The 288358-nt window shown below is 46.6% G+C and overlaps 1 protein-coding gene and 1 long non-coding RNA gene across 5 annotated transcripts; one reads left to right on the top strand and one right to left on the bottom strand.

The window, feature by feature from the left end:
- Positions 1-87867: 87867 nt before the first annotated feature.
- NECTIN1 (nectin cell adhesion molecule 1) lies at positions 87868-195756 on the bottom strand. Of its 4 annotated transcripts, XR_004407892.2 has the most exons (11): positions 195073-195756; positions 146601-146951; positions 145600-145902; positions 145051-145168; positions 140730-140881; positions 107985-108132; positions 105855-105942; positions 105241-105351; positions 99507-99691; positions 97570-97614; positions 91961-92017 (listed from the first exon to the last, which is right to left on the bottom strand). XR_004407892.2 is itself a non-coding variant. In XM_032998258.2 (10 exons), exons 1-9 carry the CDS (start codon positions 195152-195154, stop codon positions 99551-99553), a joined length of 1494 nt encoding a protein of 497 aa, XP_032854149.1. In that variant the 5' UTR covers positions 195155-195756; the 3' UTR covers positions 91924-92017; positions 99507-99550. The 4 variants fall into 4 exon arrangements, 3 of the variants coding, with proteins under 3 accessions (XP_032854147.1, XP_032854149.1, XP_032854148.1); XM_032998258.2 differs by lacking the exon at positions 97570-97614 and having other exon boundaries at positions 91924-92017; XM_032998256.2 differs by lacking the exons at positions 97570-97614; positions 99507-99691 and having other exon boundaries at positions 87868-92017.
- Positions 195757-214596: 18840 nt separating this feature from the next.
- Positions 214597-224956, top strand: LOC116962948. Its single transcript, XR_004407888.1, has 3 exons — positions 214597-214693; positions 217080-217202; positions 224847-224956. It is a non-coding gene; the product is annotated as an uncharacterized LOC116962948 (long non-coding RNA).
- The last annotated feature ends 63402 nt before the right edge of the window (positions 224957-288358 follow it).

Raw genomic sequence — 288358 nt, 5'->3', positions numbered from 1 at the left:
GGCTTCTGCAGGCAGGAGAGCAAGTCATGCAGGATGGCTGAGGTCATGGGGTTCCGAATGGTAACAGTGCTGAGCTTGTATGTGCACGCCCTTTTATGCTTGCCTCTATTCATGCTGGGAAGGAGACTGCTTTCTCTGTATCCATCTTTCTGTCAGAAAATCCTTAGCCTCTCAATAGATTTACTTTCCAGTCTGTAAGCTGTTTAGCACCATGCCTGTCTAATGGAAGGAAGTGAATGAGTCTGGAGGGCATTACTGACAGGACAGTGCTCTGGAGAGCAGGCTGCCTCACTTGTTATCAAAGAGACCCTTCCCTGGCAGAGATAGCCTTGAGGATGGGGAGTCAGGCAATGGTGGATAGACTGAGATTGTAAACCTGGCTACAGGCTTGACCCTAAGGTCTGCTACTGCCCCTTTACCCTGCAGCCATAGTCAAATCCCCAGTATCTGCTTTAGTTCTCTAACATTTGCTGTTCTGTAAAACACAGTGAAGTGTGCGTGTATCTCCAGTGATGGTGAAGCAGAAGTCTCCTCTTGCCTTGCATTTAAGGCCCAGAGCTACTTGACTACCTATAAATAAGTAGACAGGTAGCTTGTGAAGAGGACACCACAACAGAGTGCTTGCTCAGCCTCTGCTTTCTATCACTGCAATGATGGTGTAGACAAATCCTTGGCTCCCTTGGCTGGATTCCCCAGAGGCAGTTGTTAATACTGTTCTCCCAGCTCTTCCACTGAGCTGTCTCTGCCTACTGCACTCGTATAATCAGAAGTTGTAAAACTACTGACAAGTCCATAGACGAGAATGGAGATTACATGCAACATTAAAATTAAAAATGGGCCAGACTTACCAAGCTGTCTTCATTAGGCAGCTGTGTTTTTTTGTGGCTTTTATTGCCAAATAAATAATCTTTCAGGTGAGTTAGTTAAGCTGCCCTCAGGAGCAAGAGAAGGTGGGGGAGGAGAGACAGTTCTGCACAACCACTGAGGATTCTGCCACAAATCAGCCAGTCTGGAAACTGCAGAACTGGTGTAAAATCAGGATGAAAACCTTAAAAACCTACCAACACTCCCCTAGCCCTCAATGAAAAACTCCAGAGAACGGTCCATTCCAACCTGGGCCAAGGCAGAGCAGGCTTCGGCACCAAGACTAAATTTAGACATTTGAGCCTCTGCCTCCCTTACCTCCCTCACAGCTGTTCACTGGTTGTCTTCTGCATTCACTTGGTTCCTCAGTTTTGTTTCTCCTTTTCTGACAGACTTCTGGTTTTCGGAATGGTCCTAGGGAAAGCATTATGAGAAGGCACCATTGTGGATACTTAAGGGTGGTATTAGAAGGCGGAGCATTTGTGCCTTGGCATATTCCAGGACTTCTATGGAGAAAATACAGTGGTAATACACTCATCTGGGTTTCAGTGCTTGTGGATTGTGTTTCACATGGCTGCAGCCTAAGTCACAGTTGCTGATAGAAACTACAAAGCATTAGTGGCTTCACTTGACTTTTCATCAGAACCACGTGAAATCTTCTGTTTTAATTTTCTCTTTGCACTTCTAGACTCTTTCAAACCACAGATTTAAAAGGAGTGACGTTTGTTCCCCCAGGGATCAAAAAGTCTCATGCAAGCTGCTGAAAAATGAGAGAAGGGACGATGCTGACAATGCCAGAAGAGGAGAGTCTTGGTGAAAGGAGCTAAATTTCTCATTTGTTTCCTCTCTGTTCTGGGCTGGGGTTCTCTCTCCCTGATTATTCCTTGACTCCCCAACACGCTTGGTCCAGGATCATGGTTAACACAGAAATCCAGCCCTTCTACTTCTGCAACTGGCAGATTGTGTCAGAAAAGCTCCTCAGTACTAATGAGGGAAGATGAAATACAGCTAGGTAAGGTCAGGTATTCTCTGATTATTTGCTTCCTCATCAGAAAGCTGCTTTAATGAAAGTGGAATTCTTTGCAGAAAACATCTTCATAAATAAGTCAATTTTTACAGGAAATGCGATAACAAATTTATCTGTGGGAAAGAATGAAGGATACAGGTGAATCATCCCACTTCAACATTTCCAAAATGGAAAAAATTTGCCGCTTTACATTAGAAGGCACCATTTTGTTCAGAAATGAAAGTTAACTGATATTACAGAAAGATCACAAAGGCTGAGCTTGTATGAGCGTAGATAGTGAAAGAGCGCTTTTCCTCTTCCTGCTCAAGGAGTTCAGACTGAGCTCAGCTGAATGAACTTCATCCTTTTAATACAAAGCAGGTCTTTTTCCAATGCACCCTTAGACTTTTAAATACTGTTCACTGCAAAGCTAGTGCTGTGAGCAGGCACATTACATATTTTGCACATTACACCAGATAATAGATTGAAAAATAAACAGTATGGGAAGTAGGGCCTCAATAGTGAGCCACCTAGTAATCTGGTCCCCAGCAGGGTAGGGACCTTTCCGTTTGTGTGTGGCACATCTCTGCTCAAGTGGATGTCTTCGGGTAGGGGCAGAGCTGGTTGCCAGCCCGGCCAGGCTGATGACACGGGCACAAAGGAAGAAGACTATCAGGGGGCAGTCACGGACCATCAGATTCAGATGCAGATGTTGACAGTAGTGCAGATTTGTTTCTTGGTGCTAGTTTTGTCATTTAAATTTCTCTGTGCTTCTCATCTCCCTGTCTAGAGAACAGCAACTCATGACCCCCCCCTTCCCATAGGCATGTGATAAGGATGTGTGAAGCTAATGAGGAGACCCTATACAATAGCAAAAAAGGTTATTTAAGCTTTGGAGATGGATATGGATTCACTGGCACGGATGTTAGACAAAAAATAAATTCTCCATGTCAGGCTTCTGCACTCTATATGAGGCGGATGGCAGGACAGGGCCAGCATGCCGTGCTCGGCAGCATGCCCGTGGCCTGGCTGGGCCCCCGCTCCCTGTGCAGCCAGGGCTCGGGCCTGCCCGTGCTGCCATGGCGTGAGGCGCTGCAGTCGGAGCCTCCGGTGAGCATGAAGGGAGCTCCCCGGCCCTCAGCAGGAGCGACTGCTGAGAGCTCAAGCGCTCCCCAGTGAGGCAGCGGGAGAGCATTCATGCTGTTTGTCTGTGTGTGTCTCTGTGTGTTTTTTCCCCTGGCAAAAAAAAAAAAAAAAAAAATCTTTCTTGGCTCATCTGTCAGGGCACGAGTGAGCTCCCGCCTTTGCTGCACAGCCTTGCCATGAAAGACTTGTCAGCCCGTGACTCTGGAGGGGCACAGCACAAATAACTGTACTTGTCCCCAGCTGTGCTTTTAAGGAGGCGGTACTCATTTGTATAATGTCCTATTGTTATGGGATTTAATTAGCTGTGGTTTGTTCGCTCAGCAGACACAAATGAGGTTTTAATTTTTTGTGTACAGTTGTGAGGTGGTATTTATTCATCGTGTCAGGAGCTCTCTGAGGCCTCCCACGTCAGAAACTGCCTCCAGAGGGATGGAAAGGGCCAGACAAAGCTGGGATGATATTCCAGAAGTGGCAGGATAGGTTGCAGCTTTAGTGTGATCTGGGGTTATTTGTCACAAACACATGGCACTAGAATATGCCCCTCCTAGCACCCAGGAAGTGTCCTGGTTACAGAAGAAAATACTGCTGGGCAATGAGTAACTTAGGAAAACTTGTTCTCAGCAATAGTGCCAAAATGATGCAAAATTCCTAGGATCACACAGCACGTGCATACTGGTAGGAAGCCACGTAGACCCTCTCTCAGCTCAGTAGAGATGTTGAAAGCACAGAAGGAGATGCTCAGCATGGGAGAGATTCTTCTGGAAATTGGGCACCTAGTTTCATCCAGCCTGAGAACCAGTCAGCAATATTGGAAGAAACTTGCAAAAGTCAGTCAAGAAAGATGGAGTGTTAGACACAACCATGCAAACATCTTTTTGGCATTACTTTTATCCTTTTCTCTGCCTGCTTTCTACCTTTGCTGCCTTCCTTTGCATTTGCAGTCTTGCTGTCTCCACCAGAAAGCCTCAAGTCACTCTTCCAGCAAATGGAGAATGTGTAGGTGCTGGAAGGGGCTGGGGAGCAGGCCTGAATTTCAGAGCCTCGTTTCCTTCTGCTCTACATTGTCTCTCCTCTCTACTCTCTTCAGGCACCCAGGAGCAAAATGGCATTTACTTTCCTGCTTAATGTCAATATTTGCTTTCCTTTGGAACTATCAGTTTAATAATAATTCTTGAGTACAGAGGAGAGGTGAGGCATCTGAGACCAGCTCTGGGAGCTCAGGCTGGGGAGGGTGGTCCTGGTGCTCACGTTTTCTCTACTTTCACTGGAAGATGTTCACCTGGGGTTGGACCAGTGAAAGGAAAATGCCTGGACTCCAGGATCTGCACACATGCTTGCAGATAGACATTTGACTTCTGTGGGATGTCAACACACCCAGTTCCTATTCCCATATATTTTTCCTCACTCCCCTTCTCTCTGTGATGAATGCTGTCTATGGGACAGGCAGCTGCAGAAGGAGATGCAATTTTTCTTAGCTTGCCAGTCATCAATCTCCTGAACAATACTCAGCTAATGAAATGGCAATGTTATCACAAGCCTGTCACCAGCAGTAATGGGGCAATCATTAGAAACTCAGACCAGACCAGAGAAAGCAAGAGAGACTTCAGAGCTTGTCTTCAGAGTGTGATTCCTGGTGAACTGCTTTTGATGAACTCTGGCCACCCTTTAGTGCAGAACCAAGAGCCACTGTTTGCTGGCCACCTTCTCCCACTTTGAAAGGAACATCTTCCTCTCGTACTGGGAGAGAATAGAAGTGTCTGCACATGAACAGCTGCTATCCTTTATGACCACACTTTGTTTTCATCTGAATTCACAATGTGGACACCTGTAGTCATTTAAGAAGTCACTTTCTCCTGTTTCTTTTGGGAACTGACATCATCAAGTGAGCATGAAAATTTTTGATGTTTCTTCCTTTGAAAACCAAGTGGTTTTTAAGCAGACAAGCTGTGCCCTGACCTGTTGCTATTCGGTGTCTTGCTTTCCCCTGCATGGCATTCTTTAGATTAGGCAGCAAAGAGCTCATTGAATAGTATTTTGTCCCTGAAGCCCTTCTGTCCACATTTGCAGTGGATCCCAAGGTGCAAAGCACAGTAAGAGAATGCTGCTGCGCAGCCTTTGCCTCCTGACTAGCCTTTCTGCTTTGCACTGCTTGTTTTTGTTCTGAGTGATTAAATGCAGACAGGTGATCTGTTTTCGTTGTGAGGAGATGGAGCTGATGACAGATGGGGACACACCTGGAACCTACAGGAGGCATTAATCAAAGCAGAGGTGTTGCCTGGGCCATGCTGCATGTATCATGGGGCAGACTCTTTCCTTTAACGGTGAAGAACTTCCAGTTAAAATAACCCCCTGTATGCGTGAACAGATGGAAGGAGCAACTTAGAGGAAATGAGAGATGAGGAGCAGATACCAAAGGAACAATCTTTCCTTTAGACAGGACTTTGGGCTGCCTCCAGACAGGAAAGATGAGCTACTCTCTAGGTCTCATCCTGCTTCGGATTATGCTGAGAAAATGACAGGTTGCCTCTGTCTGCTACCAGCTTCTCTGCGGGATCAGAAGGAGAGACACTGGCTTGCTCCCCAGGTGTCCTCCCAGCTGAGGCACTAGGAGGCTGAGCACGGGGGCAGTGACCCCCACAACTGCCCTTTTTCCAAGGCTGATGTCTCTGCTCAACAACCTGCAGCAGCATCCTGATGATGATATGGACAAATATCTGGCTGACCGAACACTGAGGAATATGGTAACACCTTCAAATGAGAAGTGTTAGAAAGGTAGGTGTTATGTGCACAGTCTTTCTTAGTAGCTTCTGTGCATATCAGGTACAAGTTAAGAAAGTGCTGGGAGTGTCAGGGAATGCAAAAATTAAAGAACACGAGATCTCTTCAGCTAGTGCAAAGGTGCTTAGTGCACCCAAGGTCACTGGGGCTCCCAGGATTTCTGTAGCAGCTGGGTCCAGCAAGCTTGCTTCATCCTTCAGAAACTGTGGTTTACATGACTCCTGTTCTAGGTCTTGGTTGGAAACATACTGGAAAAAAAACATGAGAAATGACCAGAATATAACTTCCTGCGAGTGCTGTAAAAAAGGTTTTGCTGTTTATTTACTTTGGGAAAAAGAAAAATCAAAGAAAAGAGTAATAAGAAAGCTAAGACTGCAATGAGAGAAAAATGCAATTTTCTTTTTAAAGCTCTTTCTGATTTTAAAGTGACATACAGAAAAGTATAAATGGTTCTAAAAAACTTAACCAAAAAATAGAGAGAAGAGAAAATAACTACAATGAAGGGCAGTATATTGAGGGTCATATATGCCTTTGTCTCCTGTAAAACAATATTTGCTGTAAAAAAGGCATGGATACTGTAGTTATTTATGTCATGTCAGCTACAAAATATTAAGAAAATAAAAAATTATAATTAACCTGAATGTAGTCTAGTGACTGAGAAAACAAGATTGCCCTGGAGCATCATACTTGAATGCACAAGCAAGCAGGGATGGGGAGAGCAGACGGCTTAGAAAGCCAGCCACATACTGAAAGAAATAACTGCTGGATGGAGTCACATGGAAAGAAAAGGTTTGAGACATGAGGGAAGGAGTGGGAAAGAGGTGGGCAGACCTGGGTACCCCTTTCCATTGCCTCCATCCATGGCTATTTCCTTCCCTGCACAGTCCTGTGCAGAAAGCAAGCTCCTAAGTCCAGGGCAAGTTCTAATGAAAAGAGCCTCTGAACAAGAAAAGTGGAGCTGATCCCTTCTCTCCACTTGAAGCTGGTCCAGGGATAACTGAAAGGTGCCAGGGCAAAATGAAGAAATTGATATCTTTAGAAAATGAAAATAAAATTCTTCAGTTTACCCCAGCTCTTTGTTAATTGCTTCTACTTGTTTTCCTCACTTGTGCTGAGACAGGGTGTCCTTATGGCTAATTTCTGCTTTTTGTTCTGTGTTACCATGCAACTGGTGGCATCAGGTGCCTTGCAAAGATGATGATGGAGAAGATAGCTGTGGTGTGCCTTGCTCACCCTGCAAACTGCTGGGCATGGTGAGCAATTGGGCACTCCATGCAAGAAGCCACAACACCTCACCAGACAAAGAGTAGACAATCTGTGAGTAGTGTTGCAGATGGCCAGAGGGGGCAATGCCAGTTTTGCATAACTCACTTAGCTCTTTGGAAGCACAATTAAGAGGCTGATGAGCTGGAAAAGGGCAGAAACATTTCCTCCTACCTTAGCTGGGCTTTGTTCAAGAGTTTTTCTTGAGCTTGTGCCTTCTTGTCATGTCTTGGAAACAGTCAGATGAGATGCCCAAGATGGGATCCCCATCAGCACTCTTGGTGTTAGATCCTATCCACCAAGATGATCAGGACAGGGAAATATGGCTTAGTAGCAAGCCAGGACAATGAAGAGAGGGTTTCCATAGCAAGACAGAGAGCAATTTGCCAGCAGCTTTACAGAAGTAGGATTCTCTTCTGTCTTTGGTCACAATAGTGAAGGAGCAACATGGCTGAGTGTAGTGAGAGATGCTGGGACCTTTCCCTGGAAGCACGAGGGTGCGGGAGCCAGGAAGAGCTCCAGGGAGGAGAGCAGGAGGTCAGGGAAGGCTTGCTGGAGCAGCTGTGGGAACTGCAGGGCTGTCCAGCAGTGTGTTTCAGCACCTGACAGCACTCGTACCCTCAGGCTCTGCTGTGCCCTTGGCACATAAGCACCCACCCGCTGCAGCAATGCTTGTGGGGCAGCAGGGTGAGGAGTCCTGTGCAGTCTTTCCTTTATCATGCCAAGGGCAAAGCTACAGTGCTGGTAACCTGGGGGATCCCAGCTGCCCACAGGTGGGATAATGGCATTCCTAAGGGTCATGGTCGCTTTGGTGAGGTTTGTTGGAATCTGGAGGTGGCTTGAGTGCAAGGAAGGAGAGGTCTTGCAGAACAGGTATGGTGGCAGATGGCACCTGCTGGGATATGGACTCCTTCAGACACAATCACACGACAGATGGAAAATAATAAGCAAGATTTAAAAGTGCCAGAAGCCCACCACCTTTTTGAAGTAAGCATGTCAGCTCTTCTTCATCCCAGTTTGTGGACTGAGTGAAAAGTGTCTTTCAATCCAGCCCACAAATCATCTTGTCCCTTTTTCGTCTTCTCTTCACACAGTTGGTATTTGTCATTAACACATTTTATTAGTCTTTGTTCCCCACCCCCAGTAAAAAAAAAGTCTTAATAATATTCCAGAACACATACTGAGCAGAAGAACAAATTGTTAATGCTTTCATTAAACAAATACGCTTCTGCTCCAATCTTTGGATGGAAATTAATTACCCTCCTGGAAGTTCAACCTGGATGTGTGCTTTGATTGACAGTTGGAGATTATGTCTGAATCCTTTTTCTGAGGGCTGAAGTAAGAACTGACTTGACAGCGTGGCAGAGCAGAGTCTGACAGCTTTCTGGGTGTAATCACCCCAGCATGGTTTCTGATATGCCTCAGCCCTGCCCCAGAAAAAAACATGCAGAGGCCAAAGTCACATTTGGCCCATTTACACTTGTGGAGGTTGGCTGTTAATTGCAGCATTTTCACTCGTGAGAACAGGTGACATCAGGCCTCTGAGAAGGGGTGAGACAACTTTTCACAGAAGTTGTGTTCATTGGTAGCTGCAAAGGACAGAAGCAAGGAGCTTGCTAAACTCTACCAGCAGCTTGTGGGCTTTCTCATTGGCTTGTGGCCCAGCTAGAGGCAAAATCCTGAGCTAGCTGAGTCTTTTGTCATACTTACATTAATTTCCTCTTCCTGCCTCCCATTACCAGAGCCATAGGAGGTCAGGAGTTCTCTTTATCCTGGAAATAAATTGCCCTTAGATCTGGCCAGATGTGTAACCCCATGCACAAGGAGTTGCAGCAGCTCTCTGCCACACCAGTGCCTGAAGCACTAGAGAAAGCAGCTCCCTGGTCCAGACCCAGAATTTCCTGCAGGGCCAGACTGGCCGCCTGCTGCCAGCTTGGGTTAGTGACGTTTGCAGGACATGTAATTGCACTCCCCCATGATATGAGTGCATTACTAGTCCACGTGCATGTGATAATGAACCTTTTAGCTGGGAGTAGAGAAAAGGAGAAAGAAAGAGAATGAATGAGCTAGGAAAGAGAGAATGACTGCAGATTCAGTTAGTTAATAAAGGGATTGCAGAAAGCAAGGTGAAGAGACAGTGGTAATTTTATGCACTGCCAGTCAGGCCCATTTGTCCTGGGAGCAGCTCCAATTTCTTTCTGAGCTGTTCTTTTTCTTTAGAAATGGAGCTGTGAAAGGGGAAAAAAAACCCTGATTAAAATCAGCACCCAAACTGACAAGGAAAAAGCCATTTTAATCTCTGCATCCGTAGATGTATCTTCTCCCAAATAAGTGAAACAAAGGGGAATTTAGAATATTGGCCAGTCATACAGAGCAAAGGCAGAAATCATCCAGACTTTGATGGTAGTCTTGTCATATCCCAGTCCTAACCAAAATAGAAAGCCAAATTTCATTTTACAACTATTAATTCCCACTAATCTACACATCTATCTACTCCGCCTTCATTCACTCCCTATTCATTCATGACCATTTAAGAGCAAGCCTCCCTTAAAACCCCTATTAGCACTGTAATTTTGATGCCTTATCTCTATAACTGGTTCAAATCCCATTTTTAAATATTCCTAATGCTTATAACCCCTGCCCTAGTCTGAGCTGAACTCAGAGGAAGAAACAGTTGCTACTCTGCCAGCACCACACACTGGGCCTCTATTGCTTTTAAATTAACCTTTTAGCAGGTCCATGAGCATCAAGGAATGAGATGCCCTTGATGATGTTGCATAGAGCTTCAATTTCTGATTGAGAAAATAAAGTTATTTGGGGAAGACAGCTAGGAAGGGTGTCCCTGTGTTTAAAACCAGGCATGGATTTTCCCTGCAGTCAGTGGAAACGCATTGTGAAAAGGCTGGTTATACTTTAAGACCACAGGATGGGGACATAAGTAGGAAAGTGAAAATATTAAATTCTGGCTGAGCAGTGTTTGGGAGTGGATGGATGAGTCGGTTTTGCGGTGGGTTTCTGGGCAGGTGGATGTATTTGCCTATACATCCCACTTCGCTACAAAACATTCCCTGCAAGTCGGCCCAGTATTTGGGCTCCTGAGCAGTTAGTGTGCATCCAGGTCACAGTCTTGCCCTCAATAGAGATGCTCTGACCAGCCGTGGCAGTGGCTTGGTACAAGGATGGGTGGGACTGAGCACCAGAAGCACAATTTTTGCATCTACATGCAGATGCAAACTGCTAGTACAGGAGTATTTCTGCTGCAGAAGGCAATTGACTTGCTTTATCGTGTTCTGTCCATTCACATCTTGGCCAAAGGAAAGCTAAGGCCTCGTCAGAGCAGACATCATCTAAGGCAGTAAACATGAGCACTCAGTTCTGACTGTTAGAGAAGCTTTCAGGGCTTGTCTCCAAGGGAACACACAGAAAGGTTCAGGAGAAAAGCCAGTGCATTTCTTAAAGAGAATTAAATCTAATGGGGTTGCCCCTAAGCACAGAGTCTTACACAAAAGGCTGAAAGTGTTCATATGTCTGTTTAACCTCTTTTAACTTTCCTGCCTTTACCCCTTACCCGAGTGAACACAATTGCCTTGTTCTTGTCTTGATGACTTGAGTGCAAAAAGGTGTGGGGATTTTTTTTTTTTAAATGATCCACCAATCGCGTGTGCCCTTCCCCCAGGTGAACAGATGATATAAACCACTCATCAGAGCTAAGTTTTTTTCACTTTTGTATTATTACTCTTGGAGATGAGATGTGTGGAGACTGGGAAATGAAAGCAAGCAGCCTTGCTGTGTTTTGTTATTAAGGAGAATGCTGTGGATGTTAATGTGAGGAACAGTGTGGGGGCTCAACCGAGTAAGGGGGTTTGTGTGGTGTGGCTCAAGGTTGAGGGGACTTTGAGTTTCTCTTTTACTAGCAGTGGTCGTCTTGAGTTGAGGCTATAGTTCAGCACAGTTCAGTTCTGGCACAGAGGCCCTGTTCCAGCAGATGTGATCATATTACAGGGAATTATCAGGTAGTTGCACCTGGCTTTGAGTGCTCCAAGAAGGCACAGGGGTGCAAAAGGGAAGGCAAAGCACTGGTGGTTTATGAAATTAAAAAGTTCATGGGTGCCAAATCCATGTGCTAGAGAGGAACTGAGAGATGGAAGAAGTTTCAGCAACATTTTATCAGGAGGTAGGACAAGGAGATTGGAGTTGAAAGCGCTGTAGTGCCTGATTTGCTATCTCTTCTCTGCACCTTGGCTGTAATTTCTGCCTTTAGGGGTTTGTTAGGCACCTTGGGTGAGAAATATTTTATATGTATTACAGAGGGTTCTGCTTGCAGAGCCTTTAGTGTGCATAAAGCAGAAAACCTGTCTGGAGAGATCAGATCAAGTGTCCCTTGCACCCAACTACAAACAAAAAACAGAAGAGGTAATAGGATAAAAAATTGTAACATGGGCTTCTGGTGGAAGAAGGTTGAATCCTGAAGCTTTACCTGCTTATGGATGCTCTTATAGAGAACTGGGAGTGCCTGGCACAGAAGTTATGCCAGAGGATTAAGCTAGACAGCTGTGTGCAAAGCCTCTGGGACCTCTGTGCAACAGGCTGGGGTGTCTGGGCCTTGAGTGATGGAGTGCTGACCTACCAATGTGGCAGGCAGGCCGTGTCCGACCTCTGAGTGCAGAATAGGGCTAGGCAGCCTAGAGGTTGCGGTGGTGCAAGAGATGTCACAGCTGCTGGCTTCTGCATGTGTTGCCCAAACCTTGGCTGCCTGGCAAAGGGCCTTTTTGAAAGAGTAGAAGAGGTTCACTGGGAGATCTGCTTCTGTGAGAGCTGCTGCAGAAGGGAACAGAACCTCTCACTTATGTGAGCAGTATCCAGCTTGATGTGGTTCTCAGCATTTTTTTGTAGATGGACAAGTTCTCCTGTGCACTTCTCTCTAAGCCTGGTATGCTTGCAAACAGAATTGATGCTTGCATTGTAAATGTTATTGGGTTGAACAGTTCTTATCTGAAAGGGGCCTGTGTTGGGTAGTATCTGGCTGGCATGCTGCTGCTGAAGTGCTTCTGGGGAGACTGGTCTTGTGTGAAATGCCTGCCAGACAGGAGTGTGCGGAGAGGGGAAGGAGAGGTCAGTATCCCTCTGGAATGTAAGACCTTGCTCTTTCTGAAAGAAGGGGAGAAAATGCTTGGAAAGACCTCATATTGCAAAGCTGGTGCTTAGGAGACTCTTGCTTGCTGTTGCTACTGAAAGGAGAATGGGGACTTGAACAGCTTTGCAGTTAGCTGAGAAGGAATTTGGAAGAAACAAACAGGTCCATGCAATGCAATGGGTGCCAGTGGTTAGTCTGGGTATACCAGCAGATCAGAAGACCTGCTGGGCCAGAGCTCAGCTGGTACCAATGCAGAAAATTCTGAAGAGGTCAGAAGTCTTAAGTGATGCTGCCTGAGAGACTGAGATGTTACTTTCTGTATTCTAAGGATGGGGCAGTTTGCCAATTTTACCTTGAGAGCATGCTGCCAGTTGAAAGCTGGATCTCAGGACAGTGATCAGATTCTCCTTTGCTTTCAGAGTCTGTCTCATCTCCACTCTTTCCTCAAAGGAAAAAAATCTCCATTTTCCACTGAAGGCTGGAAACCTTGATACCACTGGGCACTAGCATACTGTCAGATGCTGGTTGCAAGTGCAATGTTGGTCTGGTCCTGTAGATGCTGGTGCTGATTGGAGACACTTAGTAATAATATCACAACTTGCTGGCAGTGGCACAACAGGAAATTGGAGTAGTAAAATATTTCCCTCCTCACTGCATCCCATTTACATGTTTATAATGGAGGTTTTTAAGACCCTAATGAGAAGGAATGCTCATTGCTGGGAGATGATGATTAAAGTGGTGACAGACATGATTGCAGACAATAACAAAGGGATGTTAATTACATCAAAGGAACCAGGAGGGCAATGCAGCTGAAGTGGCTGCTGTTTGCCACCCTGTGATAGAGGCTGACCTTGTCCCCCACATCTCGGCATACATGTACTCACCTATAGACTCCAGACCTTAGTGAAGAGCAACTGAGATGTAACTACTGGTAGATAAGGACAAAGCAGAGGAAAAAAGCCTTGAACTAAAAGTCTCCTTCCAGCCGTAGCCTGCAATAGAAGGGGAGAGCTGAATTTATGCATGGAAAACTACCTCCTTGTGCTGGGGATGAGCAAAGCTGGCCTCTGCCTATCTGTGGGGGAAGTAAGCAGTATTCAGAGCAAGAACAAAGATGCTCAGGGGAGGCAAAAAGAGGGGAAGGGCCCTGGAGACGTGACTGAGAGCTCAGCCTGTTAGGCAAGGTGAGCCAGATAGTGAATTGATGGAGTGCAGATTAACGAGCTTCTGTTGGTTGCATATAAATCAGAGCCAGCTTTTGAAGCTATGCAGAGGATGTTGCAGTTGTTTCTTCTTTGCCAGCCAAGTTCTCACCAAATTCTGATTTCTGCTACCTTGCTGGTAGAGCAATGCCCCAGGGAGGTATCTCCTTGGATAGAAATCTCCATCTGCCTTCCCATGAGAGTATAGGGCACAGTGCTGTTCTAGAAAAGGTGTTTGAGGAGATATACACTTGGTGACAGAAGAGAGACAGAAAGGGATAAAGGAAAGTGCATGCATATAATTCAGCATAACCAAAAATAGCAGGGAAAAGAGTGAATTAATGGAAGGATGCATGAATGCCTGAAAGAACAAATGAAAAAGAGGTCTTTAGCAATTGCATAGGGCCTAATTTAAGCAGAATAATCCAGATATTTTATCTTTAAATAAATAAATCAGCAGAGTCCAAAGTGTTTGAGTTGGTCCCAGTCAAAGCCTCAGTATCAAACTTTCATCTATTCTTGACGGAGCAATTAAAGGGAGGGATACAGACTCTGAAATGTAGCTCAAAGGAGTAGACTGAATATTTAATACAGTTCCAGGCTTTGAAAGTCCCAGCAAACCAGTGGAATGGGGAAGCTGATGACAGCTTTATCTTAATAAGGAAACAGAGGGGAAAAACCCAGCTGACGTGTTCTGCAGAGAGGGAAGGCCTCATTAGAAGTGCAGCACTGGCAGTAGAGTTATTCCAAGCTGTGGCTAGGAGCATAAACACCCGTAAGGAAGGACAAGAGGGATGTGCTGACAGCCACAGGGCCATTCTTGTGGAGAAAAAGGGAAGCAGGTAGGATTGTACTGTGACACTTTTAGTCAAGTTTGACTAGTGCCTCTCTGCTGGAGTGAGGACTCCCTCAAAAAAACAGAGTGGGAGAAACAAAGCACTGGAACTTGTAGGTAGGCTTGCTGCTCACAGATGCTGTAGCAGTGCTATGACCAGAGCAGGGGGGAAAATGTTAATCAGTGGCTGCTTGTATGCCTTGATTCTCAGAATTTGAGTCTGATTTGGCCTGGTCCCTGTGAAAGCAATTAAACCTGCCAATGTGGGGCAGTCAGAGGCTCCTGAAGCGGTAATTGTCTCTCATTCATGCCTGATTTACACTGTTCTTTTGCATCAGCGCAAAATGTAGCACCAGTGCAAAATGATGAAGAACTAGCCTTAAAGGTTGGATGAGGCCGCTGTATTACTGTCTGCCATGCGTTTTCCATGCAGAGATTTTTGCCTTGAGACTGAGGGAAGAATGTATCCCTGTCATCCTTGCTGGCAGGGAAATGCAAGCTGGGTAGGAAACAGGCAGCACCATTACAGACTGTCTCCTTGGATGCTCTAATATTTCCCAAATTATATTCCATGAAGAGGGACGTGGATCTTCCCACCTCTCATGTTCTATCTTAATATGAGTGCTGGGCGGGGAGATGGGTTTTGCGTTTGTGCCGTACTGAATAACTCTGAACAGTGACTAATAGCAGGTTAGTGAGGACTCAGTCAAAGCATCCCCTTTCAGAGGCAGCAGAAGTGGTACCTTGATTCCCTGGGGGTGCCGCCCATGGAGCTGTTGGACTGGGGTGCTCTGCTCTCCTACACCAGCAGAAAACCCTTCCCAGCCCAGCAGGTGCCTCTTGTAGTGAAGGAAGTGCCATTAGCTCCAGAGAGCCTTGGGAATGAATGACTGAGACTGAATGGATGAGAGGTTTTAGCCTTTGCACAAAGCCTGATATAGAGCGAGAGGTTCAGTTTAGCCTAATATGCATAAATAGCCCATGGTCATTCCACCCCTATTTCTATTTGCTGCAGGGGAGACACTGCCTTGTGTTTGTCAAAGAAGTTGCCCTGACTGTGAGCACAGTATGTGCTGTGTGTGATCCAAGACTGGGCCCTGAGACACCCAGAGGGGAGCCCAGCAGAGCAGCTCAGCACTGAAGGAAGCATCAGGTCAAGATGTGTACTGTGTTTTGATACTTCTGTTTTGGTGGTAAGTGTTTTGAGTCTTACAAGCATCTCTCCTGTTTTGCTGGTGGAAGGAATTTCTTTACCCCTGTCCTATTACACCGGTAGCCTTCATGGGGCTGATGGGCACTGACTGCTATTCCAGATCTGGGTGCTAGAGAGATTGCCTGACATATCTAGCATACCTGAGGCTCTCTGAGACTGTTTCCATAGTGCTAAAGGAATAACAAAATACCTTAGGTCTTCTCCCCCACTACTGAAGGCAATCTCTTGGTCTGCAAACTCTGATTGGTAGCTGTGGCTCTCTGGGAGGAAGTGAAGGCAAGAGCTTGTGGGGGAGGAGAGCAGGTGAGTTACCATGCAGGTTAGCTCAGCTGCCAGAGCTAAAGCAACTCATTAAAGGGATTAACCGCCATTCCCTGACTGGATTTAGGATGGTGGCTCTTGCTATCAATAAGTAATTCTGCCTCCAATCCTCTCTAGTGGCTTGGGAAAGACAGAGAAGAGAAGAAGGGTGAGAGGGAAGCAGGGCCAGTAAGAAATGAGAGGGATAAATTAAGGGAAGTGCTGGAGGAAAGGAAAAAGTCATCCTTGAGAGAAAATGACTTGCTGGCTAGATAAGGAACAAACCCCTTTCCTGTTCCCTGGGCTGGAGAGTAGGCTGCTCTCTGATGAGGGGCCAGGAGAGGATCAGTTTGCAAGTCACTGGAACCTGCAACTATTTCACTAGTTTCTCCCTCCACAGAGCTGGAGGTGCTTAACTCCTACAAAGGATGGCATTGCAAAAGCAAATTCTGGCACAGGGTTCCCATTTTGACATACTGTAGAGGGTTTGCAACCATCCCAGTTAGACTTGCTGGAAGGTGATTGTGCTGAGCAGTGGCTGGTGGTTTGAATTTTCATTAGCTCTGACACAGTCACTTATAAACTTTTCATTAGAAAATTATGTTTAATAGAAATTGTTCTGACACCTCTCAGCAGCGTTTTCTCCTAATTCATTACAGACTCACATGGTGGGAAGGGAAGGGAGAGAAATGGAAAGGTATCTGTTCAGGCAGTTTCTGTTTGGTGGCAATATTTACGCTAATCAGGCTGTGGTGTGAAGTGACTGGAGAATAGGAGGTGGTAGCGGGGTGGAAGAAGCAGAAGCACAAAGGAGAAATGCTAGTGAGAATGGTTTCCTGGAACCCTGAGGGAGAAAAGGCAAAATCAACCCAGTGTACACAGCAGGAAATGTAAAACAGCTGGTGGATACAAAAAACAGACAGACAAGAAAGGAGGAGCTGGTGCAGCAGCACAAGAGCTTGTGCTGGTTCCACATGGGTGGTTGGTGACAACAGCAACTGCTACACTTGGGGACCTAAAGCCCAAGTGAGTCTCCCAAAAAAACTACCTGCTGATCTTTCTGCCTGTGTGTCCAGCTTGCCACTCACAATTGCTGTATGTTCATCTGAGCATTTGTTTCTTCTAGTTACATATTTATCTATTCATCTGTCTACAATATCCATCCATCTTTTGTTTACCTACTCACCTACTTGCTAGCTTGTCTGTCTATTCCTGTCTGCAATATCTATCCAAACAGGGGATGAGGATGTCTACTTACTGTTCTGAATTAGAAACCAATATTACTCTTTCCTGTGCAATACAATTTTTTGAAAGAAACATTGTTTTGAGCCAACTGCAATATTTCTTTTCAATTGTGCCTTGAAAAGATAATAGTATAAAAGCCATGTTCTGACATGGCAAGTCTTAAAATGAAAAATGAAGGTGTTCCTTTCTAACAGTGTCAAAACTATGTTTCTGCTTTATCGAAAGACATCTCTACCTATTTTTTAACCAAAATTTCTTCCCAGTTGATGGATGTATGGATGTTGGAGGAAAAAGAAGCAGAGCAAACATGAGAAAATGTCTCCACGTCCTCATCGACTCGACGCAGCCTTGTATCAAAAAGCAAAGGTACGTGTACAGCTTATACTTTGGTGTAAAGGATGTGTGTGGAGATGCTGATGTGTCCAGCCTAAAATGCCATGCCATGTAAGTGCCACATGGGACAGTACATGACATGTCTGCATGTTTTGGGTTTCACGGAGGGTAAGAGAGATAAGACTTGGCAGAGAGTTTGAGTTGGTGGCAACAGTGATGGTGTATTGGTCAAATCAGCAATAGAAGGTGCTGTTGTGTGGTTATTTGCATTATCTGATTTCAGGCACAGTAGAGACTAAGCTCCTGCTGTAGACAGTGGAGAGAGAGGACTCTTCAAAGGGCAGTTGTGTCCTGTTTTTTTTTTTTTGTTAATGCAGAAACGACTCGGAAAAACTAAGCTTACTCTTCAGCCCTGTAATGTTAATAACTCCCCCAGGACCCCATCTTTCTTGTGGGCTGCCTTGAACATCTCAGCCAACAGCAGGTTTTTACAAGTTCATTGCAGCTTCTCAGAGGCCATGCAATCTGGTGAACACTGGCAGATAATCCTCCTACCCTTTTCCCTGACACCATGTATGACACAAAGCAAATCATGTCATCTCAGCCTCTATTTCCATGTCTGTATGATGGAAGAGATTACCACGTGTGAGAACGTAAGGAATAATAGTTATTTGCATGGCTCTTTGAGATCCTTAAAGAGAAAACCCTGGAGAGATATAAAGTATTATTATAAGGCCTGTAAGTTCTTTTCAGGCAGTTGAAGGGTTAATAAATTCATTGCCCAGGAGATATGAAAGTATAAATTCTGTGCAGAATATGGTAAAAAGATAAGACTGCTGGAGACCAGGAGCTTTTAAAGAATGAAGCTGAATAGAAGGGCAATGTAGCCAGTGTTAATAAGTTGAGGGTTACCTTGGTTCTGGGTTAGAGGCAGTGGGATTGAAGGAGAGTCTGAGAAGGGTCAGTGTACGTGTGCCTGTCTCTTGGGTCATCTGTGCTGTGTGTTAGCCCTAGGGTCTGACTTTTAATTCCTTCCTCAAGGATGGGGTTGTGCAACATGGAAAGGGGACGGATAGGTGCATGAACAGCCAGGATAGCTTGATAGCAAAACTATATTTAACAGTTTTTCCCTAGGTGGCATTAAAGGAAGGAAGCACTTGGAGAAGCTTTCTAATTCTGTTTCCTTTCTAGCAAAAGGGAATGAACATGAACCCACCAACTTTTTGTTGCTTAAAGCAAATCTTTCATAAAACACTAAATGTGTCCGGAGCTTCAGTGTGTGCTATTCCCCTAGCAGTTTATTAGTATTTAATCACATTGTAGTCATATATTTAGGCCTAATTTCTCATTTGAATTTCTTCAGCTTCATCTTGCAGCCATTGGGTTTTTCTTATGTCTTTGTGGTTTTCAGATTAATGAGGCCTTTAGTACCTGCTATTGTCTCCCCACAAAGGTTTTTATCTGTTCTAGTCAAGTCACTTCTCAATCTCCGTTTAATAAAGTAAACGGATTGAGCTCTTTATGTCACCCTCCAGGGAGCAATGGATCAGTGCACTCAGCATGTTCAGCATCTGCCTTTGGTCCTCACCATGGAAAGCAGTTGTCCAGACACCAGCCCTGCTTCAGTGAATTCCTGCTATACGGATGCTTGCTAGCCTGCATGTTTTCCCAGTCAGGCCATTTGCGCAGCTCCAGATTTGCAGCATCCTTTGGAGAGCAGGGTGGGAAGCATTGTTTGATTGCTCTCATCTGAGATGTATCCAGTGGAGGAATTGCCTCACTGCTTCGCTGCTGCTTGTGCAGCCAGGAAATGTCTGCACCAGCTGTTGAGTTACTTGCTTACCTCCTGTCTCTGATTGCTCTGGAGCTGCAGGCACACTGTTCCTTGTCCTATAAAGCTGGAATAGGCCCGGCTTCCCGAGTGATCCAGATCTGTTCCTGAGAAATTTTCCCCCCCTTTATTGTCATATACCTCTCCTTAGATCTTTGGACTTTCTGCAGATTTCATTAGTATTCATTTAATTCTTCATATCAAGATTATGGAGGAAAATTGAGTCCCAGTCTAGAAGTGTGTTAGAAGCACCACCTGTGCCTCTCTTCCTTGTTCAGTGATACTCCTCCGTTGACAATCCTTTTCTGAGGGACTGCCAGAAAGCTGATTCTTAATCCATTTAACACGTGCTTTACTGATATCATATAGCACTAATTTTTTTAATCAGAAGGTTGTGAGATACAAAGTCAACCATCTTACAACAGTTAAATATATTACATCTTTGCAGTTACTCTTATCAACCAAACTTGTAATCTCATCAAAGAATGAAATCAGATTTGTCTGACAAGACCTATTTTCCATAAAACCATGTTGACTGATGTTAATTATATTTCTCTCCTTTAATTCTTTATCAATTTAATCATATATCGACTTTTCTGATTACTTTGCCAGGGACAGATGTTGACTGGCCTAGATTTCCCAGGTCAGTCTTGAGGCAGTTGTGAACTACAGGCACTATGTTTGCATCTTCCTTCTGTGATTTTCTTCCTTTGTTAAGGAACTGGATAGGTATGATCTCTAAGAGAGCATGGCTGGGGAGAAAAGATGGCAATTACTCTGTAGCGATGGAAGAGGCAGTGTAAAAGGCATATCTCTTGCTTTAGCAATTTGCTGTTGACTTCCTTTTGCCTTTTTTACATTGTAGTTGGGATGTCTTATCCAGGCCATATGCTTGCAGCTTAGAGCATTTGTAAGGCTGATCTTGGCAAGACTTGTCTCTGAAGAAGTGGTGAAAGGGAGTCACAAGGAAATACCTGAAGTGGGAACTCATGCAGGACCATGGTTATCTTGTTGTCCCTATTTAAGTTGGGAAGCCCATCTCTTCTGTGTAATGGAAGCACCCAAGGACCTACTGCAAATGTTCCTGACATGTGCACTGGGTACGACCTTTGAGACCTGCTTCTGTCATTCCTAACCAGCTCGCAAATGATGTTGCATGAAGATTCTTCTGACCCAAATGAACCTCACTACAACTGTGTCTCTTTCACAGACTAACACAGTTACCACTGGCCCAATAATGCACTTACATCCAATGACCCTGCTGAATGACTGTACAAAAGGTTTTGGCTTGATTTTTCTTGCTACCTCTGATGGCCAGTGACTGGCTGGAGTGGAAATGGCAACCAGTATTAAACAAATATTCGTATCACCATGAAGTTGCACCTGGTTGGCCTGGTGTCCCATACTGACCTCTCTGGACTGGGCATCATGAAGCTGAGTGATGGCATTGCTTTCATGCATCACCAGAGAGACAGTGTGAGGCTGTGGAGTTGGGGGTGGCTCTAGCTGCAGCAGGCAGTGGTGGCCTGGGCAATCACACAAGTATCCCACTGTTGTGGGACTTGCTTTTGACACTTGAATGGAACAAAGGGGTTTCTCCTTCTGGACTGCAACTTTTCTTTTCCTATTTCTACACAGATGAATAGATCTCCCCAAAGACTACACCAGCCTCCAAAGATGCTTGTTCATGCTTTGAGACCAGATCTATCAGCGTCTAGGCTTGTTCACACTGAATTCACAGGAGAAAAATTATTTAAGAAGGGTCTTTCTGCTTCAGGGCATGGCAAAGTGCTATTTAACAGGCATGAAGGAGTAGCTACAACCACCCTGCAGCATGGTGAGCTTGCAGGCATGATCTATCCTTAGAGGTCACTGCCTCAAGATATGAAGTGAGGTGAAATACTGACCAAGACTCATGCAGTTCTACCTGGTTTGGAGGTACTGAACACCTCCACAGGTATGTTAGATCTTATTGTGTGTATCCATCCACCTGATCAGCTATCTCCATCCTAGTTTCAGTCTGCAAAGGTACAAACCGTTGCATACTTGGCAAGAGGGCTAGGATTTATTAAGCGAGGAAAATTCTGTGGTTTTGTGTAAAGTAGCTGGTATTTTTCCCTGGGAGGAGGCATGTTACTGGAATGCTCTGATCCAGTGTCAGTACCTGCTGTAGCGCTTCTCCTGTGAGTTTCCAGACATCAGAAGCAATCTGCTATCTCCTACTGCCTGACAGCATTAGATTTTCTTACCTCTCCTGATAAGAACTAACCTAGCATTTCACAACTGTATATCTGAAATTAGTAGCAGCTTAATCACCCTCTGCTGGATCACTCAGAGGTGTAATTGTGCAGAAAAAAGGGTATTAAAATGCAAAACACTCTCCTATACTTTTTCATGTTAAATCCCTTCTTCCTTCTATTCTTCTTTTAATTCTACAAGAGGGTTTTACTTTTTTCCTTCCACCCATGTGTGTGTCTATGTGTTTTTCATAAAGAGAATGAGCTGGGCACGCAGAGAGAATAATTTCAATTTCTACATAAATCTCAGAAATGAATACTTAAATTCAAGCAAAAAAATACATTCTTACACCTTTAATTTCCTCTCTATGAAGTATAATGAAAAAGCCTGATTATTTTTAATTCTTCCCTTTAATAATTCAGCAGCAGAGTGATTTAAAGCTGGGGACGATAATTACCTTTTCACTTCCCTGGTAAATGGAGTTTTAATAGAAATGGAAGCTCAAATGCTGGAATTAAATCAAACAGGTCAGTGTCAGGTCATCCATAGCATCTTCTGTATAAATCATTTATCTGAAAAATGGCCTGCTTCTCAATTTCACAGGAATCCCTACCCAGAGGCTACATTTAAAAAGAAGACGTAATGTTTATATGTTGTAAAGCATGGAGGGGGGGCGGGGGGGAAGTGTAATCCAAATCATCTTGGAAGGATTTTTTTAATGCAAATTAAACTGCTAGTTGAAGGACAGGAGAGCAGGAGCTTGTCTAGATTAAGGAAATTCAGCTGTAGCTACAATGATCATTTACTGTGGAAGCTTATATAGATCCCATTATCTGAGCAGTTTGTGATACTCAGTCTATTTATCTTCATATTACACCTGCTACACCCATTTCATAGATGAGGGATGGAGGTGAGCTGTGTCATCCAGAGGGAGCAGAGCAGCTGAGACCAGGCCCCCAAAATGGGGAGTAGGCTCTAATTACTACCCTGTGCAGCCACTCTGGCCTTTCAGGGAGAAAAGAAAAAGTCCCTTAAGCTCAGCCACCCATGGAGGTTTGTTTTGTAAAAACAAGGAAGAACGCAAGCCAAGTTTGGCCAAAGTTGGTCCTGCCCTGGGGAGGATGGTGATTCCACAGAGGTTGCACACATCTTTTCCTGGCACAAGGAGGAAGAGAAAGGGTCTTACGGCTTTCCTAAAATTCCCAGAGATTGTACCAAGGTCCTGTCCTAATGGATTCAACTGCCAAACCATCCCTGCAGTGTCAGGAGCTCTGCTGAAACTCACCCTGAGCAATCCCAGGACTGCTTCCTGCTTGGGTTGATGTTGGGCAGGGGGGATGAGCCCAGCACCCTGCTGAAGTGGAGGGGGATGGGCTAGAATTAGGGTTTGGTGGGAATCAGGCAAAGCATCTGGGGTTAAATTTTTCATGAGAGCTAAACATAAGCAGCCTGCTCTCTAATTAAGCGCTGGGACGATGGAACTTTAAAGCACTTCAGCTCTGATTCGCCACAAGTGCATGGTAATGATTTCTTTTCAAATGTCAAGCAGTTTTGTTTCTATTTCCTTTCATAAATAATTGGTGCTGAGCTGGTGGCAACACCAGCATCCAGCTGGCAGGAGGAGCCCGTGTGATCCACTTGTAGCATCCAGCCATGCACTGGGGCTGTTGCAGCATATCCCAGGAGTGCAGATAGGGCTGTATGACCTGGGATGCTGATTCACCTTAAAGAAAAAAGGGAGAGGAGGGAAAAGCCCTTTCCCCCCAGGTGGACAGATGTGATTTCCTGCTATCAGTGCAGGGTGCAAGAAGCCACTGCAATTTCTTTGAGGTTTCCTATTTCACTTTATTAGGTCTTTTGTTTTCACTAAAATTAACCCAGTGTTTCCAGAGTGCGGTCATGGCCGGGAGCTGTGGCTGCACACCACAAGGAGGGATGATGGCAAAAGACATGTGCTCTTCTACAGGAATAAGGGGGGACACCTTGTGCCTGAGGACCAGGTTAATTCTGGACAACCTTTGCTCCAGCACTGGATCACAACAGGGGAGGAGAGGAACATGGAAATGAGGGCTGTGTGGATGAATTGTTTGTCATCCTGTGAGCTGGAGAAGGAGCCTGGTTAGGCAGGCTCTAAAGCAGGTGTGTGTAGGGAGATTGTTTTTATCGTGGTGCTTCTGGTTCACAAGTCTGTTCACCTTTCCTTAATGCAGGACGTGCCTCTGGTTGTGCCAGTACTCACTGGTCAGCCAGCGCAGCACTGGGATGTGTCTAACATGTGGGGCAACCATGTTAGGTCTTTGCAGACAGAGCACTCCTGAACCTTGGTGGAACTGTTGCCAGTCTCCCGCTGAGCTGCCACCAGGCTAGCACTGGCCAGAGAGCCTGCACATAAATACCCATGTGTCCAGCTGTGCTGTTCTGGCAAAGGGCAGCTCTGGTTCCAGGTGAGTCCTCCCTTCTGTGCTCCTCTGCAAGGAAGCAGCACGTCTTGTTGGGATGCACTGCCCTTCCTGGAGCTCCACCAGTTGCTGTGTGTTTTCTCTGCCAGTTAGACAGTATACTAATACTTCTATAGCCATTACAGTTTACAGCCACATATTATACACCATTGCCTGGGGAACTCAAGCAAATGATTGCATTGCTGGAATCTCAAACTCTGTTGGTAAATACAAATACAGCTTCCAGACGTAGGCAATGACCCAATCAGTCATCAAGTCAAGGAGTTTAAACTGATGTCTTTTTTTGGGGGTCCTACTTAAAATGCTGCAGAAGTGCTGTATGTTATAAAAATGTTCAATACAAGTTGCAGGTCCCTATCTAGACTGACATGCTCCATAATCAGAAGTTAAATAATGCCCTTTTTTCTTTCCCTCTTTTCTGCTGTCTTCAGGGGTGGCACTGGCAGTACTATAGATGAGAAGTGCATTCAAACAAAAATAGAAAATGTTTTAGAAATGTGAAAACTTTGGAAATCAGATCTCCTGGCAGAAAGGTGACCTGCTAAGGGACATCATACTCTTACTGCAATGATAGAATTAGTCACCTGTCTTTCAAAGGAATGCCTGGAGTTTTTCAGATTCCCTGGACCTATCTAGCCTAGGAAGGCAGATGTTTAAACCCGGATTTTGCTTGTCTCTTCCTGTATTTCTTATTAGCCCCAGAAGTATTTGAAGTGGCCATGCTGCCTATCTCAAGAAGGAAGAAAGGAAAATAAATCAGACAAAATAGAAGCTGGGTTGTTTGCTTAAGACATGTTAAAGAAGTGTGTGCATGGTCTTCTGCCTCAGCTGCAGGGCAGTGTCATGGCTGATATCTATTCCTTGTTCTCATGTGTCAGATGCCTGTTGGGGACAGACAACTTGCACTGTCTAAGGCCACTAAAGACAGATACCTTCACCATATCCATTTCACTCACTGACCCATGGGCTGGCTTATGTATAGGAGAAGTCCATGCAAGTCCTGGAGTCGTCTGCCAGTGTGCAGCACATGCATGTATACTAGGCATATATAGCTATATCTATCCCATGAACATGTGGCTGTCCCATATAATCCAGCCCTCCATTATGGGTACAAGCTGGAGCAATGCAATGGGATGCTTCAGACAGCCAGATCTCTTTGTTTCCCAGAGCCTTTCCACTGTGCACTGTGGTGCAACTGCTCTCTGAATCACTGCTAGTTGTTTTGCTGTGGCAGGGCAGCTTGCAGCCTCTTGCACAAACAGGCCTTTCCCCTCTCCTGTTGCAGTAATGATGTTTATTGAGTTGCTCACACATCCACTCTCCTGCATTTTTCATGGGCCTGCTCTCCAGAGGCAGTGCAGCCTGTTAATCAAACAGCATCAAAACAGGTGATTGCTCCTGCTCCCTACTGTAGCTGATAATTTTCTCCTTTCCCTTCAACAAGCCCTGGCACCTGCCACTGTTGGTCACTAGCAACAGATTTAATTGAGAGGTGGTCTATCACCTCTGCTTATGCAGGCTCTCTGATTAAGTGTTGGGAGAAGGTGGATGATGTCCTGTACATCTTTGAGCAAAGGAGGGGAGGAAACGGGCTGTGGTGTATGGCTGGGGTACAACAAGTTATTCATCCTGTGGTAATAAACTCTGCCTTTTCCATCCTGTCCTCTTACAGCAGTTCAGCAGGGGGTGGTGGCCATGATAGTAAGGCAGAGCCCTCATCTTACCAGATCTGCTCTGTGAGAGGACCATGCAATGGAGAAATATAAAAGAGTAGAAGGGATGTTCTCTTAAAACAGCCCGGAAAGAGTTTCCTGTGTGAAATAGACCCCTGCATTTGAAGGCCTCAACCTTGAAAGCAATGAGGTAGCAATCCTACTTTCCTTAGAGTGGAGTTTTTAACAGGAACCATGAGGTAGGGCAGTTTATGGCTCTCTAGAGCCAGCGGTCCAAGTTCTGCAAAACATGGTGAAATCTGAAAAGTTGTGTTCTCTGTTCTCTCTCCCTGCCCTGTTTTCAGTATCCTGCCTGAATGACATGTATGCTGTGTCAGGACTCATGGTCATACACCAGGTCTTCCTCTCTCCTCTGAAATGAAAATGTGTCCTCCACACAAAGAAGCAACAAAGAGTGGTGATTTATGAATACCAAATAATTCAAGGGACTTCCATGCCCTACTCTTTTTTTTGCTATTGTCCCTTGGTAGAATCCATCCCCTGTCACACACATGGGGAATGAGAGAGGGTGAGACTCTCTTGGGAGACGCAAATGTTACACATGCTCCTTTCTCTTTTCATTCATCCCTCTAGCCATCTCTTCCTCTGTATGAACACAACTGTCTTCCCAGCCATCCCTTTCCACACTTTGATTTCTCTCTGTCTTGCACACACACCTCAACCTTCTTGTGCCTTACCACTACAATATCCTTGAGTCGCCCTCAAGAGCACTCCATTTCAAAAGAAGATGGGACCTGAGAATTTGGCTTTAATATTTCATAAGCTTCCTTCTAAAATGTAAGGCATATTTACAATATTTGCATCAACTACCAGGAAAACAAATGCCTTCGATTTGCAAGCAGATCCTTACCTGCTGCCCATTTTTCCAGGACTAAGCATAAATAACACAATTTATTCAGAGAAACCCTTTATCCTATTTACATTTATATTGAATAATTTAAAACAACTTTTCCCACTTCCATAAATTCTTTCTAGGATGAGGGAACCTGTCTGTGTCTAAGGAACATGCTTCTAAGGGAAACTTTTAACTATGCAAGCACACACGTATGTTTGCAAATCTGATTGTAAACATGCCTGAGTCATCCTCCAGGATGGACTGACCAAACTGAGCAAAGAGACCATAGTGAGAAAGAAGGGATACTTAGTGCTGGGGTCCTAGATGCAGGGGAGGCAATGGTGAGCCCAGGAATGAGGGCTGCAAGTGGGATCATCCTGAGGAAGACCTTTGATAGAGAACATTAAACTGCCAGGATGAAGCTAATGGAACATTCTGGTCTTGCACTGGTAACGTTGGCCCATGTGTGTTCATTTGGGAAAAAGGGAAGAGTTTGTGTCTCAGTTGTAAACTGACACTACAGCTTGCAAGCTGGGAGAGCAGAGATCCAAAAGTCATCTTTCCAAATTCTGTTCCTTCCTCTTTTGCCTGCATCTGAAGAGATATAAAGGGGTTGAATTAACACATGCAGATGCAAGAGTGTAACACAACAAACTCAGGCTCCACAATCTTCATGCTGGAAAAAGTTTATAGGACTCAGCCTGAAGTGTTATGGCTGAGCATCTCCCATCAGTATCCAGGGAAGCAGATCTTCAGTTGGTGTCAATCTGTGATAATCAGTGAGTTGATTTAAACCCACTGAATACCACTTTCCTGCTTTCATTTCCTCTCTCTCTGGACAGGTTTAGGTTCTTTCTCTCTTATCTCTTTCTAATAATTTATATTTTCATCACTTTCTCTTCCTCAGGGCTTCTTTGGCAGCATTCTCTTAAATTTAGTCTGTTTGCTAGACACAGAGTTAATGTTTTATTCTATACTGGCTTCCAGACACATTGTCCATCACTTAGGCATGACAGGGAAGTGAGACAAAAGTGAATCAAGCTCTCGCACCCCAATGGATGGGGGAATCTCCCTTGGAAACTCAAGTAGAGTAGCTAGAGATTAAATTCTACAGCGAATCTCAGTATAGGAGTGAGGGTCCAGATTAGCTAGCAATAGAGAGGGTGGAAATTTGAATAATATCTAGTTGCCTAATTTAAAACTGTCTCTTGCTTTCAAGACTCCAGGTTCTCTTTCCAGCACAGAGAATGATTTGAACCTTATCATGTGCATTAGACAGCTGATGATTTTTTTTTCACCCTGCTTTTACAAGAGATGAGGTATGATTTTTTTTTTTTTTTTTAAATTTCTTTAATCTAAAATAATCTCAGCCTGTTGGATCTCTTTGTGTAATAGATGGAGGCTTGATTGCTGTATGTAGTTTTCCCACAGGCTGTAGTGCAGCAGATGGATCTCCTGTGGCTGGAAAATCTCTTAAGTTTGCTTTTGCTAAATGGTAATTGTTAATTTGTTGAGGGGAATACAGTGAAGTGGAGGAGGGCACTTGAAGCAGACAAAAGGTGTGGTAATTGGCCATGCAAGTTCCACAGCTCCTCTGTGGTAGGAGCCTGCCAGTTCTAGACTTGCATATTGATTTACAGTTTGTTTAGAGATGGGATACTTGAATGCTGGAAAGTGCTAGCTTGTAAACTCCTTATCACAAGTGAGAGGAAGCACTGGGGAGGTGTGAGAGCAAAGATAAATGGCAGAAACACTGGGCAGTGAGGGTAGGAAGCCTACTCCTTTTCTCTGAAGTCTTGATTTGTTAATAAGAAGGAATTCAGTCCCTCATGGTCAGTTATTTCTTGTCTGAGAAAGTGGTCAATTTATTCCACAGAGGTAGCAGATCCTAAAGTATGGTCACTTGCTGGGCTGAGACCTGCACAGCTCAGTTCAAAAATACTCAGATGCCATCAGAAAGCTAAGGCCTTTTATTCATGTTCAAGGAATGTTCAAGGGTGAAGGTTTTGGGGACCCCAGATCAAAAGGTCCTTAACACATCATTTTTAAGGAGAAATTTGATGATCCCAAGATGATTTGCACATAAACTGAGTGGATCAGATCATAAAGGGATGGGAGCTGGTCAAGTTGGGCTATCTCAAAAGAGAATCCAAACAAACCACAGAAAATGCCATCCTCAAACTGGTGTTAATTAGGAGCCATTCAAATGAAGCCTCAAACACTCATTAACTATTTGGGTAAATATACTTTTAATCTGGTGTTGACTCTGTTAGAAACAGAGGAACCTCCTTTCTGCTTGCAGTAAAACTAAAGAAAGATGCTGGCAAATCAAAGCTGATTGATAGAGTAACAGAAGTATTAGTCTTTTAATTGAAAGTGGAATAAATCCACCTGCGTATAATACCTCCCCAGAACATTCCTTCTTAAAGATAGCTTCCTTCTCAGCCATTACTAAAATTTCAAGGTTAGAGATTAATTATAATGGTAATATTGCCATTTATTTTACTGCCAGCTGTACAGGGAGAATAAATCTAGCTAGAAAATAAATTGTGATTACTGTGTCCACACTTAAAAGCTTGTGATACTGCTTCTGTATTAATGAAATATTATTGACTAATTCTATTGAATTTGGAAAAAGCCCTCTCTTGCTGCTTTCACTGCACTGAGGCACAGATCTTGGAAAAGCAAGATCTTGTTTAAACAAGAGTTCAAGTCTTGGCATCTAGCAAACTGGAACATCAGGAAAGAAAATGATAAACACCGTTTCCTTCTTCCCCCTTAATCTAAAATAGTTTGGTTCCATTCCTTCTTCTTTTGTCTTGTTTATTTCTATGAAATCCAACATGCAGCATGTACCTCCTGGTAGTATTTTATGTTTAAGGGCACAGATACACATTTAATTAACTCCATAATTGTAAGTTGGCCTTCTGATTGCACAGTAAACCGCAGATAGATTAAGACAGTCATTTCATGGTTATTTCTTTCTTTCCCAACTGCTGGTCTCTTAGGGACAAATTCAGATGTCCCTTGCGAAGCTTATAATTAGGCAAAGTCTCTCACTCAGACCAGGGAGAGATTGATGTACACAGAGGGGCCAAGGCCAGAACAGCCAGATGTGGCTATTGACACAGTTGTTAATGGTATAAGGAAGGGAGCTGGAGCTTCCCACTCAGGGGTCAGCAGCACCAAGTGCCACACAACAGAGAGGACCCCTATCTCTTACAGCTTGTGATGTGAACAGCCAGGCTGGGGAAAGAGAGGCAGACAGTGAGGAAAGATCTGATTCATTTATCAGGTGCCATCTTAGGAGTGTGTTTCCTTACTTCCTCTGCAATACAGAGGAATGGATAGACACCTCCTGAGGTTGAGTCAGCCTACCGACAGAGCTGAATGGCCTTCATGGGGAGAGACAGTGACTGCAGGAATGATCAGGCTGAGGGGGAAGGCACACCTGATTTCTCCTGTGCTCTGCTCCATCCATCCAGAAATGGAGTGGGAGTCAGGAAACATCTGCTGCACTTACTGTGCTCTCCCGCCTCATCATCAAGGTGCTCAGATCAGAAGGATGGGAGCCTAAGCAGCCTTTCCTTGTCTAGGACCATATTGATGAGTCAGTGTTACAGGAGAAAGAGCAGAGTTCAGGGGGCGGCTGGCTTCAGTGCCGCTCATAGCAATGCTCACCACTCATCCTTGCTGATGGAGGCAAAGGCATTAGGCTGTGCAGAGGCAGGAAGATGCCTGGTGCTCACACCAGTAGTAAGGAACACAGTGAATAGGGCTGGAGGGAAGTGATCAGAGAAAGTTGGGAGAAAACGCCTGCAGCAAATCTAGGCCAAGAGAAAGAAAAAAATAACCTCTTCTACTCCCTTAGCACCTCTTCTGCCTCTTGCAGTATCCCTGCTTGTATAACTGCATGATCACTATACCTTTGGATGTAATTATCTCTATCTGAAGCCACTCTCGTTACTACAAAGACAGATTTCCCATGAGCTCCTGACATTTGAAACTGAGCTCTACAGGCAAGATCAGCCATGAGTCTGAGGGCTGCAGCTGTGTGACTCAATGAACAAACTCCATGTGCCTGGGCAGAGCATGAAATTCTTGGCTTTATTAGCTCAAACTTCTTTACTGATATTAGATTTGTGATGCCCACAGAACAGATTGTCCATTAGCTAGGTAAATTGTGATAGGAAATTACAAGTTCTGTCCTCCTTTCCCAGCTCTCCCAGTCCATCTTAATTGGTGTGTCATGATCTTGCTTTTTCCCTTGTCAGCAAGCAGCTTATGTCATACATGAGGTTTTAGAATCCAGAGTAGAATCAAGAACGACAAAAATTGCAGGGGCTTCACAGTCTCTGTGGCTATGAGGCTGGGCCACAGTCCTTTGAAGACAATGGGAGACTTTCCTCCATTTGACTAGATGTTGTGTCAGGATTTAAAAAGGATTAAAATAGAAAATAACAGGTAGGAGCAGAATGAGAAATTGGAATGATGGCACACACTGCTGTTAGTTAACATTGACTGAACCTAGAGTAAAACCAGTATAAAATTCAAAGCTGACATTCACTGGTAGATTCCACTGGATCTTCAAACTGTCTTTAGTTGTGACAACATCTGGGAACTGTATGGTACCGATGGCATTTGCCACAGAGCTTGATGTGCTGGAAATTCTGTTCAGGAACCAAAATAATATCTTTCTGGATACACTTCCCAAAGACCAAAATTTTGATATCCCTTCAAGCACCAAACAGGGGGCCCATTAGAGTGCTTGTGTTTGAACATTTGAAGCAATTACTCATGTTCATCCAGCTCTGAATAGCTACCAAACACCGTGTGTTTTTCCTCAATGTTAATAAAAACCTAAATGATTCTTCATTAAGAAGCCCATTAAGATGACTGCAGTTTCCTCGAAGCTCATTAGAGGATATTCTCACCACTAAATTATCACACTGGAGTTTTATTGAAGTCTGAGGAAAGATGCCCTATTGTGATTAATTCATGATAGATTTTCTCTCCATTGCTTGCAGTCTGTTCCCCAGACTCAGCTTTGCTAGTTTCCCAACCTTTGGCTTACATGGAGAATAACACTGATCCTTCAGTTTTACTTTGTGGGAATGATGTTCCACGGCTGCAAGGTGCTGAGTCTGCCATCCCCATTTGTAGAGTTTCCCCTCCTTTTGCGTCTTCCACCAGGGCCTCTCCTTCACAGAGGTGGCCAGGAGAAAGCTGGCCTGTCCAGAATAGGGCTTCTGTTGGCACATCTCTGCTGGAGGTCACTGACCTACCTCTCGCACACGGGCAAACCCATGCAAGAGGCATGCAGGGCTAAAGCAATGGTCTCCAGGCACCAAAGTACCACACTGCACCCATTAACCACACACCCTCTTCTTCCACTGAGCTTGGAACCAACCTGCTGGCTATTCCCAAATCCTTCCCTGTAACTTCCATCCCCGGAGCACGAGGATCAAGAGCAGCCTTGCAAGGCAAAAATATGAAGACAAAGCAGTAAAAACAGTTGCAGAAGACAGAATCATTTAAGCTAAGTCCATGCTCGGTCAGTGTGTTTTCTTCCCACACCAGGTTCTCCTGAACCCGGTGGCAAGCTATAGGATCTGGGGATCATTGAAGTGTGGAAACACAGGCTGCTTTAGCAAAACAGAGCTACTCTAATCTCCCACTGAGTATTAAAATCTCATTTTATGGTACATTATACACTTGGCCTTTTGAACAATCAGTGACCATAAATGGTATTTGCATCCTGAAGCCAAATCTAGGGAAAGAACAAGAGATAATTCATCTGGCTGGAGAGGATGGAGCAGGAAAGGCCAGCACTGCACAATTATTTACGTCCATTCAGAGACACAGGGAAATTAAGTGCATTAATAGGTCTGCCAGGCCCTCCTCAGAATGGGGTTTTAAATGATATTGATGTGGTGCTAATAAGTGCACAGTTTGTCTTTTTTGTATTACAGCTCAGGGCTTAGAACAAGCACTTGGATAGTGAGTTTAGGCATGTTCTGTCTCTTCAGGAGGATTTGTTTCTAGGGATTTGGAGTTTCAAAAATCTGCAGAACCCATCTGACTCGACAAGAGGATCAGAGAGGTGTTGGGGTACCAAGATGCAGTGCGCACCCAACCCAAACCCAGCATAGGACCCCATTCAGCATGCCACTAACAGAGCACTGACATCCACTGTTTTCACTTAGACTTTGTTTGCCAGTCAAGGGTCCAGATTCCTTAAATCAGGATTTTGCCCAAAGAAGGAATCTGAATAATACACCCCACCTGAGGATGACCTTTGGCAAGCCATGATTTGAGGCAGACAGAATGTCTCATTTCTGAAGAAAAGTCCAGACTTAGGACCAGCTCTGAAGCATCTGTTATAATTTCTGGAGTTACTACAAGTGGGGCCAGATTCTGTATTTCAGGAATTCTGAACGTGCCTGGATTAGTCTCTCCTTTCCAACACCACAGGGCACTGTCAGGGCTGCTGTTATCCTGTTGGGATGTGCAGGTAATCTGATGGCCCCACCTGTAACTGGGGCTGCTCAGGATGTTCCTCTGTTGGGGCCACTTCCAATGTCAGACATCCTGGGGAGGGAGAAGGTCAGTCCCTAGACAGATATGTGCTTTTCTTTTTCTGTCTGGCTTTCTGTTCACAATTGCCAACAGGAGTTGTCTGAATTCATCCCCAAGTATAACAGCAATAATAAAAGGACTGTGCAAGGTATTTGACTGAAGCCCATGGGCTGCATACAAATGAAGGTGGCACATTCCCCAGTCAGATGCTGGAGAAGAGTTTTTGAGGGAGCTGTGTGAGGAACAGCTCACTTTCTGACTGCTGAGATTCTATTAGTAATTCCATCTGCTCAATCCAATTTTACTATTTCTAAGATTTCAATCACTTCTTACCCTTAGGAAGGGCAAAATTTCTTATGCAAGTAATAACACCCCACTGATTTTTAAGGGACTGTGCTACCAGGATCCAGGTTGCTTTTCATCCTTAAGTGCATTCTACACCACATCGTCTTTTTGTATGGAGCTCTGCCTTGGACATTTGGGAAGGCTTCTTTGATCATTGAAAGTAACTGGGCAGTGACCAGGCACAAGTAAATACTGCTAAGCAGGAATGCCTGTGGAATTCAGATTCAGAAATAAAAAGGCGAACACAGCCCTTGTGTTGGGTTTTTGTGGCAGAAAGCTGTTCCCTGGCATGGGCTGTGTAGCACCTGCACATTTCTGATCTGAAAGTTGATTGGCAAATACTTCTGAAATAGGATGTGTTAAGGCATGACAGTATCTCTGGAGCTGTGTGTCCAGGCATTTGGGGCATGCGTTATGCTGAAGTCTGATGTGCTGTGGGACCTTAAAGGGCTTGGTCCTTTGCTGACTTCTGGCCTCTGCTCCAGGGAATTTCTTCTTCTTTTGTTTCCCTAGGGTTCTGAGAAATACCCCCTATAAGAAACCACTTTGTTTCAGGTGACAGAGGAAACCTCTGTCTACTCTTTCAGATTGTGTGGCTGCTCTTGTAAGGCTGCCTAGGAAATCCCTCCCACCTATGGATAAAAGTCCCTTGTACGCTTGCATGTGGCCTATTCCTTTCAGCTTTAATCTTCTCCAGAATCAGCTATTAAATCAAGAGTGTGTGCGATTATCTGCTGTCATCTTTGGAGGAAAAGGTGCAGAGTTTGAAGGCAAACACTGTTTATTCATTCAGTTCCTTCTGCAGCTCAGGCAGGAATGCTGATCTTGGCACAGAATTAGCAGAGGAAGGGCAATGCTGTGATTTGTTGGCTTGATTTGACAGGCAATTTTCAGATCTGGATCAGAAAGTTATAGTGGAAGTTTTAAAAGTGGCTGCATTTGGGTTTAGTTTTGGGGGAGAAGAATGTTATTTTTATTCTAGTTTCAAAGTTTTCAATATGTCATGGCAATTTTTAATGACTTAGTTCTATTATTGTAGCATCAACTGAAACAAGCTGAGACCAGAAACTAGTTGTGCTATGCACTGCACAGTCATGAAGCAAACACTGTACCTCCCCAGAGTGTTCAGATGTGCTAACAAATATAAAGAATAACTGAGGAAATTAACAGCACATAATGAATCACAACAATGAATGGATGTAATACCATTATTTTCTAATTCACCTCCTTTTGATCTGAAGGTGTAAATACACTATTTAGATCAGCTGAGTGAAGCTGGTCTGCTGTCAGAGTTATTGGGACACATCTGTGCAGTGGGCAAATCAGTGTAGTGAACTTGTGTATGGGGTAGTTTACAGCATCTGTATCTTAAGGGAAAACTTTCTCCAGGTGTCTTGGGGAAAACATCAGCAGCCAAGATGATTTGATGGCAACTCAGAAATCCAGGCAGGACCCAGCCAGACCATCTGATCATGTGCTGCATATGTTTTTTTCTCTCTCTCTTCATGAGCTGAGATGATTTTTTCTGTGCGTCGTGGTTCTACAATGAACATCTCTGGTACTAGTTCTGCCTCTTATCATGAGGCAGCTGCAAAATTGCTGTTAAATTGTTTTACAATTGGGTTTTTCTTGTGAACCTCTTGATTGAGCAAGCCAAGACTGACATGAGAAAAGCATTTGGGAAGGAGGGAGAAGAGAGGAGGCTAAGAGGTTGAGACTGGGAAGAGTGAAGAGATGAAGGAGGGATGAAATCTGCTGTTTTCAACAGAAGCCCATGGGTCAGAACAGAAGGGATGGGTTCATTACCCTTTCAGAGAGAAGCAGCTCGTGTGCTGTGCACATGAGTGTTGCTGCTGCCCTTGCCTGTGCAGAGCCTAGCACATGCAGGGCCTGGCACAGGGTTAAAGAAGATGCAAAGTACTACAGAAAGGCCAGTATCTTTGTGCCTATAATGCCCACCTACACATTATGGTTAAAATAAGTTTAGTTGTTTGGGACAGACCCAGCATCTATTTAGCCTGGTGTCTTTTCTCCAACAGTGATAGGAAAAGGAGAATCACAGACATCGTGCAAGCAAGTGTGGAACCTAGTAAGAAATGAAACCCTCCGGGTGAAATTGTGTCCTCTGAGAAGTAAAAAGTAATTTTTCTACTGACTGCATCTGACCACAGTTCCACCATCCCCCATCAGATGCTGGGCCAAAGTTAACACTGCTGCCAAGGTACTTCCTTGCAGTGCAATAAAATAAAATACTATCCGATCCAGCAATTCTGATAGCGGTGACTTTGTTTAAGCAACTTTATAATGAATCCTAGTTCTTCTCCCGGTAGATGCCGTTGTTATAATATCTTGGAGTAGCAATGGAATAAAATAAATCAGCTTTTATAAACTCATAAACACATAGAAGGGAATGTAAACCAATTTCTGATCTAGTTGAGGTGCACTGAGATTTCAGAGAGTGGCATGAAGCTTGAGTGGATTCTGAAATTGCTCTTGAGCCTGTGAATTCATCTCTCCTTTCTCTCCTCTTCCAACAGAGATGTTGCTCTTAACCCTTTGAAGTCTGTCCATGTATTCACACTTCTTTTTGGTCTCTCTCCATGTATGTGTGCGCTGTATTGTCTTGTGTATTTATGTGCATGTAAACCCAAGCATGCACACACGCAGTCTCCTGGGTCATTTTAAGAATAAAAACTGAGAGAATCCAGATTTTCTTCCTGTGTAGTTAGCCAGACCCATGGCATATAGAAATACTTTTCAGTTTTATTTGTATCACTTCCTCTTGCTGGTGGTTAGACCGCAATTGAGAAATGAGTGCAGCTGTGACCCAGTCACACCACACTGCCTTGCGATAAGTGCTGGAGAAATGAAATGGACTTCTACCCACTGAAGATCCATGCCTCTGCAGCTCCATCCCCTAGCGCACACCTAGAGCTTGCCTCTGGGAGCCAGGAGGGGCATTTTCTTCCCCAGGTGAACTAACTACATGCATCCTCTGAAGGGAAAATGCAAGCCTTTCTGCCTTCCCTTCCCACTCCCCATCAGAGAGGTTTATTGCTGTAACCCTTCTCCATCTCCTGGAAAGGGAGGAAAACCTGCCAGAGCAAGTCAAGCAGGCTGAACACCCCGCAGGATGTGGCAGGGCGGGGATGGAGTTGAGATGGCAACACTACGGTGCTGGTGAGCTCCCTGTCTCCCCCTTCCCCCCCAGTACTGGCCTGTAAGGAGGAGCAGCACACAGCATTACTGCAATGGTGCTGGGGGTCACGTGCATCACACAGTTGTCAGAGATAAGATGGGATGGGAAAAGCAAGGCTGAATGCTAAAATACTTGAGGGAGCAGCAGGGACAGTGGGCCAGTTGTGGCTGAGAACGCTTGGGTTTGATTTTGGTGATGGTGCCTCCAGTTCCCTGCTCAAACTCTGTAAGACACCCAGTGCCTGGCCTGGAGGTGGCTTATGCCGTGGAGGTGCTGACTGCACCAAGGCTGTGGGCACAGCTCTGAGCATCTGCTTGGCTGCTGGAGCCCGTGCCAACAGCCGTGTGCTCTGTGTGCCTGGAGCTGGTGGGTGCCTCCTGGCAGAGGGGGACTCTCTGATGGGAGCTCTCCTGACAAAATGCTCATGCAGACCTGCAGGCCTTACTCTCTGGTGAGGGGTATCTTGCTGATGGTGCTCCCACTCCAGACAGCAACTATATTCACATTGCATTGCTCCTCTCCTTGTCCCACTGCACCATTTGCTGCCCTCAAGAGCTACTCTGAGACCCAGAAGGACAGGCTGAATGGAGCAAGCTGTGCTGGTGTTCAGCTCATTGGTTGCAGATTGGTGGTTTGCTGCATGTCACTAGAAACACGTGTGACAATATACTGGCACAGAAAGGGGAGAAAGTCTATTCCCCTGGATCTGCTGAACAAGTTCTGTGCTTGCTGGGAACTTGGTGGTTCAGTGCCACTGAGAATATCTGTCCTTCCCTTTCTCTCATCCCCTCTCCCTCCTTACCCATGGTTAATGGCAGGAAGCATGAACAAGTGCTCGGTGTTTGGAGTCCATCTTCCAGATTGTGAGTGAAAGACACATTATGATTTTCTTAGGCAGATTGATTAACAACCCCCCACCACACACCAAGTCTCAGGAACACCACTGGTGAAGTCTGCAGATATTCCGTCAGACATGGTCAGTCTATTCAGTACTGCATGTTCCCAAGCACTGCAGCATCTGCTGGGAAACCAAGACACGTTCTCATCATCAGTCCGTCTTCACAGGAAACAAATGCCCATCCACTGTGTAATTAACCCAGTTAACAGAGACATTGATGCATGCTAACTCCATGAAACCAGCTTATTATCTGCACTGCTAATTAGTCATGGGAAAACAGGCACGGGTTTTATGAAAATCTGTTTAAGAAGAGGGGAGGAGGAAATAAAAACCTGTTGAAACAGAATTTTTTCACCATTTTTCCTTTCCTTTTTAAAGAGACATGAAAACAGGAACAAACTAAAGGTACACATGTCAAGGAAAGATTGGTTTGACAGGCTGAGGCGGAATAGGCACACGGCATCCTGCCACATCTGGCCTCTGCAGTGGTGAACAGGGAAGGAAGTTTGCTAGCCTGGGTCAGACTCTCTCCTAGGAGTCTTTGTCTTACCAAGCACTATGAGTACCTGTACTGGAAACATTGCATTATGAACACAGCTCTAGCAGAAAAGTTGGGCTTTCCTCTAGCTTCGTGTACGCTCCCCTACCTGTTCCTTTAACCTTCACTTTGTGAAAAGGTGCAGTTTTTCAAGTCTATCTCTTACAGACCTTGCAGTATTCATTGACTTGTCTGCCATGCTGAGCAGAATCAAGGAACAAAGGGACCCCCTCCACAAAAGAGAGTGACAAAAAAGGGTGGATTCAGTTGGGCCATGGCTGCTGCTCCTGTCTGGGAAGGTGGTGGCAGACCCAAGGCTTGGAGGGGTCAGGGGAAGCATGATTTTGGGAGACCAGGGTGAAGAGCTGTGGGGAGATGGACTTTACCAACAATTCCTATACATCTTTGGGTCACTGTGACCTTTCTGCCTGACAGGTCATATTGATCAGTGCTGCTACTGAGCATGTTGCCTGACCTGGCTGCAGCACAGGCTGGAAACAACCTGAGAAGGGACCAGGGAAGATAGTAGCAGCAATGCAGCATCCAGAATATGCGTGAAGTCATGGCTCAAAACAGAGCCCATTGCTCTCAAAGGAAGCTCATTCTGGAGTTCGCTGCTGTATTTAGTATTCGGAGAGGAGTCCAATTCACTGATTGTGCTGATAGGATATGAAAGGCAGGGTAGAGTATTACTGCAGAGCAGTTGACCTTGCTCCAGAGATATTACCGATACACAGCTGCTATTCAACATTTCAAAACACTATACTCATTATGTGAATCTGTCTGCTAAGAGAAGCAATTAGACTTCAGAGCATTATGATTTCCCTTTCCAAAAAAAGCGCACATACAGGTGGGAGGATGGGGACAGTTCCCTCTCTGTCTCAGTTGGTGGGAGAGCTCTGGGGAACACACAGGCTGCCTTGTGCTGTCATTGAGGGTCCAGGCAATGACCCTTCCTCACTTCAACCCAGTTGAAGACAGGGTGACAAGGTGGTTCTATAGGTTGCTCAGTGGGATGGGAGTTTGGAGTGGCTATCTCCAATGGTGAGACCAGTCAGTGAGGTGTTAAACACTAGAACAAATCATATACTCTTCCAAGCTCTCCTCACTAATATCATTGGTTTGCTCAACAAGATCAACCTGCTGCACACAGCTCCATGCTGGGGGATGTTAAAGTCATGGTAGCATGGTTTAACTAATGGCCATGGTCTTTTCCTCCTGTGCATTGGCTCATCTTATGTCAGATCTTGTCAGCTCACTGTGAAGATATATGAATAACTGCTTGGCTTCAAGGTGGAGATGGACAGGAGTATGGCTTCTTGAACAACTTGAGTGTTTGAAGCTCAACACATGCTTAAGGGCCTTGCTCTTTGCAAGCCTTCATGCATCAAACAGGTGATGGGGGCAGCACCAGCTGTACAGATTTAATACATTCATTCCTGTTGCTATTTGACAGAGCAGAGTTTAGTTTTCTAGGCCTCTCTTCCAAACACCCTGCTGCCAAAAACAGATCAGGGGCTTTGCTGACATACATGCAGGTAGGGTGACTACCCTAAGGCCTGGAGGGTGCAGCAGTGCAGTGTGAAGATGCAGAAAATGGACTGGAAAACCGATATCTGGAGAGCCTTTCCCACTCTGTGTGTCCTGGCTAGTGGAACTGGAGATGTGCAGCCTGTTTCACATGTATCCTTCCAGAGATGCTAAAGCGTACTGACATTGTTAAGGTTGCTGGCTCACTAGCACACATCCTGCAGGGAGGGGACATCACAGGGGGACTCATGAACAATCCACTTCATCAATTTGGCGTGGGCTTCACTTGGACATGTGGTTGACTGAAGTGCAGAGGTGGCAAAGGAGGGGAGTCTCCCTCTAGCAAGAAGGTGTGAGGCTAATCTCAAGGGCTGTTGCAATATAGGATACTCAAGGCAAGGGAGGGACAACAGGGAAGGTTTTTGTGCTCACTAGTGAGTCATAATTATGTTGAAAGTCCGTATCACTGATTACACTTGTTCAGCTTGTACAGCACAGGGCTGGTGGCTTGTTTAACAATGCACAGCGCATTGTTCTCGCTCTAGCCCTTAACACCACAAAATTGATATTGCTTTTTCACGGCCAGAGAGATAAGACATGTTTAGTACACTGTCAGAGCCATGATACCATCGCTGCATGGGGAAATTAAAAATCTTGACATGGTAACAAAGCCCCTCTTCCCTCCTCAGCACGTTGTTGGGCAGCACAGAAGTTCCCAGCAGGAATAGTAAAGAGGACAGCAAGCGAGGTGGAGTATGCCAGTGAGGGACACCCTGGGGCTGTGGAAAAGCGAGGAACTCCTTCTGTACAGGAGTAGAGCCTAGAAAAAACGACTGGATCTCACAGACATTAGGGAAGACAGAGTTGTACCTGAGATTGTCCCTGTAATTTTAGGCTGAGCCTTTAAAGCAACCAATGGCTTCTCTGCCCTTCCCATGCCAGCTCTCCAAAATACACTCTCTTTAGCTGGGCACACAGCAAAGTGTATGTTTGCATGGAAGCTGTCATGTGCTACAGTCTGGAATGAGGGGTGATTAAGAGGGAACAAGAGAACTGGAAGGAGAATGGTGAGCATGAGATTGCCTCTGACAGGCAGACACAGTAGCAATTTTTTCACCAAGATGCATTTTTGTCTGTCACTGAAAAGTGCTGATTTGCTGCCACAGAACCATTCAAGATTTGGAAGCATTCATGATGAATTTTCCAGGTTCGAAAAACATAGTTTGAAAACTATCGAGGCACTCCAGCCTTATATAATCAAAGCACAAAGTCTGGGAGGGTTTTGGTTGAAATTTACCATTTCACTTGAAGTTTTAACTTGATTGCTTTAAAATACCCCAAAGCTCAAAATCAAAATGGAACAATCTAAAGTTATTGGAGTAAAGTGTGGAGTGACCCAATCTAAACTGTATTTCTACTGGTCATCTTGGGAAAATTGGTAATATATTGACTTCTTACCTCAATCTGAGATGGACTTCTGTCAGTAAAAGAAATTGTTTCCCGCCTCATCTTTTTTTCCTCTCTCTGTGGTGCGACATGAGCACACCAAGGGGTACTTCTGCAGTGCTTGGCTATGCAGGACCCTGCAGTCCCTATAGCCACCACTCATCTCTAGGAGGAGTCTCTCTCACTGTGCCAGCCATGCCAGGCTGGGCACTGTTTACGCTGCATGGCGTGAGGCTAGTTTCCTACCTCTTGATGAGAAAAAGTGTTTCATAGTGCTGCAGTGCTGGTTATTGGTTGGAACAGAAGGAACACCACATCACACACATGGTTTTGTCAGAGCCAGATGGCTCCAGGAGGCCTATCGGCTCAATATGAGAAAAATTATTGCAGTTCTAATTAAACTTACTTTTCTGCTTATATGGGCCTGGGGGAGAGAAAGTGCTCAGAATCAAAACCCGATATTTTTTAGAACCTGTGAAGTTTTTTTTCTGCTCTTTCTCTTCCCTTCCCCCTTTCCTTTGCGGCCTCATTTCATTCTTCTGCAGGAGTCACTTGTGCTCCTGAGCAGGACATCTCACCAGAGGTGTGTGAAAACTGCATGCAGCAGGGGCAGGAGACTCTCATCAGTGGCAGAGAGCTGCTGTGAGGCTGAGGTTGCACAAGGGGAAAGCGGAAGGTGTGAGGTAGTGGGACCCATGGGATGATAGTACAGTCACAGAAGGTGTAGGGTTACCACCAGGTCTGGGTGAAGCAGTGCCACAGGAGCCATGACTACCTAAAGCCAGAACAAAAATAGAGGAGAAGGAACAGAAGATATTGGCAGAGTCTGAAAGAAGCTAACACAAGCTTCGTCCAAATATTTCCATACTAAAACAAATAAAATTTGTTGCCTGAGATGCCTGGCTCCCCTCCTTCAAGGCATCCCCATCGCTATCCTGTTGATAATAAGTAGAGCAAATCCTGTTGGATAAGTAATTAATCAGGAGGCTGAAACAGTGGAACAGCATTCATTTTTGCAAAGCCAGAGATCTCTTTGCTGAGAAACCCCACAGCACAGGGGGATGCGAAGGCCTGGGAAGGGCAGTATGAGGAAAGGAAGTGCAGTCACCTGCCTGGATGATTGGTGATAGTGAGAAGGTGGGTCAGAGAGACAAGGCATGTTCAATTGTGTTTCTTGAGTAGCCCCTGTTTATGGGGAACATGGGTTGGACAAACCTGACCACTGCTCTGAGACTGTAAAAGAGGGACAGTTCAGGTGCTGTGGGACTTTGTGGGGGACATAAGACAAGAAGAAGGAGGGGATGCTGCAGAGAGAGATGAGCACAACCAATGGCAAGGAGAGACTACTGCACAGGAGCAGCAAATTTCAGCTGCTGGGAATTTTAGGCTATGTTGTCTCACTGCTTTTCTGGGAAAGGCCCACTACAGCCTGGCTGTGATGAGAGTGGGTTTTTGTTTCCATGAGCCTCCCAGGCCCAGCACTGCAGCCAGAGATGAGGTGGGAGGGAGGCTGAAACTCAGCCCTGGCCAAGTGAGGAAAAGGGCAAGAAGGGGACACTCAGAGAGGGGCAAGCTGGAAAATTACTTGCAGGGGCATGTGATCCCTCAGCAATTTTATTGTTTTTGAGGAAATAGCAAACCAACCCCTAAAACGAATGTCTGAGGGCTAATGAGACCACGTGGCATGTCTGCATATTTAAGCATTAAATTATTTCTTTTGTAAAAGGCTGAACTGGCATTTACTTCTATCAGACAAAACTTTACTATCTCTCATTTCAAAACCACATTTTGTCATTTAATAATGGCCTTCAGCCCCCAAAAAGCAGCAAAGCAAAAGGGTGGACCATCCACAGGGTAATTCACAAAGCCAATCTAAATATTCTGACTTGAACATAAGGAACTTCTAAGCTGATCCAAAAGGGACATAATCAGTTTCTCTGTCTCATCCCCAGAATACATGTTTTCTCCTACTTCTCCTCTACTGAATTAAATCAATCCAGTTTTTACTCACCTCTAGCCAGTGAGATGCTTTCCCTCAGCCCGCAGGAGGTCTGAGAGTGTAGTGGGGAGCCTGAATCTTCAGCATACTGGCCGCTGGAAAGGCAGGAACAGTGACGTCCTGGTTGGCTGTAGGGGCTGTGTCAGGACTCATGGGCAGCTCTGCCTTCCCCTCCTCGGCCCGAGCAACTTGGAGAAGAGGATCATGGCTCCTGCATCTCTGCTTTATGCCAGTAACGACTCTCTGGAGTATTCCCATTTTCATAGATTTACTGGCTTAATGCTTTGTTAGAATGATAAAAGCTAGTTAATTATCCCTTATGAGAGTCTGCCTCCCCACCTGCCTTCCTCACCCCCCCACACCCAGCCTCCCCATGGCTATATATTTATCTTTTGTTCATTCATTTGATTTGGAGCTGAATAAATTGGAAAAGCTGGAGTGATTCATGTACTGTGGATTGCATATTGATCTGGCACACTTTCCTCCTTAAAGTCCCCATTAGTCATGCCGATCAATGGTTCCTTCTGGCTGGGCATCTGTGTTTGTGGAGCCAAGAGAGGAGGCACAGTCTGGGGGAAGGTCTGTGCACTTCACAGCCCCTGACCAGCCCCTTTTATTTTGCACCCTCTCTTGCCAGAAATTTGGATGCTTAAAACTTTGTGGAGGCAGCATAGCTCTGCTACATGCATGCTTCCCTGAATGGCCTGCCTCACATTATCTGGAAAAACTACACCAGAGGCATCACGCAGCTTCAGTCTTGAGAAGGCCTGGCTCCATGTGTGGTTTGAGCAGTGTTTCAGCTGGTCTATGAGACACCCTGCAAGGGGCTTGTGCAATACGCAACCCCATTTCTGTAGCACTTTCAAGGATCCCCTGGCTGATAACAGTATTCACAGCCTCTGTCTCCATAGTGATGTCTTAACCTTTTAACTTCATCTCCTGGATACTCTCCTGAGCTAGCAATGCCTGAAAGCACACACCAGAGCAACTAAAAATTGCATGTTTTTAACTGCACCAGGTGCAACAAAATAAAATTCCTCCTTACCTGCTACAGAGGTGGAAAGCACATTCACCTGAGTTTATGAGTAGGTATGTCTCCAGGCTCACAAAAGGAATTAGTGGTTGAAGCAAAGACTTGATCCCAACCACCCTGTGCACTCTGTTTAGTGTTTCCATTGTTAGATGATGCATCAAAAAAGCTGGTTTGGAGGTGAGGAATTAGAGAGCTTGCTGGTCCAGGCGAAGAGGTGAGGAAAGCTAGGCATTGCCCATGGGGGACTGGAGGGCAATGGATGATAGAATGTCAGAATGGGTCTGCTGACACCTGCTAGATCCCCAACACAGTTGGTAAACTTTCCCAGGTGCAGCAGAGAAGGGAGCTCATTTGCAGCCGTAATAGTTATTCCACAAGATAAGGGGGACTCAAGTACAGTCTGGCTGGACACAATCCACAATCTGCCTTAGGTTCAAAGGTTTCAGGCTTTCCTGTCTGGAGGCAAAATGAACACAGGAAGATTTGCAAACTGAAAGCAAGGAGGATCAAAGGCAGCAGAGGTAGAGGAGGGACCAGGAGCTGGAGAAAGGGAAGGGGACCCTTCCTGGCTGCACCTAATGGAGGACTGCTGGGCATAGCAAAGGGGTAGCCTGAAGTGGAGTCAGAATAAGAGAGGTTAGGCACACATCTTGTACCCTACACCACTATTACACTTCACTGTGCTCCAGCAGCCCCAACCTGCCAGCCTCCCCAGATGTCTCCTTCTCTCTGCTCCAAGTGGGGATGGGAGGTGGCAGGAGCCAGGTGTGCTGAGGCGAAGGGACAGCCCTGGGTGTTGGTAGCAAGTCCTGTGAGAGCCTGCCTCACACAGTAAACACTTGCAGGAGCTGATGTTGATTGTACCTCTGCCAGTGCACTTTTTCTGGTGGGCGTCAAAAGTCAGGGGGTGAAGTAATGTGTTATTTCGTGGGCTACTAGAGAAATATTTTCTTCCACGTTGAAAAACACAAGGTTTTTCATCAAGACAGGGTGCTATCAAAACAATATCACTTTGTACTAGCCTAGCACTAGCCTATCTTCCAGCAGAGCTCATAAAACACTTTACTGAGGTACAGCAGCATGATCTTCCTCAGATCCAGACACAGCCAACATCTCCACAGCTAATTGGGGCCATTCAGCCAGTCATCAGCACCACCAAATCCAGATCTCAGCCTCCTGACTCCCTGTTTTTTGTCTGAATCACTTTCACACGTGACTGGGTAATACCATACAGGAATCTGGATCCATAACACATTTTTCAATCTCGTGGTGTTGAGAAGGAGTTTTAAGCTAGGTGCTGAGGTGGCAGACACCAAAATGCTACAGGTCAGTGGTTTTCAACCTGCACTTTGAAGATTGTTGGGGGCCAACAGATTATATCTAAGGAACTGCAAGAAGAAACTAAGAAAAGCCAGCTTATTGTCAGCAGGCTTAACTGAGGTCTTCAGGGGTCAGAAAAACTATTCTTCCATGGGAAACTTAACAGGATCATAAATAAAAAAAAGACTGAAAGCTCAGTATGAGACTGAGGCTAAGTACTCAAACATGAAGATAATGCAGGAGGGTCTTTTAGTCTGCTCAATTTTAAGTTTTTTATCTTTCTTCCAGGCTGGGTTCTCCTTAGGAGGTCCAGGCTTTCCGTCCCATGCCAATTCTGAGCCAGGTGAAGTAGCTCTGAGCTATTTCTGAAAACAGCGGGTCTGCTGGAAGCAGCTGGTCATTCAGCTCATGCTGTCTTGATTGTGCCCTTAGAAAGGGACCAGGAGCACCCTCAGACTCCTCCAGTTGTCCCATGGCTATTTCAGAAGCAGGAGCAGTTCACCCTAGGCTCAAAGCCACAGTTTTGCCTGCATTAACACATCACATACAATTCATTTGAGTTGGGAAACCTACCTCTGTCACTGTCTCAGTCTTGGGTCATAATTCCCCTTCTCTCTTCAGGACTGGTCCCAGCCTGTCTCTGCTGGGACCAGCATCGCTGGGAGCAGCAAAGAGCATTTGTACTGTGCTTCACCACATGCCGCAGCCGCAGCTGGCCCTGCCCAAAAGATCTCACTTCATCTCAAACCTTCCATGAAAAGTCAGTCATTCCCTGAGGCTGCTGGGAGCTGTTGTGTCAAACCTACACGTGGGCCTGGCTGTGTCTGTTCCATAGGGTCCCTTCTTTATGTCTACGCTAGATACACAGCAGAAAGGGAGATGGGTATGCCTTGTCCTGTCAGGCTGATAAAACCCTTCAGCAGCTTCAGATGTGCTAACACGTTCTGCCTGCCAAGTTCAGGGTGATTGGAGCATCTGACAGACAGCAGCTTCCCTGTGTGTTAAACATTAATAGCTTTCCAGCTTTGCCTCTGGATTTTCTGTTGCTAAGACCTGAGCTGCCTCTCTGGAGATGTCAGTGCGACAGAACAATTACTGCCCAAGCTCCACACTTCTGAAGAGGCCCAGCAGATCAGCACAGAAAGGGAATGGATTGTGCAGGAGTAATTAAAGGAAATGCTGGGGCACGAAGGGACCGAATCGAGGTTGTGTCGCACAGCGGGGGCAGAGGACAGCTGCCAGGTTGTGGAAACCATCTCCACCAAGGAAGATGAGTGGTTTGATTTCAAAGAGATGTTATCTCTGATATGTGATTACACCTGGTAGCTTGGACAAAAACTAGGTCCATGGTCCAATTCTGCCACCATTTTCATCTGCCTCCTCTACTTCCCTCATTTTGAATAACTTTCCAAGTACCCCTCTGCATTCTCACCTGATATATTTCTGTAGACTTCTGGCATTCTGCTTTGCTCCTCTCCAGTGATGGCTGCTTTTCAGGGAAGCTGCTCAAGGATGTAAATATGGCAGTGTTGCATAAAGTCTCAGCAGCTTTTTTCCTTCTTCTTTTGTACATGATTCACAATTTTGTCTTTCAGGAAAACTCATGCCAGTGAAATATGTCTTCTCTATGAAATTTCGCCAAGCTGAGGGTTTTCCCTGCTGAAAATATCCAAAACTACAAGTGTTAGAGGTTTTGGTACAAATCTGCCTTCATGATATTCACCATTTGGAACTGATTCAAGATTTTCTTCATGGCCACGTGTTCTTTCACATAGGCTAGATTTGAAAACAAACTCATTTTCTCTGCCAAAAAGGGAGGAATCCTTTCATGAAAGCAAGATGAGTTCCAATTCAGCAATGATCCATGTAAACACAAAAATATAGGGTGCCATCTTTCATAAATCTAGGCATTAAAAGATCAGCTAACAGAAAATGGCATGATTGCTTTGAAACCTACATCATTCGTACTGTTGCATGGAAAAACATAGACACATGAAATAAAACCAGCAGGACACAACTGTTAATTACTAGAGAAACAGTCCTTTCCTAAAAAGTGTGTGTCTCTGTGTAGGTCTCTGCCTCTCTTGCTCTCTCTTCTGGCTCATGAGCCACAATGGTGTTTTTCTGCTAGTGCTCATGTGGAGGACACCAGCTCATGGCCTGGCCCAGACCCACAGGAATTGGAAAGAAGAGATGCAATAAACCTTACTGCTTCAGATCTTTTTGCTAGTCCCCTACTACTTGTCAGCATCACAAGACTTAGCACAGCCTCGGTGCCACTGCTGGTGGGACAGGTGTCTTTAGAGGCAATAGAAGGAGTTGCTGTGCAAATAGCAAGGCAGGATGGGGACTGAGGAGCTTAGGGGAAGGGGACCTGCAATTCACACCTCCATGGAGTTTAATTTCTGCTGCAAGAGGACCAGACCAGTGGGGAAGGACCGTGCCCATATCTGGAGGTCTGACAGTAAAAACATATGCACTGATTTTACAGATCTTTCTGTGCTGGTTTGCATGTGACAGGAGGCAACTTGGGCTTCCAGACAGGGGGTTTGCTTTGTTCAATAAACAAGCCCAGCTGCCAACTCTGTGACTGCACCAGCCCTGGGATATCTGAGGAGGCAGGGTGCCTTGGAAAAGACATTCGTCTTCTTGAAATGTGGGGTTTTTTTGTTCCATGTTGCACAGTGGCACAGGTGGGCATGAGCAGAGAGGTGTGTGGAGTGAGGGGAACTCCAGGCAGCTTGCAGTTTGAGGCATGGAATTAGCCTTGAGGAAAGCATTGGCTCATCTCAGGAGAGCTGTGGCCCAGGGACAAGTGAGAACAAACTCTCTGTCATGCCGATTTGCTTCCCCTGACACCAGTAATTGCGAAGGGGGTGCACCTAGCACAGCAGCAGTACAGGAACTTCTCCCGCAAAGAGCTGCATGAGATTTATGTGCTGGCTATGGGGTGCCACAGGACCCCCCTCTCTGGTCATGACTGGGACCATATAAGGAGAATGCCCCTCTGTGACCCAGAAGTTTAGCATGAAATGGAAAACCTGTAAGTTTCTCCAGCCTCAGCAGTTTTTTGCAGCAGAGAAGTGACACAGGCGTGCTCTGCAGGAAGCATGGCTAAGCAGAGAAAGCAGCAAGTTTCATGGTGCTGTGCACAGCTGCTCACCCCTAAGCCCCTGCAGGTCAGAGGGACTCAGAAGACCCTTTCCTCACTGAGGAGAATGTTCCTCTTCTCTCCCCTCCCTTGCTGCTCAGGGAGGAGCACTGACCCTTCCCTGCCCCCATCTCTCCCTGGTACCACTCAGGGCATCCATCGCCTGAGTTTACTTAAGACCCCTACTCACAAATACTCACTTTTTATAGCTGCAGCCAGAATCTGAGGGATTATATGGCCTAATGATTCCATCCATTTGCTTTTCTAATAGTCATATTAGTAATATTGTGAGTGCTCAGAGTCACAGATAAATCCTAGTGCTATAAACCCACTTCTGCATTTCATGCCACAGAGCCCTTTTCACTCAAGTCACTCCTCTGGCACAAAGCTCTCGTCTAGCTCAAGGCATGTATCATATCCTCCAAGGCTCTAACCAAATTCATTAGAGACAAGGCCTGTTGCTTTAATCCATAGATTAAAGTTTTCTTCCACTGTTTCGCCCTCACATGCGCACACTTTATTACAGTGCAAATGAAAGTGACTATTAATTTCTCACTCAGTTGTTTATAGGGTGAAATTGTTGGAAGGGATGAGAACACATAGATGCACAAAGGAAAGGAAAGAAAGGAAAAGGAAAGAAAAGGAAGGATAAGGAAAGGAAGATGAAAAGAAAAGAAAAGGAAAGAAAAGGAAGGATAAGGAAAGGAAGATGAAAAGAAAAGAAAAGAAAAGAAAAGAAAAGAAAAGAAAAGAAAAGAAAAGAAAAGAAAAGAAAAGAAAAGAAAAGAAAAGAAAAGAAAAGAAAAGAAAAGAAAAGAAAAGAAAGAAAAGAAAAGAAAAGAAAAGAAAAGAAAGAAAAGAAAAGAAAAGAAAAGAAAAGAAAAGAAAAGAGAAGAAAAAAGAGCCTGTTGGTATTTGTTTTTCTGGCAGCAAGTGACTGGAGGCTGACAATTTGAGCTGGATGTGAGCCCTCCTCTCTGTGCAGCTCCAGGTACAAGGTGGGATACAGAGGGAAGAGCAGGGAGGTGGATGCCGTGTGAGGCGGGGGGTGGCATGCCCTGATTTGCTGGCCAGCTCAGAACACCAGGACCTATCACCACCAGACTTAGGGGTGAGCTGCATCACCCCTTGGTGCCTCAGTTTACCCCTGTGGCCAGTGGAGCCGGTGAGGCAGAAGCTTCCTCAGACCATGCTCTGCAGCCACATGGCGAAGAGGCTCATCATAGCTCAGAATCACTTTTCACATAGGTAGCACTGTTTTGATCACATGAGTTCAGGTACTGGGGCTGGATGAAAACCTCCCCTTTTGACATGGCCTCACTTACCAACACAACCACCCCAACTACTTAACCTTCCCTGGTGAAAATAACTTGGAAGAGATGAGAGCAGAGGGAAAAAGAAGTAAGGTTACATATTTGCCAGCCTGTTAATATTTATGAGGACTATGAACTAGATTAACTTCCATGCACCATTTCATCTGCAATGCTTTCCTTCCATATTTATGTGAGAGGGGAAATAAATAAACAAAAAAAATCCAGATACCTAGATTCTTTTAGATGGGGCAAGAGCCAGCTGTCATTTAAATCAGGATGCTTTGCTTTGTGCAGGAAGAGTCTTCTTCTGTGTCTTTTTTGTCAGTGGGAATAATTTTCCAAGCTTCAGGCCAAAGGATGTTTTCCCTTTTGGTGTTCTGCAGCCAACTCCAATGTCAGCTTGGAGATCACTAGCTCCATATCACTCTCCAGCAGTAGGGATTTGCAATTTGCCTGTTTTTTAGAATTCAGAGACCATGGGGGATTTCTTGGGAGAGCCAACAGCAGTCTCTGCAGGATAGAACTCCTTACACTGGATGAGATCCCATGGCAGGCATTATAGGGGCAAGATAGCACAAGACTGGTCTTTTCCTGTCAGTGGTGCCATATAGACCTGTGGGAAGCAAGACCTACAGGTCAGAAATGGTTGAGAAAGGGCCATCCTCAGAGTCATAGAGGAAGCAAGAAGCAGGGCCAGCGACAGACCTACTGTACTGACAGACCATGCACTGCACTATCTATTTGACTGCAGTTCTTCAACCTAGTCCCAGGTGAATGCAGATTTGTTATTCAGAAATACAACTGCTGCTGTTTGGGTACTCCCAATCCCCCAGGGAAACATTTTCTTATTGTCTCTAGGAGAAACATAGTCAAGTCTGTTTATAAAACTAGTTATTGGTATAAATTAACATTTAAAACCCTCTACAGTTTACATTTCCATTTATAAAATCTCCTGTTAGGATTATTTGATAATGCAAATTCTCATCTACTGCCTTAATAGACACTTCAGTGTTGGGTTGGGTTTTGATTTCAATTGCTTTTTTTTAGTTCTTTTAGTAATAGGATCTGCTATACATATCACAGATTTGTCAGTGGAATTTTAACAAATATTAAATGAACTTTAAATGCCATTTGTATCATCAGTTTTTAATTTCAAAAGTGTCACCTTACTGCTTTTTGGGAATATGTAAATTAACAGTTCACCTACTAAATTTTATGGCAGCCCAACGTGCCTAGAATACTTTCTGCTGATATTTCTGTTTATTTAATCCTTGCAATATAAGGGAAAGATTAGCTGTTCATATTTTGTATATTTGTTTTATAATGGATTGGTATTTTCATTAATGAAATGATATAGAATTATGTAAACCAAGGTACAAACTGTATTGGAAGCTGACTATGAAATAAACAGCTTGAGGGGGAAAAACCAAGACTAAAGAAATAGTAAGGTAATACTGTGCAATAGCATGTGATAAGTGCCTTTAAAACCCTGTATTCATCTGGCTTTACAGTGAGATACATACAAAAGAGACACTGACTGTGCATGTTACATCTGAAGTGTAAGACAGAAGGATAGCTAATTTGGACATCCAGACTGTTCCATTTCAGAGTTCAGATCCTGGTAAACCACTGTTCCTCTTTGAGAAAGAGCAGTTCTCACTTTACTTACTTTTTATAAGTGTTTAAGGACCCCAAAAAGATGCTGCAGAGATTGAAACTTCATTTTGGGAAAAGCTTGCTTAGAATTGTTAGTAATGCTTGCAGGGAAAGGGGAATGGGAAGGAGGATCTTTTCAAGTGACAGGAATGACATAGGACTTTAATAAAGCTCTGAAGGGGCAAGTGGAGAGAGAATGGAAGACTTAATGTGATCTGAAAAAGTGGATGAAGTCTGATAGAAAACAAGTTGGTGTGAAATGCTTGCAAGTTCCCGACCTGCCATTTTCCTGAGCCTGGGCTTTAGGCTCCACATTCATGGAATCCAGTCCTCATGGTTTCTGCCCTCCAAAGCAACACCCAGGGCACCCTCTCTGCACCTCAAACTCCCCAGATGCCCCCCTTGTCCATATTGGATGCTGGTCTGGCTTCCAGCAGGACAGTTCAGGCATGCAATGAGAAAGGATAAGACCAGTCCCATTTCAGCCTGTTCCTACCAGTAGTGTGTGTGCAACTGGTCTGCTCAGCCCGTTGGACTTACTCTTGTGTAGCTTGCAGGATGGGAGATGCACAGCCTGAGGGAGATGATTATTCCTCCTCAGTGGAAAGGGAAAGCTCTGTGTTGCAGCTCGGGTTCCACAGTCATCCGTAACAGGCTGAGATTCTTTCTGGCTGAAATCCACCCTCTCTACATACAGCTGGCACCATGCTGTTCTGCATCCAAATGGGATTGCGAGAGATCAGCCTGACTGGACCAGAATCAACCAGCTGTGTGTCTACATGAGTGCTGGTGGAAAGGTTTCCAGAGGTGCTGCCCTTCTCCCACATACGCATGGCTCTACCAGCTGGGCTGCAGAGGGTGGATGCTGGGAAGCAGCCAGCTGGAGTGGTGGAGCAAGCTTGCATGTTGGTTGGTGCTGACGGGGGAGAAGGGGATTTGGTTTTGGAGGCATTTGTCTGTAGGACAATGTGGACAGACCTTAGGAAATGTGGTGGGAAACAGGCTGAAAATATATGTCCTGACACCGCTTAGATAAAGAGCACTGTGATAGGCACTTTGTCAAGGGAGGAGAGAACAGGGAGGCCCTATCAGCAAAGCTGGAATTCCATAGGGACAGTCTGTCCCTCCCACTGGCATATGCCCCAAAACAGGGCTGCTATGCCAACCCCTGCAGACTGACCCAGGATTGGGACCCTGTAGCAATTGTAGGGGGAATGGGGGTAGAGTGGAAGCCCACTTTCATCCACACAAGCTGCCTGCCACACATCTCTAATGAAAGAACCCTCCTGATCATTTCACCACTTCATCAGCCTATCACTTCATCAGAGCAAATTAATTTAACCAGGGAGAGATGCATCTCTCATTAAGCTGTCCAAGTGAAAGAGCCTGTCTCTCTCTCTCTTATAGGCCCTCACTTCTCCAACGCAGTGGGATCCTTGGGGACTTTCCAGCAAACTTTCAGGTGTTTTTCCATTAATTACCACAAGATGGTTAACTACAGAGTAATCATAAATCCCCCTCATTTTTTACTGGCCAGTGATTACAGCGGCAGCAGGAGAGGTGGAGGCAAAGGGAGTGGAGAGACATCTATTCCCATCACAGGAAGATGGCAGATCATCAAGCACAGTCTGCTGCTTGAGTGTGCCTGGGCATGCAGGTCTTTGCACAGATAACAACTGGAGCAGACATTGATTTGTTCAGACATAGGCTTGAGAGGCTTTTACAGGATGCTCTGCCTTGGGAAATCAATACTGGCACTTGCAGAGAAAAGTGAAAGAAGGAGAATACCTCTATGGGTGTGAGTGTGGTATGGGTGTTTGTGGTTCAGTGGCCTAGGATGTGGCATTTGGAGTTGGTCAGGAGGAGGGCTGGCTCTGGCTGGAGCACAGCCAAGAACCTAGTGTATGATCTTCTAACTCCCTTGGGTTTCTCTTTGACCCGAGGCATCAAAATAGATCTATCCCTTGAACTCAACTGACAGGGCCAGACATTTCTGCAAAAGACACTGATCTGACTTTTCCAGGCAGGCAGCACAGGACATAAGAGTATTGGCAGGTTTCAGGGTGTGTTTCAAGCTGGGGAGGCCAGCCCCTGCCTGGGCACAGGGTCGCTACCATACCACAGGAGGAGGTACCTGTGAGTGCACGGTGTCCCCTTGGTGCCACCTGAGTGGAGGCAAGCAATAACTGGCACGTGTGGATGTAAGCAGCTACCTGACACTGGAGTTCTTGCTTCCGCAGGAACTCAGCCCCTTTACAGCAAGATAAATAACTCCCGTTGGATCGTTTTGCTACATCAACTTCATGACCCATGCCAACATGCTCAAACACAAGAAAGGATCATCATGTTAATTGCAATCCTCTTGTTATGCAAAGTCATCGGCAGACTAATGTCCCATGTTATTACCAGGAACTGCATACACCTCAATTCAAACAGGAGCCAGTATATGTGCAGACAGACCTGAGACCTACAGCTGGCTGGCAAGCTGGCTCAGCTCTGGGGGTACCTGGGGAAGGCAGACAATTCTCTCATGTTGTTGCTGGAGTTAGAGACTGTGACGGCAAAGGGGAGCCACTGTTTATGGCTGAAGAACAAAACACTCTCCTGCAAAAGCCCCTCTGTTGCTCTGCCACATTGTTCCCCAAGCCTTAGTTTCCTCCTCTTCCACTGATGCCTGCTAAGCCCATAAACCATGCATTATCATCATTGCCCTGAGGCATTGCCCAGGATGTTCAGTCTTCATCCTTGGAAGTTTTCAGGACCGAACTGGATCAAGTCCTGAGTGACCTGTTCTGAACTCACAGGTAGCCCTGCTTTGAGCAGGAGGTTGGGCTAGAGCCCACCTGGGGTTCCTTCCCACCTGAACTCTCCTGTGCTCACAGATACTAAGTCCTCAGCCAAACACTGCTCATGGATGCCACACCTCTGCAGGTGAAGAGCTGCAAAAATACACATTTTTGGGTTGCTGGTTATTTTCTGTTGTTGTTTATTTCAAAAGAACTGGAGGATTTATTTGAGTAGAAACGTGTTGGTGGGATGAATTACACTTGTCTGTAGTTTCCCACCCCAGCACTGGTTTCTAATGGGCATGGTATTCCCTGGAGGATTATTTGACTCCTGTAAGCAACTTTTGATGTACTGTAGCACACAGTTCTGGGAGAAGGAAGCTGGAGCCAAAACAGTTGCCTGTGATTGTGGGAAGCACATACACTGCACTGCTGATCTCATTCATTCTAAGTGAATATAGGCCTTTCGAAGTGACACAGATATTAAGTGAGCAAAGTGTTCTGCTTAATCACAGACTGTGTGTGCTCCTAAGAGAGCTGGAGCCAGCTTTTCTCTCACACCTGGAGCAAGGTAAGTGTGCTCTGGGTCCCTCTAAGGGAACTACAGTGCAGCAAATGTTTGTCCAGAGGAGGGACCCCAGAGACACTGAAGGATGCTGCCTGCTGAAATAGGACAAAAAGACCACAGAAAAACAGAATGTCCCCTTGAGATATCGCTGGATAACAGGAACCTTGGACAGACTCAGCCACAGCAGATGGAGGAAGCTACCCATGGGCCCAGTGCAAAACAGCTTTACTCAGACCACTCCTCCTGGTAGCAGGGGATTCATCTGTCATGGCAGCTTGTTTGAAGAGGATGAGGGGAGGGCTTTCTCTGGGCAGGCATAAGAACCACCCTGAGAGGTAGGTGTTTTTTAAAGAGAAAATCTCTTCTTTACACAAAATACTTTCTTCCAGCCCTTTGTCCCTAAGTGGCTCAGTTGGGTGGCTGAGCCTTTTATTGTACCTGCTCTCATCTGTCATAAGAAACTGCCACTGGAAGAATACTCTGGGATACAATAATTCAGATTATTTATATAGAGAGATCCCCCACCCTCACATATCAGACAGAAGAGTCCTCTGAGTTTCAACCAGAAGCTCTGGATAAAATACTGCTTGTGGTTCAGTGTCAAGTGTGTCACAGTGGAATTGCTGGCAAAGTGGAAGGGCCAACTTAGCAAGACCTGTTTTTCTCTCAGTGATCTCTTTAGCTCACATCTCTCCAAAACTGGTGGCCTCCCAGTCAGTGGGACAGAGACAATTACCTTTCTTTCTAGGTCTTTCTCTCCCCTCTCTGGTCCCCTCCTCACACATCCTGCCACTTTCACATATATTTCTTTATCTCCCCTTTTCTCTGAACCTTGCTTGTCTTTTCTATTTAAGCTGCAATGGCAGTAGTTGGGTTGTGGGAGCCTTCAATTTCCTATTCAGATCATCATGGAGCAGTAATTTTCTGCACTTCCATAATTAGGGGAATTTTAAGCAAACTACCCTTTGGATGATTACAGCCGGATTCAATTTCTGTTGCTTTGATCACCAAAGGATGAAGATGCTTGAATATTTGGTTATGTGCTCTGCCTAAAGAGGAACCTCACACCAGCTGCTGCCTTCCCGTCTTCTCTCTCCACCTCAGTCCTTTCAGCCCTCATCAGCCCTCCCTGCCAATTCAGAGATTGTCTTTCTGCTGCTTCTTTAGCTCAAGTGGAAGTAAATGCCCCTTCCTGAAAGATGAAGCTCTATTAAAATCAGGATGTTTTCCCAGTTAAGAGGCAGCATGAGCTGATTGTTGGAGCAGGGCATAAGGAAAGCATAGTCAGGGAATTTAATTTCAAGGTGTGTGCCTTGCTTTCCTCATCTATAAAGTGATGGTGCTGAGGGACAGGGCATTAATTTGCTGTTCTGCTTTATAAGGGCTCCTATATGCAGTGTTCCAGGGGCAAAATGCAAGCCTGATTTTTTGGGCCTGCAAGATGGTTTGGGAAACCCTGTGACATCAAGGTGTCTTTGAAGTGATAATAGGTTCTTTCTGTTTTTATCAGCTTTAACACCCAGGAATAAACATGAGACCTTTTGCCATCACATTTTTGCTTTAGCTATGCTCTAGCTATCTCCCTGATCACCTACTTTCCGCTCCAGGGCTGGGAATTCATCCACGAGAGAGTGGTCCTTTGCAGAATTTAATGGTTTCTAGTTCCAGAGAGGGGGAAATGATAGATCATGGCTGAAGTCTCTGGGGACACCCTGTGTGTTTTCTGAGCCTCCATGAATGACTAGTGAGGGCTGCAGTGAGTGGGAGGGATATAGGACAGGAGACGTAGGACAGAACAGAGGAAAGGGGCTGGGATGATCAGTAAAAGAGTCGGACCACAGCAACTTCACTCCAGATGAAATACACAGACTGTGGTGAGAGGAGCACCAGACCTGCCACAGTCCTTCCCAGCACAAGGGAAGGTCGGACCTTACCTTCCACAGGTAGCTATTCTCAATGGGAGATCACTCATAAGGAGGTTCTGCCTTCCTGTTCCTAAATGTGAGCATGATGGGCTGTCAGCTCCGGTATATTAATAGACTATTAATGCTTCCAAGTTTCCTGAGCCGTGTGTATGGGTTTTCCATAGGTTAATTAGGCCATATTTCAGGATAATTACAGCTGTATATTTCTACACTAATTAAGTGGCTTTAAAACATACCCACAATGTGGCTCAGTGAATCATAATTAAACTTCCTCTGCCTCCTGCTATACACTATGGAACTAATACCCATAAAAGACCCAAACGCTGCTCCTTGCCAGCAGCAAATTAGAGCTCACAAAAATAATCTTATGGAATGTATCTTTTTTATAGAATCATGTACAAATTAATTCAAAATTAATAATACATGAGTCATCAAAATGCTTCAGCTTCTTTCTCTTTATTTATATTTATCCTCCCACGTGGACTGTCACCTGGTGGGGACGGCAGGGAACCAAGGTGAGGGGAGAGTGACTCATTCATGCAACATTTGCCGACAGCAATGTGCTTTGTTTTTCCCTCCCTTCAAGCTGGGGAAGGTTTAAGGTCTGTGGGAAAATTGACGGTGAAATCTGCGATTATTTCTTGCACTACCATGAAAGTCTGCATGCCGAAGCAAAGCGCAGGCTGTGGATGCAGGACCATTACTGGATGGTGGCTGACTGGCGAGCATCAGCCCAGTGCAGATGAGGAGTGCTCCAGCACGGCGGACAATGAGTGGCTAGGGACATGGGCAGCCCTGGTGGCACTGGCATATGGCAGGTGCGACCAGTTGGGTCCTCTCTGTGGGCCATGACTTTCTCCAGCATGGAGACCATCTTCAGTTTGGTTACTGTTTGTCCTCATGAATACCAGTGGGCCTGGTTTCCCTGATGGCAACGAACCTCTTTTTTCCTTCTGGCCTAAGTGTAGCCACAAATGTTTTTCTCTGTTTGACCCTCTTCTTTGTTACTGCTCAGCTGGAGGACTGAAGTTCCCTCCTCCTTTTTCCTCTGCTGTTTTTAGCCACAGACATCAGAAGCCGTTCCAGCCTCCACTTTTGTTAGGCAAAAATGTCAGATCCTTCTCTTTGAGGTTAGTCATTCCCTAAATGATCCCCTTAATTCCTTCTCTGTATTGTTTTTCTTTCTTTTTTTTTATGTTCCTCAAGATGTGATTTATCCCTCTGTGCCTTGTCTCAAGGTATTATCACTACCTCCTGCCTACTGGAAAGCTCCTGTCGAGCCATTCTAGTCTTTTCACTGGTTGTTTGTAGGTACAGTGTCCTGACACTTGGCTGGGGGTTCCCAGCCTCTCCTGCTGTACAAATAATAATCATACTCTTCTCTCTCACATCAGATTTTGCCATTTTCAGTGGAACTTTGTCACCCCTGAGCAAACTTAAACTTTAATTTATTTTTATCCCCGCCCTGCTCCCGCCCCTTTCTGGATTTGTGAATGTTGTTCAACAATTTAAAAGGGCCTGGAAAACTGGGATTCGATACAGGGAAATGTCTTGGCCAGCTGATTTCAAACAATATCTGTTTTCATTTTTCAACGATTTCCTGTAGTTATATCTATGTGCCTTTGATAAGAGCTTGCAGCAAACATTCTAGTGGACAAATTAATTATTAGATGGTGCAGTGATGGGTGAATAGAAATATTAGATAGATAGATAGATAGATAGATAGATAGATAGGTAGGTAGGTAGGTAGGTAGGTAGGTAGGTAGATCAGTCTGACTGAGAGAAGTTAATTTTAAGCAATGTTATAGTACATTAATAGAAATCAAATGTGATATTCACCCTGGAAATTCATTCCAGGGGTTGAGTTCAGCTACTCAGGAGACAGACACAATGCCATGTGAACAGCATAGCCAATCTGAAACAGCTCTCATTTCAAGTCCTGAATTTTTCCAACTAATTCCTGTGGCAAAGCAAAGCAAATTGAAAACTTCCACTAGGACCAGGGTTTCACACCCAGAGTCCCTCTGCCATTTTTATGAGTAACCTCACCTAATTAATAGATTCTGGGAGAGATGTCTTCATGCAGAGAGCTCACAGACAGGAATGGAAGCCAAATTTGTAGGACTATTGATTAATTATTCAGACATCTCTGCCAGTAACACTGACATGTGAGTCAGGAGCTTAATGCCCCGAGGCACCACATTCATTGTGGGAGTATGAATCCTGGAGTGCTGGTTTTTAATCAACATATTGCATAAATGCCTCTTACTTGTGCAAATCAATTTTCTCCAGGTCTCGGGCCTTAATCTCAAGTGCCTCCTGCTCAGGAATACAAAATTAAGTTCTGGGTGGGGCTCATTCCCTATGGCTCATGTTGAAAGTTCTTACTGAGCAAGTGAGGCAGGAAAACTACTTGTTGGTTGGGGTTTTTTAACTTTTTAAAAAGTTTTTTACTTATTTGTAATGAATGGGAGCGGAAAAACGCAACAAGGCAATTAAAGTGAGGTATAAGGAAAAGCTTTCTAATTATGAGAGGAGTGAGGCATGAGAACAAGTTATCCAGGAGAGTCACTGAATCATCTCCATCAGAAGCTTATAAAGGCAGGCTTTGCCAGCATCTGGCAAGGATGTTTTGAATATATATGATTCTGCTTCAGTGAGAGAGTGAAGGGATGCAACGTTCTCCTGAGGTCCCTCCCAGCTGTACATGTCTAAGACAGAAAGAAAGAAAATTAAATTATGGGTCAGCTGAGACAGACCTCATTTTTGATGAAGATGTTTCAGAAACGTTACTGAGTGTGGGAGACAATAGCCTTGGCAATATGCAGATTCCCCAGGATGGATGAAACCTTCCTCAATTCAAACCACAGATGCCTTGTCCTGCAACACTCTTCAGTGCTGAAGACATCTTTCTTTTCAAAAGGCCTATAAGCAGCAAGTAGAGAAACAGAGGGGGTTCAGCAGATCCTGGAAGGCTTCCGCCTCTCTTTTGTCCTGTCCCCTGGAGCCCAAGTTGCAGGGGGAGTAGGGGACTACTTCTCCCCTCAGCCAAATGTAAATCTGCACCAAGCCTTGCCCCAAAGACTCCAGGAATTATAATAGAAGTGTCTTAAAAAAAAAAAACACAACCTGAAATTGGGTCATTGTTAGACATGCAAGTGAGGATTTTTAAGTCTGTTTAAAAGATTTGTGTGCCCCATTCCAATTCAGAAGGAAGGGAGTGAACCTTCCCCTCTGCCTGCCCAACCAGGTTCCTGGACAAATGCTTACCACATGACATTAACCCAACTTTCATGTTGCACTCCCGAGGGAGCTATTTCCCTGGCTCTGGAGGAAACAAGGAGCTGTATTTTGATGCAACTTGCTAAGTGCCCTGCAACACTTAGGCTGGAAGGCACTGTATAAAATGTCAACCATTATCATTAATTGCTCCTCTATGTTGCTGCTGACTTTTATGTGGCAGGCACTGCAGTCTATAACAAGCTACTGTCACTGTAAAAATATTCCTGTACATTTGTGGCTGAGCTGGAGGGCAGATCATGAGAAGGGGAATAAGCATTTGCAGCTTCTGAGAGGGATGAAGGGGGCTGATGATTTGTAGGGGTTGGCAGAGGTATGGGGAAGAAGTAAGGCTGGTTGTGGCTTCAGCAGGGCTGGGGCTGCACCAGGCAGTGTTTCCTGCAGGAGTTACTGTTTGCTGCAATAACTTCATCCCTGACTGCAAACACAGGAGGGTTGGCCTTCTGAATACAAATAGGCTTTGTTACTCTGTGGATGGCCTCAGAAAAATCAGTCACATCTTCTCCTGCAGTTGGACAGCAATAGTATACCTGTGGTAACTTCCAGCAAAATTCTGGATTAAGGAGTGCAACTGGGTGTTGGGCAGTTGATTTTGAGGACTGAAGGAATGCTGCCACAGAGCAGGAGAGAGCAGGGTCGGGGAGGACTCCCATTCTGGGGGAGTCAGAGGACAGGAGAGGCCTGTTGTAGCAGGGTAGTGGTGCTGGGGGTGCATCAAGATTGGACTGAAAGAGCTAGAGAGAAGGAGAGTGTAATGCAGGATGCAATGGCTCTTTGTCGACCAGAAGGCAGAGGGTCCCTACTAGGCAGGGCTGAGAGCCTGGGCTGCAACAGAGTCCATTCCCAGGCACACAGTATACACTGCAGAAGAGCTCTTCAGGGTTCAGGTGAGCTCAACAAATGGAAATCGAATATGTCCAAGACAGAAGAGAATCTGTCACCTACATATGCTTTCAGAGACACCCCTTCCTGGCAGACAGCTCCCGTGTGTGGGAAGGCATGGGACTGTGGCTTGACTACACCACTGAAACCCAGCTGTGATCCCATCTCCTGCCTCTTTTCCTGCTCAAAGGGGGCATGATCCCCCAAACATGCTGCAGCCACTTGCCTTTGTCTTGCCAATGGAGCTGCTAAAAGATTAAAGAAGAGAGAAGAGGATTTGTTCTAGAAGAAATGTTATCACCCCGGGCAGTTTTAATAAACCGATAATCAAATAAAGAACAGACTACAATAAATTAACATCTTTTACCAGAACCCAGGCAAGACTATCCTTTTAAAGCCATTGTCAGTGTTGTAACCGGTGAGAAGAAGGAGGGAGGGGAGAAGAAGGAGCAGTCGAGGGGAAGAGGAGGGGGAAAAAAAAAAGCATTTAACCCCGCTTGTTAGACATGCGAATCCCGCGTCTAATTTCCGACGGCCTTACAGCATGTGTGAGCGCTGATAAGGGCCTGTGTGAAATTGGCAGCTCGGTCCGAGGCGTTGATCTGCCATAAACCATTTCTTTATTGCACAGATAAAGGAGCGAGGCTGGCTGAGCATGACTGTGCGATTAAACTTTCCATCCGAGGAAGGAGAGGTGAAGAAAGAAACACATTCCTATTAAGGCTGCTATTAGTTAATGAGCAAGTGTGTGTGTGCACACATGCAGACACACCTGCTCCCAGGTTGTGTGTGAAAGCAGAGCAGAATGGAGGTGGAAAGGCAGGACAGACAGTGGAAGGAGTAGGGGTGGTGTGAGCATTGTGCAACACAAGTGGGCTTGGAGATGTGTGCAAGAAGCTGAGTGTGAGGAGCAGGTACATAGGGAGCAGTCCAGGTGCAAAACACATTTTGGCACATTCAGCTGTGTTTGTGAGGACAGGCATGCAGCAGTGCAGAAGAGTGGACCATGCACTGGCTAGATAACAGGCAGTACTGCTACTGCCTGATGGGTCAACTGGCTGAGCTTGGCAGTGAGGGTTTTGTGCTTTGGGTACTAAAACTCTGATGGCTTTGCTGGGTGGTGTTACACTGCCTGATGTGTTTCTTGAGGGTGTTATCCCTGCACTTTTGGTGCTGCTTTATATGCATCTCTGATCCTGGTGTGCTCCCCAGCTAAGATCGCTGGTAATCAAGAGGGCAAATAGAAAGGGGAGAGATGTACAGCCCTCAGGCTCTTCCAGCTATAGATTCCTCCTCTCCTTTCCCCAGCTGGGGAGGGTCCCATCTCAGTGCCCAGACAGTGGCCTGACGTGGCACTAGGCAGCAGGCAGCAGTGTGTCTGTCCTCACTGCTAATGGAAGCCAGTGTACTGGCAAGGAGGGAATGAGTGGCCTGGAGGGCTCCAAGACACTTGGACTGGAGGAGGCCCGTTAAATCAGAGCAGATGGCCACTTTAGCCCTTCAAAAGAACAACAACTTTCCCTGTTCATCGCTGGCCCCCCATCCAGCCTCAGCCTTCCAATTTTCTCTGCAAGCCTTTGACAGCTGTTCCTGGGGAAATAGCACTCATGGTGAGCTGGGGTTAGAGAAATGTAGCCCTCACCTCCTTTTCATTACCAATAAGCACACACTCCCTTTGTCTTCTAAAGCAATTTCATAGCCGGTGCACAAACACAGGGCCATCAAAGGAGCCTTTCACTGGGCTGGCACGAGAGACAATGGGAAGCAGATACACCTTCATCAACAAAGAGGCACATTTCCATTTTGATAACAAATATCTCTGGCTCCCCGTTGAACACCCGCATCTTGTTTTCCCTCTGTTTTCTCTCTCCTTCCCTGAGCCAGCGAGAGGAGTCCGCCAAGCAGAATGGTGTGTACAATAGCATTTCCCCCTTCCCTTCCATTGCCAGTTGTCATGCTGACAGATCTGATAGGCCTGTGTGCTACAGTTTGCCTTTCGTTCTAAACGGGAGAGAGAGAGAGAGAGAAAAGCAGGCCTTATTTTCCTCCCTTCAGTGTTATCTTCCGCTTTCATGATCTCATTACAGTGCCACCCTGGTGATAGAAAAGGAGAGATATAGGAGCTGCCAAAAGAGCCACCAGTCCTTTTTCTGCCCATGCCCTTCCCCCTGTGTGTGTGCACGCTGGACAAAATGTGGCTTCTGCAGAACTGGAGCATTCCTGGGCTTGCACCACAGTTTACACCATGGCTGAACCCCAGACTCCTTATTTTAACTGGCTGCCTGGATGCAAGTAGGGGAGGAAAAAGAGGGCTGCACAGACACAGGGCTGCCAACCAACTGACAGGTGTCAAACCCTGCATGGGCATGTACAGGGTTGCTGCCTAGTTAGGATTGATGAACGTGGCCCTAACCATACAAAAGCAAGCAGACAGCAATCGTAGAGAACTCCACCCATTTCTAATAATTTCCTGTTTTACTGCCTCTATAATTATCTCAAGTAATTGCACAGCAGATCTCAGGCCACGTTGCAGAAGATGAACAATACTTGTTGCTCTTGCTTTTGTCAGACTGAAAAAGCAAGGCACTGGGTTTCCATCCAGTTCCCTGTCTTGGCCGAATGCTGTACCATGATTAGGGTGTTTTCCATGTTGCCTGGACAAGATCAGCATCTTGTGACTTGTCTGCGCCAGAGACAAGGTGTTTGATGTTGTTAGGCATTGTGTTACAGAGGGAAATTAGCATGGACAGCCCTCCTGATTCAGCTGCTGTCTCCCAGGCCTTGCAATATTCATGTCCCCATGGCCAGAGGAAATACGAGCATGTTCCCCTGAGAGCAGCTCCCAGCTGTGATCTCCTGAGAGAGGAATACATCAGAGAGTGAATCAAAGCCAATGGGGACAGGGGGAGGCAAACAGGGAGATATTCTGCTCTGAGCATTCCGACTCCAAAACAACACTGCTTGATGTCATGGCTGTCGAACATTGCAGTTGATCTCAGCCATCGGGGATCCTGGGAAAGACAGGCGAGGAAATGATAAACTCTTTGTCCTTAGGGGTACTCTGTGACAGAGCACTAGATGAGCACTAGCTGAGCACAGCAAGGCTGAGTTTGGTCCCTCCAGACTCTGCTGGAAGAGGATCCTGAAATGGGGTTGGAAAGATGTGATGCACTATACAGATTCCTCCCTTTACTGCTATCAAATGGCAATCCAGAAAAGGGCTGCAGTGCCAGAAGCTGGCCAGAACACTGCTTAGTTCATCTCCTTTGTCTCAGTCTCCAATAACAAAATGCAAATGAACAGTAGCAACTCCCTTTTTTGTGATGGTGGAGACCACATGCATGCACTTGCTGCTGATCTTCAGGAGATGGACAGGCTTTACTCCCCAGAGCTTGTTTTTATGGTCATCTCATCTACCAACATTTCTTGCTCTGGCAAAATTTCCAGCCTCAGCAAAAGACCAGTTTCCTTATCGGACTCATCCTGACAGGATGAACAGATGTCCTCTTTCATTGCAGTACCTCTCGGTGACATGACATGGTGCAGGGATTTAGAGAGAAGTAGGAGTGAGAGGGGAGGCTCATTTGGAAGAAAGAGAGAAAGAATGAGTGAAAGACAACCTAAGGAGGGGCAGAGTGGACTGTGAAGAGAATAAGGAAATGCAAAGAAGACCTTTTCAAAGGTAGGGGAGAATGAAAGAGTGAGGAAGTGATGAAAACAGAAAGAGAAAGAAGCACTGCATATAATGGATTGTTTGCCAGGAATCCAAGATCAAAAAGCCAACTAAATTCAGATATTATAGGTCACTGAACAGAAATTACACAATGGCTGAGTCTCTAACAAAGGTTAAAACATGGAACAAAGACAAATAATGACAGAATCCAGAGTCAGTGACCATAAACTCCAAACAAAAAGGGGGGTGTTGCAGAGATAATGGGAAAGCAGAAGAAATCATTGCTTGCAATCAGTGTTCAGTGGGTCAGATTGAAAATAAAATGTGCTTTTCAGAGCTAGCATCCTAGATGCAAACACAGATGTGGGTTTGACAATGTTTTTCAATAAAATTGATACATTTAAAACACTTGGTAGGAATGATAAGCCAACATCAGCTTAGGAACAGACAGAAACATGCTTAAAGGGTACAGTATTGCATATGAACGTTAGAATGAAAGAAGGAAACCCTGATTTCTCAGACACATTGAATACAGCTGCCTGGGATTTTTTCAGTGAAATCTTGGGTTGGATAATAACACTTTAGCTAAATTGAAGCCCTTTGCATTGAAGATGGCAGTTCTGCTAAGCTTCTAGTTTTGAAAACATTTATAGAAAATAATTGAAATGGTTGAAGTATACCAGTTTTAGCCTGGTTTTCTGAGGAAAGGAAACTTATGAGATCACACCACATATGGTATGTATGAGCAAAGGCAATTGCTTTTCTGTCCCCTCCTACAACTCTCGAACCCTTTGACAGGCTTCAACCAAAATTGATAAAAGGATAGTGGGTCTCGGTGTTATTAAGCTCTACACAGGTTTATGCAAGAGGGAGGTCATGTTGAAAAGATGTTGGGGAAGGAGCTGCATTGTGACATTAAACACCAGCACCCATTTTCAGGTCAGATTACTCTGTTCTGATGAGGAAAGAGCCATGGGGTCAGTGGCACGGGTAGTCCCCATTGCCTGGGAAAACCCAGCTGCTCCTGCTATGGTCCGTGGGGTCTCACACCCTCCACCCTGGGCCCAGAGTCCCAGAAACCCTGACTCCCCCTAATCTTATACATAAGCCATCTCTGCTCTCCCTGACAGGTTGTCCTCTAGGTGACTTTTGGGGTTGCTATGGCAGCAAAATTGATACCACTCACCTAAAAAAGACTATTCAGTGTTGCACAGGAAGATCAACAACATCCATCATGCCTGTACCCCATAGGTGCTGGAGTATAGGATCACCATATCTACTTCAATTGTATTTTTCTGAAGTCCTTGTAGCTGCTGCTGTTGATGGGGCCATCCTGTGAAGAGAAAGCTGTAGCCTAGCATGTGGAAAGTGAATGAAAGACATGCAACTTTCTTGCTTTGCCACAGGTGTTTTTACTTCACCTTAGATAAGTCTCAGTAGAAGGTGGCTATGACCATGGCTGCTGCTTGTCAGATGCTCAGTACACACTGCTCTTTGGCGGGATGCTTTGGGTCCTACATGTAGTGATAGATGCTCCTTCAGCTTCATATCTTGTTCTGCTGTGAGTGTGAGATAGCAAAGTCTTTGCTGGATTTCTTTTGGGTACTCTCTTTTTAATACCTCAGATCCGCCTGGCATCCAATGAGGTTGTATAAAAAGAAGGAATCTAGGATGCAAAGGATGGAAAGGCAGGCCATGTGGTCTGTGACACAAAGCCAGTCTGTTATCTCTCTCTCCAGACTGAGGGCAGAGCTGGGAGTAATTCATCCTGCATCTGCCTTCCAGCGGCTGGCTTCAGATCTGAACCTGACAACTCCCCCTGCAGTTGCAGGGCCCGAGAGTTTGTCTCTAAGGCTGTTCATTTTCCTTGGCCCTTCCCACAGACACTGGATTTGGCATGGTGCATTCAGAAGGCAAAGGTATGAACTCCTCAGTCCCTAGACAGACCAAGAAAGGAGACAGACTCTGCACATTGGCTCCATGGAGCTCAGGGTAGCTCAGCAGTGCACACAGCAGCTATACTGACTGGCATGAAAAGAAAGAGAGTGAGGAGAGACACATGGCAAAGCTGAGAGCACAGTCCAGAAATAAAACCTCCTGGATGCAAGAAATTTGGGTGACAACAGTGTGTGGAAGATCCCATTATAGGTCTAGACATTTCTAGGGTCACCATATCTCACCCTTTTTTGACACAACCATGTCTCTACAAAATAACATTAAAAGCAAACACTGCTCCTCTCCCCTCCAAAATCCCAAGCAAAAAGATAGTGATGAGATCCAGCTGCTTGTACTACAGCACTTAATAAATGTTGACATTTTACAGAGAGAACTGCCTAAGTATTTTATGGGTGTTAATATGATCTACACAGGATTAACAGGATCCCCAAAACTGTCCTCTCACCATGCAAGCAAAGGCATATTTGCTCTTGCTTCTTATTGTGGACTTGATTATAACTCTGATTCTGAGACAATGCAGCAGGGAGAGGATTAGCCCTCTCCAGCTCCCCAGAACTGGGGAGCCACTTTCCACCTCCTAGCCCCCTCCCTGGCATCAGGGACATGCTACCCTGCTCTGTTGCTGAAGCAGTCACTGTGCTGCTCAGCTTGGCTCTCCCTTGTTTTCCCTTTTGACCTGCCTTATTTTTAGCTGCTTCTCACAGCTCTCTGAGCTGCATATTTCTTCAGCTTTGATTGTAGTGGCTGGGGTAGCAATAGCAAGTGCAATTTTCAAGCTATGTTTCATGGATGGTTTAGAATAAAACCCCCTGCATTAGCCTGAGCAGGTTCCATAGTGCTCACAAAGTGACTGCTTATCACGCACACATACTGCACTCTGCCCTCTCATCTCTTCCCTGCTTATAGGACTGACACCATTAGCTGGACTGGCCCAGAGCTACTGTTTTCCACCCACATATCCTGCAAACAAACCTCTTCTTCAGTGGCCCTCCAGAGTAAGAAAATAATTGCTTTGTGTTTCAGCATCCCTCGCCAGTGATGGAAATGAAGGCTTCTCCTCTCCTCTCCGAACCAGTAGGTCATCCTCCATCCCTCATGGGTACGACACACAAGACCCTGTCTGCCAGGTCCTTGTTACCTGCTAGACTGTCTGCCACAGTCAGGGCAGTGTCTGTGACAAGTATCCATTCTTTCTTCTAGAAGCCATACTCGATTTGTGAGAAGGCAACAGTCAGCTAAATCTAGCTCAGCTCTGCAACCAAGCATGCTGCCAGGTAGAGTACCTCCAGCCGAGGGCACAAGCTCTAGATCATTGCTTATACCTCCAAGTACCTTCCAGCCTGTACCTCAGCCCTCCTTCCTGCCTCTCTCCATGGCAGAAGAACAAATAATCACAATCCACAGGATGTTAAAGGCAGGCTCTCATTTCCTCCCAGGACTCATCCATGCAGATGCAGTCTCCATTAATCCCATGGAAGCTCTGTAAACTGCTGCTCCACAGCCCCAGCACTGGTAAATCTCTCCCACAGCTGTTTAGTCCCTGGTTGGAGCATCTGGGATTTGAAGTTCTATAAAAGTCTCTAAGCACCACTGAGGCCCCCAGGCACCCTCATGAATAACTCTACTCAGTATGGAAATAATCTGTCTGGGGAGGAGACCAGGCAGAGCCCCTGGGCTGCCATTGTTGTCTCTTGGCTGAGGAGACCTCATCTGTCTGGTGTCCCAGCCTAAAACCTGTCACTTTCATGATCATTTTGTACGTAAAAGTTATACCCAGCACACAGAGATAAAGGAGATTTTCCCTACAGCCTCCTGGCTTCTTGTCCTTCCCAACTCATTTTGTGCAAAGCCCCCAGCACCATGTATACAGGCACAAGGGGGTAAGTCCATTCAGCAACGATATCACTTACAGGAAATTGCAACTCCACCTTAGTGCTTTAGGGTGTCCCTGATAACTGAGGCAACCCCCAGGGAGAAGTCCATATGTGAGACCCAAGAAGCACTGCTATTAATGTCGTGCTGAGGCTCAGGGAGCTTGTGTAAGCATGCAGATGGAGGAAATAATACAGACCGCAGTCCTTCCTCTAACTACCTACCTACAGCCATGCACAATCTGGCTATCTTTCTTTGACAACCACTGCCACCCCTGTCTTTCTATCCTGCTGTTCAATGCACATCCAGTACAACTTGTGTCAAGCTGTTCTCAGTGACTCAGTGAGCAGATATCTGGTAAATACACAAAAAGCTCTTGTCTCCCCACGTTACCCAGAGTCTAGGGAAAAGCTATGGGAGAACAGGTTCCAGCCCACTTGTTCTGATGCCTCCTTGCCTGGCCGGTCAACGTGCTGGCCACTGCACCAAGCTGAGTTCAGCAACCACATATTCTCAAGTGGGTGAACAGGGAAGGTTTTAGCCAAGATCCTATCAAAGTTGGAGTCAGAGAAATAGTGAGGTCTGTACCTCATTAAGTGGAGTTAGAAAGTGTGACAGTGAGTTACAGGCCGCTGGACATTCACGTTCTGCAGAAGGAAAAGCCTTGAAAGTCGAAAGCATAGGGAGGGGGGAAGAGAAGGGTTTTGTGTTGAGGAGTAGAAACAAAACACAGATAAATAGCAAGGCCAGCTCTATCCATGGCCTCTAAAGGGTCTCTGTGCAATTCAGCCAGCCGGAAGACTTGCAGGCTTTGCTCCTTCTATTCCGGATGGCACTGGCACAAACTTGCTCAGGTCCTCAGCCACGTATATGTTTGTACAGCTTGGTCCCAAGGGAGTGTAGCTGTCCCAGAGAACTGCTGCTGTGTTGATGTAACTTTACTGTTCCTGGTCCCAGAGTCAGAATGGTCTCTGCTTGCTCAGGAATCTCCACCTGCCTCAAGAACTTGCCCCATGGTCAGGCTGATGAACCTTTAGAGCAGCTGTGCTCCTGAGGCCCATTGCAACATCTTTGCTACTGCATCTGCCTGCATTGACACCTGAAGCAACAGCTCCTGCCTCAGACACGTTGTTCTGTGCATCTATAGTCCCTGCGACACCGGGGCATGCATCTTGGCACAGAGATGGCTGGGTGTGCAAAAGAGAACCTTCCAGCTGGCGAGGGGTTTGGGCCAGATGGTGGGCAGGATTAGAGACATTTGATTTTTCAGAATGCATCAGAAACCTAGATGATCTACTATCGCTCCAGATGTGAAATGCTGTAATCCACAGGGAGAAGATCTTTTCTGGGGGGGAGAGGACAGTTCCTGCCAACTCCCTTCCTGGAAAGGAAATCTCTTGCCTTGTGGGGGGTAGTGGTCCGGGAGTGTAGTAAAGAAATGACAACATATAGCTGGCTCACCACTCTTCACTGGCAAGCCACACGGAATGTCTTCCCTCACAGCAGCTCCCATACCTCTCCACACATTCAGGCTATGAGATTTTAAAAAATGCCTTTATTACAGGGATTATTATCGTAAGTAGGTTAAACCATCACTGACAATGCCAGCTACCCTGAGGAGAAAAAAATAGCGACTTGGACACTGGTGATTTCAGGCAGCTGCCCACCTCCCCTTGCAACCCCATTCAGACTAATTCAGACCTCAGGCAGATGCCTCTTGGCTATAATCTACAATGTACAAAAAAAGCCTTATAAATAACCACTATTGTTCCAAGATTGCCATCTCTGCCTCTCATTCCTTCCCCCTCTCCCTAAGGCAAATTCTGAGGCCTCCATTTGTGCTAAGGAGAAGTAGAGGAGGGCTGCTCAAATCTTCCTTTTCTGCTCTTTACTCCCTTTGCTTTTCTCCCAATACACATGGTTTTGCTGCAGCAGAGACACAAAGCTGTGCTCTCCCTGCTTCCAAAGTGCACCTTGTATGAAAGGCAAAGGGGAGCTCAGCTTTGTGTATCTTTACCTACTTCACTCCTGCAGAAGAACAGCTACTCCCTTTAATTTCTGCATATTGGTTTCACATCTGGATTTGATTAATCTCCATGTTCCTGAACATCCCTAAGTGAAGAAGTATTTCCCCATTCAGGGAGGCATGTGCCCAAGCAGGGTTTGTAAATAAGAATGTTCCTCAGGTGTCACTGTTGGGGCCAGTGCTGTTTAACATCTTTGTCAGTGACACAGACAGTGAGATCAAGTGCACCTTCAGCAAGTTCACCGGCTACACTGAGCTGTGTAGTGCGGTGACATGCTGGAGGGCAGGGATGGCACCCAGGGGGACCTGGGCAGGCTGGAGAGGTGGGCCTGGGAAAACCTCATGGAGTTCAACAAGGCCAAGTGCAAGGTCCTGCACATGGATCAAGACAATCCCAAGCACAAATCCAGGCTGGGCGAGGAGTGGATGGAGAGCAGCCCTATGGAGAAGGACCTGGGGGTATTAATGGATGGAAAACTGACTATGGACCAACAATGTGCACTTGCCACCTTCTCTAAGGGGAGATCCTGGTTCATGGGATGCTTTGAAGACAGCCAACTTGAGAGCAAGCTCAAAGGGAGAATTTAGTGTAGTCACCCTCAATGCTCCCTCCCAGATTTTTTGACTGTTAGAGATGAGGCTGGAGAAACAACCCCTTTTACAGATGGTTCCCTCTCTTAGATAATGCACCCAGTCAGGCACCCTTCCAAATTAACTTCACCCTTTCCGGCCTGAGGGGCTTAACACAGATGGAGATCCTGATTTCCTGCTTCCCCTGCACAACAGGGGAGAAGCAGGGAGGCATGGAGCACACAGGCTCCCACTGTGTGAAGACAGGATGGTTTCTACATGTCAGCATGACACCAGGAGGGCAAAGCAGTTTCTCTCAGCCTGGTGTCTCTGATGGGGAAAATTCAGTGCCAGGGAGGGTATTTTCCAAGAAGGATTTCTAGAGAAGGGAAACAGAGCATTCCCTGGAGCTGGTTTATGGTAGTTTTCACACTTACCAGCTGTTTGCACATGAAATTGTTTCGCGCGATTAGGCAGGTAACAGCACCTTTAAGACCTGTGTCAAATATTATTATGCAATAAAATAAAACCCTGAAGGAAATTGTCTTGACACACACCCTGATTTACACCCTGCACTGTGAAGATAATTATATTTCAGTTTGATATATAAAAGGCAGCATAGGAAGCTTGTGAAGAAGGTGTAGCATTCTGCAGTACCTGCTAAGTCAGAAGTGTCTTGTTAATCACTGTTTTACAGGAATCAGACATTGGTAAAAAGAGAGACTAACAGGCCTGATCTCTGGGGTGGCTGTGAGGAGGGCTGAGAACAGGGCTGACTGGGGAAGACAGATCTTACTAAAGACAGGGAGGGCTCTTACTAAACAGGGAGGGTGAACAGCATGACCTTTTCCTGCTTCCCCATTTCCTAAATAAGTGTATAACAGTCATTAACCCCCTGTGTGCAGTTTTCTCATCTCCATTCCCAACAACAGCAAAAAACATGGCTGAAGGCATGTCTGCAAATGTATTTGAAGATGTATTAGGCTGGTGGAGAGAAGGGCCAGGAATGATGCATTTGCTTGGGAGATAATTTACTGTCTAACAGAAGGGAAAGTGTCCCTATTCCCAGTATAAGGGCACTGGGCTGTGTTGAGGCTTTATTCTGCCTCTGACCTAGTCCATGGGAAGGAGAAGTATTGAGTTCACTGGTCACTGGAGTTTATCTGTAGTCCATCTTTACGGTGTCTTAGTACAGAAAGACTTTCTTTTTTCTCTGTTATAAGGAAGGCACCTCATGGGAAAATCCCAGGAAGGAGTGAGATTTAACCCTGTCTCATTGCCAAAAAGCTCATGCCATGAGTTCAAGACCAGCACTTTTTTTTCCTTTTTTCCTTCTCTTTCTTGGAGGTTGATGAGACTAATCCTTTCAGGGTGTGAAAAAGGGAAGAAAAGCCTGAGGCAACCAAAAGTCTCAGTCTCCACCTTCTTTCCCAGTAGGGAAGTTGTAGCCTGAAATTGCAGCTCTGTGGTCTCTAAGCAGAGCAAGAGTCAAAAGTGGAGTAGCATGTTATGTGGACCATCACTGAATGAAGTGAGCTGTGCAGGATATGGAGCACTTCATTTCTCAGTGGTTCATAACCCTTCAGCCTTGGTAGCCCCTGCAATTCATCACAACACAGAGGAATATGTATTAGAAATGACAGGCAGATTACACTCTGGGTAAAGACAAACCTTCCTCATTTGGGTCTGGAATTGGTTTTAGGCTGCAGGGGACCTTGACAGTGATAAATAGTTGATGTGGTGGCCACTGCTGCCCGTACTCGCAATACATTGAGTGGAGTGGGTATTTCATTAATATTATTTTATTAACTTCCCAGTGACGAGAGGCATCAGACATCATGTTGCATTTTGACTAGAGAGAGCACAGGACAAGCCTGAAACACAGCCGAAGGTTCATGAGGTGGCTCCTCCAAGCTGCTTTCACCGGCACACATCCAGGACAGCAAGAGTGGGACTCAGGAGAGTCAGTCTGGTGGGGACAGGAGTGATGGGGGAGTGATGGGGAAGATTAAAGCAAGAGAGTATTTGTTAGGAGGAGAAGCAGAGCCACAGCCAGACCTGCTGTGGAATTGTCCCAGAGACTGGAACTGCATGAGCAAGTCTATAGACTTTGCAAGTAAAGCCTGTGTTGGGGGCAGGCTCAGGTTGGGGACAGTGGGACTGAGATAGCTGCTGGTCATAGCTGATGACAGCTGAGGGGAGCAGACTGAAAGCTGAGATTAACTGGATGTTGCAGCACTGAATTGAGTTCTGTCCCACTCTCACATCTTTGCCTTTTTGCTTGAATGAACATAGGTGAAATAAGCACAGTGATTAGGAAAAGAAGAGAAGAGAAGAGAAAGAAATTAATTACTCATAAGAAACTTTTAAGATCGTGGGTTAGACATTGCCTTCTTAAAAGTCTCCAAATCCCCATGAAAAGCCAGGTCCATGCAATGCACTTTACATACTAACTGAGTCTAATTCCCTGTCTGATAAAAGCAGAAGGAAAGATAAAGAAGCCTGAAGGCAAATAGGATTAATTGCGAGTCAGAGGTGCCTAATTAGAAAGAATGATGGACTTGAAGGCAACACACAGGAGGCATGAGCCAGCCGAATCTGCTCTTAACATCCTCTTCAGTGTATCCAGGAGCATCATCTGTACACAATGTAAATGCTCTAGCATCAATGAGTCCCCTTTTTCTGGCCTGTCCCTTCACCTAGGGAGCTGGGAAGCCCTTCTCTAGTAACTCTCATGTGTCAGTGTGACCCTGGAAAGATATCATGCATGCACGTGGTTATTTACTCCATCTACCTTTCCCCTGATAAAGCAATGTGTTAAAGAATTCTTGTTCCTTCTTCCTTTTCACTCTTCATTTCATTGTCTGTCCTTTCTATCCTTTTCTCCTGCAAATATTTTGAGCATCTGGAATTTCTGAGGCAATATTTCTTCTCACTCTCCACCTCAGGGGATGCCTGAGTCCCTGGCCTCCTATGGGGACACAGAGTTGGCTTCGTTAGACTTGCCCCATGTTGGCAGGAAAATCAAGCTGCTCAAGAGAACTCATAGTCCATGGGCAGGCAATAGACATGTGGAGAAGAGCCTTTCAACCCTGGGGTTCTTCTAGTGTGGATCAGGTCAGTGCTGCTGAAGGCCCTTGTTTTCTTGATGGCTCCAGGGCCCTGCCTACACCAGTCCTGCTGGCCTGAGCAAAAAGAGGAGTCCAGCTGACACAGTCAGCAGAGATATCAGTAGCTGGCTGGACCAGAGATATCTCCTGGCAGTGTCCCACGTCTCTCCTGATGGGAGAGATGCTGCCCAGAGAGAGTGTATGGGTTGCCATAGTAAATGGAAATAAATGGCTAGCAGATTTGCACTGGAATTTTCCATAAAGGAGAGCAGCTGGAGGGGATCTGGTTATTACATGTGATGGGCAGGTTCCAGTCTCTTCTCCTGCTTGAGGGCTCAGAGAGCGTGAGTGGGACTAATTTCATTTCACCTAAAGCACTCAGTGAATCCTTTTCACCATGTAAAATCCATTGCAGTTTTCTCATTAATCCTCGAAAGTACAGACACTTACTCCAGGCCTAATCCCACTCTGCTATTGTGTTTCTCTACTGCAGCCTTCCCTCATCAGTTTAACATATTCCCTCTATTTCAATAGAATATCCAAAGCTGAACATGCTGGGCATTAAACTGAAACTGTCTCCCAAGGGCTGCTACACCTTCTTCATTGGCAGCCTCATTTCCCAGCCTGGGTAGGGAAGAATCCTGAAAGCAGACAGGAGAGGTGGAGGTCATGAGCTGTGACATTAAAAAATTGCTTCTCTGAGCCTGTGTCAGGTGAGACAAAAAATGTATCATGTCTCAGGCAAATTAGAATTGATCGCAGCTTGGTTTGGGGTTGAGATTTTTTCTTCCCCTTTGTCTCTCATCTGGGGCTGATTCTAACTCAGGTGGGGAAATGTATCAAGAGTCCATGCTGGTGATAAGGCACTGAATCTAATTAAAGACTTTGTCAAAGGCCTTCGTTTCAGAGGTTAAGCTCTGACTGCCAACAGACCCCCCCATCCATCAATTTTAAGCAGCCCCTTTCTCTGCATAGATATTGCAACCCAAAGTGAGTAATGTGCTGAGGATCATTTCAACCCTCAGCAACTGGCCCTTAGCCCTTCTGATCTCATTAGACTAGCAACAACCTCTGCACAGAGATGCTTTTGGGAAAGTTCCTCCAAGGACTTTAGTTTCTTCAACCTGGGTGCCTAGTTTCTTTCCTATGTGTTCATTTTGCTTTCCTTTCCTCTTTACGCACAGAGGCAAGACTCCAGGTTCCTCATTTACCTTGGGTGTTGATTCAGGGTCAAGCTATTTCTTTCCTTCTGTGCATTAGTTTGTTACCTCTAAAATGGAGAATGCCTACCCTTCCATTTGCTTGGAGATCCTGAAGGAGGGGCTGAAAGATGGCTATATTAATATTTTCATCTCCAACTGTTTATGCTTTGCTCACCCATGTAATTTGAACAGCTGTTTTGTTAATTTACACCATGAAATCATGTTGTTTTGTCATAGCCCAGACTGTGGCTCCCTGTCTCCAGTGTGGCACCTGTGAGTCATAGCAGAGAAGTGTTGCTTTATCTCCTAGGCAATTCCCCAATTGGGATGGGTACCACACAAAGGATTTCAAGCCAGGAAGAGCTAAAAATCTCCCTGACCTAGTGTCTGTCAAGTTCTAGGCCACGAAGGGCCTTCTCATGACTAACCACCTAAAGAGCAACTAAACAAATCAGCACAAATATTGATTCTGTTGCAACCTGCCACTTCCTAACTATTCAGTTACTTACCAACAGCCCATTCACAATTCACTGGGGACCTGGTGTGACCTACACAGCTCAGTTCTCTTATTCTACCTGGCCTTACTTTAGCTCTTGGGATGCACTTAACACCTTAATAAGTTTCAAACATATCTGGCCTTAGACCACTTGTCAGTAATACAGGCTAATACCATTTTCTGTGTTTCCATTTATAAGGCATGATTCCCATGTAAATGTTTCATTTGCTTCTGAAATTACTTTGATCTCTTCTGAATTTTTTATTTCTTTTTATTGCATTCTGGGATCATAATCCTGTTTTATGTCCTGGTATCTTTTGGATAGGCCAAATGTCTGCATGCATTTGTTTTTCAGTCTGGCATTTTCACCGTGCAATTGCTACATGAGCACACTTCTGAGGCAAAGATTCACAGTGGAAATTAAGCACATAAGACTGAATGCTCCTGTTGAGCTATGAGCTGTTGTGTTGTTTTGTTAAAATTTTAAGAGTATTTGAATGGAAATAGCCCCTTTTTTTGTTTAGTTTTTATAAATCTCCTCTGAGGAACCATAGCAGCCTTCCGGAATATTCAGGAAAGACTTGTCTTTTTTAATAAAAATGAGAAGAAGGAAACAAAATAAACCCAGAAACAGCTATATTCCTGAAATTAGCAGTGGCACAGGCATCCTTGTAGAACTAACTTTGGAATGATGGTGTGACATGCACAGAAATGGGGGAGAGGCTTTTTATCTCAACAGACATGCCCTAAGGCCCATGTTGGGTAGAAAGTTGGTGGTCCTATTCCAGTCAAACGGAGCCCCTGATATGATCTCTTTTTAGAGTACAGCTCTATCAACACAGTGCTGAAGTGCTGAATTCCTTCAATGAGGGGAAATGGCCATTGCTGGTGTGAGGGTATATCCAAGAGAAGAAATATAAGGAGCAAAAGGTCTGGGAAGGAAGCGTGGGTGAAAACTAGGCTTGGAGGAGAAGGGAGAATGTGTATTTGGCATATTGCATGTGCCTGTGCTGTGAGAGAACAAGATCCGGTTTTCCATCTTTACCACATTCTGATGGAATGGACTCACTCAGGCAAGAGGATTGCTCTACTGCTGGCTTCTGAACAAAGGAAAAAGTAAGACCTGTCCATAAGGGCCAGTCTGAAATTTCCAGCATTAATTTGATAGCACCTCACATTGCCATGCAGGATCTCCTGTGTTTTATATTCTTGCATTAGTGAGCCACTTCTGCTCCCTCAGATTCAGGAGGGGATTTAACCTGCATATGCATGATTACTTGGTGAAAGGCCAGCTGAGGTGTCTAGTCTGCCCATTACATATGCATATAATCTTAGTGTGTGCCGTGAATGGGTGCTGAATTTATACAATCAGCCTCTGATTGGACGACCCTCAGGCATTACTAAAACATAAAGCACAGGACAGGCCTAGGGAATCCTAAAAGCACAGGCTTGACATGATCAAACCCATCTGTCCCGGTTACACTTCAGTCATGTCTTCCTGCAGATCTTTCAAAACAAAGTACAGCCAACAAGACAATCATGTTCTTAGACATACAGAGCAGCTGCTGGTGCTATCTGTGAACAAAACATTTGATGCTGATTGCAACATTTAAAGAGAAATCACTCTTCGCCAGCCCTAGCTCCTGTCCACTGGCTCTCATCACTGGCAGAGGAGGTTCGGTGACAGCCCCCTGTTTTCCCTTTAGCTCCCTTCCTATCATTGCAGCAAGTGGAATGTTTCCACTGTTTGTTTGTCAGAGTTAGTTACAGAGTTATGGTTGTTATTAAGTTTGGATATTTTTATAGACTTCTCCACTTACAATATGCAAGTCTGCATACACACACGACCCTTTTGTTTTAATTTAGTTCTCTCTTTCCCTGCACCCCATTAGGTGACTTCTAATAAATGACTGAATAAATGCATTCAGATAGTGCTGTAATGGAGAAAAATTCAGTGTCTAATGAAGAGATTGTTTGTACCCCGAGACTGTAAAGATAAATGGTGGTGAATACAGTTTGAAAACTCCTTTTAGTTTAAAATATTGCTCCTTGGTAAGGAAAAAAAGAAAGCACAAAGGAAAAAAACCCCAATCCTGTATAGTTTTTACCAGGAGGGAGCTGCATGCACACAGAACAGAGCTGTCGCAGCCAAAATTGCTTCATATATCATAGACCAACACCAGGCAGATAATGGCAAACAAGTTCTGATCGTGGAGTGATTATTGCTCTGTGCTCCAAGCACTGATGTGCAGAGAACTGACTGCAGCCTGATTTTCTTTAACTGAACTGACCTTTTGAGGTTGAAATTAAGGATGTGATCACACCGGCTGGTAAGATGAGGTGCCAACCTGAAGGAAAACTCATAAAGGAAGTCAGTCCTTCCTCTCTCATGCTTATGTTTTCTGTTTGAAACAGGATTGTCTCTTTCCACATTGTGGCTATATGTGCTTGTGCTTAAAGGAAAAAGTAAAAGGCTCTCGTCTCCCTGACCTGTTACTTATTGATATCGAATTATCTCAAAATCATCTTACACCTGATGGAAATCTGTGGTCAGATGAGTTATTTCAGACCCTGGCAGAAAAAAGAAGCAGAGTGGAGGGAAATATGATATCATTTAGTTTAATATCAGTCTGCTGTCCTCCAGCTTCTCTGACGTGATACTCAAGCACCCCTCCAGTCGCAGTTATATGTGTTCGTTTTGCCAAAGCAGGAGGAGAGTTGTTCACACAGAACAAAAGGCAGGCTGCTATGAGTGATTTGGGAGCAGAGGGGCATGCCAGGGGATGCATTTGCAGGCAAGGCACAATGCCCAATAGCACTATGACCACTGGCTGGGAACGTGTAAGGAGTGCTCGTTCTTCTGGCCAGTCTTGCTCAGCGTCATAGGTCCTTCAGAGAGGTTATAAACTTCAGCAGACACCAGTGGACATCTGCTCAATGCCATCTGCTGTTATACCCCTCTGGTTGTTATCTCTGTTTCCCGGGGCACCACTTCATGCTTGTTGCTTTGTTTTGCTCTGACTGTACTGCTGATGCTTATGAACACATTCACACTTTTCAGACTCACAAAAGACACATGATCAAATGCTCTGTCACTGAAGGTTTAGGCTGGAACAGGGGAGATGCAAAGGCAGGTCCTATTCCATGCCACTACGATGTGATCACATGGGATCATCAATCAGTCCACTTAGCCAGGCTTGAAACTCTTCCCTTCTCCCAACATTGTGTCTAGTAAGGCCATATGAGTTTCAGAACAAGGACACTTGCTACCTGGTACAGCAGCTAGCCGGACAGGACCTGCAGAGAATGTCACAGTACAAGCAACAATCAAATGTGACAACTAAATTCTGTCCACTAACAACAGAGATGTGGGCACACCTCCTCGCCTCTTCACTCCTTGAGCCCCATGCAATGGGTCAATCTATTCAGTGTCAGGCTGGATCTGCAGTTGATAACAAGGCTTGAACTGCAACTTTGTACCTCAGGACCAACTATTTTATTGTTTTTTGGCATGACATAGGCATACTCTCAGAAAGGACAGTAAGTTGGATGAACCCCAGGCTTGATCAAATTTGGCAATTCCTATGTGCCTATTATTAACATTTCATTATGGGAGAACAAGCTCCCAGCTGAGAAAGGCATCCAGTGGTTAAAGGAGCATGATGGGGGCACAGCTCGAGTGAATGAGACATGAGTACCAGGAGGTCTCCAGAGCAGGGATAGTCCATGAAGAGGGAAGCTCAGATTTCATCCTAGTCTAGAAGTTTGCATGGTATGTGATATGTCATGTGCATCTGTCTGCATATTGCAGAAAAAGAGCTAAACCTGGCTGCATCTTCCTTCAATGCAAATGTAAATCTGGAGTCATTCCCTAGAAGCCAATGAGAAGGAGCAAACAGAGAGTTAGACCCAGCATATTCAGTGCCAATGGCTTTGAGACGGAGTGCTGGGCTGCAACCTGAATGTGTGCTCTGGTTTGGTACTTCTGCAGGGGTTGGACGGGAGACAGTGTCCCAGCCTGTGTAATGGTGAGGTCAAACTGTGCAGCTTTGCCTCCTGGCAGAGGGGAGGGTGCCTGTGAGTGGTAGGACAGGCTGAGCTGTGGGCTGAGGAAGGAAGGAAGCTGCCTGAATCTGTCCTTTCCTCTGCCCATCTTGATAGCGATAGAGCTCGCTCCTCTGGTGTTAGTCTGCTGGCCAATACTCTAAGGGAAGAAGTCAAGTTGACCAGGATTTTTCAAAGGTTCAGGGGTCTATGGCATGTCACTTCATTGGGCTGAGCAGTTTCCCAAGATGAGTCCTGAGAGGGGAGTTCAAAGTGGCAAGCAAATAACACATCACACAACATAACATCATGCATAGATGAAACTCCCACCGCTAAGACAAGTCAGACTTCCACCTTTCATGACTAAGACAGCACATTAAAATTAATTGAATGAGCCCCATCTTTCCTGAAAAGGATGCTCTGTGGCTGTTCATCTGAAACCTCGCTTCCTTCAAACATGCTTTTGTGTCATTAATCCAAACTTGTGCGGCATATACTCTTTATTGTAAAGCACAATGAGGCACACAAGACCCAGGATCTGCCATAGTTTGTTACTGAGTTTGTAATATGCAATTGTGGGAATGATTATAATATCACCAACTGGATTTCATCTATCTCCGTACATTCAAACATGCAAGCTGAAATGAACAGTGACAGGAAAATATGCTTGTTTGCACACAAATACTTTAATAACTAGCAATTTCAGAAAGAGGAAAGTAGGAGAAAAAAAAGGTGAAGGACAAAGAACTCACATATTAAACTCTACAGTGAAGTTAACTCTTAAAAACAATATCATTAAGGCTTTCAATGTGCCTTCAAGAGCAGTAAAAGCAACCAAAAGGGTTAAATCTCCCTCTCATCCAGCGACCACTATTTTGCATGCCTTTTAAGGCATCCAGGAAATTATATTAATTTCTCTAATGTGTGCAATGCCATAAGTTCTTTTTTTAATTATGATGATCAAAATATTGCTTAAAATTAAAGGCAGCTGCATTTGTTTCTGACGGATATCATAATTGCAATTGTAAGTTGGGAAATGTAATGTTTCCTGGTGCTGCTGTGAGTAATGGTTCTGAAATCATTATAGATAGGTAGATATAAATAAACCAAGAGATCCGTGAAAATAGAGCAAAAGCAAGCTAAAAGGGTAATTAGCAGAGCGAATATGAACAGAAGAATCCAGTGCTCAAAAAAAATCTAAAAATTCTGTGGAGTTCTGTAACTGTATTTGTAGCATTTCGTAAAAAAAAAAAAAAAAAAAAAAAAAAAAAGAAGATTGCTTTCCACAGAGGGAGATAAAAAACCCAAACAGAAAAAGAATAATTTATTTTGAACTCTGGATTTACCACAAAGTTTCTTTGCTGTCTTTTATACCCTGCAGAGAAATAAATTCCTCCCCATGAGATACTCAAATGAGAATGCCACAGATAGAGCCTGTCCCATGGGCTTGACTTGGAGCAATGCTTACATGTTATGCTGACTGCCGGCTCTTCCCCCAAGAGCAGCAGGTGAAAAGTGAGTGGTCCTGGTGCTCTGTCCTTGCTAGTGATGAAAAGACAAGTCAGGCTTTCAAACTAGCACAGAAGAGAATCAGGTGTCTCTTTTCCCCTACCGTTCCTGAAGAGGGAATTGGAAGCCCAGTTTGGGCTAATCCAGGAGTCTGTTACCCTCTGAGAGGGGGATGGAGTGGCTTTATGCCCAGGAAACATTTCTATTCCATACAGCTATGGAAGAGCTGAAAGTGTTCAGAAAAGCCCTGAAACACCCAGCGAGGTGTGGTGGAGGTCTTTTTGTGTAACTGAATGTCCTCCCAGAACATAATGAGACAGTTCAGAATGGGTGTAAATCCAGGGGAATGCACTATACATCAGTTTAAGCCATGGGGTAGAAAACAAACAGAGCAACAGAAACAGTTGTAAAAAGTGTGGCTTGTATTTTCCCTAGCCAACACTCATCTATTCAGACTGTAGAGGAAAGAGAGGAAAAGGTAAACTTAATTTTAAAGTCTTAGGGTCCTTTTTTTTTTTTTTTTAGAAAAAGAAAAATAAAGGTTTTCTGGTACTGAGGCCCCAGTAACTGGAAAATGGACAGCTTAGCAGCAACATTTATCAGTAGACCCGGAGATATAACAAGCAATCACACTCCAGCTGGTTTATCATCAATAAGCAGGGATGGAATATTAGTAACAATTCTGTAGGTTTTAGAAGGTGAACACTGAAAAAAGAGCAGTTGCAAATTGGAGACCTCAGCCTGGATTTCCTGGTCTGCTAAAGTCACTTGTTCAACAGCTCCAGGTGGCGTTGCCATGTAACTACATCCCGAGAGCCATACTGGAAATTGGGGGCTGAACTGATGACTCACTGGGGAGATAAACAGATGGAAATAGGAAAGCAGTCAACAGCTGTACAAGCCCCTGCAACATCCCCAGATGGAAAGAAGCTATCAGTGGACCAGCTGACCACAGGGCTGGAATCAGTCCTAGCACAGGCAGAGTGAGCAGGATGCAGAGATCTAGCACTGTTTTGAAGATACTTCCTAGAGATAAAATTAGTGGCATAGGAAACTGCAAAAAAATGTGGAGATCTCATGCTCTTGGACAGACCAAACTTGGCTTTTATTGTTATGCCCACAAAATTTGCAAGCACAAGTAGAGCTGAAATCATTTAACAACTGCTGAAGAAATACATGTTCTTGCATGTGTAAGAAGACACTTTGACCTTAATTGGAGCAAAATCAAGCACCAGAATTTGACTAGTCAGGCAAAATTCCAATAAAAGCCAGTCCATCCCATAAAGTTGATTACCAAGAAACACTTTGCCTCTACTGGGGGCAGGGGGAGAAGTCGAGAGACTTCTCAGGGTTCATTAGAGAAGTGGGAATCATTATTTTCTTTCTTCTGCTCATAGAATCTCCTCCTGAAAGGATCTTTTGGCAGCCAAAACCGAACTTAACAAGGACACTGACCGATTGAAAAGTCTTTGTGGATTCTATAAACAATATTGATTTTCACATTCACGAAGGAATGAATTAGATGCCAATTGTATATGAACTTAGCTGTTGTCTCTTGTACACAGTCTGTCTCACTATCTCTGTGAATAGAAGTAGGTCTGCAAAACACTGGGTGCCCTCAAGGGAAAAAAAGGTTGAGGAGGGAGAGAGTACAGCTGTGGGATTAAAAAGGTTGTCTTCAGTTTAGTCCTCTGCTATTGTCAGCAAGCGCTTTAGGGAAGGCCATTTCTCAACTAAACAGGCTGCTGTATAAAACCATAGGGAAATAGATTTAAACTCCATGATGACCATGGGGTTGATGTACTTACCTCAGACCTCCTAGCTAAAGGGAACCAGAAAAGAGATAAAATGGTGGATACCAAGTGAATAATGTGGAATTAGATTCCCCTCTATTCCACAGGACTTTTCACTTGCACAAATCAGACTGCATATTTATTCTCACACTTGACAAATGACAAAATAGACATGTAGGCATCGAGCATTGCTATCATCTCTGTGCCAGTCACAATGACCTTTCCCTGCCAGAGCTTCAGAACTACCATTCAGGACAGTTGTCCACCTCTGGGAGATGGAGGGATGTAGAGGTCCTTGGGAATGGACGGGATACGAGTGGTGTGTCCCCTCCTGTGCTAGTCATATTTGACAAGGGCAGGCCCAAGAGCAGTGAAAAATGACATGACCCCATGTCATAAAGCTCTATCTCCTACTCCAGTCTTCATCACCACCATCACGAAGAAGAGCTCAGACACTGAAGCTGGGGCTGGTTTCATCTTCTGCAGGTCTGTAATGACTCTGAACTCTCTGTCTAACATCACTCAGCATGACTGCTTAATTACAGTAATTAGGGAGCGCAGTAGAAACCTGCGCAGTGTGAAGGAGGCCCTGCACTCAGGAAATGGATTCTCTGTCAGTCGGGTCCATTAGGAGGTCAGCCTGCCTGTCACTTCCATCTCCTGTGGCAGCCTGTGCTCAAGCCTGGGAGCTTGGGAGGCTTGTCTGAAACATGATGGGCCGGATCCCATGTCCTGGGCAGGCTCAGGTTTATTCCTTCCCTCCCATTCCCAGGACTGCTTTTACACTCTAAGATCAGGCCCAGTGAAAGACCACTCCTGGCTACTCTTTAGAAAAAGACAAGGACAGTGTTAGTTAGAGAGGTGTTCCTGAGAGAGATAGTGACAATGGGGGCTCCTCTCCTACCATCATCCCCCATGAGAGTGGAAGTGCTCATTATAGCTTTACCTCTGAGTTGCAGAAAGTCTAGGTGGGATTCTACAACTGGCTTACCCCTCTGCCCCAAGAACAAGCATATGGAGCACTGACTTGGAGGACAGGACACTGGCATAGCATTACTCTCACCCCAAGTGCATAAGCCAGGATGGCCTTTCTAGTCCATGGCATGTTAAGGGAGTGATTAGAGCTTAAAGCCCTCAAAGTAGGTGTGATGTCTTTCCAGAGAAGCATCTCACTCCTGACTACGTCCATGCACCTAACCAGCTTGCCTTAGGTCAGGCAGTGTAAATCCTCTCTGTCCTGTACTATGAGTGGCTTCTGAAGGCTCACAGCAACTCTGTACTAGACTTGGAGCCAGATCTCTTGAGCACTCGTACAAGCCTTTTCCACACCACCAAACATGTCCTTTTCAGTCCTGATCCACTCTGGCACATAGCCCACCTGCAAGTATTCCCTTGGCTGTTCTCACTCTGCTAGTCACACCTGATCTTCCCTGAACTGTAAAAAAATGCGTTTCACATGGGGTCTGCACCAGGGGTGTTGACCTTTCCAGCCCTCCTGTGGTTCAGAAACACTTTCCCTGCCTGGTGTGATACCCCTGGATGAGCACACACGACTTTGTTCACACTTCAACAGGTGATGCTGAGCGTGTCCAGAGGACAAGGATTAGAACCTGCCCCCAGTCAGAACAGAAATGGTCCTGGCCCCACACCATTGCACCGAGGAAGAACTCTGACTCTGAATTAATGAACCATAAATTCCAGCTTAATGAGTTTTATACTGAGGAGAATAATTAATGTAATTAGTACTGATATGAAAATGATGGTACTTGAGCCTGGATTGCAAGGGGGAGGGGAGAATCTAGGGGTGTGAGGAAGCTTGGAGAAAGTTCATTCTGCCTATGGTGTAGTGCACCCAGAGGAACAGGGCTGGATGCATTCTTGGCAGGCATTAAAACCTCACCTCGCTTTCGCCATAAAGGGAAAGAAAATAGAGCATGACAGCATAGCAAAAAAAAGAGATCAGCTATCCCTGTTCACAGCAGAGACATGGTATCTTTAATGCAGCTCTTTCCTGTGCTGTCCTTTAATTTGCAGCTCCCCTACTCCACTCCATACTTGTATATTGTCTGCCCTCCACCATGCCTATTTTTGCTTCTATATGAAAAGCTCTTTATAAAGGTGACTGGCTCCAAGGATAAAACAACAGCTCTTTATCTATATAAGTATTTTGATATGTTTTATATATTTAGTTCAGTCCAAGAGGCAGTAATTTTAGTTTTATACATATAGATTGATACATAAATTTCTATATACACATAAAGTGACCCAGCAGGAGGTACTCTGTTCTGAGTGAGGCACTGATCATAGTACATTCAGCACTGGAGAAAGAGACTTCAAAACTCACCTTAAGTGCTGACCCTGCTTGCACATCTGATAGCAGTGAGGAAATTAAAAAAAGCAGGAATGGATGTGTTTCACAGCAGCTCTGTTTGAGCGGGCATTTTTCCACCTTAACTGTGCAAAGTCTCTGATACTAGCCTCGGTGTTTGTGTGCCTTTTCAACTCAGGTGAGTGAAGCTCTAGATGGGCATTGGTGGGAGCCTCCATGCAAATGGCACCTGTATTATAAACTGTCATGCAGGAAGTAAATCCAGATTTTTTTTCCCTCTTCAGAAAATAAATATAGTCCTGTGGGGAGATGCCAGGTTCCAGAAATACAGGATAAACTTGTCTTTGTGCAAAAGCAAGATAGCATTGTCAGCAGTCTGTTTTCACCATCCTGTGCTAGTGCTTGGATCTACATGCTATCCTGGGACACATTGTCCCTGAGGGTAAAATGTGGCTCTCCTTGAACCATTCAGAGAAACAACCAAGAGAAACGCTGGAGTTCTCAGCAAAATGTGCCATGTTCATGACAGCTTATCTCATGCAATCCAATAAATGCCTACCCAATAATGACCAGCTCTGGCTGCTGCTAATGCAGGCTGTATTCAACCCACTGACTGCAAGACAGAGACCCTTTTACCCTCCCTTCATGACCCCCCCCTCCCAGCCCTCTGACATTTTCTAGCCCAGATCTGTGGCTAAATTTTTCCAAAAGGTCTTTATCCAGATGCAGAGGCTCTATCCTTGTGCACTGGAGCATTTTTATTAAAAAATATCCTGGGGATTTTTCATTCTCAGAGTTAGTGGCTTGTGCTAAAAATTCCCTAATGTTGTATTGATCAAATCTGTCTGATAGGGCGCCTCCTAAGTAAGCAAGAGCTTCGTGTTCAGCTGGACTGGGCTGAAGCCCTGTTCTCCCATAAGTGCATGTGTGCTTGCACACGCACACACCAGTGTGTCTGTCTGTATATAGCTCCTTTGTCCCCCGCGGGATGGTGGCACGCTCACCAGGGAGGGCAGGCATAACGGTTCAGTGAGGTAAACCCTAGCCATGGGAGCAGGATTTCTGGGCTGGCACCCAGCACCCTGTGCAGCCTGTGTGGTCTCTCCTTAAAGCAAGCAGTGCCCTGAGTGGGGAAAGGCAGAAGCCCTGACCCTGCTGCTCGCCAGGCTGCTGGGGCTGTGGAGGTGCATGGCAGGGCTGGGGCTGTGCTGCCATCACTGTGGTCACCTGTCCCTGGGGTGCTGCCTGCAGTCGTGGGGCCACGGGGGAATCCCCCCCAGACAGCAGCGCCTTCCCCTGCTCCCCCCACCCTCTCACCAGACTGCTTGCTTCACTCTTTTTTAACCAGAGGACTCCCTTTAAAGATGGGTTTTATTCTGTTGCCTGTCTCTCGTATGAGTCCAGCTATTGCTAATCCCAGATTAACCAGGGAGCATTTCCCACCATCTGATGCAGGGCCCGTTTTTCTCTCTGACCTGGGTACATTTGATCACCATGTGCTGCTCGTGAGGAAATATCCAGCACACCAATGCTTGCCTGCTCACTGCACCGTGATTCATGGGTGCTAGTGGAGCGTGTAATTAAGCAGAGGCAGAGATGGAGTAGTCTCCTTCCCCCTGCGTTATGGATGGGGCAGAGGAGGGGTCTCTGGGCTCCCCATCCCTCTCTGACAGTTCACATGCAGCGCACCAGAGTGTGGTAGGGGCTGTCAAGCAGTCCCCTGCAGCAAAAGCAGGCGCAATGCATTTTTCATCTTAAAACATTCAATGTATACCTACATATGGAACTAGAAGTGCTGCTTGCCTGCAGGAGGAAATCACGGCACTTGCAAGAAAAGTGGGCTAGAGAGGAGGGGGCCCCTGGGCATGACTTCACTTATACCTTCCTGAAATAGCCGCTGGCCCAGAAGACTGGCTGTTTGTGGCTCTGAATCCATTCCACCCACTGGCACAGGGAAGCTAGCAGGAAGCTTCCCAAAAAGGGAACAGGTAAAATGAATGAACTGAAAGAAGACTCTCTCTTGGACTTGGGCATCATAATTACATCTATATAGCTCTGAGGGCAGAGCTATAGTAGTAATGTGCACAAGGCATTGCCTTGCAGATCACCTGAACGCTGGTCTTCTCTTTGCCTTTAAGTCCCATGTCCTTACCAGTGTTGCAGACAGTGAACAATACAACATGAAAGGCGGGTTAATCTAGTGCTGAGATCAGCCTTTGCAAACAGGCAGATCTCAGTCAGTAACTCCTGGGGCCCAGTGCAAATGCAGGAGTCTGTCCATGTGTGTACATTTTGGAGTGTGAATGTGCAAGGAATGATGGATGTAATGAACAACTCAGGAATAAGTCAGCACTGGGAGAAAGGAAGAGATCAAGCACCTCAGACAAGTTTCACAGCTATGAGAGAAGTTGTTATAATTCTTCAGTTCACTTTTATTTAAGTTCTGTGATCAGTCTTGTCCATCTGCAAGAGCTCTTGTGTCAGTGCCACTAACATATGGAACACAGATATGACATTTTACCCCAGTAACGGGAAGAATGGCTTCATGTCTCACATCAGTAAGATACAGAAATAAAACACCAGTTCCTCACATATACTGCAAGCCCACTGGATGCATGGTCACACTCCATCAGTTTCCTGTTCAACTTGTTCAGCAGTCAACCCCCAACAACATCACTGGATGGCTCTGTTTCCAGAGAAGGGATCTTTTAAAATTACTTTACATCATGGCAGGAGGGAAATGCCTTTCATTATCATTGCTGCAGCAGAATTTCTGCACCTGTAAGGTCACCACTGACATGGGCAGATTTATCATGGAGCAAAGCTAGTCTTAAACCCGTGGCAACAGATGCAGTAAAGTTTAGAAATAGTCATTAGGCAAACATTGTGCAACTGTACAGAAAGACAGGGAGGAATAAGAGCCCTAAATCAAAACCATTTCTAAATGCAGCTTTGTAAAACTGAAACAATGGACTTGAACCTCACTATCTCATTCTTCAGGATTTTTTCTTCAGGGGTTTCCCCGCTTTTCTTAGGGTAGAAAGGAATTTAGTGGTGTGTGGAGACTGCTATTTTTTTGAGACCAACCCAGCTCTTAAGGAGAGAGAATGTTAAGAGGCAAAGAGAACCAAGACATTACTAAGCTTAATATGTGTGTTGGCATACGACAAACTAGTGCTTTGAATTTAGGCTTTTCTTGCTTTTCTCCATTCTAAGGAGGATTGAAATACTTTTGCTTTGTTGAAAAGCACGGTAAACCCCTTTGTGGCAGTCTTCTGTGGGCAGCTCAGATGCAGAGCTGCACAAGGCAACTAGAGTTTCTCTGTAATGCTGCAGTCTGTGTATCTGCCTTCCCCTTCCCCATCAAAGCACCATATCTTCAGCCACAGTCAGCAGAGAAAACCACCTGCAACTTGTTCTCTGCCTCCTCTGGCAAACAGCCATTTTATCTAGCTTGTTTCCTTATGTATCTGAAGACCTGACCATATTCCACTTCTCATTTAAATTCTTAGATCTGTCTGAAACTGCATTAGGTAAATGCTCCCAATCAAATCTACTTTAATTGCCACTGTGCAGGCAGCATCCTGCTATTATAGGCATGCACATAGGGAAGCATATAATGACGCTTTGCTTGCTTTTTCTCCATGGACAGTGGTGCTGGGTTGATTCCATGATGTCAGAGACCCCTGGTTTTCTAGCACCTGATCACCTTTCCAAGCAGAGTGACCAAAGGATATTTGGCAGACTCCAAAACATGGTTCCCTTGCTGGGGTGAATGTGTTGGCTGTGGCTTCAATTCAGAGCACACTCAATTTCCAGCTCTGTGGTAACCAGAAAGTACCCCAAGGTATGTCGAGAAGAAAACAAGAGAAATAAATACATTATCTGAATCAAAACACATAGCACTTGAGTCTGTTGGTGTAAGGAAATAACTGGCTAAATTCTCCAGAGACTGGCAGAGGAAATGCGAATCCAAATGACTCCAAAAGGGCTCCATCAGTCAAGACCAAAAGGATGGTATTGGAGAAACTGTGTTTAATGCTCTAAGGCTATGTCTATATAGTCCCCTGATCCTCCAGGAATGAGAGTGCTCCATGCACTAGCACGTATGAAAGCTGCTATGCCTGTTAGAGGTACTGGCCATTTCAGCTTGGCCAAGAAATGCTTGAGTGCCCTTTCATCCCCACCTCACCCAGCCAAGCAGAGCCAGGTCACCTAGCAGATACAACAACATGTCAGTCTAGTGGGAAACCAAGTCCTGGCAGGAAACCACCTCCCCACATTGTGCAGCGATCTCCCACCACAGAGGCAAAATCTTGTCTTTGTGACTAGCTACCATGCTGTCTCCACAAAGCACAAAGTGGCAAGGTGCAACAGGGAAGCAGGGGAAGAGGGATGGGAAGAGTCAGTTCTCCAAGGGTGTGCTGTATGCCGTGCAAGGGCCCAGGGGGATCCATGCATGTGGCGTCATCCTCACATGGTGCTATATTGCCTAATTAACTGAACTATGAACTCCTCTCTTATATACAGATCTATTTATTAGCCTGCAGGGAATCCACGAGGTAGTGTGAACACAGATGTGCTTCTCTGTGGAGGAAGAGGGATAAGCAGGGTGAGTCTTGAGGCTACTCCAGGTGATGGGAACACAGAAAGTGTATAGAACAACTATAGCTGTTTAGATTTAGTTATACAAAAATAAAATGGTGCCTCAGTCCATGTGGCATGGCAGGAGCCAGGCTGGTAGCATCCAACATGGTATTCATACCTCCTCTTACCAGGAGGCTTTCATCTTGATGGTAGTTTTCATTTGTACAAGTCACATGGAAACGTTTGGTGTCTGGGCGTCAGAATAATGGTGTGGTCCCCATCTCTCCCTCCCACATGTACTTTGCTCAAACATCCTCATGATTTCCATAGTGATGTTAAGTGTGCAATGTCTGAAGAATGCTAAGTACCCAACCTGGGACAAAGTAAAGTAAATGCTCATTTGCCAAAAAGGCATATCCCCTTGTTCAGAACTGTCCCAGTCGTCATCTCTTCTATGCCACTCCTGGGTAAAATAGATGAAAGTTATCCTTGAAACCAAGCTCTTATACAGGATGTTCATTCCTTTTTCTCCTCTTCTTCTTCTTTGTTTTTATATACATTTAAGTGTATATCTATATTTATATTTCCTCTAATACAAGTGAACACAAATGTGATGTGGCATTAAATTCCCTTCTCTAAAACACTTGGTGGTCACAGGAATGTACACGTTTGAATTTACACACCCACACACATTCCAATATCAAAAAACTTGTAGTCCCAAAACTAAGATGCTTTTTAAAAAGTTAAAAGGCCAGATTCCTCTATTGGCTTTTATCCTTCATTAAGAGCAAGAAGATTACCTGAAATCATTATTTATTCTTTATATTCTGCCTGAGTTCATTTTAAAATTCCAATCAAAAGATGCAAGGAAGAGAGGGGAAAAAGCTAGCGGGGGGTCACGTTAGGCTTTCAAAAGGAAAATTAGAGAGAATATTTTTCTTTCTATTTTTTTTTCTCTGTTGGGTTTCAGGTTATAAGACAGTTATTTAAAGGATGCTTTCTCCAGATGCGTTGGCTTCAAAATATGTCCCCATGCCATCTGGATTTAAAAGAGTCAATCCAAGAGATTGGGATTGGTAGCAGGAGGGAAAAAGGACAGAAACTAAATCCCTAAACCAAGCCCTTTTCTCTATTCTTGGGTTGGTTTTGAACATCTTTCATTATAAGCATCTTATTATTTGGTTCAGCAATCTTGGCTGCTTGGTCTTCACAACAGGGATTTCCTATCCCCACTGCCAAGGGGGAAACAAATTTCTCCAAGGGAGTAAAAAAACCCAAATGCTATAGCCTCAGATTTGAGCACTGGCTGTGCTGTAAAACTTCACACAAGCTGGAACAACGGCTGTGAAGAATCTACACCTGGCTACTCTGGTGTAAACAGTGTACAGATTGACACAAGAGAACCTACGGACATTTAATCAGGTTGGGCACATCCCATCCAACACAGGGCAGCTGTCACCCACATACACATGCACACACATAGCCAGCTTGATATGGGAGGTCCAGGATGAGAAAAGAAAGTTGCAAGTGCTGAGTGAGATGTGGGAAAAGGCAGAATGTTCCCTTGAGCATTAGCAAGCCAGGCAGATACTTAACCTAATCATGTCAATTACAATTGCACCAAAATTTAAAAATCAATAAATAAAATAAGCAATGGCAAAGGGGGGATCTAAAAGGTCTTGGTTGTTGAGTGACAGGGTCAGGAGAAGTGAAAAACATTAGCTTCTTCATTTTGCTGTGCTGACACTTTAAACATACTGTTCCTTAGGACAGATGTAAGGAGCCCGGGAACCGGGAGGTGGGCAGCAGAAGGAGATGTCAGAATGATGAGGATAAAGATCTTGTGGGAGATCTGACAAGGGGGTATAGACATGAGGGATCTTCTCCAGATATCGATCTTCATGTGAGTAACAGCGGGTCAGGTAATCACTCGCATTCGATATCTCTGAGTGACACTTTCCAAAGTTCTGTAAGTAGAGACAAAAGTCAATGGGTGAAAAATCTGGGATCATTGGCCATAAAACACACAACTCTTCAGTTCCTTGCTGAGACACACATCTAACAAGTAGGATAGAAAATTAAATAGTTCTGCTTATTGCTTCAGAAAAAAAGAGACCGAGGTGATAAATCCTTACATTTAAAAATTTTTGTCTCATTTCCTGAAATATCCATATTGCTGATGAATATGTATAGATTTTGTATGGTTTACCCCTTGTCTATAAGTGCTCTGCCTCTCTGGATAAAATAAGCAGTTGGCCAAGAAAGGACAGTTTATTTACAATCTTTCAAACTCTTTCATACCTGAGTTTTGAAAAAGCAGTGCTTGTATGCATCATTAATCTAATCCAGGCTCATGATCTTTTATGTAAAGGGCACATGTGTCTGATCAGGGACTGTGGAGGCAAAATAGGTTGTTGTGTCTGATGTTTACCTAGTAGATAGGAGTGCATGCGCTGTTTTACCTGTGTGAGCAGTTCCAGTGAAAGCCTTGGGGCCAGTTTTGTGAGCCAAATCAACTGCAGAGAATACAAAACACTCACAAGATTGAGACTGCTCTGTGGTCCCACAATCTTCACTCTGATGGAGCGTGTTCTTATGGATGTTTTGCAAAATCTGTTTCTTCCTCTTTAAGTGCCAAATGAAATGAAAACCCCTCAGAGTCCACAGTGCTTTGATTTCTATTGAGATAATTTTGCAGGGGTGTGGCCAGCAATACTAACGAAACACTGCTTGTTCGAGTGCAGAAATCACAAAGTCCCTTTTTCTCCCAGAAAGCTCCATGCAAACATCAGCACCAGGAAGACAGAGCCCCCCCCCCTGCTCTCCTGCTGGGCCTGGGGATGACTGGGCAAGCTCAGAGAGCAGAGCTTTCCTCAGCCCAGGACTCTGCTCCCCAGAGGGTGGCAGCAGATGGGAAGGCTTCATCCTTGCTCCCGCACCTTTCCCTCCAGCTTGGAGCCCTGTAAGATGACCCAAACAGGAGGGACATCTAGCGAGGACAGTGCTTTGTCTTTAAAATCAACCCACATTCATGGGCTCTCACTAAGGGCTAATCTTTTCTCTAAGAGAGAGCAAATGCATTGGCAATCACCTTTTATGCCTGTGGTTTGAACTGGGGCTGGTCAAAGAAAATAAATTGCCCATGAGTCCTTCCTTGTTCTCTTTCAAAATACCAGAAACAGATGGTTTAGTGGGAAGGTCAAAGATTTGACCCTCAGGAGAAAATGCCTGAAGGAACAGAACAATCTACTCTGCTCATCTGCCGTCTGTTCCTGGATAAATATTTCACCAGGATGCTTAAAAAAATCATATAGAAAACAAAGTGTCAACAATAATTTATTGATGGTTCAGACTGCTAGAAGAGGCAACAAGCAAGTTGAAGGGCTGCACAGTCTTAAGGTAATTTCAGGAAGAGCCTAGCTGAGAGAAATGAAGGCTGCTAGAGGATGGAAAGTTTGTCTGAGCACCAGGAAAACAGCAGCTAAGGTCAATCTGATTTTCGTTTCCCTTTCCTTGGAAAAACTGTATATCCCACCGGTTAAGCTTTTAAAAGCCAGTGATCTTGACCTCGCCGGACAGCAAAGAATAATAGGCTCTAGGCCGCTTCTATTTAGAATTGCTGCATTGGTATCTGAAATTTGGGTGGGCCATTCCCACAGCTACCTCACAAGGTTTTTGTCCACTTCTGGCTTTTAACTACAAAGTGAAAAGGTGGAGGGGTGCTGTGCAGCATGATAGCTATTTAACTGGAGGAGCCCAAGCCAGGGAACATGATGAAGCTTCACTAACTCTACCTTAACACCTACAATCTTTTCCTAGCTGCTTTAGGCAGCCCTGACTCTCCCGTTTCCAGGTGGGAGCTATATTTGCAGACCAAGTTTAGGCCTCTACAGAATTCAAGACTTAGATTTACACTGTACCACACACAACCCTGTGGCTGGAAAAGTAGGCAGGCTGTGGCAACACCTATTTCAAGCTTGAAGACAGTTATCTTCATACAAATTCTGTAGCATAACCAGGGATCCATACCATAAGGGAAGCAGGGAACAAAGAACAGCTGTTTGCTATTCTTCTGATCACACCAGCTGATAAAAAGGGATAAAGAAGGGCTAAAAGCTAGGGAGAGTGTTAGCCAGACCAGAATGTGTAAAGGGCCTCTCTGTGTATAACTCTCAAGAAATCTCAAACACAACTGAACTCCTCTCCATACCTGCAAGGTCAAAGAAGTATTAGCCATGTCTTCCTCCTGCTTTATAGAGGTAAGTGATTAACTGATAACTTTCTGGATAAAGCTAACCTGAAAGGGAAGTTGTCTCGATAGAAATTTAGTAACACCTAGCAGGCAAGAGGATCTCTTAGCAAGGCTAGCAATCTGTTATCAATTAAATGGGAGGACAGGTTTATATGCTTTTTAAGCATACAGCAGAAGAGTGTAGGACTTCGTACTAATATGTGCACTCAAAAGGTCTAACAGACAGAAAGGTCTAACAGGAAAGAGCTTCTCAGTTAACATAAGTAGACATCTTGTGTAAATTGAGCTGGGGGTTAGCATCTAACACTGAAAGAAGCAGAAGGGGTCATGAGATACTATTTTATGGGCTGCCTATTGACAGTATACCAGGTCAACAAAGCATATTTCTTTCTGTTTATCTATCAGCTAATGTGGGCATGAAACAAGCATCCATGAAGTAGGGCCATAGAAAATAAGTGCCATTATGTCAGCACTTCTATTTGTCTGTGTGAGTATGAACAAGTTCTTTTTTTTCTGGCCAGTGTTTTGTGCTTGCTCTCCACAGATGAGAGTGGAGCCAGAGCAGGGCAGCTGGAGAATGCCAGCACTGGGGTCAAAGGAAGAGACTTCTCTGTCTCCTTTCACCTTTTTTCCGTATGTGAAGCCAGGAGTCATATTTCTCCAGCTTTGTTCTCTGATCTCATTTCTAAGTAGTGAAAGGGAACAAAATCAGCTTGATGATTTTTAACATATTTAGCAGCCAGTGCCCTTTGACTTCCTTCCCAAGTCCCACTGTGACTTTTCTCAAATCTAATTTATCTTTAACAAAGTTTGAAATCAAATTAGGGATAATGAACTAATTAAATTGAACTGGCACATAATTCTACCACCTTCCCCCACCTGACTTCTCCCACTTGCCTTTGTTTCCAGCATGACTCCATACAATTCTTCATTATCTGGGTTACATCCTCCCATTTCAGTTTTATTTTCAAGAGCTTGATTAAAGAGGATGTCAGCAATCTATCCATTTCAGACAGCCTGACAGATTACCTTTAAACAGTCTTTATTTGATTGAATTATCTTTCATTTCTGCTGTGACTTCCTCTCAACCCTTCTCCATCCCCTATACACCTGTCTCCAGCTTTTCTCTTATTTGCATATATCTTTGGTAAGACTATGTGTGTTGCTGACAGCATTTCCTCCAATCTGACCGTATCCTATACTTTTAATCACCCCAAAATAAAGACTTCTTACTGGTCTAAAAGTGAAAAACTCCCTCTTGGGGTCCTGAAGATTTCTCTGCTATAGTCTCTGGAAAATCTGAAGACTCTATTACATGTGAGAGTTGGACAAATACCGTTACACAGGACTGTGGTTTCTGCTATTACTCAAAAGCCCAAGAGCCAGTTAATAACCTCTCATGCCATTTAAACTTGTCTTTAGTCTTGCAGTGTGGCTCACAAACAGAAATAGCTGGTTTTCTCTGATTTGCTAAACTCAAGGCAAACACGGTGCGCATTCATGCAGTTACCTGATGTGTTAGCCCGTTCCCTGGCTGGGAAAAGTCCCTACTGATCAAAACTGTTGCAACTTTGAGCTGCCACTACCCTGACCCTCTCCATCAGTTGGGTTTGAATTTTGGGATGCGGCTCAGGCTGCTGGACAGAAAGAAGCAGTTTTGTTGAGTGACAACAACAGTATGTTGTCATACTGTGGACCAGTCAGTGGAGAAGGATGTAGGTGTTGGAAGATAGAAAATATAATGGGAACCAAAAATAAGAAGCATTTCATCATGGTATTGGGAGCCTCACACCCTCTCCTCCCCTCTTCTAAACTCCTTACTCAGTGGTTTTGAGCTGCTTTTCATCTTCCAAGTACGGCCCCAACTTTAGGTAACTCCTGGCATGCTCCTTCTCTCTGTTACACTTTACCTATGATGGATCTCCTGGAATAATCACTGTCCTGAGTAAAGAACAAACATTAACATATCAGAGATCAGCAGGAACAAGGGGCTCTGAGCCTGCTTTTAGGAGTAGCGGACTTTTGTGAGGACAAAACTGATGGCAAGTGGGACATAGGGGCTCACCCTGGTTTCAGAAAAATAAAAGGTTGAGCATGAGAAAGGCTGAACTTACTGAAATACAGGGCAAGAGCCAATGATGAGGGATGCACCCACAGACACATGCAAGTATTATGCAGAAAACTTGCTAATAAAGTTGCATTCTTTCTTTCTGATACCGTCTATAATACGTACCTGTTCTGTATTCCTATAGCATCTTAGATCATCAATAATCTTAAACAGTTCCCTCCTTGATGTTTCTCTCCTGAGTCTTCCTCTCTACCCTTCTGGAGTAAGGGCAGGACAATTATCCTCATTTACAAATGGGAAACTAATAAGGAGCCACCTTAGTTCTTTGCTTTATTTCTCCTGAAAATTGGAAATGGGGCTACTGACCCGGGGGTGTTTTCAGGCAACCTTGGTGTTGATAGGAAGAAAACGTGGCAACTGGGAACTAAGTCAAGGCTGCTGCATTTGATGGTTCTCCAATATCCCCAGCTCAGTCTCTACCAAATCTGTAACTGGTGCAGGTTTAATAGTTTTATAGGGACATTCAGAAAGCAGAGCTGGGAATCTGAACCCTGGTCACTAATTTGCTGGGATCTTAGTACAAGCCTCATGGTTTTTTGAGCTATTCTTACTGTAACAGGGACAAGAAATTCCCAAACAAAACTGAGAGCAGGAGTGTGGGGAGGCAAAGGGGGAGGAAATAATTTAAAAAGCATAAAAAAAAAAAAAAATCGCCCTGCTCTGTGGTGTGTCTTAACAGGGAGATTTTGTGACGGTGAGATTACACCTTCAAAGCACCATATGACTGGCTTTATTTTTACTTCAGAGAAACTGGGAGGATTTCCAAATTTGCATTTGGAGGATTACTGTCCTTTTGCTGACAATAAAATCCCCCACCCCAGAGAGGACAAAGGGAGACCTCCCAAGATGGATTAGGGAGTGCTTGCCTTGTTTGTGATAGTGGGAGTGGTGCTCCAGTGCAGCCCAAGAAACTGTTGGGAATTGGAGGTGAAGGCATATGGGATGGTGGCTTCTTTCAACCCCATCTTCCTCTGGGCTGGCATTTTCATCCTCTCTCTGTGTGCAAGAGGCTGACAGTGCTACTGCCTGTTGGTGACAGGCAGGCAGGTGCTTAGGAGCTGATCAGGGCCTCTCTTCCCCAACAAACAGACCCCACCACCAAATGGAGAAAACAAAAACCAAGCCAATCCAAAACTCACTGTCCACTCTCGCTTGTTATGTCTACGAAGACTTTGATCTTCATTCTGGGAGCAGGGGTGGGTGAGACGCCGCAAGAGAGCGAGGTTACTGTTCTGGTCTGGGCCAGGCCTGCTGCAGACACTTATCTAGGAAGGCTTTTGATACAGTAAGGGAACTACAGGGATGCTTCCAACACAGGAAAACCAGGGGCCACAGGGATAAAGGCAAATGGAACTAACCCACTGTACACCTTCCACAGAGGTGTTTCTGCTCTATCTTCACCTACCTGTTAAGCACAGCTGTTCCTGGTCTGCAAGGAGGCATTAATCAACAGAACTGTCCAGTTGGACATTTTAAAAATGCCATTTTTCTCCTATTTATCCTCCTGCAGGGAATTATTCCCCTCCTTCCTAAGGATCCAATTCTCCTGCCCTTTATCTTCTCCAAACCACCCCTCTCTATCCCCACTCTACTGCTTCTCTTTGTGCCTCTTCTTGATGTACCCTGGGTGTGCTGGGAAGGATTCAGTGAGCTGCAGAGCACCTCATCTCTTCCTTTGTTTTCTTCTTTGTCTCCCCACCCTTCTCTGCACCTCTTCACTGAATACTCTTATGGGGCTGTAGCCCCATTAAACCTACAGCCCCTTCCTCCCATTGAAGAGGCGGTAAAATAAAGGGGAAGGAGCAAGGCAGAAGTTGCAGTCACCACAACTCGGGGAATACGCAGGAGCAAGGGAGGATCATAGCCAAGGAGCAGGCTGTCAATGGCACTTCCTTGGCCAACAACTCGTGGCATCACTCAGCAAATCTCCCATGGGGTGGGAAAGGAGAGTTGCCTCCCTTTCAGGTAGGGACCTGGTGGCTTTAATCCCTGAGAAAAGGGGTGTGATTACAGGGTAAGGGAATGTAAGGACATCTGAAGAACACCTCTTTCCACTGCAAAAGTCATTTAATTTCAAAGGGTCAGTGGTAGCTAGAGATGGTCCAAAACAACAATTTGTAGGTTTAAATGCAAGCTGAGTCATAATCAGTCCCTGCCACAGGACCTGAGCTTGAGGAAGCTTGGTGCCACTTGAACAAAATGATCAGAAAAACGTGAGAACAGGGAAACACTCAGGTCTGGTCTCTAGTTTTGAGGAGAGCACTGAAGGAAATAATCTTTCTCCTTCTCTCTCAAACATCCAAACATGCTGTCTGCACCAATGTCATGCAATGCAAGCTCTCTTATTTTTGCATATACGGTTTCTCTTTGACTGTCTCTCTTTCACTGACTCTTTCAGATGCAGGAACTTTTTTACATGTTCCCATTTTCTCTCACATACTCTCCCACCTTGTTCTTTCACACATGCACATATGCTCTGTCTTATCTATAGTTGCTTCCATGCACACTAATTCTTTTTTTTTTTTTTCTTTCAGTCGGTATCCTTTTCTTTTCTTTCCCTTCTTGTACTGTCTAGCTTGGAAAGGCCCTCTTAACATGTCCATGAGGTTTTTGGCTTCAGCTTCTCCACATCCTGGTATTGCTGCTCTGCTTCATGCTGCTGAGCCTTACAAAAAATACCCCAAACCAAATCCCACACCAGGAGCTGCACATTTCAAACCCACCTCATTTCTCCCTGTGTCTCCAGTCTCACTGACTGCAGAGGGGACAGACCCCTGTTCTGAAACAAAGCCATTAATGCTTTCCCCCTCCCACACGCCTCGCCTCAGTGTAGAAAGTAAAGGAAGACACTGCAAAGAGCATGCACAGAAGGCAAGGCAAAGGCATTCCTGTCAGCACCCCCAGAAATAATGGTAGCAAAGGGATCAGCCATTACGGGAAGCATGCAGGAGGTGGAGGTACTGGGGATGACAGACTGGATGCACAGGGACCACTCCACGGGAAGGGGAGGAGGTGCGGGACAGGGAGCACTGACTTCAGAGAGGTGCAGTGAGGAAGGTAGAGTGCGATTGTGTACCTTGAGGCCAGAATCTGAGGGGAAAGGGCCTAGAGTGACATGCGCTAGCGTAAGTTGGGCTGGATGGTTGCATACTCGACTAGGTCTCCGCCAGCATGGATGGAGGTCCGAGGACTGGGTGACGAGGCCAGAGCGGAAGTGTCCAGCTCTGCATAGTGAACATCACAGTCCTTGTTGCCAGAGTTCTGGAGAGAAGAGAGCAGCAAGGCAGTGGGATAACAAGAGGGAGGAATTGGAGTTGAAGTGGGGAGGTGGGGAAGTGAGAACACACAAACCGTGCAGAAGGTGGGGAGTGAGTGAATGAGATGGGAGAGGGAGTGTGTGAAGGGTGTAGGGAGAAAGAAGAAAAGGGTGAGAGGAGGGAGGAAGAAAAAACAGTTAAAAAGAGGGACGTAGGGAGGTAATGAACAATCAGTCAGGTAAAATCCCAAATCAAAGCAAAGGTCCCAGTGGCACTGCTCCCCAAATCCACCACTGAGCTGAGTGACTCTGCCCAGGTTGGCAACACTCCCAGCAACTGCCTCATCTGCCCCTCTTATTGAGGCTGCTCTGATCTTCCCATTAACCCCTCTGGAATCAGCCTTTCCCTTAGCTGGGGGTGGTTCAGTGAATTGAAACCTTATCGGATACATGAGCTGTCAGTTTTGACCCAGGAATTTGGCGTTCATTGCAGCACACTGGAGGCAAATGCAGGGTTGGGGGCATGAGTGAAAATCAGAAGGAAGGCTTGCATTTTGGGTGTCAGGAGGGAGATACCTGGAGGGAGTGGCTTCAAAGCCATAGCTCCCAGGGCAGGTTTGCCACAGACCTGTTACTACAGGGAAATGACACTGCTTAGCCAGTACTGTTGTTTTGTCCTGGTGCAGGGACTGTAGAGTTTAAGTGCTAAATTTTAACATGAAGCTTGACTGCACGGTATGCTACAGCAGGTGAACTATCCAGCATGATTTTGTCATTGTAATAACACCTAATAGATGCTGAAAGCATCATTCTTTGGCGTGAAAAGATTTATGGGCATTCCCTTACTAAGTGGGCTTATCAGAAAGAACTGCATGAGTGGATTTTATCCAGTTTGTCTGATCAGTCCTACCCAGATATCTTTCATGCTTTGCAAATAATAATGCTCAGAGAACCCTAGAAGGCAGGATGGCCTGGAAACCTCACTGCTCGGTGGGGAAAATGAGTCACCAGGAGGAGCCCTAGTGTCAGTAGTCAAGGTGTGAGGGGGTTCCCTGGCTTCTTGCCCTGTGGAGTTTCTTTAATACTTGCTCATGGGCCTGCTTTCTGTGCCAGCATTAGCCAAGCATCTGCTAAGCCTCTCTGAGAGGAGAGAGGTGTCTCTTTCAAATGAAATAGCTTTCCAATTTCTCTATCCCCTTTCCAAAATGGCCGTATCACATGGCAATTTTGCAAAAGGTGTTTAATTTGAAAATGTTTCTCTTCTCTTTGTTTGGAAGTGTCCTCAGTCATGTACCAGATGTGGCAGAGCCATTTTCAGAAGTTTGTAGCCCTGTGATGAGCTGGTTTAGTGCTTCTTGCTGGAAGGGGCTACACAGTGAGTGATTATCTCTGCTGCACTGTTCTGTGGCAGGGTTTGGCTCTCTGATGGTGCCCCTCAGCCACAGGGGTGAGGGGAAAGGGGAACGTGGCTGCAGCCGCATTGCCAGTGTCTCATTTCCCCGTGGTGCTGGGTGAAGCCGGGCACAAGAGGCTTGAGGTTGACCTGTGTCCTGCCCTTGGGGAGGTGACCTGATGGCAGTGGCAAGTTGGTAGTGTGAAAGCTGTGTATCCTATGGCCTCTCTGCCTCATGTCTGGTCCCAGACTGAGTGTCTATGGACATTTTAAAAAATTAGTAATGACAACTCCAGTCTCAAACATAAACCTATGCCCTGCAGAACTCTTTCCCCTTGAACTTCGTATCTCAGTACCTCCTCTAGTGCCAGGGAAAGGCAGACTAAGTCTTTATTTCCTCATTCCTATTCTGTCTGTTTTTCCTCACTCCTCTCCAAAATAGTGCTTCCTTCCCATTGGAGGTGTTTCCTTCAGGAGTTCCCCTGCTTTCTGCCACTCTTGAGCTTGCTCCTGTTCCCTGCTGCTTGTTTGGAGCAAAATTTATTACAATATCAATAATGTGACTTGTATACAAGGTCTAGCAATGCCACATGCAAGTGCTCTGTGTAAATCATCAGCATCGGCAACCTGGTAATTGCCCTGTAAACTGAAAGGAATTATTTTGCTGTCTGCAGCAATGAAACTTTCCCTTCTACCTGTGCAAATGGGTATGGCTGACATGTACACTAATCATACTTCTGCTCCTACATGCACTCGTGCTTCCACCGCTCTCACTCATGCTTCTTCTCACACACAAACACATAACACAGGCACCGCTATGTGCACACAGAGCACACCTCTGCTTTTACCCACACATGTGTTAGTCTGTGCAGACACACATGGGTAATGGTACACTCAGACATGCATAGTATTTGTATGTGTTATCTGAAACACATACTCACTTTTTCATACCACGCACTCCTGTTTAGATAGCTTCACATAAACCAAAGCTTTTACCCCCCAGAAGCTCAGAGACAAATGCTGCAGGCAACCCCATTGGCCCCTATGCCCACTCTGTACCCTTAATTGTCCATTAGACTGTCCTTCCATATTTCTGTGCCGCCAGCTTCATCTTATTTTTCCCACAGGTTGCAACACACAAATATATGTATTAATTTGTAGCCTCTGACACAGGGCCCACCCCTGCTCCCTTATGCAGCTATCTTGTCCCTGCAGATATACCCATACCCCAGCCTCTCCCCTTTGCCTGGTCCCCTGCCAGCATGTATCTGCCCATGTCCACACACACATACCTGCACACCCTTTCTGAGTTCCCCCTCCACCTGCCTCTTTTATTTCCTCCTGGCACCTCTCCCATTTCCCTCTCCCTCCCTCTTTGCCATCTCTAATCGCTTTCTGACTCCCATTCTAGTGCTGTGAAATTGTCAACCCCAGGCAGTTCATGCTGCCTTGTGATGAATCTAGTTTATCCCAAATTATGAGGTTTTGCACAATTAATTTAAAGCTGAATGCACCCGCCCCATTTTCCTGCAGAATCCATTCCCTTCAACTCTCATCGTCTTCACTACCCTCCCAAGTCAAATATTCAAAGTACAAGCTGAACAAGAATATCCTGCCTTTCTTCTGTGTCTTCCCCTCTAAAGGATCCCAGAACCACATCTACAACAGAACAGCTGCCTATACCTGCATCTGAACACAGTGGGAGAGGGGGGCCATATCAAAGTCAGGTTGGCAGAGACCCACTGTAGCTGAAGGGAATGTGCTTCCCTCATCCTCCAGCTGACCCATTTCTCAGGTGAAGGACTGTGCAGGTCTAGCTTGTCTTGGCCAGTTCCTTAGCATGCTGCTGGGAGTGGGGTTACTGGACCTGAGCCGAGTGTGCTGGTTTTGGTAACCACCACTATCCCTGCTGCTGTTCCCTGGAGGCTTCCATGAGAGTGCTATCCCAGCCAGACACTCTTCAGCATCCCCTCTGCAGGGAAGTGCATGTGTGCAACTTGAATAGGAGGTTGCTGTAATGCTTTAGGGGTGAGAAAAGTGACACCTGTGAGTGGTTCTGCAGGGAGAAGGGCAAGAGCTGGTTCTTTTGCAAAGTGTGGCTGGGCAATATGAAGCATGCCTGGCCCTGGCTGTGGTAGCACATGTTGCCTGTGTTATTTGGGAAGAATTCAGCAAAAACAGCACTCCTTGGCAGCAAAGTGACACTCCTTCCCTTTGCCAGTCACAAACTTGAATAGCCTGCTGCCTGCGTGAATGACACAACAATTCAGCAAGAAATGGGAGCAAGTCTCATCTCATTCCTGGGGCAAAAAGCCAAAGTATGGTGCATGTGCGTGATGGGGGAGACTGATACCATTTACAGGAACCATCAGTCAAGCTGACCAGAGGACAAGTCCGATTCACAGCTGTACTAGACTTATGCCAAGAGCGGGCAGAGCTGTGGCAGCAGTGGTTGCGTCACACAGACACAGTATCCCTACTGCAAAGGGAGTTTCTTCATGGGCCAAATGAAATGAAGGCTCCACAGTCCATCACCTCTTGGCTAAAACCACAGGTAAGGAGCAGTGAGTGCCAAGCATGGGACATAGAAATGCATCTTCTCAGAACAGGATTGAGAGCAGCAAACTCTGTTCCCATGGTTACAGAGCAGCTACACATCAGGCCCCATCTCACATCACTAACTCTGCCACTTAATTAACTGACTGCTCGTTATTTCCTGAAATGAGGTCCTCCATCCTCCTGCTTGCCTGAAATTCAGCTCTCAGATGCTCTCCACTGAGCAACCCGTCTGGCTTCAACATCCTGTGTTCCATTTAAAACTTGCCTACCACTCAGCAAGGATTAGAAAGAGCTGAAGACAAGCCCCAGGACTGAGGGAGGGCTCCGAAGGGAAGTTTTTCTTCAGGGACATCAGCCATATTCAGTTAGGATGAAGTAAATAGGATCACATCAAAACTGCTTAGCACAGAATTGTGTCTTTTTATTTTCAATGCCCTCAGCATCTGTCTCACTGTAGACTTCTGCTAACTAAAGGTCACTGGGCCCTGCCCTCTATTATCTGCACAGGAATACACATTAAAGGGTCATACCAGGATGAACTGAAGGGAGGGTTATAATTAGTAATGTTCATAAAATTTTACTCTAGTATGGGCTGGTATTTATACTGCTTTTTCAAACAAATGGGTTCACATTGCTGAGATCTAGAACCACCAGGCTTGGTGTGCAGGGCTCTGATCTGCCCCTCATGGAGGAATAGTTTGAGACACCTACAGCATTTACATGGGGGTTCTGTGTCTCCCATGGAGGATGGGGGGAGTGGCCCCATACTACAGAGTGAGGGAGGGAAAGGATATTATCCAAGGCCTGGGAGGAGGAAGGCTGGCTGTTTTCTCATCAAGGGAGAACCCTTATCTTACCTGTTCTGTTTCCTGTGGCTTTTCCCTTTGAATCTAACATTTCTTCCTTCAGTCTCAGGCCTTGAAAACCAGCCTTTCCCACATGGCTGTTAATGTCTCTCCCTGGCCCTTAATCTCTCTGCTGCTGCCTCACATTAGCATCTCTCTATCTGAGGCTGAACAAATCCACATTAAAAAAAAAAAGCAGGTTTAAAGAACTTGTTGTCAATTGAGAGTCAAACACTGGCACGCTCTACCCTGCAGATAATTGCTTTGTGATGCTCTTACTGCAGTGCACACTGCTCTTCAAGAGCTGCTTTGTTCAGCTGCAAATTCTAACAAGGGTTCAAATGCAGGAGGTGAAGAATGACCAGGGTGGGATAGCTGGCTTGTAGGCTAAGCTGTCATATGTAGGTGGAGATGATACTACTACAGGTTGTGACGGTCATCTGATGAAGATTTGGAATAAGCAGGGTGTTTTACTGAGAAATGATCCATAAAGGCACAGCTCTAGGACCTATGGAAACCAAGGGCAAAAGGGGCAAGTGCTGAATTAGTCAGTGGTATTTGAGAAGTGGGCTGAGATCAGAGTGTGGGGGTGGCCTTCCTCCAGGAGAGGATGGTTGTGGACTGTAAAGGCTGCCTGTTCACTCCTGTGGATGGTGGGGGTCTTATTTCATAGCATGAGAGAGCCTATGTAAAAGGCAGTGAGGCTGGATGTGAGGATGAGGTCAGGCCAGCACTGTTAGCACTCTGATCTCCTTACCAGTTTGTCAGTGTAGAGAGAGGGCTCGCTGGCTGCCATGTCATAGTATGGAGTCTGCAAAGGGAGTTTCTGGATTTCCTCCTCGTGTTTCATATTGTCTAAGTGAACAACCTGTAGTAGAGGAGAGAGAAGGGGGATGAGAAAAGCAAGTACTATCCTTCTGTCACAACCTGGGGCAACGTCTGCTTCAGGTGACAGTACCACATCATATCACCATGAAGGGCAGTGCATCCTATCTTCTCCCTTGCTCCTGACATAATATTTGCCTCCTGTTCTCTTTTTTTTATTCTCACACCCCTCACTTCCACTCATGATGTTCAAAATGTTGGGGATGCTCAAAAGTCCTCACAACTAAACCCATCTGAACACCATATCATTTAGAATTCAATCTCCACAAAAGGCAGTAAGCAGGACTGAAGTTATAGCTTTCAGTTAGTGCCAATCTTTGGGAATTCTGTGCAGACAAGTCCTTACTTTCTGCCCCTCAAACTAAGGCCATGGACTTCTTTGCTCTTGCAAACCTGGTTTTCCAAAATTTAGGCACTGTGGACACTGATTGGAATCAGTTTTCCTTGCCAGAGGAAGGAATTTGCAGCTGGGATAGGGAGATATACCTGGATGTCTTCTGCAGTCAGGTGGCATTTCATCTCCTGTTTCCTCTTTGGTGGAGGGGCAGGTTTGTGGGATGGAGGCAAGTCAATTCTGCAGATAAAAAAGTGGTTGCTGATTAGAGAGCAAGAGAAAGGGGTCTGCTTGCTTTGATGTGCCATAACAAGCTGGATGCTGCATGCACCGAAGATTTGGTTGTGTTTGTCACCAAACTGCCAATATAACCATATAGGTTATTCTCAGTAATCCCCGCGTACCCCTCCCACCCCATGCCCTCTTTCTCACCCCAATTAGAATTGTTAATAGAAATAAACTCCTTCCCAACATTCTGTTCCTAATTCCAATCAAATTCCCACGTCAGATTGCAGATCCTGAGGCTGGAGCTGGGATACCTGTCTCTCAGCACTGTTTTGGAATGGGTCCAAATCATCCCATGGGAGGTGTCTTATTTTATGGCTATATGGTACCAGAAAGTGTCTGCCAGTCGTCACTGCAAATTAACAAGGTAATTTCAGCCCCAATTCAGGACCTTCTCTGGAACGGTAGCCCCTGCCACAGGCTTCCCAGTCAGAGTTTGAATCTTCCTCATGTACATGCTATGGATGCAGGGATGTTTATCCCTGACCCCTAGCCAGGGGATCATCTTTTGCCCCAGAGCATAAGGATTGGCACCCATTATAATCCCAGCCTAGAAGACTGTCTCTGCACATTCTGTTCATATGCATAGATGTGTCTAATCCTTTTACAAAACTTATTAAAACTCTGATCCACTAATCAGCTGGCTACTCCACCATTCTCTCTGTACGAACTTCACTGGATTGTCTGAAAGAGGTGGGCAACTTTTCTTGGCAACCCAATAGATTCCAGCGTGGGACCAGAGTGTACTGGTGAGAGGGAAAGTAAAATGGGTCCCTGAGGCTCTGCAAAACACTGACTTTATGGCTTTAAAGAAAAGAAATGCTATTAACTTTCAGAGGCTTTGGAGCATACTCCACAATAGAGGCAGCACCTCTGCAGACCAGGGCACCATTGTGTTTCTGTTCTCAGCTAAAGTGGCTCTTCCCTGTGCCTCCGTGGAGGGCCATTGTGGGAAGTGGATTGTCTGACTGCATCTCTATCATAGGGCTGATGCTGTTGATGCAATTTCACCTTGTGGTGTTATTTCTTGTTTGTGTGCCTTTCTGTCTCTCCTGCTTTCCCTGGTTCTCATCCCTCCCTCTCCTGCTATCCCTCAATGCCCTATCTCAAATGGGATTAAATGGAGCACAAAATGTGCCCAAGATGTAACAACAATGAGGTGGGGGGGTTGTGGAAGATAAAAGCCACTTCTGGCCTTTGGGCTTTCTGTGCCTCTGCTATGAAGTGGGAAGGAAGCAGGGGGGTGCTCTTGCGAAAAGGCAGTGACAAGATAGAGATTTTCAGGAAGAGGCCAGACTAAAAATTTCTGAAGAGGGCTCTGTTCATGCTGCATAGGCTGAACTCCACACTACTGAATTCCCTGCCTGGGATCTGTGTTGCACAGTATAGGGCAGAACAAAGCATGTACCTGTCAAAGAGAAGCCCCTGCAGTGTCCATTCTCCCTACTCTCATATTGCCAGAGTTCATGTCTTCAGTCTGGCACTGTATGTACAACACTGGAATGTTGAGTGGATGTGAATCCTTCATGGACTCCTTGGGATATATCCAGAGGTGCTCAGGGTCTGCCAGAGACCCCTCTCTGATGACAGAATGTGATGCAGTCTAATTCAGGAGCCTGAAAGAAGAATAGGATCCTTTCCTGCCACTGGAGGTGCGAGTGGCACTGAGCAGCTGTGCCATGTCCAAGGATACGCTACAACAAAAGCAGCATCTGGGTAAATATTGTTGTACTTCAGTTTCCACTTAAGACTTGTGATAAGAGTTCAAAAATAGGAGAGGGCAGGATGGAAAGCCCTATGGGTCCCCAAGGATGGGAAGAGACTCAGAGGAGTGAGTCAGAGGGTGGCAGAGAGAAAGAAATGGAGGGGAAAATGGTTTACTGCTGTTTTTCTTGTGTGCAGGTAGCAGAAGGGCCAGCGGTGCTCTGTCTGCTGCCTCATCCAAGAGCGCTTGTACCATCAGCATGCTGATCTTCTGTGAGCATGGGGCTACTTACAGGTCGTTGTCCGTTTCAGTGCGGTTCTTTTGTTGCCGCCTGTAGACAATAATGACGGTGACAGCCACACCAATGATGAGAACCGCTGCGATGACTCCTCCCACGATCCCAATAATGCCTCTTGGTGCACCCTGAGGTAGTGGCTTATCTGCAACACACAGGGAAATACAGGAGAAAGGGTTAGAGCATCAGACAATGCAACTGGTAAGGTGAAATGACCAGTAGAACCCAGGACGCCAGGAGCAAAGATGCCAGTGTGCTCTGAAACTGTCTCAGGTACCTGTGTGCAGGCAGCTTCACGGAGGGAGACATGTCGTACTGAAATGGAGTAGTTAGAGCTCAAGAGGAACAGAAATCTGTGGCTACAATTGCAGCCCACCATGTCTCCAAGGGCTAACCATTTCCTTACTCTATTCTGCTATTACTCCTTAAATTCCTGGATCCTTTTTTCTGCCCATGAAGAAACAAGGGTTTAGGGAATAAAGGTGCTGCCAAGCTGCCACCCCCTGTGGTGTGGAGGGATTCATGCGGACCTGCTATTTGGTATTATTTAACTATCTTGAAAGCCTTCTGCAGGGCTTTTTCACAGTGTCTTCACTGAATTCCTGGTGCTGTTGAAATGAAGGAGAGCTTTGCTATTAATGTAGACCTTAGAAGAGCTAAGGACCAATGTTCAATTTATTTAGGTAGAGCAGAGGTATGTGCACCCCTAAACCTTACAAAAAAGATGTCTTGAGTGTAGGATTTAGGGGCAAGGGAGAGATGTATCATATCTTGCATTTCATCTCTTGTTTGCCCCATGGCTGGAGAGCCCTGTGACTTGGGCCAGCTCCTTGGTGACTAACATGGACCTCATTCAAAGGAAATCTATCCCATGGGCCTGATGGGAAAGAGCTTTGAAACGTACGATAAAAGGATTTAATTTGCTCTACCTTCCAACCTAATTAAACTTGAAAAATAGCTAATTGGTACTTTGTACTTACAGCTCCGGCAGTGATGAAAGAAGGAGATAATTGGAATGGAGGAAGGAGGAGGGGGAGGAAAAGGCAAAGAAATTCAGGGGAGGGGAGTGCGACAGGGATGAGGGAACAAGGTGCTTTGTAGAACTTGTCTGTCACACCTAATTATTGTATTTAATGCACTGGCTAGTGGCTGCTCTTAGATTAGATACTGAACTATATGGACTTTATTCTGTGACAATTATGGCTTTGGGTATCATAGCAGTAGCCAGTATCTCCACTAAACTACCCATCCCCAAGTCCTCAAAATTATACCCACTTTACATGTATGCATAGTTATAAAATGCCTGCACACTTTCTCAAACAACATAGGACAACTTATATAGGACAAAACAGGGTGAAAATCTGTCACTTACTGCCACCCCACATCCATGGGTTCAGCACTTGCTGGGCTCCCTGAAATCCCACATACGAAGTACAGTTGCAGAAATGACTGTGCGGAATCATTGCCAACAGCCTATTCCCAGTTCTCACCTCACAGCCAGCCTTCTTCACCTTTCAGATTTGCTGCTGTCATCCAGGAGTGAACTGAGGTGTACAAACATTTCCCATGGAAATCTCCTCTCTGTTCAATACCAAGAAACTGCACAGCAGAGAACTGGCATGTTTACTGCATCAATACGAAACACTTGAACTCCCGGCACCATGCTGAGGCGTTGCTACCAATAAAGAATTTGCCCTGGGAATTATCTTGCTGCTGATCCCCCATCCTTTTCCATGCAAACCTGGTTTTCTCTTGTCTTGCAAGGACACCCCAGAGCCTCCATCAGTGAGCATCCCACACCCTGCCTTCCCTTGTTCCTTAATTAAGAGCTCAGAGCTGTGTGTCTTCGAGTGGCAGGATGCTGTAGTCATCAGAAATCGAGGTGTCATTCCCCACTGTCCTCGGTAGTGGCAGTCACTTTTCTTTCTCTTCCTTTTTCCATAAGCCACATTATCTTGTAAATAATATTTCTGCCTTGAGACAGCTCACATCCATGCTCAGGCAGACAGCTGACATGTTGCAATCCAAACCCCTGGACAGCATTCGAGATTGTGGTAAGAATGGTGACTGTAAAGAATCTTCTAGTCACTTTGGCTGGGGTATTTCCATGATGAATTGGCCCCTAATGGCTCTCTCAATGGCAGGTAGTGAGCAGAGAACATCAGCTTCCCGATACTGTTGTAAATCAATAGGTGTGTATATGTGTGTGGGGGAAGGGGGGGGAAGGGGAAAGAGGGAAAAGGAAATAAATAAAGCTAAAATGAATCTCCAGGAACTTGAACAGGGCTGTGCAATAGCAGAAAGGGGCCAGGAAAATTTAAAGAGGGGAAAATACAGCTGTCTCTTTGCAGAAGAGAGAGAGGAAAACACAGGGTACTGGGTAAAGACAATAGGGGGATGAGGAGAGGGAAAGAATGAAGGAGCACAAGGAGAAATGCAGATGTTTTGAAGTGTCGATCACAGTACTTCCTTCTTGACAAGTTCTCAAGACTATGATATGAACGTCCTGGTGTTGGTACCCATCCCAGTTGCCTAAGACAGGGCGGTGTGGCAATGCAGTGCTTCCACAGAATGGCAAGCACCAAAATGATACAATGCTTGACAACAAGCCCTGCTCCTACATGTACAAGTCTCTTTCCAGAGCCCAGGCTGAGCCATCCTGCAAAAGTGTTGGTCTCATCTTTGCAGGAATCCAGCTAGGAAGCTGTGAAAGGCAACAAGGATACTTGTTGACAATAAGAGGAAACACCAGGAAACGAGGAAGAGAAATGAGAGATAGAGGTCCTGAGAGAGGAAGAAAGTGCAGAGAAAATTGGAAGAGGTAGACACTTTCCCTTCTGCTGGCTCTTCCCTCTTTCTTTTTCACTCCCTGGCCCCAACCCCGCCTTTTTTAAAAAAAACTTTTTCATCTACATCCTCAGCTGTTTATTTCTTCAGTCTCCCCTTCCTGGGGAAGAGCTGTGGCTAGTATATTTTGGAGGGCTCACCTGCAACCCAGCCTATTGCCTTCCCTCCTCTGTGTGCGTTGCCTCTTTAAGAGGTAAAGTTAGATGCACCGACAGAGCTTTTCTGGAGCGCAGGGTGGCTTCAAGAAGGGGTGTTGTAAGTCAAACGGAAGGGCATTAGGAAAGCCTCAGGAGAAGCTGATAAGGACTGGCAGATGAGGATTCAGTTACATTGACAGGGCTTTTGGGCATCCCTGGGAAGATGTTTGCAAGGCTTGTGAATCAGGATCAGAATAAATTGGCAGGACAGCTCAGGGGCTTTAGACTGGAGTGGGAAAAGGCTTTGCCAATTAAGAATGCAAAACCCCCTGCTCTGTGTCATGCTCGAATAATTTCAAACTCTCCAAAAAGTTTGTGTGAAGCAGTTGGCAGTAAAGTAGGTACCAGAGAACCCAAAGGGGCTGAACAAACAGCTCAGCCTTATCTGGATGTCTGAAGGCTGCTGGGAACTCCTCGTTCCTGCTGGAAACTGAATTAATTCACAGTATTACAATTAAGGAGAAAAGAAGGACACCCCACCCTGTTTCTTTCAGAGAGGTTTCGTTCATTCCTTTGTTCTCTCACTGCTCTTCTGGACAAGGAAGCAGACACAGGAAAGGAAAAAAAGTGGTTATCTATCTGTAAATCAGTCACCTGATGGTGTGCGTGTCTGGGTTTCCAAAAGTAACCAGTCACAGATGAAGATCTTTCTACCATTTAGATCAATTAAAACAGTTGGAGAGGTGCTGAAATTGTTTTTCACCAACTCCAATACTCAGTTAAATCACATCCAGCAGTCCAATGCTGTCAGTTGTTCACATCTCCCAAACAACTGAAGAATGTCCGCTAGACAAGGAAGTCCATGCCAGAGCCATGCATCAGGCACAATCACAGTACACAACTGACACACAGTTCCATAGGACTGACTATGAAAAAAACCCTTGTCCAAACAGCCACAGGGCTCTCTATAGACAGAGCTGGGGCTCATATTTACTGCAAAGAGCCATGGTAGCATTTCAAAGCACGGAGACAAACTGACGGAGCTGTCCGAATGCACTGTGCCCACGGGGTGAAATAGTGCAGCTGTAGAACACAATAGTAAATAATAATAGAGGAACAATAGAGGCTTTGGAGAACCAGCTTGCAGGAGAGCAAGAGAGATGTTCCCAAAGGGAACTTGAAGTGAGGCAAAGATGGATAAACTGGAAAGCTTCCAGAAGAAGGGTATGCTGGAGCAGAGAAAATGACTCACTTGCTCTTGGTATGGAGGGAGTGATGTGGAGGACTTTGCGAAAGGAAAGAAAAGATGGCATCTGTCATGCTTTTGCAAGTAAGGTCTATTCCCTTAAAGCTACTTCTGTGTCTGGGACATTTGCATTATGAAGCAGCCTGGCTGTTTTTGGGATCAAGAGAAGAGTGTGATATGTTGCATCTCCACCAAGGGTCTGTGCATGTCTGGGATTGACTTTTATGCAAAGCTGGGATCAACCAGATAATATTGCATTTGCTGCAGTATATGCACAGTGACATCCAGCCTGAGCAGGCAGGAAGGAGCAGAACTGTGGAATGGAGTCCTGCACGAAGTGCACAGACAGCTGTGGGGGAGACAGAGGTGCTGGCAGGCAGGAAGGCTTCATTTGGATAAGAGTGCTGGGTCTCACACCAGTGCTGTCATTTTTCTGTCCTGACTGTCTGACATGTATTCAGCTGCCCCAGGGAGAGCCTGAGCCCCATCTCATTGCTGATGCACTAACCTGCATACCCCAGGTAAATCTGGAAGCTGAGTCAGTGTCTGGGCCTGGTTTACTGCAGCTCTGAGTGAAGCTAGTTTGCTCAGAGCTCCACACTCTTCTCCTGTCTTTGCCTCCTTCTAACTTCAACTCGATCCTTCAGTGCTTTGCAGAAAACCAGCATAACAACATGCAACACCTCTGATATGGCATTTGCTCAAAGATCTGCCTACATCTGTAACCAATTGCAAAGTAGGGTTTCCTTTCCATTTATCACCTCCCCACACAAAACAAATCCCCATCTATTTCATGGCTGGCTATCCAAGGCACTCAGCAGTGTGCTGCCTTGCTCACAGACACATTGCAAATCAATGGGAAGGAATCGTGATTCTTCTCCTTTCTTTATGCTGGCAGCTTTCAAGTTCTTCTAGCTGCCACCCTTGCTAGAGTTAATGTTACCTTGGTACTCATTTGCATCCCTGTTCACAGGCATGTACAGCCTGCCGGTCTAAAGCAGCCTGTCCCAGTGCAGCACCAGCTCAAAGTAAGCCTGTCTGTGACCTGGATTGTCACCCTGATCCAGTGGAAGGAGTTAGCGGTTGCTGGACTCTCTGCCTGCTGAACCTTTGAGTAAGACAATGAGATCAGATGATGCATATTTATAATACACCCCACCTGACACATTCCAGGGAGCTTGAGACACAGCAAGTTCACAGAGCTAAATTAAACTGAGTTGAAAGCTTGGCAGAACAAATACATCTACAGTTTGGTTTTAAAGACAAGAACAGGATTGGCTAATTTGAGACACGCTCCAATAGCATACACACCCCCAGGCACAAGCTGGTTCATTTCATTGCCTCATGATGCCTTGTGTTTGCAAAGGGTTAATGAAATGCTCTTCCCAGGAGAGCCAGAGATGTGAGCTGGTAGAGCTGATGGGCCAAAGGGTAGGATAAACAGCAGGGCTTGCAAGTCACTGGAGATTTTAAAGGGATCTTAAGTCTGAGGGAGGAGAGGTGGGGTAGATTTCTCTGGGGGCAGCTCCCTTCACTGTGTATATTAAGTGAATCCCTTGCATGGACAGCTAAGCATCCAGAGGATAAAAGGGATTAAGAAGGGAAAGACACTGCTTGGAAAGCTGAGCCAGTGATGCTGGGCTGTTATTGTGTGAGGTTCGAGTGCCATCCTGTCCCCTCAGCAGCAGCATTTCCTTCATACATCAGAGCTGGGTCCAAAATCTTCATGCCCCTTCCTTTAGTCCTGGCCTGAAGCGGAGAGGAAAAGGGGAACACAACATCTCCATCTCCCCCTAAACCCTGCTCAGCCCTTGCTCCAGCTCAGACCCTTTTCTAACTGCAGGTAGAGGTGACCAGGCTGCAAGAAACGCTTGCGGAAGCACTTCACAGTGAGAGGAGGATATATCCTTGTGCAAACACAAATCAATGTTCAGTGTTCAATTTGTGATTTGCCGCACCGTTTAACCCCTGCAGTATCCAGAACCAGTTCTGTTACCAAGCGCTGTTCATCTGGTGACATATGGTGAGAAAAAGAGGGGGAGTTAGACCTCAGCATGGAGAAGAGGAGCAATTTGGTTAACAAAGGTGTCTGACAGGATTTTCTGAGCAGGAGGAGAGTCTGGGCTTCACTTGGTGACAAAAGCGTAGCAAGAGCAGAGCTGATCCAGTGGCCCTCCCCACGATTGCCTTCCAGAGACTCCTCCAGCTACAGAAAGAGCTCAGGTCCTCCCTGGGTAGCAAGAGAATATGCTTCAGGTTTTGTTTCACTTCAGGAGCTGGAGATACAGGCAGCCAAACAAAGGTTAAACACCAAAATGAAGGCAGAGCTGCTCTTCTGCCTCTGTGCCCTGATATAAGTCAGAAGGAATTTTAAAAGCCATCACAGCCTCTCCCGCCAGGGAGTGTGTTGATGTAACTCTCATTTACACAATTAGCCACTGCACATGCAAGTGCTAAGCCACGGCTGCAATGCTGACAAGACTTCAGCCTCATTCCCCTGGCAATCCCCCACTGCACAGGTTGGGTCTGCAGGGAGCTCGCCTCCCCCATGGGCTGCTCCGGTTCCTGTTGTACCTCCCTGCATCTGGTCTGAGCAAATGGGTGCTGGCAGGGTCTCAGTTAGATTGTGTATTTTGATTTTGAGTGGGGCCAAAAGCCAGGGTCACCAAAGGTGGACAAATGCTCCTGACTGCTCTAAGCAATGTCCTTCCTCTCCCTCCCACGAGCAGGAATCCCTCACATCTGCCAAGCCCCTCTGAGAGTGACCTGATATATTGCCTCTCTAATTCCTCTCTTCTGAAGACCAGACAACTGGGTATCCCCTGGGTCCTGAGTGCATTCAGAGCATGGGTACCCCACTGTCTGGTTATTAATCACAGCATCCCATGCTCACTTTGCTTTCCTCTGTAATTTTTACCAGTCTAGCCAGAACTTAAACACTTTTCAAACCACTTGCCTGTCTCTGATGAGGTTTTGGGAGAGCTTGGCAGTGTGGTGTGCAGATCCAGCCCTCCTCGGGGTGCCTGCTTTTGAAGAGCACACCCAACTGCAAGTGGACACATGGATGTACTTGATATTAGTGGAGATTTCACACACATTCCAGCAAAGGCAATTGCTTTGCCATTCACCAAGGGTGGAGGCATTTCAGCTCTCTCCAGTAATGACCAGATTTCTCCCTTTCCTCTCCTGCAAGAGAAGCAGCAGAGTCATCCCTGGTTAAGTAGCATCTGGTTAAGCAGCTGCTGGCTGCAAAAGCACGTCTGGAATGTGGCTTTAACCCCCAGTGACCTTCCCTTGCAATGCTTCCCAGTGGCCACTAACAAGGATGGGGTTTGGATAGCAGCAATAGGAGCTGTGTGTTAACCCCATGAGATCCAGAAGAGATGAGGACTGACTTCTACAGAGTAGCTGTTGTAGGGGGAGCTGGTTTTTCTTCCACTCCTGGAGCGAAGTGCAGCAGTTGTTAAACAGCACCTGGAAACATGGTTTGAGATCTTAGGAAGGAAGCCTTTCCTCTGTGTGAAAGGACGGAGCTTTGCAAAGTCACTACTGTGCAACAGAAAGAGCCAGATGTCCAGTGGGTGCAACAGCAAGCAGTCATTTGCAGCAGTGTCCACCCACAGAAACTGAACCCCTCTGTATGTGTACATGCATGCTACATCTCCGTGCTTTCCACTCAGCCAAGAAATGTCTGCATTAACTCCAGATTTTGGGATGTCCCTGTCTCTCTGTGCCCCTCAGTGGCTCTAGCAAAGAGTGGTCAGACATGACCTTGTCTCTAACCTATCTATTCAAATCCAGCCCAAACCTCACCCTGCCCTCTCTCCACCCTGCTTGGCCAACTCCACAGACCCCTCTGCCTTCCCAGAACCTTGGGCCTCACAGGTCAGTGCAGCAGTATGGAGAGTGACCCAGCCTATTTTGGGGGAGAAGATGGACCCTGGAGAAGATGGGAAATATTATCTGACATTTTCTCTGCCTCCCAGCCCTTAATTTTAGCTCTGCTTCATTTCCTTGTAGCTCACCAGAGTAATGAACAATCAAATCCCTTTGGTAATTTATTTTTTCTGCTGTACAGTTTCGAGGAGGTGATGACACTTGAAATTACCTCTTCTGGAGGGATGAAGGGGACAGATCCTGAACCCCATTACACCAGAGTGTGTCTCTTGATCTTAGCAGCCTGCTGTAGCTGCCCAGAGCGCAGCGTGGTCCCAAATCCGTGTTTAGCCAGAGATATAGCCTTGCTCCCTTGATGAGTCCATTAAGGTCATGCTATTACAAGCAGCCACCAGATGAATTCTGTCAGATAGAAGGTAGAGAGACTGCAGCTCAGACTCTTATCATTTGTGTTAATAGAGTTAATTTGCTCAACAATCTTCAGCAGCACTCCTGGGAACCTCTCGATCTGCTTGGCCATGTGCCCTGGGCTGTATTTGTCTCCTCTTGCCTCCAGGATGCTTACAGCATGGGTCAGCTGTATCTTGGATGTCCCCAAAGGATGAGATCAGTTCCCTACTTGCATCTACAGAGAGACTGCTGGGAGTTAGGTGCAGACACAGGGTGTGTGCAGCAGGGTGAGGAGGAACTGCTCTGATTCTCTGTCATCTGGCCAAAAGTGCATGAACAGTTGTGCAAATGGAAAGGTGGACAGGGCTACTGTTCTCTTTTCTCCCCGGTAGCTGCAGCAGCAAGGAGGGCTCGAGGATGCTGTGCCTCTTCACACACCCTCTTCCCTCTTTTCTCCCTTCCCTCAGCTTCCCAAATACCCTTGAGAACTGCAGCAGTCCAGACAAAAGAATGACTCTTCAGCCTCCTGGAGGCGGTTGGGAGGTGCCAGCCATCCCACGGTGGTGTGCAAGAATTGAATCTGTTGGATGTCCATGTGGCTCTGACCTGGACGCTAGTGCTGCTGCCTCCTCCTGCTCCTTGCACACATCTTCCTGATGGGCAGTGCTGAGGGTGATCTGCCTCTCCCAAGCCAGGACAATCACCGTGCCTGCACTGACTTAGCAAAAGCAGCTACAGCATGTCCCTGGCTGCCCCCATTTAACCCTGCTCCAGGAGAGGGACAATGATGCAGAAGGCAACTTGACCCTTTTCCTGATTTCTTCCTCCTGTTAATGGAAATGAAAGACTCCTAACACACCTTCCCTCCTCACTTCTCAAACGTCTTGCAAGCTCTGTGGGATACAGTCTATGCCTTAGCATGGAACCACCAATATTTAGCCATGTAACCTTATTCAGCTGGTTATTTGTTAGCTTGCACATGGGGAGCTTCCCCCATCTCCAGTATAGATCAAATGGAAAAGCTGGAATGAGGGTGATCAGTCAGTCTGAAAGAGAAGCTGAGAAGGACAGGTGACTGATACAAAAGCTAGGTTTACTCTGGGGAATACAACAGGAATAAACAAAATATCTGCAATCCTCTATAGGCACTTTACGAGATGGATATGGTCAAGAGGGCAGTAATAATTCAGAAAAGGCAGAAGATTTGAATAACTATTCATGATCTGTCTCTGGAGACCAACAGATATGTTTGTGTCTTCCGAGATGATAAAACAATTTCTGCATGTTTGAGGATTACAAGACCGAGAAGCTTGCTGGACACCATCTCCTTGTATACTCCACTTATAATAAGCAAACAAAAATAGGTTGAAAGACTTAGTTGAGGAGATCCCTAATTCACTGCTGCTGGCCTTTACTATTTGTTGAAATTGTTACATTCTAGAAGGTTAAATTCTAGCAGACTGGAAGAGGACACAGAGAATAACTTTATTACTATAGGGTGATTTGCTGGTACCAAAGAAAAAGCTAATACAGGTTCCAGTTAATAAAGAATTAAAAGGCAGGAATATAATCGATGACAGTCTACTTGGTTTGTGGGAAATAGGTCTTGTCAGTCAAAGACAATGTCATTTTTTGCCTACTAAACCAGTCATCTTGTCAAAGTAAGCGTAGAGATGGAATAGAACATGGATTAAGAATGGCTGACAGGTCTCAGGAGGAGTTGTCAAGAGGGAATCACTGTCAGTGGGCACATTTCTACAGAGTCCACAAGGAGGGATGGTGGGTCTGATGCTACTCAATGCTTTCATAGGGCATGTGGCAACAATGCCTTAGCAGTTCCTGGATGAGACAGAGGTTGGTGGATTTGTAAAGAAGCCCATGAATACACTCAGGACTTTGTAATTCAACAACTGCTATGCTCTGTATCCCTGCTAAAGCACCTGTATTTTTAAAAGGAAGAGGACCCAGAAGGGAAGAATGCAGAAGATGCCTGAGTAAAGCTTTTCAGTAAGTTGATTGAAACTGGACCTTAAAGGATGTTCCTTAACAGTTCCCTAGTGAGAAAGAAACTGGTGCCAACTTGCAGCAGAACAAGGTAACAAGAGAGAGGAGGTGACCCCTTCTCTGACACAGGGAAGGATGTGGGCCTTAAGGAAAGAGCATCCTAGGGAGGGGAGAAGGGTCTCAAAACCTCTGTGGAGGGTGCAGAGCTGCCTGCACTCGTTCCTCTGTGCAGGGATGGGCTTCACACATCCTCCTCTTCAGCTCCCCCTTTTCTGTTGCTCAGATAACACTTTCAAGGCAGGTCCTCCAAGCAAATTTTTAGGTCAGTTATAATTGGGAAACCTCGCACGGAGCTATAAAACATCAGTTAATATGCTGGAACTATCTAGTTAAATGCCAATTATAAAACCCCATAAGCTCCTCAACTCAAATATATTAATAACATAATTAAACATTTATTGCTTATGCAAATTAAAAGTTAAATTAATCGGACAGCAACAAAACCCCAGGAAGTGACCATTTAAGTAACTAATTTCTATTTAATTATGATTCCTTCCTATTACAAAGCCCCCATGCCATTATTTCTGGTCTGCTCTGCAGTGTTTACTCAAGCCATTCAGATTTGGCATTCCCACTCCAGTATCCATTCATGATCCCAGACAGCTGCAGCATTCATATCAACAGCTGTGGACCTCGCACAGCTGGCAGCAGCTGGACTGAGTGCCCCTCCTACTTACTGCTCCTTCTCCTTCTCCTAACTCCTCCTTGGCTAAGCTACTAGGTAGGGCACAGCTAGAATTAAGTCTGCTCTAGATTCTGCTAATTGAGGGTGGGTAGAGGAAGTGTTATACACTGCACCTGTGGAGAGGCACTTGCTGGGGATGGGGACAGCGAGCTTGTGCTTGTATGCCCATAGGCAGAAGTGAGCTCCAATGAGCAAGACAAGGATTTAGATCTCCTGAGTCCAGCCCTGAGCCTTCCCCCTGGTTCCCTGCACACCTTTGCTGAAGTCTTTTCACTTCTCTGTATCACCCCCTGGGGAAGGGCACTCTTTCGAACAGCAAGGAAATTATGGACCTCAGGGGATGAATGTTTCATGATGGGATCAGCTCCTTGGTGGACAAAACTGTGTGCCAGCAGAGAGCTACTGTTCATTATTATTGTAAAGCAGTAATTGAAAGGGCTGGGAGCTACAGCAGGACAATGAGATGAGACTGGGAGAAGGGAAATGAAGCATTTTGTTCCTCGGGGGATGGAGACATTTCCCCTGGCGAGCAGAGCCTGTGCAGCCAGGGCCATATGGATGGACTCCCTCCCTCCAAGCGACAGGCAATCAGTTAAACCTGACAGGTGTGAAGTTGGCAATTTTCTTTTCAAAACTGTGAGATAAACAGGCTGGCAGGAGTTTGAGAGGAACAGAGAGAGTTAAGGGAGAAATGGAAACAGTCAGGTACGCTATCTCCATGGTGCTAGTGGTGCCTCACAGGCAGATGGATGGAGGAAAGCATTCACTTTGGAAAGCCTCAGATATACCAGGGACTCAGGTGCAAGGCTAGAAAAAGGCTTGACAACCAGGCACTAATGAAAAAGAGAAACCCCTTCCTCTTGCAGCACCTCAAAGTATGCTCCTTATGATTTCTTAAGATTTGATCCATATTCATCTTCTGAAGTTTAGCCAGCACTGAACTGCTCCTCCTGAGCTCACCAGCAAACTACAGGACAGTGTTTTCTGCAAAGAGGCAGAAAGAGCACTTAGTGCTTCTTTGCATGCAAACCAGTTTCTTTCCCAAATTCCATACAGTTCATATAAAAACCTCTGACTGTTTCCTACAAGGATCTGGCTCTGGTTCAGCAGTTGTGAAATCTAAGGAGGATGGAGTGTCCCTAACTCACCTTGCGCTGGGCTTAGTCAGATGAGGCCACAACACTTACCCCAACTGCTGAGGCTAAGGGAGCAACTTCCATGGCTGCTATCCATAAATGACTACCTTTCAATAACTCTAGCCCCTGGGGGTGTGGTACAACATTTTTAACCTACATTTTAATCATGTACACATTTATCTTGCTGTGACCCTGCTTTGCCTGCATGGCCGTGTCTAGCTCTTGTATTTCTGCTAGCTAGTATGTAAGATTTTAGGAGTGCAACACACATCTAGGTTTTGGTTTGGTTTTTTTTTTTTTTTTTACAGGCTGATCCTTATTCTGCAAATACTGTATAAGAGAGAGCCTGCATATAAACATGTCTGGGAAGGCTGTGAAATGCCTTGTTTGGAGGAGGAGTGAACCAGCCCCCCTTGCCTTCTGCCAGGCACCACTGAGGGCATTTAAGGCTCAACAGCACTTCTCGGTGTCACAGGTCACCCAGCTGGAATACATTTGCATAAAGCAATTTTCCCTAAGAAATATGTTCATGCAAATCAAACTCAAGATTGCAAATAATCTGAAACCATGAAGAAAACCTAAACAAACATATTTGTTACTACAAGTAATCCACCCAGCACTGTTCTAAACTGACAGGTTTTTCTCAGTTCAATTTTTCCAGCACTGGCTCCAGGAGACTTAATGGTATGTGTGACCTTGAGTGCTCTGACTTGAACTCAAGCATAGATTGCCTCTTACTTCACAATGAATTTTGTGTTGAAGGTCACATTTTTCTGGACTGATGCTCTGTGACCTGACCTGTCTCCCACACCCCTCAAGCTCCCACCCCTCCACAGCCAGACTGGTTTAACATCTCCCAGCTACACTGTTGGAGCCCTTTGGCTCTTGCACTTCCAGCTCTGAGTCTGCCATGAATGTGGATCCCTGCGAGAACCATCTGGTTTTGAGTGTTGTGCAAGGCATTAACCTCAGCATGAGATGGACGACTTCTTCTCAGGTGCCTAGGGTATCAGGCAGGTTGCCTGATAATTTCCTGATTAGACCGGACTATATCTCACTCACTCACTACAAATCCCACTTAGACCATGTTTGTTTGAATGGATGGAAGTAAACATAACTCCATTGTAGTCAGAAAAGTTGGATGGGCTTGCACCAACCAGGAACCTGGATCCGTCTTTATCATGGACATTTCAGCCCTGAACTCCGCATACATCTCCCAGTTCCAGGGAGGTAAATCTCATGGTGTTTGCTCTGGTCTAAACTGGCTCTCTGCTGCTGGACCATGCTCAGCAGTGGGCATGCAGCCTATGAGCAAACACAAGTCTCTTGTTCATCTCCTCCTGCCCTGATCTAGCTCCTCCCCTGACTCTCTGCTTACACCTTTGATGATCATCAGAGATCTGAAGTTGCTTTTGGGGCCAGCAGTGCTTGCCTGCAGAGATGTGGCTTTGAGAAGAAATCCAAGCCACACTGCCATTTTTCCATGGGCTACATGAATTGCTGGCATTCCCACCCCCAACATGTTTCTGTTTTGTTCCACAGAAACACAATACTTAGGGGCACTGCATGGGAGTCAGTTCCCGCTGCGCTCAGCTCTCTGCAACCTGAGCTGCTGAGAAGAGGCCCCATGCAATGGGTTTTATCCATCATCGCTTAACTGAAAGACGTGGTCTGGGAAATCAGCGTGGCATTTCCCAGGGGCTCATCCCAGCAGGACCATGGGCATAGATAGCCCCTCCTAGACTTCTTTCCATCTCAGACCCTCCCCCCCAGCTCCCTGGTGCTCCTTTTCTTTCTCCCTTTCTCCCCACCCCCAAACTTGGATGATGTGGCTGAGCCAGCTGCTGGGGATTCAGTTCTGTAGGATGCTGTCTCTGCATTGCTGTCATGGGTGCTCCGACGGCTACTGACCTGAATGGCTGCAGCTGAAGCACAGCTACACTTCCAACATCTGTCATTACTAAGAAGAGCTGGCAGACAGAGGAAAATGAGAGGATTAAAATATGTGGACATACAGATACAGCCTGGAGAGTGGTCACAATTCCCTTGAAGCCTGATAAAAAGGGCTTTTCCTCCTATCTTTAACCCCTTCCAAAGTGAGGTGCCCAGCACACTCCTGTTTCAGCAGAATGAGAACCGGCTCCATTAGTGGCATGGGGTTTGGAGGAGCCTGTCTGCCAACCAGCGCACAATGCATTGATCATTGAGCCTGGTATCAAAGAGCCTCCAGCTTCTTTGGCACATGCTTCATGCCTACTTTGCTCAGGGAATGAACAGTCTGCACCAAACCACTCCTTTCCAGCCTAATCCTGAACACTTCCTCCTCCATCCAGCTCCATCTCTTCCCAATGGAAACCAGTTCAAGTTCAGATTTGGGTCAGGATCCTTCCCATTCTCTCTCTGTGATGGGGGGTGCTGGGTTTTGGTTCACATCTCTAGCAGATCATCCACATGCTGAAGCTGAGTGCAAAAATCCCTTCCCAGGGAGTGTTCTGCTCTGTAGGCCAGAGGCATGGCAAAGTGCCTGTTGATATCAGTGAAAGGAAGAGAATGCACGTTTTCTTTGATCTCCTACTTGCTTTGTCTCTCACTCTCTTGCAAAAGTCTGGGTCTTGCAGAGTTGTCTGTCTTGATCTTTGGGAACCAGGCTTTCTTTGTAGCATATACTCACAGTCAGGAAGCTGGAGGAAAGGGGGAAGGTAAACTGTAGAGATCAGTAACAGAGGTGCAGGGATGCAGTTTCACTGATCTTGCCTCTTAGTGGTCCCTTAGCATCCCTATAGCATTTAGACGTTTTTGATGCACGATCATCATGGTAGCCAAGCATTTTACTATAGGAACATCCTACTGTGTCAAATCAAAGGTTGGCCTAGCCCAGTATCCTGGCCCTGACCACAGCTAATTGCACACGTCTAGAGAAAATGTAAGGAGAGAACAAGTGTGTATTGACATTTTTCCAATAGCCTATCCCTTCTGCTATAGCTAACAGCAACTTAAGAACTTCCTAAGCTAGAGACAGTGTCTTTATTTTTAATAGCTTTTGATGGATTTTTCTTCCCTAGGTTTTTATAGCCACTTTCTTAGCTCACGTTAACTTTTGGTATCAGCAGCATCTTTTGACTAGGAATTTCACTATTTACATGGATAAGGGGAAACTTGTCCATCTTTGTCTATCTTGAATCTGCTATCCAAGAGTTTCACACAATACCACCTATGTCAGTGGCAAAAAGAGTCATTCCCTGTCCACCTTCTCCAGGCCACTTGCTGTTTTGGAGATGTCTTAACCCTTAGCCTTCAGCCTTCATCTGCTAGCAACTCCCATTACAAAATACTGCATATCATGAGAACAGACCTAGGTTGTTGGAAAGCAGATGCCATTTTTGCCACTGTGACCCTCTTTACAGCTACCAATCAAAGGTTGCAGAACGACGCAGTCACAAATGCACAGAAAAAAGGAGAATGTATTTTTTTTTAAAATTCTTTATTTATAAAAAAGTACATTTTTTTCCACAGCTGAGCCACTATTGTTTTTTTTACAAGTAAAAGGAAGGGTGATGCAACACCCCTCCCACACAAATTATAACCATGAAAATGCCCCCCCCCCGGACCCCAAACAAACAAATTACAAAGGATGGAAAACAAAAAAACAAACAAAAATCATAAAAGTCCATTACATTATTATTTTTATTTTTTATTTTTTACAAAAGCACTTACAACACAGATTACCAAAAAAAAAAAAAAAAAGTGGGGTTGGAGTTGTTTGTCTGCCTGTAGTCTTTATTCCACAATGATAATTACAGCAAGAGGAAGAGGAAAAAGGGAGATAAAATCACTGGAGTTAAGAAATTATGTTTTATAAAAGGAAAGGCAAAAGAAAAGAAAAAACAGCTCCTCAGTGAGAGTACCTCCACCAACACCAGTCTATGCTAGTGGAGGATCTGACACCGCATGGTTGTTACATTCACCTCCAGGTAAATTACGTATGGAAAGTCACACTGGTCCGAGGTACAAACTCACTCTCCTGTCTAAGGCTTGGGTTTCCTTCCCTTGCTGGTGGACTGAATTGTTTCCTTCCCCCTGTTGCAGAAGGCAGCACCCCACATTCTGGCACCCCAGCCTTGGCTGTGCTCTGGTACCCTAGACCATCCCTATGTCTGTGCCAGCAGCCCCTGGGGAGAGGCCAGAGAGTTTTAGGAGTGATGGTGAGGCAGTGGTTGGACCTGAGGCCTTTGCACCCTTGCCTGCCCCAAGGCTTCCCCTGCCTGTCTCAAGGAGCTGCTCAGATTGACAGCAAATTGCATCAAATACGAAGAGCAGGGAAAGAGGGGGGTGAAATTGCAGGCTACGGGAAGGTAAAGTGCTCTTGTAAACCCCGCAGGATGAAGAACAGGTGCCAGTGCACATGATGCTGGCAGTGTCTCTTCTCCCCACGGGGGCCCACTGCCCACAGCCCAGCAAACAGACCCGAAAAACTTCAGTGCTACAACAGGAGCGGTTGTGAAGGTGGGAACTTACAGTGAATTTTAACCTCCTGGCAAAAGGCTACAACCTGCCTCACTGCTTCTCCTCTTAGAACAAAACAGGTCTGGGATCCCCCCACCCCATTTACACAGTATAAAACCTCAGCTTTGTGCAGCCTGCAGGCATGAAACATTTGCCCTTCACCCACACTGAGCTGGGCAATGGGGTTTTCTGCTCCATCCTTTGAGCATAATAGCCAGTGCCTGAAACTCGGAAAATCTCTCTGTGAGTGTGCATGCTTGTGTTTGGGAAAGAAAAGCAGCAAAGGAGAGCAGCAGCTCCCGTTCTAATTGCATTCCCTTCTCTAATTGCTTGAAGATCAATCTTTGGAATCTCTCTCTCTCTAACCCTCAGTGATGTCTGCTGAACAGTTGTGTTTCTTTTTTGACTCAACATCAGGAAAATGCCTCCTTTTGTCCCCTATGTCTTTGCAATCAATTTGGTGCTACCATTTCAGTTTGTTTGATTTTTTTTTACTAAGAAATCTTTGGGATTTTTTAAAATATTTTTTTTTTCCCCTGGTTGAACTCAAATTATTTAACAACAGGGGAAAAAAAATATCTGGTAATTAAATAAGGGAAAATAACATCACTAGGGTGAATTGTAATGAATAATCCTAGAGATAAGCCGTAGCAGGAAAACAGCTGGGGTGTCTTTGTTCATAAACTACAGGCTTGTTTTGGGTTGTGACACAGATGCATCTGCTTCAGTACAGCTCTGCACATACACACAGGAAAGGAGCTGGGGGTTCGCCCCAAATTCACCTGCATCTTCTTTCCTGAGATACTGGTGAGACCCAGAGCAGTGTACCACAGGGCTCACTTTGACCTCCCTCTCATGTGCCTGTTCAGCTTCCACATCCGCCCAGCTTTTTCTTGAGGTACCACAAGTTTTGCCTCAAGTTGCCATCCAGGATCAGGGCTTGGGAAGGGAAAAGCACCACGCTGGTATGTCTATTGGCAAGAAGCCAGCAAAGGGATCTGGACAATGATCCCTTCAAATGGACGAATGGCAACTGGCTGTGCCTCTGAGGCACTTTGCTGACACCCAGTCCCCAAGCAGTGTGACGGCACTTCCCAGAAAGCCAACTCAGGTGTAACTAATGCAACACACCAGTTCAGGTCCAGTGTAAAATGGGGCATTTCCTGGAGAGCATCAGCTCCCCAGCACCTAGGCAGAGAGATGGCCGACACTGTGCCAACAGCAGGTGCTGGGAACAGGGACAGGGACATGCTCCACCCTGACCAGAGGGGTAGCCTGGGGGTGCCCACCCCGCCCTCTGCGGATAGCTGTGAAGCAGGGACAGCACAACAAACAGCTTCCACCTCCCAACTGGAAGCTTCTGCTTGCTCTCTGCTGGGTCCCTTAGAACCTCTGATGAAAGGGGGGATGGAGAAGCAGGGGATTTTTCATTTGAGGCAGCCTGAGGGTCCCTTGGAGAGGTGGTTCAGCTGGTTAGCTCATGTGCGCAGCTGTGAAAAGTGTGTCACCACTGAGTATCAGCAGCTTGACTCCAGCCTGCCAGAATCTGGCCCATTTCGAGAAAGGGACAAGTGACACCATCCCCCAAGGAAAGAACAGATTGCCCCTCTGCCTTCCCTCAGAGCACTGCAGGGTGAGTACTGGGCTGTCCCCAGCACCTTCACTCCCCTGCAGAACCTTCCAGGAAGCAGGATGCACACTGTCCTTAATTTGACGTCTCTACTGAGCTCACCTTCACATTCAGGTAGAGACAGGTACCACTTCATCCTGATGCTGGTGGAAAACCTGATCTAAATACATTCAAGGGCCTCCTCAGAGCCATTTAATCCAGAAAAGGGAGTGATGCTATTACTGGATCAAAACGGCTCTCAGATGAACCATCTATCTGAATCTTTTCCCCACTCTTCTTTTTAATTCTACCTTGCTATGGATCAATGGCTAATCACTTGGCTAATTACCACCCCAAGAGTCTCTTGGCCAATTAGCTGACCTTGCAAGGGACAGCAAGAAGCAAGTCACTGCAGAGAGGTGGCATTTCTCTATGGCTGTGGGGGTAATTTCACCAATGGAGTAATGCTGAAGGGTCCAAGGATGAACCTTGAACTTGTAGGATACCTCACTGCTGTGCCAGGCAATACTGTCTAAGGATCTTCCACTCCAGGCTTGCCCAGGTTCTGGATAAAAAATAATCATTTGACACCTCTTCTGAACCACTCTGATGAGCTAAGTGGCCAAGCTCTTTCCTAGACTTGTGCTGGTGCAGTACTGGGGAGTAAAAAGTGTGATGGAGAAGAAAGAGAACCGTATAGAGGCTCTAGCTTGAAAATACCATATTGCTCTGCTATCTCCTCCTCTTTCTGAGTCCCACGTTTTTTTTGAGCCCCCATTCAGTTAACTATGTATACTGTGTGTGCTCGGGCACTGAATAAGCCAAGGAGGCTACATCTCCAAAAATGACACCTCTAAGTACAAAGCTAATAACTATCAAAGCATATTTCTTAGGACTCTCTGTTCATATTTCCTGCAAGCCATACCTTAACTCAGGAGCAGCCATACTGTCCTGTCCTCTCCCAGGCCTGTCTGCTCCATTTGCAATGCTTTGTACCTTTGGTCTTTAGGACACAACTTCACTGTGGGCTCAGGTCCTGCAGTGCTGTGGAGAGTACAGTGTGAATTTGCCAGATCAGATCAGTGGCCCCTGCCTGTGACTAATGCAGAATACGAAAGAATCGCTGCTGGACCCTAGAGATGTTATAAAAGGTTGTTTTCTTCCAAATCCAGCTCCTCGCAGTATGTATCTGTGCTGGGGGAAATTTGCAGAGGAAGGTCTGTGCCACCAATTTCCACTCTGTGCTTGGTCATGGACTGCTCAGAGTTTGGTGTTGGAGACATTGTCACAACCCTTTTTAGAGCCTAGTTGTTAAATTCAGATCTAAAGGATTATTCACCTGAGAGATGGACTTTGTTGAGAATTATCTCTGAGCCACAAACTGTGCAGGCTCTGCAGCACACCCCATGTTAACATTAAATCAAGCTGTGGCTAAGGTACAGTGCTCAGAAATGCTGCTCTGTCCGGATCTAGATTACAGCGTTCACACTTTGGGGAATTAAAACCCTGTGGATGCTGTTATCCCAATGCACTGGAGGGAAGTCATTCCCTCTACAGGTTTACAACCACTCCTAATAATCAGCCCCTGCTTGTAATCAGAGATATAGAGAGATGTTCGAGATTTCATTTCCTTTACTGGGGGGTTGCTTGGTTGCAGGGTGCTCCTCGTGTCAGTGGACGGACACAGGAATGTTTAGCCATATTTTTTAAGGTTCAGCCCGAGCGATCCCAAGAGAATCTTTTTCTGCCCTGCTTTGAGAGGACATGAAGTGGCGTTCCTGTGGCATCTGGCTGTTCTGCCAAAAGCCAGGAAGTCTGAAGGGCTGGCAGGAACAGCAGAAAGATTACAGCGTAACAACTGGATTTCCCACTCTCCTACACCACTAACACGTAAGAGCAAGCTACAAACTGTAGATGGCTGAGGCTGAGCTTCATATTGTCTGGACCAAGGAAAGCATTAGAGGCTGCCTGGATCAGAGATCTGACCTTGACTCATCTGCGTGGGTCTGACTCTCCACCCTCCCTTTTGTATCAGGATAACTGCTGGATGCTATAGAACAAAACCCAGTGGGTAAGGCAGGAGGAGAATTAGTTCTGCTATTTTTAGATATGCATGATAATACAGCTCAGAAAACTGGGGATTTCTTTTCAAACAAAAGATTTATTTGTACATCAAATAAAAAAAAACAAAACAAAACAAAACAAAACTAAAACAACAACAAAAAAAAACACACAAGAAGAAAAATAAGCCCCAACCCAGTGAATCTAATTTGGATATGGTCAGTGTCAGACAGAGGGCCCTGAAGTCTGGAATCCCATTTATCCACAGAGCAGAGATAGCAGCAATCCAAGCCTCCTCATCACAATGCAATGGCTCAAGGGAAGGAGGACGAGATCAATACCCCAGGCTTGCTCCCTCCTGCCCTGTCTACCAAGCCTTTGCTTAGAAGAGGGATGTGATATTGAAAAAGTGGCAATCAATGCAAACTAAGCAATATATCTAATGGCTGGGGTTGTTGCTAGGAGAGTTAGAGAGAAGCACCCCCATGCTCTGACACCCCCCCCCCAAAAAAAAAAAAAGTGTAAACACATGACAATTAAGTCTTAGTGGTATAATAAAACATAGAGGCCTGATCCTGTACTGAAGCCCTCAAAGAGACTGGATGGTATGCTGGAAGATCAGCCCTGCTGGGGTCTGCAGGCCAGAGCTGAAGGCAGTGAGTTTGTGGCAGACGCGAAGTGGTATCGGTTGGTCCCCTTCCCCAGGCAACAGCAGCAAGGTGTGTGCACAGCACTGTGCACAACTGTTGTGCCAGAGTTAACTTCTCTGTGGCTGGTACTAGCAACAACAACAGCAACAAGAACAAGAAGAGCCAGCATTTCTCTGAGCCATCACAGGGGAAAAAGTGTCAGCAATAAATACTCCTTTTCTTTCTTTTAAAAGAACACTCAAAGAAAGACAGAAAATGAAAAGCCAGGAAATAATAAATTGTAGGAGAAAAATGGCAGCTCTGTTTCCCTGCCCTGCTATCAGCCCATGCACCTGGGGTTTGTTCTAGGGCTTTTTCTCCCCCCTTTCTCTTCATTTTCCTTTTATTGAGTCATTAAAAACTAAGAGTGGATCTTCCCAGGCGTGCAGTGGGCAATGGGAATGCTACCCAGACCCCACCGAAAAGAAAGTGATTAGGAAAAAAAATAAATCAGTTCACATGATAATGGCACCTATGTTTCCATTGCCATAAGCTTTCCTGGCCTCTGTCCTTCTATGGACAGCCCACTTGACCCCCTCCCAAGGTTAAAAAAAAAACAAAGAAGACAACATACAAACAAATTCCAGTGTTTCAGGGGTGCAGAAGTGGGAGGAGGAACCTCCAGGAGGGAAGTGGGGCTGAAGGGCACTCTGAGACATGAAGACACAAACAGAGTGTAATATACAGGCTGGGCAACAGTCGTTAAAGCAAATAGTAACACCTAAGCCACCGACCAATACAAACACCACAGAAGGGGACGAAAGTCGTCAAGAGAAATTAAAAAGCAAAACCAAAACCGAGAAAATAATTACCCAACCTCCCACCTCCCGTACGCCCCAAAAATGATCTGTAAGCAAAGCTGCCCTCCCTCCCCGCTCGCCCCAGCCTGCCCTTCCTGCCAGTGCTGGAAGCGTCCAAAGTCTCTGCTGAGCGCCTGGGGATGGCCGGGGGCAGGCATGCGTGTGCGGGGGTGAGCGTGCGTGCAGTGTGTGTGCAAGCGGCCGTGGCACGCTCGGCCCCGCTCGGCAGTGATGCAGGGGGAGTGGGAGGGCATCACTAGTGTGTGTGTGTGTGTGTGTGTGTGTGTGTAGCGATGGGGTGCTGAGCTACACGTACCACTCCTTTTTGGAAATAAAAGATCCGTCGTTCTGTGAGACCATGTTCTCCGCTATGTCAAGCTGCTCGGGGTCGTACTGGAAGCCGAGTGTCCTTTCATCGTAAGGTTCGGGGTGCGCCTCCCCCTCATCTACTGTGAAGTAAGGCCGCTTAGCATCCTCCTCGTATTTGTTAGGGCCACCGAGCTTGCGCTCACCTCCCGCATCGTCGTCCTCATCTTCATAGGTGCTGCCGCCCAGTGGGCCCGGCTTCTTCTCGTCATCTGAGTCGTCAGGGTACTGGAGGTTTTGGGCCATGGGGGGGTGATGCTGCGGGATCCCGGCCTTGCTGTAGCCATTGCCGTACACATGCTTCTTTGTGCTGTAGTCACCCTTGAAGGTGTGACGCCGACGCCGGAGTACCACAAAGAGCACCACGGCCACCACCAGGACCAGCGAGACTCCTCCCACTATGCCCCCAATCACCGGTGTGGGGATGTTCGGCTGCACCATGGATTTGCGATCATCAATTGGAGACGGGGTGTAGGGAAATTCTGGGTAGGAAAAGACAGATGGAAGGGGGAACAGTGTCAAACCATGCGGAAACGCGCCCTCCCTCCATGCTTTCATTACCATTTTTGGGGGGGTGAGGGGGCGGGAAGATGAGGGTAAGGAACAGGGAAGGGAAAAACTAGGGAAAGGGGAAAAGGGTGCATCCTCACAGGGGTCAGCGCACAGGAGCTCTGCCTTAGCAAGGGGAATGCAGCGTGCCGTGCCAAGCTAGCCAAGCCTCATGCAGGAGCCCAGCAGGCTGAAAGCAGTGTTTCCCTCCCCACCCCACCTGGTTTCTCCAGTCGTGCTCAGATCCCACAAGCCCAGTGCCTTGAGTCCAGATGCTTTCTGTTTTACTGGGTGACATTTCAGGTCCAGTTTACCAGAGCATACTGACATCCCCAAGGTGCTCCTGCCGGGGAGTGAGACCCAAACCTCATCCGACGGTGGGCACTGGCACACAACTGCTCCTGTAGATGCCATGCTAGACCCACCAGCTTTGTATCCCTCTCTTAGCATCCCAGCCCGACTTGACCCCAACCAATCTAGGTTGAGCCAGAAGGCAGCAGCCTTCTGTGTGTGTGTGAAGTGATCTCCCTTCTCACCCACCCCACAAGTGATCTGTGGCTGCACGGTGCTGCTCAGGGTCACAGCTGGCTCCTGAACCCGCTTGCTGACCCAGCCATGCTCTGCAGCACTGGGACACAGACCTCCCACTGTTTTCTTTTTCTTCTGCTATTACTGTGGCCAGCATAGTGCCACTACTCATGCTAATCTTGTTCCTACGGTTACCCTGACCTATTTAAAAAAAATAAATAAATCAAAAGAGAAAAAGAGAAGAGATGAGAAAGAAGCTCTCTTCTCTTTCATTCAGTTCAACACCTACACTTCAGCACAGATGAAGTTTGATCCAGGACTTAAATCAACCTTCCTAACACTCCCTGGGCACAGTTACAGCCCCCAGCCAAACTTAGCTTTCACACACAGCCTGTTGAGCATCCATGTCCACGAGGCATCAAGCACCACATGGTTGTCTCAGTTCTTCACCTGCCTCTGAATTTAGACAGCAGGTGCCTGATTAATGACCCCTAGCAGCTTTGCCCACACACACACCATGCTCAGACCCCTCACACGTTTTTTTCCACCCCCAAGGCCCGTCTGCCAGTCCTGCTCATAGCTGCAAGCCTTTATTGCTGCTCTGGAGCCTCCTGGCCCTCACTTTTTAACCTGGCAGCCAAGGAGAGGTACAGACCAACTAGGAATCTCAGCATGCCCTCCCATAAGATCAGGCAGGATGGTATGATGGGGAAGGAAGGGCTCAAAGGCAGCAAATTCAAATGGGATATGAGGCAGAGTCTGTTTCCTGCCCCCTCTTTGTGTACCCGAAGGGCTGCCTGCTGCTGGCAGCCACATTTCTGCATTAGGGTAGGAAGCCCTGAACAAGATGGAGCTGGGCAGGGAGTGGGTTTCCCTGCAGCACAGCTTAGCCCAGCCACTAAGGAAGAGGGGAGAAGAGAGCTTCCCCTGAGCAGAGGCAGTCCTGAAACAGCTGCAGATTTTGCACAAGAGTACTGAATTGGAGCAATTGCTGGCCTGATCCTTGCAGCATAAACATTTTGCTTGTGCCTGAGAGCTATTTCATTCCTGCCTTTCCTGAGACATCATCCCCAAAACAGCATGGCTGTTTCTGCAGTGCTGACTTGCCTTGAGCAAAGCTTTACGAGCCTGAAACCACACACAGAGCAGCACACTGGACAGAATGGGCTGGGGGACAGGCAGATGGAGGGGCTCCCTGCTGCACTCAGAACGAGGAGCAAGATACTGTGCAGGCAGGAGCCAGCATCCCTTTCCAAAAGCAGCCTTCAGAGTGGGAGTAAGGGCATGTATTTCAGTATAGGGAGCTGGGTCTGGGTTCTGGAAAGCCAAAACCACATGTTGCATCAACAGAAGGCTTGTCATAGCCAGCTGCTTAATGCAAAACCTCTCTGCGGAGACAGCAAGAAATGTCACGTCCATCCCCTGGTAGTCCTGGCTGATGAGGGCTCAGCCTCAACCACACAAACACCCACAAGGCTCTGTCTACCCCTGCCCATGCCACTTCCCCAGGCCTGCTCCTTGCCATCCCAGCCTCTGCAACCCTGTGGTGCCCAGTTCCCAAAACTGTGTACAATGCAGGGGGTCCACCTGGAGCTTAAGTGGGTGCAGAGAAAGACCAGCAAGTAGGCTCAGACCCCAGGGGCCATATCTTTTATTTTCCCCCACCCGAGAGCTCTGATCTGAAGCCTCTTCCTACCTTGCTTTTCCCCACAGCAGATTTTGTGCATGGACTGGGGGTCCCAATACCCCACCCTGAAAAGACCCAGATATGGTGTGCATGCTGGCTGCATGGTCCCTAAAGCCATACTGATCCCCTCTGCCTCCCACCTCTGGCAAACAGATTTGAGAGGGGAAGTCTGTGCATAATTTCAAAAGGAGTTTGGCCCACTTTTCTATGAAAAGCCTCAGCAACAGCCCAGGTTGGACGCTTGAAGTGAAAGGGGAAATGTTTTTCTACCTTTCTCATATATATTTATTTTTTTCCTGCCCTTTGTGCTGCCCGCCCCTGAGATAGCACTCGCCTACACACCACCCCCCTGCCACTGCCAACGCCGTGGACATGAAAACTAACATGCTGCTGTGTTGGATTTCACACGTCGTTCAGGGAAGGAACTATTTTCTGCTTAGATCCCATCCCCATCCTCCTCGCAGTGGCCCAGTTCCCATGCCAGAGAAAACAAAACCAAACTGTGGGAAGAGAGGGAGAAGATGGGAAGATCGCAAGCCAGCAGCCGACACCGTCCCCTCCCTACCCATGCCATTTCCTCCCCCCTCATCCTCCCACCGCTCTCCCCTGGAGTGCGGACAAGAGACTAGTGAGTGGCTCGGGGGATGCGGTGGGAGGACGGAGACAAACGAGGCAGACAGGACAAGACAGGCCGCTCCGGAGCGGGGCAGGCAGCTGCCCGACATCGCCGCGGGTCAGTGGCACAGACCGCCGCTGGCTCCAGAGCCAGGCCGGGCACTGCTGGAGCCCCTCTGCTCAGCGAGCAGCAAGCCCGGGCTGAGCTGGGAAGGGAGGGGGGTCCCTGGCCTGGGCTGTGCCCCGGCAAGCCTCTGCCTTGCCCCCCACTTCACGAGGGCAGGTGGTGAGCGGGCAGCAGCGTCCTCCCCCGTGCTTCCCCCCGCAGCTTTTTGGCCTCCCCCAGCCCTGCCGCAGAGCCAGGCTCTGCGGGGATCCCCGCGCCCCACAGCTGCTGGGCACAGCCTGGCACGCCTGCAGCCTACGGCCACAGTGCCCTGGCGTTCAGCAGCCAGGTTAATTAATTAACGCCTCGGGACAGGTCCAGTTCTCAGCGGGTGACGCTCTGCACGCATCCACTGCTGTCAGCCCCACAAAGGGGGGATTTACCCCGCTGCCCACCGAGCTGCGTGTCTGGGGTGCGAAAGAGAGCAGCACCGCAGCCTGAGGAGAGAGGGGAAGTGTGGGAAAAGGATCCCCTTTTTGTGTTCGAGGGGTGCGTGAAATTTCTGGAAACTGGTGCGAGGCCTGAGCGTGCTGGGGGCCCCATGTGAAAAATCCATTAGGAAGAGTCTGGAGAGAATTAAAGCCACTGTGAAAAGTGGACTGGAGAAACAGGAGATAGCAGAGTGGAGAGAGGGGGAACAAGCTAGGCTTTAATGCCAGCATAAAAAGCCTCCCCCCCGCCTGCTACCCCCCAGTTCTCATAAAAAGAGGGAGTGCTGTATGAATAGAAATTAAAGCAGCAACACTATCTACTCGCTGCCTGGCTCTGCCAGCTGTTGCATTCAGCCCAGCTTCCTGTCCCCATGCCAGGAGTTGGACCTCTGGGGCAGCAGCTGGGAGTCCAGGGAGACGGGGGGTCGCCCTGGGCTTCACTCTGGCACACAGCCGAGCCTTCAGGTTCCCTTTGATCACTCCATGCAAGGCAGAGGGCTCCGAGCATCCCAGCTCCTACCTCCCTGCTGCAGCACCCTGCCACTGCAGAGACAAACAAGGCGTTCCCCATCACAAGAGTGGCTTCAAAAATGCACGTTTTAAAAATCACATCTTTCTTTTAAGGTCTGGTTTCCAATAAAAATGAGATATATGCAAATCATCTTGCCTGTCCATCAATCCCTTATCTAATGCTTTTTGAACCTGCTGGCCAATTTCAGTGCTATCTGACAGAAGAAGAACGAGCCAAAATTATCCCTATCATAAAACTCTTGGATAGAGCTGGAGTGGGATCCCTGGCAGAGGTGGGAGCTAAACCTCATTAGACATCAGAGAACCCACAGACACAAGAGGCTGCTCCCAAGGGCAAGAAGGGCCCAGATCAGAAAAAGCGTATCTTTAGACAGCAAGTAATTCTTCTATGATAGGCAGATCCACAGGAAACAAGCTTTCAAAAGCCCTTCTGCTCATCACACCGCTTAGATATTTTAAAAGATTCTATTTCCTGTGGACGCATTTTTTCTTGAAGTCACATTTCCATCCTTTTCCCTTCAATCATAAGGGCTAAGAAAAAACTCAGCACCAGCTGAGATTCTCCCTGTAGCCATGGGCATTGAGGAAAATGTCAAACTCCATGAGAAATTACCTTCTGAACATGTGTCAGCCCAAGCTGCTCCTTGCATGAAGCTCCACCAGAGGAAGACTCTGGATTTCCTTCTGCCTTGCAAAATCAAACATCTGCTGCAATGGGAAGCATTTGGCCAGCTCTAGCCAGGGCAAGCAGCAGCTCTGGGGAGGAACAGGAACCTTAATTCCAGTGGGTTCATGGAGCTTCCCAGTTGTCAGATGGCCTCAGCAAATACAGTGGTGATCACGTGGGGGTTTTTAAGAGACAGAATTCTGATGGCAAATTTTCCCTGCCAGTGCAGTCCACACCAAATTACACCAGGACTTTGACTGACTCTGTTACAGACGTATGCATGAGGGAAGATAGGGAGATACCTCTGGACCTGCTTCAGACCAGACAGGGCTGCAATTGGAGAAACCTGTAGCACTGCTGTCCTTTTTCCTTCACAACAGCCCTTGCATGCCCATCTCCGGCTTCAAGTGATCCTGCCTTTTCCCCTCCTTTCCAGGGATTTCTGCTCTCCTCATGAGGAGTGGGGCAGGGAGGAAGAGGAGGCGGTGGGAGTGGAAAAACCACTGGCAACTAATCCAGAAGTTTAGCAGCTGCCACTGGCATTTCAGAGTGTGACGGCTTTTAGGCCAGATGCCAAACGTGTCTTAAGTTTTAATCTCTCTGTCAGGTCACCTATCGCTTGTCAATCAAGCACTGCTCCCGCAGGGGCCATTGGCACAGATGCCATCAGACAGGATGCAGCAGACATTCCTACCCACCATCCGGAAGATTAGCATCAGACAGATCCCCCAGGCTTGCTCCTCTTTAGCCCCTGGCCTTACGTCCTCCCACCTAAAGCAGCCACAAGCACTTGCTGGTGCAGCATGGCACAACCCTGGCCAGTGGCTGGGCTTTGGGCTCAGATTTAATGCTTCCCAGAACGAGCTTTCTCTTGTATTCTGAACCTTAGCAAAGGCCTGCTGCCGCATGGCAGAGGGCTCCAGTGAGCCCCATGGGATGTTTGCAGTGACCTTGCTGGGACAATATCACTGGTGGTGCATAAATAACTCCCTGCTGCAAGCCAAGCAAACAGGAGGTGGGGCGTCAGCCCATGCCAGCCTTTCCTCCCCTCCACAGCCTGTAGCATATCCAAGGCCAGGGCTGAAAAGCCGCCTGCCCACAGGCCGGCACGTCCCTGGACAGGGAACGGCACGGACTTCCCGTCCTCACAGGGTATCTGCACATTATGTCCTGTCTTCTGGAAATCCAGGGGGTGCAGAGGTGGGCAAGCAACAGGGGGAACCTGCAGTATCCTGGAGGAAAAGACCCCTTCCTGGCCTCAGGAAACAGGTGGGAGTCCTGCAGCAGAGAGGTTGATAGTGGTCACTACCTCAGCACAGGCTCTGCTCTTCCTGCTCCCCCAGCTCTAGCACTCTGAGTGTCATTCAGTTTTGATGTTTGCCTGGCGCTTGAAGACCCACGGGGAGAAGAGATGTTTTAACATCTTTCTCTTCATGCTTCTTCTGGCTGAAGCCAGTACAGAAGTGCATGAATGTCCCCCTGCATACACGCAAAATGTGTATGTACACACATGCACAAGGGCCAGGGTCTGTATATGCACTGCTGCACACAAGCCCAGAGAGCCAAGCACACGTTCATAAACACATGCATATTCACACATGCCAATGCAATGATGCTCTTGTGTCCTGCATGCACACGTGACTTTGCAGCAGGGCATCCCTGTGCAGGCATGCCAGGATGCAGATTGGGCTCACACATATGTGTGCATGTATGTGACCAGCTCCCTGTGCAGGACCACCACACCTGTGTGCAGGCACAAAGGGACACGCATGCAGTCTATAACCACAGCCTTTTATTATGTCACCCAACCGCCTGTAATAAATAGTTACACGTCACACTACATGGCTTGGCTGTGACTGACAAAGGTCCTGCAAGGCAGGAGAAGCTATTATAGGAACAGATTGCTGGAATAAAATATTAAATTTCCACTTATCAATCTCTTTAATGCGCTATAACTCTAATAGAAGTGTTCAACCTTCTGCCTTTGAACAAATCACCCTCCCCATGACAGGGGGCTGAACTAGCCCTGCACTCCTACTCTCTGGAGCTGGTGCTGGGACGAAGGATGCTGGGTGGCAGAAGGGAGGAGGTCTGCACCCGGGGAGACAGGAGAGGGAAAAGCCGCTGCAGGGTTTTCTCTGCATCAGCTTTCTGTTTTTTTTTTTTCTCCCAAGGCTGGCTGCTCTCTAGATTGAACTCCATTTATTGCATGCAGCTCTTGAAAGAGGTTTCGTGGTCCACTGACAATCCCTAAATTGCCTGCAAGACCCAAACAAATGTACCTGTAATAGCTGAGCGAGGACGGCTGAGCCCTCCCCAGCATGGTCTAATCGGTCCTTAGGGAGAGCTGGATAAACATATTCAGATCCCATGAATTATTAAAAGCTTTTTTTTTAATGCGGTGAATGCCTGGCCTAACGGGTTGGCTGCTAATCCCTCCTAGCAGGGCAGCTGTGGGTGTGCCCTTCCTTCCCTCTCATTTAACCTCAACCCCACAATTTGGATCTTTGGGAATAAATTGAGATTACAGGCAGGCAGACATCAACCCAAACTCACTCCCCAGAAATCCTGCCAGTCCCCGCTTCCCTTGCTAGCACTGCGCCGACTGAGCATGAGAATGATGCTCTACCAGTCCCCTGAAAAAACACCAGGAAGAGAGACGTTTCCCAAAGGCCAGAGGGAGAACCCGCAGACCCTTGTCCCTAAAGGAGCCTGTGCCCGTGCAGGCGAGCTGGTGCAGCCCGCCCAGGCTGCAACGCTATTGTGGCACTGAGATAGATAAAACACTGGCAGGTGACAGCAGAAAATATGAAGAGAGGGCTCTATCTGGTGTTTGTGAACAAGCATTCTGACACTGCAAGAGATACGTGGTGGTTGGATAGACAGAACAACAGCAAGAAATGGACATACAAGCTATGCAGAAATGGAAAATGAGACACGGTGAAGAGAGTCTGTTCCTCTCTGTCTTCTGCAATACCTATCCCACCTCCTTCTCTGCGACTGGGGACTGAGCTTGGAGGATCTTTCCCTTCAACCACTGTTTCAAATGTGACCTGAGGTGCTAGTTACTGCAGGGGATGGTCTTCTATTGCTGATGGGAAGCAAGACTGCTCAGTTTGTATCAGGCAGTTGCCTGCACTGTCCCAGAAACACAGTGCCTTTGGTGGCAGCTCCCATGAAATGGCCAGTGGCTGAACAGCTTGTGGGCATGACCTTCCCCCAGCTTCGGGCATTTGGGCAGGGCGGGTATCTGTGTCCTAAACAAAGAGCTTTGTTATTGTGGTGCCTTTCATTGGCAAATGAAAAATCCCCCAGAGAAAAGCATATACCAGGAACAACTCAGCAGGCAAGGATCCAGGACAGGAGGTGTGAATTAAAGGACTGCTACAATGATAATGATCATAAATAAATACTTGGTAATTAGCATCTAATTAGCACATCCCATCCACTGACCTCCAAGCACTTGGATAGAGGAAGATTAGTCTGGTTTACCCATGTTACAGAAGAGGGGAACTGCAGTGGTGAGGGTGCCAAACACAGTGTTATTGCTAATTTCAGGAGGTCAGCTGCCTGGCCCTTGTCTTTTATGCTTGCTCAGCACTTAGCACTGTAGAGAGTGGGGGGGGGTGGGTGGGGGCAGGAGCTCTGCCCCTCTGAGAAGCTCATTTCATCACTCTCAGGTTAGACAACTCCTCAAGGACTCAGGTGGCTCAGAGAGGTGGCCTGCTATCAGAACAGCTAGCGCTCTGATTTGCCTCAGGCTGGGCAGCAGGAAGGGCTGACATCCCTGGGAACCTGTCCTGTATTCCCCATGCCTTGGGAGCCCCCGGTGCACCTCACTGCCCTTCCAGCTCACAGGCATTTGCTATCTGTGGTATTTGCAGGACACAGGCAGCCAGCTTCTCTCCAGCTCACTCGGCTACAGTCACCGTCCCGCTGCTCTCCCCAGGGAGAGCAGGTCTGGAGCTACAACACCCCACGGTCCCTGCTGTGAGCCCAGATGGAAGAGTGGCCGTGTGCCGTGGTTTGTGCTGCCCACCTGGCAATGGCCGGGGGGCCAGAGGGGAGCCAGGCAAGTCACCCCAGCTGCCAGGCATGTCTCCCAGGCAGGCAGTACTGCTTCATCACAGTCGCTCCCTCCTCTGTCCCCAGAGAGCCTGGAGCTCATTGCAGCGTGCCAGTGCTCCATCTCACTACTGCAATAAGTACTTCCATCTCTCTTGTGAGATTCACAGCTTGTCATTAACCCTCTGATAAACAAATCACTCCTTTTACCCCAAAGGAATGGGGTAAATTTCCCTTCCTAGCTCTCAAAGCACCAACAGCCACTTTTCCCCTTTGGTGATGCCTTGCAATTCCACCTTATCTCTCTGAAATCAGGCTATTACTGCATGTTATTTATTCTCTTTAACCTGTTCCTTGACATCACTTTCTCTTCCTGACACAACCTAAGCATATCCACATCTCTTCCTCACTCCTGTGGCTACAGGCTACACAAACTCCTTCTATCTCATATGACGTCACATATCATCACTTCCCATTGTCTGCATCCTGTGATGTTATTCCTTTCTGGAGCCCAGACAAAGCTACTTAAGTGCTCATGGCCTCTTGGTAATCTGTGGCAGCCAGGTGAGCAAGTGCACAGAGAAACACTGGAAGGAGCACAAATGAAAGATCATGAGAATTGCCTAACATCATAAACACCAAACATCATCCTGAACAAATGACTCATCCATCTCATGCTTTACTGCCTCAGTGGCAGTCTATATTCTCATTCGACTCTTTCTTCTACCTTCTAACAAATATCTCCCCAACATGTCTTTGTTTTTAACATGTCCAGTGCTCTCTCTGAATCCAAAGCAGAAGACAAGGGGGAAACAAATTGAACGTATCTTGGTGTAAGAAAGAAAAAGACAAGAGGAAAGGAGAAAAAATCCAAGACAAACCAGTGCAAAACCAGTGCAAAGAACTTCACTGCTCCCTTTGCATCATGAAACTCCCCACCCCTAGGAGACACATGTGATTAAGACAGACATTAAGGAGATGTAACTGACTGGTAGTTGTCAGCTGCTCACACTCTCCTCACCCCACCTTCTCCTCCTCTTCTGTCTTTCAAAGCACATCAAGTGTTTTCCTACCTGTGACATTGACTTCCACCAAGCCCGACCGTGTACCAATGGCGTTCGAGGCCTCACAGATGTAGGTGCCAGCCACACTGTAGGAGACAGGCCCTTTAAAGTAGATGGTGTTGTTCTGGATTTCCACACTCCCTGGCAGAGTCCCGTTTGGCCTAGGAGAAACAAAGATCGTGGTTGACCCCAGAGATAACACTCAGTAGAGTCAAGCAGTATTGCAGAGGTGACACTGACATGTTGGTTCTGCACTGGCCCTTAGGCAGCTCCAGAACCTGGTGGTGCTGGCTGGAAAATACCCATTAATATAGTCAGCCTTGAAACAAAACCCTCAGTGTTACAAGAAGGATTCAGTAGAGTGGCTCCAGGGTAAATCCAGTGCACGATGAGAATCAGGTTCTTTACACATATTGGGTTTTTTTCCTCTTCTCTGTGATTACAAGGGAGATTGGACTTATTTGGGTCACATACAGCCCCCTGGATTCAGCTAACGGGATGTACAACACTTTCAGTCTGTGTTCTCCCCTATCCAGAAAACAGACTCAGAGCCTTAAAGTGGTTCATTTTCCAGCACAAGCCCTGAGTAGATACAAGCTTAGGGTAAGATGGCCAGGCCACACTTTTGTTTCGGGTGGCTCACCTTTAGCAGGCTCATCTTCAGAGTGTTCCTCCATCCCTGACTTCCCATTTGATGGAAGATACAGGAATGGAACACCAACCTGACCCTGCTTTACTACAATTTCCTGCCCATGTAACTCTCCCGGGCAGCTGATCAGCCAGTGTTAATTGCAACTCAAGCTTGAGTAAAACGGTGCTGATTTAGAACCCTGCCATCTATGTCCTGCCCATGTCAGAATAGGCAGGTAAGTGTGAAATGGAATAATGCAAAACTAAGTCTAGAGATACATAGAATAAATGAACAAAGGCAGATAAAAAATAAAAAAATCCCGTGTGTTAGGAAAAGACACACATGGCCTGGTTATTCTTAATTACTGAAGCAAAGTAAAGTAATTACTTCTCTTAGGCAATTAAAAATTACTCAAGTAATTCTTTCCCCTCCTCCGAACAAAAATGTGCACATAACGTCAGCAATTTGTAAGAAACAAAAGGGAGTAATGGGGGTATAATTAGGTTTGTAAAGAAGTGTCTAAATGCACATGCACATATTTTGCATGTCTACATATACACATAGGCACATATGTATAGCAAACAGCTACATCAAGCCAGTGATCCCAAAGCTGATGGAAGAATAGAATAGCCTAACATTGGATCTCTGCCTTTAGGGCCCTGAATCTGCAAAGACAATGGCATGTCTAAAAACTGTGCTGTGGGACACTAAAGGAGGCTATTGCTTCCTCTAACAGCTCCCTTGACTGTTGCTCATCATGATCCAAATGGGAGGACAGAAAAGCATGGCTGGCTTTTACATTTCAGGCAGGAGTAAAACATGCGCAGCAGCAATTGCTTCCTGACCCCCAGGAAGGGGAAGAGGCACATACGAGTACATGGATAAACCAAAGATGCAAGGTGACAGTTTCTTTGGCTGACCAGCCAAAGAAATGAGGAATCAGTTTGATGTTACCAAAGTGGCACTGTGGGAAGGAAGGGGATGGCCATGGATCTTACTCTCATTTCTTACCTCCCTACACACTCACGTACCACACGCCTAGGTCGTTGGCTGCAGCAGTTATTTAACTGGCTTTCATCCCATCTGCTTGGTCTGCTTGTTCCTCACAGGGCCCTCACAGGCAGCCTGGGATCAAGAATGGGAGAGCAGGACTCTGAGCTGAAAGAGCCAGGGGGCAACTCTGTGCCCCTGCTTTTTCTTCTTCCTCCCTTTCTGCCACTGTTTCCCCCAGTCTCACTCGCTCTTACTCTCTACTTTCCTGTTCTTACGCCTCCAGTCTCCTTACCTTCAGCTGCACTCCACCTTTCCTTTCCATCCTCTCAGGTCAATAATCCTATACTCAGTCCTAACTGTCCCACCAAATATGCAAAAAGGGAGAGGCTGGGGAATTGGACTGAAGTGCTATCTGGCTTAGAAACTGTACTCTTTAATTCTGTGCTCTCTCTCTCGTTTTCTCTCTACAGTTCCTTCTCAAAGCAAAGTACTGATGCTCCCAACCTCTTAGCTATAAGTCAAGAAACCCTTGCAGAATAAAGACAGACAAATGGACATACACACAACTCACAGAGAAACCACAGGAAAACATTCTTTCCAGTGTTTTTTAAAAAAAAACAAAACAAAACAAAACATCAATCACACAAACACACAGGGACCAGCTCAATGCCTGACTCAAAGATGCGCTGCTCCCAAGAATCATTTCTGCCAGAGCTGAATTTATTACCAGCACAGTGTGTAAACCAGGTGTGCAAATGACATGTGCTACTCAGACTCAGTCATGCAGCGCCATGCTCAGCCCTGACACCTGCAACCCCTGTTGTGTTTGAGTCTAGTTGGTAACTAACCATCTTTCCTGCCCTGGGCTACAGAAACATCACCTGGCTGAGCCATTTGCCACCTGGTTACCCCGTGCTTCAGCTCTCAGCCTGCCTTCAGCATCACTATCAGCAGCAGACTGCCCCAACAGAGATCAGGGGCTGCTTGTGCTGCTGGCTGCGCCTGTACATAGTGACAGAGCCCCTGCCACAGAAAGCCTGATGCCCAGGAGCTCAGCAAGCGCTCAGCCTCCAGCCCCGCATGTAGCAACAGCAGAACAAAGGGATGAAATGGCTCGCCCAAAAGCAGAGAGAAAATCTGCCTCCTGTCCCCAGCTCCATCTCACACGGCTTGCTTCATCTCAGTTCTCCAGCCCTGCTACACAAAGATAGCCTAAACTGGGATCTCTTCTGTCTTGGGTGCCACAAGGGGCATCTTTGCCTCTAACACTTTCCTGGCAATGTTGTGAGGAACCCAGAGAGCCCCCTCGGCGTTTAAGTTGAACTGGCAGAACCAACAAAGGGAGAGAGCTGGGGATGAGGCTATAAAAAAGGCAAGAAAACAATTCTCTTCAGACCTTCACTGTGAACAGTTTGATCTGGGAAGTGAAATGAGAGAGAATATGCCTAGCTCCTTGCAAAGCCCTTTTGAGAGCCTCTTTCCTGATGACAAAATGTCATCTGAAAAGAAGAATGGATCCATTTGATCTTTCTTTTTTAAAGCTACATGAGAGCTTCTAGAAAAGGAAGAGGGAGAAAGAACCACATCAGGTTGCATCAATTCTCATCTGACTCCCCAGCTACCCTCGCTTACTTTTCAGTCCCTTCAGTGTGTTCAGCCAAAAGCTGAAACCCTGGAGGACAAGGAATTGCCCCTGTTTAATGTCAACTGTATGAGGATGAATGCTCTGAAGGGGAGCTCCTGCTTTCAGCTGGGGCTGATTCCAGGGAAAGGTTTTTTCACATGCAGACAAATTTTGCGCTATTTGTGTCCCTTTAAGGAAGGGAAATCCTGGGTTCTTTTCCAGCTCTGCTAATGAAACACTTCGTGGTGATGGGCAAATTATTGACCTTGTCATATCTCAGCTGCTTCATGTCATCAGGGCAGAATATTATTCCAGTGAAGTGAGAATAAGAAGTTATCCTGAGTATTGAGGCTGCGCTGTGCTGGTAGCAAGCTCCATCCCAGCCCAGTGGAGAGGGGGTGTGTATGATTATTACCCACTGCCCTTCTCTCCTGAGTCTGAACTGGAAGTTGCTGGGGGGAGACCCAGCTGAAAGACAAGGTAACCTCTGTTCGTCGCAAGGTGAGATGGCTGTGTTATGGCTCAACTAAAATGCTAGTCCCAGTTCTGTCAGCTGCGGCCACAGGCCACATGGAACTTCCAATAAAGTCCATCCACTCAAAACAAGTTCCTTGCCCTGTTCACTTCAGACACTGCACTGCCTGACTCAGAAGCACAGGCTACCCTCTAGATAGGGCTGGCAGGGCAGCAAAGTTTGTTTTGCATCTGATAAGCTCAACTTCAGGGGATGGCCAGCACAGGAGGGGGTAAGCCAGAAAGGCCAAGGCTGAAAACAGCAGCTTCCCTGGTTTGCAAATAAAGAAATTAGTTCCAGTCCCTGTGCAATGAAGGCCTCCTGGCAGAGCTGTGCCAAGGGAACCAGAATCAGCTCCAAGCATTCTGCAGGAGCACAGCTCCAGCAACCACAAGTGTCCAACTCTCCCTCACATGCACAGGTTTTACCTTGGAGTGAGACCACTGACAGTAATGGGACTGGGCACTAACTCACCAGAGGGTGACCGACCAAGGTTTCTACAGAGATTCCTTGGCCCTGTTCAAAGATCATATATGCTGCTGAGAGCAGAGGCACTGTAGGCACTTACAGCTTCCATTCATAGGTGTGAGCTGGGGGGTTGGCATCAGATTTGCATATCAGCTTCACATCCTTCCGGTTGAGAAACCAGTTGCCATCAAAGCCCTCAATAGTTACTTCTGGTTCATCTGCAGGGGGGAAAAAATGATAGAAAATTAGGATGGAAAAGGAGAGGAAAGAATGATGGAAAGGGAAGGGGAGAAAATGACATAGGGAGAGATTGAGGGGTCAGGGGTGGGAGAAGGAGAGAGATGGCAAGGTGGGAAAGATGATGGGACAAGGAATGTGAGAGAGGGTGAATGAAGGAGAGAGAAGGGGAGGAACAAAGGGACATGGCAGAGGCAGAGAGAAAGAAGGTGTGAAAAAGAGAAAGCATATGATTATTCCAAGGGATCACTTCAGTTTTCACTCTCCAGAAAAAGAGAGCAGCCCCCTACTTCAGCCCCTCCACCAGACCAACATCTTCCCTCCAGAAAAAACCTCTTTTGCCAGTCCTCTTTACCCACCCCAGGGACTGACCACAGAGCACTACTGGCCAGCCCTGACCATGCTCACTTACACTGCACATTGAGGGTCATGCTGTCGGTGAAGCGGTCCAGCTGGTAGTTGACCACGCACATGAGCTGCTGCCGGTGTGCCTCCCGGCTCGGCACCAGCCGGTACCGGCTGATCACTGTGATGGTGCCATTGTTATTCCGGATCTCCTGAAACTCCGCTTCCCCTTTGAGCTTGGTGTCCCAGGTGACAGTGCTGGGGGGCTTCCCATTAGAGGAGGTACAGGTAGCTACCAAGATCTTTTCTGTCCTGCCAGACTTAGCAATAAGAGGCCGCTTGGTGCCCTCCATCCGATTTGTGGGCTTGGCTGCAACAAGTGCAAAAAGGAGAAGGAGGAGAAGAAAAGGGTACAAAGGGATGGTTAGAAAAGCAATGCTACCCTCTTTACTACAACCCAAAAGACATTTAGCACCACTGAGCCTGTGACAGACCTTGTGGGGAATCCGCAGCTGCTACGAACTGCCAGCAACCTACTCTGGGGAAGGAATGGTGGAGGTGCCCTAGACGCATGGGTACACAATGGAAAGTCAATCCTTTCCTGCCATAGGTTTTCAGCCCTTTGTTAGAAGGAGAAACCAAAACTGGAGAGCAAATGAATCATGTAGACATTGGGTGGGATGTATTCACCCACAACCCTAAGCTCCATGGACAAGCTCTACTTGTGCTCAGGTTCTCTCTGTTGTCTTTTCTCTCTGTTCACTTTACAACCACCAGCTCATTAAAACTCAGCACTCCCTTAGGGGACATGTCACTGTTATAGCACCCGCACTAAGAGACAGGGGGACTGAGGCCTGGGAAGAGGAAAAGGCATTTCTGTGATAGCTCAGTGAACCACTGACCCTGGGTTTCCTGCTCTTTCCCTCTTCACAGTCCACTTAAAAGATCATCATAGGTAAAACTTACACCCAAGATTCACCTTTGCCCTGAGCCATGAGTCTCAGGTTCCTCCAGATCTGTTTAACTGGAGGCAATGTTTGACACTACAAAGCTTGTCCAGTATCTTACCCAGCACAGTGAGGTTCAGTTGACTTTCCCGGTTGCCAGTTGGGAAGGTAGCAAACTCACAGATGTAAACTCCCTCATCCTCCAGCTCTAGCCGAGAGAGCTGAATGGTGCCATCTTTGAAAGAAGGATTCCGGAAAGTCACTCGCTCTTTGTAGGGAGAGAGGATGGAGACCCCCATGGCAGGGTTGTAGATGGCCACATTCTGCTTGGAGCCATTGGTGGCTTTCTGCCACGTGACCTGTGTGATCTTCACATTGGGGAGCGGATTGGTGAAGCTGCAGTGCAGGACCACGTCTGTCCCGATAAATCCCGAGACTGTGTCATTGACTAAGACAGTCTGAGCTTGCAGCCCTGCAACAAAATGGAAAGACATGAATATACATGTACTTCTCAGACAGAGAAAGAGAGAAAAAGGACATCAGGCCCATGAACACCTTTATTTATTCTATTTGCTTCTTCTTGGCATAGCTGATACAAGAGCAGTCCATGGCTACAGGCACTGAGTACCTTCCACAACTGCCTGCATCCACCTGCATACTCCTGCAGCTTCACTCCTGTTCATAAAACACTTTCCTTCCTACAACTGGTGCTTGCACTTCACTACAACCAGCCCTTACGGTCTGCAGACAACATAGGGCTCATGTTCACCAAAGGCACAAGGCTGGATCAATAATACTTTCCTTCCTTTTGTTCTCAACTTTGGATGACACTAAATGAGTTACTGTAAATACACAGAGCATGTGTATCTGCAGGCATAAGAAAGCACTGATATTTATCAGCATAGCATATCCTAACATATGCTAACACACACTCAGACATCCATTTAATCCTCTGGGAGTGCATCAGTAATTAAATGAGCTGCAAAGACTTAGGCCTGATTTCAGAGTAGCAATAGTTCCCATATAAGAATAGATTTACAGCAATGCCTATACACCTTGCACGATCTACCTGCATGATCTAGATCATTTCTGTGGCCTGTTTTTAACCCCAGAAGTGGCTACATTTAGAAACATTCCATCTTAGTTCTGTGGAGTACAGGTGAAAGGTGCTTGGGAAGAGTGGTGGTTGCTGTTCATGACTGCTATCCTGTCTCAGTTGATTCCTCCCCTGACAGCTGGAGAAAAATGTCTCCCACCAGACTGACCCTGAAATTCATCTTTGGCTGCCACTGTGTCTTTCTCTAATCTGTATGCTTAGAGATAATGCTCTGGTAATTATACAGCCAGTATTTATATAATAAATACAATAGAGAAGCAAGGTGGTAAGAACAAGAAAAGCGGGTTTTGCTTACTGCTTCTGGCAGAATCTGAAATTGGATGTATTCTAGGAGACTGAAAGTAAAGGAAGGAAGGGGGTAATAAAAAAAGAAAGATGTACAAAGAGTGAGGAACATGAAAGGGTAATGAAAGAGAGAGAGGCAGGGAAAAGAAAGAAATGCATAGCAAGAGAAACAGGACAGCATCTTCTAACCGAGAGGACAGAGCATTTCTGAAACGCCACCCCTACGCTATTCTTCCAGGGGACAGTCTCCCTGTGTAAGGACAAAATGAACTCCTCAGTCTTACCCCCCACAGACCCTGGCAGATGTGCTGTGTGACTTCTACAGGTGAACGTGAGCAAGAGTCCCTTTCCTGCAGTTTCACATACACACAAGTGCAAGCATACAAAAGCCTTCTCAACAACAAACACCGCCTTTACCGTTCTCTCGGCACACTCTCATGTTGCCCCCTCACTCCATGCCCCCTGTACTCAGCCTGATCGCAGTCCCCACACCTGTCGTGGTTTAGGCCTGATTGGCAGCCAACCACAATGCAGCACCTCTCTCTCCCTTCCCCTCCGGCAATGAGAAGGGACAGAGAGCCAGGCTTGGGGTTCGAGATAGGACGGGGATGGGGAAAAAATCCCCCTTTTATGATCACGAGCAAAAGGCAGACTCATTAGGGGAAGAAAAAAAAGAACATACATTTATTACAGACACTAACAACACATAACAGAGTAGGACAGTGAGAAGCATTGCCACATCTTGAGAACACCTTCCCCCCACCCCTCCCTTCTTCCCAGGCTCAGCTCTGCTCCTGATATCTCTACCTCCTCCCCCAGTGGCGCAGGGGCAGGGAATGGGGGGTGCAGTCAGCGCTGCCACTTCCTTCATGTTCGGTGAGGGGAGTGTCCGAAACTTGTTCCTCCTGCTCCAGCGTGGTCCCCCTCTCACAGGAGACAGTCCTCCACAAACTTTCTCCGACTTGAATTCCTCCCATGGGCCGCAGCGTTCCCCACACTGCTCCGTCATGGGTCACTAACTTTCTCCGACTGGATTCCCTCCCACGGCTGCAGCCCTTCCCGAGCTGCTCCGGCGTGGGACTCCCCCACATGCTGCAATCCTCCCAGCTCTGAATTACAGCAACGGGGCTGCCTTTTCCCATGAGACTCCGGCCTTCTTCGGGCACAGAACCTTGATCATCCGAGCAGGAGCAACAGGCCATAAATCAATGTCTGTTCTACCGTAGATCTTCATGGGTGGCAGGGGGGGGCCTCCCTGCCGTCTCACCACAGGATACAGGGGGGTCTCTGCTCCGGCACACCTCCCCCCTCCTTTCTTCCTCCATTCCTCCTCTGACCTTGGTGTTCATGCAGCTGCAGCAACTTTTCCTCACAAGTCCTACTGGCCGTCACCACATCCCTTCTTAAATACGTTATCGCAGAGGCGCAGCCGATTGGCTCAATTTCCCAAACAGAAGTGGAGCTGACGTGGAGCTGGGGGACCTTCGAGAAGCTTCTCACAGGGGGCTGCCCCGATAGACCCCTCCCCTGCCACCAAAAAACTCCACCACTCACTCAACCCAGGACAACACCTCATCTAAGCCTCTGCTTTCTCCCATTCTACCTCCCTCCGTGCCAAGTCTGTGACCCTGAGGACAAGCCTCAACAACCCAGCCCGGCCTTGAGACGCCATCAGCTGACCACAGCCATCAGCAGTTAAGACCGAAACTCAGTCTCTAGAGCTTTGTGTGAACTTGCCCCCTTCCCTGAGCCAAGCGCTGGTTTGCCCCACACCCTAGCATTGCAGCTGGGTGCTGAGGAATGTTTTTCAGCGCTGCTTACAGCCGCAGCAAAGCACGGGTGCCCTCATGTGCCTGCATGCATGAAGCCATGAAGTTCTTAGAAGCTGTCAGCTGTGCTGGCAGGTTGCATGTTCCCCCTCCCAGTGTTGCCAGGTCCATTTTTGACACGCATGACCCTCCAGGAATCAGAGGGAAGGGAAATTGCTGCTCTCGTAGTGACAGCTAGACCATTTTTTCCATGCCAACTGGAGGCACTGGCCTACTGGAGAAGGATGTCCAAGCAATAAGACACAGTGAAAGACTTTTCTGACACCAGTCTGGCCTGTGCCTTGTGGGACCCTGTATTCCATGACAGCCTTCTTGATGAAATGAGGGCACCGGGTGCAGAGCAGGGCTGGGTTTAGATAATGTTATGCTGGGATGTGAGGAAAGAATGGGTGGATGGGGAGGGGGGAGATGTCTCCAACATGCTTTGCAGCATATGCTACTCCTTCTACCCTGGAGGTGAGAGAGCCTCTTGCAGAATTGCCCACACCCGCAGAGGTGAGCAACAGCTTTGCCAAGCAGTCTGGCTCTGAAGTCTTTAGAGCCTCGCAAAGCGTGTGGGAGCTTGCCGGAGAGCAAAAGCAATCACGTAGCAAAGGCCCTGGGAACAACCTGCCGCCCATCTCACGGCTGCCTGGCTGTAGGTGTGCTCAGCACTCCCTCTTTCTCCCAAGGCTGGAAGAGAGCGGATTCATCAGCATCAGTCCCCACCTCTTTCATGGAGGGCCCATGCCCCTGAGCAGCACCTGCCCGGGGCTGGGGCGACGGCACAGCTGGCTCTGCTCCCACACAAGCTCCCTGACCCCCCACGGGCCTCAGCGGTTCCCTTTGAACCAGGCTTTCAACATCCCAGTTAAAGAGGCCCCTTTCACGACAGCAGGAAGTCCTTGCTCAGCACCCCCTTGCCGTGACAGAAAAGCCAGAGATGAGCCGAACCCCAGAGAGGACAGGACAGAAGGCCACCAGCTTCTCCTCGGAGTCGCCTGTGCAGGGCATCTGGGAGAACAGCTCAGCCTCTCCTCTGGGTGTGCAGACAAGGAGCACAGCACACAGGAGGCTATGCCAGGCTGAAGGTCACCACTGCCCAAGGACGGGCATCAAAGACGTGCCCCTTAAATAAAGATATTGTCAGCTAACCTGGCAGAGAACACAATGTATATTACAAGGGAGATCAATCTGATCCCTCACTTCATCACTATGCCCCTTCTTTATGCTATGATTTCCCTGAAAATTAATGAATGACCCTTTCAAAAATCAAGTGATTTTTCTTGACCTTGAGTAGTAGTAACAATTCCCAGTTCTACCCTCCCCTTTCTGCCTTCCCCCTGAGATGGGATCCACACAACAGTACAGACTGTACTTGGGCACAAATTGGAGAAAAAACAGACTTTGGTGCTGACAAATCTGACCCTGAACCAGACCCCAGAATGGTCCTGTGGAACCATCCTCTGCCCAGGTTTAAAGAGTCAGACTTTCGGCTAGGGAAAATGCTGGTGCCAGTTGAGGACTGCTTGCCAACAACAAAATGCTGCCAAAGTTGGGATTCAGGCCCCTACATGTAACGGCTTTAACAAAAACACATTCCAAACTTTCTATAGGCTTCAGGGGAAAAAAAAAAAAAAAAAAAGCAGAAGAAATAACAAAACAAAACAAACAAAAAATACCCCCCAAAACCCCAAACACTGTGCGGAAATCGTGTTTCCTTTCCAGGTGACTGAATAACTCATGGCTCTTTGGCAAGACAGGATAAACTCTTTATGTTCTGTTCCTCCAAGCCTCTCATCAGGGAAATAATGCACCCAATTGCTGTGCTCCATACCACGGCAATAACACCCACACCTCAACAACAATGATGAGGATGGGGAACAGATGGAGTAAAGGGGTTTTGCAAGTTGCTGGATCAGCTTTCCATGCTCTCCATCCTAAATCAGAAGCCAGAGGGCAAACTAGCTGCTGTCATGCTCTGGGGAGCATTTGCTTGCAAGGTGGTTGAGCTGGGATGGTGGGTCTTCCCTCGCCCCATTACACACTCAATAATTCATCAGGGCAAATGCATAGATAATTGATGGCAATGAGCATGCAAGGCCGGGAGAGGAGGAGAAAATAAAATCACTAATCAGCCTCTGGAGAGGCTTGAACATATTAAGCAGGATGTGTGTGTGCATGTGCAGTGCTGGGGTTCGCCTTGCTTTTTCTTTGCTGAATGATGTGTGTGGTCGGTACTGCAGAGAAAAGGCTTGGGTTACATCCTGCCATTTGCAGTTCCTATGCCAGATCTCCCAGTGCCCACCAGCCCACTCTGACACCTCCCAGGGGGCAGCCAGCACACGGGGAAGGATTAGCTGTATAGGTTGAAGCTTGCTGAGTTGCATTTTACTCATTAGCTTTTCGGTGTTATTTTTTAAGGACCAAAAGCAGTAAAAAAGGCCCAGCTGAGTGCCAAAGACATGTTGGTGCCAAGACCTCATTAGTGGAGACCTCTGAGATCCTACTCCTCCACCTTGGCCTCTGAAGTGGTTTGTGTTGATGCCTTTCCCCACGATCCCAAACCCAGATATTTACCAGGTCATGCAAGGCTTGGGGGCACTGTGCAGCACTTGTAGTGCCCTGCAGCACAGGCAGTGGGCTGGGAAGGAGGGTTTGGACTCTCTGGGTGTGAGGGGTGCTGGGGAGGGAGCAGGCTAAGTGGCAGCTGGTGGCTCTTGAACCTGAAATCCCTTTCTCCTAAAAGCCCGGAAGGTGCTGTAACATTGAGGCTCCCACACCTGCAAATCTGGTTCTTAATCCCCCATATAGAAAGCTCTGGAAATGATCTCTGGGCACTAGCAAGCTCTGTCACAACAGTGAGCCTCCAATCAATGACTCTTTGTTAAGAGTCATGTGAACTTCACACTACTTTGCACAACCTTGCCTCTGCTGAGCCTCTCACCAATTTTTCTCCCTCCTGTTCCCTGATACTCATCTCACCCCAAGGGCATTGAAACAGTCCTTGGCAGAAGTGTGATGAGCCACCCCTTGGTGTGGCAATATCATGACTGATGCAAATGTCAGAGGAATCAGTCCTAATAGTCTTTGAATCACTTAGAACTAAATTGAAGGGTCACCGTAGCTGGACCTTACAAAAGGACAAAACAATGCATCATGCTTCAACCTACAAAAGATCCTACACAAAGATTTTGAGACAGCCCCTAGCACTGCACCTTGACTACGGGCAATGATGTCCTGTACATGGTCCCGTATGCTTCACAGATGGTTCAAACATATTTCCAAGAACTTTCCATGAGGGGAAAAATGGGATGGAACAGGAGCTCAAAACTTTCCAGCTGGTGGCACTTACAATTTTTCTCCCAGGATTTCTGAACTAGTATTTTGTCTTCCCTATTTTTAAGTGGAAATCGAGGTTTGAAATGCAACCCTTGTGGGGCAGAACACAACCAACCCCCAGAACCCTAAAAGAAGACCACAGGTGTGTTAGGCAGGGTGGGAAATGGCAAAGCAGCTTCTAAATGCCAGCAAGGGAATTTCAGATGGTAAGAAGCTAAGGTTTGAGCTGGTGGTTGGCCAAGATATTGGGGTTAATACCTTTCCTCTTGCCAAAGAGACTTTGTATTGATTGCCAAGTATTCAAATGGGTACTCTGCTGCCCTTCCAAAAGAGTACAGCGCCTGCCTCACTGTTTAGTCAATGGCTTGCAGCGGACTGCAGTGAAGGAGTGGTCTCCAGTGACTCACCAACATGCACTTCCTGACTTTCACTGGAGGTCTCTCTGTCATGCACTGATTCAGTTCTGCCCCACATGCATGTGGAGCTTGAACACCAAAGGGATTAGAAGAGGGAGACTGAGTTTCTAACACAAGCAGATGGGACCTCAGAAAGAAGATGTGGCAAGATTATAGCTCCTGGTGACATTGCTGAACATGAATGTGAAAGGCCTGAGATAACATTGTGATCGGGTGGGGGCACACCAAGAGAAACTGCAAGCCCAAGCATCCCTTCCCCCAGCTGAGAGCTGGGAGCTTTATGGGAGCTGACAGAAATGGCAGCCTGTACAATGGCCCATCTGGCTCTCATCCAAATCCCTCTCAAAAAAGAAAGATCAAGCTTGGCTTTGTCTTGCAAATGGGAAACACAGGGCCTTTTACTCTAGGTCACTGGTTCAAATCCAGAACCAGCACACAGCAGCAACAGCAGAGATGTTATTACCTGAGGACCAGTGAATGGCTTGTATTGAACAAGGTCTCTAGCCAGTCCTTCACTGTCTGTCTTCTGGGACAGGGCAGTGGAGGTGCCTTTGGAATAAAGCAGGGTTGCCTTTTCCTGCCTATGCAGTATTTACTCTTTGGATAAATACAGCACAAAGCAGCCTTAGGATCCACTTGAATGAAAGATCTCTCCCAAAGGGCCTGATCCATTGACACTCCGCTTGTTCTCTGTTACAGTTTGGGAAGTCTATTCATCAAGCCACCACTGTGACTCACATAAAGGCCCTAAACAAGACCAAGACCATGTTTGTCCTAGGTGTTCTTCATAGAAATAGATGAAAGAAAAGCAGACAACAGGGTGAGACCAGTCACAGATCAAACAGCCAGTAAAAAGCAGAGATGAACCCCAAACTAGACCACTAGTTCTTGCTGTCTGTGCTTCAACCTTGCAAACCGCCTTAGTTGCAGCCAACTTTCTAGTTCTCTAGGAAAAGGGCTGCAAACCAAAGGAGTGAGAAGGGAACAACCATGCCTGCCTTTGCTCCCGGCTTTCACTCTTTGCTGTACTTTTCCCAGCTTTCACGCACCCCTCAAATCATCGGGAGGGGAACATGCCCCATGGCAAAAGCAGGAAGGCTGGCAGAGCAGGGCTCCTGCTGAAAGAGCTGACACAGCACTGGGAAAGGCCTTCCTGCAGTAAAGCTCTGAAACCCCATGCTCAGCAACAAAGCACAAAGGCTCCTCAGTCACCACAGAGGAGCCAGCTCCTGTTGCCTGCCCCGCCCCACAAGCATGTCAGCTAATCCTTCAGCAAGAGCTGCCAGTTCCCACACACCTGAGCAGTGAACCAGACTGCCCCTTGCCTCTACCTGATGTGCACCAGTGCTCAGTACTTGGCCCACCTTCCCGTCCATGCAGTCTGTCCCTCCAGGACTTCTGCACTGGGCTTTACTCCAGCTCCTTCCTCAGCTCTTTTCCCACTCTGCGTTCTTTCTCATACCTGTCCAGTGCCTTGGTTTAGAAGACTCTCACCTCCTTTCCCCTGTGGCCTTGTGCAACTTACTGCAGCTCTCCCTTCTGCCCCTGCTACATGTCTCCATAAACCGGGGGAGGATTTCCTCTCAACCTGGTCTACAATGCTTGTTTCTTTGACTTGCCACCCTCCATTTTAGCCTTACAAATTTTCCCACTCCTCTTATGTCTCTGCAACATCAACCCCAAACCACTCACTTGCCTCTTCTTATCCCTAGCCACTAGTTCCTCTGGAAGGGAACCAGTGAATATGTCCAGGATCATAAAATTCTGCAGTAGGAAAAGCAGGCAGCTGGCCAGGCAAAGACAAGGGCAGACAAAGAACAAAAAAACAAAGACCCTTCTCTGAAGAGTATTCTTGCCTGCTGTCAAAGAAAAAGCCAAGGTCTTCCAAGGTCTTCTTACCAACTCTGACCTGTAAACAAGACGGAAGACTGAGAAAGGGGACCACATTCAGAGCCAATGCTTATTTGGTGGTTGGGTGGGGAAGGGAGAGTAGAAGATAATAGTACAGCTGGAAAATCAAGTGTGGAGGAGGGGAAGGAAGCTGAAGCATTGAGCAGGGGCAACTAATTAAACTGAGACTGTCCTGAGACCTTATCTTAATGGACTGAGTCCCCAGATGTACATGACTATTTTGTCTGCCCTGCCTCTTTCTTGGACTTCTGTGTTGCCTTGGATGTTGTTCAAGGAGCCCTGGTCCAGGGCTAAATATTCTCCCTATTAGAGCTCTCCAGGTGCTAAGGAGGAGGGATTTAATGAAGAGCTGTGAAGAGGGGATCAAGATAGTAACCCACAGAGAGTCTCATTTCCGAAATGAAGGAACTTGAGACTGAAGAGATTCAATAATAACAAAAATAAACTTGATGGCACAGAAAGAGAGAACTTCAGATCCTTCCTTTCCTCCCTGGGCTGACAGCTCAGAGCTGGAGCAGGAAACCGGGGAGCTCTCAGGGCTCAGCCAGGAGATGACTCACTCGCCTCCACAATGAGAACGCGACAAAGCCGAAACTCTGCTGACTCAGGAATGACTTCAGCACCAGGGTTAATAGCTGGAATCTGACTGCCCCTTCCAGCCTTGCCAGCCCCTGATTCTCTCCGTCCTCACTCAAATCAAGCCTCTTTTATCAGAGGGGTAGATACCAGGTCACGGGCAATTACCAAAGGATACAAAGTCTTGGGTCCTCTGACCAAGACAGGGTGAAAAATGCACCCCTGCCTAACCACGCTGGTATTGGCCAGGCCTGCAATTTTTGTGAAGATCAAACCTCCTATCTTCCTGTAATTTAAATGCATGGTAACGAGTCACAGCTTTCTGACTGTAGTCTTGCTTTTCTCTTGTCTTTCCTTCCATTATCTTTTAGTATACAATAATATTTCACTGTCTCCTTAAGTTAAAGAGAAATGTTTTCTAGTATTGCAAGTGGGAATGCCATGCTCCGATCTACTGTAATTTGTCTGAAGATAGAAACAACAAATTTTTTTTTGAGACCAGAAAATTGTGATATATGTTCTGGCGGCTTATGACCCATCAGAGCTGACAACTAGGAAAAATCTTTGCAAACAAGATGAATGCAAATATGGCACCCAACAGATGCAATGGACAGACTGACTGCCTGTGATTTCTCTTGTAATGTGTTTTATCTTGCCCTAGAGATATTTCTGCTGGAAAGTGGAAGAGGCTCAGACCTCCCGACTTTGTCTGGGTTGTTTAAGGATTCCTGCCCATGAATAACAGGCTGTAAAGAACAGAGTGTACATGTAAACCAAAACTCAGGGCCCTGCCTGATTTCCAGCCTGCTGCTGCTCAGTTTTCTTAACATCAAGTCCCTGTGCAGGGAACTAATTTTACAAATTTTACCTTTTCCTGGATTCATCTCCACAGTGCAGAGTGACAGACATCACACTTCAGTCCTACCTGGGCCCCATCTGTATAAGTCTGCATATTTATGGCAAGCTTTGCATCTTCAAAAGGCTTTTCAAACAGTAATTAATCCTCCAACACCCTGAGAGGCAGGAAAGTATTATTACCCCTGCTTTCAGGGCTGGGGAAATCAGAGGTGCTGAATGACAAAGAGATGTGCCCAAGGCTACCCAGGCAATCACTGACAATCTCACTTGAATGGCTCGGTTTAAATTTGGGTATCTGCATATTATGGTGACAATTCTCACCTAAGAAAGCAGGTATGGAGGCATTTGTGGTAAGGCCTCACAGCCCCACCCACCACTCATGCAAATAGAATAGGTCACCCTCATTTTTATGGCTGAAGAAACCAGGCATAGAGAGATGAAGTGGAATACCTACTCTGTTGACAGAGCCTGGAAGCAAACCTAAACATCATCCAAGGCAACAGCTAGACTAAAGGTTCCCAAAATGTGGCTGGTGTTTTTCTCCACAACGAGCAAACTGGCTGTGACCAAATCTATGACATTTTGTGTTAAGAACATGCCAGAAATGAGACACATTGAGGCTGACAGTGAGTGTCCCATTCAACCTCTGAGCAAAGCCAGCTCCACAATTCCAGTCCCCACTGCCCCAGGGAGCTGACGTGCACTCCAGGTTTGCCTCATCTCTCTGGCTTATCAGATCAGTGGTTGCTGTGATCCTTCTAGCCAGGATTTAGATCTGGCATTGCCTGCTACAGCTCAGCTGAAATGCCACCTCAGTGAGAAGACAGATCTGAACAGGGCATATTTGGGTGCCTGGGAGTCCCTTTGACTCCAGACTTCACAGCAGCTGGTGGGGTTGAGCAGAGGGCGGCTGGTAGAGAGCCTGACTCTATGCTGGATGGAGATGCAGCTCTCATATCTATTAAGGTCACAGGCTCTATCCATGCTGTCTTGGGAATGACTGCTGAGCTTCAAAACAGCTGCACAGGTGGGGGCTTAGAGGAGCCTGCTGAGCTTGTAAGACTCAGGACTGTAAACAAGTGACAAGACCAGCCATTAAAGGCAGCCTGAGCTGGCCCTAATCATGAGCATCTGAGGGGGGGCGGGGGGGAAGGCAATGAGTGAGGGTCAGAGCCTGGCAGGGAGGCCTCCCACAAGGGGTCATGCTCCCTGCCTTGTCCTGCCTGGTACACAGCTCTGGAATGCAAGGAGCAGTGGCTTTGCTTTTCTGGGGATGGTGAGAGAGACCAACACGGTTATATCCACTCTTACCTGCACAGAAAGGTGAGGGCAGTCAGCAAAGGGCTCACTGCACTGTAAAGACAGCATTTATCTCAGAGCAGAGGGCAAGTCAGGAGCAGCAGGAGTTCAAAGGGACTTCTGCAGAAAGATGATTTGTCCTGCAGAGAGGAGTTTACAAAATAGGGACCACATCGCATTTCCCTTTGGACACTTCTCAGCGGGAGCAAGGCTTGCTCCTTCTGGTGAGACAAACAGGGGTAACTGAGGACTTAGTCTTAAGACTTGTATATTCTTAGTGATGGTAGCACAATAGGGGAGACAAGCAATCTTCCAGGAAGAGAAACTTAAGGGCTTCTCCATGCCTCCCCTCTTCAAAGTGGCTTTGTGCTTCCAGGCAGCCCCTGGGAAGAGCTGGGTTGTGATATAACACTCCAGGGAATTCAATGACAAATGTTACTCTGGAGGTGGAATGACACACTATGCTGAGTGACTCATTGGGCCTCTTATGCCCAGGTAAAAAGATATCCCTTCATACACATCCTGGGAGGTATCTGAGCTATGCATCACCCAGAATCTGATGGATGCATCACCAAGCATCTACACCGGGTTGCTGCTGTTTGGGCTGGTTTTGGTGGCCTCTCTCAGCATGTTTCACTTTTTTTCCCTAATCTGGGGATGCCTGAGCAGGAAGGCTGGGATAACAACTGTGACAGGAGTTGCAGATAGCTACAAGACCTGAATCGCTATGGCAAGTTTGAATCACCTATTTGCTCTAAACATAACTGTTCCCAAAGTCTAGATTCATGAGAGACAAGACAAAACCAAAAAGCAATCAGTTCCTCATAAATATCTATTAAGAGTCAACAAGACAGAGCAAGTCAAGAGTCAACATCCCAATTCCAGCCTCATGCTGGAGAAACTAGACCCAGAGACTGATGGTTAAGCAGCTCACTTGGCCTTAATTGACATATTTCATTGACTTTCATAGTAATTTCATTGACTTTTGTTGAAACTGCATCAGCACTAGGCTCCGTTTCCTTCTTATGTAGCAATAAGCCATGGTCAAAAGGCTGGCTATGGGGACAGGAAAAGCAGGCTGGTCAGCGGGGCAGCCGTATTTTCCTCTGTGCCATCGGGGAGGGCTCCAGTGAGACATCCCAGTCTTCAAACACCAAGAAGTCAGCCGCTCTCTTGGGACTTCTGTGTGCTTCATCCTAGCTGAAACTGGGGACTGACAAAGCTGCCACAAAAATGAAAAGCATGTGCAAAAAAACTAGAGCTAGTGGAAAATTTTCCAACATGGCATGTTTTTCTGATGGATTGTGCCATTTAGTCCAAGCCAAAACTATCCACTGGAACGTGCTGATTTTGACAAAATTCAATTAACAAATATAAAATGCCCTTTGATAAGGTTCAAATGGTTTGTGTCAACCTTGGAAAGGAACGTTTCCTTTTTTTGTGGTTTTAGTTTTTCCCATCTTAAAAAAATGGGTTTTCTCATTTTAAGAGTTATTAAATTTATTGTAGAAGAACTTCTCTTTTTGGACACTCATTTATTTTAAATAGTAAATGGTAAAACACCAACCAGAACTGCAACCAGAACGGAATACTTTGGTTGTAATGCCATGGGACATTTTGGATTAAGCTAGGCCAAAGTTTTCTTTCGAAATTTGATTTCCGTGGAAATTTTCAAATGCCAGTTTGTTTCAAAGCAGAAGGAAAACTCATTCTGAAACGCCCAACATTCCCACTTGCAAGCCCATTCTGCATTTTAGTCATCTCTACAGCTGACCTTTCCAACAGTGCTCACACCCAAAGAGAAAGCACCTCCCGCCTGCCTGTGAATCTCCCCACCTTCATTTTCCACAGCCCACTCTGAGCTCCCATCCATCTGGATTCATTCTGACTGCAAGAGTCTCATCCCACCCTGGCCCCAGGTTAGGAGTGCTCTGGAGCCCTGGGCCACCCTCCACAGCCTGGTGCTGTAGCCCGGGACAGGACTGCACAGCCCCATTCTGTGGGGTGCTCCCGCTCCAACGCCTGTCCCTCTGGACGCCCTGTCTCTTCCTCCTTCCTGACAGACGGATTTGCTCCCACCCTCCACATGCCTGATGTGCCCACCTCCTCCTCCGTCTGCTGTTTGTGTCTTCCCACTTGCTAACAGCTACATGGGAGGCTATTTAAGAGAACTCATGTTCTTTTCAGACTGGGCGGGGGGGGGGGGGGGGGGGAAGAGGGAGAGATAACACAAACCAGACTATTATATTTTTTAGCAGACACGGCAATATGGACACAGTTCCTGCAGAACGTTGTACATTTTTAAAGACAAACTTTACCCCAAAAATGTCAGCCAGCTCCCCTGGTGGGAGGAAAAATGAAGAAAAGAAAGGGTCCTTCAGGTTTCCAGCAGAACTTTTATATTTTTCCCTTGAAAAGCTGAAAACAACTGGGCAAGATCTCTCAGCACCTGGCTGCATAATCAGGAGGCCAAGAGCTTGGCTACTTCACACAGCAGCTGCTCTTCGACACGCTGTGGAGAGCCCCTCGCCCGCCATGCACGAGCTCCCCACAGCCCCAGGGTCAGCCAGCATCCTTGCTCCCTGACCTTCCTTATAACATGCAGCAGCAAGACTCATCTGCTGCCTCCCCAGAGGGCTGGAGCAAGGATGGATGCTCCCCAATACTGCAGCACCGTGCAGCCAGCGCTCCTGCAGAAGCAGCCCTGTCCCCCATCAGGGAAGCGTCCAAGGATGGGCGAAATGGCTCTGGAGCCAGAACACCAGAGGCAGAAGCAAGGAGACTTGTAGGTCAGATATGATGGACTTTCCTGACCTACCATGCCAGGTCCCGGGACAGCTGAGGACCATCACACAAGTCAGGGAGCAAGGGATGGAGGAGCTGTGCAGAATGAATGCCTAGGAGACAAGAAGACCTCCCCTGGGGTCCCAAAGCTTCACTGAAGGACGGGAGAAGCCTGGCCAGGGCTCCCCATGGTGCTCTACCACCTCTGGGAACAGCAGCTGGGCTAGAATTGTTCACAAGCTGCACAGCAGCTCGAGTGTCACTTGTTTGCCACCCCTGCTCTAGAGCAGCCATTGCTTGAGCTAACAGCTGTTAAGAAACATCTTTACTTGTTGCTTAGGTACCAAGGTGACAGATATAACACAGCTGGATGCTTGACTACCTAAGAAGATGGATGGAAGGATATAAATAGCTAACAGCAAGAGAAAAGAGGACAAAAAGTCCCATGTCCAATTTTGTAAAAAATGACCAGAATAGTAGTGAAGAAAGACTTCCAGAAATAACCACATGGGTATCAAATAAATGGAGGGAAAAAAAAAAAAAAAAAAAGAAACCAGGGAAAAGAAATTAAAGGGAGCTTCTTTATTTGTTTGAACAGTAACTCTCCCATTGTGGAAAAAGAGTTAATATCCCCTGGATACCACGAACTGTTACTGGTGGTCAGGTACCCAGGTACCTCAGTGTGGGGAGTAATGGAGTAGGCAGTGGAAAAGGAAGATAAGTATGATAAGTATGTAGATAAATGTCATTAACTCCTATTAGTGTGGGGGTTAGAGTTCAAAGGGTCAATCTTCAGTTAAGGACAGAGGTCTCAGGGGCTGTGTCTGGCAACAGAGGTTTGTCTGTAGAAACTCTGAGAGGAGTGGGCGGAGAGAAACACCAGTTTTAAGGCATGTTATCACATTGTATGAACACAGAGCAGAGCAGGACATGTCCTCCTGACACAGCACAGCGCCATGCAGAAATAGATTAACTTGCTCATTAAAAGTAAGCTCAGGCATCAGGTATAACCATTCTGGTAAAGGACTCTACTTATGCTAAGCAGCCTGGCTGATCTAAGCAAGGGGAATACTGCTGCAAGTCACAGACTGGTGCTTTGCCAGTATACCCACAAGTTGGATGAAACAAAAGAATCATTAATTAAACCAAAAGTTGGGTTTCTTCCTAGTTCTGGAAAGGCACCAGACTGGAGAATCTCCTGTTTCTGATGCTGTCACAGCACCAAATCTAACACAGTCATAGGGAATAGGTCTTTGGACTTGAAGTTTCAACAGATCCCTAGTTTGGCAAGATCAGTCCACACTGGAATTACCCATGCAAGAATGCAAAGGTGATCAGTTCTGCATCTGAAGTCACTCTGTGCCCAGACCCAGAAAAACATATGGGCAGTGAGATGGAGGAAACAGAGCTCAAGAGGATAAGAATGATGTGCCCCAAAGGGAAATTAAGAGATTTCATTTAGGGGAGAGGCACACCTTCCTCAGGAGAGATTCCATCATAAAGAAATAACACCCCTGAAATGGAAAATAACTGCCTCTTTGCAGGGCTGAAGGCAACCTGAAAGGACAGCCCAATCTTATCCCCAAGGCTATTTTCAACCCTGTGGGCTACAAAAGCTCAACAAACACTAAGAGAAAGACTGTGGATTTTTTGCTGTGGATCTCCTCAAGCAAAGGTCTCTGGGCAGGGAAATAACAGGAAGCCCAAGAGGAAGAGGAAGTTTACAGTTGGTCGGTCTCAGAAAAGTGAGTGTGGCCTTTTCTCTCAGAGCTTCCATATCCCTTAGGAAAGCGTAACAGCTTATATGCAAGTCTGCACAGGACCCTTTGGGAGTCTGAACCTCAGGCCTGACAACTCACTGGCATAGTGTGAATCTAAAGTAATTGCATTGTTTGCTCTGGGAATACTCCAGATATACTTGGTGTAACTGAGAAACAGACTCCAAATTCTCCCATTGAGGATCTACAAATCCTCTGTTATTTCACATCCCTAAGATGTTTTTTCTCTTCTCTCATGCCCTCTTTTTTTCCACTGCCCTGATCTCAGAAAAAGGTATTTGAGTTTTTGCCTTTATTTTCTCACTGTGTAATGAAATCCTTGCATCCTCCAAACATGCCGTGCACTTACAGGGTTCTCTGGAGCAGACAATGAGGTAAGAGTCCCTTGAGCATAAAGACAAGTTATCTGCAGGCAGCTGTTTGCGCTGCAGGGTTAAACCATTTTAATTACCTGGAAGCAGAACGCCAGCTAAAGAATGGTCAGTGTGTAAAGCAAGCGCTTCTGTCCCAGTGGGGCTGGGATGTCTGAGGAAGGCTGCCTGCTGATCTTCTGCTAGATTAAATTCTTCCATGAGAGCTGGCCTACAGTTTTATGGCAATGGCGATAACTTCTTTCCTGCACCCTAGAGCCCACTGTTTGGTTTGGGGCAGTGCCTGTGATCCCAGAGCAGTACAACTGCAAACCTCCCATCTGGATTACAACACACCCTGCAAAATCCCAGGAACCATGACTTCAGCAGGGTTTGAAGTTGTTGCATTTCCATACCTATCACTGTAGAGGCAGATCCCATTTTCTCAGAGCCCTGGAGCTTCAGGAGATCAGCGTGTCTTTCAGGATGTGTCATACCCAGACACAGCTATTGCTGGGCCAGAGGCAGTGGACTTAGGTTTAGCACAGTACCCCCACAAAACTGATACACCGCTTGTTAAGAGAATGGGATTTTTTTCTTTCCAAAGTAAGAACAAATTAATCTGAAAAAGGGGAGGGAGGGAAGAAAAAAAAAAAAAAAAAGCCACATCCTGAACCTTCCAACCTGTTTCCTATTTGTTGTTTTCTTGAAGTTGAAAGGATTCTGATCACCTCTATGCCTTCTGGCTGCCTCTGCAGACTCAGTTCAGGCTGGCACCCGCTGCAGAAGTTTTTGAACAGCTGTTCTCATACACACTGTCCTCAAGTAAGTTGGGGCCAGACTAGATACCCTCATCATGGCTCAGCCTAGAACTAAACAGGAACGTGGGATTGAGCTATGCAAAGGGACTCACCCTATCATGATCCTATCTCACCCACTCAGCAGGCTGCTTGCACCTCTGGGTTCCATCTGCCTATCTGAGTCCATCTGTCCCCAGCCTACCTTGCCCTACCCAACTCCCAATAGTTTGCCATGGCTTCTGGACCCCTTAAATCCCTGCCATCTTGCTCACACGTCTGCAGCATGCTCGTGTGAAAGAAAATGGAGTTTGGGTGTGTTTATATGTGGGCAGAAGGAAGGAATAGGTCTTTCCCTAGAGACTGAGATGGGAGCCAGTGCTGAACAGCGGTTCTTCCCAATGCAGAGATGGCCATTTGCCTGTCAGCTGGGTTGCCCTGGCCCTGCCTGAAGTCACCTGAGGCTATGGCAGCATGCCCTATCAGGAGCTCAAATAACCCATACGTGGCATATTGCTTGGCAAGCTATGCTGTGCCTCTATCGAAACTCCTGCACATGCCTAACCCCTCTCTCTGCTCTTGCCCTGCCTCCTTCTCAAGCACTCCACAGGGCAGTTCAAGCCCTGCCGATCCAGGGAATCCAGTGATGTTCCCCAGGGTAAACCTGTCCCCTCCCTTCTGGCAATGGCTCTGCTGCTTAGACCCCACACGGAGCTACTCTGCTGAGGGGAGCATGCCTTCATGCCTCCCTGCCTCCTTCCCTTCTCTCTACAGATCTGCAGGTACTGGGAAGGACACAGCTTGCTCCCCGGGGACCTGGGGACTCCAGTATGCTCCTGCTTCCCTTGCCCTGCCATGTGGGAAGCCACACCCTGACCTCTTCGAGCTCAGACTTGCTCTTCCAAATTTGACCGGTTATGGGTAGGACATGCTGGGGCCTGCCGCCTCCTCCCCGTCCCTTTGAACACAGACACGTAGGCAGCGAAGCACGCTGAATGCAGCTGCACACCGCAGGATCCAGCCCTCAGATTTTCGTGTGGAAAAACCACAAATCCATGAGTCACCTGGATTCAGCACAGACAGTGCCTGCAAATGTTCCTGTTCTCAGTGGGACAGATATGCTCCCAAGACACCGTGCATCCCTCCTCGGCAATAACTGGCATAAACTCCTGGAGGGGGTACAGACTTCTGTCTGCTGGCCTGTGACAGGCTTTGGGAGCAGGATCTTGGACCCAGACCTCAGGATGGGTGAAAGGGAGGCCTTCATGCAGCCCCGTGTCCCTGCTGTGAGAAAGGGGAAGGAGAGCAAGGATGGGGATGTCTGGTCCCACAGCAGATAACAAGAGCAAGCAGCTCCCTGCAGAGCAATCCGCACGTCATGGAGGTCTGGTGTGCTTCAGCCTTGACTCCGCAGCAAAAAAGCCTGCCTCAGCTGAAGGATTCTCCATGCTCAGCATCAACCCCCTCCCTTTTCCCCTTTCTCAGAGACCCCCTCTCCTCCTCATCTCCATTATCATCTCCCATTCAGGCAGTCTCCTCCTTCCATCAGCTCTGCCAGTGCCTCTCTGAGGGTAAGGGATGAGGGTGAACTGGGTGCAGGAATGTTCCTGCCCACCACAGGAGGTGCCACCTGACAAGCAGGGTACAGAGCAGGGTGCATGTAGAAAGGACATTTCAGGGAAGAGGAAATATATGCTGTATTACATGCACACAAGCTGCCTTTCAGGGCTTGGCACAAATGCTTCTCAACTTCCACAGCCCAGCTAGAAATCCCCCACAAAGGCCATTTTCTCAGCCAAAGAGACAATAGGGATCTAACATAAACAACGTAGTACAGTTAGCACATGGGTAACTAGCCTGCCCCCACTGCTTCCCCCTCAGTGGAGCTGAGGCTAGCGACACAATGTGTAATTAGGTTAATGAGCTAAGCATGGATTTTAATTGGGATTCCCAGATTTACTGGTCCATCTCCTCCTTTTGTTTTACTGTTGGTGAAGGTTCCTAAAAGCTGCCCTTGCTAAGGGCTCTGATATCAGAAAGGTCTTACGGATCTTTAATTGTATTTAATCATCAAGGTAATTAATGATCCTTAAGCAAAATGGAGATTGCATCTAGACTAGTTCCAGTCTTGCCCTTCAGCGTCTTGTGTCGGCAGAGGCATTCTGCAGACACATAGTGAAGGGGGGTGAAATAGAGAAAAACAAAAGGATAGCAGAGAGAGGAGAGGGATGGGAAAAGAAAGGGTTGAGGAAAAAAACCCATTTAAAATGGAGAAGGAGCTGAATAGAAGAGAGGGAAGCGGGGAGAGGGAAACAATGCTATTTCTTCTCATTATGTGTGAGCACTGCCCTGTCTCATGTGATGAGTCTGGTTCAAGTGATGAAGGGAAACTAGGTCCCTCAGCCGCATGTTAAAGGTGCCCTATGATGCTCCTCTGCCTTTCTTGCAAGCTATCCATTGAATGTCCAGCTATCTATGAAATGGCTTGAAGTTGCACAGCGCCCTCAGTGGGTACAGCAACAAGGCAAGGAGGAGGCTGGCTTCCATCACTGGAGCCGAGACCCCAAAGGCAGAGACCCAGCTGAGTGTGGGCCCCTGGAACTCAGAGGACCTTCCTGGACTCACATGGCCCTGCCTGAGCCATCAGAGTGGTATGCCACTGGGGTGGCATTCCCCAAGGGGACAGGAGACTACAAGCCATTTAATTGCAGAGCCCTGAGCATTAGCTCATGGGGGGATGGCTGGTCTTCCCTATGCCTCCAAACTGTACAGCCTCAACAGGCACTCAGTGCTCAGACTTCATCAAGTTTACTCCTGTAAGACAGAATCACCTGCTTCTGCTGTTCCTCTTTTTCCTTCTTTGCTTCCCTCTGGCACCATTTCACACCCCTTTTTGCAGGAAGACATTTCCAAAGTTCAAAACCCTGAGAGGGAACCAAGGAGAGCAATGGGCAGCAAGTTGCAACATGTCCCCTCTCTCCCAAGCCACAACTGTGCAACTCCCATCCCAGCTAAGGCCTGCAGCCAACCTCTCCATTTCTCCCAAGCACAAACAAAGCCTGCCCAACCAGAAACTGGGCTGCCTGCTCCAACTTGCCCCAGAAATGCAGCTTTAGTTATAAACATCAGCGGGAAAGCAGAAGGGCCACGGAATCTGTCCCTCTCACTTGGGACCAATCAGACAAGGGCCATCATAGACACAGGGATGTGCAAAGCAGGGAGAGGTGTGCATGTCGGGAGTGGGGGGCAGTCTGTGCTGGCTTGCTGAGGAATGTACTCGCTCCCAGCCCTAATGACAAGGGACAGTTTAGTGCAGAAAAACCACTGCCTTCCCCTCCTCCAGCCTCAGCAGGGGTAGGCAGGCTAAATGCAGCTGCTCTGGTGTGAGAATTGAGGACAGTTCCAAATATTGCATATGAACCAGGGGAGGGACCAGTAGAGCCTGGTAATGGGGTGATATTTGGGGCTGCATGAGTTCTCTGTAGAGGAAAAATTCAGCCATCACAGCAGGATCCACCAAAAATGTTTTCTCTCTCATTCCTATTCTGGTGGGCTCTCTCCATGGTTGAGCACAAGTGAAAAGTCCTGGCATGGTGCTAGAATGAGCCTGCTTTTATACTGTTATTATATTAGCCCTAGCAAGTGGCTTCAGATGGGACCCAGATAAGCTCTGTGAGTTGTGACTTGTAGAGAGAAATTGTTGGGTTGGGCTTGCACTTCAAACTGGGCATAAACTGGGTTCACAGGCTTCCTCAAGCTTGGAGCAGACTGAAGTTAAGATTAAGGGCTGGGGGCAGAGTTCCCCCCTAGATATTGAAAGCTCAGCTCTTCCTGGAAACCTTGGGCTTCATTACCATGAGAAAGGGACTGCAGAGAGCCAGTCCTGACTGGGAATCTGCCCCTTCCCACTCTGGAACAAGCCTCCTCACCAGGCAGGTTTCAGCTTGCTTGGGCCGTCAGCTTGGCGGATCTCATTTCTAGTGGGTTTTTTTCTCCTTTATTGCCTACCTATCTGCCCCAGGGCTTGAGAAAAGGCTGCCTCCTTCTTCATAGCATTAGCAAACACGCCAATTTTCCCTACTTGGAATATTTCATACACAGGCCCTTTTCTCCCACGCTTACTCCCTACCTGCCTTCTCCGTCCCACATTCAGCTATGGCTACCGCAGCAGCTTGTCAGGTGCCAGCAGGCAGAGGTGGGCAGGTAGTGTGCCTGTTCCCTCTGCTTTATGCCGCCAACCATGGCACAGCTGAGCAAATAGGAACACTAGATGTGAGATATGGGGAGAGGCAGAGCGCTGTGAGCTGCATAGGAAGGGGTGTCACCCAGAAACACAGCACAAGGAGCAAGCCAGCACAAATGCACAGAGAACAGGAGGAGAAGAGGTTACAGGCTGGTTCGTGTCTGTCTACAGAGATCAGCCTTGAAAAGTGTGGCACTGCCATGGGGAGAAAGGAAAGGGCTGGAAGACTGGGAAAACAAACTAGCTATAGCAGTAGCATGACACTGGGATCAGTCGTGCTCCCACAAAAACTCCCCTCCCTGCAGGCAGAGCAGGGTCGTGGCCTCCCTACCAAGGCTCATCTCTACAGACCCTGATCCTGGGAACAGCTAAGCTGACTGCAGCAGCAATGAAGATCCGGATCAATCCTATCCTCCCTCCCAACACATAAGATCAGGCCGCCTGACTGTGTCATTTATTCCCCTGTAAACAAAGCAGCCAAAAGAGAAACCCAGCCCATAAATGAGAAACCTTCCTAGAGACACAGCTCAGCACAGAGCAGCTGGACAGAGAAGGAGAAGAGTGGGGCTTCCAGGCCTGACCTCATTTGTGCAGGAGCTGCCTTGGGCTGGAGCGCAGCAGGAGGCATGGCACCTTCATCTGTACAACTGCCGTGGCAGCAAAGCCCCTGGTGGGCCTATCTTGTCCCACAGGACCAACATCCCAGTGCAGACCACATGCAGGGAGGACCCTCCCCACAGGAGGCACCCCTTAACCAAGGAAGAGGGCAATTTGGCAGATGTGGGGGGAGCTGGCCAACACTGTTATCATCACAGGCATGTTACAGTTACAGATAGGCTTCCCTGTTCGTGCTGGGCAGAATGCAAACAGTGCATTGTTCCCACTGGCCATGTCCAGTTCATCCCCTGCACCCCCACGAACCAAGAGCTGCCCTCCCCAGAGGCCCTGCTCCTGCAGCCCGCTCTGCCCTCCTGCTTCCCAGCCTGGCGAAGGAGTGAAGAGTGAGGCTGGAAGTGGCTTCTGCCATAACTGCTGCGCCTCAGCCTCTTTCTAGGGTGCCCTCCCATGAGTGCCCTCCTGCTCCTCCTGTTCCTCAAGGCAGGCCACCCATAGCCACAGCTCAGGAGAACACAGACAGCATTTCAGCCCTTGGGCTTCGAAGCAGGAGCTGATCACAGCCTGCCACGCCAGGGAGGAACTGCCCCTTCAAGGCATGTTACTTACTGTCTATTCTTTCCTACAGCTAATACCAACCACTTTCTCTTGGTTGAAAGGCAGGACCGAGGCCCAAAGCCAGTATCTGCAGAAGTGGGGCTCAAATCCTGCTGCCTGCTAGCAAATGGGTTATGTTATATCCCTTGAAGAAGAGACTTCAAAAAGCTTCTACAGCTCACACCATCCTTTTGGGGATGCAGACTGCTGTGCAGGGTGACTTGGTGAGCAACCCCTGCTGACAACCATAACTGTGATCACACACAGGCATTTAAAATTGTCCCATTGTCACCAGACCACTGCCTCCTGCAAAGAGATGTCTGCAATGAAGGAGATGCTGGGTAGCATCAGCATCCGCAGAGCCATGAGATCCTGACGCAAAAGGAGGAGGTGCTGGGCTCCTCTGTTTGCTAACTTCAACTCGTGTTGCAGCTTAGCTCTGATGTACCAAGAAGAAGAGCTCCAGCTCCCCTCCAGCTGTTTCCGGAAGCCAGGGCTGGCCTTCCAGCAGCAGGGTCCCAAGCTTCAGCGCACGCTCAGCCAGGGCTGTGTTGCACCAAGGAAAGCCCAGGGTTTTCTTTGGAGCTGCTCAGCGTAGCTGTGGTGCCAGGGCCTGCTGGCAGCATCCGTGCCTGCTCCTGGGGGATGGCGTGTGGGGGAGGCAAGCTGTGCTGGAACTGCTTGCCTTGGGGTCCCTGCCAGCATGGTGATTTCCCTCTCGCATGTCAAGGGCAGCCGGCAAAGAGCTGGCTGCAAAGTTTCCCCTCCGTCTCTCATCTCTGCCTTCCCAGGAGGAAGGGGAAGCAAAGCGGCAGGCTCTGAAACACACACAAATTCACCTGGCTTACACTTTCTTTTTTTCCTTTTCTCCCACCCTCCACGCTGTCTTCTGCTCTGCCCTTCTGGCACATCTACACAACAGCAATGTCCTTCTTGGCCAAGAAGAGCAACCTGACAAATTTAGAGAAGCAAAACTCAACCACAGCATACAGGGAGCCGGGTGTGTGGGAAAGGGAGAGCTGAGGAGGCTCACTTGACCCCATCTCACTGCAGAAACTTCTCCGTGCCAACCCCGCCTTGAAACATCTGCGCTTAATAAACATGAATGCAAAGACATCCAGCAACTGGAAGAACCATGATGGTAGTTTCTAGCCACCACTCAGCAAAGAGCCCACACCGTCCTTGTTTGCTACTGCCTGCCAAGGAAGGATCAGGCCCAAGGGTCCCTGCAGTATGCAGAGAGCTTGTTTGAAGACTGATCTCAATCTGCTGCCTTTGTTTTTTACAAAGAGGTAGAAATAGAGCAAAAGATCTTGAGGGATGCAGAGAAGTCACTGACTGAATACACAGCCAATGAAACCTCACCAAGACATTGTGAAACCTTTGAACTGTTGTTCATATAGATTTTAAAGAGTCCCATGCCTTGATACACTGAAGGCAATGAAGAATAAAATGAACCAAGAATTTTTAAACGCATACATTGAGTACAAATGGCTTTTTCATTGATAATGCCAGGGGTTGAAGCCAGGGGGATTCATCAGCCTGTTTTGGCATCCTGCGGGACTGCAGAATTCTGCCCATACTAGTGATAAATAACATGTTAACAGGAGCAGAAGTGCAAGGCCTCCCAGCAGCTGAAAGTACTACATAAGCTGTTGCCAGATGCACTCAGGAGACCAGCTTTCAGAGACAACCCCTAGTTTAGATGAATGGAGAGGAACTCCTGCAGTGCGGACACCAGTTTGCAGCCAGATCACTTGGCTTGTGTTGTCCTCTGCAAAACTACTGCCTCTGTCCCAGAGGAAGCACTGTACTGGGAGTTACCCCAGTGAGCACAAGCAGCTGAAAGGCAGGCAATGGCTTAGTTTCTGTCCAGTCATTCCTGTTGTCTCATCCTCAGCTTTCTGTGCACACCCAGCCTGAGTGCTGAGATGCCACCATGGCAGGATGCCACTGTACCCTGTCTACTCAGGCTGTGTGTTTTGCTCTCCATTCCCCTCAGGAGGCTTTTCTCAGCCTTGCTGTCGCAGTAATGCGACTCTTGGGACCAAGTCACTGGCGTGTGGGAACCCAGGCAAGGAGATGAATCTTGGAGAGACAGTAATTAGTTCTGTCATATTAATAAATCAATAAATCTCTCGTTTATTCTGCAGGTTTAATTTCCCATCCCTGTGTTTTCTCTTCCTGTCACACAAACACACTATTAAAAATGTTGGAAGGAACAAGGAGTCATTGAGAGAAGCAGGGAAGGGCTTCAAGGAAGATCCAAGAAAGGGGCCATCTTCCACTCTGTAAAGCTGTTTAGCATCTCCAGAAAATGATGCCAAGGTACTGAAATGTCTCCTAAAGTTGCAGTGGCAGAAAGGTGAGAGGAGCAGAAACTCTGCCTGCACAACAAGCAGCCCCCCTTGTGGAAAAACAGCTCACGCTGCACCATGCAGACATCTTCCATCTTAGCTGGCTGTCTGCACTAACTGTGGAGTCAATGAAGAGAAATTTCTATCGCATAATTCACCCAGTGTGCATAAGAAATCTACCTTGGGCTGGATGAATCTTAGTCTGAAAGTGTCTATTTATTTCCTTAGACATGAAGGAGTCTGGATGATTAGGTCCATATTCCCATTCAATGTCAAAGCAGTATCTTGCATATTGCCAGCGGAATCAAGCCTTTCTCACTGACCTGGACTAGAGAGGGCTCCACTCATTCAGCAGCTTACCCAACAACTGCTCAAAACTTCTTCAGACCTTGGCCTCCATTTTCTAAAGGGGCTACCTAGCTGGAGACCCCATTTCATGAGAACCTGTTCTTTTCAGAAATGACTTATGAAGTGCTGGCCTCCTTAATGGGTCTTAACCTGGGCAGCCCAAATCATAAGCACAAGAACATCAGCTGAACCTACCTCCTCCTCAAGAGCCTCCTTGGCACTACTAGTTCTTGCCCAAATTTCTACACAAAGCACTTGTATTTTTTCTTCTCCCTTTGCAAACTACTGCTCTGTGAAAACTGACACTGCCTGTGGATCAGATTTCTGACTCATCACTTAAAGATGATGCATTTTGGCCCAATCCTCAATCCAGCCTTCGTAAAATGATGCTTGGCCTCTTCTCTCTCCCCACCCCCTCCTGCCCTCCTAAAAAGCCAGTCTATGAGACAGAGGCAGTGGTAACCCAGATGTATTTCTTGCAGGTGAGAAGGCACCAACAGTCTGATGCTGCAAGGACCTGTTGATGCTTCCCATCTCAGGAAAGAGAGGAGCTCTAGGGGAGCACCCATTTAGCAGTAGCAGGGAGGGGAGGAAACTTAAGATCTTGCTGTGGGCCATGAGGTCTTTTCCATTAGGGAGACATACGTCCCATCTTACATTCTCTGAATGACCCTGCACTTCCCTACCTTGCTTGCAATTTCTTGCTGGCAAAACCACGGGCAGTAAGATGCGAGGTTTCTTGCCAAAAAAAATACGAGGTCGGAGCCAGAATAGGAGCAGGGACATTACAGGGGTCCTATCTCTAATCAAACTCTCCTGCTCAAAACGTTCCTCTCCTGTGCACCTGAGACAGCAGGATGTTCACCTGTGCAGCCCCAGGGCTAAGCCAAACTTTTCTTTCCTAGTCGCTCAGCGGAAGCAGAAGGAAAAAGCCCCAGGGCTGGCCGCAACCGATGGCCACATTCTGGCCACGCAGAGCAAAAAAGCGACAACAAACGGCGGCGGCGGCCCTCCCCTGCCCCCTCCCCGCTCCCTGCAGACGTCGAATCCGCCCGGGTAGCCGGGCTGCACGGCCCCCCGCCCGGCTCCGGCCAGCAGTGCCACACGGCAGGAGGCCCCGGCAACCCCCGGCCGCGGCCCCTCGCACAAAGCGCCCCGGGGGGAGGGAAGGGGGGCGACGGGCAAGAAGGGGAGCGGAGGGGAGCGGAGCGGCGGAGCAGCCCGGCCGGGCCCGCCCCGCCTGCGCCCCGGCCCCGGCTGCGCAGCGCCAGGGGCGGGGAGGCGGCTTTCTCCCTGCTCCTGCCGTGAGCAGGAACAAAGCGGTGGGGCCAGGGATTCGGAGCAGCCGACAGCATTTCTATGCTAATGAGGGATCCGAGTTAGATCCTGCCGCCTGTGGCAAATTGGAGTGAAAATCCAGGCTTGAAAGGATGCAACTTTTATGGCCGATGAGCGTCGCTGGGCTCCAACACCAATCCTTCTCCCTCGGTTTATTTTTAATTGACTCCTACTAAGCCGGAGTACACGTTCATCCGTTCCAAATGGAACAGCTGTTGAAACTGAAAATCAGCATCATAAAGTGCGGACGTATATATTTTGTGGTGTTCACTTCTTAGCGCTCTGTTTCCAAACCTCAGCAGCCTGCCCAGAACAAAGGATGCCTTGGCAGAGCATTAACTCCATCCTGCAACTCTCTCATCCCCTTGCACTTGTGCAGAAACGGCTGCAGGCTGGATCCTGCACTGACCTGTACACTGACAAATGTGGTAGTGCAAGGTGAGATTGGAAAAGATCTGTCCCCCTGGCAGCTCACAAAGGTAGCTACACTTCAGTCAGTCCTGTGCTACAGACCAGATATATATATATATATATATATATATATATATATAGTGTTTTGGTCAACAGGGTCAGAAACAAGGTCTCTACCCTTTGCATAACTGTCCACTGACAGGCCAGCACACAAAAAACCCTTCACCCTCAGAAACAAGACCGGACAAGGCACTGGCCCCTGGAGGTGGACTGCTGGACTCCATGACCTAATACAGTTGCTGTTTTTTAACAGACACGATGCTCAGATCATCAGGCAACAGAGCTGACATGCTGGTGCTTGGTCCTTCTCGCAAATAAACCATGCCCTCCTACACAATGAAAACACCAGCTGGCTATGTCTTGGCCATCCCACTGCTTAGTCTCAAGGGATAATGATCCACAGAACTGGCACTGCAAAATATACTGGAGAACCCTGCGGATTGCCAAATTCCTACAGCAATCTGAAATCGACATGGAAATGTTGCAAATGGGAGCAGTTGGGACCCCACCTGGGAGCTGCACTCTGCAGAGGGACAGGATCCATCAAGCAAGGATTGAGCTCTCTGCTAACACAGTGCTGTGGGGTCTGGCTGGCTCCGAGTATGGGCAGAGTTGACTCATATCTCCCTGGAAAAAGACAGTGTACTTTGAGGTGAAGAGGGGGAACAGCAGATTTCTAAGACTGGTGTGCCACTGCCTTTCCCAAATTAAAGAACAAAAGAGGCAATAAAAACTGCACCAGGACCAGGAGAGGCAGGATGCTGCAGACCAACTGGTGAGCAGTATCCTGCCTCTGGTCGTCCAGTAGGTTCAGGGTTTGAGTCAAGGAGCATTCCTGGATGCTTCTCGCTAAATGTTACAGCTGCCACCCTTCCAGTTTGGCAACAGCCCCCTCAAAAGCCTCTTCTGTTCTAAGTGGAGCAATGCTCCAGATAGCCTGGCCATGGAGTCCAACTGTAGATACCAGCTGGAAACGTTTCTGTAGGTGGCAAGAATTGCTGATGGGGGAATCAAAGCTCAACCTTTCCCCCTTTGGAGTTTGCAGTAGGGTTTCTATACTAACAGTTGTAAAGGGCTCGGATCCCTAATACCAACAAAGCCAGAGGGAAGACCTCCTAAGAAAGCCAGATCCTGTTGCAGGAAGGATACCCCTCTTGCCTCCTACCTGTATTCTGGGCAGCAGAATCCAACCATGTGAACAGCCCTGGAGGAAAACCCAAAGAAGGAACAGGAGAAGGTGGAGTGGATGCAGATAACACTTTGCTAGCATGTGTAAGCAGGACTTTTTCCATAAATAATATTTCACACTAGGGGCACGCTGGGTGCCAGTCATTTCAGATGCTTTGGTGTTAATTAGGGTGGTTTGCTGGGAGCCGAGGTGTTTAGAAAACCTGTTACTGACCAGTGTGCTACAGTCTTAAAATAATTTATTAATTAAAGCTGACCCTGAGCGTTTTTGAAAGTCTGGCCCTATCTGCCTAGCTCTAAAAGCAGAAAAAGCAATTTTTGTGTTTTGCCAACCAAACAAATCCAGCTTCAGACCTCTGATTAAATATTAACTACTTTGCACAGACCACAAGCCAGATCCACAGCTATTTATTGCTCCAAAGGCAGCTGCAGCAAGAAACAAAACAAACAAAACCAGCCAGGAATGAACGGTGTCATCCACATCAAGTTTCCCATGTGTGCTTGAGTCAGCTTGAAGCCAGGAGGCATTTAGGAGCACGTTTCACTGGGCTCAGCGCTCAGGGACCCAGCACTGTTGGTGCATTGCTCTCCTAAGCCCACATGCTTCCCAGCACCAACCACTCCTCCCTCCATGCCTGAGTGAACCAACTACAGGCCCAATCCACAGGCTAAATGACGTCAATGATCCTCCCTTTAGATCTCACTACAAAACCTCTGTGATGCCTGCAGAGCTAGGATCACTTTGGGAGGGTAAACCGGTGACTCCCTGATTTATCCCCTTTTCATCCTCTTTTCAAAGCGCCGTGCGGGACCAGCAGAGGCCTGACAATGACATTTAGAGACACAGAAGGAGGTGAGCGTGTGCAAGAGGCACAGACCCCAGGGCAGAACTGCTGCTCCATGCAGCGCTTGGCCAGCACCATGAGCGTGCAGCCCCAGAGGTCAATGAGACTGCCATTGCTGCAGTGTTTGGCCCAGTGCAGTGACAGCTAGGGCACAAGTGTATGACAGCGGTGGCAACCAAGGTCAGAACAATGTCTCCATGCCAAAACTGCCCATTTCTTGCAGCCCTGTTAAACACCTGATCACACCACGACAGAGATTTGTCTATTTAAAAAAAATGATTGCACATTTCTCAGGAAGGTACAGCCCTCGCCCTTCCTCCTCCTTCTCCCAGGCAGAAGGGCTGTGGCATGGGCATGAGGGTTGTTTCCAAACTGTCGGGCATGCACCGACCAGCAGTGTGATGGTGGGCAGTGGGTGCAGGACTGCCTGCTCACCACTGTGCCCCCAGCAGCTGGCCGGCACTGCCCCATGCCATGAAGCACTCATGCAGCTGCCTCTCCTTAGGGCTCCTCACGTGCCTAGAGTTAAGCAAGTGCTGAAGGGCTGCAAGGAGCGGAGCTGCCCTCCTTGCTGTGCATCTGCTCAGGCAGGTATTTGCAGCCTTCGATGACTCGAGGCTAAAGCCAGGCTGAGGTGGGGCAGACTGCAGCACTAGATGGGCTTTGTCCCATTAAGTAGCTAGGGAGTGTTAACACCCCTTGTATGCCCCATGCCTGTCTTTGAACGCTTTTCCCTGGGCTTCCTAGTATCATTTGATACCCTGGAGCAACAGGACAAAAGGTGGTTGTTCCCCATCTTATTTCTAATTATTATTGGAAATAAAAACGCAGCTGTGCTCCTATTTGGGCCCTGAGCCAGCCCTGGTATCCCCCCCCCCCCCCCCCCCCCCCGCCTGATTTCACAGACATATGCTCAGGTTTCTGACGCACAGAGATCAAATAACCCATCACTCAGGGTAAGATATTATCCCCTATTACCAATTCAATGCAAACAGCTCTCATCTTCCCCAGATTAAAAGCCAATTAAAGAACCTTGCTTTTCAAGGGGAGAGGAAACTGAGAGGAGCTTTTTGTGGGGTTTTTGTTGGTCTCTAGCAAGGAGGCAATATTCCCCATAAGTGTTATCGATGAGCTCTTTTCAAATCACATTGATTTTGCTCAGAACTGTTTGGGACCTATGTCTCCAGAGAAAAAGAGAAATACAGAGAGAACAACAAAATCTCTACAACTCATGTCCTAAAAAGGAAAAAGAAAGAAATTTTACTTGCTGGAGGATCAATGGTGTTTGCTTCAGTCAGCAATTGGTGTTTTGGGTTTCAAAGCTTTCTCATGGCATGGGAGCCTTACTCTCAAGGTGAAGAGCAAGCTCATAAATCTGGGAGAAGCTTCAAGACCAGAATATGCTGATTTCCCACTGCAAGGAGGGCAAAGCTAACAGGAAAAGGGCATTTGCTCTGCAAACAAGAAGCAGGATGAGCACTTGTAAATCGCTAGTCACAAGGGAACAGGTGACATTCAGTCTTGCTGCACTCAGTTCTGGGATACAAGAGGAAGAGAAAGGTGACTTTAAGCCAGCTCTGAACTCACAAGGGCCACACGAGCCCCTAGTTTGTCCTCTCAGCTCCCAGAACAGGTCAGTGAAGCCTCAGGTCTGATACTCCATTTCCCATAGCTCTCACTGGGAAACCAAGACTTAATCGTCAAGGCAGCAGACTCAGCCCTGGCCCCAGATGCCTCCTATTGCCTTAGTGCCCTGGGAGCAGACATGTCCAGAGACATGTCCGGTGCAGGGGTAAAGCCAGAGATCAGAAAATCTCCCAGCTGGGACTGCAGCCAGCACAGCGGGACTCCAACACAAAGGTATACAGTGATAACTCGCTTCATCGATCCCGTTTCCCTAGATTTAGTAGAAACAAACAAAAAGCCTCATCATCGAAAACCCCAGACTGCCTTTCCAGCAAGTATCATACCCAAAAGGAGCTCTGTGTTTAGGCTTCCCCCAGCTTGCTGTTTTCCTCACTGCCTGCTGACCACCTGTCTCGGGGCCTCTGCTACTCATAGCCCCATTAAAATCAGTTTGCCATCAGTGTGCAGACACCGCCCCAGGCTTGGCCTTGCAGCTCCTGTCTGCCATGGCCCTGTAAAGCCCTGCCACCAAGGGTGGCCTTCTACTGTGCTGCAAGGTGAAAGGGTGTTGAGTTCTTGACAGAGGGCATTTAGTAGGTAGGCAGATGACCTCCTGAAGTCCTTTGCAACCCAAATTACCTTCTGCTTCTATCAGGATGGTAAACTAGCACAAAAACATGTCTTTCTGTCAATCTGTCATTTCATGTTCATTTCATTTTCATCTGTCACACATTAGCCCAGATCTTACTGTCTACAAGCAGAGAGTTATTTGTTTCCTCTTCTGTTTTCTTTTTTAAAGCCATTTCCACTTGAAATACATCGAAACACATGCAGACACAGGCATACATGCACAACTAGCAGGGCACCATTTTCACCAGGCTTACTCTCTATTCCAGGACTATTTAGTGAGAAAGACTGGAAGTTACTTGGTCTGACAAGTGACTCTGCACTAAAACCAACAGCCGAACTGCCACAGCCTCCTCTTGGTTGCACAGAAGGGCAGGCCAAGGGGATCTGCCCAGCCTCCCTTGCACAGCCTGGGCTCAGCCGGTACAGAGGCAGAGCAGGAGGCCAGGTCGTGTCTACACTGCCAGCAGCAGATCTCAACCCGTTTGCCAGTCCACACTTGCCCACCAGCCAACATGTTCCCATGCAACCACAAGTTTTGCATTGGGAGAGGAGGGGCCTGACCACAGCCCAAGCAAGCAGGAACCCAAAGTCTTGCTCCCACTGCCTGGGCTGAGCGTGAGCACAAACAAAGCCACCCACCAGCAGACGTCCTGAACGTCCTTGTGCTCAGCTCAGCACAGGTGACTTCACCCTGAGCTACCACTAGACTGAGAGCCACCAGTCCAGACAGAAAGTGGGTTGGTGGTGGGACATTGACATAGCCACAGTTTGAGGGGGGGGCTACAGTGGATTCTTCCCCAGGCCTCACTGCCTGTCGCAATGCCGGGGGAGGCAGGACACCTCCCAGCACACACCTCTGCACATCTGCAGCCTGTCTTGCTGCTGCCACATACATGAATGGGAGACTCAAACTGGAGTGGAAGGGGGAGATGGGAAGGGAAAGGGGGGTGAGCAGGAGGAGCCTGGGGACAGGACAGTCATGTGGGGGCATGGGGAGGAAGGAAGGGACGAAGCCTTTGTGGGAGGATCCCTTCCTCTACCCTTCATTTCCACCCAGGAAAAAAAAGGAAGACTTTTCCCTGCCTGGATTTTTTTCCCAGCGTCCCCAGCCGCTGCTGGTGAAACCCCATCTCAAGCCACCCCGTCACCATGGCAACGGGCCGAAAGGAACAGATGGTCCTGGCAAGCCAAATCCCAAATCGAGGGGGATCGGCACAGGGGTGCAGGGCAGGGCAGGAGCAGGCCCCAGACACACCGCTGAGGGGACAGGGAGGTCACCCCCCTCTGCTCCTCTCCCTCATCCTCTGGCCATGGCAAGATGTTTGTAGGCTTGGTGCCACCTCGGGGTGTCCTCGCAGGAGGGAGGGACATGCATGCTCTCCTCCCAAGGGGCATGAACCATCTGAGACCCACCATCCCATGACCTGGACTTCCCTGGCTACAGGAAAAGCCATGTTTTCTCAGACATCTGGAGAATCTCCCTGCCTGCCTTAGCAAACCTCACTCCCTAAAACGGGGGATTACACAGCAGGCAGGTGTGTGGGCCAGACCTTTTCATCTGTGAAGTGAGCGGGCACAAGGCTCAGCTGGCACAGCCTTGTCAGGTCTCCCAGATGGATTCATCTGAGCAGACCAGGGATGAGGACCGAGGTGGCTGAAGATAAAAGTTAGCCACTAATCTCCCTTTTGATTAACTGTCAAACCCATCCATGTGGGGCCATGTTTTGGGGCTTTGGATCAGACGAATGACATCTAAGCCCTCCTGGAGTTACTCATGACTCCTCTGGAGTTTTTGAGAGAAGCAGCCAAGCGTGCCCCAGGCACCCAGAGAGAAGAGGGTGCTTTGCAGGGGCACAGACCTCTTCTCCTCAGATTTGCAGAGTGAGCTGCAAAACCAATATGACTTGGTGTGGTCAGCCCCATAATGGGTTGCATTTTGGGGGTAAGCAGAAAGAGTGAAACTACACTTCAAAGCCTACAAAGCTGTCTGGACCTGCAAAGGGGAAGGACTCTTTATGGGGAAACATAGGCTAAAGACACCAAGGAACATTGTTGCAAGAAATAAAAAAATAAAGAAGTGGCTTTTCCTTTAGGAACCCTAGCCCCTAGCACAGGCTGTCTCAACTGCTCAGGCCCATTTTCTCCTGAAAAACGCAAAGCAACACTTGCCCTCCAGAGCCAGTTTTGGCTCTGTTACCACCATTATCACAACTTTCTTAGCTCCAGACAAGTTCAGTCTCTGAGGATCATGGCAGCCCTGTGGCTTTACAGCCCTGTTCCCTGATCCACAGGGGCCAGACAGCTACTTTTCTTGCCCATGGAGTCCCAGGGAGTCTCTGTCCCACCTGAGAAGCAGTGTTTTTCAGGGCTCAAGGGCCAGAAGAAGCGGGGGACGGAAAGCAAGCGGTCCCAGCGTGCGAGATGAGCTTGTTGGGAGGCTGCACGGAACGCTGCAGGGCGGGGGAAGCTAAACCCCCTCCTGCCTAACAGCAATCACTTCTCCCTGCGCCAACCGTTCCTGCACCAAGCTGCTCCCTTTCCCGTGGCCCTGGCATGCTCACAGAGATGGTGGCCTCGGGGGCCCAGCCTGGCCCAACCGGCTCCCAGCCCACACCCGTGAGAAGAGCAAGAGCCCGTCCTGCCTCTCAGGTGTGGCCCTTCGCCTCCGGGCTCCCACCCCGCGAGAGCTCTGGTGCCAGCTTGGATTCGGCCACTTTTGCCAGTGAGAGAAGGGGAGCTGGAGCTGCTGGGCAACAGCACCCTGCTGCAAATCCTCCTGGCGTGGACAAAGTTGTCCACAGCACCCCTTTTCTGTGCTTCCTCTCCTTCAGAGAGGGTTCCCAGATGCTGTTTCTGCTGGTGTCTGGGTTCAGCCCTTTCCTTCCCAGCCCGACAAGCCCTGGAAACCCACATCTTTTATTTGCAGAACAGGTTGGGTGCAGGAGCAGCCGTGCCCACTTCCCACGCACCAGCACAGCCCAGCCTGGCCCACACCCTCCCCCTGCCCCAATAGTCTATCTTTTTTTTTCCCTCTGCTCTCTTTCCCGGATCAAAGCTGTCTCCCCTCCCTGTATTACAAACATTATTCAGCTGCTTGATAAGCAGCTCTCCAGCAGCTCTTTATTAATCCCACTGGAGGCAGAAAGAAGGCAGAGAGAAAGGACTCAGCGTGGCCAGGACAGAGACTAATAGTCCACAAAACACCTTTGCAAAAGAGGCATGTCTTTTTCCCAGAAAGTCTCATGGGAAGCTTGGGTAATAATTAACAATTATTGAACTTTAAACCCTCTATTTCTCTCCCTCCTGACCAGGATTTTGTAATAACTCATCCAATCTGAAACACTCCCAGCCTGGTTTGCTGGGACACACTGAGGCAGGAGGGTTAAGGAGGGGGATGCAGACAGACTACAGGACAGGGAGGAGGCAGTTGCCCAGACTGGTGCTTCCTTGCTTTTACGTTGAGCTGCAATGTCTCAGCTCCAAGCTTCCAGGGAGCTTGGATATAAATCTCCTTTCCCTCCTTCAGCGCATCTTGCAGCTCATTTGGCTGCAAAAAGAAATAGCTTGTTGTGGGACACATCTTCATAGGGAAGTTACCCCTAGCCTTGGAATACCATAGTCTCTTGCATATGGCTAAAATCGTAATCTACACCAGGAGATAGACCAGAAAGCTTTTACAGTATAAAGACACTTGTTTAAATCCATCTGCTCTCTGAGGGAACTATAATCAATACCATGTGATGGCTCACATGTGAAACAAGTTGGATGGCTCACAGGGCCTGGGTTTGCATTGCTACCTGCCCCCTCTTATGGACGGACCATTGAGCTTTAAAGTGGTTGTTCATGCAACAGGCAGGGGTTTTCTGCTACCTGCATCCTACAGTGGGGCAACTCACGTGTTATGAAACTTGCTCACAGCCACCTAGGAAATTAGCAGCAAAAGGAAAACACACTGCAGATATCTGAAGACTTACATTACTGTCCCCAGCATGCAGCCATCCTTCCTGCTGCAGCATTCACAGCAAATCACACAAGGACAGGCCACAATGTGAACCCCTGTCCTGTCACCTGCCCTGCCCGGTGCATTGCCCAGCAAAGAGCCAAGCTGTGGGTGGGAGCTGCCCTGGGTTGGGAGGGCAGCAGGGGCGTGTGGGGCTGTCCAGCTCACACTTCTCACCTACCTGCAACCCTCCCAGCTAGTGACTGAAAACCAGAAGTGACACAAATACAAAACTAGTAAGGCGAGAAATCAAGAGGCCTTTGAATTAAACCAGGCAGGGAAGCCAATGGACCATGCTCACCCACTTCCATGATTTCAGTCCACACATCACACACTCAAAGCAGTAAGAAACTGGGTCCAGTGTTTGAACTGACAGAATATTTGTACATCAATCTATGCAAAACAATTTCTTGTTTTCTAAAATCCCTGGGCAATGAGTTGTCTGGCCCTGGCTGCTACAAAAAATGACAAATAAAGGAGAGTCACCTTTCCCTGTGCTTTGCAGAAGGTCTCCTGCTTGTATAGAGTAACGTCGGCAAGATCAGTTGTGCAAGGCGCCCTGCAGACACAGGGCAATATGAGCAGAGAAGAGAAGGACTGCTACTGGCAGCTTTTGACAAGGAAAGGCACACAGAGGTGAAGTGAGCTAGCCAAGGGTATTCCAGGGAGCTTGTGGCAAAGCCAAGAAATGATGCCAGCCCTTCTGAGCTGAGCCTGCCTTTGCCATCACCTCCAGGCCATTCTTTCCCTTTAAAAGCTGATTCACGCCTGGTAGAAGTCAGTGTGAGGTAGCAGATACTCCCATTTCCAATGAGGTACCGTAAGGTACTCCACAGGCATGGCAGCAATTACGATGTTGAGAATATTAAATATATATATACCCAAACAGAATTATTTTAGCCTTTTCTTTCCAAAGTGAGTTTAGAGCCAGTGAAAGGTCTCAGATCAATACTAACAGAACTGCAAATTGGAGTCCTCCCCTTAGCCACAGAAAGGGTACAGCTGAGACAGCATCTGCACAAACAACCTGCCCACAGTCTCTGCCAGCACGCCTCAGCTCTGACCTTGAGGAGTTGCCTTGAAGTGCAAGAGGGAAACTCCCCTTCCTCCTTCTTCCGAAACTCCCCTTCCTCCTTCTTCCCCGCTTCCCATGCAGCCCTGGGCTTTTGTTCCCCAGCAGGGAGATCATTGCTGGTTTATTTTACTTGGGTACATTCTGTCTAGAGAAGAAACTGAGTCTTGACAAACTCATTCTACATGCACACCAAGAAGACCTGCCTCATCATGTGGGTAGAAAGAAGTCCTAAGGGATTCAAGGGGATTTTGCAGCACAGATTTTGAGGCAAATCCAGCCCTAGGGAAAGCTTAGCTACCAGGCTGGCTCTGGCATTTCAGATGGTGAGATGCAGTTGCCTGTTCATGTGCTCCATTATAAACAGGCCTTTCTTCTCCTCTTCTGCCCCACAGCTGTACATGTGCTCGGCCCCATGCCCCAGGGACCTTTGGAAACTGCATTAAAGGTTCTCCCCATACAAAGTTTGGATCAATACAGCTGTCAAGCTTTGGCCACATTACCCCTGCTAATTGGAATTACAATAGGCAGACTGCAGCTTTCACTCCATCTCTCTGTTGCTTGTCATAATGTAATCAAAATCTCTCTCGCTCTCTCTTTATCACGGAGCATGACGGGAGCAGAGGCGCTGGCAACCATGCAGCCTCCAGAGACTACAGATTCCTGTGGATCAGACTGGGGCTGGGAGGCTTTGGCACAGGGGAAGGAAAAGAGCCCCTTGCTGCCGAAACTCTCCAGCCTGCCTTTGGCCAAGCAGGTTAATGGGAGAGCCAGCCTCAGCCCCGCAGCAGGACAGGAACCTAGCTGGGCACAGCAGGGAGGCAGAGATGGGGTCTGAGGGGTGCCGGTGGAGGAGGTGCTGTGGGAAGGAGGTGCAGAGTCAGGCCAAGACCAGAGACAGCCACAGCTTGATTGTGGAGCTGGACACTGGCCAGCAGCAGAGCCCAAACGGTCACCTGGCCGTGCTAAGGAAGGAGCCTGCCTGTACCGACCAAGCACGGGGGCACGGGGAGGGTGCCTCCACCCTGCCTCTTGCCGTCCCTGGCTCCTGCCTCCCCAGCAGTGCTCAGCCACCCCCCATGGCAGTGGGGACCCACTAGCTGCCAGAGACAAAAGTGAGCGGGGGATCATGAGGTGATCAGTGCGGCAGCTTGGCATGGACACTGCACAGGGCACTGACCAGGACTCGGGTGGCGGGACAAGAATGAGCCAAAGCTTTGTGCTCACATAGGAACCTGCCTACTTCTTACTTAGCTCTGGTACAAGCAAAGTTGAAATAGCATCTAAAGGCTTAAGCTAGGACGGGATCCTCGCCACACTAGGTGCTGTGCAAAAGTCCCTGCCCCAGCAAGCACCCCACTACGCTGATTCACAAACCCTGGACCACATCTTGCTCACTGCTCCCCGCCTATGTGCAGCAGCCCTGCCAGTGAGAGGAGAGGCCATGCACGTCCCGCTCACACTGGCTCCAAAGGCTCAGCCAATTTACAGAGCTGGGGTGATACATAGCGGGCAATAGATACAGCATCTGTGATTTGTTGATCGTTATCAAACGGCAGTAATGCAGGGCTGAATTATCCAGATGAGGGAAGGATCAGCAGCCCAGACCTACTCACCTCCCCAGAGACTGGCTGTAAACAAAACTTAAATAATTAGAGTGCTTGGGCGGAGATGCAGCCTCTAAGTATTCTTAGGCTCACGCAAATAAAGGAAATAAATTCTTGGAAGGTGCCAGGCTGGATGGGGCAGAGGGAGGCTCATTTTCCACATCACTTGAGAGCAGCCGTTATAAATCTCACTGAAAGATGCACCTCCCCAGGCTAGCGATATTTTTAAACTCCAGGAGAGAGGGGAGAGAAAAAACACGTTTTAGTATTTACACCACAGGCAAAAAGGGTATTTAAAAATCAGGGTACATTTTTGAAAGTCTGTTCCTGCCATGCCAAGAAAGCAAGAAAGGATTTTCTTTCTATAGTGTGATAGCTGGAAATATTAGCCCCAGAGAATTGATTCCTAGGTCCATCCTTCTGTTGTAAAGTGAGAAATCAAACTCCCAGAAGGACTGGGGGGTAGTCAGGGGATAAAGGTTTTTCACTGCAAATGGCTAGTTCAGTTCCCAGCTGATTCAGAAGCAAATGCAAATCAGCTTCTCTGAATCCTGGGGGGTGACTTCTGCACTGGCCCTGCTTACTTGGTGTCTGGGATAAGATCCCATAGGAGATGAGACGCCACAGCTCTATGCAGTGGCACCCTCACAGGGACAGCAGGCTGGTTTGCTGGGCCAAGCGCCTGAGCATGTAACCAGACACAGCAGGGATGGGACACCAGGGCACAGGGACCTGCTCGTGGATGTCAACTGAAGGACGTGGCCCTGGAGTTAAGAGCCGGGGCAGAGCCTCACGTGGTGCTTTGCCCGCTGGAGCAGTGTGTCCCAGCCGTTCTGCATGGCAAGGCCACCTGAGCTTTGGGGCAAGGAAAACCATGCATCAGCTTGTGCAGGATCGCCGGGCCAGTTTTCCTTTCTGATGATTTACTGTTCTTCCAGCTGGTTAGTGTTTCCTTCCCTGTGCAGGGTGGGGAGTAGACTGGAGGGGGCCCCTCTTTTGGCAGTCATCTAGGAAATCTTGTCAACGGCTGACTGATCACAGGTCGACTGATCACAGATCGAACGGCATTGCATGGCAACAGGAGGTGTAATGATGTGAGAGGTCTCAGCCTTGCTCTCAGGGGGTCCTAGAGGACCCAAAGATAACCTGACAGAGCACTGCCTTCCTCTGCAACCACTGCAGCTTTCCTCCTGCCAAACTCAGTCCTGCTCCTAATTCCCTCCCGGGTCTGCAGGCACGGGCAACATTCCCCCTTTTACAAGCTGTGCTCTCTGCGAGCCTCCCTCCCTCCCTCCCATCCCTCCCACCCCTTACCAGGACTGCTGTCATCCTCCCGAAAGGATCCTATTCAGCTTGTATCAAAGTGATATGTGAGCACACCCATTAGGCATCAGAGCATCAAGCAAATCCCCAAACAAGCCGCCTCTAAAGATCAGAGCACACTGTAATCACTCCCTCTGCAAGGAGATCCCAATAAGCCCTCCCCCACTTTCTCTGGGTTCTTGCTGAACCCAAGCACATGAGATACATTTGGCAAGCTCAGCCCCATCACTAGGAAGAGTCTCTTCGTAAAACTTGCACACAGGTATCTCCTGGCCTCTCCCTGTTCCCCCACAAGCCCTCTGCCACATTTCAACGCACAGCGGATGTTCAGAGGCTGCCCCAGTGCTGGTGCCCTGAAGTAAGGACATTGCTGCTGCCCTGAAGGTCTGGGTCTCGCACCCCTGCCCACGTCTGGAGCCCACCACCCAGTCTGGGCAGCAGAAGGGGCTGCCGCAGAGGTCACAAGCAATAGCAGTGGGTCCCCTGCCCCTGCCACCCTCCTCTCCCTGCTTCCCCCCAGGAGACAGCAGAAAACACAAGGCAAGCCCAGGGAGAGGGGAGTGCTGGCAGTGGGTGGACGTGCCTGCACAGTGGCAAACTCCAGACAGAAGTGTCACTCCAGTACATGCGTGTTGATTCACGTGTTGATGCACATCAGTGCCTTTCATAACCATGGCCTCAAAGAGAAAAGCAAGAAGCCTTTCCTAAAGCCTTTCGTAAGACACCGTGTGCTTTACCAATATGACACAAGCAGCACAGCACTTGGCTTTGAAGTCATGACAATAGGTGTCCTGTAGCTTTGGATCTTGGACTGGTCTGAGACTGCCCTTTCTTCAGCACCAACCACCTAGGTCTCAGCCCGTTGGTACACAAAAATGAACTCATCCTTCCTGAGTAACATATGCAGAGCTCCAGTGTGTCCAGTTGTGGGGTGCAATGCACAGACTAACAGCACCCAGCAGCACTGCCTATAGAGCCACGAGGGGTCCTGTATCCAATGGAAACTGTGGCAGCTGATGTAAATTACAGCATGGCAAGGATGCTGCTATGCAACACATCCCTGATCCTTAATGACCATAAATGGGCACAGCCTTGGCTCTCCCCTGCACCCAGAAGATACCCCCGCCTGCAGCTCGGTCCCTAGCCACTGTGCCAGTGCAGCTCACAGGGGGAAGAGCACAAACAGGCCCAGTAATGAACAGCTTGTGTGGTTGTCTCCACTGTACACCAGCAAATCACTAGCTGCTGCCTAATGTTCCAGCCCTTATAACAACATTGCTTCTCAAATGACACAGGCTTTGGCTAAGTGAGTAAGGTAACATAGGCACGAGCAGCAAGGAAATACTGTGTGCTGCAACCTCTTTGGAATAGGGGTGATCTTTTTCTTATGGCCCTAAACCAACTTTGATTATCTGTCCTTTACGTTTCCTCTAATTTTGGCACTGCCAGGCTACGAAGGCCATCGGCACAATTACTCTGGTGGGAATGTGACTCTGGACTTGCCTACAAGGGGTCTCAGTGCTGATTATCTTGACGGGGAAAAGTCAAAGAATAAAGCCCATTAGATGCCTCTCCCTAAGAAAAAAGTAACCCTAGCTTGGTGCAGCTAAATTCTCCAGTGAAACCAGTGTACTCCTGACTTCAGGCTTCGTATGGATGTTAATGTGCTGGCAGCAACATGCACCCTTCTCCTTTCCACCCCGGCATTCACTTTGCTGGGCATATAGCACTCAGTCTCCGGCACAGTGGCTGTAGCTCCAGCAGTTAGTCATGAAAGCTGGGGCTGTAGCACACCGAGACACCAAGACAGTCTCTTTATTTCTAGTCCAGCCCAGTGGGGGGGCAAGGAGATGTTTCAAGGCAGGGGGAACCTCTGTCACGGCCATGGGTTTGGGTGAGGGGTGAGCTATGACTCCAGTGTGCTGATAACTCACCCAGACCCAGACTCTGAACTTGGCTAGCTCATTTGTTCGGGCTGTTCAAGGACAGGGCAGGGTTCATTCCTCCCTTGCTGCTCTCCTCTGCCCTGAGTGCCACAGTGCCTTGCACAGGCCAGCATAATCATTGTATATCAAGCTACTCTACACAGAAACCTGGAGAAGACAGTGACAGAAACCCTGACCTTTCTTCTGAGCTCTCCAGCTCTCTGCATGTGCCTCTGAGCAAACCCTGTTCATCATATTAAACTCTCCCCCTGGTCTACGACTTCTGCCCATCATGGACCGTTTGTAACCCCTGGGTTTGCTAGGACACTCAGCACAACAGCCTCTAATTGTAGGTCTCTGCTTGCGCTCTTGAGTCCCACCAGACTCTTCTACATATTAGCATTAGACCCTGATTCCATAGCCAGAACTCTATCCCCTGACTGCCCTCTTGGACTGTCTTTCCTAAGGACGGTGAAAATGGTCAGTGAAAAGCTTCTCAAGCAGTATCCCCCCTTGGTCCAGAGGATATCTTGCCAGGGGATAAGAAATGAAACCTGATTTTGATAAGTGTGGCATCCTCAGTGCAAAAAGTAGATACCTACAAGGCCAGCTGAAATTCAGTGTCGTCGCCCCTCCATGATGTGACCCTCCACTGCAGTGGCCTGCTTTGATGCGGTGTCTTTAGCCTCACACAGAGAACAAGGCTGGTTTTGCTCTCAGGTGGCCACACAGCATTCTGTTCCAGCCCCCTTGTCTCCCGCACAGACGCGCCTTTGTGCTGGGAACCGCTCTCGCCTGTCACCAGAGCAGAAACGCTGGATGTTAGCCACTGGCTGTGAGCTGCATGGACCCTCTGTCACTCCTGGCCATGCCTCCGGATGCCTCGCTCTAGCAAGGGGGAGGAAAGGATCTTCCATGGGAAAGGAAAAATAGACTCAAAATCAGTCTGATTATGGGCTTTTCCCAGGTGGAGAGAGAACTGCTGAGAAGAGAGATGGAGGCAGAGTCCTCTTGACTAACCAGGCTTGGGAGCACCTGCTGTCTCATAGCCAGGTGGTCCATCTGGTACCTGCCGCTGCTTCAAGGCAGTGATGTGATTTGCAGGTCCTTCTGCAGCATCCCTGCATGGTTGGGAGCAGATGGAGGCACTTTGCTATTTCCTGCAGTTAGAAAGGCAAATAGGCTGCGATGGGGAACAGAAAACCCCATCCCCGTCTTTTTTCTTTCAGGGAGGAGAGTCACACGGATCATGCCTCTCCTTAAGCTCTTCCCCTGCCCACCTGTAGGTTGGATGCAGATGGAAAGCAGTGCCGTACGCCAACCTCCAACTGGTCTGGCTCAGGGCCAGGGAGGGCAGGCCTGGAGCAGAGCAAGGGAGCGAGGCAGAGTTGGGTGGATAGTGCTTAGAAAGGCTTTCCTCCTGCATCGCACCAAATAATGTCAAAGGAGGATTAGAAACCTCCTGCAGGGACACCTTTATCACGGAGGAATGGAGAAGAGATGGTTCATCAAGTTGGGTCAGTTCCTCCTATCCATCCCCAGCACCCTGCAGAGATGCCGAAGGGATAAGAGACCGCTGGCCAGATCCCCCCTGGCCCCAGCCACTGCAGACCTGTGCCATGCAGGGCACAAGCAACCTCCCTAGCCTGGGACCCCCTGTCCTCCTGGGCTAGGCAAAGAGCAAGGGACTGAAGGGACTCTCCCCCTCTCGTGCCCAGTAGCTGCTGTTCCTCTGCCTTGGGATTGCTGCAGAGCCGAGAGCTGCTGCAGCTTTTATGATGCCAGCCTGCATGAACGGCTGCATCAGCCCCAGAGACGGGGAGAAACAGCTAATGGACAGCAGGGCATTAAACTCCCCACGCTTCCTTGGGTGCCCATGGAGGCAGGGACACACAGAAATGACAGCATGGGGCATATAAAATAACACAGTGCTGGGAAGAGTAGCTCTTGCACCTGCAAATTTTGCTTCCCGTTTCTGTGTGTGACAGAGACAAGATTGTAAATGTAGGACTTTAAGCCTAGAATGGCAGCACAGTGGAAGGACAGGGAGGTGCCAGTCTGGCTGCCACAGGCTCTTACTCAGAGACTAAGAGGAAACTGTCCTTCCTCCCATGGATGATACTTCTGCATTTGAGCAGCTTGGGCAGCAGTTTCTCTTCTGCTATGGAGCTGAGAAGCTTCCCTTGAAAATCGAGCTGAGAGGGTACATGCATCAGTGTAGCCTGGACTAAACTTTCACTGGGAGAAGTGAAGAAAACTGTAAGGCCAGGAGAATGTCTGAGGCTCAACAGAAGCCAGGAGGAAAGCAGAGATCTATCATGAGAGGTTCCATTCCTTAGTTAAACACGTTTTTACCTGAAACAATAATCTGGGTTAGGGAACCCTCACTGCAGAGCTCTAAATTCTCTGTGCTGGGATGGCTGTGCTCTGGTAATTAACACAATAAGTGTCTCAAATGCAAACTGGGTCCCAGCTCCAGTGGCTGGCGGCACCAACTCACCCTGCATCAGAGCTGCCCTGATTTAATCTGACGTATTTGAAAAAGCAAGATCTCTAGGGGTTGCTTAGATTGGAGTACCTTTGTCCCTCTCTCAATTGTTTCTGCTTTTTGCACTGACATGCCTTGCTGGCCTGTGAAAAGGACTGAGCAAGAGCCATCATGACCTCAAGCAATGATGTTGCAAGATGCAAACCTTTTCTCAGAGGCCCTGAGGATTGTGGCAGTCCATCTGAGGACGCACCAGCTCATCCCTGCAGCATCCACAGGCAGCCTGACTTCTGCTCTTCCAAAAAAATCTTTTTCCCCTGGTGCTGCCCCACCATCTCCCCCACATGCCTGTCTGCTGGTGGTGCTGTGTAACTCCCAAGGTCCCTGGAGGTGGCAAAGAGCCTTCCCCTGGCTAGTGGTGGCCACTCGCTGCTCTCTTCTCACCTCACGATGGGCTGCCCCTGCTGTCGCCAGCCTTAGCGGCAATGAGCAGAGGGCAACGGGTGCCAGTGGAAACATGGGCCTGGGAACCAGGTCACGACAACCGGCTCTTCTGGTTCCCTTCGTGATTCAGCTGAGGTGTGAGTGGTGCCCAAAAGATCCTTCTGGTGCCTCCCTGTAAACTTGGCTTTGTGGCTGGTACAGCTGCAGCCCAGAGGAGGGGCAATGCGAGATGTGCCAGGCTCCACCAGCATCGGCATCTTGTCAGCTGCCAGTTAACTGCAAGCATTCACCTCGCACTAGATGCGTTGCTGGATGTGGTAATGCCCTTGCTTCTGTACGTCTCTTTGCAAATGAATCCATGTGTACTAGGCTGGGAGCTCTTGCTTGATTAACGCTGCCGGTTCAGAGAGCAAATAGCATTAACCGCAGCCGTCCCCTGGCTCTGGCCATGGGGCAGCCACCCTCCTGCTTTTGGGCTGAGCCAGCTCTCAATACAGCCTCACCCACACTGACACGCACATGAGCTCATCAATTCACACCAGGTTAAAACTCGCTGGGTCGGTTCCACTGCAACAAGCGAGGTTTAATGAGAAAATATCAGCAAAAGACACACTTTTGCTTCCTGAAATAGCCTGATGTTGTTTCTAAGTTCTGGGAAGAGATAGGCGAGGGAAAGAAAAAAGAGTAACTGAGAACTCAAACCAAAGGCTAAACAAAACTCTGGCAACTTCTTGCCTTTCAGAAGCTGCTCTGGGACATTAAAGCAGCTCTACAGAGTACAAGATGGACCAGATCTTGCAGTGAGACACCGACTATTCCCAGGGCTCTAGAGAGCTGTCGTACCTCCCCAAAAAGGAGCCCTCCCTCCAGCTGCAGCCAAGTTTGACCTAAGGCCTCCAGGTCACTACAGCTCAGTCAACGCGGCTTTCAAGCACCACGATGGAAAAACCCCATGTCAAAAGCTTCAAACACCTCTCCAGCTCTCCCCTGCTGAGGATCTTAAAGCACTTTGCAAAGAAAGACTCACAGACCCCTCTTGGAGCCCAAGAGGTAGCCCAGTGATAGCAGACAGGAATTTGTACCCAGACAGAAGCGAGTGTTTGGAAATAGAGGCCCAGCTCTGCAGATGCAGGACCAAGCACAAGATGAATGCCTCTGTTCTGCGTGGTTGCATCTCAAGCTGTACCAAGTTTCATGGCAGGGATAAACAGACAAATTGTTAAGATTTGTAAAGCATAAATTTAACCACAAGTGTTCTGAACCTCTGAGGATCAGCTGCCTAGGACCTCTCCTCCCCAGTAACCCACAGCTTTTCTACAAGCCCTACTCACATCACTGTCCTGAAGCCCTAATGTTGTAGCCGGAGTTGATACCTGGTTAACGGTTCCAAATGGACAGGCAGGCAGATTTGCATGGAATGGAAGGCTGCAGGAACCCTGAATTGAATCCGTTCTGGATGATTGAGCTGATCACATTAAAGCCAATTTGAAAAGCAGATTTTTATAAGGGACTCCTTACAGCTTTTACAGCAGGGAACTTTTATTTCTGTATCAGAAAAAAAAGCTAACATTGTCATAAGGGGGAGGTAGTATACGTGGATGGGAAAAAAATTAAATGGCATTGATCAGATGAGCACGAAGGGTTTCCCAGGAAGCATGCATTGTCTCCTGCCTGAATCCCATCCTTCTTGGGTGCTTGGTCCCAAACCACATTTTACAACAAAGTCCACAGCTACTAATTCACTTATAATAGAGTATCACAACTTTTTCTTTTCCCTCCTCCTTGGTAAGCAAGCCTGTCTGCATTCAAAGCAGACAATATATGGCTGTTTTATATATACCCTCAGCTGATTTCGGCACAATGCACTGTGAACTTGAGGAACTACCTGCCTCAGCATGGCATTCAGACCTATGGTTTAGGAAGGACTGTCAGTCTGCTGTGGCTTGTGCAGCACCTAGCACAGTATTGTGCTGGTCCTTCCCTGCAGCTCTGGGATGCATCCACAGCACAAATAAGCGCACAAATGAATGAAACGAATCATGAATAAATATGTAATATAGGATCAGTCATTCCTGCAAATGTGATGCATCCACCACTAAACTGGTCCATCCGAGAGACTTGCCCACACAGGCTTCAGAATACTCGGTGATCATGGACAGGGGTTGGGAAGGATTATCTTCCCCGAGCATTGCAGAGCTGGCCATATCCTTTGCTTGGCAAGGTACCACTAGATGCACCACTGGCTTATCCTGGCAGAGCTGTCAGCGGGACAGTGCAAGACAAACTACCAGGCTACTGCAGAGTGGCAGGAGATGAGATTGCCTGACTGCTGGCAGCAAAGCCTCGAGAACAGCCAAAAATAGAATAAGTAGGAAAAAAAAGTCTCTCTTGACAGGGCAAGGTGAGATGCCAGGCTGCCCCAGGGTCACTGTCTGTGTGTCTCCTTGGTGAAAGCAATTCCTAGAGGGACTGTGGGAGCATAAACCCCTTTTGGTTTACCCAGCACAGCCACCACAGCATTACTCCACCTTCAGTGCCTTTCCCAGGGGTAGTGGGGAGGGTTTTCTACATGGGGCTGGCTGTTGAAGGCATGAGAAGAAGGGAAGACCAGGTGAAGAATGGCATGGGAAGGTCTGAGCCTCCCTGTGAGAAGCCAGAGCTCAGCCAGGCACCTGCCTGGAAGCACAGAGGGGTACAGGGAGCCTAAGGCTGCCCCTTCCATCACCTCTTTTTGCAATGCACAGCAGATCCCTTTGTCCTGGCAATACAGAGGTATACCCAGACTGGATTTTTCATCACTCTGTTAACCTTTTCCCTCTCACAGTCTCCCTGGTTTCTTGACCACCACTCCCTCACATTTCATTTCTGTCCTCATCCAGTCACTGAGCTCTGTTAATCTCCCATGCCCTGGTTGTTATCATCTCCGTCTTTGCTAGCACTGGGGAACCCTGGGACCTGGCACTTGCTCAGATGGCTGGTCTTTTGGCCGGGACCTTGCTAAGTGCAGCCACATCTCAGTCACAGCCCAGGCAGTTTGGCTGCTCTTCTAGGATGCTGCCCCAGCCCAATGAGAGAAGGAGCGGAGGCAATTCCAACTTCTCCTCTCCAGCTGCAGACCCCCATCCTTCTACAGGCAAAGGCTGCCTCTTACCCCTGCAGAAGGCTGGATACCAACCCGGGGCTGGCACATGCGCCCGATGCCACACACACCAGACCCAGTCACCAGGAGCATGGCCTCAAAAAGGCAAACATCGGTTCTATTTGCATTTCCCAGTTCATTCACAAGCGCTGTAAACCCCGACTGCTGGTCCCATTCCATGTCTCCAACAGCCGACTCCAGAAAGCCTTCCAGGATGGCATTAACCCATTCTGCACTGGAGCACAGTAAGAGTCCCCCTCAGGGCACTTGGCAAAGTGGGTCACTCTCCGGCTTCCAAGAGCTGTGCTAGAGCCCAGGGCAGGACCAAGCCCTGGGGCGGGAACACACCGGCTGTTCTGCAACCACCACGGTATGTCGAATTAGCTTGGGAGAAGTCGATCCAAATCTCTGCCCATCTCCTCCTTTCCAGGGATGGATCAGAACCAAATGGATGCATCAGGCACCCAAGTGCAAAAGCAGCGAAAGGAAGGTCTGAAACCTGGGAGCAGTCCAGACCCTCCACAAAAGAGCCCATGGGAAGCGTGTGTGCTGAGGGGAGTAGGGATTTCAGGGATGCTGGACAGCCGAAACCTTCCATGTCTCCTTCCGAAACATCTGTGCTCATTACCCAGCCTTGTGGCTCCCTTCCCCCGGAAGCCTGGCTGCTATGGCTCGCTAGACGTTGCTCGATCCAAAAAGCAAACAAACGGCCTCAGCTCCCAGCACTCCGCAGCCCGCTGCCTGCAGCTGCTTCCAAAACAAACGATCGTGTTGTTCCTCTCCAAATGAGAGATGCAACCGGCCCCGACTCTCTCCCACCCTCACGCAGATGCTCCCACACCTGCTCCAGACCCGAGCGCGCACCCCAAAAAGCCGATCCCATCCTTCCCCGCCGCTCCGCAGCACTTCCCGCACCCTTTGTCCCACCATCGCCCCACCGCAGCCCTCCTCCGGGGCTGCCCCGACACCCGCAGAGCCCCACCGCCTCCCGGGGGGACCGGCCGGCAGCGGCTCACCTGGTAGGAGCGCGGCCGCCAGGATGCAAACTCCGATAGTCCACCAAGATGCACGGCAACTTGTCTGCAGCTGCGAAGCCATGAGAGTTCCTTAGGAGAAATGGGCAGGGGTCGGTCTGGCAGCGTCGCTGGGCCCCCCACCCTCCCCGCCCCCGGTGATGTTCAGGTCTGCTTAAAAACAAACAAACAAGCAAAAAATTATAAAAAACGTGGGCGCGGGAGGACAAAGAGGTGGTGCGCCCAGCAGGCAAGCCAGCGGGAGGACGGGCGGCCGGAGGAGAGCTTCGCGCATCCGCAGGGGCCCTGGGGCTCGGCGGGGCGCGGGGCCCCTCTCCGCGGGCGCGGAGCGCTCCGGCCGGGTGCCTTCCTCCGGGAGCGAGCACGTCCGCAGAGCTGGGCGAGTGCGAAGGGGAGGGGAAAAATGTAATAAAAAAAAAAAAAAAAAAAAAAAAAAGAAAAAAAAGGGGAAAAAAAAAAAAAAGAAAAAAAAAAGAAGCGCGGTGGGGGAGGAAAAACAAATAAAGAAAAGCGAGGGAGAGCCCTCCGCGGGCTGCTGCCGCCGCTCCCGTGGCTCCGGCGGCGGGGCTCGGCAGCCCCCGCCCGCTGCCTGCCCTCCGCTTCCCGGGGCGCCGGGAGCCCGGCGGCGCTCAGGCGGCGGCGGGGGCGGCGGGGGCGGCGGGCCGGCTGCGGCGCTCCATGGCCGGGCGGGGGGCGCGGGGCCGGGCCGGCCGGGGGGCGCGGGCTGCCCGGGCTGCAAGGCACGGCCGCCCGCTCACACGCACACGCACACGCAGCACTCCCGGGCGGGGCGGCGGCGGCGGCGCTCGCCCTCTCCTGCGTGATGTCAGTGCCGAGCGGAAGGAGGGCGCAGCGTTAACCCTTTGCCTGCCCCGCAGCCCCGCCGGCCGCGCTCCGGCAGCCGCCCCCGCCGCCGGGGGGAGAGCGGGGGGGGGGGGGGGGCAGCGGGGGGGGGATCGCCGCGCCCCGGGGGTGCGCCGGGCTCCGGGGGGCTGCCCGCCGCGGCTTGCGGGGGCTGGGGGGGGTGGCCAGGGCGGGCCCCTCGCCTCTTCGCCCCGCCGGCTGGCTGCTGTTGGCAGCTGTCCTTTGTTCGGCGGGTGTCCGGCTCACTGGCAGGGGATAATCTCGGCACGCGGGGCGCCTCTCTGTAGGCTTCCTAAAGTGCCTCCGCACCCAGGTTTTGTGTTTTCTGAATTCCCGTACGGGTGGTGGAACGCCCGGGCGGTGACAGCAGCCTACCTATCTGGCCGCATAAACATACCTTACATAAACCGTGTGTGAAATAGACACGGCTATCATCGGGAATCTAGATTTACACTCCGAAATGCTTTGGATGTAGATCCTGAGTAATACACAGCGTCCTCGTGGGGCCTACTGAAAGAAGGAGCTTGTTCAGGACACAACCTGTGTGCTGGTCAACGAGGGGACTCAGAATCACCACAGGGGCTGATGCACGGGAGGACGGATGCACCGGTTTGCTGTGCTGTGTAGCACTCCTTGTTATATGGACACAGACACAGCCCTTGTGGATCTTTCGCTATGGAGGTATTTTAGCCTGCTAATGCCAGCTCCTGAGCTGCCCTGGCCTCCACAAGGATGCTGAACCCCAAACAAAGATGTGAACAACAATGACAACAACCACCAACAAAGTCATGTTGATTTCAAGCTCCATTAGGACAACACAGGAAGAAATCAATGTCTGGCAAGCAGAAAAGGACAGAAGCAGTGGGGAAGGATACCACACATAGTGGAAAAGAGAAGGCGGGGGGGGGGGGGGGGGCAGCCAGAAGCTATAAAAAGATACCTCCAAGGACCCCTTCAGCAGTTTCCTCCTCCTTTTAATTCCTTTAGAAGTTAATTCCTGTTGGAGGGAAGGATGGGCAGCTCTGTAACAAAGCGGATTAGCCAGATACAAGGTTTATTCCAAAGTAACAAAAGTTATTACGTAGTAATGAGGTTTAGTTAATAGATTCACAGACTTTAAGACCACTGGGATTCCTCTGGACATCCTGCTTATGGAGCAGAGGCTGCTGAACTTGCCCCAATGATTTCTGCCTCCTGCCTCTTCTTTAAAGCTGCAGGCCAGACCTTAGGGGGGCAACCCCCTGACCTTGTGGACAGGTAAGCTATGGAGAGCTCCCAGCATCCTTGCAACAGCTGCTTCAGTGGTTGGTTTTCCTGTCCTTGGAGCATTTATCTGGCTAGTTTTACCTTTAATCCATAAAATCTCATTATTTCTTTTCCCGACTCCATTAAAGAGATACCTCTGATGAGACATGACTCCCCTGGGCAGGTATCTCTAAATTGTGATCGAGTCCCTCACATTACACAATGTTCCAACTTGTATTTTTCCCAGTGCTATACCTTCCTGCCTCACTTTTAATGTATTGCCACTGGCACCTGAGCTAGTCTCTGCTGAGATGCGTGGGGCAGGCAGACCTCAGCACTATTGTTTTAAGCTTTCTGCAAACCCAGGCAAAGACATATTGGGTTGTTACCCTCACTTCACACGTTCAGGCTTTCCTTCACAGGCCCAGCAGCTAGAAGCTTTCCTCTGTGAAAGGAAAGAGAGTAGCCAAAACTGGGATTGTGCAGTACACCAGGTAGGTCTGTTCTCACCCTTGTCAACCCTTTGGTTCACTGCTTGGCCATGAGGAGCAGCAATGGTTTGGCAACCACTGAAATTGCCCAGGTAGTTCACTATGAGGGCTAGGAAGGAGACTGCTGTTCCTGGGGGCTTGCGGGTGACACAGAACAGACATGGTAAACACACAAAATTCCTCCCCCCGGTTTGTTGCAAACTCAAATCTGAAATCAATTGCAGAAAGAAAAACTTGGGATTGATCAGAGCTTGATCTAAGCAAGGTGACATTTCAGGTCTACGTCTGGGGTATGATTAAGATTTTCCTTCAAGAACACGGGGAGCCTTTGGCCTTGGCCTCCCAAATCACAGACCTCAAACATTTGAGACCAAAATGTAAATCCATTAACAGCAGCAGCAGTAGACCATTAGCCCTGGTACATCAGGCCTAACTTATTGAGCCAGAATGTATTATTTTCATGATCATGCACAAAGCAAAACCCCATCACATTTGGCACAGTTCTGGCTGTTAGCTTCTACGATTTATTACACAGTGCCATGGGGCCCCTGTTCTGCAGTTTTTTGTGAGTCCAAAATTTCCGTGAAGCCCAAGGGGATTTCTGCATGAGCAGGAAAGGCAGGAGTAGAATACATTGGTTTGGCAGTTTTTGTTATTTCTAAGGGAGGAAGATCATAATATGTAACATATTTAATTGCATCATACTTATTTTTTTGATTTGGGGAGGTCTCTGTGTGCATGTCCTCTGAGGGGCTGATGGAGCTGCCTTCTGCTTTGCTATATCAGCTGGTTTAGCCAGTTGTTTCTTTACTTGTTTCTAACCCTCGCAGCAGTAGGTTTCTAAAGTGCATCCCAGCCAGAGACGTGGAGGAGAAGCCCTAACTATTTTATATACCATGGTACGTGCAATAGTAGTGCAGGAGTTTTGAAGGTTGCCTGTCCTTTCCACCCCTAGTACAGGAACACATGAACCACTCTGAGGATCAGAAATCCCTTTCATAAATCTATAAACATATTCCACTAGAAAGAAAGAGAGAAACAAACAACCCACCTGGTGCTTCAGATAGTCCGAAGGACTGGGCTATGAGGAATCCCCTCTTCCCTAAGTAAAATCATCCTTAATACTGTACAGAAGTGATATTTACCACCTCTTGATTTTTAGGGATGATAAAAGTCTCATTTTAGATGGCAACTAGCCATCAGAACAGAGATCCAAAAGTTATACAAGCCCCTTCCTCTACACCCCTGTGAAATCTGTTTTAGGCACAGATACTAGAAACGGTGTAGTAACTTGGCCGACACTTACATAAGTTGTCACGCTAATATAGTTCTTGAAAATTGCAATTAAAGCATGAAACAACATTTGGCTGAAAAATAAATAAATAAATAAATAAATAAATAAATAAATAAATAAATAAAAGGCTTGCTTGTAGTCAAGCACTGTTTTGTCCGCCCAGCATTTTGGCTGTTCAGCCAGCACAAGAGTTTTCTGCTGATGCTGACATGTGAGGTAACGTCTCTGCAGCAACCTGCTGTAACAGGATGTTTCACGTACACGTCCCAGAATCCTTCCCACTGGCTAACGTGGTGGTTGAGCATTGTCTTTTGGCAATGTGCAGGAGGACAGGGGATGGGTTTGGTAAGGGTTCTGCAGTGACACTACTCCTTTGGATGGGGTCTTCCCTGGCAAGCTGCTACACGCCCTTCCCTGGGGCTGAACAGTTGCTGGGCTGGAGCCAGGGCAAAATGGCTTATCCAAACCTTTGTAAATGCAAGTCCTATCTGCTCTGGGATGAGTGCAGCACAAGCTCAGGAACAATGGGGCTCGGCTGATGGATAGCCCTCAGGGGACCACTGGGTTTCCATCCTCCAGGAGGAAGAAACAGAAACGTGACCCAGCAATTCCCCCCCACTGGTGAACTCCAGTTCCTCCAGTGATGTCTAGGTCTGTGTCTCCACTCCCCTTCCTGAGCAGTGGCCACTTTCCAGTGGCTCCCTGCACACACACAACCTGGCAAGGCCCTGCGACTTGAAAGGCTCAGTGGGAATAGGCATCTTATATTATTTTTTTACAATTACGATTACCAGAGGGGGTTGGAAGGAGTGAAGAAGGCAGGGTGGAACTGCTCTTTAAAACATTCCTCAGTGGGTTTTTTCAGCTGCTTTTGTTTGATGAAGAGCTGGAAGCAGGGGCCTGTCATTCTGAGCTGGGAGCGCATTTCACTCCTGTCTCTGCTGTATACCTGGTGTGTATTTGCTGTAGTGCTGATTACATTAACTTCTGTGTTTATAAACATTTGAATCAGTGCAGAAGTCTATGCTGAACAGAATTTTAAAGCCAGCATCAGTTTTATTTTTGCTTTTTCATCTGTAAACAGACATTATGTGTCTGCAGCGCAGTCAACAATGAGGGATCAGAAGTGCAAAGGGCTCCCAGAGCTGATTCTCTGCTTGGCTTCACTTCTGAGCTCCCCTGATACAGCCTCCTACATGCTTACATGAACACACATACATACGCACACATATATACTGTACAGACAGCAGACATCCCTTCAGATCTGAAAGCACCATCCTTTTAAAAGGCAGTTCAGTGCTGACAGTCACTCCTGACCTGCTGTTCTCTGGATAGGGCCAGCAGTTGGAGAAGAAATTAAATCTGAACTGGTGAGAAAATTGCCTCCCAGTTAATGGAAGCTGATGCAAGTTGTAAGCAGTCTGCAAACAGCAGTGGGGCTTTTCTGTCCACCTCTGTTGAAGGGTTTGCAATAACCTTGCTGCAATGCCATCTGAGTGCCTTAACCCTCTTGATTCCTGCAGCAGCCCCTTGTGAGGGGGCAATTAAACCATAATCCTCATTATTCGTGAAGAAAAGAAGTCCAGGGAGATTAGGAATGCCAGTCTTGCAGAAAGCAGTATGAGCTGTCCTATGGGCTTTCAGTGATAAGTGACTGGAAGTGCCAGGCTGGTGGGCTCTGAAGGACTCAAGTTTTGGAAATGCCCAACGACTGATCTGAGTGCCTTTCCATCCAACCAGCCACAAATTGGGGGTGAATTTGGTCTGGAGTGCTCTTGCATGGGTAAGACTGCTGCAAGCAACGTCTGTGTCTAGCTCAAACCACTGCACCATGCAGCTCTTCAGTCCACTCCTCTTGGCTTTCTGTGCCAACACACACCTTCCACTCCTGCCATCAACGGTAAAGTTACTGCTGGGAGGTGGTTTTAATTTTGAGTCCTCTCTGAGCTAGGCAGAGGAAGGGCTGGAGGCTCCATCTGTTGCTAGGTTAGGAAAAGGGCGCCAAACTTTTTGAGTGCTCTTGAGATGTCTCCTGTCTTACAGTCGCAGGAACGGGGGTCGCGCCTCCTGTGCAGGCAGCGCCGGAGCCGAGGGGGTGCGGCCGCTCCCACCCTGCCCGGTTCAGGGCCCACCGGGGCAGACGCATGCCCGTCGCCCGGCAGGCCGAGCATTTCTGGTGGGGCAGGCGGGCCGAGCACCTCGCAAGGGAAGAGGCAGGCGGAACCGGCCGGTGGCTGAGCGCGGCTCCCCGCGGGAGCCCGGGAGCCGGCCCCGGGCACGGCTGCACCGAGCACAACGGCCGAGCACCACCTAGTGTCAGCAGGGCCGGCTCCGCCGCCTCTGCCCCGAAGAGGTGGGACCCGGGGGCGGGTGGGAGCAGCCGCCGGGCCCGCGGAGGGGAGGGGAGGGCAGGGGAGGGCGGGGCAGGGCGGCAACGGGGCCGCGCCCCGTGCTGCCTCCCGGACACCCGTCCGGATCCGAGCCGGGACGGAGCCCCGGCCCGGGCGGGCTGCGGGAGCGCCGGGGAGGCTGGCTGCCGGGCGCCGGGTCTCGGCTTCGCCGAGGGGTCGGTGTGTGTGTGAGCCTGGACCACGTTAGGGGAGAACAATTGCCTCGGCAAAGCTGCTTAAATGCTTGCTAGAAGGAGCTGTCGTCTTGACGGAGCTGACGTCTAAGAAGGAATTAAAAGATCTGTCTTACATGCAGACAAACATGCAGGCTTGTGCTTGGGATTGGGTGTGTGCGTATGCATGCATAGAGGGCCAGTGCTAGTCAGAATATTAGACACGGCGTTCACCAATACCATGGCATAGAAAAAGAAAATCCAGAGGAGAAATATGAAATGAAATCAGCAGAAATATTTCAAAGGGCATGTGTTCCCAGCATTGCTAATGAGGTCCGGCAAGGGGAACTATCTCTCTTCTCTTCAAGACTTGTCTCTCAGCTCCAACATCTGAACCGATACCCTCTCTGGTACTGGCACAGCTCATTCGGAGCACGCACAAGCCTCAACAGTTATTGTATTAGAAAATAGCATGCATTATTGAACAGTGCTGTTGCCCTGCCTTCCTGAGTGCCTCGTCAGTGCCCGTGCATGGCAAAGAAGGCAGGACACAGAGTCCCAAACCAATACCCAGAATAGCCTTCTGGCTGAGGGCTTTAGAAGCTGTTGTGCAGTCATCCATGAGGGAAAAGCCACAGAGAGGCTTTATTCTGAACTGGAAATTCACTGACATGGTCTGCTTTGGATTTGAATCAGGATCAGAACTTGCTGTAAATTTACAAGTGGAAATAAGCCCTTTCCTTTCAGTAGTTGGACAAATAGGCTTCTTTTCTTGCATAAGCTCTTCTGGGACCTGATCTCTGGATCACACAGCAAGAAGTCAAGAGGTTTGCAGGCCTGTCTCATTTGCAGGCTGTCAAGTCAATAGCACAAGAGTGTAAATTTGATGCTATGGCAATAGAGAAGCTCCTGTGAACAGGGAGCAATGCCCCTGCAGCCACCACAATGAATCTGGAGGGGCACATTGCTATCAGCAGGGTAACTCCACTGTCACACTGCTGGAATCCCTGGAGTTGGAGCAGATCAACTTGCCCGTGTCAAGGTGTACCTCTGGAGCAACTCCAATGCATTAACTTTAGCAAATCTGCAGCAAATGTAGCCCAGAGATGGGACTTTCTGGTGTGAATCTGGAATGAGTTGAGCACAGTTGCTGCTGTGAACATGGAGCAGCCCCATGTGCAGGGCAGTGTGGCAGCCCCCTTCCCATCTGTGCCGGTGTGGCTGGACACAGAAGGCAGCCCAAGACCCGTTCCCAGAGGGCGAAGCTCTGCAGGTGCGAGCTTTGTTAAAATACACATCCAGGTGGGGAAACATTTCTGCAGCAAAAGCAGCTTCCCCGTTCAGTCCTTGCCATTTGCTTCTGAGGCACATCCAGCAAAGACTGTCCTCTCTCCCTCCCCTGCTTCCAGCCAGGCCGTTAATTTCCGGCTGTCACAAATGAGCTGTTTCTGCGAGAGCAGGGCCCTCTGCCCCCCTCCGCCAGGCGAGGCAGGCATCAGCCTTGCCAGCATCCGAATCAGCCACAGGAATCAACACATCCCCGTGATGCTGATTTATCGCCCTCTAGGTTGTCAGCATAAATACTTGATAAATACAGATATGAATAATACAGGCTGAGTTTACCTTGTCGGCATTAATGAATCTCCTGTTGGTGAGCAGGGGGAGACTATTGCCAGGCTGTGCATGCAGTGGAGGTCTCCTGTGTACGCTCCTCCACCTTCTTGGGGAAGGCAAGGGGTTTTACTTAAAACAGTGCTTTTGCAAATTTAGAGTAATCCCCCTTGTAGCCTGTTTCATAAATGCCGACTGGGCCTGGCTGGTGTCTATTCAGAGGAATTTTGCTGCAGTCCAAGGAGCTAGCAGTGTGAGTTTGGAGGGACTCCAAGGGAAGTGTTTCTGTCAGCCTGGAGTAACTGCAGAGGGGCCACTGAAATGACGTTACTGTTCCCTCTCAGAGGACAAATCTCTCCAGTGGGCCAGTTCCCTCCTCCTACCTCATTGCAGGAGCAGTCATTCTCTTCCAACCATGAGCTTCTGCTTTCTTCTGTGGATGCTGGAGGGAGGAGGTCACCTTCCTTATGCTGAGCTCCTAGGAGATCATGAGACCTTTACAAAGACACTGTATAGGGAGGCTTTGCCCATCTCCCTGGGAGAGCTGCTGGCCTGGCACTGAGTCCCAAGTCTACCCAAACTTTCATTCAACCAGCCAAAGAGCCAGGCTTTGCCAGCTAACAGCTGCTAGCTGTTTGATTGGTGGGGATTTTTTGTGATGGAAAAAATACTGGGAAAAATTTGTTAAGAGATATGGTACTTTACAGCCTTACCATGAGGGGAAAGGACTTCTGCAGGCCTGGGACTTGGGGGAGCCAGGTTTATTTGCCTTAGCTCCTAGTGTTTGGGGATAATGTGACTATACTTCAAAGTGCTGTGAGATCCTGCCTGCCATCCTGGGCACCCAATGAGTTGGAGATTGACTTAATGAGTCATCTCTTTCCAAGGGGGGATAAAAATGTCACATTAATTTTTTGTTTGCAGATTTTTCAAATGTGTAGCTTGAGTTCTTGAAATAAATGACCTCACAGTGGAAATTGTCTTTGGGGCTGAATTTTCCATGACCATGTTTTTGGTGGAGATTTGGTGATGATTCTGGGTTCCAAAACCCCTCTCACGGAGTGACAGCTAAGCCAGCATCTACATGGAATTTCATGGTAATAGAATTCACCATGTCTTCTAGATATCTGTGGCAAGAAGACAGAAATATTTTAGCAGCAGAAGTAGACTCCTGAGTTCAGCCTGTATTTCTGAAACATATTTTCCCATGTAATTTTCTGTATGGTGTTCAAGGCCAGATTAGGTTTGGTTATATCTTTTTTTTTGCCCTGGTATAAACAATTGACATGAGAATTCACTTTGCAGCAGAGCTACCAATGCCTGTCTATGATACCTATTCTACTAGTGTATCTGAGCATCCACATCTGGGTCTAAGACTTCATCATTTCATGCCTCAGTTTACCACCAGACAATGTGTCACAGCTAACAGGAATTTTGGAGGCCAAAAGGCCTTAGTGGCTGGAAAACGCTCAGCCAGGGCTTAGATTAATGAATAGATGGTTTCTATCTGGAGCATTGTGGGGAATTGGACCTCTTTAGAGGTGACATGTTGGGAGATGGATAATAGCAGGGAGAAGCTTAAGGGCTTTCTGTCCTTCTGCGGGCAGCAAAGGTTTCTTTTCTCTTTTAAGATAACCTGAGAGGAGTAGGACTATGGGCTCACTCCATTTGTCAAGTGATTTTTTTTTTAATGTATTTAAATACTTTTACAGTGTCTGTTAATGAAACTTCAGTGACCCTGAGGCTCCTGTGGGAATCCATCTGCATCTAAGTGATGGAAAATGAACTCGTTAATGGCTAGGGCCTGCTCAGTCAATATAGGAAATCGATCCCTAGTGATGAAGGGCTGTATGGGAAGGGGCTTGGCTAAGTGGGTTTTATCCTCAGGATGAGTAGGGATGGGTGGGTGGGTAGGCAGTGCAGAGCAGTGACTGATGAAGAAGATCAGATGGTGGCTGGGAAAATGCTTTGTTTTTACTGCTAACTACAGAGATTTAGAAGGGCTTGCCAAACTGAGGTGCTTGTGCCTGAAGGACATGTGGAAAGCCTGTGTAAGGTCTGACTGCAATCCACTTCTCTTTTCCATGCTTGTGCACCACCTAGCACCACGGGGGGTCTTCTTTCCCTGCCTTCCCAGTTTCCCTCTGGGAAGGAGAGATGCCTCTCCAAAACGACCCATCCCTGCTCCCATCACACCTAATTTCTTCCTGTCAGAAATGATTCAACATGGTGAGGGATACTAGAGTTCCTGGAAATGCTCACACCGTGGATAATAACAGAGGATAAAGGCTGGCACTACCAGAAAGCCATTGGGCAGCCGTGTACCAGGTGCCTGGGTCCTCTGGGAAGTGCTCCAGAGCACTGTGGAACATCTATCCTGCAACTAACAGGAGTTATTCTGGGGAAGGGCTTGTCCTGATCGTGCCTTCACTTGGGCTAGCAAACTCCCATTAACTCAATTTCCAGTGACTTTGGGATACTTGCCCCTCTGCCCTTTGCTAAGCCCTTTCCCCTCCAGCTCATTCCTTTCCTCTGTGGCCTTTCTGCACTGCAACAGAGGCACAGGTTCCCCTGCCTCATGCTGAACTTGTATATGAGCAGGGACTTGCAGCTCCAAGGGTACTTAGAGTGGTAGAGTTACATCACTAAGGGAAAGATGTAAAAGGGCAGAAAATCATACCTGGTGTTTGGCAATCTACTGCAGGGAATGGGAATGATCTGTGTGGCTGCGGAGACCAGTTGCTCCTGCTTGAGGGAAAAGGTATGAAGGTGGGGAGGAGGATGACAAATTAAGAGGAAAGAAGGGAACAGGAAGCATATTTTTCTGCATTTGGGGATATTATGTGTGCAATCCTCCCATACACACCCTCTGTGTAAAGCCATGTTGGGTCTTTTAAGAGCATTGATCCACCCTTTCATCTCTCACACAGGGCAAAACACGTACCACAGGGCTGGGAACAGAGGCTCAGACAGAGTATATTGGTCATGTGCTTCTGGTATCCAGAGGGTGATGCTGATTTTCATTAGAGGCGGATGGCCCAGCAAGATCAGAACAGAAGGGGTGACTGTGCTTTTACTTAGGGTCCCTTCACACCTCCCACCCCTCCCCTGCTTTGAGGGAACGCCGTGATTTAAAGCAGCTGAACCTTCAGGGAGTGTATGAAAAAGGCAAGTTTGGAAATGTGAGCAAAACCGTTATGGCTCTGAAGCAGCTTTGGACATTTGCATCTTAGATCTGCAGCAGCCAGTTGCCAAAGATGAGCAGTTTTATTATGATGTGAGTGGTGCTATGCCCTTCACTGATTCGTACATCCCGTGGGTCAGATCCTCAGCTGATAAAAGCTGGAAGAACAGAACTGATTTATGTCCACCGAAGATCAGCTGCAGCAAGCCTACATTATACCATTTGATGAAGAGTCTGCTCTGTCTCTTCTCTCCACTTGCCGTTAGTCACTAAAATCTGCTTCATTAACAAGCTCTCCCTAATCACTGCTCCTGAGCAGTGGAGCACTTTGCCCAGTGGGGCTCTGCATGAAGCTTCTGCCCAAGGATTGTTCCAGCGAGTATAATGCACACTTTAATGACTTTGCTTCTCCTTAGCCAGTTGTTGGAGGATGTGGAGCAGTGATTCTGCAAAGCTTGCTGTGCTGGGAGTCTCTCATGGGTGGCTAGATGTTAGCTGTGAATCTTCTCACCTCCTGAACAATGAAACATTTTCCTTCTCTAAAAAGGGGACAGTCTTTTAGCTAAAGGCATTTTTGCAGAGTCAGAAAGTGAAGGATAGGGGGATGGTGGAGGTGATGCTTCAGATTTTACGCTTGTCATGGAAAGAGCTGAGGGGTCTTTAAGGATTTCATTTTTGTGCCAGGATTTGACTGGAGATTTTTGCAAAAAAAACCTTTCCAGGAAATAAAGTTTCCTGATCTGGAAGCGATTAGATTTTGGCTGCACCATGAGGAAGGGAAAGATGAATACTGAAAGAGCAGGTTCAGACCTGGGAGCATGGTCATGGTATGTGCTCAGCAGAGGCTGTTGATGCTCTCTGCCTCACGGGCTGCGCTTGCAGCCCTGCTCTGTCAGCATGGTTGAAGGAGACCCATGCCCAGCCCACGATGCAACATGAAGAGAATAATTTAAGCTGTTCTATTCCTATCCTGGCACAGAGCCATTTGTTTGAGACGTAAGAGTCTCCCCCACACAACCCTTTGCAGCAGCATTTTTGCCGTGGGGAGCCAGGCACTCCGCTGAGGTGCTGGGGGAGCAGCAAAGCTGTGAGGAGCAGCCCAGCCAGCATTATTCTGTGGGCGGCTTGTTTTTCATCCTTCCCACCCTCTCAGTGATGATGAGGCCTATTTTTCTCCCCTTCCATGTGCAGAAATAGCTTGCATTTGTCGTAAATCACCTCGGCTGCAGATGGTGAGTCACTGGTTGATCAAAGGCAAGACCCTTTTCTAGGTCTGAGTGGAAGACTAGATGCTTCAATAAATCATTAGGAATAGGCAGTAAAGAGAGTTTCCCTTAGGTTTAACAAGAAAACCTCAACACCCTTCTCCTTTGTCCCCCATACTCCCTGGCTTGTGTGTTGTAAATTGCAAATTTTAGTGACATGAATGGAGATACCTGATTTAGGATCCCTCTTACAGGCATTCCTGGGCATTGGGCAGCAGTGTTCTGCCCTAACCAATGAGTCTGGACAGCAGCAAGGGAAAAAGTGCTATAGCTGAGGGGGATAGATGTGAGTGAGTGCATGCGCAGGCAATGAGAAAGGACACAGAGCATCGGAATGTGCCATTCACCAGCAGGCAGAGATAAGAAATGCAGAGTCCAATAAGGATCAGCGTCAGCTTGTCATGAGCTTGATATGAGCTAACGTAGTGGTGACAGGAGCTGGGATGCAGGGTGCCCGTGACATAACTGCATCAGGATCCAAGACACCACACTGTGTACCTACTGCAAGGTGGGATGAGGTGGCACTGAACTGCTCGCTCAGACGAGACAAGGAGCAGGAACATGGCAGTGGGGAGAGGAGGAGAGTCTGAACCCAAGCCATGCATCTGGCAGTGTCGTGATTGCAGTGTCCTTCCCAGGAGAGAGTACTGCGTTGCACAGGAGCAGAGGATGGTAGGAGAGCTGTCAAGAGAAAAGGGACAGACCTGGAATTGTTCCTGTACACTACACACTCCCTTCCTCTCCACACCCCTTGCATGTCCCAAGCCAGGCTCTTTGGGAAGGAAGGGATCAATGGCTCTTGAGTCAGAGACTCTATTGAAAGCTGAGCAGATGAAGGGTTTGCCATCTGTGAACAAGTTGTTCTGATTGAATTAGGGAACATTTAACATTTACAGATAATTAGAAACAGCCACCCATTACAAAGGGAGTGAGCAGCAGCAGAGAGAAGGGAAGCTTTTGAAAGGCAATTGGAAGCTCCTTGACACATCAGCCAGGGGAGCTTTTCAGACACAACCGAGCATTTCCAAATACTTTGTGCTTGTTACAGCCCCAGATCTTGGGAGCCAAGTACCTATCTCTGTCTTTCTCTCCTCCATTATTTTTTAACTGCCTTTTGCCTTTTTCTCCCAGCCAGTGCTCAGCCAGCTGCCTTTCTGGGAGACTTTAACAGGGTGTCCCCTTTGGTCCCATACTGGGCTGTCAGCTGTTAAGCAAAAGGGAAGGAAATTTGCTTTTATTCTCCATGACTGTCACAATCTCCTTGGCCTTGGGCTGGGTGGTGCCGCCATGGGAGGGACAGCTCTGAGTGCAGAGGCTCCTATGCTGTCCTGGCCTCTACAGGATAGATCTGGACCTAAAGCTGGTTAATATTTTTTTTCAAACTAACTTTATTACATAGAAAGATAAATACCCTAGGAATAGAAGAATAAAAATTTTTGGTTACTGAGTTCAAAAAAGAAAGTAAAATATCTAAAATTCTCTCTTTTCTACTCAAAAATAGGTTCCCTCTTACAAATTTATCTTTTTTTTTTCTTGTGTTTCCTTAATATGTTTTACATCAACAGGATTAAGAAAAGCATGCTTCTCATGCTTTCTTTTGAGAGGAAAAGAAGCTAGTGGAAATTTAAAATTCCGCAAAACACAAAAAGAGATGATTTCCTTCCCAAATTTCCTCTGAAAAATAACTGGCATTTCTCAAGCAGCTTGAGCAGTAATTGCGCTTACATCAGTGACGGTAATTGCATTGCATCTGCTGCAGAGAGTTACCCAAGAGGTGAAACCATAAAGCTGCAGCTGCCCTTTCGCTGGAAGAAGCCTCAGCAATTGCTCTTGGGCAGCAGCTCCATGACTTGACCTCTGCTGCGAGCACCGAGGGTGACCCCACGAGCAGAGGCAGCACCTTGCAGCTCTGCTCTCCAGCTGATACAGCCTCGGCACTCCCCCTCCTCCCTGCCATGCACAGAGGGTCTGCTCTCCTGATGCCGGGCTCCCACTCTCCCACAGGCAGGGAAGAGGACCGGACTGGGGAATAAATAGGCGTGTGTGTTTGCGTGAAGGTGGCTGTCGCCTCTTTGCAGAAAGGCTGCCACCTTCCCGAGCCTGCGGTCCCACCTGGGCCTCAGAGCAACCAGGGTTAGGTGTATGGCAAATGGCAAAGCCCTGAGGGCTCCTGTCACTGTGGTTTGTGTTCTGGAGCGGCGTTAACAGAGTGAGGACAGATTCCTCTCTCCTGTTGATACGGAGGGACGGAGGGACGTGGCTCACAGCAGGACCAGAACAGGTCCTCCAGGCCTGGATGGGCCAGGGCAAGAGGAAGGTGAGAAGTACAGAGTTAAAAGGAGACTGGTGGGGCAAGGGAGGGATGAGCTGGGGGATGTCTTCAGGAGGTTGACTGCCCTGATGAGTTCAGGACAGGACACATTCATCTGAGAGTGGGATGACAAAAAAGTGACTTGGCCTTTGCAAGGCATCCTCAGCTCTTCAAAGAACTTGAGCTGCATAAATGTTTTGTCCTTGTAGGATCAGTTGTGGGTGACCAGTTCTGCTACAAGGAAGGGCTTATTCAATGGTCGCACAGCTGATTTTGCTCTTGGCTGATACTGGAACAGCATCTTTTGTTGTCCATGTCCTCACGGTAGGGGGCATAAGTGAAGGCCTTTCTAAGCAGCCCTAATGGAGGTACATACCTAGAGGTCATGTCCTGAGAGGAAACTTTTCAAAATTTGTTTAAAAACAGCTGCAATGAAAATGGAGGAGAGCTTATGGTACACAGAGATAACACTCAGCTTCCCTACATTTCTTAGAAGGAAATAAATTGAAAATCGAAATTTTTCCACAGATCCAAAAATATAAGAAATATTGACTGGGATAATGAAATGAGAAACAGACACAGCTTTCTGCACAGCTTGCACCCCAGCCTTGTCTCTCTTGTTTACCAGGCCTATCCCGAGCAGGCAATGTGTAGGACCCTGACAGACATCTAGTGGCATTTTACTATTACTACAAGCACGTATGGCTAAGAAGGGGGTGCCCAGGGAAGCGGTGGGGCATGGTGGTAAGATGGTTCTGCTCTCTAAATAAATAATAGGCTTTGGTAATGGGGAAATATAAGCCCCCGTCCCTTCCACTGGCATCCATCTTATGGAAGAAGAAGGGGAAGATCTGTGATCTAGCAGCATTATTTTTTGGAGAGTCAGACTGAAGGCAAAGGAATCGCGGTAGACGGCTCACCCTACACAACCTTATCCCACTGCCACCAATATCTGTGCTGCTCTTGGTGGGAAAGGAGAGGGTATGGAGGGCATCCCTCTCCCATCAGAGACAGTGCATGCTGAGGGGATCTGCACGTGCCCACATCTTGGCTTGGAGCATGAGAAAATGCCTCCAAGGGGGTGTCAGACACAGTTACAGTGAAACATGATATTTATAACAAAGTGTGGGGGAAGGTGTCACATCACATTACGCTGATGCTCCAGCACCAGAGACACAGGGACAATGCTGTGGAGTGAGCTGTGGTGAGGACCAGCAGGCAGTAAGGTGAATTTTCTCTGCAAATACTGCTTTTTTTTGCTAGAGTCCTGGCAGCATGGCACACCAAATCAGGGTTTTCCTGGAGACAGGGGAAGAGGGCAAGCCTCTCATGGGTGCTAGCTGGTGGTGTCACTTGGCTCTTGCATTCCTCTGTGTGGCCCTGCTCTGCTTTTCAAGGGACAGTAGAGCTACAGTGTATGGTAGTTAAAAGGTGGGAAATAAAATCCAGATATCTTCAATGTCCTTAAACACTGGTCTAATTTTTCTTTTCTAGATGGACATATCCCACTTGCTTTTGTGTCAGTGCCAGGACATTGACCTAGCAGCTTAACCTTGCTGATAGAGCTTCCCTTACCAAGCTAACATTAAATGCTGTATTCTTTTGAATAGACAGTTCCTTAGAGAAAGCTAGGCTGTGCAGTCCCAAGCATCTGGGATTGCACAACTACCTCCTTAAAGAATGAGTCTCTGAAAGTATCAAGCTCTTTTGAGTTGCTGCAATGAGTGGGCCAAGGACGTAGAAAGCTGAAGCCAAGAGCCAGGTCTCAGATCTGCAGTTTCCCTGTGCAGCAGGAGGAGGCCTGGATCCCAATGTGGAAATACCGTCATGCGTTGTAACGAGAGCAGTGGGAGCTCCTACACATAAACAGGCATATTTCTGAACATTCAGCTCCTGCTCCTTCCCCCTGCCCTGGCAACGGTACAGTAAAACACGGATGCAATGTCGCACAGCAATTGCAGCCTTCACCAGCCTCTTGGGGCTAATTGTCTGGGAATAGCTTTTGTCAGCTGCCATTTCTCCCTCACTGCAAACACGCAAGCATCTCTTGAGAGAGCAGCTGGCACATGGGCAGAGAGGACTGGAGCCTGCTGCTTCTCCCCCTCTCTCCAGTGAAGGTATTTGGTGTAGTTCTGGTGGCAGGTAAGCCCTCTCCCCACAGTGAGGAACGGAGCCTGGTCCCCACATGTTCAGGCTCAGGGGAGAACACAGGTGAGCTCTGCACACCCTGCAGCAGGCTGGGAGCCCTTCCTTCCCTTTCTGCTCTGCCCTGTAGTCCTCTGTGACTCGCTCAACAGCAGAGTCAGCCACACTGCCCTGCAGTCCTTCGTGGGCCAGTTCAGGCTCCGTCCACTCCACAACAAGGTCTGCTTTTCTCCCCATTTCTCCCCCCATGCAGACAGCCCTGTCATTTTCTTTCTGGGGATTCAGCTGCTCAGGGCCTGCAGGGATTGATGTTCCTTTTCAGGGTGGTTTAAGGCCAGTTTGAACATCTCAGCTCCATCCAGAAGTGGAGAGCTCATCACTACTGTCATGTCAGTGCCAGCTTCTATTCTCATGGGAGTGCCTCACTGATTGCTCTCACTTGAGTGCAAGCGTGGGTATGGGTGACCTTGGCTCCTTTGCCTGCCCTTATGAGACTACTTCCAAGTGCCGACAGCACTGAAGCCGCAGTTCCTGAGTGGCAATGGCAGCAGCCGCTGCAGACAGGGAGGCAGGCTCTCCCTAGGACAGGCGCTGGCTCCTGCCCCCTTTGCAAAGCCGGCTTGCATGTGTCTGCTATGGGAGAAAGCAACTACTAATTTTCCTAGGGAAATGAACGCTCTTGACCTCAGCCCTAGACCAAACCAGCCCTGAACTCCAGTGGGCTCTGCTTGCCAGTCACTCTGTGTGGCAATAATCAGCAGGTGGATGTGAGATGCCATCATTAGGCTATCGCTCAGGCCTGGGCTCATTCACTTGAAGCATGAAAATCTCCACATGAGGAAGGAGCTGGGAGAAAGGAGGGGCAAGAGCAGAGGCTAGCATGCAACACCAGGAGGGCAAAGGGCTGGAGCACCTTAACAGGTATGATCCTTCATTAGCACTGCTGTCAGGGCTATTGGTAGATCTCTGCTGCTTTAGGGAGGAAAAGGGCTAGTGGAGGTGCTGGAAGCATGCAGGTTGCTAAGTGAGAGCCTTTAAGTAGGTTGTAGACTGTGTCTTTGTGGGATAAGGCTGTGCTGGGTACACATGCATTTTATTATATGCACCTATATGATCTGTGTAACACGCACCTGTTATTTTCTTTAAGGCAGCTGTGTTGCATACCTACTGTGACACAGGCCAGCATACGTACTGTGGCTGGTGCTCGATTCTGACTACATGGGGAAAAATACATTTACAGAGAGCACACCTTTTCTGTGCTGTGTTCGCAGTGGGATCAGAGGGACATAATGGCTGTACGAATACAGAAAATGTCTGGATCCCTGCATACCACCTCCATGCCTGGGTGATATATGTAAACATTCTGCCTTGGACATATTTATGTCGATGTCTAAATGCAGACATCATGTCCACGTGGTATGATGGGCTGAGGAGAGATGGAATGTGTGTGGCTGTAAGACATTACATCTCTCTGCATCCTGGTCGGTAGATGTGTGTTTCGGTAGATCTCTAATATGTCACATGTGAGTCAGTGTTTGCACGAAAACTAAGCATTTGGTTAGGATGTCCCTCATGATGCATGTGGGTTACCCTGCTGTATGTGCCTAACACGTGTTTGTTTTGTAAGGCACATTCTGCAGTGTGCGTGTTCTCGTGTGTCTGCTGGCGGCCCAGCCCTGCCCGAGGTCCCCCCAGCTGTGTGCCCACAGCAATGGCACAATGCCACAATGCAGCCAGCCCTCTCATGTGGCTACTGTTCCTCTCACTACACAGGCAGTTTAAAGGAGGTCACCCTTGTCCCGCTAGAGCCGGTGACTAAGGCAGCCTGGCATTTACTCAGGATTTACTTGCACACTCCAGAGCCAGCTGCACACATTTTTTTTTTTTGTTTGTTTGATTTTTGTCTGACTTCATACCCTTTTGGTGATTGCTTATAACCCCAATGCAGAGAAGCGACCAATTCTCTCTGCTTTCAGAGGAAGGAGAATTGTGCAGCATCCACCAGGTGCAGAGAAACCAGAAAGGAAGCAAGCTCAAAAAAAAAAAAAAAAAAGTCTCATGCATTATCTGTCCTGGAAATGGCATGTTCTGTGTACAATTCCCTTTGACTTTTTAGTGAAAGATTTATTCTCTCCCTCCTCATGACAGCAGAGTTTGCAGTGTTCCTGTAAGTTTGGACCAGCCCAAATTAACTGTGCAGCCTCAGTGTCTGATTAGCTCTGTTTGCTGTGTTTTTATTGACCTATGCAAGAGAAAAACTAGGTCAAGCCAGGCTGATGAGGCTAGATCTGCTCTGTAATATAAATCAGTACAAATGAGGCCATCCATTTGCTGAGCCATCAAATCCCGCTCTGGGGTGGGTCGCCTCCAAAGTGTCCAGGGGACATAATTAGGAACTTTCCCAAGCTGTCAATCAGAAGTGAAGCGTGGTTTGGAGGTAGAGGGCGGGCAGATTTATTTAGAAGCTGCTCTTTGTTTCTGTGGTGAGGGGCGTTTTATCAGGAAGTGGATGAAGCACAGGCATGAGGGTGGCTGCAAATATAAAAGGCCCCTGCCTGTCTGTGACTCCTGTGCAAAGTCTCCCCACAGAGAAGGGATGCAGTCAGCTAAAAGAAGCTTTCAGGGCTTAGGTGAGTTTTTTCTACGGAAGCGGGAGGGAAGGACGGAAACTTTTACCCAGGTTCTTTGCCAGCAGACCTTACTGATGGCTTTTGCCATGCACAGCCAAGGTCGATATAGCCAGCCTCTAGTATGGAGAAGCTATTGAGAATGTCTGCTCCTGGCAGTTCTGAATCACCTCTAACATCACCTTTCCTGGTGTGGTTTGATCAGAGTAGGAATCAGCCTGTGACCCAACCTGCTGCTGCTGAGTTAGTCACCCTGCTCTGGGGAGAAAGGAGGCAGCAAAGTCTGTGACAGGCTGACTTCAGATGCATTAAAAAACCCCTCTATCATCCTGGAAAAGCTCTTTGCAGGGAGACTTAGGTGTCTGGTGCTGGAAGTTTCCAGTACAGGAAGCAGGGAGCAGCCTCAGCTGGTCTCATCTTCGGTGTGCGATGTGCTGGGAGTGAGATGTCACACAGCATTAGCTTCACTTCTGGTGGGGCGGAGGCGGCTGGCAGTTGTGCCGTGACAGCTCAGGGACTCACAAAGCCATCCTGCTAGGGGTGGGGTGGGGGCAAGGGAGCAACATGGCAAAGCAGAGGGGGCCAAATCCCAAATAGGTTGTGCTGGTGTAGCAGGGGACTCAAAGAGGGGGTCCTGGGAAGGGGGTGGTGGGGGCTGGGGTTCTGTATGCACAGAGGGCATGGCAGGCTCTTCCTCCTCATCGTGATTACTTGCAGGGCTGTCAGCAATCCACTGTTGGATTGGCCTCTGCTTTGCGGAGAAGCAGCCTGTGCAGGAGGGAAGCTCAAGTCAGCATCACGTTGGGCTGCCAAGAGTCACACATGTGATGTGATGGCCAGGCTGTGGGATGGAGAGGGGGAAGTGTCCCTGAAAATGGTCACCTGGATGTGAAAGCCAGTTGGGATCTGCTTTTGAAGAAGGAAGTGGTTTGGGCAGAGCTGTGCAGGGTGAATTCAGCCATGATAACAGATCAGGATGTTTTCAATGCACAGGGGGAGGCAGAGCTCTCAGTGTTTTCTTTGGAGATCTTGCACAGCTGTCAGACCACAAATGCCTCATTCTTCACTCCTGAGAATATCTGCAGTCCCTTCCTACTTAGTGGGATCTGAAGGGATACTGTGTGTTGCAATATATGGGGCAGGAGCACCTTCAGTGGGAATGTTAGGATGCTGCTGGAGGCAGAAACTAACCTGTTAGGAACATAAGCAGTCCATCTTTTGTACAGCTATGCACCCAGCTCTATACATCGGGTGTCAAATGTGCAGTAAATGGTGTTCCTTTGGGAAAATTTGGGCAGTAAAACAAGAGGAATATCAGCTTTTATGGAGAGAGACAGAGCTGGTGAGTCCCAGAGCTGTTAGAAGCTTGCTGGAGGTGGAAGGTATCCTCCACTGAATCCAAATGTCCATTCAGCTGAGTCAGCTTCCAAGGAGAGGCTTCCCATCTCCTTCTGCAAGATGCTGCCTTTGCTGGGTGAAGCCAGCAGCTGATGGGAATGCAGGGTGCTGCCACCTTCACAGGGTAGGAGCTGGCACAAGCATCTCTGCCTGTGCAGTTTCCAGACCTGCCTCTCCTGGCTGAGCTCAGCAGCAACCTGGGGTGAGTGATGGCCCCAGCTTCCCGGACGCATTTACATTCCCTTTGCATGCTGCTGTTGCCTTCCCTTCTTTATGGCTGTGATTTACTGACGTCACAGGCGCAGCATCATGGAATTGAATTTACAGGAGGCTGAATTTATGATTAGAGAAATGAAACCTTCCCTACTTCATGCTGCACTCCCCTTCCAGACGTGCATGCACCTCGCTCTGCCCCACAGCTCTGCAGGACAGTGACAGAGGGGGAAGAAAGGCCATGGAAGACCCCAGTTCATGGAGGGTATCTGCTCCCTTGGCTGCAGACAGAAATGAAGGCATCAGGGAAGAGGTTCAACCGGGGCCTGGACATCTGAAGTTCCTGGGCTCTGCCCATAGGTCTGCAAGCTGGCACTACAGCCACTCTTGTAAGAAGGGCTCCTGGGTTTTGTATGTGTTTTTGAGAGGAGGAGTGTGTTGCAGCCCATGAGAGAGGGCTCCTGATTGCTTTGTTTCATATTAACAGCCCTCTTAACAAGAATGTGGTCCTACTTTTGGGTAATTTCCAAAGTGTTCCCAGCAGGCATTTCTCAGCCTCATCATCTCTTGTTCCTCCCTTCCAAATTTTGCCCTCTCTCTAGCTGAACTTCTGGATAAACTTCCAGATCAGTATGCCAAACAAAGAAGAAAGGGGATCAGAAATGAGTGAGAGTTTACAGGTCGTAAGCCAAACTCATAATAGGATGCAGCTCCATGCAGCTTGAAGCGCAGTTTAGTTTGTCTGGGTGTGTTGGAATAACTCCATTCTCTAATTTAGGATATCCTCTGCTCTCTGCCTGGAGAGGAAACAGCTTCTGTACAGAAGGCACTTGTCTGCGACAGATCTCTTGTAAACAGCATAATAGCTTGATGTCAGACACGCTGAAGACATCTTTATCAGGTACTTTGCCAAAGCCCCCAGGGAGAATCTGTAGGACAGACCTTGGTCAGCAGAGATTTTTCAGGCACAGACTGGCTGAGATTCAGTCAGGCTGCATGGAGCCCTCAGTAACCCAAAGGCTTGGGTAGCCCACTAGCTATTAATAAAAAAGGAGGTTTGTCTGCATCACAGACACAGCTGTCTCTCAGCAGAGGAGCTTTGCTGAGATATTCTAGGCAGAGGCAGTAAAGAAAAGACTATCAAAAATGGAGCAGGTTAGAAGAGCAGCATGGTTAGAGGATTTCCTGCTCTGGGGGAAGGTCAAAGCCTTTTTTTTTTTCCAAAATGTAAGTCCCAGTGATTTTCATCAATCATGAAAACCCATTTTTGTCTGGGTTTAATCACAATGATTCATGTAGGCTTTTTTTTTTTTTTTTTCCCCCTCCCTGCTTCTGTATGTGTATTAACTACCTTTCCAATGAAAAGTCCCTTCATACCAACAGTCCCCAAAATCTTGGTCTAAAAACTGGAAGAAAAACATTGCTATGTTTCTTTTTCTCTGGGATTGCTATTAAGTGAAGGGAATCAGTCATGCTTTTTTCATGAACAATTTTGGGGTTTGTTGTTTGTAAGAAGATGAAAACAGAACAATTTTAGTGGGCATCAGTGTTTCTCTGGTGATGTGCTTGTTTCTCTCCAGCCTCTGAAAACTGACACCCCTGTGCCTGCTACCAGTCCATCCATTCATTCATCCATCTATCCATTTCCATCTCTCCCCACATACCAGAGTACCTTCTGGCTACGCTAAAACATACTGAGCTGCAGAAATTGTGCATGAGGTAGAGAAATTGCAGAAGCAGAACGAGCCTTTACAGCAAACAGTCTATTTATTGATATTTTATTATGCTGTTTAGCAGGACTCTGGTGCCTGTAATAAAGCATTAAGGAAGTGTAGCAGCACATTCTCATTGATCCCACTCAGTACTGTGATATTAGTGTGAGGGCCAGTGACAAAGAAAAGAAATAATTTTGTTCTTCTCCCCTGTGCTGCATCGCTGATGGCAAAGTGCCCTGTAAGCCTGAAGATTAGTTATTTGTACCGTGACCCCCAACCGAACGATCACAAACCACACGCAAAAAGGGAAAGGCAAGCTTTTTTTTTTTTTTTTTTTTAATCTATAGAACTACACAGTGAGGGATCTGGAGAAATCTGTGATGACTCAGGAGAGCTCAGATCTATCAAACCTGGTATTTTGTGACTGAAGATGGAAACGGTCTGGGTTGGTCCTGAAGAGCAGCCAGGGAAGGGGATGAGCTAAAAGTTCCTGTGTGCGACGGGAGTATTTGCAGTTTTGTCTGCTCTGAGTCTTCTAGGTGCAAGACACAGAAGCTAGTCCAGATTGCAGCACAGGGCACAAAGCACTTCAGCTCTCAGGTCTCTAATCTGGCTGGTAGGTTTCCCTCTGCCCCTCACAGTGACTCCACAGCCACGTGTGGTATCAGTAGAGAGGGAGAGATGTGAACCCATCAGTATCGGACCACAGTGAAGGTGCTACACGTAGCCCTAACAGGAGTCATCCCCTACCTTCAAGCGTTTATACCATAAATACAAAACAGGTGAGAACAGTAGTAAAATGGTGAAACAGTCCCCCAGGGCGCCTGTGGCAGAATGGACACAAACTGCCTGGTCACCAAACGACAGGCCAGAGTCCTCAGATGCTGCCCACGGAGCAAGTGAAGACCCCCTGCTTCTTCCCCCCTGGTTCTCCCCAGGCGGTTAGTGGTGAGGCCACAGCCAGGCTGGGGCAGCCTCTTGCCCCTCACCCCACAGAGACCCCCATGCCCCAGAGCCTGCCCTGCTCCTGGGCAGGGTGCCTGCCTCTGAGCCCCGCAAGGAGAGCTGTACCGTCAGTGCTGGGAGATGGGAGCTTCTTCTCTGGGGTCTTTGCTACTCCCAGTGCTGCCAGGCCCTCAGGGATGGGGGGTTGGGATCCTGCTTTCTCTTTTATTCCTCCAGACAGGTCTCGGCAGGGCCCACAAGTGCTGCTCCGGGGTGAACCGCAGCTCCTGTGCTCCTGTTCTCCATCTGCGCAGCCCTTGCCATGGAGGGGGTGGCTCTGCGTCAGCCTGCTCCAGACTCCATGTGCAAACATTGCATTAGCCAAATGGCCTTTCCAGAGGGAGGAGGTGCCTGCAAGTTTAAGGAGGGATTTAGCTCTATTATCACCTGGACAGCTGGTGCACTGGACCCAGCCTGGCTAAATATTTGCAGACAAGAAGAGCAGCTGGGGAATATGGCACACAGAGTGTCCTCTCTCCCCGGCCAGACCTCATTGTACAATTTCAGCTGCACTCATGCTGCTGTCTCTGCTGCTCAGGGGAGCCGTGTGGCTGCTCACCAGCCAAGGTCTGCTTCCTAACCCTGCTCCTCTACCAAATCCCTACAAGGGCTCTTCATCTACTGATGCTCCTTTCTCAACTCCCTGTGAAAATTTGGGTAATAATAGTAGTAGTTCTTAGGATCACTGGAAGGGGATGAATCATTAGCTCCAATAATGTTCCCAAGGGCCTAAACCTCTCATTTTGTGTGTCATGGGGTTCTCATCAGCATGAACGTGCTTCCTCCTATCTTAGCAATCTCCGCACTCCCCCACTGTGACTGTGGGGACAATTAGTAGCTGTAATCTTGAGTGTTGTGTAAGGAGGGGAAGAATCCAGTAATACCTGGCTGGGATTTTATGTGGATTAATTAGCTACAGTTTGCACAGCTCTTTGAAGCTTCAAACCTATTCAAGTGCTAAGTATTATTATTAAATACTGATCCATTAGTTCTGATCATTGGCTACGGCCTCTTTGTAGCCTCTCCAGTGTAATTTTCTACAGCATCGTACATTTGTCTTTGCTATTCCAAATACATTTATTAAGGAGATGTGGCAGCAAGAGTCCATCTGCAGTTTTGGTTCAAGTGTGGATTTGGTAATTATACTCATGATGGCTGGGTTATAACTGCTCTTAGCAGTAACAAGTGTGTTAAAACCTGTATTTTCCTGGTTCTGGGCCACTTGCTCCTGGTCAGCTGAGTACCAGGTGAGCTAAACACAAAACTTTCATAAGCAGGCTGTGTCCTTCATGGTGGCAATACCACACCTTAAACGCCCTTTCTAGTTTGGCAACTGGAATTCTATCTGGCACAACTGGGAAAGAAAGGTGTTAGCTCAGAGCTTTATGAAAGCTCTAATTCATCCAACCTCACACTTGAGACGTGTCCAGCTGGTTGCCATGTTTCGGCTGGGCTGTGGTAACTCATGAAGCCATGGGGATTTGAGTCCTGCTCTGCTTCACTTTTCTGTGCCTGCAGAGCTATGGCTGCTGGTGGTGCAAGCCACCAGAGTACACCTATGGGATCAGGACCTACTCATGCTGCAAGAACATTGCCTCTGTGCCATCATACTCTGCCTGGACCATGTTGTGAGAGATGCCTCACTCCCAGCTGAGCTCCAAAGGGCAGGTTTACTGATAGCAGCCATCTTCCAGCTTGCATCCCTCCTGGGGCAGTTGGCTGGCCTGTTTCTACCACTGTCACCTTCACGTGGGCTGGGCTGGCCTGTCACCCTGCTGACCAGCTGTGCCAGGCGCCAGGGTCACAGACCAGGGGACAGGCAGCTGCATGACACTGCCGCGAGCCTGAGCATCACCCCACAGGAGCTTCCTTTCAAGGAGCACTGTGACAAGTGGCATGAGAGCTGTGACCCCTGTGTGCCATGCAGTGCCCATGACTTGACGGGTGCCTCAGGGAAGCAGGAGCCTGCCTCCTCAGAACAACATTTCTGTGCTGGGCTGTGCCATACCAGGGACAGGCCTGTGAAACTCCCTGCGAGCCATGACCAGCTGTTTAAACCAGCTGAGGATTGTGTGCATCTGCAAGTTTACTCCTGGTACTTAGCAATGGGAAGAGATCGGAGCCTCTGGCACTGACATATATATGCGGGTGCATATTTCTATCTAGAATTGAGGTTTTATTCTTGTAAGCATTGTATTTATTATTTAAAAAAACCCATACAGGCTGTCAAATTGATATTGCACAAAAAACCCATAAACCTCCCACTAAAGAGCCAGAAAAATGCTATGAGGAGAACAAAGCAGGCATATATCACTGTATTTGGCCAATCTTAAACCCAGTCACAGCATTGCAAATAAAATAAACAGTTTTCCTTTCAACACAAATGTATTCCAAATCAGGGAAAAAAGATATATAATTTGAGATCTGATATACTTTAAATCAAGATGTGACTTATGTTCAGGAATGAAAAAGATAAAAAAACTGGGCAATTTCTAATCATTCAGGTCTCCAAATACTAGTTATTCAACTGATGTTTAAGGGAGGAGCTTTGTGAACACGCAAAGATTGTCAAGTGGGATAAGTAATTTGGAATGCCTCAAATTCTGAGACTGAACCCCAGACTTCTTAAATTCCAGTATCATACCAGTGAAGACAGTCAGTATCGGTCATCACTTTTGAACAGTTTTAAGCTGTTAACCACACATAAAATATTATGTTTATGGGGTGATTTAACTCTTACTCTGCTTGATGCAGGCTGAAAATTTCAAGGATGAGTGTAAGGCAAGAATTTAATGCCTGAGGTCCTGACTTCTGGGCTGTAAGTCCTTTTAACCCTTATTATTCCAGGCTGGTATGTGGTTTGGGCTATAGTTTCCAACATGGAGTAGAAAAGAGGTTTCCTGACAAGATAACAGTTTCTCAACAAAAATAAAGTTTATCCTAAGCACAAAAACAATCTAACAATGATACCTTCTTTTTCATATAGGCAATCCACTTGTTTTTTTAATCTGCTGGTTTAAAACTGTGTTCTGCAAGTCTAGGCAGTACTTGGGCTACTTTTCAAGGATCTATGAAAGTGATTATGGAAAGCAAAGCCCACTATTACCAGGCTTAAATTTGTTACACTGGATTCACACATCTACTGGTAAACTTGTGGGGGTCTGCAAATGGCAGGTGAAAGCTATGTAGACACTAAAGTCACTATGGCAGCAACTGCTTTTCAGTAGAGGTCTTGACAGTATCTAGAATGAGACCGGGCTTGGGGAGACCTGGCTTGGAGAATTTAATCTCTATCTTAATATATAGACAAGCATCATGACAGAACCTGGACCTCTTTGCCAGAATCTTCAAATGGTACTGCAATGCAGAACTATTTTGTGCTTGAATGTGTCTGATATTGTTTCAGAGCTATTTAAGTCTAGCTTAACTTGATATTGATCCCTTAATTATATCATTTGAATCACAGAATCATAAAGTCATAGAATACCAAGTTGGAAAAGACCTCAAGGGTCATCTGGTCCAACCTTTCTTGGCAAAAGCCAAGTTCTCTAAAATACCTCGACTCCTGTGTCTGAAGAGAGCTATTGTCCAACTTTTGATCCATTTTCCTGATAAGGCTTATGAGATGGGTCTTAGTGTAATACTACTTTCTCTGATGCTGAAGAGGCCAGATTTACAAGCAAGAGAGTCTGTGCATTTGGGTGATGACAACTTCAAATTACATTCGTGTGTTTGTCTATGGTGAGCATTGTGAACACTATACTGATATTTTGATGGCTCTACCAGTGTGATGTATCTAACTCAGAATGTGGCTGCTCTGTGTAACATTGGGTTTTTTTTGCCTAAATTGCAACCCAGGCCTCATTGTGTGGGGTGCTGTACAGGTACCCAGAAGTGCCTTGGAGAACCTCAGAGAAGGAGGGAGGCAAAAGATATGCAGAAAGGAATATTATTCCTGCTGTTGTACAGCTGAGGGCTCTGAGGCACAGGAGGCTTAAGTGCTATGCCCACAGTCTTGCTGTCCAGTGCTTTACTCCTCTTCCATGCTGGGAGCCCTTCAGGGCCCTGTGGGTTTTCCTTGCCCCAGTCATATAAGGGATTAGGTCTTCAGCGGGCATAAATCTGCACAGCACCAATGGGCAATGCTTGCTCACACCCAGTGACTCTGGGGTCCTTTGGCGTTTGTTTCTTAGCATGAATTAGGGTTCATCTGTTAACACGTGTGGGAACTTTTCCTTCACAGGTTCGTCTATGCTTCAGGTTGCAGGGTTGTTCATTAAACACAAGGTTGGAAATGAGGCTGCATCTTTTCTCCTTAGCCTTGGAGATCCTGCCTGTACACTTGTGGTTTCAACATAAATATGGAGTTCTGGGAAGCTCTTTTCTTATTTGAAGAGAAGGTGCAAACCTTTGCAGGGTAAACGTACCTCCATCAGTAAGAGAGAATGACTTCACTTCTGGCTCACAATCATTTCTTATGTGAGCTTTAATCATTCTGCTGTTTGTACTAAGCGAAGCCCTTATGATCAGTCAGAACTTTGAAGCTTTGTTATAAAAATGTAAATGAAATGCATTCCTAAATGAAGCTTTTCTTCTGTCTTGCGCACCTCTCCATTCTTTCATACGCACTTACAGAAAGCACAACAGCGCTAGTAACAGCATGGCCATTTCCCTGGGCCATTTCAGCACTGAGGTGCTTGTTTGCCTCCTTCCTCCCATTCTCTTCAATGCTTCCACTCTTCCACTTACAAAAAAAAGGGAAGAAAAGAGAAGGAGGGCTGCCCTCTGTACATTTCCAGACATTTTGATCCGATCGGGAGACAAAATGTTCTTCTGATTACAGCTCTAAAAATAAAGATGGGGCTTGTAGGGAAAATATTGTGCTGCTGGTTGCTTCTTTTTAAAAAGTTAAGCCTGACTCCCGAGGGAAGTAAGGTGTATGCAACCTGCTGTCTGTCTGCGTGTATGTCTGGTATGCTCCACCAATAACTTCTGCTGTCATTGGCCTCTTTACTCTGACTCTCACAGAGAGATGTCTCTGAGGTATGAAGTTCATAAGTTTCAGAAAATCCCGTCTGTCCAAGTACACTGGTTTTGTTCCAGTATCTGAGACTTAGCAAATAAATCAGCATCTCAAACTAGTTCTTCATAAGCCTGGCCCTGGTGATGTGCATCTATCAACCATCTGGCCACAGTCCTCAGAGAAGCACTCCCCAAGGGTTTTGGCCAGGATCTAATCATAGAAAGGAACAGTGCTGGTGGATCTGTGATGGCTAGGTAGAAGGTGGGGAAGAAAAGTCTAGTGCTTAATTTCAAGCTGTTTCATCAAATTCCACTTTCACTGCCACTCTTAGCAACTTCCTGGGAAGCAGAGCCAGCCAAGTCTGGCAGACGTCTAGGAAAAAGACAGCTCTATCATGCCCTAAACACTTGTTCTGGGCATGTGGGTGAATTTTTTGTTTCCAGTATTTTTCTGCACACAGAGTTTTGCTAATGATTTGGTGAAAACTCTCACTGTCCATAAGCCCCTGCTTCTTATGACATTGCTGCAAACCCCTCACTCAGGGCCTCATGTGCTGCCACTCACCTCCGAGGAACAAGGGAGAGCTTGCTGGGACACCTGCAAGGCTGCAGAAAGGTCAGTCTTGGAAGCAAGGGTCACACATCTGGGATGTGCCTAGCTGGCATTGGATCCAAGTTTTCTGTAACTTCCCAAAAGCTTGGGAGAAGCATATGGAAAGAAAGGTATAATTTTAGAAGCAGGTGGATAAAGATGTCCTTCCTCTATGCACTCACTGGATTTTTTTTTTTTTTTTTTTTTTAAGCATCTGACTGAGAGCTTTGCTCACATGCTCCATGGACTCCCTAGGCCATAGACATACTGTGCCCACATGGCAAACTGAGCTGAGGAAGTACACAGCCCTGTGGGAGACTGAGAATTAGAGCTACTGGCCTGGCGAACAGGAGCATCTGTATCAGCTGCAGCCAGCACCCCAGCACACAGCTCTCTGCTCACCGCTTCGTGACCTGCATGGAGAGGAGACCCGCAGTCCCCTGTGGACTTAGGGAGTAGGGGACAGAAGGGAAGAAATGGTACTCAATGGTTGGAGGAATCCTTCCTCATAACTGCTGCTGTGAAGTGACATGAGCACACTCGTTCACAAGCCTGAAGAGCTGACTCCATCTATTTTCGCTTGCAAGACACCCCCGTGCACAAGTGCTCACCTGCTTACATACACCTTCACACAGAAGTGGTGCAAGGCAGCTTGTTCCTTCTTGCGATTCCCCTTCCAATGGCCCTCTCTCACACAAAGCCAGAGTGCCTTCAAAGAGCCAAGAGTGATTGCAGTCATTGCAGGAACCCAGAGGCAAGGGGAAGAACAATGCCAATTTCCTCAGTTTTCCCTTGGTATGGTATTTTTCTGAGGAGCTAATGTGATTTTGAGCAGCACCTTGGCTCCACGAATGGCTAGGGCCCAGAGCAAGGTCCAGCCTTTTTCTAATGCACACGGCATCCCTCTCCTATCGCCAAGAGCAGCAGGCTGCCTCACCTATCCACAAGACAGTTAGGGAGACTAATTGCACACGTAAAAGTGCTGACAGGGCAAACCTCTGTCCCTTTACTTGTAATTGGTATTGACATGGTACTCCCCAGCCCTGGGGTGCTCCAGAGCCAAACATAGGTTATAGCATTTCAATCTGGAAAATTTGCTTAGTAAAGACTTTACCAAATATAAGGGGGTTAACACATTTTGTAGAAATGCATACAGATACTTGTTACTTGTTCTATTTGTTCTTTACTACAGTCAAACTTGGCAGCATTTTTTAGCTCAACTCCCTCTACCTCTCTCTTTCTCTGTATGTCCATCTGCCAGTCCTGTTCTTAATCAGTTTGAACTATCAGCTGATTTCAGCAGATCCCCAGTGAAGTTCTGATGGGTTTTGCTAGCTGGGAGAATGAGACCGAAATTACTACCCCAGCTAAAGGAAGAACTATGGTGTGAACATACCAGCAGTAAAAGGCACCAGAGAATCCATGCAGGCCAGGGTCCTGCTGATTGCTTAGCTCTGAGAAAAGCTCCAGTCAGAACTTGCAACTCATTTGTTACAGGAAATCCGTGTGGCTCTGAGACTCAGAAAACAGTTAAAGCTTTGTTAGCTGCACAGCTCACAAGAGTACTTATTTTTTGCCAACTAGATATCTTAAATCAGGAGCCATGTTTTTAAACCCTTAGAGGTCCAGCACCATTTTGAAAATGGTATTTAGACAGACTCCTAAGTCATTGGCCACTTGGAAAAAATTCAGTTGATCCTGTATTCCAAATCCAGCAGTGCCTTTTATTCCTGAGCAAGGAGCTTTTGTCTCTTCTGAGCATTTCCACAGGACTGGCAGGTCAGCAGATATGCCAGGAGATGTTTTACCATGTTCCACATCAATTTAGATCTGTGCTGATTTTCAAGCTGCAGTCCATGGATTCCAGGCAACCCACTGACTATTTCTGATTGCTCGGTGAAAACAAACTCATTGACAGATTTAAATCTGCTATACAAGAATTTGCAATTCCAGAAGAAAATTCTAAGGATTCAGCAAATAGGAAAAAAAAAAAAAAAAAAAAAAAAAAAAAAAGTGCTTTTCCAGGCTGATCCATTTTCTTATCTAGTTTAGAAATTAAGTTTTAGAGTGGGTTGAGATTTTAGTTTGGATCCAGTTGCAGATCTGTTGATTCTAGTGTCCACAGGTAATAAACTCCAGGCTGGAGAGAGTCTCTAGATGCTAGTTGGTAGACTGTACAAATTGATAGCACAGCATCCTTTCTCTGAAAGTGTATTCTACTGAGCATTAGATTTATGCCATTTACTACTTCATAGATAAAACAGTCACTATGTTCTAAACCGGTGATGTACTTAGAATGGGGAATGGACTGGTTTAGTGGTTTCTGAATTCAATTGCTTAAGAGGTCAGTTTACTTCTAGATTGAAGAAATTGTGTTCTAAATTATAGACTTACTGCTTTTGCATTGAGCAGGTTATGGATTGAGCAGGTGAGGGGGCTGTCTGTGTTGACTAGTGGCTTCATATCTTTCAGGATGAGTGGCTGAGGTCAATTCAAGTTCATTACACTGCAAGGAGTTTATGATTTCTTTGTTATGTAGGTTCAATATGAATTGATTTTAAAATAAACATTTTTTGACCAATTTAATAAATTCACTTTATTGTTCAGGCTTTGATGTTATTTTCCATGTCATCAGCATAAAGCATTTCCCTTGCTACCCCTATCACTCTGAACGTTATTTAGACCTTGCAGCTCTTCTTTCCTTCTCTTCAAAGCCTGATCAAAAGATGGGCATGAACTTAAGCTCATTTGAGGCTTGGGTCTAGATGCCAGTTTTGCAACTGTTCAGAAATTCAGCCAGTACAACACAGTGTGGGAGAGACACTTTCGCTCAAGACAATGTTTTCCCAGGTATTTTTGTTGGAATTAAGGAATTTCAAGTCTTTTCAATGAGTATTAATAGATAGAAAATTTCAAACGCACAATCATGATTTGCATCACGGTGCAATTTTGATAATAACTGCAGCTATTCCATAGGGACATCTGAGAATGAGCTTGGCATAAGGTGATCTTTTCCACTCATCCAAGCAAGGAACAAGAGCAAGGAAACTTTGCAAACCTAAATGCATTATTAAATAGATCCTTGTGCTAGGGAACCTATGGACTCATAGTTCCAAAGGACAAACATTTGCATAGCTTCTTCAATATCTAATGGGCTCCTGCTGCAGCTTTTTCTTGAGTACAGAGAGTGCTAGGAACAGTTTCTCCCCCCCATCCCTAGGATGCAGAAATGTCTCAGAACTTCACTCTTACACACTGTCTTGTGTCCTGTAAATGGAGTGAAACTGGACAGGTATTTCAGGAGTTCTGTAGGATAAACAGAAAACCAGCAGAAACACAAACAGCATGACTGCTTCATGGAGAATCAGGTGAAAGTGATATTAGCAGTCCTAAGCCTTACTTGGGCACACAGCTGGTTCAGGTAATTGGGACAAAAAAGCTTCCTCCTCAGACTTCTGCTTGGGAAAATATTTTCTCCCATATTCATGTATCAGTTTCTTCAGTCTATTAAAAATCACCTAAAGATGCTGCTTTTTGTCTGAGACTTACACATGGCATTGGAGTGAGCTGTTATGATTGTAAACAAACCATGCTTTGGGCATTCTTTACCCAGCTGTTTCTGTTAAGGCCATGATGCCTCAACCAGCACCAGCACCTGGGGGCACCGCCTTTGCAGGGAAAGTATTTATTGAGGAGCACAAGCACCTTCCTGGTTTTCTGTATTTCAAGTGTTCTGTTCCAGCTTTTTGCCTGGTCTCCTGCTTGAGCTGTAGCTTTTAGCTTTTTTGTTTGTTTGTTTGTTTTTTATTATTATTATTATTTTGTAGTTACATCTTATTGTGGCTGTAGGTGCAAGGTGATCTCTGCTCTACTTTGTCTCACTCAACCTTGGAGTTGCGTTGATAAGGTAGGCAAACTTTCTGTTACTTCTGGTTTTAGGTCTCCTATACCTTTCTACAGGCTGGAGTGCTAGGGGAGGTAATGGAAACATGCAGCAGATCTGTCAGTGAGATAAGTGTGTTTTAAAGAGCAGTGATATCTGTCAGTGAGACAGCAGCTGCACAGTAATTCATTTCCATCTCTGCCTCCTCATCTGCCCCAGAAATGTCGACACAGCATATTTCTCTCGTGTTGTTGCTTGAGGTTTTTTTACTTTTTTCAGTGCATCTAGGGGCTATATTGAGGAAAGGGCAAAGAAAATGAGAAGTTCTGCTGTCTATGTAGCCCAGCCCCAAACTCTTCTCTGGATTTTGTTCCTCAGTGTGCAGTGGTGGATGAGTGGAAGTTTACTGAGGCTGTGCCCCAGGAGAGCTTGCATTGCTATAAAGAGTATCAAGGGAAGAGCTAAAAATTCATCCAAAAACACCCAGCTGTTGGCTTTGCATTTACAGTTTGTCCCTCAGCAAGGTCAGCCAGACTGCAGGGCACTGAGTGTGCCTCAGAGTATGGCTCGGGATCCTTTTGGGGGAGTTGCAAGCTGCAAGCAGCAGTCAGGCTGTTCCCAGGGAAAGGCTCCATGAGGTGGGGAGTAAGTCAGTGGCTTTCACTGAATAAAAAAATATGGAAGGGGAGCTCTGGTATTTTCTGAAACCACCAAATACACTTCTGAGCTATTCTATTTAACCTTACAGCATTCCTAAAGCTTTACCCAAATCCCACTGTCCTGCCTTTTTGCACCTGCTTGCCTGTGCCAGAGATCTCCATTAGCACCTCATCTCCCCTGAGCTACCCAGCTCCCATCACTTTGGTGTGGGGCACTAACAGAAGAACATAGGCAGTGGCCCTAGTCCCCTATGAAAACCCACATCACACTCCGAAGCTGGGACAGTTTTACTAAAAACAGGAACTTTGTCTGCACATGAGGCCATTTACAATCACATTCTGCAAAGATTAGTAAAGGGTCCCCTGGCTTCAGTAAGCATATGTGAGCTGGCAAGTGGCCCTTTGCATCTCTAGATACCTGCATTTGTCCAACTGGATAGAGATTGTCTCTATGAGGCTTGGTGTTTCTGCCTGCTTGTCCTGAGGTTGACACAGCAGTTTGGGCTGCAGAGAGACCCTGAGTTACGCTGATTGAAGAGAGATTGGTAAAATTTATTTACAAACCATCTTTATAAAGAAAGAGGGAGAAACTGCCGCGTGCACAACTGATGCAGGCAACAGTGACAAAAAGCAGCAGGCTAGATACCTGCTTTGAAGCATCATATGTTCCTGAGTTACATACCCTTTTCCACAGGTGCTTGTTGCCCAGATTGAAGGCTCATTGTTTCACATCTTTGCTAAAGAAGGTTTAGAAAGCATTTTTGGCTGGCCATGATGAGGTGTAGGGGGGAAATATCTTCTGAGGATATCTGTATATTGGAAATTCACTTGGTGTTTCTCCTCTCATTTGGAAGTCTTTTCTTTAAGCACCCGTCCTTTAGTCTGCGCTACTGTATGCAGTCAATCATCGTGGTGCTGCTCTCTGAAATGCAAACAGCATCTATCATGTGACAGAGGACGTTAGGGGAACACTCTGTTACCTGTTCCCCATCATTTGCGATACACAGTAATAGCCCTGATGCTGATGAATATGCTGAAGGCTTTAAGTGTAAGCAGTGTAGGCTTACTCAGGTATTCTGCTGGGATTATTAAAAATGTTTGTTGCTTTAAATTGGGAATGTGTCACTTCTAATGGCTTCTATTGTTTCTGCGTGGGGAGGGATATTACAGGACCAAATGATTACCTCGTGTAAGTTGGGATAGCTTCTCTGGAGTTGCATTGCACACATTTGGGCTTCAAAGTCTGTTATTTCAGTGGAACTAGACTGATTTATGCCATCTGAAGATCTGTTTCTAAAACTGTTTAAAGCTTAGCATTCCTCTCTCAGCATCCCTGTGAGATAAGGATTTACTGCAGCTGTTTGAAAAATGCAAATTTTTTTCAGGAAATATGTTTTTTCATAAAAACGCTTCTTCAGTGAGTGAAAATATTTCATGAGCATCTTTAAGGTTTTGATGGGAGATAGGATCCCAGAAAGCAACACATTCTGAGCTTTCTTTTTTAGAATACTGGGTTTGCTCATGGTCTCAATTATTTACATTTTCTTTGATAAAAATGGAGATAAATGAAAACAGGCAAATTTCTCATGCACACAGCAAGTGGTATTTTGGGGGAGCCTCTTTTCAATGAAAGAACTGCATTGTATTATAGTATTCCAGTCAGCCCTGTAAGTGACAAGCTTAAGCTTAAAATAAGAAAATCCTGGGTTCAATTTTTATTTGGCAGGTTTCTTTTTTTCTTTTATCAGCTTCTGCAAAGCTTCCCCTCCTAGTTAAAAAGCAGAATCAATACCCAAGAAGGGTCAACCAGTTTACAATTCATTACATGTATGCATTTCTAACTGACAATGCAATTCTTGTTTCTCATTTTTCATGTCAGCTGTTTCTTGGAAAAAAACAATAAAAGAAAGAAAAGCCGAAAAAGACAGAGACAGACAGATTTACCCAAGTCATCAAGTGAAATAAGAGCTGACAGGTTCTCTAATGTTACATGCCCGGAACAAAAAGGATTCCTCACTCTGCTCCTCTGTAAATGTTTGAGAATCCTTTGTGTATAACTGTGCTATTCACTGGGAACCTCAGCTCCAAGATTCCCCAGTAATTCCTTTAGAAATGTGCCCAAGATGTTCTTTGGCCTTGCAAGAATTATTCAGGAGATCAAAGGCAAACAGCAATGAATTGTCTGGATCTTCTCCCATCTTTGTCACTGAATGTGCCCAAGTTCCCCCAGGTACATCAATTCTTTTTTTTGCCTAAGTTTCTTTTCTTGTTGCATGGCAAGAATAGAGTCAACTTGGAGTAGGAGTGGTCAAGATTCAAAACTTCAGGAAAAATCCCTGTTTGGTAGAAACTCTTCTGCTCATTTGAGCAGGCTAAGCATCTGTAGTGAAGTTTTAATCTCATTCAAAATTTTCTCAAGTTCAGATATGTTTGAAAGTACATCTCAAGGTCATAACCAATATCCGCTCAGGCATGCATAGTTAGAAACTGTAAATCCAGGGGCAAAATCTTGGTTTGTGATTTACACTTGAGCAGATGGAGACAGTTTTCCTGGTGATGAGATTGCAGAAACTGTCTGAGGCTGGTGGGGATATTACTTCAGCTCTGGGGCAGCATGTTTAGGGGGAAGTTGCAAAGCAAGTTCAAAATATAACAGGAGAGCCATCAAGGTCCTGGGCACAGTGACTGACAAAGAGCCTCCTTCATATTTTCTGCGCCTTCCCCTAGAGACAGCATACACTGTCAGCCTAGATAAACTCCGGCACTTTCCTGTCCCCATGAGAGAAATCCATCACTCCCAGAACAGACTTGACTTTTTGCTAGAAAGTAAGCTGGAACCTCTTTTTCTTCCCTGTCTTTCTGTTAGTTTCCCCCTCCATCTCCTGTGTGACAATATTCCCTCTAGTCCTTACATTGTGCAGTGCATCTGGAGAATCACACTGCAAGTCAGCACTGTCTGGGGCCTCAAAGCCTGCCTGCCGTGGGGGAAAGGAGGCAAGGAATGAATTCAACTTCCCATCAGTGACTTATTGGAGGGAAACAAAGCTCCTGACAGCTGATTGAATTCTTACTTGCAGGGCAGAAATTAAGAATATTCAAAGAAAATCCATTTTAACTCTTGTAACCTAAACTCAAAGTCAAATCGCTGGGCTGAGCAGGTTTTAAGGCAATGCTGAATTGGGGTATTGTCAGCTGCTTTGGAGAGGAGTGGAGAATGGGGAATTTCTGCAATGCTAATTTACAGAGGGGGTTTTGCATCTTCTGGGTGGGGGAGGGAAGACAAAAAGCAAATTAATTTGGCTGTTTCTTGAACTGTAATAAATGAATCCCCTCTTTGGGGGTTTTGGTATTGGTCTGCAGGGGGCAGGAAGAATCTGCACTATCTTCTTTCTACTTTTCTCCCATCTTTAATTTCTGGATTACTGTTTTTTGTGTCTCTTGGATTATCAGAGATTATTCCCAGCTAGAGATGACACCAGGTGCGATGTACAGGTTTTCCCAGGGACACTGAGAAAATCCTCTGGAGTCTGGTAACTCTGGTAAACTCTTGATTGTCCACTAGCAATGAGGTCAGGAAGAAATATGCCCCAGTCTGAACCAGGAGCTAATAGAGGTTTTTCCGCTGTAATGTAAGTCACAGCTCTGCTCTCGGACCACATGCTAAATTTCAAGTAATATGTTCCTTAGGACATGGATAAAACCTTAAATTTCTCCTAAGGTCATTCCTTGCAACACATTCAACCCTTAGTACTTCTGCACATGCAAGAGAAGTATAGTCATAGAAATATGGAGCTAGTGGGACTCAGGTGGATCTAATCCATCCCCATATCCTCTATACAACTATATCACGCCAACCCTGACAGATGTCCTTAAAATCCTCCTCCAGCAAGGATTCAGTGCACTGAGTAGTTTGTTCCATGGTTATTTATCCTCAGCATTAAGAATTTTATCCTAACAAGAAACTTAAATCTACCTTTTTCTATTTCTTCCCCTGCAGATCCACCCTATTTTCTACTGTCCTGAACCTAGTGGCCTGAAGGATAATTGCTCACTTCCCTTTTCAGAACAACCTTTTACATATCAGAAGTCTGTTATATCCCCAGTTCAGAGAACTCTTACCTGGGCTGAGCAAGCCTATTTCATTTGACCTTTGAGGCTTACATTTTCTAAGCCTCCCATCAGTCTTCTGGGTGAGCTCGATGTGCGAGTTGTTGATATGGAGCCTGATGTGAGGTTTTGCCCACCAGAATTTGACTGAAAAATTTACATCCCCTGGGGCAGGATGGTAAAAATCGTAAGTATTTACAACCCTGTGCTAAAAGTCATGATAGCCTGTCCCTATGTCACTGAGCCACAAACCCAACTGTGTTTCACTGCGCTGCAGAGCAGCTTGCTTTGGCAGGTACCAGCCAGTGCAGGCAGCTTTTTCCCCATCTGGCTTTTGACACAAAATGTGCTTCAGAGTTTGACTCAAACTGTGGGGGGTGGGATCTGCTCACAGTGCCTGGCCAGCTCATGGCCCTCTGTTGATGCTGGCACCTGCAGGACCAATGCAATCGAGTCTCCTTGCCAGTCAAAGCGTGATTGAAGGGCATGGAAATCAGCAGTGTCCCTTGTCCCAAGAAGTTCTGAGTTAGGTGTTCTGTCTTCATCTTTTCCCAGTTAGATGTAGAACCCTATCACTGCTGACAGCTGCAGCTTTCCATATTAGCTGAAAAAATATGCAGAAATAAGCTACTCATGCATTTCCTTCTCTTAGACTAGCATGACTTTCCTGTCATGTTTTCTGTGTTTTTTCCTAGTACTTGATGTTTGCAAGTCTCTTTGCTTTAAGCCATGTCGGCTACAGGCCCAGAACACGCAATAGCTACAATTTTCTTTCACACTCTCCCTCTCTCCTCAGCTTGAGTGTTTAATTTGCTCCAGACTCTGCTTGAGCAATTTTTGGAGAGTACAGTTTATATTTGTGTATGCAAATCAGCTGAGCAAATATGCTAAGGAGCTCCAAAGATAGATTGGTACACTTAAAGTACATGCCAGCCCACAGTAAAATCATCCCAGGCCACTCTGGTCTCAATTAACCCTTATGTCTTCTTCAGTTTAGAGTCTGTTGGCAAGTAGACAGTACTGGGAGATGCTCTCCTATTTCCCATATCGCTGTAAACAGATGAACATCACTGGTGTCAGCGATACACCATGAGCCAGGCAACAGGGCACAAGTGCTTTGCCTGTAGTTATACATGATTATGTATTCAAATATTAGCTGTCTTTCGTGTCCTTTTTGTTGTTGAACAAGCAGTTCCAGGAGCTGCAAAAGTAACACAGCCAGCTTTCCTTCAGGCTTGTGATTTATGTTGGAGTCTTTGGTGTCTAATAAAATGTGTGCTTCTGAAGTTTTGTGCATGGTTGGAGAGTTTATAAAAACACTCTTCCCTGTGGATGCTCTGATAGCTAATAACATAGCCGAGCATAGCTGTTGCCTTTTCTTCAGGGGTAAGGAAAGAATTCCACCTTTCTCCTCTAATTCCTGTCAGTGGTTATAAAACTTGCAAAAAATTTACTTTAAGCTTGTGGATCTGTCAAATTGGTTAAAATTGGTTCAAACATCTCCTAAAGAACACTAGATTTCCTAATCTGGTTTTCCTCCTTAGGGGAGGAGAAATGAGAGATCATTGTCATTTGCTGGGCTTGCCTACACTGAGGGATTGACTGGAATAGCTATTGCAGAATAAGCTGTTCAGCCGGAAGCCTTCCAGAATAGTTGCCTGCGTGGACACACTCTTCTGGAACATAAGTGACTTTACTGTAGTATAATTACTTCACTTTGGAAGGATGCTAATTACTTTGGAGTGTTTTTGTTTTTGTTTTGTTTTTTTTTTTTTTTTTCTGGAATGAAAACCTGCTGTCATAATGTCCTTCGGGAGGCATGATGGAATAGTTTATCCAGCAGTTAGTATTCCAGACATTCTTCTTCTTGTCGACTATTCTGGTGCTGAACCTGTGCAAGATTTGAGGAAAAATGATATAAGCAGATTTCTGCAATGCTTATAATGTGGGGCTTATTTAACCTTATACTATGTGGAAGATGATACAGCTTTTATTATCATTTTTTAGCTCAGTTTCTTAAAGAAATGAGGCTTGCATAATCAGTGCCTGTATACACGTTTCCCATAACTTCTGTGCCATTAGCTCACTTCAGCCACATTTAGCAGAGGATAGGAGGTTTCAAGTGTTAGATTCCTACAAGTTTTGGGACCCAGCAAGAGAGATACTATGGCATCTGCGCTGAGGGGAGAGGCTGCAGCATACCACTGTCCTCACAGAACATCAAAGTGCCTGGATAATGGAATGGCCAAACCTTTTACCCATCAGGACAGCTCTTCTCTGGAGGCTAACACCTTCCCAAATAGCAAAGCTCATCAATGCCACATCCACAGCACTGATTTCTTGTGTTGATAGACTTTTATTCTTGGTGTTAGGTGGTTTAAATATTCATCTGCTCCCTAACCTTCACAAACCATTCTCTGTAATACTGAAATTTAGCCAGCTCTGGGGAGGAAGCGGTGTTGACCCTTTTCTATTCTCTCTTCTTTTTATTTTGCTATTCCAGCCTGACTCGCATCCCAGGCTCACTTGTGAGAGCCAGAACATTTTCCTTGCAGTCCTCCCACTATGGATTGTTTTCTCATATATCTGCAAAAGGGGAACTCTGCATCAAATCTTGCTAAATGGAGTCATATGGCATCTCAGGGTGGTGTAGTGGTTTTGCAAATGTATCGCTGTGCTTGCAGCCAAAAGCAATCTTGCTAGAAGGCCTTGCTAGACAGTGTAATCTAAATCTTTCCCCCTCGGGTCTGCACAACTGCCATGTAGAATGAAAGGGGGGGGGGGGGGGGGAGTCCTTGTTTGCAGGGCCCTGCTTCCCATTGCCAAAACAAACATTTTGGTTGAGATTAATTTTGCTTACACCACTGCACTGAGAAAAGCAGCACCTAAAACTAAATCTGATCTCTTCATCTGTATTATCTTAGTCAATTAAGAGAAAGAGGAAAAATGACGTGGGTTCCTCCTGTTTGTTATTAACAGTCCACTTCAGGACACGGATGGGATGCATTGCTCCTTAGAAGCACCTGCTTCTCTTGGTTAACTGAGGAGTGAGTCTGGCTAATGTGCTCAAATGAAAACCTCCTCCTGGTCACTGTCTACATAGGTCTTCAGTGTGGTGAGGTGATTTCAACAATGAGTAATAGCCACCACAAATGCAAGTTATCTGGGGTTGATGGAGCTGGTGATAAATTGAAATAGGTAAAATGCTCCAGGGAAACCCAGGGCTGGAAAGATAAGTTTTATAACATTAAAAAAAAAAAAAAAATTGAGAAAGGCAACTCAAAATTGCCCCTGTGGGTAGATGTCTGTAACTACATCTGCTGAGGGGGAATATGGTCTCCCGATGGAGCCCTCAAATGGGACAGACTGCAGGCAGATACAGTCCTGGATTTTTAATGCTCAGGGGCTTACTAGTGAGTTATCTCTGAGCAGAATATGGATCCTTATACAGTGACTCTACATAATAACATAATGGAGTGAAGAAGCACCTGATTACCAGGGACATGGGGAAATAAACCATGCCAGGAGGGTGCCACAGCCATCTGGTAAGGGCTACAGTTGACAGGATCTAATCTGGGAAGTTGCTAGGGCATGGGCGGTTCTCTGCACCATGTGGACCTGGAGTGGAGTGGTCTGCAGAAAAGGACCTGCTTTTTGCGTCCTGTCAGGCTGCTTTGGATCATCTGAGCAGTGGTGAGAAATCACCACAACTTGGGCAGTGCTGGGAAGCGGCAGCAGTGAAGGCAGGCAAGAGATTTTGTTGTCAGGTGCCTGCCTTCTTGGTAGGGGAGAGAGCAACTCCTCTGCTCCTCAGTTCTGCTACAGCAGAGCTGCACTCAGTGCAGAGGACCCGATTCCCCAGTGTCCCAGCTAGGTAGCCCTGACTCCAGCAAGAGCCAGGCAGGCTATGGGAAAGGGCTGCTTCGGGTGCTCAAAGGGAAGCTGCGTGTGACTCTGCAGAGACTGCTGCCTTGTCCCTGCTGTGTGCCCTGGTTTCTGCTGGTGAATGGTGACAGGCAGGTGCCTGCTGGAAGGGCTGGCACCTTCCATGGGCTCTGGGATGTGTTCCTAGATCTGGGCACAGCAGGGATTTTTTTTGCATGTGTCAATGTTAGAAAGCCAAATCCAGGCACTGGGAAATAGCAAAGAATCTCTTGCCCAGCCCAGCTCTTGTATTTTTATTTGTCAACTTATCTTTGTTTCCTGACAAAGTGGAAATATTTGGTCAGCATTTGGCTAGTGTTCTTACTCAGATTGTGGTGTCACTTGCAATAATGTTCCTGGCTTTTCTAATTGTTTGTGTCTGCAGGCAGTGACACCTAATGGAATTGTACAACACTTGTTGCAGCCCCTACTCTGAGTTAGGGGTAACAATATTCTTCTTACAGGAATGGTTTTGCTAGCTCAAGCAGCACACGGTTGCTCTTTGGTAGAGGGAATGTTATAAAAACCTTTGCAGAGAGTTGGTAAAGTGCTGATCATTTAGCTTAGTAAATGAGATGATAGTGCACTCAGTTGAACAGAAGTAAAAATAATTTGGCTAAGCTTATGCTCAACAGTCCAAGTCTTAGTTTGACTCTTAATAATTCTAATGCAATTACCCTCAGTATTATGGTCTGATAAATCAATCTGCAAAGCAGATATCAGGGAAGACGTGGATATGTTTGCTCTGTTCTTTTTTCCCATCTCTGCACTTGGCCACTGTGTAAAACAGGATGGTTGAATTAGAGGGAACATGGGTCTGACCCAGCACAGTCTGTTAGGCCTTCAGTTAAAACACTGAATTCACCCTTTCTTTCTCTTAGTGGATTGATAATCACAGGTGTCTCATATTGTCCTTAATAATCAAGCCTGGTTTTCTGAGACTTTCCACCATTGCTACTATGCCTATTTCAACTGCTTTATTCTCAGCAGTGTAAGAGAGGTCAGAGTTGCTTCCTTGCTCTATTAACCAGTACCTCTGAGTAACCAGAAGCACAGCTGGTGTTTGAACTTCGTTGCCCAGGTACTTTGCTAGCTTTATTTCGTGTCAAATGTTCTGCTGCTGTTATGTCATTTTTTGCATCTTTGTGTTATGTCAGTAACAAGTCAAAAGGCTGATTTTATAAAGCTGATGGGCTAATCCTGTGGGTGAAATCAAGTGCCTGCTGCCTTTGCTCTACAGACATGCAGGGACTTGTTCCAGTTTACAGCACCACAGATTTGTCCCATATATTGTGAGTCATGCCATCTCTTCTATTTCTGCTTTTAACAGACATCTTTTGACCTTGAGCAAACACATAGTTCTCTGAGCTTCAGTTTCTTCATCCCTGAATGGGATGTCTGGATCCCTCTATGCTTGTCAGCATAGGGTTCAGCCTAATATACTGTACACTGAAGTACATAGTGTGCTTTGAGAGCCTGGATAGCAGTTGAAGCAAATAAACATAAGCTCTAGAACATTATACTCACTTTTCTGAGAAGAACATTGAGGCAACAGCCAGACCTCCAGGAGGCTGGGAACATCAGAATAGAGATTGCTTTAAATAACTTGAGTTCTTCCTGCTTATGCCTGTATCTTATATCTTTAAGCACCTACAGTTTGCTCTGTGAGACCTGTGTGTGTCTCTGTGTGCAAGAACTGATGGTGGTAACAGCATGGCTTTTCTAAAGCACTTTTTTGCTCTCATCATAAACTTCCTGCCTGTATGCATTATTTATGATGCGGTCTTTAATGCCTGCACTGACTACAACACAACACTGAATTTTCACAAGAGCTTTGTCATGACACAGCTGTCAAAATATCTGAGGGCTCTGCAAACTTTAATGAATTTTTATTTGTGGAGCCCTATATCTAGTCTTTAATTTTTTTCAATGGATTCCAGTTTCCTATTGAGTCTCTATGTATCAGTAGAGAGACCATTGCAAAAATTCAGCTAAAATGTTTATTTCTTATTATAGGTAAGATATGTGTTTTCCTCTAAAAAACCCTACTTTCTCAGAAGCAGCAAACTCATCCCAAAAGGAGCTTCCCCAGTCATAGATTTTGTCTAGCTGACAGGCCCTTGGCATGGAGACTTTTAGCTGAACTGATTAGTGTGTGACAGAGTCATAACTGAAGACAGGATCATAAAGCAAACTGCTGGGCAACCCACCTGCACGCCTCGCCTGCATTGCCTATAGTTAATCTTGCAGTGGAAGGTTGGAACCAGATCTGTCCTGAAACCAAAATGAGAAATGAAAATTGGAGGTGAAGCCTCTCTCAGGTCCATGGTCAATGGCTAGAATGTGCCAAAGCAACAGAGTACATGTTTATATATCAACATATGTTTAAAGAATTGATTCCTTCTGGCAGACTCTTGTAAATGGCAAGCAGCACATGTGAGCTGATGCTGTCAAGGGAAATTGGAAGCTCACTTGTTTGACAGGTATATTATTCCAGCTGCCCTCGACTTATTTGCAAAACAAGGAGCTAAGATCTGACGTGTGATGCAAGTCAGCACTCCGGAGCTGCATGAGGCCTGGTTTTCTAGCCCTTCAGAGCTGGCCTCAATTTGTTTGACATTTGAAATGGATGAAGGAGGAGGAAGGAAAAAAAATTCTTTGCTTCACAGCCTGTTCTCTCAAGGAGACAGACTTAAATTTAAAATGCTAGGAGTGAAAGAGTTGAGGTTTGTTTTTAACTGGCTGTGCCAGCAGGGATGAGACTGTGACAATTTCTTGCATCTTCCACACCTCTACGCTCCTCCGTCCAACTCTGTTGTGACACTGACGCACTAGTATGAGTGCTCTGGGCAAAACGGATGTGGAGGCATATGGCAGGGAAAGCCTTGTTCCCTGTCTTGGGCTGACTGGTGTCAGCTGGGAGAGGTGGGACACAAGGACCTGCAGGGCCTTGGCTCCTTGAGGGGGACAAGCAGGAATGGGAGCAAGACTGACAAAGGCAGTACAGCCACAGTCACTGGTGTCCTGCTGTTCAGCCCAGTCCCTGGGCTGCACAGCTGGCAAGTCCTTTGGTGGGAGCCTGGATTTATAGATTTAGCCTCATTCTTGTCAGGCTCAAGGGCCTTCATTTCCCTTTTCAAGCTCTCCAATTTCAGTTCACAATCTCCCTTATTTGCCTTATATCTCTTACTTCTGGTCCTTCTTCATCCACCTGACAAGTTGTATAAATCACCCTTGGAGAGAGTTTCTCTTCCCTGACTACCAGTGAGAGAGGCCAGAACCATTAGTCTGCAGTGTCTCTGATTAGGTGATATGAATACCTATATTCCTGCTTCATAGCTCTTCTTCCATGTTTGCTTTCAGACAGTTGAAGCTTAAGGAATTGGTTTTGAACAGCAACTTGAACCCTGCCTGCTTGAGGGAATTTCACCGTACCCTTGAAGAATTACCTAATGTAGTGAGATAGTTGTCTGGTTACCTAAGTGTTTCTTCCTTGCATATCCAGAGAGGAATTGCTGACTTCTATCAAGGTTTGACATGAAATCCTGTTTCCTAAAAATGACACCTCTCCACCCTGTCTTTCCAAATGCCAGAACTCTGCTAGAACAGAGGAGGGTATAAAAAGGCCCCTTAGTTAATACTTTCACCTCCACTGAGTTAATAAAAATCCCATCCCTGCCACAAAACTTCCTGTGTAACATCTGTCCCATTCCCTTCCATATACAAAACAAATGCAATTATCCTTACTAGTCTGTCTGCTTAGTTACAAAACACTTCTGAGCAGGTATGTATCTGGATATATACTCCACCCAGTGCAGCCAGGCTTCAGTTGCAGGTAGGCAGTGTGGGTCTTAAAACAATACAAATACTGAGGCTTTTCACTTTCTTTCTTTTCTGGCATGGGTGTATATCTTTCAACTCCTTTCTGAAAAATAAAGAGCACAGCCTTAGTACTCCTAGGTTTTTTTGTATCCAGAAAGCTCCCTCCGGGGCCAGGTGTTTGGATTCACCAAGCTCTGTGTAGTGGAATTGTCTCCTGAGGTAAGAATCTTGAGGATGCTGCAGCAAGACAGTAAGTCATTCTGACCATACAAACTTGACATCAAACAAAAGGGGTTTTGCTTTTGTTCAGGATGCTTTGAACCTCCTGGTTCATGATGTGCATGGGGCTCTGTGCACTGTACATATATAGCAGTGTCTTTAATAGGAGACATGCTCTGGTATGTTTACCTGTGTGCTTTTACTGAAGGTGATTTTCCTATATGCAGTGTGTTTGCATGCACAGGAACTCTCCTCAGACAGTGGTGAGAGAGGCATTCTTTGGGGAATATGGTATGATTAAATGACATATTCGCTTGTATGTTCCTGGAGAACTGAAATGGGAATTGACTCTGACTTTGTAGCATATTCAGCTCATGCCTCCTGTCTTCCAACTCCAATGTAAAATTCAACAGGCATCAGGCTATAGAAAACTACTGAGACATCCTGGAAAGCATGGAGATTTTGTCCTGTTCTGAGAAATGAGGCACAAATAGACCTGGAAAGAATGTCTAAAGAGCAGCTGTCATCTTGTAGTGTTGGTTGGCAGGACTAGCATTGCAGGTATGGTATGCTTCATTACAGGTACATGCTGCTGAGGCTTCCTGTAAACAACACGGAAGTATATACTCCTCTATCCATCTACATCTTGGGAGCATAGGTGCATTTCTCAAGGTCTCTAGCTGTGCCTCAACAGTGGACTTTTTCCTGTGAGGTTTTGATTTTTGAGGGCTTGTGATGCCCTTGGGACATGGAGGCAGCCTGTCCTGGGATGAAGGCGTTACCAGCAGTCTTCCACAGATGAGAGGGCAGAATGTGCAAGTGAGTAGCTCGAAAGTACTCCAGAATTCTGACTGTTTCCCATGTTGGTGGACTCCTCTGCCCTTGAAAGCAAGGGGAGATAGTGTGTGGCTGGTCAATAGAATGAGTTGTTTCATTAAAGTGTGTGAAAAGCCTTGCTGTTTCTTAGCAGTGATTAGATGAAAAAATATATATGCACACAGAGACCTGATCTCAACCCTGTAGGCAACCGTCTGAGATAAGAGACTGAAGAAATAAGAAATTGTCACTGATGTTATGAATTCACCGTGCCTCCTAGGTTTGAGGGTTTTCCTTTCCTTGATGACAATTTTTTAATATAGTGTACTGAAATCACTTTGAAAACAAGAATACAGGCAGTATGTGCCAAAAGAGGGGATTTGCCATGCAGAAGCCTCTGCAGGTTGATGTGTTCTTGTCTCCTGTGGTATCATCTGAAAGCTGGTATCTCATGATACCAGGAAGAATACCCCTCCTAAGAGCCCTGTGGCTCCAGATTTCAAAGATGCTGAGTGAAGCATTTACATGCTTCCTGTTCAGCCCTGATGGTCTTTCTGAATAAACACTCATTTAGTGTTGTGTCCAAAAGTAAATGGTTATGCAGTCAGATGATGAGGTGAGCATCTCTGAAAGGAGAAGCATATTATGATCCTCTGCCTTTCCTCTGGAGTCAAGGGCTGTTGCAATTGTTCATTACCCCTCAGGGTCAGGTTTTAGGGGAATGTGCTTGTGCTGTGGATTAGAAGCAAATATTGAGAAAGAAGCTTTTATCTGACAAAATGGAGGTATTCCTTTTAGACAAGTACAAGAAGTAAGCTGGGGGAACCTGAAAGTGAGAGCCAGTACTGCTGGGATCTCCTGCCTTCTGATGTTGAGCACACCTCATCACACTGACCAAATTATCTGGGGATGTGGGTTAGACCCAGGCGCTCAGCTCTGGATTTGGGGCTTCTGAGGATCAGGAAGGCTGAGACTCAAAGCTTTTCAGGGTAACATAACCCTAGGGTTGTCTTCTTACAGCTGGAGGTATTACAGCCTCAACCCCTTTGTTACACTCTGCATGTGACACTAAAGGTGTTCAACAAGTGCCTCTTGAGATATTGTCTCAAGTTTTCACTGGCACCTCAGCAAACTGAAAATACAGGCCATTCCCTGGGTGGGAATCAGGCTCTCAGCCTGCCCTCATCACTGACACTTACTGGAACTTTTTAGGCCAACACATATCCTTTTTTCTTTTTTTACCTTTCTTCCTGTTTTATAGCTCGCCTTTACATTGTCCTTAGAGAACAGAATAGGTACAAAGGCAGCACAGAAGGGCAAGAGACATCTGTGTCAAAATCCTTGGTGTCAAAAGTAGCTGCCTGAGAAATTCTTTCTGCTGCTTTAAACTAATTATGATCATAAGTTGCTGTCCTCTAATTTTACAATGCAGTGTCCTTCCCTCCACAGCTTCTCCCAAATCTTGCTATCTTCAGGGCCCGATCCCTTCCTCATGTCAGATATCACAGGCAGCCAGTGCTGAGGCTTCGGAGTCCAGGGCAGACAGATCAAACACCCCTTAATGAATGTGCAACCGGTGGCTTCGTTAGTCACAGCCATATGTGTCTTTAAAAAGCTGCCTTACAGCAGGGAGGCAGTGGGGGAAGAGGGAGTATAGGGCTCTCTGCTGATGGAGGAAAGGGGAGAGGTTTGTTTGAGGTGTACAGCTGCCCAGCTTGGCCTCCCACTAGTGGAGCTGAGCAGTTACTGCTGCAAATTAATCTTGTTGGCTTTATTTGATCACTGGACTGTTTTAGAGCATAGCTGGTGGTTGCCTTTAAGCTGGGGCTGAGCACATCCCTCCCTTGCTTTCCCTTTTTGCGTGGCCCTTTAAACCTTAAGGGCAAGTTCTGCCCAATCACATGAAGTTCCCTCCTTAGAGAGTCTGAATCAAAAGTTGGATTTACAAGGAGACCCAGGTGCTGAACGACAGGCCTCTGCCTTCTTTTGCTGCTTTGCACAAGTCTGTTCATGATGACTTGCATGGAGCACACCTCAGGTCCTGGGACTGCATAGGTATGTGTCTGGCCATGCAATGGGGAGATGGTACAGGGCAGGGTTACTTGGCTTATTCTCTTGTGTAATTTTGGTGAATGCTTGTCACTGATCTCAATTCCCAAAGCAAGATTTTGAGCCTGAGGATTTCTTCGCTTCACTAACCTCCTCAAATTTAGCATGGGTGCTTGGTGACAGACCGTGATACTACTTTGTGCCTTCCATGTTGCTGCAGACAGTATGTGAGTATGTGTCAGCAAATTGAGCTGCTGTACTGCACTGTTTCTACACACTAATCCACTCTTTCCTCTGCTTCAAGCTAGGGCATGGGAGTCAGAGCCCGGCAAATGTGCAAGGGATTCTGCAGCTGGGGAAGGTTTGACTCTTTCAGAGTACACTGAGTAGGCAGCCCTAGGAAGAACCATGGTGTTAATGTGCTGAAGAGACTTTATTCCTTTGCTCAGCACTGGCTGAAGGCCTGTTGGCCAGGAGGCAACTGATGTGAGGGGCTCTGAGCATGAGGAAGGGTTAACAGGCTGTTGAAGCACATATTTCTGCACATGCTGTGTTTTGAAGGGAACAAAGAGGTCTGGCACCACCAGAAGGACCAGACTGCAAGAGTCTCTGCTGCAAGTATTAAACCTCCTTGCTACATGTGCCCCAGCACCGAGTGGAGTTGTACCTCTGCCTCTGCAGGTAGAGCAACACTGTCAGGCACACCAAAGCATCTCTGCAGCTTGAGTGCCCTGGGGTGTAGTGGGGACTGACTAGTGCTGACTGTTCCAGGTAGAGATGGTGAATGCTGTAGGCTGATCAATACTTTAAGTGACATTGCATGAGTCACTGGCTTTGTTCACCTTAACTGAGAAGAAAAGAATGGAAGAGATTAACTAGAGTACTAGAGTTCTACTTTATGAATAATTAAATAAGTAAGCAAGGGAGGGGCTTGGAGTTCAAGTGAGAAGCAAGGGGGAAATGGGACAAAGTCTTTCAAGCTCAAAAGAAGGACCCTAGCACCAGCTTTCGTGTTGGAGTGTGTGATGTAGCTGCTTCTGATCTGAGGAAGTGAGCTGGGAGACACAAACTTCAGCTGATTGGTGCAAGTTGTGACCACTGGATTATTTATGTGTCTCGCCCCCCGCCTTTGGCTGAGCTTCCTTTTAACTGGTGTTAGAGGCTTGCTCAGAAAGTCAGCCACACTGCTGATAGCTGTGGCAGGGAGCTCTTCCTTTGAATTGTAATGAAAATCCTGGGAGTGTTGTGGCTTTCCATGTGCTTTTACTTTTTTCTTTAAATGAAGATGATTTATCTCTGTCCACAATGTTCCAGACAGATGAGATCGAACAGGGAATATGAGGTTCATATGGTCCTGGGGCTTCTGGAAATCACTCTGACAAACTTCAGATGCCCAACAGCAAGACTTCTTAAAGTGTGGATAGACCTGTATATACACATTCAGAAAAGAAATCTCTTTCAGCCTGATGATGTTCATTGAAGGAAAAGGAACTTTTGGGCTCGGGTATTGGCAAGACCACATCACTTTTTAGAGACAGGGTTATGTGAGTGAGAACCCTGTGGGGCTAAGGATAGTCTACCTGATCCATAGGAGAAAGTGGTGTGCTAGAGTAATTCCAGAATTTTCTTATGAAATTAAAAAATTAAGAGCAAAGGTGGTCTGCCAGTGTTACGAATTTAATCAAGACAACTGGGTTAAAATCTTATAGGCAGGGAAAGCAGGGTTGTTTGTAAATAACTCTTTAAACCTCAATGTACTGTGTTAGTGGAGAAGGCTGAACAAGGTAGAAGTCTGCCTGTAGAAATCTTTCTAAGTAACATGTAATAAATGCACATGAGTTTTCCACATGCAGAAGAACAAGTGGTAGGCTTCATTGCTGTCTAGAAGCAACCGCTTTGGACTTTAACTAAAAGGGCAAGACTGGGATGGAGGGGATAAGATATTTTTCTGCTTGTAATGAAGAAATGATATCGGCAATAAAAATTCTTCATTTGCTTCTAGACTGTTTAGCTGGTCTATCTTTGTGGGGCCACATTATTTGATTTTCTAGATTCCATTTATTTTTCTTGATGCATTTGAAACTGCATGTTCCATTGCTATTGCTGGTTATAGAGATACTACCTGTAGACTGACACAAAGTGAGATCATCAAAGTAATTTTAATTGCTCACACCTAGTATGGTCGTGTACTTCCTGGTCAATGTGAATTAGATTCAGTCTGGCACCTTAGAGCTGAAAGGGCCATACTATATACTCAAGACCTGTAAACCATCAAATTCCCTTCTTCAAAGCATGTTCAGTTCAATTTGTCTCCAATTTTACTTCTGTTATTTCTGTGTAGCCCTTAATCAATATGTTTTCCTCTGCCCCAAAAATAAATTGGTCTCCAATTAAGTTCTTATGCCTTGGAGAACATCCAGAGAAAATTGCTCTATTTCCTGTTTTACTTGTCAGAAAGAAGATGCAGATTTCTTTTTAAGCCTCATGCAAATGTTCAGCTTTTGCTTCTGTTCAATAAAGTTGATCATTTTACTCAGGAAGTATCAATGCAATTTTCCACGCCGCTAACTTAAAGATTGTATCTCAGTAAATGCATCCATTGCTTTTCTCTCATTTGTGTTGTGAACAAACAAAAGAAAAAGAAAATGTCTGATGTTGTCGCCCTGACAAACGTATTAGTATTTTATATAAATCGCTGAAAGTCTGTCCAGAATAGACACCACCAATGCATTTCTGCAAGTCTCTATTCCATCTGTGCCTCAGCTAGAATAGCGATTGCAGAGCCTAGGGAATGTCTTTCCACCCCATTACATTTCCCAGTGAAATATGTGAGAATTACCTCTGATGTTAGTAGGAAGCCATCAAGACATAAAACATAGAAAATGAAATATTAACTTTCCTATCCAACCCAGTAATGGCTGTTATGTTTTGTATTATAACACATCAAGGTGAAGTTCCTGAATAAGAAATAAATAAATAAAAAAACCTCAGGCTCCCATATAGGCAATATTGCACATAAATGACACACTGATGGTAGATGATAAAATTGGAAAGGTGGGGAAAAAAATATAATATATTCACAGTTTAGATGACAGTGAATATAAAGACAGACTGAGCCTAAGTGGAAGTTGCAAAATATCCCCGTGAAGTCTTATTCCCTCCAGATTGCTACAAGTTATACTGGTGAGTATAAATTTGGAACGGGAGAAGAGCAAGACTGTAAGCATCCATGAACTAAAAACACCTCTCTAATGCCATTTAGTTCAGTGAGTTTACAGAAAGGCTCAATATTTGTCATTATTCTTAGTAGCCTCCTCTTGCTGTGTTTGTCTTGAACTGGCCCCTGACTCAGTAGGGTGGCTGAGCACACAGGTTTCTCAGAACACATTGGACTTGAGAGGGTCTATTCCCCAGGTGAGCAGTTGTATGGCCAGGGCAGGAGACTTCTTTTTCCTTTTCTGACCATGATTTTGCTTTTTGTTTAGGGTCAGGTTGCTTATTAGCATGCCTATTGCGATAGGATCTGCTTTGAGCTGGAACCTACAGACAAAAGCATATTGAGAGATCAAGAATCCAGAGTGAGGACAGGATGGATAAATAATGCTTTAATTCACTGCTTTTCCTTAAATATCTGTTCATTTCCTTATTATGTGCATCTCCACCAAAGAACTCTTTTCAGTACTTAAGAGGAAAGATAATTGGGAAATAACCATCCAATACCTTTCCTGCTCTGACCCTCCAAAAGCTAAATATACCTTCAACATAACGCTGCTCATTTCAATGAGCTTTAGTGAAAAGGATAAATGCTGGGTCATTATCTTTAATTGCCTCATTTTGTTGCCTAGTCTTAAATTATTTGTTTGGATAGCAAGGACCTAGTCTCTGTTTTGGGGTTCTTTGGTATTACAGCAATTGCCTTGGTAGAGAACTTCGATGTTTTCTGTCTCTGAAACATAAGGTTTGAGGACAGATTTGCAAAGATATTGTGGTTATCAGATTTCAACAGGAATTGTATTCCTGAGTGCCTTTAAGTAAATGGTTCTTACTGTAGTTCTGCTAATTAAACAGTCTGGAGATTTCAAGGTCCAGGGAGACAATGCAGTTGATAATGTTTAGGATTCAAAATGATCTTCAATTAGTGGGGTACCAGGTATTTTAAACTAGCCAAATAAAAAGCTATGTACCAATGAAAGGCTGTTGATAATATCAGAGAGATTCTTTGTCAGGGAGTGTAGGGATAGGTTGGGGGAGGGTAGCAGCTTTAAACTGAAAGAGGGCAGATTTGGGTGAGATCTATGGCAGAAATTGTTCCCTGTGCGGGGGGTGAGGCGCTGGCCCAGGGTGCCCAGAGCAGCTGTGGCTGCCCCCTCCCTGGAAGGGTTCAAGGCCAGGTTGGACGGGGCTGGGAGCACCCTGGGCTGGGGGAAGGGGGCCCTGCCCATGGCAGGGGGGGTGGGGCTAGATGGGCTTTAAAGGTCCCTTCGAACCCAAACCATTATGTGATTCTGTATCTTTTTCTTGTTTTCTAAGATTGGAGCTTTGTCTTAAAGCACAGCTCTAGTGAGAAGTTAGGAACTAGATTGACTGCTTTAGTTGAAGTATTCATAGCAGGGATTCTCTTAATGAATGCACCAGTCTTAGTATTTTTTCATGGTTTGGTTACTATATAGTAACTAAAGGTTGCATTTCACACACCGCAAACCCACCCAGGTGATAGAAGACGCTATCCTAGATTTTCATTTTAGAAGGAAAGATTTTTCTGTGCATGTCAGCAAGATACTTAAAATCACCTTCTATGAGACTTTTCTTCTAGTGTGGTTCTTAGAATGTGGTAGTTCTGCAGAAGTTACCGATCATATGTGAGAATTGGCTTGAAATGTAGAAATCCTGTGTCATAGAACTCACCTATCACTATCTTGTTTCCTGGGACTCAAATCACCTCCATCTTCTGCTTTCAGTAGTGGAAGAGCTTGTGAGAAAGTTCAAGGTGTAAATTACAGGGCTCTGTGCTGGAGCAGCAGAGTGCATTTGTTGCTACCAGTTGTTCTGCTGGTCTCCAGCCAGACAGTAAACAAATCTTAGATCATGGCATTAATGGTATAATCTGCAGCTGTCTCTGCTGGAATTAAGGAAACTCACTGCTTTGGCCTTTCATCTAAGTGCTCTTAACAGAGAATGCTTAAAATTTTGGGGTACCTTCTGCTGCAAGGTAGTCTAGGAGCTATCTACCTTGCTGGCTGGTAGGAGGAGAGACCTGGTCTCTTGTTTATGTAAAAAATGAAAGATCCTGCTCTCCTGGGGCCACAAACCAGAAAATGATGCAAGTAGGCCCTAGTAAACATTTGCATGACAGAATGGGAGAGTTGTTTCAGGCAACAGAAGATTGTGACAAGCAGAAAGGAAAATGTTTTTCTAGACGCTATTAAACAGGCACCTTGCTGGGTTTTTGCACTTTAGCAGGACGACCTGTTCTGCTGGTGTACCCTGCCCTGTGTGAATATCCTGCCTTCATGAGACTCTGAAAAGAAATGAAGGAAGGGTGTCACTCACCTTGTTCTCCTGCTGTATTTCAACCTGCCTGCATACTCATCCTGACTCTGTCTCATAACACACACAAAGCATGCTGAGATTTGTCATGCAGCACACGAGCATCAGAGTCATGCATGCAGCCCAGCAAGACTATGGTCCCCAGTGACATCTTTCGATGGCAGCCCTCAAGTGACCTTTCTGCATATGACTGCCCAACACAATGGGAAGGTGTGTTCTCCTTGTGGAAAAATTGTCCTTACCTTGTTGAGCTGGGTTCCTGGGTTTAGAGTCATTAACAGCAGCAAGTGGAGAAAGGGCAAATACAAGAATTTGTCTAGATGTACTGTTTCTTTCAGAGGTCAGTATTTCTCTTCCTTTCCTCAATATACTAGTCTGTAAACACTGGAAGGGAAAGGATCTTAGTGCTATTATATGGTAGCAGTAACAAAACAGTTGAATTGTCCCAGCCACCTTCTAAATCCAAGTCCCTACAGGCACAGAACATTTTCACTTATGTTCTGATTAAAGGGAAAGCACGGGTCTTCGAATTAAATGATGGCTTTTTTCCTAGCTACAATCCACCTCTGCTTTCTTCCTCAAAGATACTTTGCTTCAATTATCCTTTTCTCAACATCCTAGTCTTACTGTGATGTCAGATGGGCATCAGAACAACTGCTGGGTGCTCCTTAGCCCATTTGAGGACAAAGCAGCAAGCAGGACTATAATTTGCACGTCAGTCTGAACAGACTTACCTACAGGGCACAGTGACATGTTCAGCACTTATACTGCCAAGTATCTTCTTTTACAATCCTTTAATCAGAGCACAGGAGAACTGTGTATCTAACCAATGGACTCTGTGTTCCTCTTCTATACAAGGAGGCTGTTGAAATGATGGCCTTTACTTCCCTTAGCGTGCTAGTCATTTGCTCTCTCCCACTCCATCTCATAACTGTTGGGAGCTGGGGTGGGTTGACCTTGACCTGTTGCCCACTTGTCTGTGTTCTTGCTCCCTGGATCACTGATGGATGCCAGTGGGTGGATCTGTCTGCACCATAATGAGCAACTGAGAAATGGGGTGGTCTTGGTCCTCACCTCAAAGATTAACTGCTGCAGGTAGCTGTTGTCTCTGAGGGCAAGGTATGAGGATTTCTGGGGGGAGACAGTTAATCTTGGGAGAGCTTAGACTAATGAAGAGAGCCCCAGTGCTGGGGAAGATGAGTCTGTAACCTCTCCCTTTCAGAGCAGTGTTCTGTAGTACCCAGCCAGATGCTGAGAAATTAGTCTGTTAAAAGCAGATATGAAGTTGTTGTCTAAAGTAAGATCATCATCCATAATTTCATCTGAGACCTTTCTAGGGCATGCTTTGTTTGCATTATGCGGTGACATTCATTTTTATTTGGGGGCTTCTTTATTTGGAGAACAGTAAGAAACAAATAGAGCTATAGAAAAGTGCAGCCAAAAGCTACATTACAAACCTTTGTTCAAGGCAGTGCAGGGTCTACCAGATTTGTCAATGACCAAAGCTTTCTGGGTAATGAATCCCCCACAGTGATAGCCCTGAGAAATAGCATGTTTCAGAAGAAATCAATTGGTATATACTGAATAGGAAACTATTTTACAATCATTTTATCTGCTGTTAAGGACACATAAGCCAGAGGAGGACATAACTATCCCTATTAATAATTAGTCTGCTCTAGATTGCAAAAAATTATTATAGTTTGTGGTGCTCATTTCCTTGAAGGAGAGAATGCTGTCCTGAAATCATTGCATCTGTAAGCACCAGGTTGCTTTTGGCAAGTGGTAATTTATAATAAAACCTGGGATGCCTGGCTGAAAACAAATTGCAAGAATATGCCTGGGATGGAGTTTTGGCAAATAACCTCCTAAATGTGAGAGTCTTTGTTCTTCCCACTCTTGTGATGCATCTGCATCATTTCTGGTTGGGATTCTTTGCAGGGCAAGTGATTCTTCATGAACCAGAGGTTGTAACTTTGCTGAGACTCAAGATATTCACAAGAGATCATCAAGCTCAGAAGACATTCCTGACACTCTCAGTAATTAGTTTCATTCCCAGGTCATGGAGTCTTTGGAAATATATGAGATGCTTTAAAGATGATAAAAATTTCAAAAAGTCTTAAGGGCTTTTGGACACAGTCATGTACTGGAGTTCTTTCAGGGTAATTTTGGCTAACATGCATCATTCTTGCATCACAGCATATTTTTAAATCCTGGGATGAGGAAAATATTTCTGAGGAAGAGGCTTATCCCCCTTCAGCATTCGTTGCTTGCTTTTCGTTAGACTGTGAAGCTGAATAGTATTGGCACGGCATGTGGACAGCAGCCTGTGGGGAGATGCTGAGGAATCCCAGTTTGTTCTGATCTTCTTTTCCAGCTTAAAACAGAGGTTTATCAGCAACATTTTCTAATCTTCTGATTAACTTTGAATCCCAGAAGTGGAGCTACTCTGTTGTTGGCTTCCATTCATGTTACCTTGAAACCCCCAAAATTCTACTGCAGATGTAGTGGGACACATGCTTGATAGTAGCATCATGAGGGGGGTGGTTGAGTGATGGTGTTACAGCCCTAGTATGTTGAAACAAAAGGTGACACAGTTAAGGACCAAAACTAGTGAAGCACAGATGAGTAAGGGGCATTTGTCACTGTATCTAGAGTGATTAATATATCAGGCACAATTAACAGTAATGGAGACAGCCTAGATCCACCTGGGAGGTGGTGTGTGATGCAGAGGCTGCCAAATGGTGTTAGGGGAGGAACGGCATCTTTCCTTCTTCCCCTGAATTGCCCAGTCAGGTTAGATATTAGTGAGGGAGTGGAACACTGCAGGGACAGCTCTGGCAAGGGTAAGGGGGAGAACAGATTCCCTCTTGTGGAAGACTTGCTGGAAACGAGGCCAGGAGCTGAAGAAAAAGTTTAGGCAGGTGTTGTTTTGGGCAGAAAGCCCTTTTTCCAGTGATGACTGGCAAAACTAAATTAGTCACAAACATTCTCCTGTGTTCTAGATATGCTGGTTCCCTGATGGAGGGCAAGGACGGGGGCAGGACAAGGCAGCAGATTGTCATTCTGATGTGTCCCTCAGCTGGCAGAACACACCCCAAGATCACCAGTCACATCTAGGGTACTCCAGATGGAAATGGCAGAGGCATAGCTGGTAGAGTAGTGCTATTATATGGGGTATACTGTACATCAGATGTTCAAAAGCTCTTGTTCTTTACCTACCACAGATCCTCTGTCCCACGCATTCTGGGGTCAGATAAATGTCTCATGTTAGACAGCCATATTCTTAGATACCTGCTTAAACCAGACACTGAATAAGTACTTCTTTCCCATTCAGAATGTAACAGCTATTAGGATTTATCACCATTATTTTGTTGCTCTAACTTTCTGACAAATATTATCAGTTTTTTTTTCATTGCTTCATGAATGCTGCTTCGTAGTTTTCTGCTTAGCTGCAGCATGACAGACTCAACCACATGTAGTGGTTTGCAGGAGCTGGCCAGATGCTGGGCCAGAGGTTGAGCTATTTTGTGAGCAGGTTGCTTGATATATTTGCTGTATGAATGGCTGCTTATTGCCACTTTTATCTTTCCCACCCTGGAGTAAATTGCATATGTAGAAAACTGAACGGGAAGGGAGGGGAGCAAGCATTATTCAACTTACTTGGCATATGGAACAAGCCAGGAAACAGTTATCAGTGGATAAACATCTCTTATTCTTTAATTGATTATTAGGGCTATATCTGGACGCTTCTATACAGTTACTTAAATGGTCTGCTCTGAGTGTTGCACTGCTGCATCCCAAACAATGCGAAGGGACTTGTCCTACAGAAAGGTTTTATTTTCTTTCACGGGCATCCTCCACAAGCCTTGGCAATCATTTTTTTCCTCTTTTCTTGTCACTCTGAAGAGGTGGCAAGTAAGATAGGGCTGTGTGTCCTTTAAGTCAAAAAGTCCTGCTTGTTTTTGGATGAGATTCCAAAATACTTCTGGATCACTGTCTGTTCAGAGTTTAAGTGGTCAACAACGGTGGTGATGAGTTGAGTGTGAATACCCAGACAGATGAGTTAAATGGGCAGGATTGAAATCCACATCTTGAATCAGAAAGGGTTCATCTACCTACTCACTGGTGTCTCAAGCCGCTGGGCACATGTTCCATAGAATTCACTTCTACTTGGCTTGAAGGGAGTGAGAAAATTGTTACAAAGGGAAAGGCAAAGAGTAACTTGTCATTTGTTTCCAGCATCATCTCACTTGGATTATCACCTGTCCTCAAGACTATTTGAGAAAGGGTATAGAGGGGAAGGAGGAGAAGAAGGAAAACCAGGTGCTCATGTGTTTTGCATGACCTGAAATTGAAGGTCTCTTTAAAAGCCGTGCAATTTCCAGGCAGCCCCAGAAGTGCTGTTAGTCTGTGCAAGGCAGTGCAGCGGCAGGGAGGCAGCACTGACATGCTCTGTTCTAGAAAGCAAGCTATTAGCAGAGGCCTCTTAATCTCTGCAGTACATGGAGCACACTCTGATGGATTGCTCCCTCAGAGAAAACTTAATTTCTTCTCAGAGAGGCTGTCTTGCATCTCAAAGCAAGACTGTCTCTGGCCTGGTGGGGAAATGGAGCAAAAAGGGACTGTTAGCACTGCGGTGTGCTTTGCTGCTTGGAGTGCACAGGTGTGGGGAAACAGGAAAAGTGAACTAGGGAAGGAAAAGATTAGGAAGTGGAAATCCCTAGTGGTACTGGTAGCTGTCTCTGTCCTCCTTAAATCCATTCCAGAGAAGCTATTTGTGCTCTATGTTAACTAATCTGGCCTCTAGATCGCTTATAGCTTCTGAAAAATCTCTGTCCATTTACACTGACTTCAGATGCTTTTAGCTTGTGAAACCTTGCCCTTGGTCACTGGGGACCAGGTTCTAAACTTTGGTTTTACTGAGTGGTACCACGTTTCACACAGACTACTATTTGCTTCAAGGTGACTCTCTGAAGTGTACCAGGCAAATGTTTGCTAGCTAGCTGTGTGCTAAGGTAAAAAGAAGGGTTCTGCTAAAATGAGTTTGAGGACGGAAACACTCATTACTCCTTCAGGAAGAGTGGAATTGCACAGATCCTGGACTGTAATTAAGGATCTGCTTGCTCTTCTGGGTGTGAGTCTTCCTTGCCACCAATGTCCTTAAGCATCTACTAATTATTTATAGAGCAAAATCAAAGATAAACAAGGCAGTATGTTTAGAGAAAGATCTGATACAAGACTGCCTTCTAAAAATGGTAATAGACTTATTCTCTTTTTGGGTCTAAAATTACTATGTAAATCCCTTCTCCCCACCCTCAGTGCCTGCCTGCTGCATCTCTGAAATGTGATTCAGAAGTGACAGAGATGGAGATCTATAGTTTTATCAGCAGCAGTGCAGTGAGAAGAGATCCAAAGGAAACAGCTCTAGTTCTCAGCCCAAAATCCTTGAAATAGCAGGAGATCATTGATTTGTGAAAGGCTGCTGCTACAGTCAGGGCATGGGAGCCAGGACGAGCACAGCAGAGGGAACGGGAATGCTGCTGATTATGTGCTAACATGTTATCAGCTCTGAATTTTGAGTAGGCTTGCGGTGCACTTAACAAGAGTTTGACTTCACTCCTTTTTTTCCATTTCTGGTAATGTTTTATGTGGAATATATTGATTCCATTTGCTGGAGTATTCCTTCCTTAAATATTTTGTACATAATGTGTGTTGTACATGTTTATAATGGCTTTTTGCAATCCTTGTCTTTCAGTGGCACCAAAAAAGCAATTTGGTTTAAATTGCATTGAACTCAGTGAAATAGAATGGAAATTGAGAAAGGAAAGAGAGAAGTGTAGGTTTCTACTGGGGGGAAGGAAAGCAAAAGGAGATAAATGATAAAAAGCAAGATGGGGAGACAAAAATCTGTAAGTGGGAAAAATGTTAGTGGCTACTCCTAGCTATCAAGAATCCAGCATGCTGGGATCAGCACTTAAAGTGGGATACGCAAACCTGATGATGCTGTAGGGAACACAAGTCCTATCTGTGTTTCTGTCAAAGACAATGGCAGTTTTGCTTTTGAATTTCACAAATTATATGGTGGAATTTCCCAGTTCACTGGTATGGACATGGAGCATCAGCTTGTTAATTTTCAGCCTTTTGAGAGAAGAGGGCATGGCAGCAGGCAACAGTTTTCTCATTCCCTGAGCAAACAGAGAAATGAGAGCAGCCTTTCTATCCAGATGTTGCATGGTGTGTGTCACCAGGTATTTAGGCACCTGCTGAAGATGAAGCTTCTTTCATGTGTAATATACTTTCTACAGGGCACTGTGTGAGGTATGTAAGGTCTGTGGGACCACAGAAGTGATTCCAAGCCAGAGGAAACTGGTGGCTATGTCCCCAGTGCTATCCAAAAGTTTCAGTTCTATGCTTTCACACAGTAGGATATAACTGTCTCAGGGTAGGTCAGGCCAACAGTGCTTTAGACCACTCTGTACAATTTATTTGCTTTTATTATCTGATCCTTTTATTTTTTATATTTTCACAGGGATCTTATTGCAGGTTTGATCTGATTTTTCTGTCTAATTGACAGGGATACAGTTATCCCCCTGAATATGACTGTCATTCAGCAACAGAAATTGTCAGGTGTCTGTTCTTGGCGGGGAGGAAAGAAATGAATGTCATGTTTATGTCTTCCCCTTCCCCATTGTCTTTGGTTTGTTTTCACTCTCAGGTTTGTTTTCTTGTGTATTCAAACTGAAAAAAAAAAAGTAAAATAAAACATGGAAACTTCAGATAATGAGACAGCAGGAAAGGCTGAGCTGCAGTGCAGCTTATCTTAATGGACTCAGTTTAGCAAGGGCTGCTGCTGTCTGTGCTGTACCCTGAGCCCTCAGACTGGGGCCATGTCATTCTCTTCTGGGTCTTTTCTGTGAGATCACTGGAAGATGTTGTTACTACAAGGAAAGGGGAGGTATTTGAGATTCACCTTTTCAGTACACCGTGAGCACCTAAAATAGCCAGAAGCTGTTTGCATCTTGGCCATAGCTAATGTGCAGCTTGCTTTGGGGTGAGAAGCACATCGAGAAATATAATGGCTAGAAGGCAGCCCTCATCCAGCCCTTCCCAGTCCCGTCCCTGATGCTTTACAAGGTAGAGCCCCTGGAGAGCAGTGTCTTTCTCACCATGGGCATCTGGAGAGGAAGGAGGTGAAAGACAGATGCAAAGAGCCCCAGAATTGCCATTGTTTCCTCCATTTACTTCCTACAGGGCGATGAGCACAGCTAATGACAACTTGATATTTAAAATCAGGTGGGAGTTGAGGCATCTCAGTTTTTACTAGGTCTCTGACATTTCAGAGAGCTGTTGTTGAATAAATGCTCAGGCGATTAGCTGATGAGGTCTAAGTACCTCCAGCTATGTGAAGATCATTGCCCAAGCTAACTAGTCTAGTGACAGCTGGGGCATGTCTCCGAGCTGCTTGGCTTAGCAAGGCAGTGCTAGTGGTGGACTTGGGATGGGGATCAGCTGTCACCAGAAAAGTCTCTGTTCCTTCCCCTGTAGTAGTGGAAATGGAGGAGATGTTTTGCTAGTTGTTTATTCCACCATGCTGAATTTATACAAACTAAGAGCAGCTTCCCCAAGCCAGCAGCCCACCCTAGCATGGCTTGGAAAGGGATCTCTGTTTCTGAATGCTGTTGAAGAGGCTCTTTTAGCACCTATGTGAGTCTTGGAAAAGGACAGGATGGGTGGCTTGAAGGCAAAAGAATGAGCACCAAAATCTGCAAGAGCCTTGGCTTCAGTGCTCCCAACATTTCCATATGCCTTGTAATTAAATTGTAAGTAAAAGTAAGGAGCTGACTGCTTCACTAATAGCAGTGAAAGGAGGCAATCATGTAACTTCCATCTGTCTGCAAATATAGTTTATGGTGGAAATACATTAGCAACCTGGAGCTGTGTGCCAGGCTCAATTAGATTAAACAGGATCAAAGGGCACTCTGGGTAATAAATATCCTTACAGAATCAAGCTGGAATTTTTCTATTTATTGCTAGAGGAGATAATAATCATTAGTGAGCTGAAGTAAAATCCAGCAAACAAAGTAAGCTTAGCTTGGGAAGGGGGTGACATTATATTAGAGGGTAAGAAAACATGTCCCCTTTCCCTAGGATTATAGGCAGACTGGTGTTCTTACCTAGATTGCGTTTTATATTCCACTGGAGTTTAGGAAAGGACTATAGTCCATATATTGATTGTGGGACTGTAATGCGAGAGAGGTAGCTAAGGTAATTGGGGAAGTGTTTAAAATGTACACTAGGTAATTGAAAGCTAATATCAAATCCTAGTTCAGGCACAGAAGAACCTCTCTTCTAATGAGGCATAAGGTGAAAGGAGATTGACTCTGACTTGTATTGCTACTACCAGAGAATTGCTTTGCTCTACTGTTTTTAGGTTCCTCTATGTGTCCATACAAACTCATGCTTTTATTAGCGTGCCTACGGATAACATTACTGAATCAGCAGCAAAGCTTTTGTGACACACTGCCTATAGAAACATATAATACCAATTGTGTCTGGTCATGGCCTTGTGAAAAAATGCTGAATGAAATGCTCTTCTAATTCAACAGCAAATATCAAAATATTTTGGTATCAAGGCTTGCTTTCCATCAAATTTTCTCCTGCTCTTAAAGCAACAACAAAAACTACCTAATGTCAAGGAGTATTTTCTCAAGATGAGCCTGTTATGCTATCTGAACGTGGATTCAACAATCTAGTTACTCAGGCAATGTTTTTTTGCTGTTGTAATAGTTACTAAGGAAAGCATGTTGCTGTGATACTTCACTGACTAGTCTTGCTTCATTCTTCCATAGGACTGAATTTTTGGAAGAACTTGGTGAAAGTACTAAGGCAGTTACTCAAATGACCCTATTTTCAGCAGCTTTTTTTTCCTCAAGTGCAGAGTGAGACTTTTTCAAGACTGCTTAAGTGATGTCAGGGCACAACTTGTCCTAAAACATCATATGGCAGTAAACCTCTTGTATTGGGGCAGTCCTATGTTCACGAAGTGTCATGTTAAGTATTTTAGACAACTCTGATGTGATCACATCAGCTCTGCTCTCTGAACAGCTTCCTGCATTGCTTGATGATGCAGTGCCAGTGTGGAAAATTGAAGCCCAGTGGAAAGTGCCCAGTAAGACAAAGGTGTCTGCATGACTTTCAGGGAGCACCTGCTTATGTTGACCACAAGGTATTTTATGCCAGCCAGGAGACTTTGCTAGTTCCCTTCTCTCCTCTTTCACCCTTACTTCTAAGGCCAACAGTTTAAAAACACAGTAAACCAAGCCACAAGCTCTGCAGTCTGTAAGTGAGCACCAAACTGTTCCTTCTTGATTTGCTTTTCTGCAGAATCTTCCCCCTCTGCCCATCTGTCTGCTTATGCCATTTGGCTTGAGATGAGCTCTTTGCTGTGTTAGCAGTGTGCTGGGGATAACAACACCCAAACCTTCATTTAGTGCTTTGAGAAGTGACCATAATATCATAAAGTGTTGATATATACAAACTTTTGCTAAAGGGCAAGCTAAAACTGCCTCTGAGTGCACTGTGCAGTATCATCTCATCGACTCAACACACTTCCGTCTGACAGTCTGTTGTCTTACAACTTCCATATTTAACCTTTTTGTAGTGGGTAGCATATTTATTGTTTGCACAATGCCTTTTTCTGAGACCCATTACATTCTGCTCAATGCAAATAATTGCACTGAGAGTAACACTGAAAACACTTGAGATGTATATGGTTTATGCTGTATAAAAGTATTTATCTCCTGTTTCTGCTTTGTGTAAATATTATTGTTCTTCTTGCTTCTTGTATTTTTCCATTGGTGTTATTACTGTATTATAGCTCTGCCTGTCAAGTTTGATCACACTTGCATACCTATTTGCTAACTGCCAGTTTTTAAGCTGCTAAAGTACAAGGAAGTAACTTTTTTTTCTCCCTGTGCAACCACCAGTAAACTGTATTTTCTCTTACATGCAGTTAAAAATGTTTCTTCCCATTTTAAAAATACAATTCAACAATTCCTTTCCTTGGAGGCAAAAGATTGTTGGTTGTCCTGAAATTTACTTCCTAGTGAGAATTCTGCAAAAAGTTTTATTTTCTGTCATAAAACCTTTACCTTCCACTGTGCCATCCTGTGTACCTGGCATGTCCCATGCTTACAGGGAGGAAGAAATTTCTCGGCAAAGGCAGGGGAAGGGTTGCTGTTCAGTTATGCTCCAGACTGGGCAGAGAGACAAAATGTGACTCTTTAAACATGCTCTGGGAATTCCCTTGTAGAGTGTTTTCCCCCTGAAATAATGCCTAAAGGGACATCCCCATATGCGGTATTTCTTGTCATCTGTATTCCGTCCATCTCTTGCCAGCTACTGTGCCCAGGTTTGGGGGAGATGGATCTGTGTTTTATGGCTAGTAACACACTTCACAGATGTTATGTGGCTGGGTGTCTGGCTTGAGCCCAGTCAAGAAGCAATCTTCCCAATCAGAAATACAGATTTTATAGAAGGCTGGGAAAGCCAGGGTCTTGCCTCTGCTACCACTGATCTATGAGATCAGGGGTGTCCTATGTGGTCCTCCCCGGGCTCTGTGCCTCCTTTCCCACCACTGCTGGGGCAGGACCCTCACACAAGGAGCAGTCCAGTTTGTTGTACGCATGTGTGAAGTTGAGCACAGTGTGACTGATCCCAGCCAGGGCCTAAACGCACTTCAATAGGGATGACAACAACAAAATAATTAATAAAGCTGGGGACAACCCATCCTGTGTTCTGCTCTCTGAAAGCAGGTGATTTGGAAAGTCAGGCTTTACAACCACCTGGCTGAGGGCTCTATTAAGTCCAAAAGGCTCAGCAATCTAAAAGCTCATTCATGGTTAGTTTAAAAGGAAAGGAAATACTAAGTTTCAATTGTAAGCTTTGTTTATATGTCAGTGTGGAAAAATAAAGAATCCACCTACCTGTTTAGATTTTTGTGTTCTCTGATGTTTCAGTATTCAGCTTTACTGGTGAGTGTTTTGTTGTTGTGAATGCATCAGGATAACAGATTTTGCAGACTTTTTTTCCAAATGTCTGATGTGGATCTATGAAACTATTAATGCCAGATGTGAGTTCATGTTTATGATCATTTGGAAATTGATTTGGGAGAGACAAAATAAATCAGCAGCACATAGTGACTGTTTATCTAATGGCTTGTAAATTTTAATCATGTCCATATTTTGATGTCAGTGTTAGGTTTTTCCTCCCCTCTTTAACTGGAGTTTCCTTTTTAGCAGAAACAGTGAGAAAGGGGAACCCATGCTTTCTGTCAAGAGGAAACTTATTAAAAGGAATGTAATTATGGGAAGACAGGAAGAATCTAAAAAGCTCACCCCCAAATCCCCCCCCTGATTCGAATGATGGCCCAGGGCAGAATTTCTAGAAAAGATGAAAAACAAACTCTCAACTTGGTCAAATGTTCTTTCCTCCTCATGATTATGTAGTTTCTCTGGGTCTTTGCTGAGTGTTGAATACTGCAAATGCTACCTGCATTTTTTTTCTATGTTTGCGCAAAGCCTCTGAGCTCTAATGGTTTTAGGAAATGTTTTGTTCTTAATCTGCTAGCAGGAGTGGAATTTCCTTTTAGTTGTTATGTTATCCCGAATGATTATTTTGCTAGCTGTGGAGGCAGATAAATGGTCAGTGTTCTGGATTTTCTCCTGGGATCTCCAGACTGAAGCACTTCTGCCTATCGGTTGCCTTGTACCTCTCTTTGAAGAGTTTGGAAAAGTCCGATTTCATTTCTAGCTAATTGTATAACTTTGTTCAAGAATTGTAGCCAGAGCCAAGTTATACCAGATACTAAAAAGCACAACAGGTAACCTCAGTCTTCTGTCCAAAGCACTTAGTCTAAAATGGTGATGGTTCTGGTTTAACAGCAAGTCAGAGAGCAATGCTTTTTATCCTGTCAGCTAGTTCTCCTTGCTGCCCTCAGTTATGGTATCTCTATTCAGCAACAGAGCCTTGAGTCGTTATCTGAATTATTGTACATATGCTGCATCATGGTATGCAGAAGGGGTACAATACCTGCCAGACCTATAGTTATATAACTGGGGAAGAGGCAACAATGAACTCTTGTTGGCTAAGCTGCGGATGCAATCTCCTCTAGTTTAAAGCTGGATACCGCTGCATTGGCTGCAAATGTTCCTGTGGGCTCTTCAGCAGGCAGAGGTGCTATGTTGCTGTTGGAGAAAGTAGAGCTTTCTGTTTTCACATAGGTGTGTTTGCATGTCCTGGAATTTACAGAGGTGACTTCTCCACAGACTGCTGGAGGAAATAGGAAGGATGTGACCAGGAAGGGCAATTGTTGTTTTATACATGACCCAGAGAAAAGGGCAAAAATAACTTTCCCTTGAGATGTTATGAAGCTAAATCAACCCCAGACATCTCATTTGGCTCCCTATTCAGGAAGACTTTTTGCTTTAATCCTGCCTATTCTCTTCCTGTATTGAGAGTAACACTCATTTTGCCATCTCTGAGGGCATCTGATTCTTCTACTCTCATAATCAGAACTGATATAAGGAGCGGGGGAGGCTGAATATTCTCCTCTGCTGGAAAATACAATTTGTGTTGACTGGAGCTATTCATGAACTCGTGCCATGTTGAACTAATAGTTTTCAGCAGAAAGATAAACATTTTGCTCAGCTCCAAATGATATGATTACATATGCAGGGGTCGAAACATGAGGGGGAGGGGATTATTTCTATGAGAAACAATTATATATTTTTATGTAGGCATGAAAAAAAAAATTTTTAGATGCTTCAGTTTTGACTAGCATATTGAAAAAATTACTTTGCACAGAGCTCAAATTCTAGTGCACTTTGCTTCCATAAAATAACCTATTTTAGCTTTTGTTTAGGGGGATTCAGACTTTAAACTAGCTGTGAGGTGAAAAGAAATCCTTGCAGTGACAGTCCTAGGCATCAGGATGGCAGATGAGCGCTGCCTATCTCTGGCTCCCATTGGGAAGTTCTTATCATGACCTGTGCAACCTCCATAGGATTATTCGGTGTGGTGCTGCCAGCCCGTGTCGGAAGGCATGTCTAATGCGGATGCTCCTGCTTCCTCCACTGGCAAGAAGGGTGGTTGTGTGCGGAAAGCCTGGGCTGGGGAATGGGCTTGCAGCTGACTCCGAGCGCCAGTGGGCAAATCCTTTCATCCTTTTGCGCTTTTCCTTGTTCTGTGAAGCAGTAGGTCACAACCCCTTTTTATACTCCTCTATTGCCATCTGTTTTCGGAGGCTCTTGGATCAAATCCTTCCCCAGCACTTAACCCAAACAGGGCTTTCAAGACTTTTGCCAGGGGTCTGTAGTGGCTACTATATAATAGTAATAATGCCAGAAAGCAGGGACATGGGGGAGAAAGTTTTGCTGGGGGGGCAGTAGGGAGCAAAGAGGGAAGTATAGCTGGAAGACGGTTACCCTGTCTGACCCCATCAGAATGTGCCTCTGGAGGCGGATCACAGTAGATCAGTATTGCTTGGCAGCTCTGTCAGCAAGCCCCAGCCACTGGGGTGCTATTTATGCAGCCTGATATATGCTTAGGCTGCTCTGCTCAGTGAATTGCTGAGACATGGATTCCTGACAGGCACACAGCAAAAGCGAAATTAGCAATGGATAAAGTGAATTAAACATAATAAAAATAAAAGCGTTCAGCCAGAGTATTCATCTATTGTATGAACAGCTTTTCAGCTTGGGGACTATTCTAGGTGGAGAGATGTTACATAATGCAAGAGGCAGGCCCTGGTTTGGAGAGGAGAGCTCTTAGGGTTATCTGTTAGTAGGCTGGTAGCACTGATGCTGAATAAATTGGGTCTGGGGGCAGCACAGAGATCACTGGGCTGCTCTGGGCACCAGAGCATTCAACCCCTTGTCACTTCATTTGGGAAGTCAAGATCGTCTCAGCAAGAAAAAATGAGAGTAAGTTTGAGGTGAAACTGAGGAATACTCCCTGCAATGATGATACCTGATTGGATTCTGCTTCTCCATAAAGTAAGAGAAAAGTAGTGAGGAAGGCTGAGTAATTGTGATTATGCAGTGAGCTGAGAGGGCTCAAAGTGAGGTGTGGCCTCGTGGGAGGTGCTGCAGGGGAGATGGACTGACTGACTGATTCAGGAAGCAGCGAGATGACACATCCCTTTGCTGGGAAATGCACAACAAAGCTTTTAAGGTTTTTACAGTGTTCCTTTCACTTGCCTTTCAGAAAGATAGCTCCTTTCCCCTGAAGCTTCCCCCCTTGCAAAATATTGTTCCTCTGTGTGGTTGCCTTCCATTTACACCTAAGCAGGGCCTGCTTCAAATTCTTCATTTTTATTTTCTCTGGATAGCACAGCACAGAAATTTCAGGGTCCCTGGGTCTGTCCTGCTCCTGCCACTGACTCATACATTGCCCTTGACCAAAATATTTCTCTCTGCTGTTTTGTCTTAAGTGGCTGGGTCCTCTCCAGAGACAGAAACAGAGCCTCCAGGGCTCTGGGGGCTTGATCTTGTCAGTGTTCTTTTAACAAAACCTGACCTCTTGAGTTATGGATCTGAAGAGATGAGCCCTCTGCAGCCTGACCAGTTGACTAATACAAGCTACAGACTTCCCAAGGGATGGTGGTTGTGAAGGAAATAATTCTTCCCTCCTACATGTATTCTCAAACCACCTACTTGTAGCCTATAATTTTGTACCTACCTTAGTTACACTTTGGCTGAGATTTATAGCACAATACAAGCTTATTTTGTATAGCATCTTTCATACAAACACTATCCCCCGAACTCTTTTCAGAGGCAAATAAATACAGGCAGTACAGAGTACAATTTAGGGGAAGCAGTGGTTCTGAGATGTTGGACAGTGAATATATTTGAAAGCAGCAAATGAAGAAGAGAAAAAATCTGAAGCATGGGAAAATTAATTCTGAAGACAAGGTTTTTAAATTGAGCAGGACAACTCTGGAGGCATGATGGGGATACGAGAGTGACGGCTCTGAAGAGCAGGTGAAGGTGTGTGCCTGTGGCTGGGTGGAAGGGCTTTAAGGATGGAAGAAGACAACACTCCTCTAAATAAGGAGCAGTGAGAAAACTGGAATAGAAAAAATACCTGAGTTGGTGTAAGCCAGTCTGCTGAAGAAAGGTAGGGTTGTACTAGCTGGATGTCTAGTGCTTTTCTAGAGTGTGTCTGAGCACAGTAGTGCTGAAGCTTCTCTAAGTGCAGTGTCTGTTTGTCAGTAACATATCTGATTTGCAATTTCCTTCTGAAATGGACTGTGTATGCCACTCCTGTCTCAGAGAAGGACTGTTAGAATAACTGTCATGTACCTTGTACTGCTGGCAGTTGAAAAGTGAAGGAGATCTGGGCTTTGAGCACAGGAATTGTCACTGTTGTGACATGCTGAGCTGGCTCCCTTGTTCAAGGGCAAACTCAGGCTTGCCAAGAACTGACCTGACTCAAACATATTTGAGCCCAACATTGTAAAAGTGGTTCAGTGAAGCCCCACCACGTGCCCTATAAAACCACCTTTTTACAGAGCAGGTGCTTTGCTTTGCAAGGCTGTTAGTAGCACTGTCCTGGCTGGGACCCAGGTGTCCTAGTGCCAATGTTTGGATCTCTTGCAAACATGCTGTCTCAGTCAGAGAGATGGGGGGAAGTGTGTGAAAGGCCATGCTGGATTCATCCTGAAGCCAGTGGCATTGCCCCAGGGATGAATCTGTCCTCCTGAGATTGCTCTATGTATCTGAGCAAGGCACAGCTAAGTGGCAGTGGACAAATGTAAAATAATGAGGTAGCAGCTGAGAGTGTCTGGAGCAAGCAGAGAGGAATGAAGATGGATGACTGTAGCTAAAAGACAATTTGAAAAGGGATAAATACAGGCAACAAGTTATTCACCACAGTGATTTGTAAAGAGTGCTAAAAACCTTCAGACAGGATTGTTTCACATCACCTCTTTTTCTATTTGCAGCCTGACAGTCCTCATGTAAATGGTACTGATTGATGGTTGCAAACCAGTCCCCTTAATCTGTTCCTCTGGTATTGATTAGTTTAACAATTATAATGCGTGGTGCTGGTGGGGCCTGTCATAGCTGGCTGAGAGGCAGCAGCCCCATAGGCATAGAAAGCTGGGTGACCCAGTGGGAACCTGATTGTGGCTGCAAAGGGACAGTGGGAAGAGCCAGCACTGAGTAGGTCCTGTGGGGTGGGGAGAGTGTTACTGAAAGGGAAGTGACCAGCTACGGTTAGGAATTAATGGCCTGAAACACAGAAGGGCGAGAAGGAGATGGAGTGTTTTCCCATGCAGCAGAATAGCTATGTGCCATTTCAATGGGAGACTGGCTGCAGTACGAGGTTAATATATCCCCAGCCCAAGAAGCCCTTAGAAGATAGAAAGAAGCGATAGGAAGTACTACCGTTTTGCAGGCTCTGCATGATTTAGCTTGCTGCCTCTCACCTAAACCCCCTATCTGCCTTGGGAGTGGAGGACGCCCTAAGTCTGACTCTTAGATCTGCATAAACTCTTACAGCACTTCATCTTTTTGTACCTTAATTTCTCTTGTGTTGGATAAAGCATGGCAATGCGTCCTGACATCTAGAATACACTTGCTCAAGTGTATTAGACTTGGGTAATAAAAGGGAGGCAAGCAACCTTCAGAGCAGGGAAATGAAGGTGTGACACTGGGGACAGAATGCAATTACCCATTGTAGGAGCTGGGTTTAGCATTAAAGTTATTCTCTTGACAAAATACCTCTGGATCTTTAATAGAAATGCACAAGCATCTTGGAGTCTATTTTTTTTTTAATTTAACATCTGCAAAACCAGCATCTTTGCAGTAGCAATCCCTTTTCTGTTTAGTCCACCATGTGGCCCAGTCTTGATTTGAAAAGCTGAGCACAACCTGCTGATCAGGGAGCTCTTCCTCTTGGTAGCTCCTGCTCCTTCCTCATTGTGGCTATAACCTGGACTGACCTTCCTGCATTGTACCCTAGGACTGACAGACTCAGTGAGCACCAGTTTAGCTGCAGCAGCTGGGAAAAAGGAAAAAAGAGCTGTACATGGAGATATAATTAACTACAGCATTTTTTTTTTTTTCGTGATGAAAGAGGGGAAATTGCTGCAAGCAGCAAGAATAGGCAGGAGCTTTGCGAAAGAAAAAGTGATATAGGTGTTTTATTGGAAGCCTTTGACACAGGCTAGTTAGGAGAGGTATTGCCACATTGCAGGGTTAACAAGGAAAGACAACTGGGAGGGGAGGGAGGAAACAATCAAGGCAGACTCAGCTTCAGCCCTGTTGCTTTTGAAATCATAGTACTCAGAGGTGTTCCAAATGTGATAACACTTTATATTACAAAAGTAGCATGGGCCACGCTGTACATTCACCATCATGGGGATATGGATATTGGAAACAGACTTGCTATGAGTCAGCTGTACCAGCTGTCCACCTTTCACTGGCACTTCCCTGAGGTCTTTATGATCTGTATTGACTCAAAATGGACCGTTCATTCAATGTGCTTGGTATCTGTTCCCTGCAAAGAAAAAGCTGTTGCATTTTGCCAGACTGAAATCCCCCTAGACCATCAGTGTCTCTGAGTGGCTAGATATGAATAGAATTCATCTAGACGGACACTTGCTATGCAATACTCTCCCTATTTCAGTGGAGAGCAGCTCTGGAGAAGGGATTAGCAATTATCTTTGTTAAAAGACTGGAGGCATATCAGCCAAACAGGTGACAACCTTCCTCCCTGTATCTAGAGGATAGACATTTTCAATCCAGCAGCACTGAATTCATTTCAGCAGAAGAGATTCTTTGGCAGGAAACAATAAAACGGACTATGCTATCTTCAGTGAAATTGCAGAATTGTTTCCCAAGTGCTTAATTGACCTTGTTCCTTAGAGTCATATACAGAATGGGTTATTACACTGCTGAATGAGCAAATCCAGCCCCTGATGTCCCAAGATTTGCTTTTAGTGTGTAGACTTGCAGATTTCCTTCTGCTGTCATTTCCAGCAAGATGAGATTATTTGGGACTTGAAGGTTGCTATCAGTTAGGTCAGCTTGCCCTTTGCCAGAAATGACTCACTACAGAAGCATCTGTCTGTGACTCAGCATTCCAGATAAATATGACCCTCCCCGCTCTCCTGCAACCAGCATACAGCATCTGATACTTTGAGAAGAGCCAGCCAGATACACAGTTGTATATCAGGCCTCTTCAGCAGATGCTCTCTCTTCTCCTTGACAAGAAAATCCAAGCAGCTTTTGAATATAGAGGCCTGTTGTGCCCTCATCTCAGGGTTGGCATTGGTGACTAGCTTAAACACAACTGCGAGCTCAGTATCAGTCTTCCGCTTGAAAAATCAGCACTTCTCTATCAGGAACTGCTACAGTCTGAATGTCTAAGCACAGCCTCTGACAGGTCTTGAAAAAATCAGCAGTACTGCAGAATTTTCTGACTGAAAATTGGTCAAAAGCGTTCCTGTACCAAAGAATTTCTTCAGAAACCGGCAAATTTGATGTCTGTGTTTTACCTCAATGCATCAGACCATTCATAATTCTAGAACAGGCAGTCTTCTCAACTAAGTTGATCTACTTGTGTGCATTGCAGGTCTTACCTTGTCTATAAAATGTTCCTTTGTAGAAAGTTCCTTCATTCAAGTTCTAGAGGTTCAGGTCTTTACTTAATCTGAACTGTTCTAGTTCTTCAATTAATGCTGATCTGTAGCCCCAACTCTGCCTGGATTCTACCTGTTTCTCAGGCAACAAATGTTCAAACATCATCTTCAAGCAGTATCAGGTCTTGGATTTGCATTCCTGTGATACTCTACTGCACCACTTTGTCCCAGTGGTATTTCCTGCCTGTAGGCTATGCAAGGAAGAGCAATGAGGTTTCTGGGTCTGGAGGAGTCATTCCTGGGAGATTTCTGGAAAGTGTCATGGCACATGGAAACTACAGTTCTGAAGGTCACTATTTCCACCAAATAACTTAAACAGGCTTTTATACAGTAATTCAATTTAGGAATGGAAGATTTTTAGCTCCCCTGATGAGATTGCTCATGAATATTAAATTAAATAAAGACTGAATAAAAATCAGTCGTCAAGTTGTGTCTCTCCTTCCTCTGTGTTCAGAGTCTGCTTCTGATGATGTTACCCTGTGGAGGAGACTTCCTAGAAATTATAGCATACTGCACAGAACCTCCCCCCAAAACACCTTGGCAGGAGGAAACAGCAACATAAGCTGGTACTGTACACAGGTTCCTGGAGGGCCAAGTGCATCCTTCCCTGCTCCAGCCAGGGGCATGGCAATACCCAGAGACAGCATCCCTCTGGGGAGGAGACTCCACTAATGCTGTGAGCCTTGGAAAAGAAAGTCTCCTGCATGTTGGAAGGGAAAAGCCTGTGATCATCTGGGGACTCTGTCAGGGTTTTTTTCTTTATATAAATATATATAAATTCAGGGTTGTTTCTTTACTGTGCTCCTGGAAACATCCCAGAAATCCTAGCATTTGTGAGGATTCTGAAGGGACTAAAAGTACTGAACATATGTGGAGGTAGATTTACTGAATGCAAGGAAATTGAGGTGGGGGAGGGACAAAATGGGTGGTAGCTATTTGGTGTGAGGTCTCTTGCATTGCCAGGGTTTGGATTCTGCAGCCAAAGGTGGACATCCACTGCTTGCAGTGAGCCTGACATGCTGCAGGACTTGGGGCATTGGTTAAATGTGGATCCAAAGCCCTTCAAAACAGACTCATAGCAGCAGCTGGCAAACAAGCCCCAAGTGGCCAAGGATGTGCCTGGCACTGCCCCTTCTGCAGGTATGGAATTACCAGCATGGGGAATAAGCAGTGTGGATTAGAATGTGAGAGGAATATTATTGTCATAAACAGGCAGCTGGCTTTGATGTATTTCATGCCGCCACAACAATTCTGGATTGCAGATCACTCAGCATTTCTTGCCCCTACAGGACTTTTGGGGTGAAAACTTAACATTTGATCCACTTGAAATAAAACATCTTTTGACTTATTTTGCTGTTGCTCTTTGGAAACTAAGTTTTCCTTTCCCTATCTCCATGTTGTTTTGGCTCTCCTGTTAAATCCTCTTCATATCACTCATATTCATTGCATTACCTTATTAACAAATTTTTAGGCCCCAAGCAATGAAAATCTTGTTTGTCCTTATAAGGACTCTTTAGTGTCAGGTGACAGGAGCCTTCATTGCTGCTCTTGCTTGGCATGTTTGTTACAAAGGTCCTTTAATGTATCTGACATTTACATGCTTTGACTATCAATACCCTTTCTCTTAGTTTTTTCCTTCCTTTCTAACCTTGTGTCCTAATCCAGAAAAAAATGGTAGGACTGGTACAGCTGTGCACCCTTCTGAGCCTGAAGCCAAAGATTTTTCTCTGTGAAGTCCTGGTTTCTCCTGGAGAGGTATCTTTTGATTACCTTCATGGAAAAGATGCACGCTCCCCCTTGTTTAGGTTTTGGCTTTTGCCAGAAATCTTTGCCTGCCTGTTACAGGAGAGGACTAACAGCAGAGAGGGGTGGACACAGGGGAGAAAAGTTGTCTATCTGGAAGAGAACACATTGTGGAAATAAGTGATTTTAGATCATTGCAGTCTATGTTACTGCAAGCAAATTGACCTTGTGTTTAAACGGTTATTGTGCTGACTCCAAGGGGGATATTGGCTGTAAATGTATTACTGACATAATTAAAATGTAGTGACTACATGTTTTTCCTGAGAGAGGTGCGGGTTTGCTGTAGAGTGGCAGGCACATAGATGTGGAGCTGGGAGGAAGCTATAGCTTCTTTTGCCTTATTCTTTACTATTACTACTAATTTTCATTACAGAGGAAATGAAATTTAGCCCAGGAGACCCCCTTTGGTTCCCAAGGAGGAAAGAGTCTTGCTTTTATGGCTGGAAAATGCACTTTAAAATGGCTTTAGATTCCCTTGCAGACTGGTTTACAGTTCGTCATAGCTTGTCAGTTGGCAGGTAGCTGCTGCTTCCCCTGGGCAACCTTTTGTCTACCTTTTGGTTTCTTCCTGTGGTGTTCATGCTTCAGGACATCAGGCAGCTTCTAATTAATTAGGGTCAGGAAGAAAATTTCCCTGGGGAGAGGTTATTTGCTATCCACCTGCTGCAATGCTTTCTGAGCCTTCTAGCAGAGCTGCTGGTACTAGCTTGGGGCAGAGAGAGTATACTGGAGTAAATGGGGCTCATCTCTTAAACCAGCCTGAAAATGTCAGGACTCGAACGCTTCCTAGTATCTCATGGACACTTGTGGCTTTCACTGCTGCTTTTGAACTAGCTACAAATGCAGTAGTTAGCTCTGCCCATCTTGGAAATGTTAGATTTTGGGAAAATAACTTGCCAGTGAGGCTCTGAAGGAGTCTCTGCTAAGGGGTAGCAGAATTTTATCCCATAGAGGGTGAGGGCTGACAATTGAGCTGGTTTACTACTGAAGTCAGGTTAACTGCAGTTTTAGTCTGTACTTACCAATAACAGCACCCGAGATGCAAGCAGGATCGGGGAAGAAAACTCTCTACATCCTCAGGGATGGGTCTGGTTCTAATCTCCACATTGGTGATGGTCACCAGCAGAGGCATGGGGGCCATGGCATAAAGACAGCCAGGTTAGGTTTTAGCCTGTAGAGAGCAAGGGCTGAGCTAGTCTGCTGTACCTCCCACTCTGAAGGCAACCCGGTGTTCGATTTACCCACAGCTGAGGCGGGTATAGCAACACTTCACTCCAGGGCACAGGGTGCTGGGCTGAGCACTGCACAGCAGCTCAAGATCGTCAGCTGAGCAACTGTAACTCCTAGGGGTTGAAAGGCAGTGCTCCCTTTGGTACCAACAGCCTCTTAATCTCAGGTGCCATCTGCACATTGGCAGGAGATGGACATTTTCTGTGCTGAGAAATCTCAATGAGGTGGGCAAACAGTGAGAAAAGAAGGGTTATTCTGCTTGTTTTACAGAACAATGAAGTGACTTGTCAGAGTCACAGAAAGAAATTTGTGATAGAGACAAGAGCACAGATCTTCAGTGTCCCCATGCAGTGCTTTAGCCCTATGGTCATTTCTGTTAGTAGAGAAAATTAATGTTACTTCTTAGCACCTGATGACAGATGACTTCCCTCAACCTGTCCTTTCTAATTTCAAGGGAAAGTAAAGGTTTTCTCTGTCAGAATCCGAAGCAGGGAGCTTGATTTCAAAAAGCATCTCTTGTCCTACACCCCCACAGTGCCACGGACAGGATGTTTCAAGGACTTTTTCAGCTGTCTGGAAATAATCGCAATACAAACTTATCCTTCAGAGACTTTACCAAGGAGCAGCTTGTTTAGAGTTAGAGGATGGCAGAAGCTTGAAAAGGAATTTTAATGGAAACTTCTGGTTTCTCCTCAAACAGTAACTGGCCAAAGTTCTGCGTTAGTGAAGTGTCAGATCATTTAGGACTCCAGCATGAAGGTGGCCTCCATTGCACCCTCTGCCTCATCCACTGATTTCCCTCCCTCCCCTATGGATTCTAACAGCCAGAGTCAGCAGCATCAGCTTCAGCCAGCTGATGCTGGTACTGTTGTTGTCTTTGGGGGGCAAGCATTGTTTTTTGTTCTTTCTCATTGGCACGTGATTTCAGATACAGCAATATCTCCTTTTGGGATTTTTTTTTTTTATTGACTTGGACAGATTCACATTGCGTTAGTGATGCAGCAGCAGTGAAGCTGCAGCAATTCAGAATTCAAAGGCAAGTGTATTCAGACTTCCTGAATGGCTATGTGCAGAGTGATTTCCAACAGAGAATGGACTGGCTTAGGACAGACAGAAATGTTGGAGGGCTTTGGGATAGGAGGATATGGGAGTCACAGGGTGAGGTGGATGAACAAGTAGAGAGCTATTATAAAACATGAAGCACTTTTAAAATACAGTAGTGAGAGCTAACAACCTGAAATGAGCAGATGCATCTATCTTCCATCCCTGAGTAAAGAACATCATCTGTGCTTGCTAACTGGGGCCCTCTGCCAGCAGATTTCCACTGAGTGTGCCTGGGGTCCTGGCAAGGGAAAGACCACTGAAGACTTCTTGGAAGAGCTTCCCTGGCCCAGGTCTGACTGACAGTTCCAGTAAGATGAAATCTCATCTCCCTGATATTTAAACTTAACATTTATGGATTTCACTTTAAACAGCTATGGAATTACACTGCCTGTCCTTTAATCATAGGAGGTTTTAAGGTAACATTTTTTTATTTAATGCTGCAGTCCACTTAGATTTAGTGGTGATGGGAGGGGGAGGGGTCAGAGGCAGCAGGTAGGGAAAGGAGAGTCCAACTCCAGCTCTGATGCAGATCTTGGGAGAAAGTTGATGGAGGCAGCACTCTGACAACAGCAGAGGGTTTCAGCCGCATCCTGGTGGATGTCTGCATTAATTTGGGCTAGGAACATATGGAATATGGTTGGGCCTGGAATTTCTGCCTGGTTCAGGACAGGAATTGCCTGTTTCTTCCCCACTCGGCTTCAGTCAATCTGCTTGTTTCCCTACTGGTGAGGGAAGACTGAGATACCACTCTGCTCTAGGCTTATGAAATGCCTCAGGGAGGTAAAGCAGGCCAATATAGATAGTCCAGCATAATATAGCACCTCTGTGCATTCTGTCCTTCCTGTTCAGGCCCAAACACTAGCATGTCTCGCTTCAAAGTCCTCTCTTGTGCCCTAGTGCATGAAACTGCCCCATTGCAACTTTGGCACATCATCATCAGCTCCACACATGCACGCACGCTCCTAAATAAGTAAAGAATTGGACAAATCCTCCCCGAGGTTACAACTTCCAACCCATGAGCATTATTCTTCTATAAGTAGTATTAGAATGTCCCCACTTTCTGTGTTGGAGCCCATTATCTTTATTTAACACTCCCACATTCTCTTTCTCTGATTTCCAGACTTGTTAATATTTCTTGGATCTCAATAATGTTTTTATTTTTACTCAGAAAATTCACATTTTCTTTCCAAGTCCGACATTTTAACAGATAATGAGTCTAATTTATTCTTGCAAAAAAAGAGCTGACCTTCTAAGCCTCATATTGCAATTAAAAAAAAAAAAAAAAAAAGTGAGGGGAGAGGGGGTGCTGTAAAATGACTCCAGAAGTGGCTGTAGGAACGGAAACATGAGGTACTCATTTCTCATCAATTCTCAGCTTTTTGTGCAAACTGACTGATAAAGGAGTAACATGCTGGCCCCTCTGAAGTGGGAGCAAATTGTCTCCCTGCACCACCAGTCCCACTGAGTCAGAGCAGCATCTGTCATTGCATCCCAACCTGGCTGTGTTCCCCACACCCCGCATTTTGAGAACAAGGTAGAAGCTGACAGGGTTAAGTGTGTATCCACTTGCAGCATGGAATTAAGTGATGTATTATTAGAGACTTAAAACTTTAAATACTGCATCTATAAATAGCTGCAAGGTGAGCTGGTGGTTGGGCAGAGTGAGAGTTGGCCAGTTCCACCAGTTGTCCTGTCCTTGGCCAGCCCTCAAGGTCTCTGAGGTGAGGGCTGGCTCCTGAGAATTGGGGAGGGGGCTCTGCTGTGTAACTGAGTCTGACTGCGAACAGATGATTATATAAAACACGCAGCTGAAGGAGATGAAAGTGATTTTGCTGGAGATGATTTGCAGTGTATGGCAGTGCAGGGAATTAAGCTCTCTGGGCTCAGTGCCTGCACCATAAGAGTCACTTTTATATTTGTGTGCTGGGGACATGTTCTGGATCAGAAGGGAGCTCCTTGGACCTGGAGGGGTCACAAACCCACTTGGATACCTGACTGGGTGCTGAACAAGCAGAAGATGCAAAAGGGGGATTGTAAGAAGAGCACCAGTCCCACCTCTAGTGACCTGATGCTAGTCAGGGCGCAGTGCATGGGAGTCGGTCATTGGGACCTGCAGGTGCCAGAGCTGCTGGTGGGGAAAATACCTGGAGTGAATTCCAGCTTCTGATGGGTTCTCTACTGAGCAGCTTCACCACCTGCAAAGAAATGCTCCCATCCTGCTGTTCCCCTTAACCCATCAGGGCGATGTTTATGGCTGCTGTTTGTTCCCTCCTTCAACTATAGATTTAGTGCTCCCAAGGTCAACGTCTGAAATTTATTTCCAGCTTCAGTTCTGCATCAGAGCAGATGCATCAGGTCACCAAGTCATCACCACATGACTGAGATCAGAATCGGGCTCAGCTCTTCTGCAGCTAAACCTTTGAAAGGCAAACAAACAAATGAAGCTATGAAAAGAAGGCTGCTGTTTGAGATGCTGGCAGAGGGGATTCAGATAAAAGTTCATTGGAGGAGATTTTCAGAATCCGGAAAGGCTAATAGTTTCTATTGTTTAGTATAGGACTGCTGAAGAGAGGTTTTATCTCCAAAATGGGGATCTGTCATGGTTGAGATTGAGATAGTTCACAAAAGAACATGCAGGGGATGGGACCAGACATAATGCAGAGAGCTCAGAGTGGGTATGTGTCTGCATAAGCTCTATGAGCCTGGATTTAATGAAAATTACTGACCTAGCATTTCTTCCAGTGGCTGCTATTTATCCACTGAAATCCTGCACAAGCACATGGGGGTAATCAGGACAGTAGACAGTCTGGTTTCCCTGTTGTGATCAGCACCATTCTGAGTTTAATGGCTTGTTGTTCCCGCTGTTTTAGTTAGGCTACCTTTACCTAAACTTCCAGCTCAGTTGCTAGAAGAGGAGCTGTGACCTCCAGAGCTAAAAATATGAGCTGTTATGGTGTGAGCTAGAGGCAGGCCCTGCAGATGTCAACACAGCAACTTATCTTCTGGGGTCAGGCATAGCCAAGGAACTTCTAACATGTACTCAGGCAATTAGCCACAGTCAGCTACAGAAAGCCTTTCAGGTTGGTGCTTCCCCCCACTGCTGCTTCTCATGCCTGACCCCTCTCCACCTCTTAGCACCTCCATCTCCCACCAAAAGGAGCCTGAGAGCAGTAGGGTGCAGCTCTCTCCCCTCAGTGCCCTGTCACTTAAGCCCATGCAACAGGCAAGAGCCATGCCACGATGTTTCTAAGGACCTGCAGAGCCTGCAGCATCACTGTGTTACTTGGGGGTTTCAGTGTTTTTGAAGTGGGGTGTCCTTGCTGTTCAGACATCACTTTGCTAATGAAGTGAGTTGTGAGCTGCCTGACCAAGCTTAGCACTCCTTGGAGCAGTACAATGAAGTTAAGCAGTACCTGGGCAAAGTACTGTTCCTTCAAATAGAGGATGCTGCCTTGTCAGTCTGTGATTTGCTGCATTCAGCTGGCAATGAGTGTGCTCTCCTTGAGAGCTGGTGGCCTGCAGTGCATCACCCTGTGCAAGGTACAGCTCCAACAGTGGGAAAGTTGAGTTCTACCATGCTGGTGCACAAGCCTTTCCCAGTCTGTACTGCACACACATTAGTTATAGTCCTTGCGATTCCAGTGCCCTTCAACTCTGCTTCTGAAACACCTAGTCCCTGCAGGCACTCTCCTGCTGTGAGCTGCAAGCCCACAGTTCCGTTTTGTACAAATACGCCCTTGTACAGGTTAAGAGTGAGCCTGAGCTGTGGAGCATAGCTGAACCTCGGCATGATACCAGCTACAAACTGCAAGCAAGGAGCAGTGCCCAAGGGTATTTGCAGCTGTGGTAGGTCTGCAGAGCAAAGACATTTACTGTGCTCTACAGAGCAAAGAGAATAGGGAAAAAATTGAATGTCCTCCACCCTCTTACCCAGCATTATGCTATTTCTGGCTGTTGCCAGCATCCTGCTCTGGCATCCCAGAGTAGATTCCTCAAAAGAGATCCTGTCAGGGAGAGGCTGGTGAAGGAGCACCAGTGGGCTGATACAAAACCCCAATATTATTTCAGTATGTGGCAAAACTAAGCAAATCTAGATGTAACAAAAAAGAAAATCACAAGTAAAAATAGCCAGATGAGGGGCGAATGAGCTGACAGAAAGCAAGTCAAGGTGTTAGGATGGAATCAATATCCATGGCAGCCCAGGGAGGAGGAGATAGGATTCATTATAGGAAGGATAAAACAGATATTACCCAACCTAGCCTATAGTGTGTGTAGGAGAATTAAGGACTTTAACTTTCCAAGTGCTGACAACAGAAAGGAGGTTTTGCAATAGATAAAGTCAACTTGTATAACTCTGTAAAGGCTTAGACAAAGGGGGAGAAAAAAATTTCTTCTTTCACTGGGCAGCTTTCTCCATGAATTTTCTGTTCCATCCTCTGTAATGAGAGAAGCCACGTTGCCCAGTGCTGGGAAGTAGCTTAAGCTTCTTTTTTTTTTTTTTTTTTTTTTTTTTCCTTTTTGGTACAGAATCTAACCAGACTTTCAGTTCTTGCTATGCCTCTATTCTCCTGTGCCTGTCTTATAGGTGGATTTTTTTTGTGACTCAACAGTATGATCCATGCCCAATTCTGTTGTGACCCCTCTGCTAAGTTCTGGCTAATAAGAATACTGCTTATATCTGTAAATAGGTTTTGCATTTGTAAGGTTTTTATATCCCAGTTGTTGGCCAGCACTTGTGGATGTAGCAGTTGAATAAGAGTGGAAAAATGGATCTACTTTTTTGCTGAGACCTTGCATGGGGAGATATTTTACTGCTTGTTATTGGATGCAAGGATCACTGGTGTACAGAAAGAGCATTTAGATGTTGATGTTAGGCTTTAACCACAGTATGAGAAACTGAAGAGTGTTACCCTAGTAGGTAACTATCCACTGGATAGAGTTCTTCTGCTAATCAGATGAGTCACTATCTTTGTCCCTGTTTCCTTCTGTCGTAGGGTTGCCTCATCTGCTCAGCTTTGTGGGCTCTAGGACAGAGGAATGACTTGTCCTAGGCTTGGTTTCGTCTGGCTTATTGAATCTGATCTCAATTATAAGCTCCTGGAATAATGTAATGTAAAAAATAAAGTATGGAGTAAGTGGCCCAGGACATACAAAACTGTAGGTGCTGAGATTCAGCAAAATCCGGTAAGTTTTTAATGGCTTTGGTGTCAGGTACTTCTGAATGGGACTGCCTCTTGCATTGGTAGCAAAGATGTAGCGTGTATTTTGAACCTTCTTGTCCAAAATGTCAGTTAGTACATCCCATGCAAATGCTGTAACAACAAATCTTGTCCACACACCCCAAATTTTGAAGGCTCTGGTACTGGCCCCAGGAATCAGTGTGCTGTGGAACAGCCAGTGCTGATGGCAGAGAGAGCAGGAGGGGGAGGAGAGATAAGGCAGGGAGGGGAATTAAAGAAGTCAAGAGTATGTAGCAGAGGAGGCAGATGCTGCAGGGACCCATCTGCTCTTGCTCTTGATTGCTACATGCAATGGAGACGATTGATATTTTTTTTTTTTTTTTATGAAGTTGTCAGAGGGCTTTACTGTGATTACTGATGAGCTGCCCTCTCTGGCTATACCCAACGGTTGTGTTATGTGCAGAAAACATTCTGTAGTCTAGATAAAAGCTGACAGTTGAACAACAGTAATTCAGTCTTTGCACTGCAGTGTATGTATTGTGGCTGAAAACGGGGCTGAAGTTAATTCCATGTGCATCTTGCATTGAATTGGCTGCATGGGTGTGTCATGATGTTGGCTGCCTTGGTGTGAGTGTGTGAATTGGTGTCCTCAGTTAGGCATCCTGTGGCACTGACATAATGGATGTGTGGTTCCCTTGGCCTAAGGGGACTTGAGGGTGAAGCTGACTTCACTGGAGCACAGGTAAAGACTGTGAAATCCTTGATGCTATTTTAGAAAGTGCATCCCTTTGCCTCATGCCCAGGTGAACCAGCCCACACCCTCAATCCCTTGTCAGAAGTGAGGATATTACTGTGCTCAGTTAATGGCACTTTCATCCCTGAGAAGCAAGGAGTCTGTTCTTTGAGCAGGAGTGTTTTTGATGTGCTCTGTGTTTCACACCTATCAGGGGAAAGGGCACACAGATGCCAAAGTGCCACAATGAAGATACCTTTCCTAATGTAAGGAAAATTCTTTGCCTAAGTGTTTTTAGCATCCATATGTTTCCAAATATTTCTGCTTCCACATGTAAATCTGCTGAGCTGTGTGAAGGCCTCTTCAGCACCTGCTGTTCTTAATCCCCTAATAGCTTCCCATTTGTGTAAAAATGCCGTTTTACAGTTTTACAGCTTCTTATCTACAAAGAGGTGGGAGAGCACAGGTGACAGGATTAGGTGGAGCAGAAGAGAGGTAATAAATGTGGCAGTGTAGCTGGACAGGTAGCAGAGTGCACTTTAAAAGAAAAGGAGACATAAATCTGCTTCTATCTGGGCTGAGAGATCTGAGGAGTGGTAGAAACCAGAGCCAGCCTCTTGTCTGGTCCCTGGAGCTGTCTATGTACCCATCCCAAGGGTCTCCCCTCTGTCTTTCTCAAATAACAAATTGAGTGGACCCCACTTTTTCCCTGAAGTGGTATATGTCCAGACCCCCCAGCCTGCAGAAGAAAGCAGCTCAGAGCAAGGAAGATGGATGGTGACTCTGTGTAGAGGCTCCAGCTAAGGTGTATGTCAGAATGATGAATATTCCCAAGACTTTTTTAACTGACTCAGAAGAAAGTAGTGGAGAAATTCCCCCAGGCATGGCCATGGGTCAAGGAAAGGAGAAGGTAGTGCAGGAACACTTAGACAAAGATTGACTTCACTGGAGGTGAGGGAACCAGAGAGGGAGTTTCACTAAAGAGCTAATTTTTGCCTTTTTCCAAAGGGACTTTTGTTACACTGGAGGGATGCCTGTGTCAGACACAGAGTGGCATGATTTTTAAAGGAGGAAGAGGTGTTGCTGAGCCATCTTTGGCCTTACTTGTAGCCATTCAGTAAACAGAATCTTCCTTCTCCCACCCCCTATCAGTGTGATAACTGGAATTAACTGGGAACAGGTGAACCTAAAAACATTTAGCTGACCATGGTTAGAAAGGCAGCATCCTGCAGTTCAGTTTATTTTTCATCATGTTGCATGAATGCCAGCTTTCATTCTGGATGCTCACCTTTGAGGGCAATCCCAGTTGTGACTTCAGGGTGACATATGCTCTGGCCCATGTCTACCTGTGCAGTGGCTGGTGTGTGTCCATGCACAGCAGGATGCTGCACTGTCCCACAGGCAGCACTGTTTTATGAGTAAAATTGCAGCAATGGCTCTGGTCCTTCCCCCGTCCTTTCATGGTCATTCACACCAGCAGAAGCTCAACTCCAAAGTCCTTTACCTGCCTTCGTTGACTAGGCAAGAAAACTGGGACAGATTCTTAAGGGCTGTCCTCTTTTGGGCTGTTCAAGGGGCTCTGGTAGGGACAGAACTGCAGTTACTGGCAGGGTGAGAATTAAGCTCTTGCGCTCTGCTGCAACAATGAATCCCAGACAGGCAGAGACAGACTAATGAGCTTCTGTGCTTGGGAGCCATATTCTTTCAAATCAAGAGCACTTGGGATTTTTTGCCCTGCCACATTTTTTGTCCAATTTCTTCATCACTCTTGTGTGGCAAGTGTTCCACAGGGATGATGTAGCAGCCTCATCTGATCTCCTGATTAAATATTTAATGCTTTTGACTGAGCAGAGTGGAGGGGAACAGGGCATATGAGTCTGGGCAGAACACAGAAATTCTTATTTTCCTCTGAAGGAGAAGGAATGAATGGGTGAGCGGACAGGAGACCCCTGTAAGAGACTCATTTCTCCTGTGGGACAAATTATACTGCTCCTTAGGGAAAAATCTTCTGCAAGCACAAGCAGCAACAACTCCCTTTGCTCATGTTAAGCCTCAGGCTTCTGAAATTCTCCTTTGGCCTTTTCATTTCATAGTGGCTGAAGATGACATTTCCAAAGCAGCCTATGGAAATCAGGTGGCCACATCCCAATGGGAGGTGGACCTCAGCTCAGACGTAACACTTCAGTTGGCTTTCTGTGCATCTCCCCATGTATAACTGCAACTGTCAGAAATCTGGCCTGATCTCCTCAGTGCTCTTCTCCCCATCCTTCCACCCTCAACCCTTTGATTGCACCATCACAGGGTCTTTTGGGATCTGTTGTCCTATGGTAAGAGAATGCATGACTTTTGAGCTTTGATGCCAATGCAGAAAGACAGCATTGCTATTTAGCTACCTGGGTTCTCATGGGGACAGCAGGACCCAGGGAACCTGGGAGGTAGATGTGTGGGAGTGGGAGCCTTGCCTGACTTCTGCTGTGTCTCACTTCCCCAACCTGGACAGGGATGATGAATTTCCTTCTGCACTAATTGCTTTTGGATGTGTTTAAGATTTCTAGATGAATTGCATCATGCCATAGTTAACCACTGTGAAGCTGTAAGTGCATTGGGTTAGCAAGCGCATGTTTGTTCTAGGAGTATTAAGCATCTAACACAAGGTCTGGGATCAGGATTTCATACCCCTGTGATATAAATGCCAAACAGAATTAATAATGAACAAACCCAGTCCTGCTAGATACTGAGGAGGATAAAGAAGCAGCTGTTGTTTGTTTGTTTTTTAATGGCTCACAGGAACAGGAGGCCATAAACAGTTAAATTTCTCTTGACAGCTGGGAAATGCTTTGGAAGCTAACAGTCAGTGCTGGGGGTTCTTTAGCACTTCTGCATATTTTCCCTGGAGAAGCTGATGTTTTGCTGTCCATCGTTTTCCTCCTTTGATCAGAGAAAGAATACTAAATGACACCTTGATAATTACTCACATTTTCAAGTGCTGTCCAACAGCAATAACTGTCGCCTTTTATAACACCACTTTGGGCTCCTGCTGCATTGCTTTGTGCCTTGCTCACATGTCCTCTAATGATTGAGCCCATGCTTGTGATTTCTTATAGCTTTGGTTTCTTGGGAGAGGTGGGTGAGGGAGAGGATTTTTGTAGCTGGTCAAGTAATTTCTGATCTGTGAATGCATCCGTACAACAAAAAGAACAGCTGCCTGAGAAGTCAGGAAAAAGCTTGGGATCAATGGGATGTGCAGCTTCTTTTCCCTCAGGAGTGTTGAGTGTTTCCATATGATGATTATCAGTGAATAAATGACTTGAGGAGGTCTGCTCAGTCGTCTTGCTATAAGAATGGCTTTTTCCAAATCATACCATTATTTAGTTGGACCCCTGAAACTGGAAAAAGATGGTGTTTCTTAGTGGATAAATATTTAACAAATAAATACTATGGAAGCCAGTTTCAGGTTGACTGAAATGATGCATACATTAGTGCTAAGCTTGGCAAACCATTTCAGCTGGGGGAAAGAAAGAGGGAATTTGATGGTGTGTGGATCCAGGCCTTTGCAAATAGTCAAGCAGAACCAATACCCAGTAAGCACGAGGCTGACTTTATACCATGGTAAATTTAGGGTGCAGCAAAAGGCAATCTTGAAAATGTGACTGTATTGTAGATTACAATCCAGAAATGATAACTCCTTAAAATAAGTAATTAATCTGCAAAATTACTGTTGTGATTACAGGGCACAATTCTGTTTTCAGAACAGAGCCAAGTGGTAGGTCAGGCACTGCTTGGGAAGTACTTCAACCTCACTCTGCAAGTGCCTTCTCCAGCCAGTCATCATGCTTTCCACATACCTGCTTACTACAACTGAAATGCCTAGTAACTGGGAGTGGAAGCCACCATGTACCTTCTCTTGCTTTTGGAAATGCTGGATAAGACGATGGTCCAAATTCCACAGCCACTTAACTTCCAAGAGAGGCTTTAGTCACATGCTGCAATGTGGCTTTTATTTGCAGTGGGAAATGGGGATTGCCTGTCTTCAAACCAAGGTTCTCATCTGCCCTCAGTCTCCAAGACAATGTGTCCTGAGCAGGCTCATCCTTTGACATTTCTATTCTGAAAATGTCTGCTGCTCCTTCCCTCGCCCATCTCTCTTCTCTCCTCTTTCGGTTTTGAGTGTGGTCACCTAATTTCTCACTCCTGTGAGCAGCTGGGGCTTCTGGAAACAAATTGAAGTGTCTTCATTTTTAAGAGAAGTGATGCATTGCACCAGCCAGCTGCCCTTCCTCAGCTGCTCCCTTATATTACATGCACATGCTCACACACATACCCTCTGTGTGCATACACACACATCTTGACAGATGGTGATGCTCTGAGGAACTGCTTCAATTTTTACTCTTTTTCTATAATCCATGGCTGGAGTGCCAAATACTTTAAAGCTGCTACTGCTCCATAGATCACCCCAAAGTGTTAAAGTCCAGTGCAGTTAATAACACTCCGGAAATGTTATCAATCAACAGAGGAAAATCATCTAACAGCAAACTCCTTAGCACCCAATGTACCTGCTCATGTCAGAGACAGATGGGGCTGCAGTGCTTTGTGGGGCATTTTTTTTCTCTTCGATTCTCCTTAAACCCTTTATCAGAGCTTTTTCTGATGAAGGCGGCATACTTGGTGCTTCCAGACTTGGCAGCTGGCCTTTCTTCCCTCTGCCCTGGACTTGTCTTCTCTCAGCCAGCCTGTGCTCTATCAGATGAGGGGCAGGACTGTGTGCAGGAGAGGGAGACCTGTATGCTGGAGGATGCGATGGGAACTAAGTGTACCACTGCTGCTTGTGCATCTGGAGCATGCTGCTTGACTGGGAGCTCTGATGGAGGGCTCTCAGGGAGCCCAAGTGGATTTGCCTTGGGTGTTTTGGCAGCATTATCGTCTGGCAGGATGCCTCGGGGAGGACCTGCGGTGGACAGGCTGCAGTGAATCTGCCACTGCATTGTGTGACACTTGTGCAACTGTAGCCTGCACCATGTGTTGGCAAGTGTGTGCATGGGCTGCTGGGCAGTGTTTAAGGCAGGGAATGGTACCTCATTGTTCTTAAACTAATTTCCCCAAAGTAAGTCCTTGCACCTACTCTGTGCTTGTCTCCTGCCTTTAGGCAGCAGGCTCTGAGTACAGAGGCTGTTTCTGTCTCCAGATATGTACAGTGCCTAGCACAGGAGTGCTTTTACATTTGTAGAAACTTCTAGGCACTCCTGCACAGAAGGGCTGCTACCTTGTTGCCTTGTTCCTGTTTGCAACTCTTTCCTGTACTGACAATTTCTCTGCTGGGTAGCTGTATATTCTTTCATCTGTAAGAGCCACTGTGGTCTCAGATATTGGATGTCATGATACACAATTGTCATGAACCAGAGAAATGATGTAACACCTGGTAGGTAATATTGCCTCCTTGTGCAACCTTTCTTCAGTGCATCATCTCTGTGAAAAAGCTGCTGCTGTGACAGCCATCACTTTGTGGGTAATGCCATAGTGGATGGGGAAACTGTGTCCCTGTCAGGATACCACTCTGCCATCACTGCACTCGGACACCATAAGGAGAGATAGCAGTGTGAGAACAACACAAAGCCGAAATGGAGAAAGGAATCTTACTCAAGACAAAATGAGAAGCAGAAAGGGTCTAGTCCTGGTTTTTCTTGACGAGGATGGTACCTAGAGTGTTTCATTCCTTACCAATTCCTGGCTGTGCCAGGCTCTGTATGAATACAGATGCAAAGACCACATCTTTGTCCTGGGGGGTGCAAATAATATTCTGCTCCTTGGTGTTCCAAATCTGCCCGAGTCAGCAGAGCAGCACTTACTTATGGGAAATTCAGGATAGTTACTTCATGAATAACACAATGGATTAAATTTACTCTGAAGTCAGACCAAAGCCCCTTAACCTTCCTAGTTAACTGCAGAGAATCAATAGCAAGAGCTATCCATCTGCTAATAAACACATCAAATAGGTTTGGTTTTGTTGGATTTTTTTTTTTCTGTGAAGAGACCCTTATGCAAATACACACTCTATACTATTTCTTTCCCTCTCTTCCAGCTTCCCCTGCACCCACTCCTCCAGTCAAAGGAAGATCGCCATGTCCTATGCCTTCCCACATGCTGCTAGAGGATGTTTCTCTCCTTTCCTCAAACCTCATGTACAAAGCTGTGTCAGGCCAGATGGAATGTGTGCAAGGGAACAAACAGCTTGGCTCTTACCGTGCTTGAGTAAACAAGAGTCAAGCAGATTGTGGTGGGAAGTGATATATTAACCAGGTGACCCCCACAGTAGCAACCCGTTGCACTTCTCTTTCTCTAACATGCAATACCTGCTACACAAACCTGCACTTTCTTCTGAGGTAGTGGCCAGAAAAGTGCAGGACAGCTACATGTTCTTTGCTGGAGAATGCTTGCAAAAATTGCTGAAGGGAAAAAGCGAGCAGGTGGTAACATAAACCTTAGGTCTTATCTTCTGGACAGGATCCTGCCCCAGAGTCAGAGAACCTGATGCTCCTCTCTTTCCTTTCCCCACACATACTGCTTTGTTCTCAACTCCCGTCATAGCTGCAGCACCCCACTCTGCTCCATGATGGGTTAATAGCATATTAACACTCTGCTTCACAGCAGGATATCCAGGATAGCTCTGAGTTCATTCTGAATTATTAGAAACAGATTTTAATAGCGACATCACTTCTCTTGGCTGCTGTAATGTTCATGGGATGTATTGTTCATTCACCTTAGACAGCTGTGGATAAAAAACCTCCAATCTCTTTAAGTACTTGCTATTGAAAGTCAACAGTACCCTGGCGATACAGAACTGGATCCAGAGATCATTGTGTGCAGTATAAATAACTACACAGTTAAGACACTTAATTAAGAACTGTCTGTGCCTGGTAGCAAGAAAGCTTTGTGCTGTATTAGAGTGTGTACAGGGTGATCAAAAAATCTATATCAAACACCAAAAAAAAATCCCTCTGGATTTATTTAAGTGGCTGTAGTCTCTATGCCAAATGCCATGCCTCAGACTTCTCTAAGGAGGTCAGGAAGGAATATTACCTTGTCCTTCCATGCCCCTCCCTTCCTATCCCCATCCTTTGCTCTTCCCATGAGATGTTACGCACTTGGCTGGACAAATGTAACTGCAGTATCAGCCTAGAAGGTTTTTCTGGCACCAGCTAGACAGATCGTATAACAGCAAAGTTGGTTTTGTTTGTTTTTAATTATGGAAAAAGGAGAAAAGGGTACTAAAGGAGAACTGTGATAGAGATAAGGGTGCTGTTTCCTTCTTTTGAGTCTTGTCCTCCAACGTTCATTCACACTGATGATAAGTACTAGTTTCAGTTAGAGCAAATATCACACTGGGACATTAAATCCAAACCAGCTCCCTTGAATCTCCCCAAACCCTTCCAAGTTTCTTGTCCCATAGCAGATTTGTAGGAGGCACTGTGGTTTTTGTCTGTCTTTGTTCTGGTCTGGGAACTGACCTCTTAACCTGATGCTGAAGTATCCTGAAGGAAGTCTACTGTAATGTTCTGGACCCAAACCCAAAGCCCACTTTTTAACTTTTAAAATTTATTTTATTCCCTACTGTCTCTGGTACTTGGCTAGCCTTGAGCCCTGATCCTCCGCTGTGTGGAGAAATTAGGCTGTCAATCACATTTGGCAACAACTCTTCTGTAACTGTGCTGCTTCTGAATCCCCTTGGCTCTAGAGAACTCATGCCTAAACTAAATGAAGGCACAGGCAGTGTGGCTAATTCTTTAGCTTTTTTTTTTTTTTTTTTTTTTTTGTGGGTGGCATTGCTGCAGACCCATCTCTGCTTCCCATCTTGGCAAGATGTTCTCCTTTGACAGTTTTAAAATCAACAACAGCCCAGAAAAAGCTGGGAAATCCTGTAAAACAAAGCTCACTTCTCACTTTCCTTTTTCCTTCCTTGGTTGACCTCTCTCTCAGTAAACTCTGATGCCCTAAGGTCCAGGATCAAGTAAATCTCCATTAACTCTCTGCACTGCACCTCCGTTTTCCCAAGTCAGACACATGAAAACTACTGTTGGTTGACTATTGAGTTCAGCTTTTAGCAAACAGGCATACGTTTGATTGCTCCTTTGTCTTTACAAAAGCAGTAGCAGGGAAGTGGCTGAGCAACTAATGTACTTGTCTGTCGTTATAAAGTAACCATAAATAAAGCAGATAATAAAAGCAGTCTTTTTTACTTTCTCTTTTCAAATAGTGACAGGAGTTTCCTGGAAAATTACCTTTTTACCTTTTTACCTTTTTTTAGAGTACAAGTTAAAAGGGTTTGGTATTTCTTGACATGTAATAAACAACCACTTTCCCCTCATTTTCCATCCACTGAAGTAGAGGTAATGAATGCATTTTATCACTGTCTCTCAAGACAAAGAAATCAAAGATCTAAAGCTTTAGATTTTCATAGACGGAAGTAACATTGGAATAGGGGCAGCTCTCTTCCATTCCCAGTCTGGCTGCTCTAGGGAAGATACACATGGCAATCCTAATCTTTCATCCAAGAGAAGAGAACCTCTTTTGAGTCACTAAAACTGGTCCGTGCTATATTGCTCTCAATCAAAACTGGGATCCGGTGAAAAAGTGGCATAGACTTCCCTGCAATACAGAGGATGCTAAATATGTAAATAAATACTTCAAGATCCGTAAAGTGCTGTCTTGATAACCAATTAGGCTATCAGGAATGTGCACTACAGAGTAAAAAGGAGGCAGGTTGAGAGAGGGGAAGTGGGCATAGCTTTGACACACTTTCCCTGATTTCACCATAGAGGAGTTCCTTAATCCCTTTGTGCTGCTGCTCCACATCTGTAAAAAAAAATACTGCTTCACATACGGTATTTAAAAAGGCTACCTGTCCCTGTATGCATTCTCAACATCAACAATTTCTCAGTAATGATCTTTCAGTAAAAAGTCACTTGGACTACATGTTGTTGGATTACATGTTGTTGAGGCTCTTATTAACACTGGATGGGGTGACAAACCAGGATGTATTTTGGGCAAGTGGGAGAATCTGCAGTGCACAGTCGACCCCCTTTCCCTGCCTGCTGTTTCCACCTCTGTTGGGAAATTCTTACCTGTGGCAACAGACTAGGAGCTATCGTAGCTAAGAAGGGTGAAGCAATTCTGCAGCAAAGGTTACTTTCTTTTCCTAAATGGAAATGTGTTTATGAGCTGAGAAAAATGATTTCTGGCAGCTCAATTCAAGGAAAAAATAAAGACAGAGAAAAGGGATTGGGTGAAAAGTGAGTGTTTGGTGTTACTGAAGGTCTGGAGAAGCCATAATCAATGAATACAAGGTTCAACCTCATTTCTTTTCTGAGAGCTTGTTGAATGAGCTATCAGGGATTCCTCCTGTAGACACAGAGGTTCTGCTCTGCAATTGAGAAGTAGCAAGTGTCTTTCTCCCCAGCCACACAGACACATGCTGTGAGCTTTAGTGCTTAACTAAAGGTTCCTGGCTGACATTCAGTGTAGCATCAAAAGGAGACATGGCTCTAAATCACAGTGTCATTTTGCTGCTAGCTAGATGCCAGGTCCATCCACAGAAATGGTGGTGTTCCTGTGGTGGAAAAGGTGATTCTTCAGTGAGCAGCTTAAAGGTATTTAAGATTCTATAATGCATTGCCCAACAGGCCAATTTCTGCTACGGAGGCAGTGTTTCTAATTTAGCTTCTGTATCCACCCACCCCTCAGCCTACTGGGATGATAACAAAGGCCACCAAATGTAGAGTGAGTGTTTTTAATACCAATCACTTTTTAACTTGGGAGTGGAGACAGTAAGGGCTATAGTGCAGAATATTGTCCTCACAATTTCACAACGGAAAGGGCGTCCCCTAAAAAGCTACACTGTGAAGTCACTGGAGGAGAGGAGTGCTTTTATATTGGCTGCGAGATAAAAC

This window comes from Tyto alba, unplaced genomic scaffold (assembly GCF_018691265.1).
Source record: "Tyto alba isolate M040663 unplaced genomic scaffold, T.alba_DEE_v4.0 Super-Scaffold_32, whole genome shotgun sequence".
Classification (NCBI taxonomy): domain Eukaryota; kingdom Metazoa; phylum Chordata; class Aves; order Strigiformes; family Tytonidae; genus Tyto; species Tyto alba.
Note: the sequence above shows the minus strand (reverse complement) of the source record. Positions and strands in the feature narration are given on the sequence as shown.

What these genes read in the sequence shown, in the direction of transcription:
- NECTIN1 (XM_032998256.2), bottom strand. Translation starts at nt 195,154, where the DNA reads ATGGCTTCGCAGCTGCAGACAAGTTGCCGTGCATCTTGGTGGACTATC. An exon ending in CATGACCCTCAATGTGCAGT is followed by an intron (nt 145,169 to 145,599) that starts GTAAGTGAGCAT and finishes TCCCCCCTGCAG; the next exon opens with ATGAACCAGAAGTAACTATT. An exon ending in TGACTGCAGAAGACATCCAG is followed by an intron (nt 105,352 to 105,854) that starts GTATATCTCCCT and finishes CCTCTACTACAG; the next exon opens with GTTGTTCACTTAGACAATAT.